The 288358-nt window shown below is 37.7% G+C and overlaps 1 pseudogene; it reads left to right on the plus strand.

The window, feature by feature from the left end:
* The first annotated feature begins 282618 nt into the window (after positions 1 to 282618).
* Positions 282619 to 283234, plus strand: LOC136141714 (ubiquitin-conjugating enzyme E2 R2 pseudogene; annotated as a pseudogene).
* Positions 283235 to 288358: the final 5124 nt, after the last annotated feature.

Consider the following 288358-nt stretch of genomic DNA (forward strand, 5'->3'; position numbering starts at 1 on the left):
GAAGGGTGCTGACAACTGGTGGTTGCAGAACTTCAGAAAGGCAGGTTATTATCAACATGGATGAGGGGTTTCACTAAGCACAGGGAACTGGGTAACCAAAGTGGAGACTGGGAACTGAGACCAGAGCATCAGAACGAGAAGGGCTCCAGCACAATCCTGATTCCAAGATCTCCCAAAGAGTAATTAATCTGGGATCAAGATCATCCTAGACTGAAGGTTTAGCCTCTATTTTATTTAGAGTTTTTTTTTTTTTACATCGTTATTGGAGTATAATTGCTTTACAGTGGTGTGTTAGTTTCTGCTTTATAACAAAGTGAATTAGTTATACATATACATATGTTCCCATATCTCTTCCCTCTTGGGAATTTAGAGGAATATGGATGTCAGCAGACAGAAGATTAATGAGCACCCTCATCTTTTAACTTTTAATCACCTTTACTGAGTGACTACAAAATACACCTTCAAATTCTTGCATTGAAGTTCTATCTAGTACTTAATTTCTAATACATTGCTTTTTTTTGATACAGTAAATTTTGTTTTGCTTTCTAAAGTCCCCTCATACTTGCAGACTCTTTCATTTCAGTTTTGTAGCCAGACTTTTTAATATCTTTAGTCAAAGGTTTTGGCAGCTATAAATGCAAGAACAGCTCAAAGAAACCTGTCTTCCATAAAGGCCTAAGAAAAATAAAGAGAATGTGATAGGAGACCTGGGGCGGTAGGGGGCAGAGCGAGTGTCTTTACAGCAGAGATGCAAGTTTCTGCCAAATAGCGAAAAGAGAGGGCTTTCAACCTCTGTATCTGAGTCTAGAGCACTACGCCAAGGCAGTGCCTGTGAGGTATCCAACCTCAGAGAGACGCTGTTCTCCACTGGAATCCAGGAGCTGTTCTCTAACTAGTAGAACTCATGAACTCTGTTGTCAAAATGGTTTCACACTAACAGATTTATCTCCTTCTTTACCTCTGTTCAGCATTCATATTCCCAGGGGAAGTCTGGCTGATTCAGTAGAGACCACACTCTTATCAATGGCTGAGACTGGAAGGAGGGTGTAATGGTAGACATTTCCACTAATGCTCACTGCATCTCCATGCCTGGCTCATCACTTGACATATAGCTAGTGCTCAAAAAATGATTGTTGAATTTAAATATTCTAAACGACCAATTTCTTTTGATTGAAGTCACATGTTGGTAAACAGTTAAACTGTTCTTAAGACCCCATATGTCTGTTCTTTCAAATTCTTTTCAAATTCTTCTATACATCTGTTTTTGTTAGAAACCTATGTTTGAACAATTATTATTTCTATTTCTTCTATAGTCTCTAAGGTCAGCTAGTTATGTTTTCCTCTGAAATGTCTTCTTCCCTCTCTTGGCCATGTTTGAGTGTACTTGTCAGTCCTTCATGTTGTGTACTGCTTAGGAATTCCTGTCTCACCAGAAACAGTACCTGAATGAAACTATCTGAGCTTGACCACAAATCAATTCCTTTCCTCTTATTCTTGCTAACTTAAATATCAATCCATGTCAAAACAATATCCAGGACTCATTCATTAATATGTAATTGTTATTTTATATGACTTTAAGCATAGAAACATCCTCTTGGTTCACTAACTCATCCCTTTGTCAGTCATGTGGCCAGATGTCAAATAAACTAACTCTATGACAGTGTATCTGCTCTTTTTTTTTTTTTTTAACACTTTGAAGACCAATCCAGTTCAACTAAATCATTAGCCTATTGCATGTCATCTAGATCATTATCCAACTAAAAAGTATTTTGGGGAGCAGTATGTATTCTAAAGTAGCAGTGATTGGAAGCACTATGTTATATGCTGAAAAATTCTACATGAGTGGTTGGCTGTTAAACAAAAAGCTGGAACATGGGCAGAGTACAAATACAGCAAACCTATATATAAGATTCAGGCTTGATGAGCTACTGACTTCCAGACACTAATAAATTATTTTCTAAATCCAACTCCCTAATGAAAAGAAAGAGAGCTCCTTGGATAAATGGCTGATTTGGAGACTAGAACAGAGAATATACCAAAATACAAGATGAGCCTGGACTGCCTTGTGATACCAAAAAGAAAGGAATACTTACTTAATTAATTAATAAGATAAAAGAAGGATGGGGCATGTCAAAGTGACACAGTTGACAATCCCCCAATGGCCAAACCTGGAACAATTTGAGCACTGAAAGAAATAACAATAATATCAGATTATAACACAAAGAATAAGTACTCATGAGCCTCTAATAATAAGATAAAAGAGTAAATGAATAACTAACTAAATAAATGAAAAGAGACAACTCTTATGAAAAATTCCAATTAATAAATACAGAAGGAATGCAGTAAATAGAAAACCCACCATTAGAAAATCACAGAATAATTTCTGCATGCAAGAACTCCCCTTATCTGACTAAAGATGGATCCTCCAAAAGGAACTCAAATGTCATAAATCCCTTCCCAGGAGTTTCACCAACCAGGGAAGTTTGATTCATCGCAAACTAGGAGGCTAAAAGTTGATACCACATCCAGACAAATTTGTCACAAACTATCATACCTCCCATCTATTCTTCTAAGGGCCCTTTCATCTTTCCTAAAAATCATTTACTCTCTCTTAAGTTGCCTACACCCCTCCTCATCTCCCCTATTAAGATGGTATATAAGCTCTCAAATTTTATTTATTTGGGTATTCATATTTTTCCTGTGTGCCTCTCCTTATATAATATTGCAAAGTATTAAATTTTAATACTTTTTCTTTGTTAATCTGCCTGTTGTCAATTTATCTCATAGACACAGCTATCAAACCTAGGAAAGGAAAGGGAAAATCTTTCCTCTCCTACACTACACACCCCTATTAAAAGACAAAGATTTTCAGAATGGCTCTTAATAAGACCCAATCTGAGCTGTTTACAAGAAATACACCATAAATGTAAGGACACAGATAGCTTCAAGTAAAGTATGGAAAAGGAAGTACCATGAAAACATTAACCAAATACTGATGTGGGTATAATAATTTCAAACAAAATAGATTTTAAGACAAAAAGTATTAAAAAAAGCGAAATTTCATAATGGTTAAAGGGTCAACTCAACAGGAAGAAATAACAATCCTGAATTTGTAAGTACCTAATAACATGGCTTCAAAATACTCGGTATCAAAAGCTGAGGGACCCAAGAGGAGAAATTGACAAATTCTTAATCAGAGTTGGAGGTTTCAACACACCTCTGTCAGTAAGTAATAGAACAATCAAATAAAAATCAGTAAGATTATAATGAATTTAAACGTTATTTACCAACCCCATCTAATACAGGTTTAGAACACTACACCCAACATTCTTTTAAACAAACTTAAGTGTACAGGGAACATTTACAAAAGAAAAGGAAGAGAAGGAGGAGGAGAAAAAAGAAAGGAAGAGGGAAGGAAGGAAGGGAGGGAAAAGAAAAAAAAGAAAGAGCACAGAAGTGCTATTATTAAAAATATTAACTTTATCACTGACAAAACTAGATTGTAGAACATAGCTTGACCTGTGGTCAAAATCAAGCTTCTAAATAATTTGTCCCCACAGAGTACATGGGCAACAGTGTGCTGTCTCCTTTAAGAAAAAGAGCTGCCTCAACAAGCTTATGGTAGGAAGTAGTAAAGAACATTGGATACTGTAGACAGGCTGCTCCAACGTGAAAAAAGAAGAGTCTATGCCATGTATGTGCAGACCAAACCCTTTTCCTAATTTCAAATTGTTCAGTGAAGTATGGACTCTACTTCCTAAAGCCTACAAACAGAAGTTCCTATTTTAGGGTAACAGATAAAAACTCATGGAAAACAAGAAGATGTTTACTAATAACTACAAGGAAGAGCTGACAACATCTCACTTCAAGCATCAGCATTTTTCAGCTCCTCCACAATTCAAAGAGGTAATCATTAGAGCTAAGAGAGGTTCTGTTAAAACCTTGCAATGCTGTAGTATTTTTGCTGGGTTAAGAAGCACAAACACCAAAACTCCCTTAAGCCGTAAATCTAAAAGAGGATTCCACCAACTCAGGAGCAGAGCAAACAGGTCGAGTGTAATCTACAAATTTTTCTTGATACCTCAACAGAAAACTTTGAGCCTGTTAAAAATCTTTCCCCTCTCAAAGGAATTTAAGTATTTATATTCAAAATAAACTATAAAAAGGAGGCATAGAGCAGATTTATGAAAATGTCTTCACATAAAATAAGAAATTTAAAGAAATGTTAGCTTTCTCTCCTTCAATAAGATACAAAAGACATGTTGTCCATGAGACAGGAGCAGAGAAACATGTCTAGGAATAAAACATCTATTAAAATGGGTACAAATAGCAGTTAAACTTACATTCTAGGCATAAGGTACTTTTAGAGTGATTTATGAACTCAATTCTCTCAACAGCTGCATGAAATAGATACTATTCCTCCTAGTTTTGCAGATGTAGAAAGTGAAGAACAGACGATTTAGGTAACTTGTCCAAGACTATACAAAAGTGAGTTCACAGAACTAGGATTCAATCCCAGAGATTCTGGCTCCAGAAGCCAAACACCTAACACCAGAGCACTTGGATATGGTTCCCAATTTGGTTACTGTGAATAGTGCTGCTATGAACGCTCGTGTCCAAGAATCTGCCTGTGTCCATTTTGCAGTTCTTTTGGGTACATACTTAGGAGTGGAATTGTTGGGTCACATGGGAATTCCGTGTTTAACTTTCTGAGGAACTGCTCTTTTCCTTTCTTTAAGAGCCACCCTTTTCCATTCCTTCCTCCTCAAGGACTAATCCAATGATCCCAGTAGAAAATATAGAAGATTTTGGATTTCCAAGAAACTAAAACGTCCAAAGCAAAATTAAAACCCCCTTTAGAGTTAGATTAGAACTGAAACTCCATAAAATTAAGGAAGTACTAATACTCTCTCACTTTTGTTCAGTGTTTACTAAATGCCAAACATTGCTCTACTTACTTTCACTTATTTAGGTATGTAATCTTCACAATAGTACTACAAGGTACGTATTACTATTATCCATTTCACAGTTAAGGAATCAAAGCAACACAGAAGATAAATAATTTGCCAAAGAATACACAGCTAGTAAATGGGAAGATGTGTATCAAAGCAGGTTTATATCCCAGGTCTAAGTATCAATATATACCCATCGTGTTTTATGATTCAAGTAAAATGTAAATATTATTGAATTTCTGGAATTTGGCAGGTGAGAATTCCTCTTATTATTATAAATTGGGTTTACTTAATTTCCTCAAAGTATTATTTCGAAGTTGAATTATAATCTTATCTATTAATAATTTTTACATGATTTTGACCTATAAGTCACAGTCTCAAGAAAATGTATTCTTCTGTTCTGTTATAGAACAGAAGAATATATTTACAAATTAAATATTCTTTAAAATCAAACTATTCTATGTTTTCCTAAGTGGAGGGAAGGTTCATGGTTGTAACACTAATTTCCACTCTTACTGAATTCAAGCTAAACAAGGTAGAGATGATCACTCATTGTTTTTAGTATGAGAAATATTGTTTTCTGACTTTTCTAAGAATTTTTACTTGCTTTTTAGGAAAATAAATTATTGAATGAAAAATTGATGACCAAACTTCTTGCGATTTAGAATCCATTTTTCAGTAGACAAAAGTTTCAGTGAGTATATTGTTAAAGGTATTTTCCATCCAAATCACTCTCAGACCCACAAGGATATGCTCAGCTTTTTTGGGGGGGGATGTTGGGGAGAGAGGGGGTATTTCATTATTTTCTTTTTTATTTTGAGACTTTGATTATTGAGAAATCCCAACAAATTCCCCATTTGTAGAAAAGTAGATAAGTTAGATGGAGATTCTCTTAGATGGAAATTGTTTGGATATGAAAAATTGCTGATGTTTATCACGGAATAATCATCCCCAGAAACATGGATCCAAGAATACCATCTAGTGTTTTCCAGGCAAAGCCATTTTTGAAAACAAGCCCAACTGTTCTTACCTAAAGACAGCTTCCTGAAGAATTTGTGTTTAATCTCACATTGTTTATTGTTTCAGAAAATGATTTGCATTTTTATCAAAGTAGAGTTAAGAAATGAGCATTCATTCAATGCCTGCTTGTGAATAAAAAGTATCTATTTCAAAACGAAACAAAGATTTGCAGAAAGCAGAACTAAACGAAAACAATGTAGTTTGACTCAGAATGTCTAGATTTGTTCCTGTTTAGCTTTATTTCTGTCGGACAGAATATTTGAATGAATCTCAAATATTGTATAGGTCTCTGGGAAACAAAGGATGCATTTGATCACAGAAATCGTATGTTGTTTTATTCTTAATTTAATCTTTTGTTAAGAATTTTATCCCCCTTTTCAGGAAGGGGATGAGATTTTACTTACAATTAACTGCCATAATATTCTGAAATAATCTTATAGCTTCTCTCTGAATAGTTGATTATTCACATGAAGAATTCTTCCAACCCACATCCCACTGTTTGCTGCTGAAGAGCACTGTGGTCACGTGGAGACATGAAATTATCTCCTTTAATGGCTATAGGAATGACAGCATAGCTCACAACTGAAGGGAGTTGTGTCAAATCCTCCCTCAAACATCATGTAAATTTTCAATTATTAATAAATGTTATACATTCTTCACATTCTTTTTGACATTTAATTTATGTCAAAAAATCTTTGGAAATCTTGAACAGAAATTTTGTGTTTGTTTGCTTCATGCGCTGGGTTTCATTTCCACTAAAGTTCCATTAACAGGAGGCAAACTGCTGAATGGCTTTGGAAGTAGCTTTGTGAAAGCTAACTTTTCAACTGAGAGAAATCTCCCTGGGGATATCACAAAGACACAGAAACTTTAATAGCATTTTGTTTTTCTCAGCACATCTCCAGATTTTTAACGTGTCTGAATTTAATGCACTAGAAACAAGCATATGCTGTCTTAACTAAAATCTCTTGTATCTAAAAAAAATCTACCACAAAAATACTAGCTATTGATATGTTTATATATAAGGAGAAAAAAACCAAAATAATAAACAAGACACAATCACAGCACAATCTGCAAAAGCCGAAGGCTATTGCTCCTTTACGGGAAATCACATCTAATGGATATTTCTGAGCATGTATTTTTTTTCATCTTCGTTTGCCTCTGCAGATCAAATTCTACCATCATACAGGGTGCATTCAAATGAAATATAATATTTCTGAATTTATCTTTACCAGCTAATGCTTTATCCAAATGCTGTAAGATAAATGTTACAATCCATTTGTAAAAATGGATCACTCAGGGAAAAGTTACTTTAAATCATCTCATAATCTAAAATTTCAGTAAAAATAATTATGAATGGTCAGTAAAAATAACTCTTCCTGGAAATGATGTTAAGACTTTTTGTCTACCCAGTCAACTCACTACATCAATGTATATAAATTATACATTCTCTGAAAGTTCCTATAATACAGGTTTCAAAAGTGTTAAATTTCAAGTTTTCTTTTCATTGCTGCTAGACTTTAAGTGAATTACCAAAATGGGGTATTATTTGGGCACCGATATAAATCAGCACACATAAATAACATATTTAATTTGTTATGCCATTTAATATTAGAGAAATCAAATTTAGCCTTTGAGGAAAAACACTTGCTATTATTTTTAATTCATCCCTTTTCTTGCTGCAGAAATTTACTTAAAGTTTCTGCTTTCAGACATATATTAATTGAATTCCAGCTACACAGTGTGTACTAAGTCAGATACTTTTAAATGACAGAAAACGTGACAATATAAAAATATTCCCCTTCTCAAGTAACTCACAATCTTTTGAGGGTGACTATATAGCCACATACAACATAAGACAGATTTGACGTACTATAAGAGCCACATAAACTTTTGATGCAAGATACCAGACTGGGCAAATATGAGCTCCTGTCCTTCTCAATTTTCACTTTAAATAAAAACAGTAGTATATTCATACAATGGAATACTACACAGAAGTAAAAACGAAAACTATTGATATATACAACAGCACAGGTGAGTCTTACAGGCATTGTGTTGATTAAAAGGAGCCAGTTACAAAAAGTTATGTAACTTATGATTCCATTTATACAAAGTTCAAGAAGAGATGAAACTGGTCTATAGCGGTAGAAGTCAGAAATGTGGCTAGAACACTTCAAATGTGGAAAGGTATTTTAATTAATTTAAATTTCATTAGCCACATGGGACTAGCAGCTACTGTATTGAACACTACAGGGAGATAAGATAAATCTGAGGATATCTAGAATATACAGAGAAAAGATAAAAATATAAAATATATGAGAGAAACAAGACTCATGAAGGATGTAGTCAGTATTTTCAGCATTTATCTAATGGGAGTTAGATAAAGTAAAAGGGAATGAATGAATAAAAGGAAGCAAAGCATAAAATTAACCAGAGTAGACAAAAAGACACTGGTCATCAGACAAAAAGGGTCCAACACTTTAATAAAAGTGAATAATAAAAATGGGTTCATATCCTTATCTGTTTCTTGTTTTGTTTTTTAATTTTCAGAGTGCCAACACTACACAAAAGTGCCTAAAGCTACCAAAAAGAGACATCAGATTAACTACAATGGAATGAAAATAAGACCACTATCATACTTCTCTGCTGTAACACTTGCTCTCAGACTACAAAGCAGCAATGAATTTAAAACAACTGAGGGAAAATAAAGAACCAAGCAAAAACCTGACTTTGAGTTCCAAATTCTATATACCCAGACACATTATAAATCAATGATGGGGCACAATAAAGAAATTTACAGACAAAAAAAATTCAAAGTTTACCTCCCATGAAGTCCTTTTGAAACAATAGTTCAAGATATATTTCAACAAACTTTTCAAGCAATTCGAAAGAAAGGGTAAGCAGCTAGTCTGCAAACTATCTCATTATCATATCTGGAGGACACTCTTGAGAGTGAAAGAAGGCAGGCGATCTGGTCCAACTGCATTGTAGACATGTAAATAAGAGACTTTTCTGTTAAACAAGCTAATAGTTATTATTAGGAGGAGAATCCTTAACTCAGGAATGCTTTGAGTGAGAGGTTCCTATTTAAAATTGCTTATGAACATAGAATCCATGGATTTACAAGGCATGGCTACCTCAAAAATATGAACATATATTCATAGGCAAAGAATGCATTTCTGTTGACTTATCTTTAATTTCACTGGCTTTTTCCTGAGCTGTGTCATGTTTACTGGTGAGCCTGTCAGGGGCAGTTTTCATATCTGTTATCAAAGCTTCATTTCTAGCATTTTCATGTGTCTCTTCCTTATTGTTTGTATTTATCTGCTAAAATATCCTATATGTCTTTTCATTAGAACCTTTAACATTAACCAGTTATTTTCAATTCCCTGTCCAATAATTCCAACATCCGGGGTATCTCTGAGTCTTCCTAGGATTAACTTTGTCTCTTGACAGTGAGGGTTTTTTCCCCTTGATTTTGTGTGTGTGTGTGTGTGTGTGTGTGTGTGTGTGTGTGTGTGTGTTCTACTTTTTTATTGATTTCCAGATACAGTGTGCAGAATGGCGGAGATGGGTGTAAGCAGTATTTATGCTTGGGGATGAGGACATATTTTCTTCTGTTAGACCATTATTGTGGGAGGTTGAGTAAATCTACTCAGGAATTGAGCTCAGTTTGGATTTTGTTATTGCAATGGTTCACTACTCTCTTTAAATTTCTGTTTGTTCTTAGGTTGGGAGTGGCTTGCTGGTGGGTTTTCCTCAACGTTTCTGCTCCACTCTAAGTTTTCGGGCTTTCCTGTGCACCTGCCCCTTAAAGAGGATATCTCGACACTTCTCCCCCACGAACAGTCTGCTGTTTCTGTTTCTTGGAGCTTGAGGTATTGTGGTTGTGAGCTGGGGATGGGGTTCTCTATTGTCCTGATTCAGCATCAGTTTAAGTGGCCCTTGTGTTCTGAATCTTAAAGTTTATGTTTTCTCAGTGACCTTGCCCCGAACTCAGTGACAGGAAACCTAATGGGCTAGGCTCTTCTGAGAACAGTTTTCTGCCCCTACCCTATAGATAAAAGTTTTTTGTTTGTTTTTAATTCTACCCTTCTCCCACCTGCCATGGAGACATCTCCTTGTACTGGGGCAACTGCTATTACCCCTAATATCTTATGACACTTTTTCTTAGGTGAGAGGAGACCAGGAGAGGCTTTATGCCTTTCCCACAGTGGTGGCTGCACCTCTTCTCCAGGGCTCTGCCTTACCAATGACTAAACTATCTACTACCTTCCCTGCCAGCAATGGTTTTTTTATCAGTACACAGTGAGAAGGTCTGTGGAGAAAAGCCAACAAGGGAGTGTCTGTGGCTTCCAGGGCCTCGACTCCTACTACTCATCCTTTGGAAATTCATTAAAAAATCATAGCTGAATTCTTCTTTCCCACTTGGATGGTAGTCCTGTCTTCTGCCCGTGCTCTCACACAGGTGAATGAATGCTCATTTCCCACCTCTCCTCAGGGGCACCTGACTTTCCTCAGATTCCAAGCTACTTGGTTTTCCTGCAACATCAGTCCTCTATTGGGTCAGAGAAAAGTTATGATTTTTTTAGACTCATATGGCTTTTTCTTGCCATAGGCTACAGGTGTACTCTTTTAAAATTTTTACATCTTAGGAGAATTCTTGTCCTGGAATTTTTTTAGGGTGCATCATCCTCTTTAATTCTACGTCTAAGTTTCCTGATATGTCCATACAAGAAACTATACAGGTGTGTTCTTTACTATTCAGTCATTTAGGGCCCATGCCTGACCATACAGCGGAGCCTTTGATCAAAGCACAACAGTCTATGAATATCCCAACACTCCCTTGAGCCTAACCCTCCATTGCTAAATAGATGCACCGCTACCCTTGTGCAAATTTGCACTTACCTCACTCATCAACGTTTTACAAAACAGCAATGTGCCCTTCAGTCTGAATCCTCAGTCTAGAAACTCCTTTCAATGGACCAGGAAAACAACTTTTCCCCAGCTAGAAGAGAGAATCGTAAGATTCAGACCACATACTGTGCTTGTAGGGCTTTATTTTTGGTTCTACATTCAGTGAAGCAACTGCTAACATAAGCTTCCTAGTCTTTCTGAACCCCAGCCCCCCTTAGCATTCTTCTAATGTATACCATTTCCACTTTGTGCTCGAGCTTTGCTGTGCTGTACTCTCCCTATTTGAATGTCTCTTTGATATTGCTCAAGGCATTATCTGTACTTGTATTCTCAAACTCTTCTGACGATCCTACCCTAGGAATGATTTCAGCCAGTACTCAGGAGCAATCTCACTCTCCTCTCCTAAATGGTATATAACGTACAACTCAGTTTTTGAGCCATACCATAAGAGAAGTTCACTGAATAGCATTATTCAATGCTGAAAATCCCTTCAATCTGTATATGCACTAGTTATAGACACTTCAAATATTATCTGAGAAGACAGATCATAAGTACCTAGTAAAAATGTCTGTTCCACCACCCTCGATATATCTGTAGCACTTGTTTCTGCTAAAGCCGCACTCAAATTCAGATTTCTTCCTGGTGAATTTATAGATTGGGCCAATAGGATTGATGTATAAATATGATTCCACTAAAACCCAAATAGTCCGGCTAGTTTCTAAGCTTCTCGTCTGTTATCTGTGAATGGGAATGCTAATAATTTATTTCTCACAGTAGTAGGACTACCTCTGGTTGCTCCAGGTCATGTAATTCTTAGGAATTTCACAGGTTGGGCTGGACCTTAAGTCTTAGCTGGTTTATCAACCCCTGTTTTTCATCTGGGTGACTCTGGTCTTTAATTCATTCCGATCTTCTTTCTGTAGACAGGTGATTATTATGAGATCATCGCACAGACTGATTTTTAACTCCAAGCCCCTCACAAGAATATGGAAATATGCTAGGAAATTTAAGAATTCTTGTCTCAGTGCAATGGATGAATACTGATTGACATTCCACGAGAGTATATATTGTGACTGGCTAGATTCCCAAATTGGAATGGCCATAATGGCATACCATCACCCTTGATCTGCACTTCCTTTATAGTCTTTACAATATCAGTTACAACTGAAGCGATCAAAAACACAACCTCACTTAATCCTTGGTACTCCAGGAACCGTTTGTTTTATGCACTGGCCAGACAAGACTTTTTTAAAGGGGGTTAAGGGGGCTCAAAACTCCCATTTTGACCATTTCCTTAATCAGAACAACAATCTCTTGTTGCCTTCATGGGATTCTGTATTTACTCTATACCACCAAAGAGGTCTTCAGCCACATTTTCCAGCTGAAATTTTACCCCTAACCTTATTTCTTATGCCTTTTGGAGGCTTATCTCTCTCCCCGCCATAGGGATTCCTAGATAGTTATCTCCCATATGTAGTGACCCTAAGAAGCTTGTGCATCACCACTAGGCCACTTCATCCAAACCATTGCAAAATGCCTAAGACTCTTTATGTGACACTGCTTGGGATGTTTCAGTTTTAAGAACCTTTTTTTTTTAATTCTTAGAAATTCACTTTTTTTTTCTCTCTCTTTGTCTCAAAAACTCTTATAATCTAGATATTTGGACTTATTCTATTTTCCATATTTCTCAGCTGTTCTATCACATTTGTTTCCTTCTAGAAAAATAAGTACATCTATACTATCTTACAATTGAATTCACTCTTCAGCTATATCCATTTCTTATTCAATCCATGTATTATTCTCTTATTTCAACTATTAACTTTTTCATACCTAGTATTTCTACTTGATTATTTCCTCATCACACCTTGTTCTTGTTCCATACTGAAATATCTTCCCCTGTTCCTGTTTGCACACTTATTATGTTTATTTCAAATTCTGACTCATTAATTGTAATACTTTTGCTAATATGTTGACCAATTTATAGTTTTTAATTTTAAAATGTTATATTCCTAGAGTTTTTTTAAAGAAAGTATATCATTATTCTGGCTTTTATTCTTATTAAATTTGGCTTATCCCTGAAGGTTACCTGTTAATATGAATTGAGGAAGGGCAGCAGAAAGAGCCTTGATCAGTGCTCTGAGGTCTAGTGTAGACGAAGAGGTGAGTCGTTACCATAAGCCAGAATTAATCACTCTCATTTGGCTTCACCACACCAAGCAGCTTTTCAGGTCCATGCTCTACTTTCAAACACCAAAGAAAAGGTAGTCTCCCTAGATTGTCATTGATCAGCTCTGGAAGTTTGGAGAGAAATAGCTGAAAGAGAGAAATTCAAAGCTGGTCAGTTCTCATAAATTTTCCAACTCTTCACCCTATCAGGTTTTGCCCTGCCTTGATTTTATCCCTGAGAACACTTCCAGCGGGGGTGTGGGCTGATCGACGTCGTGGCTTTCAGAGGTTTGGATGACCACTGTCTAATTCTGCAACAAGAAGGAAGGCAAGGTGGGGAGGGCCACAAGGACACTATTTAAACTGCCCTTTCCTGATTTATGCCTTAGCAGCTAAGCCAAAAGCCCTTTGCTGCAGTCTACAGTCATCTACCTGCCTTGCCACACTCCAATTCTAAGTAGCCATCTTTTTTTTCTAGGTATCTCTCACACTTTTATGAATCCATATTGCATTTCCCTCTATAGTTTCCCGAGAGTTGATCCGCGGGAGAGAGGCAGCCATTTGTGCTAATTTTCAGTCTTGGCATAAATTGGAAACTTTCTCCTACAAGCAGGTTAATGAACAGGAAACAGAAGACGTCACTGTAACAGATTCAAAGCAGAGTACAGAATAGTCTTCTGAGATGTATAAGATCAGGATTCTGGAAGGAATCTCAAGCATCTTCTAATTCTACATTGACTGCCCTGATGGAATACATTTGAGCTGTTATTTCATTTAACAATATGCTCTCAAGTGAATAGTCTAGCTAGTTTAAAGTTTTGAAAAAATTGAAAGTTTTAATTAATTTAAAATTTGATTTAATACTTGACTTAAAATGATAAATTCTAATAATTAATGAAAAATTTTTATTTAAGTACAAGTAAACTTAAAACTAGATATAGATTGCAATGTTCTAAGAAAGATAACTGAATTCCTATTTTGAGCTGGGTTCATATATATTGAAAATTTGTGTTATAGTTGCCTGAATCCACTATGCCAACAAAATATCTGACTTTCCCAGATAGTCACTTATACCTCCCTGGAAATTTCTCAGAAGAGAAAGTCAATAGTGAGGTGATGGAGGAAATGTTGTCATGTATTCATAGATGGGGAATAGTTTCCCCTCTCGTAAGTCGTACTATACCTACAGCAGATTTTGAAGTTATACCTATTTTAATAATTTTACAATATTGAGTTGCCTGAGTCAGAAAGGTCAAAGGAATTCCCAAGTAAGGCCCTCTAGTCCCAATGATATTTTACTCCTACCCTAAATTCCCAAATATTTAAGGCACAGAGCCAGTGGCATAACTGTGCATAGTTAACATCCAGACTGGATCATTTTTTTATATATATATAACTTTACGTAGTTTTAGCTGCATTGGGTCTTCGCTGCTGTGCGCAGGCTTTCTCTAGTCGCGGCGAGCAGGGGCTACTCTTCATTGTGGTGCCCGCGGGCTTCTCATTGTGGTGGCTCCTCTTGTTGCAGAGCACGGGCTTCAGAGCACAGGCTCAGTAGTTGTGACGTGCGGGCTTCGTTGCTCCATGGCATGTGGGATCTTCCTGGACCAGGGGTCAAACCCGTGACCCCTGCATTGGCAGGCGGATTCTTAACCACTGCGCCACAGGGAAGCCCCAGACCTGATCATTCTTAACAGACTCTTCTGTAAAACACAAGTAATGGCAGTAATATCAGGAAATGAAACTAAATAACATTACACATTTCAAAAGTGATAAAGACATTGTTTCAATCATCTCCTCTTTCTATTTTTTCGAATGTTTCTTTGTTGAAGTCCTTTGGGTCAATGTCATTTAGTGTTGGTATAGGAATCCAACTTCAAATTCCTTTATGAGAGTCAAAATAATTATGAATCAGTTGCTGGCTCTCGTAAGTAATACAAAAAAAATCCCTTAGTTGTTTTTCAAGTAGTTTTTCTCTTCCTATTCTATTTCTTCATCTATATTTGTATTAGCACTGGTAAAGGAGCCTAATGTATTTATGATTGAGTGTATGTGTTTATTAGAAATTATGAAAATAGGATAATACATTCAGTATCTGTTCACTCAGAGTAAGCCTAAAGTGGAAGAGATAAAGAATGCCATTAGCCAAATAGAAACTGTCCTAAAGATATAATATCCAAGGGAATGATGATGGCAGCATGATATGAAACTCTAAATCTTTAGTGACCTGATTAGGTGATAGGGCTTGAATGCATAGTGGTATGCATCACGATAAAATAATGCAAATTACAGAAGAAAAAACAGAGAGTTACATCAGAAAATTGCTGAAATTATTTCTGTTTAAACATCTTTTTTCAGAGAGGTGTAATTTATCATGAAGTGAATGGAATAACATTTGACAAGAAGAACTGCTGGGAATAGATTAGGTTAAATTGCTGTGTTACAGTAGTTCACTTTCTTGAATTGGCTACAAGTTTCTTTGCTAAATTCAAGCCATGTGCCCTTTCCTATACCGCTTAGCCTGTAAAATTTAGGTTTTGAGTAAAAATGCAGTAATGAAAAGAAATTTTTAAAATTGGCATTACTTTATGTGATAAAATTATTTCTAGAAATTAATATATTATACATTCAAATTGGCTGTATTTATTCTAGTTGACCCTAATATTCTATTATTGTGCTATTTGCAGAGAATGTAAAGGTTCAATGTGAATGTAAACATAAAGAAATCCTATAAAGGACCGTCTGGCTTTGGTGATCCGTTATTAAACAGGAACATCTCTGGGGCTACTGGCCTTGAACAATCAATCACAATAGAGCCGCTCCACAACCACTGAATAGCCATTAATTATGAATCATTATATCTATACTATAGCTCGACCACCTTCTAGGTTGCCTCTTCACCAGGTGACTTGACTTAGCCAATGAATGACAGTAGAGGTGGCATGAGTCACTTCCACGCAGAATGTGGAAGAGGCTACTCATGTTTTTTCTCCCTCTCTGGTCCCTCTGCCATAAGAGCAGCACCAACCCATAAGAAGCTGCTCATCAGCCTGGATTCTGGACTCAAGATATTGAAGATATTCAGCGCCGGCAGATCTTTAATAGACATTTAATATGAGCCGGAAAACTTTGTTGACCTATTTCCAGTTTGCAGTTACTGCAGCATAACTAAGCCTTAGATGAATAATCAAATGTATACTTAAAAGACTAGAAAAAAATACATCAAAATGTTGGCAGTAACTATGTCCGATATTTTGAAAAGGTAGGATCATCAGGAATCTTTTCACTTTTTGTATTTCTGCATTTAACCAACAATATCTATTTAAATATTGGAATCAAAATAGCCCTTTGTGGCTGTTGCAACCATATGAACTGGAAAAGTATTTTCTAATTCAAGTATGAATACCCTTTCCAACTCCTTTTTTTTTGAGTAGCGCTCAGAGTATTCGAATGTTCACCAGGCACCAATGCGTGGGGCGTGGTGATAGCAGTTTTCCTCTCAGTATATACAGAGATGCTTTAAAGAAACCACTTAGTAGAGACTTGTCCCAAGAGAGAAAACACATTTCTGGTGGAGGCGTTTTCTGGCAGGGGAATCGCCTGCATCCACTCCGCCCACTTCTACCCGCCCCCAGTTTGTAGGGTTGCGACAATGTTCCTTTTCTTGGTTTTAATTTCTGAGCAGGTTACTGTGCTGTGGGGACAGCATGCAGCGAGGGTGCCTAGCACAGTGCCTGGCACAAAGTAGGTGCTTAATAAATATTTGTTCATTTAAACGTTAAAAAAAAAAAATAGCCCTTTGTAAATAATATGAAGTCAAATACCTTTAATATGTTCGTACCTTGATGTTCTAATTCCAGCCCATTATGGGCATCTAGAAATCTATTGTGAGAAACAATACATCTATTCTTCCTATACAGACAGAATGAATTACATAATTTCAACCCTCAAAACTCTGGAAGTATAGACCTAACTATTGGTGTCAGAGTGGCCAAAAAAAAAAGAATGCCACAAAACCTAAGCCGTTAATTCCAATTCAGTGTGCCACAAATATTCTCATAGTCTGAATCAAGATGGTTGGTGGCTGGTAACAGGTATTTTGCTAGAATTCCTTCTGTAAAATAAGTTATTTGCTGGCACTTAAACTTTACCAACCGATTTTTGGGGGGTATCTTACTCCAGAGTACCATCTGAACTAACCGGACGAGCCCCATAGCAGTTGCAGCCAGGAAACACGTTCCTGGCTCAGTCCACTGATCTCCCCAACTGCATTTCTATTCCTTAAAACTGCTTTGTTCTTTGGCCCCTAGAAATAGGAGCCTGCTTCTCACTGGTCCAGTTCTCTCAAGATCACAACACCAGAAACAGCCTAACTGGCTTTGATTCTTTTACTCCTAAGTTTAACAATTTTTTTTTTTTTTGGTATTGAATTCCTTCGTTTTTACTAGTAAAGGTTAGAAACTCAAAAACAAAAGGACAAAAAGCATTTAATGAATTTTATAAGGATTAATGAATACCATGTCTCAAATAAGTGATACATATCTAAATATTTAACACTTTTCCATTTTGCTAATTTCTCTCTTTATTGGAGTGATATCATCAATCATAACACTATTCTTCAAGAAACCTATCAATACCCAGACATTCTTCCCAAGAAAAACTGATTTAAGCAAAGATTTTAATATGGTTGCTTATTAAAACATTATTTGCTAACTTTAACAATTAAAAGTAAAATGAACAGACTAAATTGCTAGTTCCAAAGTAAAAATGTTGCAATAATTAAAAATTATGTTCTTAAAAGTAGTTTTAAGAACATAATGCTCATGATATGTTAAATGAAAAATTATATTTGCAAATTATATAAAATTTGCATATTTTTATCTTATTAATTTTTTTTCAGCATAGTCTCCAAGGCCCAGTGGCAGATCTTAGGAGGGTAAAGGAAAACTAGTTTTTCCTTCTCTACACTACCTGTATTGACACCTAAGTGATCACACCAGTTCCACGGCTTTCAGTACAATTTATATTTATGATGACACTTATATTTGTGTATTTCTAAACTTGGCTCTCCTTTGAGACATAGACACATATATCAAACTATTTTATATCTATATTTGAATATTTAGTAAACATAACAATCTTGATTCTCCTCACTTAAGCAGTTTTCCTTATCTTAAGAGGTAGCAGTCTGTATCAGTTTCCTATTGCTGCTGTATCAAAATAATCATAAACAGTGGCTTAAAACAATACGAGCTTCTTATCTTATAGTTCTGGAATGGGTTTCACTGGGCTAAAGTCAAGGTGCAACAGGGCTACATCCTTTCTTGAAGAAAGTGAAACTGTTCCCTTGCATTTTTCAGCTTCTACAAGCCTCCTACATGCCTTTTCTCTTGGCCTCTTCCTCCATACTCAAAGTCAGCATCATGGCAGCTTCAAATATCTCTGACTCTGACCCTCTTTCATCTTTTATGGACCCTTGTGATTACATCAGGGCCACCTAGGTAATCCAGGATGATATCTCCATCTCAAGATCCTTAACTTAATCACATGTTAAAGTCTCTCTTGCTGTGCACGGTATTATATTTACAGATTCCAGGGATTAGGACGTGGGCATCTTTGAGGGTCATTATTCTGTCTGTCACATACTCCATATCACATACTCCACCATTTATTTCTCCAAGTCTAACTCTGGGCATCATATTCTCAACAATTTGTTCTTTCCACAATGTTTGTGATAATAACTTTACTGAATAAGGCTTCAATATAAAAAGGCCTACCTCTGAGCTCTCCACTTCCTTTCATTGATCTATTATTTCTTGTTCTTATACTAAATTCTACTTTTCTCCCTATTCGTATGACTTTATATTTTAACAACTTTATGCCAAGTTACTCCTTTTGAACTTCTTTCATAGTTGCCTTAATTACACATAGAATTTCACTCTTCCTGATAAACTTTAGAATAGTTTATAGTTTCCACAAAAAGTATCCAGCTGGGATTTTTATTATGTGGCTTTTAATTGATAAGATTAATTTGGAGAAAATTCTCTCTATATAGATCCATTAAGAGGGTTCCAAACTTTTCTCTATAGATGTAGTATTTGTTATTTCTTAGCTACTTATATAGGTTTTGTTGATACTGTGAATGACACCCTACTATGTAATATATTTTGTGGTTGGTTATTGCAGTGAATAATGTTGATATTTATAGACTGATGTGTAGTAAATATCTTATTTAGAACTATTTCATGGTTGTTGTAGGTGACACAGGCAAATAATTTGATAGTCTTTTTATTATCCAGTTTTGGAATCCAATGTAAATTTATAAAACGAGTTGGGCAGTTTTCTCTCTTTTGCAATTTAATGGAATAACCCTTAAAATATAGAAAATATATATTGTTATGAGCTAATTGTGTTCCCCCAAAATTCATATAGTAAAGCCCTAATCTCTAATATGACTTTATTTGGAGATGGAATCTTCAAAGAGGTAATTAAGATTGAGTGAGGCACTAACATGATAGAACTAGTGTCTTTATAAGAGAGACCCCGTGTGTGAGTGTGTGTGAGTGTGTGTGTGTGTGTGTGTGTGTGCACAGAGAAAAGGCCATGGGAGGACACAAAGAGAAGACTGTCCATCTGCAAGCCCAGGAGAGAAGCCTGAGGGGGAAAACAAACCTGTTAATACCTCCATCTTGCACTTCTGGCCTCCAGAATTGTGAGAAATAAATTTTGGTTGATTAAGCCACCCAGTCTGTGAAATTTTTTACAGCAGCCTGAGCAGACTAATAGAGATATTCCCTAAATATCTGGTAGAAAATTTGGGGTATTATATATTTGCCTAAAAATCCACTTATTTCGACTGGAGTTTCAACAATTTCTAGAAATACATCTATCACACTAGAATTTCACTGGTTATCTATTTGTTCATAGCACAATTTTATTATTTTTATCTCTATTTCTATCTCTGGTAATTTCCCCTAATTCTGCATTGCTCTGTCCTCTTCCTGAAACACACTTCCCTCAGATGTCCACTTGACTCACTTCCTCACTTCAGTCAAGTGTTTACTCAAATGTACTCCCTCATCGTGGCCTTCCTAGACCATCTATTTAGAACTGCAACTGTCAGCTGGCACTCCCTCCCCTTCCCTGCACTCATCATCCTCTAATATACTGCAGAGTTTTTTTTACTTTGAACTTTGTTTCTGCCCACTCTAATTGAAGTTCCATAGAGGTACGGAGTTTGGCCTGTTGTTTTTTTCTACTGCTACATACCTACTACATAGAAGAGTGCCTGGCACAGTGTAAAGGCTTGGTAAATAATTGTTTGAATAAATAAATGAAAAAGCGAATCCTCCATTTTGTTTATTTGCATCTTTTCTCTTATTTTCCTTAACTAGTCAACCGGTAAGTGCGTCCATTTTATGCATCTTTCAAGGAACCACATTTAGGATTTTTTACTCAATTTTTAAAATTGTTCTTCCCTAATGGTTGATTTTTCATCTCTGCCTGTTTGGTAGGGAGAGGGTTCTATTTCTCCCTCCTTCCACACAAATCTAAGTTAAACATAATGACTTACTATTCCAAGCCTTTTGTTTTCATTGCCATCTATTATAGAGGAAGGAAAAATATCTTTTTCTATTATCATAGATTCTCTTACTAGAGTCCTGTTAGACTGACAAGAGAAAGATTAAAAAGAGAAAAACAAACAAGTTTATTAACATGTGCACACATACCCATGGGACCACTCCATAATGAGTAACTCAAACAGGTGGTAAGAACTTGGGCTTATTTAAGCACCTTAACAAAAGAACAATAAAATTCCAGACAAGTAGCAAGACAAAGGAAAAGGACTTTGATCTACTAGGGGAAGCAAACTGCAGGAAAGAAAATATATGTGGAAATTAATGGTAGTTACAGGCTAGTTTAGCAAGGTTTGTTACATAGAGTCTTCTGATGCTATCTCAAGGCTAATGATGGTTTGGAATTTTCTCCAGTAGAGGGAAGGAGCAGGACACCTGATAAAAAGGGGAAGGGGATACCTTTACAAATTTGTATCCTGCTTTTAGGCAAATAGGGGAGGACAGAGTTTTTTTTTTTTATATTTGCTTCTTCTCAATTGCCTTCAGCTCAAAATAATCGTACACCAGAGGGGCATATTTTGGGATGGCATTTTCTGCTATCCCTTACTATGATGAGCTTCATCTCTTAATAACCCATTATAATAAATGCTCTTAGCATCAGCCTGGACCTTAACTAATTCATCTGAACATTTATTGCAAAAAAAAAAAAAAGTATAAACTATGTAGTAAAGTTTAAAATGCTACCCTAGAAAACTGTTTCTGTGTTTTGATTCATGTTTTTTAGTATTTCTTTTTCTTTCTTTGGTGGACAACTATTCAAATAATAGCACCCAAGCGGGCTAACAGCTCTAATCAGGCTTGCACTTATTGCTTCTCTTTTCAAATTGATTAAATGGGGTTGAACTCATTTTACTACATTTAATTATTTAACTGTAGGTTTTCAGCCTATAGGTGTAAAAGGTCAAATGCTAAATTTGTACTTAAAGAGAGGAGTAATTGAAGTCCTTATATCAAGAAGGGATTTAATGATTGTTAATGACACAGTATTTACATGACTACTGTTGACTTCTTACCTCAAGATTTATTCCCTCAGGCTCTACTGTACTGTCATAGAGAGTTCTAGAGCTAAATGTTATACAGATGGAATGAAAACTTCAAATTCCAATCCATTTTAAAACTCTTCATTTGAATATCTATTATAAATCATGTATATTCACTGCCATGGTAGTAATTAGCTTAGCTTTATGCTGAGTTTTAATCTTTTTTCTTTAATCAAAATATACCTGTTTATGGTTGTATGATGAAGAATATAAACTATGTCTATTGACAGCTAATTTTACAAGTAGGCTATTATTTTAAAACTTTTCAGTATAGAGTAAAAGAAAATATGCCTTACAGAAAAACAGCCAATAAAGCTGCCTTAAGCATAAACATGAAGAAAAGGCTTACATGCTTTTTTTTTTTTTTTTTTTTTAGGATATAAGCTGTTGGATGCTGGTAAAGATCCATAGAGTTTATTTTCTTCATATGACAGGTTACATTAACTGAATTTTCTCTTAGGGAAGGTAGGATTCGAGCAAAGTATAAAAAAGATGATTGTAGGTTCAAATAGGAGCTCTTTGGGTCATGATTAGAGCATTAAACTACTTATATTTCCTCTGATTTTGAGCCAAAGCATTTACTTCATATAAACATATGGTTAGGCCTATGAAATATAAATGTGAATTACGACAGAAAATTTAATCTAACCGTGAGCCCATGCATTTTGTAAATTCATGTTGTATTTACAGCACATAATTTTGTTGCTAGAAGTGACTATAGATTGTAATTAACTAATTCCTTAAAGATATGGAAAAGGACCAAAAAAATGACTAGAGAAAAATTGCATAGAGAGGAAACAGGAATCTTTTCTGGAGATTAAGAGTACTGAGTTTCCAGTCCAGTTTCCATCATTTAATGTTGGGTTACCTTGGGGAAGTCCCACTCATCTAAGTTTCTACATTAGATTTTTTTTTAAATATACATATGATTAAGTGATTATCAAGATAAAATGAGTGGCAGAGAACTTTAATTTATTTAAATTATTTAAACGTAGTGACATATCTTATGGGTGAACTCATTTAATTTCAATCTTGTGAGGTAGGTAGTATTAACTTCCCTATTTTAAGATGAGAAACTGTGCATAAAGAAACCTACCCAAGAGACCATAACTGGTAGGAAGGAGAGTCATGATTCAAAACCAGTCTGCCATGTTTCAAACCCAGGTTCTTAACCACTTAGATGCTACAGCCTATAGATTTGTAATAGGGAAGAACAAATCCAACTCCACATTGGATCTGTTCCTTTTACTTTAACCTTCCTATCCTACTGCTTTTGCTGCAAGTTAATCACTAAAGGGATGTTGCCTATAGCTTACAGTATACATAATGACCCAACTCCAGGAACACTGCCTTGCTAGACTGAGTGTTAGGCTAAAGTACCTTTGTTTAAACTCACAGGAAGCATCCTGATCACACCCACCTGTGAATGACTGCAGGAAAGAAGAAATTAACACATTCCCTCTGGAGTCTGGCTGGAACCAGGAAATATTTGCAACAACTTATGACCTTTCTTACTTTACCTCCTCACCTCCCCCTCTTTGCTTTATAAAAGAAACTAATATCCAAACCTGGGCAAGATGGTTTTTTGGGACTCTAGTCCACCTTTCTTCTCAGTCTGCTGGCTTTCCCAATAAAGTCGCTAATCCTTGCCCCAACAATTCGTCTCTCGATTTGATGGCCTGTAATGCAGCCAGCAGTACGAGCTTGGAACAGATTGGGGAGGTCTATTACTAAGGGAAAGAACAAAAAACTGGGTGTATGTATTTTAACTGTGGCTTCTGTTCTATCCTTTGAACTACAGCCATTTCATCTCCAGAATTATAATAGTCTCCTTGCATTCTGGCTTTCATTTATTTCATTTTCCTAACATTTATCTCTCATATATCACCCTCCCCACTTATAAAACTAACCTGTCTTCTGGTGGGCAAACTACAAACCATAGTTTTCTTGAACACATTAGGGACCAGAGGTCTCAAGGTAATCAAGTAACTTGAATTCCAGATGGGCAAGCCCCTGCAAGGGGGTATGAACAGATCATTTAAGAAACCCAAAAGTCTGTCATGCTCAACCTCACTGGAAATTGGAACACTGCAACTTGAAACAAACCATATTGTGGGGTCCTACGCAGAGACCCAAAGTTGGTCTAAAGATTATTTTAAGATGAAGATGTTTGAGATTCAACAAATGGAAAAAGAAACCTTCTCGGAGCTTCCCTTATCTGACTAAAAGCAGAACTTTCTGAGAAATGAGGGCGGCCATAGATTCCCTCTTGGGGCAGCTTCTACTCCCGGAGACAGGCCAAGAGTACACTTACCATAAATCCCTTCTCCAGAGGGTTTTTACGACACTGAAGCAGATGGAAAGACCATACACACCTGTACAGACAAACATTATCACAAATGTTCTTATCTGACACCAGTTCTCCTAAAAATCCATTGTCTTTCCTAAAGAAAGCAATTTGTTCAACCTATAAAAGTTATTTCTCCCTCACTAAATTAGGTTTATAAGCCTTCAACTTTAACCATTTAAAGGGCCAGCTACGTCTTCTGTTGGCTTCCCTATGCATATGAATAAATCTTGTTCTTCAGTTAATCTGTCTTGTCAGTTTCCTTCCACAGGCCTCAGCTCCTAAATTTCAGAAGACAAAGAAAAAAGTTTCTCCTCACCTGAAGAATGAGAGCACCTTATACCCATAAGATTGGCAAACATCATAAAATTTAGTAATAACAAACACGGGTAGAGACGTGTGAGAGAGAAGCCTTCATGCCCTACTGCTGGGAGTAGAGCTCAGCTGGCAGGGCTTATAGTATTAACAAAGATTCTCCCCGTGACCAAACTTTCCTCAGGCTCCTTTGACCCTCTGCTCCCCAAGTTCCAACCTTGGGTTCAGTCTCTGTCCTTATAGACTCCAGTTTTAGCAAGAATCCAGTTAAGTCAGTTTAGGCAGAATCTCCCACCCTTGATGTCTGATCAAATTCCTCATTCTCCATCATGCCTCTCAGGTTATATCTGATCCCCCTGACCTGCCTTCAGTAAGAATTCTGTTAGGTCTGTTTAACAAAGAATAACTCTACCCTTTAAGTAATTTTCCATCCACCAAACCCCCAATATTTTTCTTGTCATAAATTCCCACTTTTCTTTGTATTCAGAGTTGAGCCTGTGAAAATAAAGGAAACCTCATCGAAAATGACGCTGCTCTCACATAAGAATCAGTATCACCCACTGCAATTCCAAGGCTCCATGAGGAAGAAAGATTTCCTTGTGACCCATCAACAACAAGCTGCCCACCTCCTGCAGCCAATGAAGAACCACCAAAGCCTTCCCCAGTTTCCTCCTAAAACCCTAATGAAAGCTGACCTTCCCTTTATCGTCTTGATCTACGGTTCACCATACTGTCCAAGTCCAGAGCTGCAATTTTTCTGCTATACCCGAATAAACTCATTTTGCTTACAAAATAACTGGCTCTTTTGCTTTTAAGCTCGACAAGCTGAATCTCCTTCCCCTACTGCAAAACCCCATTGTCGTAGACCCCTGAATAAACTCTACCTTGCTGTCCTGAACAAGTGTCAGAATAATTTTTTCTTTGACAGCATTGTAGGGGAGCAAAAGTTGCCATCCCCAAATATCTCTTTGGCATGCAGATTATTTCAAGATGAAAACAACGTCCAAAAGATTCAGGGAGAAACTCTGACCCTCCCCCTGACTACCTAAAATAATTTAGATAGAGGGTCTGTTCCAGGAATAGAGCTATTGTTAATGAGCAAAGGGCTTGCTCCCTGACAAGCACAGAAGCCAATCCTATGGAACTGGCTTTCAAGAAGAGAAAAAAAGCTCTACTGTGAGGTCAACAAGGAGACAGGAGGATAAACTCAACCCTGTCTCCCCAGTCTGGTCAAACTTTTATGAGTTAGGGGATCAAGGTTGTATGCGGAAGTGCTGGGGGGGGGCAGGTTTCGATGGGAGGGCTTTGGAGCTTGACCATTTATGATGAAGCATGGTAAAGGGGCTCCAGCACCGGATCTTCCTGGACTCTGGACGCTTCATTTCTTCAGCATTCCAGCATTCAGCTTCCTGTTCATGCCCTGGTCCTTTGGTTCTACGGTGGGGGGAGAAACTTTGGTCCAGATGTTGTTTGAAGTCAAAATTTTCTCCTCTGCGCATGCTTCAACTGTATGACTTGAGGTTTTGTTCTGTTATCTCTGAAAAACTCAGTATCTTGTTAGAAACAGTATAGGGCCAGTTTGGGGGCTGGTTCTGTGGTTACACTATCATCAGAGATATCTTCAAAGAACATGGGCTAGGTGTGATCAGGGAACCTTAAAAAGACCTAGAGATCACGGTCCACTCTGCCGCCCACTGTCTCTGCCTGGCCCAGCAAACATTTGTTTACCAAACATTTGCTTTTCCATCTCCATGTGAATTGCCTTCCTCCCTTTAGAAGTTCCAAACTACTACTCCCAACATTCTCTTTTGTCTTTGGCTCAAGATGGTATTTAAAGTGAGGGTTTCAGCCATTTTGGCAAGTTACTCAGTTTTTCTAGGTCCCTGCTGTGTATACATGTCATTAAACTTTTGTTTGATTTTCTCCTATTAATCTGTCTCATATCAACTTCAACTCTTATACCAATTTTAACTCTTTGAGGAGAACCTCGAAGTGCAGAAAAAAATTTCTTCTTCCCCAACTGTATAAAGAATAAAGCAGAGGGCTTCCCTGGTGGCGCAGTGGTTGAGAGTCAGCCTGCCGATGCAGAGGACAAGGGTTCGTGCCCCGGTCCGGAAGATCCCACATGCCGCGGAGCGGCTGGGCCCGTGAGCCATGGCCGCTGAGCCTGCACGTCTGGAACCTGTGCTCCACAACGGGAGAGGCCACAACAATGAGAGGCCCGCGTACCGAAAAAAAAAAAAAGAATAAAGTAGAAATCAAGGTCCCATATATATGCCAGAGAAAATTTCAACAGGATCAGAATAAGGTATGTGCAAAGATGTTTATAAAAGTCTTGTTTGTGAAGAAGACAGTTTATAGATGTCTATCACTAAGAGGATTACTAAGAAGATGTGGTGGTTATTTAGTCTGAAGCACTATACCAAAGCTAGATGGAAGGATAAAATGTAAATCCCCAAATTGGATAAATCTTAAATGCAAATGGTGTGTGAAAAAGAAAGAAAAATAACATTTACCAATCCTTAACTTTCTTTTATAATGCTTTAATTTCTTCTTGAATCTTTATGAAATGGCTATTTCCTTATCCCATTAACTTTTTGTTTCAAAGTTTCAAGGCATTTGCTGTTCTTATTCTAATTTCCAGAATGAAATATTTTAGCTCATATATTTTCATTCATTTTTGTTTAATTCTGTTTAATAATGGAAATCATTCAATGACCTAAAATTTGCCTCTGGTCATTGGTTTGTTACAGTTTATATGGGTTTTGTTTGTTTTTTGCGGTACGCCAGCCTCTCACTGTTGTGGCCTCTCCCGTTGCAGAGCACAGGCTCCGGACACGCAGGCTCAGTGGCCATGGCTCACGGGCCCAGCCGCTCCACGGCATGTGGGATCTTCCCGGACCGGGGCACGAACCCGTGTCCCTTGCATCGGCAGGCAGACTCTCAACCACTGTGCCACCAGGGAAGCCCGAGGAGTAATTTTTTGTCTATTGCTAATTTCTAGTTTTATTTTATTGTATCAGAGTATATATCTAGATAGATAGATAGATAGATCATACCATATAGCTATCATATAAAAAGTTTACCTCTTTAAATTTATTGACTTTTTGAATATGATATGTAATCACTTTTTTAAAGTATTTTACGGGCAATTTAAAAGAGGCTAATTCTTGCAAAGAACTGAGTTGGGTATATACTTTAATGTCAAATACACGGACTTCCCTGGTGGTGCAGTGGTTAAGAATCCACCTGCCAATGCAGGGGACACAAGTTTGATCCCTGGTCTGGGAAGATCCCACATGCCGCAGAGCAACTAAGTCTGGATGCCACACTACTGAGCCTGCGTTCTAGAGCTTGCAAGCCACAACTATTGAGCTCATGGGCTGCATCTACTGAAGCCCATGCACCTAGAGCCCGTGCTCCACAGCAAGAGAAGCCACCTCAATGAGAAGCCTGCGCACCGCAACGAAGAGAAGCTCCTGCTCGCTGCAACTAGAGAAACCCACATGCAGCAACAAAGACCCAACAGAGTCAAAAATAAATAAATAAATAAAACCTTAAAAAAAAGGTCAAATACATAGTTTAATATCACATTTCTCAAACTACTATTCTCCTTGATCCTACAAAAATAAAAAATATTGCATTATAGATTAATTTTATTCTTATTTCTTTCTCCTTATTTTATCCTTCAATATTCTGATTTCCTTTGCTTACTAAGATTCATGACTGATATTTTAGTTAAAAACCTCACTTTTTATTATCATGAATAATTCTTTTTGATCTAGCTTATTAATTTTAGCCTATAATTCTGGTGGCATTCTGCTCTTTTTATTTGGTGTTCTTTTTATTTTCATATTTCCATTTTAAATTTATGTTTTCATTTTATTTTGCGTATTAGGAAAATAATGCATCTCTTCTGCATTTGAAAAGACAAAGAATTTGCTTAAATCTGTATATTAATTATCCAGAAGCTAAAGGAGAGGAAGTAAATGCATTGAGTTGAAACTCTACCTCCTAAGCAATAAAACTCAGAAACTCATCTAGCTGGTGTTGACTGAAATTAAGAGTTACACTGAGGCAAGATTTTTTTTAAAATGAGTTAATTCAGGAATAGCAGAGGTATTGCAATTTGGGACAAGCAAACAGTAGTATGCTACAGGCAAGTCCACTAAGAGTTTGGGGCAGGCTGTATTCATGCGCAGGGAATGTAAAGAGGGGAAGTTTCAGTTACAGTCAATAAAATCAAAAACAATAAGAGAACAGCCTTGAACACTTCCCAAGCAGACAAAATTAGCCCAGTCACACAAAGTTCAATTCAGCCCACTTTGTAAAACAACCTGACCTGGGTCATCTTCTGTTCACGCCTCGGCAAAACTTCCCAAGGTTGATATGAGAAAACCTCTGATCAACCTCCCATCATCCACGAAAACTATGACACCATCAATTTTCTGTAAATTGGGCCTTTACAAGAAATCAGTCTCATAATCCCTAAGTTTTGTCTTCCTAAGGGCACATATGTGAGATTCTCCATTTTATATCCTCTGGGTCTATTTTAGATTGAAATTGTTTCAAGCTGGCACCTACAAATCTTAGGCTGGATACTGTTTCTTGCTGACTATCTATTAGTAAAGTGATTGATGGTTGCATTTCACAGGCAATAACATACAACTTACGAAGTCTGGACATCTACAAGTAATTTTTATCTACAAATAATCCTTCAAAACTTATGGCAGATATAAATCTAACAAATGAATTTTTATTTTCAACATGGATCAGGATTTATATTCTTTGTTTCTTCATTCAAAGACTTTAAAAACATTTGCAGCCTCTAGTTATATCATAGAAGTTCTCAAATTACAATATGACTTAGAATCCTACTTTTCACAATACGTGATTAACAAATTATCTTGGAAATCTTTCTTGCTAGATCTGCTAATTGAAATCCTACATACTCTGGGTCTAGGCCAGATTTTATTAACCATCACTGGAAAAGAAGTGTGCATGTGTATGTGTGTGTTTGTGTAAAGATTACACTTTCTGCATTAAGAAAATGTAGGCTTACGATTTTAAAATATTTTTGCCTCTACAGTTCTACAGTCTTCCCTTTGGTCTCTTTTTGGCATCACCATACCTTGAACTAGATCTGCAACAAATTATCTCTTTCCTGTCTCTGAGATTTCTTCTTTTATCCTATTTCTAGATACATAGTGTGTTTTAAATATATTGCATTTTGGAGATACTTCTTAATACTTTATTTTAAAGCCACTACTTATGCAATATTTTATAAACTTTACTGCCACGCATATTCAAACTATTATTTTTAATATTACTGTAAAAATACGTATTTCCTCAAAGATTACCAGAACATGATAATATATCCCAAGTCTTAGGCAGGAGTATCTTGTTGGCTTCAGCTCAGATGAAACTTGATAAAACACGAGGAATTTCTGAACAACCAGACATGTGTGTGCAGTATTCTGTGTCTATTAGACCATACTCCTCTTTTATTGTCTACAATGGGTCTAGGTTCATGATATTTTGTAGAGCATAGTCAATGTCCACCATTTTGGGGATGAGTAGACTCAGAAATCCAGCTGTGTCAATGCAAATTTGTTCAAAATATTAGTCATGTTCTTTATCTCTGTACAGTTCCATATATTTGGAGATGTTATTACCCAAATCACTTGAATTATAACAGTGCTTGAATTATATATCATGATGACCAAAAATCTTCCATTTCACTAAATTTAGGAGATGATACATAGCTTTTGATAAGTTACCTCAGTTTTTTTATTTGCCTGGAAAAGTCATTATTTTACCTTCATTTTTTAAAGATTCCTTTGCTGGACATAGAATGCTGGGTTGACAGATTGTTCCTTCCTTCCTTCCTTATCTTCCTTTCTTTCTTTCATGATTTCATTGTCTTCTAACAAGTAGACTGTTGTAATTCTAATCTTTGTTTCTCTGTGTTGTAACTATTTCCTGTCCCCCCCACACACACAACCATTCCTTTCAGGAGTTTAATTTGAGATTTCAGCAGTTTTTCTCTTCTGTGACTATGTGTCCCATCAGCAGGGTATGAAAGTTCCATTTGCTCTACATTCTTTTTGTTTTGTTTTGTTTTGTTTTGCGGTACGTGGGCCTCTCACTGTCGTGGCCTCTCCCATTGCGGAGCACAGGCTCTGGATGCGCAGGCTCAGCGGCCATGGCTCACAGGCCCAGCCGCTCCGTGGCATGTGGGATCTTCCCGGACCGGGCCCGAACCTGTGTCCCCTGCATCGGCAGGCGGACTCTCAACCACTGCACCACCAGGGAAGCCCTGCTCTACATTTTGATAATACTTGGGCTTGCCTGTGTATTTCATTTTAGTCATTCTTGTGATTATGTAGTGGTATCTCATATTGATTTTAATTTGTATTTCCATGATGACTAATAATGGTAAATGCCTTGTCATATATTTATTGCCTAGTAGAATCTCATTTTGGTAAAATACCTGTTCAAAATGTTACCATTTTCTTTTCTAGGTGTACTGTAGTTTTCTTACTGATTTGTAGAAATTCTTTTTATATACTGTTTGTAAGTTCTTTCTAAGATATGTATTGCATATACATCCTCCAATCTTTTGGTTTATCTTTCCCTTTCCTAATAATATCTTTGATAAACATAACTTAAACATGATAAAATTTATCATTTTTTCTTTATGGGTAGTATATTATGTGTCCGATTTAAGATATAGTTGCATAATTCAAAGTAAGAAGTATTTACTTACATTTAATTTAAAAAGTTTTATTGTTTAAACTTTTACATTTAGATCTGAAATACCCCTGGGGTTGATTTTTATAAAAAATACAGGGCAAGTTTATTTTTGCCTCCTTAGATATACAACTGATTCAACTTCATTTATCAAAAAGACAGTCTTTGCACTTTGCCATAAAACAGGTGATTGTATTTGTATTGACTTCTGGCCTCTTTATCCTGTTTGTTTATTTCTATCTTTTTGCCAATAGTATGCATCTTAGTAACTATAGCTTTTACTAGGTCTTCATGTCTGATATTGTGTCTTCTAGCTCAAAACTGCCTCAAATACTTTTAACCCTTTGCATTTTAATGCAAGTTTAAAAATCTACTTGTCAATTTCCACATGATATTACTGATAGTGTCTTTACCACAATTGCTCTGAGTGTACAGATCACTACGGAGTGAACTGACAACTTTATAATATTGAGGCTTTTCCCACATGAACATTGTATATCGCTTAATTTAACCTAATCTTCAATCTTCAGCAGTGATTTGTAGTTTTCAGTAGTGATCTCTCAAATATTTTTATTCTGCTTCTGGATATTTGATATCTCTGATGATTTTCTAATAATAGTATTTGGGAGATTCATTTTCTATTTGCTTATTGATATTATGTATTTCTTTCAGCAAACTTGTACTTAGCAACCTTTCTAAAATCACTTAATAATTTTAATAGTTTGGAGATTCTTTTGAATCTTTTAATCCCTATCAAGTTGGCTTAGAGAAAATATCACAGGAAAAAAATTGAAGCAGCAAGAGCTGGGTCCTCAACATTGCAACATACATTTGTTGTCTAATGCAGGAACTTTGAAAAAGAAAGATAAAAATTTGCTTCATTATTTTATTACATCTTTAGCTTTGTTGCTCTATATCTTGCTACTTGCTTCCCTGCAAAAGAAAAAGAAATTGGCCCCTTAGAAATTCATGTGTTAAAATAGAGGTCATTCATCCAGAAGTAGTGATACAGAATGAGTGCAATAGGAATAACTATTAGGAAATGCAATGATATTACATTTATCCCTTTTAAAAGATAATTCAGATCTACTTGATACAATTAGGAGAGAAATGAAAGTAAGCAGAGGCTTAGAAATCCTATCAGTAAGATTAATGGTTTAAGCAAAGATCAATTAAGAGCTATGTAATTAGTGCTCAGAGCAAGTGTCTGAGAATAGGCTAGTAGACAGAAAAAACCCTACGAGAAGTGCCAGGGAAAAGCCAATAGGTTGTCAAAGACAAGAAGCCAGTATTGAGAAAATCTGAATAGTTATGCTAGTGATAGAATATCTAATTGAACTATAGAATTCTTATTTCTTTTTACAGTTTTTCTCAATGCTTGTTTCTATTAATGTGGGCTAGAGGGAAGGCAGACATACACCTGGGAAAAGGATAAGAGGATCTTTGGAGAAGGTGGTGGGAATGAGGGCCTTATAAATGTGGTTTGAACTACTATTTTAGAAATATAAAATACAGAATGTAAAGGTCTACAAAACACTGCAGACTGTTGAGAATATATAAGAAATATTTAAAATGTATTGCAAAATGATGGGATACCACTATACAACTATTAGAGTGTTCAAAATCTAAAGCACTAAAACAGCAAATGCTGGCAAAGATATGGAGCAATAGTGACTCTCGTTCATCTCGTTCATGATCTCGATCATCGCTGATGGAAGTGCAAAATGGTACAGCCACTTTGAAAGATGGTTTGAATATTTTACAAAACTAAACATATGGTAACCATACAATCCAACAATTATGCCCCTTGGCATTTACCAAAAAAGAATTGAAAACTTCTGTCCATGAAAACTTTTGTCCATCTATGCACATAGATGTTTACAGCAGCTTTATGCATAATTGACAAAACTTGAAAGCAGCCAAGATGTTCTTTAGTAGGTGAATGCAAAATTGTGTTACATCCAAAGAATGGAATATTATTCAGCACTAAAAAGAAATAAACTATCAAGCCATAAAAAGACATGGAGGAAACTTAAATGTTAAGTGAGAGAAACCAATCTGAAAAGACTACATAATGTATGACTCCAACTACATACATTCTAGAAAAGGTAAAACTACAGATAGAGTAAAAAGATCAGTTGTTGCCAGTGCTTTAGGGGAGGGAGTAGGAATGAGTATGTGGAGCAGCGAGGATTTTTAGAGTTGTGAAAATACTCTGCATTGTTCTATTATGATGGATACATGTCATTATACATTTTTTCAAGCCCATAGAGTGCACAATACCAAGAGTAAGCCCTAATGTAAACCGTGGGGTCTGGGTGATTACGACGTGTCAATGGAAGTTCATCAACTGTAACATATGTATACTCTGGTGCGGGATGTCAGTAATAGGAGAGGCTATGCACGTGTAGGGGCAGGGAATATATGGGAAATCTCTGTACTTTCCTCTTAATTTTGTTGTAAACCCAAAACTGCCCTAAAAACTTGTCCTTAAAAAAAATTATTGCCACCATTTTTTAAAAATCGAAACAATTCACTACATTAAATAAAACATTATTCATTAATTTATCATGTGATAATATGAACAAAAAAACTGTGTTTGTGCGTGTATAAACAAATTGGGAGTGTCCTGCCTGCCTGAAGTAAGGCAGACATTATTCATATGCCACCCTATTCAGGTTATCTAATCAACTTGTGGTAATTTATGCAGCATGAAAGCAAAGTTCTTTGGAGAAATTATAATGCCTTTTAACTCCAAACTACTTTTTTTTCTTTCTTGATTTACATAGAGTTAAATTGCTCAGAGTCATCAAGTCACATTATGGTCATTGATCTGAGCAAGGCCACCACCTTACTTTACATAATTATTTATTACCATTTATTCCCATACTCCAATCCTATCCTCATATAATATCCATTGTAAAGTACTCAACGAATGTTTTTTTAAAATTTATGTTCTCCCAAAATATGTATGGTTGTTTTGTGAACGTGTAACCCATACCCCTATCAAGATATAATTCTATCATGCTAGAAAGTTAAATCATGCCCATTTGAAGTCAATACCACACCACACTCCCAAATCAACTACTGTTCTTATCTCCATCATTCACCTGTTTTAGAACTTTGTATAAATGGGATCATGCATTATAAACATTTTTGCTTCTGGTTTCCGTCAGTCCGTATAATCCCTGAGGAATTCATCTGTGTTGTGAGTGTATCAGTACTTCCTCCTTTTAAATTTCCATTGTGGTAAAAACACTTACCATGAGATCTACCTTAAATTTTTAAGCGTACTGTCCAATACACTATTGTTGACTATAGGTACAGTGTTGTACCTATCTATGTAGAGCTAATTCACCGTTCTTAACTAAACCTTTATGCCAGTTGATTAGTAATCCCCTGTTTTCCCCACCTCGTGGCAACCACCATTCCACTCTTTGATTCTATAAATTTAACAATTTTAGATACCGCGTGTAAGTGGAATCATGCAGTATTTGGCTTTCTGTGACTGGCTTATTTCACTAAGCACAATGTCACATATTACAGAATATCACTCTTTTTAAAGGCTGCTCTTAGTTTCATTGATTTCTTTCTAATTTTTCTACTTTCTATTATGTTAATTTCTGCTCTAATCTGCTAAATCCTTCCTTCTGCTGATTTTTTTTTTTTTTTTTCGATACGCGGGCCTCTCACTGTTGTGGCCTCTCCCGTTGCGGAGCACAGGCTCCGGACGCGCAGGCTCAGCGGCCATGGCTCACGGGCCCAGCCGCTCCGCGGCATGTGGGATCTTCCCAGACCGGGGCACGAACCCGTGTCCCTTTCATCGGCAGGCGGACTCTCAACCACTGCGCCACCAGGGGAGCCCCCTTCTGCTGATTTTAAGCTTAGTTTTTTCATCTTTTTCTAGCTCCTTAGAGTGTAAAGTTTGAGTGTTCATTTGAGATCTTTGTTATTTTTATAAAGTAGGCATTTGTTATTACGAACTTCCCACTTAGGACTGCTGTTTTTGCATCCCACAAGTTTTGGTATGTTGTGTTTTTGTTTGTTTCAATGTACTTCTAGTTTCATTTTTTTAAATTCTTTAACCCAGTGGTTGTTCAAGAGTGGGTTGCTTAGTTTCCACATATCTGTGAATTTTTGAGCTTTACTTTGTTATTGATTTCTATCTTCATTCCAAGGTGGTCATAAAAAATATTTGGTATGATTTTATCTTCTTAAATTTGTGTGACCTGACATGTGATCTACCCTGGAGAAAGGTCTGTGTGCACTTGAGAATGTGTGCTCTGCAGCTATGGTTACAGTGTTCTATGTCTTCTAGGTTCATTTGACTTGATCAAATGAACATCTGATCAATAGTGTTGTTCAAGTTCTGTTTCCTTATTAATCTTCTGTCAAGATGTTATATCCATTACTGAAAGTGAGAAATTGAAGTCACTTACTATTATTGTATTGCTGTCTATTTTCCCATCATTTCTGTCACAATGCTTGCTTTATATATTTAGGTGCTCTGGTGGTGGGTGCATATATATTTATAATTTTTATAACTTTCTGGAGAATTGACCCTTTTACCATAATATAATGTCCTTCTTTGTCTCGTGTGACAGCTTTGGACTTAAAGTCTCCTTTGTCTAACATAAGTATATCTACCCCCTCCCTTTTGGTTGCCATTTGCATGGAATATCTTTTTCCATTCCTTCACTTTCAGCCTATGGGTTTCCTTAAATCTAAAGTGAGTTTCTTGGAGACAATTATCCATTCAATTACTCTATACTTTTTTGACTGGCAAGTTTAACACATTTACCTTTAAAGTAATTATTGATAGGAAAAGATTTACTTTTGTCATTTTGTTAATTATTTTCTGTTACTTTTGCATTCTTTAGTCTGTCTTTTCCTCTTGTGCAGTCTTCTTTTGTGTTTTGCTTAATTTTTTGTGCTTTGATTCCTTTGTATTTTTCTTTGTATATCTTCTTTGGGTAATATTTTTGTGGTTACCTTGGGGCTTACATAAAATATCGTATAGTTATAACAGTCTATTTTAGGCTGATAACAACTTAAGTTCAATCACAATAACTCTACACTTTAATTTCTCCCCCACACACTTTTTGTTATTGTTATGACAATTTAATCTATTCACATTGTGTATTTTTAACAAATTTTTGGTTATAGTTATTTTTAATACTTTTGTCTTCTAACTTTTATACTAGAATTAAAATTGATTTATCCATCACCAGTACAGTAATATAGTACTCTGTATTTGTCTACATACTTACCTTTAGCAATGAGTTTCATATGTTTTTTATGTTATTGTGTTGCTGTTTAGTGTCCTTTAATTATAATTTTGTAGAACATTTCTTGTAAGGCAAATCTAGTGGTAACTAACTCACTCAGCTTTTGTTCATCTGGGAAAGTTTTTTTCATCTTTTTATTGGACAGTTGTTCCAGATATAGTATTTGTGGTTGGCAGGGGTTTTTTTTCCTTCAGCTCTTCGAATATATTACTCACTCTCCTTTGGCCTAAAAGGTTTTGCTGAAAAGTCTACTCACAGTTTTATGGGAGTTCCCTTGTATGCGGCAAGATGCTTTTCTTTTGCTACTTTCAAAATTCTTAGTTTTAGACTTTTGACAATTTAATTATAGTGTGTCTCAGTGTGGATTTCTTTGGGCTCCTCTTCTCTAGTGTCCTTTGGGTTTCTTTAATCTGGATGTCCATTTTCCCTCAGATTTGGGGAGTTTTTGACCATTGTGTCCTTGAATAAGCTTCTAGGTCTTTTCTCTCTTTCTTTTCCTCCTTAGATTTTCATAACATTAATTTGTCCACTTGATAGTATTCCATAGCACCTTAAGCTTTCTTCACTTTTTCATTCTTTTTTCTTTATGCTCCTCTGACTAATTTCCAATGGACTGTCTTCAAGTACTCTGATTTTTCTTTTACTTAAAATAGTTACTGTAGAACTCCTCTAGTAAATTTTTCAGTTCATTTATTGTACTCTTCAGCTCTGTGACTTTTTTTGTTACTTTTTTATATTTTTTATCTTTGTTGAAATACTCATTTTGATAATGCATTGTTCTCTTGCCTCTGTAAGCACCTTTACGACAGCTATCTTGAATTCTCCAGCCAGTAAATCACATAGCTCCATTTCATTAGGGTCAGTCTCTGGAGATTTATTCTGTTCCTTTGTTTAGAACATCTTTGCCTGATTCTTTATTTTGCTTGAATTTCTGTGTAGGTGTCTATGCATTAGACAAAGTAGGCACCTCTCCTAGCCTTCACAAACTGGTCTCATACAGGAGATGACTCCCACCAGTTAGCCCAGCCCAAAGATTCTGGGAACCTCTATCAACTCTTTCCCATCCCAGGGAGAAGCATGAAGCTGTGGTTTTTGTCTGCTGACTCTGTGTTTAACCATGTAGGGAGCTTTGGCATCAGCCAGCCCAGTCACCATCTCTATTCTCCCACAGGCAGCTAGACTACACTGGACCCATCAGACCCAAGACAAGACTGACAAGACAGACACCCTTTCTTTGGGCAGCTCCAAAGAAGTTGCAGCATTGGATGCACAGATCAACTCTTTCCCTCCCCAGGGGGAAGCTAACAGTTGGGATTTTTTTTTTTTTTTTTTTTTTTTTTTGCGGTACGCGGGCCTCTCACTGCTGTGGCCTCTCCTGTTGCGGAGCACAGGCTCCGGACGCGCAGGCTCAGCGGTCATGGCCCACGGGCCCAGCCACTCCGCAGCATGTGGGATCTTCCCGGACCGGGGCACGAACCCGTGTCCCCTGCATTGGCAGGCAGACTCTCAACCACTGCGCCACCAGGGAAGCCCAAGAGTTGGAAATTTTTATTCTCTCATTCTACACTGAGAAGAGGCAGAGGATCTATGGTGTCTAACAGTCCAAACTGCTGTCTCTGTCCTCCCCTAGGGGGGTAGATTATGCTGGATTCATCAAAATGTCAAAACTGGCAAGACAAAAGCCAGTCCTCTGGGAAGCTCCCTGAGAAAAGTTGAAGTTTTCAACACATGAACAAACACCTTCCCTCACCTGGCAGAACCTGGGAGCTAAAGGACCTCTTCCTGATCCTATGGTGCTTTTCTAGGGGCAGGGACTCAAGCAAGAGGTTGTCCTGAATCTCCCTACTGGCCTCAGGATGTCTGATTTTGCATTAGTCTGGAATGCGAGAGCCTTTCATTTACTTCCTGTATTTCTCACCACAGGAATTTGTCCATGAGTTACTGTTTGTGGGGGGAAGGAAGGTCCAGGGCTTCCTACTCCACTCTCTTGCTCATGTCACTCCATCACATGCAGCACTTCCTCCTTTCTATTTATGAGTTATATTCTACTATAAGATCACATTTCACTGTATCACCATTTTCATTCAATCCAATTTGTTTATTCCTTTTCTTGCTGATACCAGGGCTCTTTCCAGGTTTTGGATATTATAAGTCAAGCTCTTATGAAAATTTTTATATAAATCTTTTTATGACAATGTAATTTCACATCTTTTGCATAAGTATTTACAAGTGGAGTTGCTGGGTTATAGGGAAGGTATATATGTAATGTTATAAAAAAATCACCAAAATATTAGGGTATTATGATATTTTGCATGCCCAACAGGAAAATATAAAAATTACCCTTACTCTTTATTATTGGCAACATTTGACATTATCAGTCTTTTTAATTTTAGGTATTCTAGACAGTGTGAAGTAGTATCACATTGTTTCAATGTAAATTTAGAACATATGAACTACCCTTATAATAACTGGTTTAATGTATTTGTTTACTAATTCTAGCAAATCTATTAATTCTGATTTAAATGATCATCTCATATGAGTTTTGTTTTTCTGTTGTTTTGTTTTGTTTTGTTTTGCTTGTTTGCTTGTTTGTCTTTATGTCAGGCAATCTGTGAAGGGATACCAGACATTATGAATTTTATCTTGGTTGCTGGATATTTTTTTTTTCTTATAAATAGTCTTAAGCTATTTTATACAATGCAGCTTATGTTGTGTAGAACCATTAGATTCTCTTGGGTGCTCCTTTTATGATTTATTAGTGGGTCTGGAACTGTGCTCAGTCTAGGGTTATTTATTCCTCACTACTGAGACAACACCTTCCTGAGTACTCTATCCATGCGATGAGCTTGCCAGTCTAACTGGTATGAACAAGTGCTATTCCCAGCTCTATGTGAGTATAGGGATAGATCCTTCTAATTATTTCAGATAGTTCTTTTGCCCAGTTTGATCTTTTCTCTCATGCAAGCACTGATATTATTCAGGTGAATATCTGAAGTGGATCTGGGGTTCTCTCTCTGTGAGCAGCTCCTTCCTTAACTAGGATTCGGGACTTCAGTTTTGTTTATTTTTTCTCCTACCTTATAGTGACCACAGAGTAGCAATGAGCAATGAGAGTTCTTTTTTTTTTAACTCTCTCCACTCTACCTCTTAGCACCCTTTCTCTCTGGACTGCTATTTCTTCCCCAAAACAATGACTCTTATACTCTTTCTAGATCTAGATTTGTGTGTGTGTGTGTTGTGTTGTATTTTATTTTAAAGTTAGTTTAAGAAAGCTAGTTACCCTCCACTCTCTCACTTTGGGACACATACAAGGTTGGCTTCAGGGAGGGGAGATATTAGCACATACTAACCCATCATCATGCTATTAATCAAAATCTGACAAACTGATTTTAATGACAAAAATATATCCATTCCAACTATGCTAAGATTATCATTGTATAAAATTCTTATTGTCCACAGAACAATAACCAACGCAGGCTACACATGTAAAATATTGCTTTGATTCTAATTTTTTAATTTGTTTTTCTAATTTTAACAGAAGTTTGATAACTAAAGACACATTTATTTTTAAACAAAATATGCAGCATAATCCAGAATGGTGTGATATTTTTGAGAATTATTGCTGCCATGTTAAAAGGAAATGCCCTTTTAAAGTGCTAGTAGAAAAGTTAATTTTCTACAATATAGACTAAACAAAGATACAGGGAACTCATCTTCCATAGACATGAGAGCATTTTAAAGTTTCTTTCATATCAGTAGAAAGCCTAAAGATTATTTTCTTTAAGATCATTCCTTAATTGCACTATTGCTTCCAATTTAAATATGTATTTAGTGGGGGAAAGCACTATTAAAATAAGGGAGCTTAAAGATATTTCTCCAAATACCTACTTCAAATTCCTATGAAATATTATGTTTTATACATCTTTCTAAGTACATTTATTCCATTTTTTGAGAAAATATTGTATCTTTCAATGTTTTCAGAACCACTTAGATTTATTTAGTGCCTTTTCTCTAAAGAATTCAAGTATCCTTCCTCTTACAGATTTAACTCAAAAAAAAATTCCCAACTAATAATTGGATGCAATGAGATATATTCTATTTTCTTTTTCTTTTTATATATTATTTAGACTTTTGAATTTTTCATCCAGCATAATTCTGCCTGGCTGCCTCTGGTTATAAATCAGATCCCTTCAGGTACAGCATTGCTTTGATGAGGCCTTGAGAGTACTCGTAGTTATATTACTTACTGAATTGCATTCCCGTGTCCTGACAGAACAAAACACTGCGAAGTGCACCATAATTTACCATAAAGAAATAACTCTAGCAATAAAAACTGTTTAGTGGTGGGAAAGACGAGAATAACAGGGCAAACCAAATAAACATCATAACAACACAGCACATTAGATGACATTTTTATAGCAATGTATAAAAATGACTTTGAAGAATCCTGATAGGGACTTACAGCAAAAGTTTCTTCTATGAGCATAAAACCATCTTGCTATCGTGAAAATCTACAGCTGCTCTCAGGAAAGGTGCTTTTAGAGGAACAATATAATTCTGTTCTAACATGGATGTAAATATTTTGATTAAAACACATTTATAGAATAACTAGGTCATAATCAATGTAATGAAGTCGATTAATGGGTGATGAATTAAATCCTTAATTAAATTTACTTGCAGAACAATTTTATTCAGTCCTTATACTGATTTACATGATTGAATGCATGGATTTAACAGAATGAAATTCAAGTGTAATTTAATCATCGGTAACTAAAGATAAGTAGGAAAAATAAATATTTAATACAAATTTTGTCAGTGAAAACAAAGGACAAAATAACTTGTAGAATAACCCCACTTGATGAGAAATATATATATATATATATATGCTGGAAAAAGTTAATATACTTAAGTGCCTCTGTAAGCTAGAGAGATCGTGAGGAAACTGCAGAGGACTAAAATAAAATGAAAATAGGAACTAGGAAGCAAAGTGATTGTATCAAATCCAGCTTTCATTCTGAAGACTTCTGCCAAATTTTGACAGACTTTGGAGTTTCTCCTTCCCTTTGGACTGCATGGGTTAGAAAAAAACAAAAGATTCTAATGTGTCATGAGAGTCTAATATGACATGCCTGGTGAATTTAGAACCCCAAAGTCATATACTTTTTAAATTTTCTTTCAAGATAATTTATTCTTTTTTTATTGAAGTATAATTTATTTTACAATGTTGTGTTAGCTTCAGGTATACAGCAAAGTGATTCTGATTATATATATATATGTACATATATGTATATATATATTCTTTTACAGATTCTGAATATAGCTCCCTGTGCTATACAGTATGTCCTTTTTGTTTATCTATTTTATATTTATTAGTGTGTATCTGTTAATCCCAAACTCCTAACTCATCCCTCCCCTACCCTTTTCCCTTTCATAATTATAAGTTTGGTAACCATAAGTTTCTCTGTGATTCTGTTTCTATTTTGTAAATAGGTTTATTTGTATCATTTTTTTAGGCTCCCCATGTAAGTGATATCATATGGTATTTGTCTTTCTATTTCTGACTTACTTCACTTAATAGGATAATCTTTAGGTCCATGCATGTTGCTGCAAATGGCAGTATTTCATTTATTTATGGCTGAGTAATATTTTATTATATATATATATGTGTGTGTGTGTATATGTGTGTGTGTGTATATATGTGTGTGTGTGTGTGTATCTCACATCTTCTTTATCCATTCATCTGTTGATGGATACTTATGTTGCTTCCATGTCTTGGCTATTGTAAATAGTACTGCTATGAACATTGGGGTTCATGTATCTTTTCAAATTAGAGTTTTCATCTTTTCCGGATATATGCCCAGGAGTGGGATTGCTGGATCATTATGATAACTCTATTTTTAGTTTTTTAAGGAACCTCATACTGTTGTGGCTACATTGTGGCTACACCAATTTACATTCCCACCTTCAGTGTAGAAGGGTTCTTCAGTAGTGTGGGGAAAGTTGGACACCTGCACGTAAATCAATGAAGTTAGAACACTCCCTCACACCATACACAAAAATAAGGTCAAAATGGCTTAAAGACTTAAACAGAAGACATGACACCATAAAACTCCTAGAAGAGAACATAGGCAAAACATTCTAACATAAATCATAGCAATTCTTTCTTAGATCAGTTTCCCAAGGCAAAAGAAACAAAAGCAAAAATAAACAAATGGGACCTAATCAAACTTATAGCAAAGGAAACCATAAACAAAATGACAGACAACCTATAGACTGGGAGAAAATAGTTGCAAATGATGTAACCTACAAGGGATTAATTTCCAAAATATACAAATAGCACAAACAGCTCAATATAAAAAAAACAAACAACCCAATCAGAAAATGAGCAGAAGACCTAAATAGACATTTCCTCAAAGAAGAGATACAGATGGTCAACAGGCACATGAAGAGATGCTCAACACTGCTGACATTCAGAGAAATGCACATCAAAACTACAGTGAAGTATCACCTCACACCAGTCAGAATGACCATCATCAAAGAGTCTACAAATAATAAATGCTGAAGAGGATGTGGAGAAAAGGGCTGTGCTTTTAGTTTTAAAAACATGAATGAAAGATAAACCCTTTATGCAGAAGAGACAGTAAAAATACATATCTATTTTAAACTTGGAACTAGACAGAAAAGGAATTCTATTAGAATTTTTAATCATAAATTGGATATCACATGGATTTTTGCTTGAATTTATGCTACTCATGTGTTCACAAATAACACATCAAGTAGACAATTTAATTTAAAGTATGCTTAGGTTTGTAGTGCTCCCTGAGGACTGACAGAAGAAAATATAATCATCAAGAGAAGTGTATCATCAAGGAATCAAAAATTTCCTATTATATAAAGTTCCAGGGGAAATGAGCAGTTTATGGTCAAAATCACAAAAGAAACGATGCATCAAAGTAAGAATGAGAAAAAAATATACATGACAGAATATATATTAAAAAATGTAAATATCATAATTACCAGACTATCTTACATGCATAAGGAAAGGAATGAAAATAGAACAGGAGCCTATAGAAAACAACTAAATTGGGGAAAGAATAACTGAATTTTTATAAAGAAGACTTGAAATTTAATATTTGAAACATAGATAATATAAAAATTATCAATCACATATAACTTAATGAACCAGAAGACAGATGTAGAGAAATGATTTATAGTAGCAATGATTAAAGAAAGGCTCAGATTAAAATTTAAAGGATAGACATCCAGCATGTTTATCTGTTTTTGTCTCTCCCACTACAATATAACCGCCAGGATGGCAGAAAAACTCCATCTCTTTGGCGCATTAATGTACTGCCAGCACTTAGCAGTACATACATAGCACATATAGATACTCAAAAACATTTGTTTGATGAATTAATAAATTAAAAAATGTAGGAGAGGGGAAGATGGCGGAAGAGTCAGATGCGGAGATCACCTTCCTCCCCACCAGAAATACAACTACACGTGGAACAACTCCTACAGAACACCTACTGAACGCTGGCAGAAGACCTCAGACCTCCCCAAAGGCAAGAAACTCCCCACGTACCTGGGTAGGGAAAAAGAAAAAAGAATAAACAGAGACAAAAGAATAGGGACGGAACCTGCACCAGTGGGAGGGAGCTGTGAAGGAGGAAAGGTTTCCACACAATAGGAGTCCCTTCGCGGGTGGAGACGGGGGTGGCGGGGGAGGAAAGCTTCGGAGCCGCAAAGGAGAACACAGCAACAGGGGTGCGGGGGGCAAAGTGGAGAGATTCCCACACAGAGGATCAGGGCCGACCGGCACACACCAGCCCGAGAGGCTTGTCTGCTCACCCGCCGGGGCGGGCGGGGCTGCGAGCTGAGGCTCCGGCTTCACTCAGAGCAGAGCGCAGGGAGACGGAGACGACTGGTGGCGTGAACACAGCCTGCAGGAGGTTAGTGCACCACGGCTAGCAGGGAGGGAGTCTGGGGAAAAGTCTGGACTTGCCGAAGAGGCAAGAGACTTTCTCTTCCCTCTTTGTTTCCTGGTGTGTGAGGAGAGGGGATTAAGAGCGCTGCTTAAAGGAGCTCCAGAGACGGGCGCGAGCCGCGGCTAAAAGCGCGGACCCCAGAGACGGGCATGAGACGCCAAGGCTGCTGCTGCCACCACTAAGAAGCCTGTGTGTGAGCACAGGTCACTATCCACACCTCCCTTCCGGGGAGCCTGTGCAGCCCGCCACTGCCAGGGTCCCGTGATCCAGGGACAACTTACCCGGGAGAACGCACGGCGCGCCTCAGGCTGGTGCAACGTCACGCCGGCCTCTGCTGCTGCAGGTTCGCCCCGCACTCCGCACACATCCCTCCCCCCCGGCCTGAGTGAACCAGAGCCCCCGAATCAGCTGCTCATTTAACCCGTCCTGTCTGAGTGAAGAACAGTCGCCCTCAGGCAACCTACATGCAGAGGCGGGCCAAATCCAAAGCTGAGCCCTGGGAGCTCTGAGAACAAAGAAGAGAAAGGGAAATCTCTCCCAGCAGCCTCAGGAGCAGCAGATTAAATCTCCACAACCAACTTGATGTACCCTGCATCTGTGGAATACATGAAGAGACAACGAATCATCCCAAATTGAGGAGGTGGACGTTGAGAACAAGATTTATTATTTTTTTCCCTTTTCCTCTTTTTGTGAGTATGTGTATGCTTCTGTTTCAGATTTTGTCTGTATAGCTTTGCTTCCACCATTTGTCCTAGGGTTCTATCTGTCCGGTTTTTTTTGTTTGTTTTGTTTTTTTCCTTTTAAAAAAAGTTTTTTCTTAATAATTATTTTGTATTTTAATAACTATTTTATTTTATCTTCTTCCTTTTGGTCTTTCCTTCATTCCCTCCTTCCTTCCTTCCTTCCTCCCTCCCTCCTTTATTTCTTCCTTCCTTCCTTTTTTCCTTCCTTTCTTTCTTTCTATCTTGCTTTCTTTCTACTTTTTCTCCCTTTTATTTTGAGCCATGTGAATGAAAGGCTCTTGGTGCTGCAGCCAGGAGTCAGTGCTGTGCCTCTGAGGTGGGAGAGCCAACTTCAGGACACTGGTCCACAAGAGACCTCTCAGCTCCACATAATATCAAATGGTGAAAATCTCCCAAAGATCCCCACCTCAACACCAGCACGCAGCTTCACTCAACGACCAGCAAGCTATAGTGCTGGACACCCTATGCCAAACAACTAGCAAGACAGGAACACAACCCCTCCCAGTAGCAGAGAGGCTGCTTAAAATCATAAGTCAACAGATACCCCAAAACACACCACCAGACGTGGACCTGCCCACCAGAAAGACAAGATCCAGCCTCATCCACCAGAACACAGGCACTAGTCCACTCCACCAGGAAGACTACACAGCCCACTGAACCAACTTTAGCCACTGGGGACAGACACCAAAACGGGAACTACAAACCTGCAGCCTGCAAAAAGGAGACCCCAAACACAGCAAGATAAGCAAAATGAGAAGACAGAAAAACACACAGCAGATGAAGGAGCAAGATAAAAACCCACCAGACCTAACAAATGAAGAGGAAATAGGCACTCTACCTGAAAAAGAATTCAGAATAATGATAGTAAAGATGATCCAAAATATTAGAAATAGAATAGAGAAAATGCAAGAAACATTTAACAAGGACCTAGAAGAACTAAAGATGAAACAAGCAACAATGAACAACACAATGAATGAAATTAAAAATACTCTGGATGGGATAATAGCAGAATAACTGAGGCAGAAGAATGGATAAGTGACCTGGAAGACAAAATAGTGGAAATAACTACTGCAGAGCAGAATAAAGAAAAAAGAATGAAAAGAACTGAGGACAGTCTCAGAGACTTCTGGGACAACATTAAATGCACCAACATTCGAATTATAGGGGTTCCAGAAGAAGAAGAGAAAAAGAAAGGGACTGAGAAAATATTTGAAGAGATTATAGTTGAAAACTTCCCTAATATGGGAAAGGAAATAGTTAATCAAGTCCAGGAAGCACAGAGAGTCCCATACAGAATATATCCAAGGAGAAATACACCAAGACACATATTAATAAAACTGTCAAAAATTAAATACAAAGAAAACATATTAAAAGCAGAAAGGGAAAAACAACAAATAACACACAAGGGAATCCCCATAAGGTTAACAGCTGATCTTTCAGCAGAAGCTCTGCAAGCCAGAAGCGACTGGCAGGACATATTTAAAGTGATGGAGGAGAAAAACCTGCAACCAAGATTACTCTAGCCAGCAAGGATCTCATTCAGATTTGATGGAGAAATTAAAACCTTTACAGACAAGCAAAAGCTGAGAGAGTTCAGCACCACGAAACCAGCTTTACAACAAATGCTAAAGGAACTTCTCTAGACAAGAAACACAAGTGAAGGAAAAGACCTACAATAACAAACCAAAAACAATTAAGAAAATGGGAAAAGGAACATACATATCGATAATTACCTTAAATGTAAATGGACTAAATGCTCCCAACAAAAGACACAGATTGGCTGAATGGATACAAAAACAAGACCCATATATATGCTGTCTACAAGAGACCCACTTCAGACCTACAGACACATACAGACTGAAAGTAATGGGATGGAAAAAGATATTCCATGCAAATGGAAACCAAAAGAAAGCTGGAGTAGCAATTCTCATATCAGACAAAATAGACTTTAAAATAAAGACTATTAGAAGAGACAAAGAAGGACACTACATAATGATCAAGGGACTGATCCAAGAAGAAGATATAACAATTGTAAATATTTATGCACCCAACATAGGAGTACCTCAACACATAAGGCAAATACTAACAGCCATAAAAGGGGAAATCGGCAGTAACACATTCATAGTAGGGGACTTTAACACCCCACTTTCACCAATGGACAGATCATCCAAAATGAAAATAAATAAGGAAACACAAGCTTTAAATGATACATTAAACAAGATGGACTTAATTGATATTTATAGCACATTCCATCCAAAAACAACAGAATACACATTTTTCTCAAGTGCGCATGGAACATTCTCCAGGATAGATCATATCTTGGGTCATAAATCAAGCCTTGGTAAATTTAAGAAAATTGAAATTGTATCAAGTATCTTTTCCGACCACAACGCTACGAGACTAGATATCAATAATAGGAAAAGATCTGTAAAAAATACAAACACACGGAGGCTAAACAATACACTACTTAATAACGAAGTAATCACTGAAGAAATCAAAGAAGAAATCAAAAAATACCGAGAAACAAATGACAATGGAGACAGGATGACCCAAAACCTATGGGATGCAAAAAAGCAGTTCTAAGAGGGAAGTTTATAGTAATACAATCCTACATTAAGTAACGGGAAACATCTCAAATAAACAACCTAACCTTGCACCTAAAGCAATTAGATAAAGAAGAACAAAAAAACTCCAAAGTTAGCAGAAGGAAAGAAATCATAAAAATCAGATCAGAAATAAATGAAAAAGAAATGAAGGAAATGACAGCAAAGATGAATAAAACTAAAAGCTGGTTCTTTGAGGAGATAAACAAAATTGATAAACCATTAGCCAGACTCATCAAGAAAAAAAGGAAGAAGACTCAAATCAATAGAATTAGAAATGAAAAAGGAGAAGTAACAACTGACACTGCAGAAATATAACAGATCATGAGAGATTACTACAAGCAACTCTATGCCAATAAAATGGACAACCTGGAAGAAATGGACAAATTCTTAGAAATGTACAACCTGCCAAGACTGATTCAGGAAGAAATAGAAAATATGAAAAGACCAATCACAAGCACTGAAATTGAAACTGTGATTAAAAATCTTCCAACAAACAAAAGCCCAGGACCATATGGCTTCACAGGCGAATTCTATCAAAGATTTAGAGAAGAGCTAACACCTATCCTTCTCAAACTCTTCCAAAATATAGCAGAGGGAGGAACACTCCCAAACTCATTCTACGAGGCCACCATCATCCTGATACCAAAACCAGACAAGGATGTCACAAAGAAAGAAAACTAAAGGCCAATATCACTGATGACTATAGATGCAAAAATCCTCAACAAAATACTAGCAAACAGAATCCAACAGCACATTAAAAGGATCATACACCATGATCAAGTGGGGTTTATTCCAGGAATGCAAGGATTCTTCAATATATGCAAATCAATCAACGTGATAAACCATATTAACAAACTGAAGGAGAAAAACCATATGATCATCTCAATAGATGCAGAGAAAGCTTTCAACAAAATTCAACACCCATTTATGATAAAAACCCTGCAGATAGTAGGCATAGAAGGAACTTTCCTCAACATAATAAAGGCCATATATGACAAACCCACAGCCAATATCGTCCTCAATGGTAAAAAACTGAAAGCATTTCCACTAAGATCAGGAACAAGACAAGGTTGCCCACTCTCACCACTCTTATTCAACATAGTTTTGGAAGTTTTAGCCACAGCAATCAGAGAAGAAAAGGAAATAAAAGGAATCCAAATCAGAAAAGAAAAGTAAACCTGTCACTGTTTGCAGATGACTATACATAGAGGATCCTAAAGATGCTACCAGAAAACTACTAGAGCTAATCAATGAATCTGTTAAAGTAGCAGGGTACAAAATTAATGCACAGAAATCTCTTGCATTCCTATACACTAATGATGAAAAATCTGAAAGGGAAATCAAGAAAACACTCCCATTTACCACTGCAGCAAAAAGAATAAAATATCTAGGCATAAACCTACCTAAGGAGACAAAAGACCTGTATGCAGAAAATTATAAGACACTGATGAAAGAAATTAAGAATGATACATATAGATGGAGAGATATACCATGTTCTTGGACTGGAAGAATCAACATTGTGAAAATGACTCTACTACCCAAAGCAATCTACAGATTCAGTGCAATCCCTATCAAACTACCACTGGCATTTTTACAGAACTAGAACAAAAAATTTCACAATTTGTATGGAAACACAAAAGACCCCGAATAGCCAAAGCAATCTTGAGAATGAAAAACGGAGCTGGAGGAATCAGGCTCCCTGACTTCAGACTATACTACAAAGCTACAGTAATCAAGACAGTATGGTACTGGCAGAAAAACAGAAATATGGATCAATGGAACAGGATCGAAAGCCCAGAGATAAACCCTCACACACATGGTCACCTTATCTTTGATTAAGGAGGCAGGAATGTACAGTAGAGAAAAGACAGCCTCTTCAATATGTGGTACTGGGAAAACTGGACAGCTCCATGTAAAAGTATGAGATTAGATCACTCCCTAACACCATAAACAAAAATAAGCTCAAAATGGATTAAAGACCTAAGAGTAAGGCCAGAAACTATCAACTCTTAGAGCAAAACACAGGCAGAACAGTCTATGTCATAAATCACAGCAAGATCCTTTTTGACCCACCTCCTAGAGAAATGGAAAGAAAAACAAAAATAAACAAATGAGACCTAATGAAACTTCAAAGCTTTTCCACAGCAAAGGAAACCATAAAGAAGACCAAAAGACAACCCTCAGAATCGGAGAAAATATTTGCAAATTAAGCAACTGACAAATGATTAATCTCCCAAATTTATAAGCAGCTCATGCAGCTCAACAACAAAAAAACAAACAACCCATCCAAAAATGGGCAGAAGACCTAAACAGACATTTCTCCAAAGAAGATATACAGACTTCCAATAAACACATGAAAGAATGCTCAACATCATTAATCATTAGAGAAATGCAAATCAAAACTACAATGAGATATCATCTCACACCAGTCAGAATGGTCAAAATGGTCAAAAAATCTAGAAACAATAAATGCTGGAGAGGGTGTGGAGAAAAGGCAACACTCTTGCACTGCTGGTGGGAATGTGAATTGGTACAGCCACTATGAAGAACAGTATGGAGGTTCCTTAAAAAACTACAAATACAACTACCATATGACCCAGCAATCCCACTACTGGGCATATACCCTGAGAAAACCATAATTCAAAAAGAGTCATGTACCAAAATGTTAACTGCAGCTCTATTTACAATAGCCCGAAGATGGAAACAACCTAAGTGTCCATCATCAGATGAATGGATAAAGAAGATGTGGCACATATATACAATGGAATATTACTCAGCCATAAAAAGAAACGAAATTGAACTATTTGTCATGAGGTGGATGGACCTAGAGTCTGTCACACAGAGCGAAGTAAGTCAGAAAGAGAAAGACAAATACCATATGCTAACACATATATATGGAATTTAAGGAAAAAAATGTCATGAAGAACCTAGGGGTAAGACAGGAATAAAGACACAGACCTAGTAGAGAATGGACTTGAGGATATGGGGAGGGGGAAGGGTAAGGTGTGACAAAGCGAGAGAAGCATGGACATATATACACTACCAAACGTAAGGTAGATAGCTAGTAAGAAGCAGCCGCAGAGCACAGGGAGATCAGCTCGGTGCTTTGTGACTGCTTGAAGGGGTGGGGTAGGGAGGGTGGGAGGGAGGGAGATGCAAGAGAGAAGAGATATGGGAAAATATGTATATGTATAACTGCTTTACTTTGTTATAAAGCAGAAACTAACACATTGTAAAGCAAGTCTACTCCAATAAAGATGCAAAAATAATAATGATTTTTTTTTTTTTTGGCTGCACAGAGCAGCTTGCGGGATCTTAGCTCCCTGACCAGGGATTGAATCCAAGCCCCGCGCAGTGGAAATGTGGAGCCCTAACCACTGCACAACCAGGGAATTTCCCGAAAACATTCTCAAGATGTCAGTTAATTGAAAGCTACTACCTTCTCCTCTAATCATTTCCCATAGTAATAAAAAAAAAGCAGTAAGACCATGCAGAAATGGCACAAGAAACATGAACGTTATGTTAGAGACCTTTATAATCATGTCATTTATACCCCAATCATTACTATCTTCTTAAAAGCAAGAAATATCTGTGCAATATGAACTCATTGTTATACAGGGTAAAGTATTTTGTAGTTTACTTCCATTAAGAGCAAGGGGGGAGGGGAGGAAACAGAGTAACTTCACAATGTTCAAACTTGACAAACACACCACTGCCATTTGATCGAGGTCAGCAACAATAGTCATATTGATAATATATACCCTTGATGTGATGTGATGAAAATGGCATGTCAGTGATTATTCTTCTAATAATCCAGAACCCCAATCTTATCATGAGAAAAACATCAAACTATAATAATGGGCATTCTACAGAATATCTGACTAGTACTCCTCAAAACAAGGTCATCAAAAAAATGATACAAATGAACTTATTTACAAAACAGAACTAGTCTCACAGACATAGAAAACAAACTTACGGTTACCAAAGGAGACTCGGGGGAGTGGGGGAGATAAATTAGGAGTTTGGGATTAACAGATACAAACTACTGTATTTAAAATAGATAAACAACAAGGACGTACTGTATAGCACAGGGAACTATGTTCAATATCTTTTAATAAACTATAATGGAAAGGAATCTGAAAAATAAAATTTATATTTATAACTGAATCACTTTGCTGTACACCTGAAACTAACACAACATTGTAAATTAACTATACTTCAATTAAAAATGGTTAAATTTTTTAAAAAGTTCATGAAATACAAGGAAATCTGAGTATCTGTCACAGCCAAGAGGAGCCTAAAGAGACATGACAACTAAATGTAATATGTTCCAAAATGGGATCCTGGAAGAGAAAAAACTAAAGTTTTCAGTAAAAACTAAAGAAATCTGAATAAACTATGGATATTACTTAATAATAATGTACAAATACTGGTTCATTAACTGTAACAAATGCTGATGTTATTGTAGGATGTTAATAACAGGAAAAACTGGGTGTGGAATATATGAGAATCCTCTGTACAAGCTTCTCAATTTTTGGTAAATCTAAAACTGCTCTAAAGAATAAAGTCCACTGTAAAATTCCTTAAATGACTCCACTTGGATAAAAAAGCAAGGGGAGGCATAAAACCCATTCACACATGTTCAATAAGACATTTGCTATGAATAAATGACCTTGGTCATTTGCAAAGAGAATACTGATATTCTTTATCCATGCAGATTCTTTCTTCTTTCTAACAAACCAACAATTAAAACATGTGAAATTATATTCAAAAAAGACAATTTATCTACAGGTAGATAATAAAAAACCATAAAGTTATTCAAGAAATGTGGGATGATAAGCTAGTATTAACCTAGATTAGTAGTTTCTTACTATTGTCCTATTTCTAATCACAGATGGGCTCCTAAAATAATTAGCCTTATTTCTTCCCTTTACACCACTTGAGCCTAACTCAACTTCCCTCTTAAGAAGCTGTCAAAAACAGAAAGCAAGTCAATCTTATGGCGCCTGAATTGGAGGAGATATCTATTTCATTTAATTAAAAAAATTTGTTAAAATAACAATACTTCACATGTCAGCAAAGATGACGTTGAGACCAGGCACTTCTTCCCTAGCTCTTCATCACCAGCCTTTTTCTTAATGTAAAACATTTTGTGGAAATACAACGCATGAAAAAAAGCACAAAAAACAAAGTTCAGCTCAATTTTTTTTTAAATCCAAAAGCACTGATGGCTTTGCTCCTTTTATTGCAGATTTGTGTCATTACAAGGATAATCTGGGAATATATTGAAAAAAAAACTTCTCCCTTTTATATACACAAAACGTATGACATGAAATACTTTGTGAGAGAGCTGAGGTAATAGGAACACACTCAGAAACAACAGTACGAAACGTTCCAGGTGTTTAAAAAGTGAATTCATCATGAATTAAGCACCTAAAAACAGAGCATACCCAGAACCCCAGAAGCTTCAGCAGCCCCTTCCAGACAGAAAGCCCCAATGGTAACCACTAGCTTCAAGTTCTAACAGAATCAATTAGTTTCACCTGTTTTTTGAACTACATATAAACAGAATCATACAGGCTTCACAGGTGGCTTCACAGGTGAATTCTATCAAACATTTACAGACGAGCTAACACAACCTTCTCTAACTCTTCAAAAATATAGCAGAGGGACGAACACTCCCAAATTCATTCTATGAGGCCACCATCACCCTGATACCAAAACCAGACAAAGATGTCACAAAGGAAGAAAATTATGGGCCAATATCACTGATGAACATAGATGCAAAAATCTTCAGCAAAATACTAGCAAACAGAATCCAACAGCACATTAAAAGGATCATACACCCTGATCAAATGTGGTTTATCCCAGGAATGCAAGGATTCTTCAATAAATGCAAATCAATCAATGTGATATACCATATTAACAAATTGAAGAAAAAAAACATATGATCATCTAAATAGATGCAGAAAAAGCTTTTGACAAAATTCAACACCCATTTATGATAAAAACTCTCCAGAAAGTGGGCATAGAGGGAACCTACCTCAACATAATAAAGGCCATACCAACCCACAGCAAACATCATTCTCAATAGTGAAAAACTGAAAGCATTTCCTCTAAGATCAGGAACAAGACAAGGATGTCCACTCTCACCACTATTATTCAAAAACATAGTTCTGGAAGGCCTAGCCACATCAATCAGAGAAGAAAAAGAAATAAAAGGAATACAAATTGGAAAAGAAGAAGTAAAACTCTCCCTGTTTGCAGAAGACGTGATACTATACATAGAGAATCCTAAAAATGCCACCAGAAAACTACTAGAGCTAATCAATGAATTTGGTAAAGTTGCAGGATAAAAAATTAATGCACAGAAATCTCTTGCATTCCTATATACCAATGATGAAAAATCTGAAAGAGAAATTAAGGAAACACTCCCATTTACCATTGCAACAAAAAGAATAAAATACCTAGGAATAAACCTACCTAGGGAGAAAAAGACCTGTATGCAGAAAACTGTAAGACACTGATGAAAGAAATTAAAGATGATACAAATAGATGGAGAGATATACCACGTTCTTGGATTGGAAAAATCAATACTATGAAAGTAATTATATTACCCAAAGCAATCTACAGATTCAATGCAATCTCTATCAAATTACCAATGGCATTTTTTACAGAACTAGAACAAATCATCTTAAAACTTGTATGGAGACAGAAAAGACCCCGAATAGCCAAAGCAGTCTTGAGGGAAAAAAATGGAGCTGGAGGAATCAGGCTCCCTGACTTCAGACTATACTACAAAGCTACAGTAATAAAGACATTATGGTACTGGCACAAAAACAGAAACATAGATCAATGGAACAAGATAGAAAGCCCAGAGATAAACCCATGCACCTATGGTCAACTAATCTATGACAAACAAGGCAAAGATATACAATGAAGAAGAGACAGTCTCTTAAATAAGTGGTGCTGGGAAAACTGGACAGCTACATGTAAAAGAATGAAATTAGAACACTCCCTAACACCATACACAAAAATAAACTCAAAATGGATTTGAGACCTAAATGTAAGATGAGACACTATAAAACTCTTAGAGGAAAACATAGGAAAAACACTCTTTGACATAAATCACAGCGAGATCTTTCTTGATCCACCTCCTAGAGTAATGGAAATTAAAAAAAAAGTAAACAAATGGGACCTGATGAAACTTTAAAGCTTTTGCACAGCAAAGGAAACCATAAACAAGACAAAAAGACAACACTCAGAATGGGAGAAAATATTTGCAAATGAATCAACGGACAAAGGATTAATCTCCAAAATATATAAACAGCTCATGCAACTCAATATTAAAGAAACAAACAACCCAATCCAAAAATGGGCCAAAGACCTAAATAAACATTTCTCCAAAGAAGACATACAGATGGCCAAGCACATGACAAGCTGCTCAACATCACTAATTATTAGATAAATGCAAATCAAAACTACAATGATGGGGCTTCCCTGGTGGGGCAGTGGTTGAGAGTCCGCCTGCCGATGCAGGGGACATGGGTTCATGCCCCAGTCCAGGAAGATCCCACATACCATAGAGCGGCTAGGCCCGTGAGCCATGGCCGCTAAGCCTGTGCATTCGGAGCCTGTGCTCCGCAATGGGAGAGGCCACAACAGTGAGAGGCCTGTGTACCGCAAAAAAAAAAAAAAAAAAAAAAAGTACAATGAGGTATCACCTCACAGCAGTTAGAATGGGCACCACCAGAAAATGTACAAACAACAAATGCTGAAGAGGGTGTGGAGAAAAGGGAACCCTCTTGCACTGTTGGTGGGAATGTAAATTGATACAGCCACTATGGAGAACAGCATGGAGGTTCCTTAAAAAACTAAAAATAAAGTTACCATATGATCCAGCAATCCCACTACTGGGCATATACCTAGAGAAAACCATAATCCAAAAAGACACATGCACCCCAATGTTCACTGCAGCACTAGTACAACAGCCAGGTCATGGAAGCAATCTAAATGTCCATCAACAGAGGAATGGATAAAGAAGATGTGGTACATATATACAATGGAATATTACTCAGCCATAAAAAGGAACGCAATTGAGTCACTTGTTGAGACACGGACAGATCTAGAGACTGTCATACAGAGTGAAGTAAGTCAGAAAGAGAAAAACAAATATCGTATATTAATGCATGTATGTGGAACCTAGAAAAGTGGTACAGATGAGCTGGTTTCCAGCGCTGAAGTTGAAACACAGATGTAGAGAACAAACGTGTGTACACCAAGGGGGGAAAACCGCGGTGGGGTGGGGATGGTGGTGTGCTGAATTGGGTGATTGGGATTGACATGTATACACTGATGTGTATAAAATTGATAACTAATAAGAACATGCAGTATAAAAAAAAAACAAAAAAAACAACTAGTACTAAACTTTCCTTGGGTTATTTGTATGGAAATATGTTAATATAAATATTTCAGACATTACATGAAATTTCTAAAAATCTTATATGTTCTGGTACAATGTTATAATTCACAATTCTAGTTATTAGTTTAAAATGTATATCTCAGAAATAACTAAATTTCCTTGTCAATTGCATTATTATTATGAACTTTTATCAAATATTTAAACATGGTCATTTTTAAGTCTTTTGTCATTTAGAGACAGTTCTAGTTATACTCTGATGCTTTTGCAAATATGTTCCTATAAAAGGGTTTCATCTTCAAGAAATTCATGGAAAAGACTCTGACAAGTACAGGGTTCTGGTAACTGACTATACTGCTGAACTGAATGAATAAGCATTTTCAGAACTCTAATGGAAAACTGATGAACTCATAAAAGTGCGAACAAAAGATCAAGATGAAAAAAATTAATTAGACGGGACTGAGTGAACTGATGAGGGTGATTATAATATTTGTGACTTCTGTTTGAATTTAAAAAAAAAGGATCATACTCCATGATCAAGTGGGGGTTATCACAGGAATGCAAGGATTCTTCAATATATGCAAATTGATCAAGTGGGGTTTATCCCAGGAATGCAAGGATTCTTCAATATACACAAATCAATCCATGTGATATACCATATTAACAGAGTGAAGGAGAAAAACCATGTGATCATCTTAATAGATGCAGAAAAAGCTTTTGACAAAATTTATCACCAATTTATGATAAAAAACCTTCCAGAAAGTAGGCAGAAAGGGAACTTACCTCAACATAATAAAGGCCATATATGACAAAACCACAGCCAACATCATTTTAAACGGTGAAAAACTGAAACCATTTCCACTAAGATCAGGAACAAGACAATGTGCCCCACTCTCACCAGTATTATTCAACATAGTTTTGGAAGTTTTAGCCACAGCAATCAGAGAAGAAAAAGAAATAAAAGGAATCCAAATTGGAAAAGAGGAAGTAAAACTGCCACTGTTTGTACATTACATGATACTATACATAGAGAATCCTAAAGATGCTACCAGAAGACTACTAGAGCTAATCAATGAATTTGGTAAAGTAGCTGGATACAAAGTTAATGCACAGAAATCTCTTGCATTCCTATACACCAATGATGAAAAATCTTAAAGAGAAATTAAGGAAACACTCCCATTTACCATTGCAACTAAAAGAATAAAATATTCTAGGAATAAACCTACCTAAGGAGACAAAAGACCTGTATGCACAAAAGTATAAGACTCTGATGAAAGAAATTAAAGATGATACAAAGAGATGGAGAGATATACCATGTTCTCGGCTTGGAAGAATCAACATTTTACAAATGACTATACCACCCAAAGCAATCTACAGATTCAATGCAATCCCTATCAAACTACCACTGGCATTTTTCACAGAACTAGAACAAAAAATTTCAATTTGTATGGAAACACAAAAGACCCCGAATAGCCAAAGCAACCTTGAGAAAGAAAAATGGAGCTGGAGGATTCAGGCTCCCTGACTTAAGACTATACTACAAAGCTACAGTAATGAAGACATTAAGGTACTGGCACAAAAACAGAAATATAGATCAATGGAACAGGATAGAAAACCCAGAGATAAACCCACGCATATATGGTCACCTTATCTTTGATAAAGGAGGCAAGAACATACAATGGAGAAAAGACAGCCTCTTCAATAAGTGGTGCTGGGAAAACTGGACAGCTACATATAAAAGAATGAAATTAGAACACTCCCGAACACCGTACACAAAAATAAACTCAAAATTGATTAAAGACCTAAATGTAAGGCCAGACACTATAAAACTCTTAGAGGAAAATGCAGGTAGAACACTCTCTAACAGAAATCACAGCAAGATTCTTTTGACCCACCTCCTAGAGAAATGAAAATAAAAACAAAAATAAACAAATGGGACCTAATGAAACTTAAAAGCTTTTGCACAGGAGAAGAAACCATAGACAAGACAAAAAGACAACCCTCAGAATTGGAGAAAATATTTGCAAACAAAGCAACTGACAAAGGATTAATCTCCAATATTTACAAGCAGCTCATGCAGATCAATATCAAAAAAACAAACCACCCAATCCAACAATTGGCGGAAGACCTAAATAGACATTTCTCCAAAGAAGATATGCCAACAAACACATGAAAGGATGCTCAACATCACTAATAATTACAGAAATGCAAATCAAAACTACAATGAGGTATCACCGCACACTGGTCAGAATGGCCATCATCAAAATGTCTACAAAGAATAAATGCTGGAGAGGGTGTGGAGAAAAGAAAACCCTCTTGCACTGTCGGTGGGAATGTAAATTGGTACAGCCACTATGGAGAACAGTATGGAGGTTCCTTAAAAAACTAAAATTAGAACTACCATACAACCCAGCATTCCCGCTACTGGGCATATACCCTGAGAAAACCATAATTCAAAGAGAGTCATGTACCACAATATTCATTGCAGGTCTATTTACAATAGCCAGCAAATGGAAGCATTTGTGTCCTAAGTGTCCTAAGTGTCCATCGACAGATGAATGGATAAAGAAGAGGTGGCACATATATACAATGGAATATTACTTAGTCATAAAAGGAAATGAAATTGATTTATTTATAGTGAGGTGGATGGACCTAGAGACTGTCACAGAGAGTGAAGTAAGTCAGAAAGAGAAAAACAAATATTGTATGCCAATACATATATATGGAATCTAAAAATAAAAAAAGTTCTGAATAACCTAGGGGCAGGACAGGAATAAGGACACAGATGTATAGAATGGACTTGAGGACATGGGGAGGGGGACGGGTAAGCTGGGATGAAGTGAGAGAGTGGCATGTATGTATATACACTACAAAATGTAAAATAGATAGCTAGTGGGAAGCAGCCACATAGCACAGGGAGATCAGCTTGGTGCTTTGTGTCCACCTAGAGGGGTGGGGAAGGGAGGGTCGGAGGGAAACGCAAGAGGGAGGAGATATGGGGATATGTATATGTATAGCTGATTCACTTTGTTATAAAGCAGAAACTAACACACCATTGTAAAGCAATTATATTCCAATAAAGATGTAAAAGAAAAATTGAGGTAAATGATGACGTTATTTTCTCAATAAAATTTTATGAAACAAATATCCAAAATATGAGACAAAAAGATTAAATGACAAAACATGAGTAAAATGAAGCTGAATAAAGCAAAGAATAAAAGTAAAAAAACTGAAATGCCATAGATAAGAACATCATTATAGAAGCAGAAACACATCAGAACATTTAATCCAAAATATGAAATCAATCAATTTACTAGAACTATCAGAATGCACTGAAATGGAGAAAGATGAAAACTATAAGAGAAAATATGAAAAGTGTAGAGGACAAAAATGGTTATTTGATATCACTGAAAAAGAGACCATACAAATGGAATAGAAGCAACAAATAGATGTTAAATATCTATATATAGATATATAGATATTCCTTAGATGAAGGCTATAATATTCACATCTAAACAGACTTACAACTTTCCACAAACAAAATTAATGAATATAGATAAAAACCTAATGTACTCTCATGAAAAAATAAAAAATTGAGCATTAAATCTGAAAAAGAATCATGCAAGCATCCACATAGAAAAACAAAAGAAAAATGCATTCAAACAGCCTCAGACTGCTCTGCCTTATTATTTGAAAAAAACACTGTGAATAAAGTCTATACCTTATTGAGGACTGAAAATGTTATAAGCTAGCTACTAAACAACCCAACAAAAGTGAATGTTTCACATATGAAGGCAAGGGGACAATCTCAGACACTCTCATGAAGTAAACATATATTTTTAAATAAAAGTACTTAGAGACGTATTCTAGGTAGTCATTAGAGGTATTGGAATAAAGAACTCAGGAGTAGAGAAACTGAAATGGAGGAAAGTGGCGTGCTGGTGAAACCATTTCAACATACAACTAAGCCTCGACTGTTGTCATAAATGTCATTACAAAAAAGGAAAAAAAAAGAATGCAAGTTTTATAAGTAGTTATGGAAAGGTAAAATACTTCTGTAAAAATATTATTTAATAATCTGGGACTATTTCACAATGTGCATGATGAAGATGATATTTTATTTGTAAATTTCTCCTATAAATTAAATGTGAACCTTACAGTTAGGGCCAACGGGTATATGAAAAGATGCCCAACATCACCAATCACTGGGTAAACACAAATCAAAACCACAATGAATTATCACCTCATACCTGTTAGAATGGCTATTATAACAAGAGTCGGTAAGCATGTGGAGAAAAGGGAGCCCTTGTGCACCCTTGGTGGGAATGTAAATTGGTACAGCCAATATGGAAAACAGTATAGAAGTTCTTCAAAAAAATTAAAAATAGAACTACCATATGACCTGCCAATCCCACTTCTGGGTCTATATCCAAAGGAAATTAGGGGCTTCCCTGGTGGTGCAGTGGTTAAGATTCCACCTGCCAATGTAGGGGACATGGGTTTGAGCCCTGGTCTGGGAAGATCCCACATGCCGCAGAGCAACTAAGCCCATGTACCACAACTACTGAGCCTGTGTTCTAGGGCCCGTGAGCCACAACTACTGAGTCTGTGTGCCACAACTACTGAAGCCCACGTGCCTAGAGCCCGTGCTCTGCAGCAAGAGAAGCCACTGCAATGAGAAGCTCATGCACCGCAATAAAGAGTAGCACCCCCTCGCTGCCACTAGAGAAAAACCCATGCACAGCAACAAAGACCCAATGCAGCCAAAAAATAAATAAAATAAATAAATAAAATAAAATAAAGTTTTAAAAAACACAAAGGAAATGAAATCGAAGAGATATCACAGCATTGTTCACAATAGCCAAGACAGGGAAACAAACTAAGTGACCATCAATGAATTAATGAATTTTTAAAATGTGAGATATATATAGATATATAGACACACACACACACACACACAATGGAATATTATACGGCCATAGAAAGAAGGCAATCCTGCCATTTGTGACAACATGGATTAACTTTGAGGGCATTACGCTAAGTGAAATAAGACAGAGAAAGACAAGTACTCTATGATACCATTTACATATGGAAACTAAAAAAGCTAAACTCATAGAAATAGAGAGTAAAATGATGGTTGCCAGGGGGCTAGCAGGTGAGGGAAATGGGGTTGGTCAAGGGATACAAACTTCCATTTATAAGATGAGTAAGTTCTGGGGATCTAATTACAGCAGATCTATGCAATGGTGACTAGAGTTAACAACACTGTACTATATAATTGAAAGTTGTTAAGAGAGTAAATCTTAAATATTCTTACCACACACACAGAGAGATAATAATGACGTGAGGTGATGGAGGTATTAACTAACCTTATGTGGTAACCATTTCACGATATGTACATGTATCAAAGCATCATGCTATATCCTGTTGTATACCATAAATGTACACAAGGTCATATGTCAATTATACCTCAATAATAAACACTACAGTTAAAAATGAAAAAAAACCCACATTAAAAAGCAAATCTCCAAAGAAAAAAGCCACATGACCATTTGTTTAAGAGATTTCTAAAATTCTGATATTATCATCTCAACTTGGAGTATAAGAAAAGAACAAAATATCACCTGTATATTGGGAATTTTCAACAGAACATTTGTAATTTTTTTTTCTCCTTTTATGGAAAGAGAGGTAAGAGTCCAAATGATTATGCTTAGTTTACATACTGAGGGTATCTTATTTTCAAATATATCATGAATTAGTGAACGTGTACTTATCAAGAATATTGGGACAGAAGAATATTTCACTTGGTAAAAACAGTTGAGCCAATTAGACCATCCACTTCTTCACCTGGTAATTCTAAGGAAATAATCTGAAAACACAGTGTCTGATATCACAGACGTGGTAGAAATACACCAGTTAAAAAAAATTAACCTGCTCTAACAAGAGCCAAGGTAAAGTCCCCAACATAAGGAGGCTGGAGGTATATGTCTTCAGACACTCTTAGGAAAGTGAACCCAATGATTTCCCCATAAGAAGTACCTAAGACTTGACTCCAGCTTAACCAGGGCCCAAGACAGGACAACAACGTTTGCCAGCCTCACTCAAGGAGAAGTGCCAGACTGTGAACTGGGGGGTCAGGGGAGGGAGACTGGGGGAATGGATGACCAATGGGACTAGAATTAACTTTTTATTCTGTCTCATTTTCAGCAATGAGCACATGTGACGCTTCTATTCAGAAAAAAAGTGATAGTTTTCAAAAATGGTTGTTGTAGATTATATATAACATGGGCCATATTCATGATCTAAGTGCTGAAGCAGGTTATAAAGTGGTATAAATTCTACTTACAACTATGAGGAACAAATGAGTTTGGAAGGAAAAAAAGCAACAAAATGATATGGACAGTAAGATTATAAATGACTGTTTTTTTCCTAATGTTTAAACCATCTATAATATAGTTCTATTTTAAAATCATTTTAAAGTATTTTAAACATAATTTGTATCCAATCATTGTGCAAAAAATATAGACAAGTGACCTTTGTGATTTATGTGTCAAATATTGTCACACTTTCAAGCCGTTAAACAGATTATAGGATGACCAATGAATCGTATTAAATGCATATTACAATTATTTTTTAAAATTTGGTGCATTGAAAAATAATTTTGAAAACTGGAGACTTAAAATGGAGGTAATTTCCAAGTGAACATTCTTTCTGGTCTCACCCTTTAAGAAAGCGGAGTAGTAACCATTGACTGATTGACCGTTGGCATTATCAGCATTTTACACGTGACAAATACTCATGCAACTGAACCAAATTTTACCTCTAATCAAGAATGGCAGAGTCATGCAGAGACTCGTTATATTCCCACTAAAGCAACCAAGGAAAAATTTCTTTCAGATGCAGTAAAAACCCACAGAGACTTTTATGAAAATTTGGTGTTCCTTGCCGGGAGGAAAATCCACAAGGCCAAAGAACCTTATCTCCTGCAACTATTATTCTTCAGAGTATTTCAAGAGCTCATTGTCAGAGAAGTTGAACTTGACCCTGCTTTGGATGTGGAGTAATTTCTCATCACAGAACTGTCACTTCCCAGCATTCCAACCCCAGGCACATGATGAGCTGTGGCCTGACAGGAGCTATAATCAGAGGTAAAGCAACTGGGGATAAAGTATGAAGTGCCATGAGTTTTGATATAAATCAATAGAGAAATCCCTTCTCTATCCAGTTAAATCATTTATAACTTTATTGTCTTACAGGAAATACAGCCTGTGTCAAAAGAAAGGCGAAGTCAGAATCTGCTGCTAGAATTCCTATAATGTCTATTTTCTCAACAGTGCTTTAGCAAACTTTCGGTCCTGAGATTTGAAAAGAGCGTTACTAATTCAGAGTACCTTGTCTTGACCCTACCCTGGGCCTGAGGGTAGAATCCCATTGTGTTAAGAGCTCACTGTCGCCCCCTTTTCCAGAAATTGCCCTCAACTGGAAGGAACTGCCTTATCCTCCCCCTTCTCCTCAGCCACAGCCCCCAGTTACTGACGGAATGATTCTGGGGTTCAGAAGGACAAGCACCTCACCTTTTGCGCAGTTGATACTCCAGAGCCCCACTCCCCGAGCCCCGACCCACACACCCTGCCCCCGTGTCTTGGTTGGCCAAAAAGTTCGTTCGGGTTTTCCGGACGCTCTTAAAACCCGAACGAACTTTTGGGCCAATCCAATATTAGCCCAAGGCCAGATTTTATGCTACTGGGTTCTTTCTCCCTCCCTTCCTGCCTCTTCCCCTTTTCCTGCTTCACATCCTTCCTTAAAGGCTCTCCCCAAAATGCATTTCCTCCATAAATTACAGGCACCCAAATTCCTGTTTTAGGCTCGCCTTTAAGAGACAGTGTAAGTTCAACAAACAAATGTTGGCTTCTCAGGCATACGTGACAATGCTTAAGTTTTTTGAAAGCATGACCTTAATTTTGGGGATAATGTTATGACAACAAGATTCGACTCCTATACTTGGACCTCATTTTTGCATCCAACAACTCTGAAATTAGCAGCGGAAGACAGGATACCCTGTCTGCCCTCCAAAGGTCTCTATCCTTCACAAAATTGAAATGCAGAATGCCTTTTGATGCCCCAGGGTTCGCTGCAGTACCTTGCCCTTCCTCATCTTTATGTGACTTCTAAATCAATCATTTTACGTATGTGTGAGAAGTTGTTTTGATTTGCTTTAATTCCTGCTAAAGAGAATTTTAATTTACATTTCAATCACTGGGAAAAAAATTTTTTGAGCAGGTCCTGGGGATAGAGCAATGAACACAACAAACAAAATCCTTATTTTTATGATGCTTAAATTCTAATTGTGGAACGCCAAAAATTAAAAAAAGAAAATAAATAAAAAGCATACTTTCTAGTAAAGAAGCAATTTCCCAAAATAATATATTCAACTTTGTCCCTCAATTTTAAACAATCTTTCCCTCCATACATTGCACTCTACGCCAAGAAGCTTAATAGTCATTGAAATGTTTTAATGAAATATAGATTGACCAAAATGGTATAATTCCTATGATGTAATTCCTCAGTGGTGGTAAGTTGAAGGAACTATCGTTTGAAAGTTGATACTAGGTTTACCCAATAATTTCATTGCCCCATTATTTGCATATTGATGGGGCTTTGGGAATATCACAGCATCCAGTACAGCCTTTTTTCACAATATACATCAAGATTGTGTTTCCAATTAGACCACTGGAGTAACAGACACATTCACTGGGGAGATGAGGCCAGGTCAAAACAAGGAATCACATACAGCTCTAGCTGCAGAAGAGATTTGAACGCTACCAGATGCTGAGATGCTTGAGGATGGTACCATGTGTCCCCAACAGAGAAGATACTAAGTAAATGTTTGTGGAATGAAAGAATAAATAAATACATAGATCCATATAGTGAAAATTAGCATTTTATGTTTCTTCTTGCTCCTTACTGGCTCTGAGGAAATACGTCATGTAATCTTAGACAATAATTTCCTCAGAGATAAAGAAAATGACTTTAAGCCAGAAGGCATTTCAGAAATCACTTTGTGACTTTACTACATACATTAATGATTATTGGGTGATGTTTCAGATTAATAGGTCATACTCATCGTAGCTGTAAAAATAAGTACTATTGTGTGAAGTAGCTAATGTCTAAAACGTAATGGACAGTTTCTAATATAAACATTTTCAGGGACATTTTAGAAGTAATATTCCCTTCCTCACATCTTTCAATACAGACATAGAACAAAAAAAATATCAGTTAATCTATCTATTTATCTACTCCTTTTCATTGATGAACCCCAAATTGACTCTGAACAAGTAGTCCCACTGATTCTCTAGCTAGCTTCCTTTCTTGACTGTTTAAGAATCACCTACAGTTTGCTTTTGTGCCCTTTGCCAGGTATTCCTCAAATTCTTTTTCAGTCCAACTTGTTTTGCCCTGCCATTTTATACTTTGTAGATATTTAGTTGTCTTTAGATAAACCAATGTTTACGTTTCAAAGTTATCTTCTTCCCTGTAGTAGCTGCTTTGACTTTGCCCATTACTGGTACTATGAAAATTAAGTAATATATCAAGACTTTATATACTTAGTATACTTAAGCTTATCAATTAACATAATTATTTTAGCTATAATTAAAATATAAAATTTATTCTCATCAAATATGCAGATTTCACAGAGCTGGAAAGCAAAGTACTATAATAAAAGCTAGATTAAATATCATTCGCTAGGAGGGGTTGGATCTCAAACTCGAAAGATGAATTCAAAGCCTTGTATTTATATTCAAAAAATTCATTGCATAAGTACAGAAGGGGAAGATATGAAACATAGGCAAAATTTACTTGGAAAAAAAATAATAAGTTGGAGATTTAACTGCAAACTCAGTGGGATCAATATTGAGATGGGACAACTTAAAATTAAATCCAGTTTTAGCTGGGCTGATAAGGTCACATGAAATTACAGTTCTGCTGTAATCTCATATTTCTCAACGTCTATTCAGGAATATTTCTCATCTAAATACTACTTTTTTTTTTTTAAATCACTAACCATGTTTTACAATGTTAATGCTTGATCAACTTGACTCACTGAAGTATGTGCTGGAACAATTGGAGCTACTTAAGAGTGAGATAAAGTGCTCCACTAGGGATATCCAAAGAGGAGAGAGAATGAGAGGGCAAGTAGAAAATGTAGAGTCAATGAGGTGAAAAGGCAGACCTGAACAAAAAGCAATAAAATACTCTTCAATCAAATACAGATGAAATGCTCTCCATTTTCTGTGGGAACATCATATGCTTACAACTGGAGACCAATATCAAATCAATGAACTAAGTACGTGTATCCATAAGTCACAAATAACTAAATGGGCATCTACATTTATCTTCTCTCTCACTGCCTGGATTAGATTTATCATTGCAAGTATATGCATTGTTATTGTTTGCATAACTGCCCAGGATAACATGAAATGCTAACTGGTTAACATACAAGTAGGTCCTAATGACACATTTCAACAGTGTACCATGATTGTGGGTGAAATGGTATCAAATGTATTTTATTTCTTTTTAGAAAGTTTGACTTCTATAATGTGCATTTCAGCACATGTGTTATTCATGGCATTTTTAAAATCGCATATAACTCCTTCTCCATCTCCAGAGTCATACGCCACTTCCCCAAAAAATAATTCTCCAACCTTCTGAAGAATACATCTGAAGGTATATTCTGTGTTTGGTGTGTATTTGAGAGATAAGAGAGAAAATCCATTATTTTTTACATTTTATCTGTTTGTGTACTGATTTAAAATACTGTTATTATTATTAAAATGTGTATTTTACAATAATTATATCATGATTCTACTAAAATCTACCTGGCAACTTAGTTTCCTGTGATCACCTATGAGTGTTTTATGTTTTCTCTAAATGCAATGAACCTCACACAGTTGTAATAATTAAATGTAATTCCTTTCCTTATATTCCTGATAATTCTCCAAGTCATCTAAGCTCAAGCCACTCTCTAATTAAGAAGAGATGAAAAAAGTAGCAGGTACTTTAGCAAGTTGATTTTTAACACTCAATAACATTGTTTCCCTCAAAAAAAAAGCAAGCTATAGAAAATCCTTCTAAGATTCTTACTTTATTCTAGTAGTAGGACTAGTTCAGAGACAAGGTACAATATCAAATTCAAATGCACTAATACTACAATAATAAGGCTCACTTTTAAAGCATCGCTGAACATTAGAATATAATTTAATGGCTGAGTGGCTAAAAGAATTTAATCTCCCTCCTTCCGCATGGCACAAGAATTGCTGCTACTCCCAGTGGCATCAGCTCTAGCAGTTGCGGGGGAAATCTAGCTTGAGGAGTTTAACAGGTTTGTCAAGTCTAGAAGGAAGCATGTGATGTAAACGTATTACACGTACATGAAACCACCATTTCCCTTCCTAGGAATGTTTTGTCTTGACATTGCCATCTTTTCTTTTCCTCCAAAAGGAAAGATAAACAAAATTGCAAAGAGCTATCTTCATTAAATTCACATCATCCCCAAGTTCTATAAATATGCAGCTAGACATAACCAAGTTTTAGAAACACATATAAATTGAATCAAAGGGGAAGAAATAGGAAAGATTGAGACTATAATTCAGCGATTTAATGTTATCCTTGGATCAATCCAGACTGATTTTTTTCCTCGCAGAATGAGTTCAAGAAATTTCTCTATGCTATTATGATCTCAAAAGGAGAATAATGAGAAATGAGGCAATGAATATGAGAATATGATATGGTGGCTAACATCAGGACGTTATTACACCATCCATTAAAACACACAGAGGCCTTTTAAGAGTACCCATGAGAAAAATTCCTCTATGATTTTAGTACCAGAGAAAATTCTTATTTTTATCTTACAGGAACAATGATTCAGCCCTTATGTTTCTCTGTTTGTTCTAGCTACTGGAAAGTCCAAGCCAAAGTTTTTAAACCCCTCTTACAAGTGAAAATGACTTTCTGTTATGCTTTTGTCCCCTAATCTTTCATTTAGCTCTACATTATTATCTCATTACTTCTTCCCTCATACCTCATGCCTGCCTGAAAGTCGACCCAAATTATCTCTTTTTAAAAAATGTATGGAACAAAGTGCAACATAAATAAATAGTACATTGGGATTCTTATTATATTTTAAAGGAAATCATTATAATTCTTTAAAAGATTCCTGTTCCTACTTTCAACGGAACGACTTGTGGTTTTGTTTTTTTGTGGGTTTTTTTTGCGGTGCGCGGGCCTCTCATTGTTGTGGCCTCTCCCGTTGCGGAGCACAGGCTCCAGACGCTCAGGCTCAGCGGCCATGGCTCACGGGCCTAGCCGCTCCGCGGCATGTGGGATCTTCCCGGACCGGGGCACGAACCCGCGTCCCTTGCATCGGCAGGCGGATTCTCAACCACTGCACCACCAGGGAAGCCCTGCCTTGTGGTTTTATACACAAAGTTCATTAAGCAATACAAAAGAAAATATCTTCCAAGACAATGTCACAGACAGTGAGGGCTGGTTCTACATAACTCTTTCTTGTTTGACTCTTTGATCAATAGTTGAATATACCCTTGCCTTCTGAGTACCACACTTCCCTGAGTTTCTTCCTACCATACTAATTGTGAATTCCCAGGCTCCCCTCTCGTTCCTGAGATCATAATTTTGGAATGCTTAGCCTTTGGTCTCTTCTTTGTCTACTCTCCCTTTCTTGGACTCACATCCAGTCTTATAGCTTTAAGTACCATCAATATGTTGGCAGTTCCAAATGGGTGTTTCTAGCCTAGACCACTCTTCCAAATTCAAGACATATATCCAACTGACTGATCAAAATCTCCCCTTGGATATCTAATAGCATATCAAATTCAAAATGTATTTCTAAAACCAAACTCAGGATTTTCCTCCCTAAACATGCTCCACCTGTAGCCTTCCTCACTTCAATTGTTGGCAACTTGATCCGTCCAGTTGTTCAGGTCAAAGCCCTGGAATTATCTCTGACTCCCCTCTTTCTCTCCCACTTGGCATCTAATGCATCAGGAAATTCTATTGGGGGCTTCCCTGGTGGCGCAGTGGTTGGGAGTCCGCCTGCCGATGCAGGGGACACGGGTTCGTGCCCCGCTCCAGGAAGATCCCACATGCCGCGGAGCGGCTGGGTCCGTGAGCCATGGCCGCTGAGCCTGCGCGTCTGGACCCTGTGCTCCATAATGGGAGAGGCTATTCTATTATCTTCTAATGCTTCGCTATATACCTTCTTTGTTAGGGTCATTAATAGTGCAGTTCTGATCAGAATAACCTAATTGCTGTTGATAAATACCCTTAAAACTGGCAAAAACATCAGGATAAATTCAGTAACTAAACACTCCTCTCTCTTTATCTGTGAACATAAATCTATGACTCACTATTAAAAGTATTTTGCCTCTCTCCTCTCAAGGTTATAAGAGTTCTGAGTCTTTACAGAATAAAAGAATAAAAAGGCTAAAGCATTTCCCTAATGATTCTTATTATACATTTTTAATACACAACTTTTTAACATTATAACTTATTATAACATACAACGTAAGTAAACTTAACCATCACCATTTCCTCACCTTGAAGGGCAGCAGACACAGGGGAATCTAACCCAAGAGGACTTTTGTTACTTTATTAGATGTTCTGGGACAAACTGCAATTCACAACTTTGAGGAGAACGTCATGGCCACCCCAACCTGGACAAATTTCCTTCTACTGTATTTTTTTTTAGGATACTACTCTGAGGAACAAGAACAAGAGGACACAGGTTAGTTTATGGGACTTACTGAATACTCCTCTTACATTAGAGTACAATGATATATAATGGGGAAAAACTTAAAACCTGAACTATGTGCTCAGTCTCTAAAACCAGAGGCCCTATGTTCTCACTCGAATCCACTGATACTTCACTTTCTGCATGAAATAGAAGCCATCATTTTATTTTTGAGTAGTTATCTGTTTTAAAGCCATGAATAAATATGATTAAAGTAGTCAGACATCTCAAGATTGAAATACGAATCGTGGACCCAAATCAAGAGCCTTTCATTTTCTGTGTTAATGAAGGGGAACACAGTGAATAATATACGCACATAAATCCATTCAGACACATACTGATGAATCGTAACACATCCTCCAGTATGTTTCATACCTATTCTTTCCATTCTGCTTGACTGTCACTGCTCCCTGCCGTTCAAGTCCCTACCACGTCATACAGTCTTGCTACAAAGCTTCCTCTCTCTCCTTGCACACTTCAGGGTTTCCTCCTCTTTAATTCATTTTCAGACAACATTCTCAAGCATCATTTTTATCTGGAAACACCTATGATTACTAAAACACTCCCCCTGGCTTTCAGAGCCTCCAAGGATTTACTCCCAACAAACATATTCAAACTTACTTCCCACTGGCCCATTAGCATTGACAGGAAAATCCAACTTTAACCAGTCCTGTACCTTTAGTAACAATGCCCTTGTCAGCAACCATCAGGACAGTGACAAGCCCCCAAGTACCATGGCTAGGGTCCCCTCACTCCCAGGGAATGTCCTCCTTGCCTGGCCCCCACTGCATCCCACTCATCCAAATTTGACCTTCAGGACCTGACTCAACTCCATGGAAAATTTATTTCCTTTAGTTTTATTTAGTTTATGATCATTTTTGTTGTTTACTTTTGCCAGAAGACCTATGGCCTTGGAAGACAAAGCTTACCATCTTTAATCTTTAAAAGCTTGTCTATTATGGTAAAGTGATAAGGGACAGTTAGTGACTGTATTGGAGTATGTATTATAAATTCTTAAAACTTTATTTTCCTGATGCCTCAACATCCCCACAGACAGGTTGTGTGCAGCACCCCCTCAGGGTACTAGGTGTCCCAGTATGATGAGTGTGGCCTCCCGCCGCAAGTTCCCCTTCTTTCCCTCCCCATCCCCCCACTGTGACCTAGTGACATTCAAATGCATCTATAGTACTGCACCCTGACCCCCAATAAAGGCACCTTCCACGGGCCCTCCCTCTCCCTCAGCTCCCCACCTGCCCTTGGTTGAGTTTACCCTTTGGAGCTTCTCCCATATGGTCTTTTGTGTGGTATGTCTTGCCTCCCAATTTAGGACCTGTGCGTACAATACATCTCTCTCACTTCCCTATGTCTCTCCACCTCTCCATGGCGTTATTTCATGTCCATACCAGAATGACCATCACAAGAACCTCATTTTTAATTCTTACAATGCAGTATATATAAATCATACCCCAGTAGAAATGTATACATGTTAAAGTTTGTTCCTTTAGTCACTAATTTTGCCAACTACAGTTTTCATTTGTCTACACATGTTGATGCTGACAATAAATTTGCCAATATAGAGTCCTCCACACAGATAATAGAACATTAGTGATGACTTCATACCATCAGCAACACACAGTGGTACATTAGCTGCCAGACTGTTAAATTATTGCTGCTCTCAATAAGCTTACTTCTAGAAAGAATACTACAATATAGATGCTCGTTAAAATTTTGTTGAATAATTGCTTCCGTGTATGCAGGCATGAGTGAAAAAATTACAAAACATGTTACAGGTCACAGGAATGTTATATTTAGAGAATGAGTGACTTTTTACTGAAAAATGTTTTTAATTTATATATTTAATTTAAAATATATTTAATTTAAGAAAAGCATATACCCATGACTCAATGTCTATTTTGTATTTTTGACACTTAAATATTAGGTACTGTGTACCAGATGCTATTTGAAGAACATAAAAATGACAGTGTAATCCTCATAATAACCTCATGTCCATTTTATGGATGAGAAAGCAGAGGCACAACAAAGTCTCATAATCGGTTAAGTGGCTGAGCTAGGATTCAAACCCAGACAGTCTGGCTCCAAACTCTGTGCTCTTAGTGACTATGCAATGTTGCCACTCTGAGATTTTATTTTTAAAATAAAATATGCAATATCACCCAAGGTTTAATACACCCTCTTTACAAAAGGTAAGTAATGCATGTTTCTGACCATCCATGCCATGGGTTTTTGAAAGTCTTACGACTCAAATAGAAAATTTTATTGAGTGTTCTGCAAGTGAAAATGTTCTGAGAGCTTATTCGGCAGCCTGGCCCTGTTAAAGAATTTGAGAATTCTCTTAATTCCCGTCAACATGAGATAATGCATCAAAGAGAAACCACTTTCAGCTTACACAATTAAGCAAGTGCTACCAAAAAGTCCTCTGAGCCTTATTTGTATTCATATCACACAACTGGTATGCATATCGGGCATCTGCAAAACAATTTTACCCAAGAAGACGCATTTCACCTGATGGTACCAAATAGCGATATCTGAAGTTAGTGCTTCAAACCAGGAAATGTTCCATACTTTTATCACAAATACAGAAAAAAATAATTATTTAAAGTCACTTCTATCCAATTTACGAGCATGATGTTTGTTAATTAAACGTGACCTTGGATTTGCACAGAAAATGTGCAATACTCAGAGATGGCCATTTGCTGTCTCTGTCCATGCTCTGTGACCGGCGTATGTAGTTCACGGTCACAGACTCCTGCAGTTCCCATCCACATTCCTGACTGGCTTAGGTAGCAAAACTATCTGTTATGTCTAGCAACCATCTCCATCCCATCCCACGCTTCCTTGTTAACCCAACTCCAATTTTGTTGAGATGGCAACATTCTCAGGGCAGGGGTACAGCTCCAGGGAATGAATCATGATTGCTCCCAGCCCTGCATGGTTCTACCTCCCCTCCCCAGATGCTTGTCAGAGAGTGGTTTACACACAGGCATGCTATCCACTTCTGAGCAGTGAGATGAAGTCTGCTGGGACCTTCTGGTACAAAATTTCTCGCCTGGAGAAAAGAAAGATGCAGAGCCCTGACACCACTGAGTATTAAATCAGCCCTGGAAGTACCTGTCTCCGGACTTCTTTTTATGTGAAATTATAAGGATCTACTACCAAAATGGCATTTAATACGCTCTTCTATCACTTGCAGTCCAAAGTACCTTCATTTACAGACCTTACTTGATTTGCTTTCCAACCTGCAAGGCCATTGTCCTAAATATGCGCATCTACTGTACCTTAACCTTTACATTAATAGAATTTCTCCTCATAGATACCCGATTCTTTTCGGTTTCTTTCATATGTAAATTATATTGATTTAAATGAAAATATAATAATTAGAAGATAAAATATATGTCTGGAAAATTTTTGATGTCTAAATTGCAATGGTGATCACCACCACTGATTAAGATGGATTAAACTGTCCCTGACAGCAAGAAATCTAGCCAACGTTCTGATTACGCACATTCAGTTTGCATAAATATTCAGAAAAAAGGTCGTATTTTTGTCGAGCACTTGCATGAATCCCTGTGAGCACACAATTTTCCTTCTCTGAATTCTGAAGCATGCTTACCACCTACGGATACTGAGGAAACTGACAAATAGCTTCTGACAAATAGGCAACTATCCTATAGCAACAGGACACTGGGAAACATATACTGCACCAGATAGCATTTTATATTGAAGAAAATACACTAACTTTTCACATTAGGTCAAGTTTATATCATATTCAGAGAAAAGCTTCCCTCTTCCTTTTTCTTTTATAATACCCTTGTAACAACCTCAATCAGAAATCCAAGGGGAAATTAAACGATATGCAGTAACAATCTTAAATTAGAAAATTGTTCCCTGGCTGGACCTCTTCCTGAGTTTGCTAAGACTGTGTACTTCAATTTGAAGAGACAACAATGGTCACAGAAGACGTGCAGGATACTATAATGGGCCCACGTTTTGGAGACAAACATCAGGAAGGAGAAGCAAGGTTATTCAAACATGAAATAAATATTGTCAGAATGTATTTCAGTGAGGAAACTACTGTATATTAAAGTCGTGGGATAACACACTTTGGATTCCAAATAGATGAAAAAGTGTTGCCTAAAATCCACAAAGCATGATTTTAAAAAAACAATATTGAAAGGAAGATTGGTTCCTGAAGGAGAAAACCACTTTGCAACCAACAGACTCATTGTGCTGGATGGCAGGAACCAGGCAGCAGTGACCAGAGACTCAAACAGAACTTAACTGGAGCAAACATTACCAGGTGGGACGAAAGCCACCCTTTGTCATGTCAGTATACAACTTCAGAAACTCAAAATATAACTCTCCAACAGAGACTTAATAAAAACTGAAAGACTAAGATTGAGCCCTTAGGTCTTGTATACCATTTATGTTACTGTCAGGGTAAGTCCCACACATAGATACGAAAAACATTAAACATTCATGAACATCTTTCCGTCAACTGCCCACTTCCTCAAGACTTCATTTCTATCTTGAACAGATGGCAAGCTATCAGTGTGTTCTTTATGACCAGAACATAAACACTGTCTGATTAAATCATTCTGAAGCCAATTAAAAACTCAACATTTACTCTGAGTAAAACATATCTACAATAAGAGAGCAAACATGGGGAAATTCAGTCCATTTATTGCCCCATCTCCTGAGAAAAATGTGACATAGTACAATGTATTAATAGAAGAAATAATTTATCTCAGTTTAGCTATCTGTTTCCACCTGAGCTCTCAAATGAAATTGGCCAGAGATGTTAGAATTCCTTTCTCAAATATGCATTGGAATTCCCCAATGATAAAGCCAACACACACATACACACAGGCTAATTTAAAATCTTGATTCCCACTACAGAAAGCAAATAAATAAAGCAGATGCTACTCCAGCAAGAGTCTGGGTTCGGCTTATCTTGTAGCCACTTGTAGCTCAAATATTGAAAACTCCAGGCACTATCAGGCACCTGAAAACTATCAGGCACTATAACACATTGACTACCTTACATTACTTCATTGACTCTTTATAATAACCTATGAGGAAGGAGCTAATTATTATACCATTTGACAGATTAAGAAACCGTATCTTCGTGTGATTAAGCAGCTTGCCCAAGATCACACAGTTAGTATGTGAAAGAGCTGTGCTTTGTACCCATGAGTTTTGATTCCAGAAGACATGCTTCAAACTCTATGCCCTCTTTAAGAGAGTAAGTTTTTCTAAGCCCTTTTAGAGAATTAAAATTAATAGATGAAGCTCTTTAAATCTAAGTATTGCTAGAACAAATTATTTTCATGCATGGCATACAAACAACTGAAATATTAATCATAAATCATTCTTATTTCTTCATTAAAGCATTAAGAGAACGTCTTTCTACTCCAAATTACTATGTATACTTAAAAGAAATAAAATGACTTTATAAATATTATATAATTCAGATTAGATAAAAAGATGGATTTTAAATATTCATACTTTAGATTTTTCATATATACTATAAAATATGAATTTTAAGTAGTACAAATGTTACATTAAAATGTAAATGAGTATCTAATATATCTGATACTCATCACCAGAAGAGCATATATTATTGATACTTGACATGACCTAACTATAAACAATTCTAGGCGCTTAAGAAAGAATTTATAGGCATGGCCCCAACTGGGACACATCACTACAGTGTTAAAACTGGAGAAGGCACAGGGAAACTGAGGTAAGTTGGTCCCCCTAATTCTGAAAGAGTATCAGGTACCAAAGAAAGCCACTGTCCAGGAAAGACACAAATATCTCAGAAAAGATCCTTATGTGATTAAATGCTAGAAAGATGTATATGGAATTATATACTTTCTTGTGAAATTGGGCAATTATAATTTCTTCTGCTTAATCAGGCCCAAATTTTCCCTACAGCTGGAGAATAACTTTAAAAAAGAGTTTGAATGGTCAAATATGACAAAATTCCTCTGCTTAGCTTTGCTAGATCTGAGAGATAAAGCATCACCCAAAATTATCTTTACATGCAGCTGTAACTGACATATCCAATATTTACTACTTTAACACATATTTAATGTACATTCTGATTGGAGGATGTGTTCCAGAAATTCATGACATTATTGATGTTTGGCCAAAATTGTCTCACGATGGTCCAACTGAGGAAATGTCCTACCGTGCATAGCACCGTGCATAGCCAAAAAGGCTATGTTTATATTTTATTACTGATATTTAGTAGATGGTAGCAAAGATATTTCAATTAAGTTAAAATTGAATTTAAGATTGAATTTCACTATTTCATGGCCATGACAAATAAAACTAGGTTTAGACCCAGTCCCTTCATAAATTTGTCCCAGTGACAACAAATTAAACTAGGCAAATAAATTAACTGATTTAATTAAATTCATCACAACTAGAAGAAGAATAATTAAAAGTGCAAAAAGAAATTGCATTTTTAAAATACAGCATAGATCTTAGAAAATGATATTAAGTGAGAGACATTGTCCCAAAATATTACATACAGCATAATACCTTTCTAGAAAGTTAAAAACAAAAACCAAAAACAGAAACAACAACAAAGAAACATGCTTTTGAAGGGATACATATAAATGCAATGAAACCATATAAAAAGGAAAGAAAGAAAGAGTTACCAAAGAAATGGGAAAGAAGTAGGGACCATTTGTTTAGTTTAGGTTTGGTGTTCATAGTGCTTATTACATTATTTTACATAAAAATAAATAAATATATGAATGAGTGAAAGCAAGCCATACCTAGAAAATGAAGAGAGAGTGTCATGTAATAAGGGCTATAATATTCCCAATTCTGAGCACTTAAAGCTTCTTAAAATAATATGTAAACTTATCACCCTATTTAAATCCTCACTATTGGAGTCAGGGAGAACAGGTAGAAGATCCAGAGTAATCTTCCTATCCCCAGGGTTTTCTTCTCCATTTCAACCTACATAACTCTGATACATTCTCTCAGAACTTCAAAAGCTTCACATGTATCATCCACAGAATAACAACCAGGTCAAGAGCTCCTATAATGCTGACCAGGTCTTCCTTCTCCATCACTCAATGCTTCCTTCATTGACTACCTCCTTCCTGTTCATGCTAGTCCCTGGTCCTGGGTGCTTCCCTGTCATTCAGCATCTCCTCCTTCCTAAGTCCTACTTCCCTTTAAGGCCTGGCGCAAGGACCACCACATCCACAAATTGGCTGGTCTGAAATCTGTCTCCACTCTGTGCCCCGGAGCACAGTATATGTATCTTTATAATCGAATTTATCTATAGCATTCAATTTAATATTGCTAGTTTAGCATAATTTTATTGACTATTTACCACTATTAATGAGGCAATATACAAGTTTGGAAAAAATATAACCAGAGCATATACAATACCCTCAAAGATTTTATAATCTAGAATTATTTATATTCCTGCCTTACTTGATAATAGACAAGGCAGTATCAATAGATATCACCTTTGAATGTTTCCTAGCACTTAGGAAAGAATCACCATCCTAGGCAATGCTTGTCCTCTATTTCAGAAAAGAGGAGCTGAGTTTGCTGCTCTTCACTGAAAGCTGCTTTCCCAGCTGGCCAGAGATATTCCTGCATTTGTAGCTCTCTTTTTACATGTATTGCCAGAAATTCAAAATGTTAAAGGTCTTTGCACCTGTAATTTTTGTCTTCAACCATAGTTTTAAAAAAATGACTGTACCAGCTAAAAATACATATGTCCTAACTCCACTGCAGCTATAGGTGACCATGTGACATAGTTCTTAGCAATGAAACAGAAACAGAAATGTGCTGAGAGGAGCTTTCACAAATAGACTATTTTTCTAATCAAAAAAAAAGTGGACACCCACTTTCTTCTCCTTGTACTTCCCCTCTTTAAGTTACATGCCCATTACATACATAATATACATTATATACCCATTATATATTATATACCCATCAGAGAGAGAGAAATGATGCCCAGAGTTGGTACAGCCACTCTGTGACCATAAGAATAAAAGTCACCCTAGGGTTGGAGGTTGAGAAACTAGAAGCAGCCTTGGTCCCCAGTCACTTCCTTGACCAGCTATGTTGGCTCCGGACTGCTTAGCTCTAGACTTCTGGTCACATGAGAATGAAAGGCTCTATCTGGTTTGGCCATTGTGGTGTTTTCTTACCTCAGCCTAAAGCAGTTCTAACTGACATAACATCCCTGCTTACAAACAATAAGTAGGCTGAATTCACTTCCTGTTTAAAGAATGAATAATAAATGCAAAGAAGGTGTGAGGACCAGAAAATTTTTCTTTAACGTAAAAGAACATAGCTTTAAGAATGGATTCCTTTAAAAGATGCTTCAGGAAATGTGATTTTTAGAAACACTGTCTCTTTTCACAATACAATTCAAAGTATAGACCTTTGAAATAAGTGCTGAGAGATGAGAGGGTAAGACAAAGTACTGATATGAAAGAGGAATTTGGCTAGGAGATGAGTTGAAATGAAAAGGACATAAATTAAAAGTAAAATGGCAAAAGTAATATCTTCATGAGATTAGAATCACTCAAGATTAGATTCACTGAAGAACAAAGCCAACACTGGTGAAAATTGAATAGTGTGTAGAACAAATTTGAACAGCTGTCTCCAATATATAAGAAACTAACAGATTAAAATCATGAGAGAAGAAAAAGTAGATGTAGTTAATGGGAAAATTATGTGCCACATCACTTTTGTTCTTGAAGAAGAAGTCATTTGAACAAAAACTTAATAAATCTGAATTATAATAGGACTACATATTATAATATAATTATACATATTTAGTATAACAGTACAATATATTCCTATACAAAAGAATGGCTTGAGTCTAAAAATGAAAAAGTCTCAGTGATTAACAAGCAATATTAATAAAAATGAAAACCTGAATTGATACTGTTGAACTTCATGATTTCAAGGCTAAAGAAAATACATTATTTCTTAACTTAGCAGAAAAGTTATCTACAAAAGAAAAAAAAATCAGACTCCTCCCCATCAAAAAATAGCAGGAAGCAATGAGCCAACATCTGTAGAGTTCTAGGTGGTAACAATTATAACCCAATATATCCCTAGGTGGTAAAACTTATAGAGGTCTAGGTGGTAAAAATTATAACCCAATATATCCCTACATAAAATATTTCTTGTATGTGAAGATCAAAGAAATATATTATCAGATATACAAGAATTCAAATGTATGTCAATTATATTTTTGAATATGAAAAATTTAAACTTCAAATTTTAACCACCCGGAGGATTAATCAAAAGTGAAGGACTCCATAATGAAGACACTAAAAATACCTATCCTAAGAAAATAATAAAATACCAAATATATGCAGAAAATTTTCAGTATATACATGTTCATCACAGTATTATTTATAATAGGTAAAAAATGGAAACATCCGCATGGCCAGATATGCAAAATTGGTTAAATGGATTATAGTACCACAAATGACAGACTAAGACGCAGCCTTTTAAAACAACATACTCAAAAAATAGTGAAAAATATGAGCAATCATTGCAACATATTGATAAATGCAATAATTACGAAATGTATGTGCAGAATGAAAATAATTGTTTCAATAATATGTGCAGCTGGTTAGAAAAATATTAAAAGTAGAACAAAATTCTTACTCTGGTTTAAGATATGCAGATTTTTCTTCTTGAATTTTTTGTGTATTTTCTCTAATAAATGAAAAACAAATCATATTTTTAATCACCTGTCCCTTTCTTGCTTTGGGGTGAATTTATAGCAGTTTAGTTCTAGTGTCTTCCTTGTGGCTTTGGAAGCTTCTATCACTTTCAGTAATGTTTGGAGTTGAGATAAGAATTAATAACATCATATCACTTATTAGGTAAAATGACTATGTTCTGATCTGTTTTATTGCAACTGACAATTCATAAATCAAATTTGTCATTTTGCCTATGATGAGAAAATACTCGGCAATATATGTTCTAATAACTTGCTTTAAAAACTGTGAAACTCCAGAATCTGAGCATATGTTTTCAATACGCAGACCTATTCAGCAGTACTTTTTGTTTTCAGTAGGAAGCCATAAATATTTTGGAACTATAAGTTTGCCTCCAGCTTTTCCATTTATCCTATCACTCTGTCTTTCCATTTTTGCTAAATTTCACTTAGCTGATTGATACTTTTACATACTTAATATAGGTTGGTATTTAAAGAACATATAGTAGAATCCTAGATCTTTATTTAGTAAGCATTGCACTTTTCTATAGTAAACAAAGCTATAGGTTTAATTGAAGAGGAAAATGTCATTTCATTTTCTTTCAGCTATTTTCTAGAGTGAGAAAGATTTTCATGGTAAAGCTTAGCACAGTATTAGCCTTTGGCAGTAAACTAGGGAGATGAGGCTGTCAGTTCAAAGAAACACATAAATTTGAAAACACGGATTGTTGATGTTATTATCTGGAGGTTAGTTTATGGGCTCCTGGGTTCTTAACTCCCCCCAGACACACAGAAATTCACAGGGAGAGCCTCAAGCAGACCCAGGTAGCACTGATTCTCCGCCTCACCTTTGTTTCCCCATTTGCCATGGGGTCTGCACAGAAGTTGGTGAGAATTCCTCAACTAAACCCAAGATGAAGCATCCAGAGTGTGACATTCTAATTCCCGCTCTGCCCCTGGCTTACCAGTGATCTCAGATAAGGCACTTATCTGGTCTCTGCCTAAAGCCACCTGCAAAGTGAGAATAATATTTTGATCCCAACTCTCTAGGATGCTGTGATGGTTAACTGATAAATTATTTTGAAGCTAAGAAGAAACAAAGATATGCTTAGAGTTCTCAGTTTATTCAAATAAACTCCTTAAAATCCTAGCTGTCATGACTTCCTCAGGCCCAATTACCCTGCAAATAAGAGGAGGAAATAATTTGAGGAAGAAGGTTTTCAATAAGCAGAACCACATGTTAATTTTCAGATCAACAAATCCCTACTGGAACTTAACATAAAAAAGATTATTTTATCTTATCCATGGGTAAGCTTTCTTTCATTCTTTTATCAGATTTAACAATTCTTTTATTTTTATAAAATTTACCATGCTAATATTTGCACTACTTTGTGATTTTTCTGGTATCAACTTTTTGGCTGTAGTCACTTAAGCTTGAACGAGGCAGCAAATCAACTTCATGTATCTCTATAACCTTCTCTCAGCATCCTTCTTTTCTTTCAACGTAGCCACCCCATCAGTGGTTATACTGATGCAGCTTTTTAATCAATGGTTGTCCTTTTAAACAGGCCATATAATATGGAGAATGTATCTTCTCGAACATATTTTTCCTTTAGTTTCTTATAAAAGTATAGGCTTCCATAAATTACACGATTGAAATAGGACAGCAAATACTATATGCTGAAGAAGAATTAAATTACATAAACACAAAATCCAAATGCTGTATTTTTATTGACAGGCAGAACAGCATTGGGGGGAGGTCCTCAATTTCTTCCTCTGAAATTGGGGATAATAAGGATAGTTATTACAAAGACTAAAAGATCTAATCCTTTAAAATGATTACAACAAGGTCTGGCACATAATAAGTAATCAATACACATTATCAATTACTATTATTCTATTACAAAAATGTACAAATCCTAATCACACTGAAGTTCTGAATATCTAATAAATGAAATCTAATGTTACAGGTATTTTCAAATTCTACAGAGAACTACCGATGCAATATTTCTAAAATTCTTGTTTTAAAGATGGGATACTTAAAATTATGTACAAAATCAACGAATAATTTGATTATTTTTTTCAATGTTCTTTTTATGCAGCCATCATGATATAATGGAGATATAATGACCTGACCTCAAACACATTGTTCTCGCTTATTGGGAGTTTATATCTGAGTTTGCCTACCACTGAGCCTAGCATATAGTGAACACTCAATGCGTGCTACCTTTTATTATTTGCATTACTCCTAATATTTAAACAGATATCTCATAAACTGACTTGTAATATTAGCTAAGTGCTAAATACATACTCTAGATAAGTGGGTGAGATGACCTCTAGATAGTTGTTCAAGGAAGACTCTGTGGCAGAATTAAATCTGAGCTCCACCTAGGTAGAAGGGATTTTGTGCATTGTTGTGCTATTCCATACTATGCTGTATTATACTGTATACTATATGTGTACATCTGACATACATACTACAGTGAAGTAATCCATACAGCAATTATCTCAAGTCCTTCTCCCACACTTACTACTACATATGTTTTACATTAAGAAAAAAATACATAAAAACTAAAGACATAGGACTTCCCTGGTGGTGCAGTGGTTAAGAATCTGCCTGCCAATGCAGGGGACACGGGTTCAAACCCTGGTCCGGGAAGATTCCACATAACGCGGAGCAACTAAGCCTATGCGCCACAACTACTGAGCCTGTGTTCTAGAGCCTGCTAGCCACAACTACTGAGCCCATGCGCCACAACTACTGAGCCTGTGCTCTAGGGCCTGCAAACCACAACTACTGAAAAAAAACAAAAACTAAAGACATAATGATATACTCAAATTCTCAGCAATGAGAAAAAGACCAAAAACCAGCAAGCTAATAAATAGATTTTCTGTGAGCCCTACTAGAGAAAAAAGACAAAAATCTAGCATGCAGCCAAATGCCAACAAAGAGAAGACAACTCAACTGGCAACAGAAACCATGCACTTTCTATCACCCACTCTGTGTTCTCTTGTCTTGGTCTTCTGTGCTTTGACTTAAGAAAATGGAAAGAGCTACTCAGAAATGCTGACTGGTCACTCCCAAACCCAAATCTTCATTCCTGCCATCCCTGGATATCATCTTCTTGAACCCTGAACTTGTCTTATTCCATCTCAACACTGCCCAAGTGAAAACAAATTTCAACCCTTTCCAGACACTACCTACTACAGTTGGTACCATCCCTACCATAATATTTAAACGGTTAATATTTTTGTATACTTACTACTTTTAAAGCTTTGAAGAAGCATATAAATAAGAGCCATAATGTGGTTTTAAGAAAGCGCCATGGGAAGAATATGCCCTCTCAGAGGAAGCATCATCAGGTCCTCGATGGCAGCAGAACACAGACCAGAGGTGACTGTGGACTTATAATGCGGTGCCCAGGTATTTTTTTGGAGTGCAAGGGGAATGAGTTCCAAAGAAATATATGAAACAGCTTTCACCCTCAACCACCTTTCTATCAGAGACAAAATACTTTCACAAATTTAACAGAGCACAACACAAGATAAATGATGCGTGCTACATTTCTGAATTTCTAGAAGGCACGGCAGCCTTGTTTGGCTCTGGATCCCCTGTGTATAGCAATGGTTCTTCAATTGGCTCTTCAGTAAATGTTTGCGGAATGAATGAGTAAACAAGTCAGTAGAAGTGAGTGAGAGAAACGTTTCCTTTCAGCTATTCATTTCATTAAGGCTTCTTGAATCTCTACACTTAAAGCTCAGGGGCAGATCCTTTAGGGATGCAGAGATGGATTCCTTAAAAAAAAAAATGAACTCTACCTTCAGAACTTTATACCTGGTGATCCTAACCTCTAAATGAAGTAAAACTTTGCAGGGCCACAAAACTTTTAGTTTGTGAAAAAAGAGGGACAAAAACCAAGTACATCATTCAAGAGAGTAAGACTAACATGTCTCAGGTAAGATGGGGAAAGAGTCTAACAGAATTGAAACACATTACATAGGAGTCCTAAAAAGTGCCAGCCACATTAAATGCCAATGAAATAAAATGAGATGGAAACTAACTGCAAAAATACTCCCAAAAAATAAAGGTAAATATAGTATGTTTTTTTAAAAAAAAGATGAAGGGTCAACTCTGTAGAGGACAAACATTTTTATCTACATAAAATTAGAACTTTCCGTTTCAGAATGGCAGACTTATGTTGCTCTCTTCCTTTAGAGGACTTGTTAAAATAACAATAAGAGCATAACAAAGTTACAATCCATCAACAACAAAGAGAAAAGGTGGGAACCAGCAGTGAATGGGGTCTATCCAAAACGTTCCATAATAATGAAAGCATACCATGTGGGAGGAAGAAGGAAGCAAGGGGTCCTGAGATTCCTGATGAGTGTCCTGCTCATCAGGAGTCTCAGAACCACCTTCACACTGTGTGGTCTGACAGAGCATGGCAGTAAGAATCTGAGCATGAGGAGATGGGTTAAAGGTCTCTACGTGGGATTTTCAACCCATACCCACGTCTATCTATCGTACACAGGTTGCCAACAGCCAAACATGTACAGTCTAGAGCAAAATAAAAGGTCTTTGCTAGTAATAATATAATACTAGAATGAGTTGTCTGCTAGAGAACTAGCACAGCTAATAAAAGTTAAGCTCAGAGTAAGGTCCTCTGCATTCTGGCGTTTGGGATCCAGAATTAAGACTGGCTCCCCTTCTGCCCTCCTTAAAAAAAAGTCTTACATCCTACTACTAGCCCTGCCCATATACCCAGAACTCTCTGTCAGGCTTTCTATTAAGTTACCCTTTGATTTGGACAAAAATTAATCCTATTGTTTCAAGTACCACTGATAGGCTGGTATCTCTCAAATCTATATCGCAATACCTGTTTTATGATATTTTCAATTCCTGAAAAGCAAACAACTCTTACTCCATCATCCCTCAAACCTCCTTCCTGCTCTATTTCATCTTAGTAAATGGAACATCACCCAACCACTCAGTTGCTCAAGCCAGAAGCTGAGTCTTTGCTGATACTTCCCATTTCCTCTGTCCCTAAGCAAGTTCTGCCGAGTTTGACCCCAGCCGTTATCCTAAACCAGTCAGTCCCCTTTTACTTGCTTCACAGATACCACCGAAGTCCAAGCCAATCTCATCTTCTACCCAGATACTCCCACAATAGCCTTTTAATCTCCCTACCTCCACTCTTGGCTTTTGTTCCGATTTCCTGCCATGCATTCTCCATTGAGAAGCCAGAGTGAGCTCTTAAAAATGTAAATCACAACTTGTTATGTCCCTCCTAGAATCCACCCAAAGGACTCCTTTCTCACTCAGAATAAAATCCAAACCCATCACCAAGGCTGGAGGACCCCAGGTGACTTGGCCCTGCCAGCGTCCCTCACTTTATCTCATGTATACTCTCTCCCTTTTCCTCATTCTGCTGTAAACACTCTTTTCTTGAATTCATTAGTGATTTCTGAAGACTGCCCCAACCTCAGGACATTTATAATTGTTGTTCCCTCTGCCTGACATACCTTCCGCTGGATCTTCACACAGAGAGCCAGCATTTTTTCTTTCAGATCTCAGCTTCTTTAGACAGGCCTTCTCTGACCTCCTAGTCACTCTCTCACACGTGGATAAGTTCCCACAGTTAGAATTTTCTCCATATTACTGCTATGTCAATTTATTATATTTAATTTTTGTCTAGTCATATTCTTTCCACTCTAAGATGAAAGCTCCATGGAACACAGTGGTCAGTTTTATTTACTACCATATCCATAGTGCCTAGAACAGTGCCTGAGTCACAATATGTGCTCAGAAGTCTTTGCTAAATAATTGATCAAAACTGTCTGGAAATGAAAGAAAAAGCCCAATATCAACCAAAATAATACCAACTCCAGAAAAGAGAAAAAAAAAACTTATAAAGTATTTTAATTATTAACTCAGATTAATTTGAGAATGATATGGAACAATTAGAAAACAAGAGTTGGTAGACATGAGAAAGATTATTTCTAAAATATTAGTTTAGTAGAAGGATTGGAAAATAAAGGAATCTCTCAAATGTGGTATTAAAAAACATAATATGGAAAATATAAAAGACCCAGAAGATTTCTCCAGGTGGTATAGTATCCAACCATTGGGAATTCCAAAAAGAGAAGCAGGGAAAATGGAGAGGAGAGAAGCTTACTAGGCAGCTCAGGCTGGCATAATAGAATATCATAGACTGGGTAGTGGCTTAAACAACAGAAATGTATTTTCTCACTGTTCTGGAGGTCCAAAGTCCAAGATCAAGGAACTGGGAGTGTGGGTTTCTCATGAGACATCTCTTCCTGGCTTACAGATGACTGCCTTCTTGTTGTGTTCCCACGTGGCCTTCCTCTGTGGGCAAATAGAGAGATCTCTGGTGTCTCTTCCTCTCCTTATAAGAACACCAGACTTATCAGGTTAAAATCCCACCTTCATGACCTCACTTAACCTTAATTATCTCTTTAAAGGCCCTATCCTCACATTGGAGATTAGGGCTTCAACACATAAATTTGTGGGAAAGTGGGAGACATAATTCAGTCCATAACAGAAAGTAAATAATTTTTTAATCCATACAAGAAATTTTTCAAAAGCTAAACAAAACATAAATCTTAAAATTGAAAGAATTTAGTGAATACTAGGAAGTTAATTTTAAGTTTCACACCTTGTAGTGAAATTTAAGAACAGGATAAAGAGAATACGCTCATCCATAAGGCATTAAGCAGAGAGAAAAAACAAGGTGCCTACAAAGAAACAAGAATTATACTTGCATTAAACTTATAATAAGCATCACTGGGTGTTATAAGACAATGGAGATGAACAACCATTTTCAACCTGAAATTCTCTCACCAGCTTAAATTATTAACTATGCAGGCAAAATAAAGTTTCATTTTCAGGCATACAAGGACACTTAAATTTTACATTCCACACACCTTAATTGAGGATACCATCCTGCAAAATGAGGAGTAAACCAAACAGCATCAGGAACAGTAGGATCAGAAACAGTGAAGTCTAAGCGAAGCAAAAAAAAAAAAAAAAGATAAACAGGGTTTCCCAGGGTGAAATAAATCAGCCCAAAGAGGAATGCAAAAAGAGGAGATTCTAGAAAGGAAAACGGTTCATTTAATTTTATTTTTGTTTGCACTATTATAACTTCATGGATCTTGTTCTCTGCAGAATGAAATACTGTGCCTTAAATGCATGTTGTCTCTTACATAGTTTTTTATTTTGTTAATTTTTCTCTGGAGTTTCTAATTATTATGCTTTTGAAATTTTCACTAAGGTGAAGCACTACGTAAAGTCTAAACATACAAGAGACTGGAAGAAACATATGTGCAACATGTAGGACAAAGAATTTATACACAAAGAACAAAAATCATTTTATATATAAATGCAAGCAACTCAATAGAAAAAATGAGCAAAGACTATGAGGCAACTCATGGAAGAGCAAATGCCACTTGAAAAAACACTTGAAAAGTTGCTCCTTTTCATTTATAGCCCAAGAAATGCAAATCAAACTAGCTATGAGGTACCATTTTCATCCATAATATTAGCAAAAATTAAAATTTCGATTACATCCAGAACTGGACAGCAAATGGGTAAATATTCACTCACATGCAATACTGATGCAAGTCTGAACTGTTATGAGCACTTGGGAAAGTAATCCAACAGTGTCTATCAATAACTAAATGCACATATCCTCTGACTCAAAATTCCCCTTTTGAAATCAATTCAACAGTATAAAAGCATTAGTATACAAGAATATAGCACTTTAGTATCTACTGAAGTATAGTTTACAGTAACAAAAAAAATTCTGAATAGCGATATAGTTAAATAAAATTTAGCACATCCATAAAATAGAGTATTAGGCAGCTACTTTTAAAAATGGTTAGATCAGTGGTTTGGAAGGAGATTTATTGTAGATTATTAAATTTTAAAAAAGCAAATTTGTAGAAAGCAAATTTCAAAATGTATATGAAGTTACATCTTATTTTTGAAAGAAATAGAAGGCCATATATGTTGCATATGTGTGTGTACATATATATTAATAAATACTATTAGCAGAAAGAAAAATATGAACATATACACATAAGACCATTAGCAATAATAGCCTCAGGGGAGTGGGAGGTGGGAGGAGTGTAGCAAAGAAAAAAATTTTCTTTATACACCTCCATATTGTTTACTAATTACAAGAAACATGTAATTCTTTTCTTAATTTAAATTCCAAACAAAATCAGGGAAAGTCCAGTGAAATTGAAAAAAAAGGGGCTTCCCTGGTGGCGCAGTGGTTGAGCGTCCGCCTGCCGATGCAGGAGACATGGGTTAATGCCCCAGTCTGGGAGGATCCCACATGCCGCGTAGCGGCTGGGCCCGTGAGCTATGGCCGCTGAGCCTGCGCGTCCGGAGCCTGTGCTCCGCAGCGGGAGAGGCCACAACAGTGAGAGGCCCACGTACCGCAAAAAAAAAAAAAAAGAGACAAAGGACAAAAAGGAAGAATCAATTATGGACTTAAACACTACCCAAAAAACAGGGGAAAAAATCTCCACGAGTCGTTTGTTCTTTAGAAGAACTCACGGACAACATGAAATCAATGAAACAAGACACCCAAGATGAAAGGATAAGACAACAGAATAAAGTGAAAAATGAGATTGCAAAGAGAAAAAGACAAATTGGAGATCAAAACATCACTATTACAAAAATAATAAATAAATTTGAAACAGCATAAACAGAACATATAGGGCCAAATACAGAAATAGAGGCCAAATGAGCACAGAGAACAAAGACAAAGAGATTACGAAGCTCTTAGGAGAGAGTTAATAGGTATATCAGACAGAAAATGATGATCCAGCAGAAGAAAATCAATTGTTCTTCATTTTAGGGAAATCTTGTATTCTATGCTATAAATGGAAGAAGGGAAAACAGTTCATTTATATATTAAAGAAAATGTCCATGAGATGCAAGAAAAAAAATGGATCTGCTGATCAAAGAAGCCTACAGCGTTTGGGAAATAAAAATAAATATTAAACAGAAGCATCAAAACTGAGACATACACTGAAAATTTTTCTGGAAAAGCAAAAGGGAAAAAGGAAGGAAGGAGAGAGGAAAGAAAGGAACAGAGGAAGATGGGAGGGATGAAAAAAGGCGGGGGCAGGGTGTGTAGAGGTGGAGGAGTAGTAAACAAGGCAGGAATATGGCTAGTACAGCTAAGGAGAAAGTTTGATTGTCAGAACATGAGAGTGAGTGGTTTCCACTATTGTCACCCTCTCTACTACCACTCTTTCAAAACCTGGCCTGAGGGCAGGGAGTTGTAAAGCTTATCACATTTGCCCAAGTTTAGTTAGGTGAAATATAGGCATTTGTATTTTAACTGTGAATAAAGCTTTAAATCATTAAAAAAGAAAGTTAATGGGTTGTAGCAACATGGATGAAACTAAAGACTATCAGACTAAGTGAAGTAAGAAAGAGAATGACAAATACCATATATCACTTGTATGTGGAATCTAAAATACGGCAAAATGAACCTATCTACAAAATAGCAACAGACTCACGGACATAGAGAACAGACTTGTGGTTGCCAAGGGTTGTGGCGGGGGGGTGGTAGGGAAGGACTGGGAGTGTGGGATTAGCAGATGTAAACTATTATATACAGGATGGATAAACAACAAGGTCCTACAATATAGCACAGGGAACTATGTTCAATATCCTGTGATAAACCATGAAGGAAAAGAATATAAGAAAAAGAATGTCTCTATGTGTATAACTGAGTCACTGTGCTGCATAGCAGAGATTGGCACAGTATTGTAAATGAACTACAATTTAAAAAATTAAATTAAAAAATTGTAAATCAACTATACTTCAATAAAATTTTTTTTAAAAAGCTTCGAAAAAAAATTTAATGGGAAAATATCAGATAACAAGGGGTTAGTGAAGAAAGTATTTCAGAGATACAAGTCTGAAATCACATCATGTAGGCAGCTAACACTAATCCTTCTCAAAAGAAAAAACAATGTTAAAATTTTTCTTTAACCTATTCTGCCCTTTCCTATCCATCTACTTTTTGAGACCAAAACCAGAAATTTGATCCAAAGTTGCAAAGGCATGACAACTGTGATCAAGGAAGCACATTAAAAGTTTCCAAGTATAAAGACTTTCTACCCTCTGATCCTTAGAATTTGAGAAGACCCTGAAAATTAAATATCCTCTCAAAACTAACGAAAGCAAAGAAACAATCTTGCCAGATCCTAATTCTCTATTGAATTCCTGCATCACTTGACTTACCTGGATTTCTCATTCCTCATTTATATTCAGCCTCACATATCAAATGATGGCATAATTGAACATAAATGCTCTACAACTTATACCTGTGGAGCACTGTTGCCAAACTTAACCTGGCTAACCCTGGAGCTGGGGACCAAACAGGGAGTTAAAATCATGGGCCCAGAACTTCCCCTGAAAGCCTCAGGAAGCAAGGTATTATATTTGGAAGTACAGTTAAGTGATGGAGAAGGCTGTCTAAACCTAAGTGGTAAATAAGCACTGTTAGAGGATTTAGGGCAAGAAGAAGGGAAAGAAGTTTCCATGACAAGTTTAGTGTATACTGCCATATGCTGTTTCAATTGTTCTTCTGTAATATGGTTTGCTGGGGTTAAGATAGTTTTCAAAGTTCTGTAGATTTATAGATTCAGAAGAGTATAAGTAGATAGACATATACATATATACATACATTTTTTTAATGGAATGCTGTCAACAAGAGATTGGGCACAACTGAATCCAATTTTATCTTAGACACAGTTCTCTGGTTTGAATAATATAATTAAACATATTTCAGTGACATGAAAAGATATTAAACATCATCCACACACACTGAAAATCAACACCTTTCTAACAAATAAGATGCACTGAAAATAGAACTAAAGAGAAATATCAAGCAAGAAATAATGGAAACCCATTGATCTGAGCAAACTTTAACTTTCTAGATCAGAGTGCACCTACTTAAGTGCACTGAAAGTAATTCCAGGTCACGTCTTGATCCTATAAAAATCTGTCATCTGTGATATTGGATTCTGCATCTGACTCTCAAAGGTCAGTAGAATAATAGGAAAGCTGCATTTCCAGTTTATCTGTAAATCATTTTGTATTCATGGAGGTACTGCGTTACTGCTAGGAAAACCGCCTAGAAACCAGACGGAAAATGTCTGTGAATTGAGTACTTTCCCAATGGACAGGGATCTACACAGTGATGACATATTTCAAAACTTTTGGGGAAAAAAAAATATATATATGTCAAAGTTAGTTAAGATTAAGAGACCTTCAAGATGGCGTAGGAGTAAGACATGGAGATCACCTTCCGCTCCACAAATATATGAGAAGTACATCTACATGGGGAACAACTCCTACAGAACACCTACTGAACGCTGGCAGAAGACCTCAGACCTCCCAAAAGGCAAGAAAATCTCCACGTATGTGGGAAGGACAAAAGAAAAACAGAGACAGAAGAATAGGGATGGGACCTGGACCACTGGGAGGGAGCTGTGAAGGAGGAAAGGTAGGAAGTCCTTTTGCGGGCGGAGACTGCGGGTGGTAGGGTGGAGGGAAGCTTCGGAGCCACAGAGGAGAGCGCAGCAACAGGGGTGCGGAGGGCAAAGTGGAGAGATTCCCGCACAGAGGATCAGTGCCGACCAGCACTCACCAGCCCAAGAGGCTTGTCTGCTCACCCGCTGGGGCGAGTGGCGGCTGGGAGCTGAGGCTTGGGCTTCGGAGGTCGGACCCCAGGGAGAGGACTGGGGTTGGCGGCGTGAGCAAAGCCTGAACGGGCTAGTGCACCACAGCTAGCGGGTAGGGATCCGGGAAAGAGTCTGAACCTGCCTAAGAGGGAAGACACTATTGTTTCGGGGTGTGCGAGGAGAGGGGATTCAGAGCACCGCCTAAATGAGCTCAAGACGGGCGCGAGCCGCGGCTATCAGTGTGGACCCCAGAGACAGGCATGAGACTTAGCTAAGGCTGCTGTTGCAGCAACCAAGAAGCCTGTGTGCAAGCACAGGTCACTATCCACACCTCCCCTCCCGGGAGCCTGTGCGGCCCGCCACCACCAGGGTCCCGTAATCCAGGGACAACTTCCCCAGGAGAACAAACAGCGTGCCTCAGACTGGTGCAACGTCACACCGGCCTCTGCTGCTGCAGGCTCACCCCGCGTCCATTCCCCTCCCTCCCCCAGGCCTGAGTGAGCCAGAGCCCCCAAATCAGCTGCTCCTTTAACCCTGTCCTGTCTGAGCAGGCAAGAGATGCCCTCAGGTGACCTACACGCAGAGGCAGGTCCAAATCCAAAGCTGAGCCCCGGGAGCTGTGCGAACAAAGAAGAGAAAGGGAAATCTCCCCCAGCAGCCTCAGGAGCAGAGGATTAAATCCCCAAAATCAACTTTATGTACCCTGCATCTGTGGAATACCTGAATAGACAATGAATCGTCCCAAAATTAAGTTGGTGGACTGGTTAGCAACTGTACACTTGGGGTTTGCTTTCTGCATCTAATTCGTTTCTGGTTTTATGTTTATCTTAGTTTAGTATTTAGAGTTTATTGTCATTGGTAGATTTGTTTACTGATTTGCTTTTTGTTTATATATATATTTTTCCTTTTTCTCTTTTTGTGAGTGTGTATGTGTATGCTTCTTTGTGTAATTTTGTCTGTATAGCTTTGCTTTTACAATTTGTCCTGGGTTCTGTCTGTCCGGTGTTTTGGGTTTTTTTGTAGTATACTTTTTAGCACTTGTTATCATTGGTGGATTTGTTTATTGGTTTGGTTGCTCTCTTCTTTGTTTCTTTCTTTAATTTTTAATGATTTTTTAATGTTTTTATTTTTAATAGTATTTTTCAATTATTTTATTTTAATATTCTTTTTTTTCTTTCATTTTTTTCCCTAACTTTTCTTCTGAGCTGTGTGGCTGACAGGGTCCTGGTGCTACGGGCAGGTTTCAGGCCTGTGCCTCTGAGTTGGGAGAGGCAAGTTCAAGACACTGGTCCTCCAGAGACATCCCAGGTCCACGTAATGTCAAACAGCAAAAGCTCTCCCAGAGATTTCCATCACAACCTTAACACACAGCTCTACTCAACGACCAGCAAGCTACAGTGCTGGACATCCTATGCCAAACAACTAGCAAGACAGGAACACATCCCCACCCATTAGCAGAGAGGCTTCCTAAAATCATAAGGTCACAGACACTCCAAAACACACCACCTGATGTGGTTCTGCCCACCAGAAAGACAAGATCCAGCCTCATCTACCAGAACACAGGCACCAGTCCCCTCCACCAGGAAGCCTACACAACCCACTGAACCAACCTTACCCACTGGGGGCAGACACCAAAAACAATGGGAACTACGAACATGCAGCCTGTGAAAAGGAGACCCCAAACACAGTAAGTTAAGCAAAATGAGAAGACAGAGAAACACACAACAGATGAAGGAGCAAGGTAAACACCCACCAAACAAACAAATGAAGAAGAAACAGGCAGTCTACCTGAGAAAGAATTCAGAGTAATGATAGTAAAGATGATTCAAAATCTTAGAAATAGAATGGAGAAAATACAAGAAATGTTTAACAAGGACCTAGAAGAACTAAAGAGCAAACAAACAATAATGAACAACACCATAAATGAAATTAAACATTCTCTAGAAGGAATCAATAGCAGAATAACTGAGGCAGAAGAACGGATAAGTGACCTGGAGGACAAAATAGTGAAAATAACTACTGCAGAGCAGAATAAAGAAAAAAGAATGAAAAGAACTGAGGACAGTCTCAGAAACCTCTGGGACAACATCAAACACACCAACATTCGAATTATGGGGGTCCAAGAAGAAGAAAAGAAAAAGAAAGGGACTGAAAAAATATTTCAAGAGACTACAGATAAAAACTTCATTAATATGGGAAAAGAAATAGTCGATGAAGTCCAAGAAGTGCAGAGAGTCCCATACAGGGTAAATTCAAGGAGATACATGCCAAGAAACATATTAATCAAACTATCAAATTTTAAATACAAAGAAAAAAATATTAAAAGAAGCAAGGGAAAAAACCCAAATAACATACAAGGAAATCCCCATAAGGATAACAGCTGATCTTTCAGCAAAACTCTGGAAGCCAGAAGGCAGAGGCAGGACATATTTAAAGTGATGAAACAGAAAAACCTACAACCAAGAGTACTCTACACAACAAGGATCTCATTCAGGATCAGTGGAGAAATTAAAACCTTTACAGTCAAGCAAAAGCTAAGAGAATTCAGCATCACCAAACCAGCTTTACAACAAATGCTAAAGGATCTACACTAGGCAGGGAACACAGGAGAAGGAAAATACCACAATACCAAACCCAAAACAATTAAGAAAATGGTAATAGGAACATACATATCTATAATTACCTTAAATGTAAATGGACTAAATGCTCCAACCAAAAGACATAGACTGGCTGAATGGATACAAAAACAACACCTGTATATATGCTATCTACAAGAGACCCACTTCAGACCTTGGGACACATACACTGAAAGTGAGGGGATGGAAAAACATATTCCATGCAAATGTAAATCAAAAGAAAGCTGGAGTACCCATTCTCATATCAGACAAAATAGACTTTAAAACAACGACTATTAGAAGAGACAAAGAAGGACACTACATAATGATCAAGGGATTGATCCAAGAAGAAGATATAACAATTGTAAATATTTATGCACCCAACATAGGAGCACCTCACTACATAAGGCAAATACTAACAGCCATAAAAGGGGAAATTGACAGTAACACAATCACAGTAGGGGACTTTAACACCCCACTTTCACCAATGGACAGATCACACAAAATGAAAACAAATAAGGAAAGACAAACTTTAAATGTTACATTAAACAAAATGGACTTAACTGATATTTATATGACATTCCATCCCAAAACAGCAGATTACACGTTCTCCTCAAGTGCTCACTGAACACTCTCCAGGATAGATCATATCTTGGGTCACAAATCAGGCCTTGGCAAATTAAAGAACACTGAAACCATATAAAGTATCTTTTCTGACTACAATGCTATGAGACAAGATATCAATTACAGGAAAAAATCTGTAAAAAATACAAACATATGGAGGCTAAACAATACACTACTAAATAACCAAGATATAACTAAAGAATTCAAAGAGGAAATCAAAAAATACCTAGAAACAAATGACAATGAAAACACAATGACCCAAACCCTATGGGATGCAGCAAAAGCAGTTCTAAGAGGGAAGTTTATAGCAATACAATCCTACCTCAAGAAACAAGAAACATCTCAAATAAACAACCTAACCTTACACCTAAAGCAATTAGAGAAAGAAGAACAAAAAAAAAACCAAGGTTAGCAGAAGGAAAAAAATCATAAAGATCAGATCAGAAATAAATGAAAAAGAAATGAAGAAAACGATAGCAAAGATCAATAAAACTAAAAGTGGGTTCTTTGAGAAGATAAACAAAATTGATAAACCATTAGCCAGACTCATCAAGTAAAAAAGGGAGAAGACTCAAATCAATAGAATTAGAAATAAAAAAGGAGAAGTAACAACTGACACTGCAGAAATACAAAAGATCATGAGAGATTACTACAAGCAACTCTATGCCAATAAAATGGACAACCTGGAAGAAATGGACAAATTCTTAGAAAAGCACAACCTTCTGAGAATGAACCAGGAAGAAATAGAAAATATAAACTGACCAATCACAAGCACTGAAATTAAAACTGTGATTAAAACTCTTCCAACAAACAAAAGCCCAGGACCAGATGGCTTCACAGGTGAATTCTATCAAACATTTAGAGAAGAGCTAACACCTATCCTTCTCAAACTCTTCCAAAATATAGCAGAGGGAGAAACACTCCCAAATTCATTCTACGAGGCCACAATCACCCTGATACCAATACCAGACAAAGATGTCACAAAGGAAGAAACCTACAGGCCAATATCACTGATGAACATGATGCAAAAATCCTCAACAAAATACTAGCAAACAGAATCCAACAGCACATTAAAAGGATCATACACCCTGATCAATTGGGGTTTATTCTAGGAATGCAAGGATTCTTCAATATATGCAAATCAATCAATGTGATATACCATAGTAACAAACTGAAGTATAAAAATGATATGATCATCTCAATAGATGCAAAAAAAGCTTTTGACAAAATTCAACACACATTTATGATAAAATCCTCCAGAAAGTGGGCATAGAGGGAACTTACCTCAACATAATAAAGGTTATATATGACAAACCCACAGCCAACATCATCCTCAATGGTGAAAAACTGAAACCATTTCCACTAAGATCAGGAACAAGACAAGGTTGCCCACTCTCACCACTATTATTCAACATAGTTTTGGAAGTTTTAGCCACAGCAATCAGAGAAGAAAAAGAAATAAAAGGAATCCAAATTGGAAAAGAAGTAAAACTGTCACTGTTTGCAGATGACATGATACTACACATAGAGAATCCTAAAGAAGCTATGAAAAGCTACTAGAGCTAATCAATGAATTTGGTAAAGTACCAGGATACAACACTAATGCACAGAAATCTCTTGCATTCCTAAACACTAATTATGAAAAATCTGAAAGAGAAATTAAGGAAACACTCCCATTTACCATTGCAACAAAAAGAATAACATACCTAGGAATAAACCTACCTAAGGAGACAAAAGACCTGTATGCAGAACATTATAAGAAACTGATGAAAGAAATTAAAGATGATACAAACAGTTGGAGAGATATACCATGTTCTTGGATTAGAACAAGCAATATTGTGCAAATGACTCTACTATCCAAAGCAATCTACAGATTCAATGCAATCCCTATCAAACTACCAATGGCATTTTTCACAGAACTAGAACAAAAAATTTCACAATTTGCATGGAAACACAAAAGACCCTGAATAGCCCAAGCAATCTTGAGAAAGGAAAATGGAGCTGGAGGAATCAGGCTCCCAGACTTCAGACTATACCACAAAGCTACAGTAATCAAGACAGTGTGGTTCTGGTACAAAAACAGAAATATAGATCAATGGAACAGGATAGAAAGCCCAGAGACAAACCCACACACATATGGTCACCTTATGTTTTATCAAGGAGGCAAGAATATACAATGGAGAAAAGACAGCCTCTTCAAGAAGTGGTGCTGGGAATATTGGACAGCTACATGTAAAAGAATGACATTAGAACACACCCTAACACCACAGACAGAAATAAACTCAAAATGGATTAAAGACCTAAATGTAAGGCCAGACTCTTATAAAACTCTTAGAGGAAAACATAGGCAGAACACTCTATGACATAAATCACAGCAAGATCCTTTTTGACCCACCTCCTAGAGAAATGGAAATAAAAACAAAAATAAACAAATGAGACCTAATGAAGCTTTTGCACAGCAAAGGAAACCATAAACAAGACGGAAAGACAACCCTCAGAACTGGAGAAAATATTTGCAAACGAAGCAACTGACAAAGGATTAATCTCCAAAATATACAAGCAGCTTATGCAGCTCAATATGAAAAAACCAAACCACCCAACAAATGGGCAGAAGACCTAAGTAGACATTTTTTCAAAGAAGATATACAGATTGCCAACAAATACATGAAAGGATGTTCAACATCACTGATCATTAGAGAAATGCAAATCAAAACTACAATGAAGTATCACCTCACACTGGTCAGAATGGCCATCATGAAAACGTCTACAAACAATAAATGTTGGAGAGGTGTGGAGAAAAGTGAACTCTCTTGCACTGTCAGTGGGAATGTAAATTGATACAGCCACTATGGAGAACAGTATAGAGGTTCCTTAAAAAACTAAAAATAGAACTACTATATGACCCAGAAATCCCACTACTGGGCTTATACCCAGAGAAAACCGTAATTCAAAAAGAGTCATGTACCACAATGTTCATTCAGATCTATTTACCATAGCCAGGACATGGAAGCAACCTAAGTGTCCATCGACAGATGAATGGATAAAGAAGATGTGGCACATATATACAATGGAATATTACTCAGCCATAAAAAGAAATGAAATTGAGTTATTTGTAGTGAGGTGGATGGACCTAGAGTGTGTCATAGTGAGTGAAGTAAGTCATAAAGAGAAAAACAAATACCCTATGCTAACGGATACATATGGAATCTAAAAAAAAAAATGGTTCTGAAGAACCTAGGGGCAGGGCAAGAATAAAGACACAGACATAGAAAATGGACTTGTGGACACGGGGAGGGGGAAGGGTAAGCTGTGACAAAGTGAGAGAGTGGCATGGACATATATCCACTCCCAAATGTAAAACAGATAGCTAGTAGGAAGCAGCCGCATAGCACAGGGAGATCAGGGAGGGGATATGGGGATATATGTATACGTATAGCTGATTCATTTTGTTATACAGCTGAAACAAGCACACCATTGTAAACCAATTATACTCTAATAATGATGTTAAAAAATAAATAAATAAAAGGGACAATTGTAACTTTATAGTGCAGAAATGTGGCAGACACCACCTTAATCAAGTGATCACAGTTAGCATCACCAGTAGTGAGACATAGCAGCATTCTGTACTCCCTGGCATGGCTCACTGAAAAGGACACAGCGCTTCCTTGGTGGTCCTGCCAAAAACTGCATGATGTCAATCTAATAAAATATCAAAGAAACAAAAATGAAGGGACATTCTACAAAATAATTTGCCAGTACAATATGAAAATGTAGAAAAAGACGTAGAAAAAGGACATTAGTTTGAATACCGGGAAATTTTTAATAATGTCTGTAGATTATAGCATTGTGTAAATATTAATTTCCTGGTTTCAATCATTGTACCATGGTTATATAATTTGTTAACATTGAGGGAAGCTGGGTGAAGGATATACAGGGACTCTCTGTACTATTTTTTTGTAAGACTGAAGTTATTTCAAAATAAAACATTTGAGAAAAATGTAATAAATCATGTCATGCTGTTCCTTTATCCAAAGCCCTGCAGTGGCTTCCCATTTCCCTCAGACATAATAACTAGATGAGTTCATTACTCATTATTTTCTCTGCTCCAGCCACACTGTCTTCTCTGCTGTTCCTTAAACCAGGCATGCTCCCGTCTTAGAGGGTTTCACTGGTATTTCTCCTACCTGGAATGTACTTCCCCAAGATACCCACGTGGCTAATTCCCTCATCTCCTTCAAATCTTGTGTCTAATCTCATCTTCACAATGATACCTGACCATGCTATTTGGTACCGCAGTGTGCAACCTCCACTCCACCTCCAGAATTTCTGATTGCCTATCTTGCTCTACTTTGTCTTATTATTTTTCCATGGTACTTTCCACCTTCCACCATAACATTATCTCGATTAGCTCTCCCCACGCACTAGTATGTAAGCTCCTCAGAGGCAGAAAGCATTGTCTGATAGGTTCACTGTTGTATCCCAAGCACCTAGAACAGTGCCTGGGACAGAGAGAAGCTCTATAGTTAGTAACTGTTAAAGCAACAAATTCTTAATACTATAATGGCGTTTTGCTTAACTTAGATTTTTGTTTTTCCTTTTATCTTATATTGTTGCTTATATTATTCTTATCTTGGTATCTTCATTCCAAATATCTCTAATTTATAGGTTCTATCTTCATTTTCTGTTCTGACAGATTCATCATCATAACACACCAATAATACAAAAATATCTGGAAAAATATTCACAGCATGTATTACAGACTAAGTTAATATATTAAATATATAGAGAACTATTAAACTAATAACCAAAAGACAGACATTGGAATAGGAAAATGTGCAAAAGATATGAATAGATAACACATGAAAGAATTCCAGTTGCCTTATAAAAATAGTAATAAACTTACAAATAAAGAAATTCAAAGAAAACAACTTAAAGCTCTTGGCTATAAAACTAGGAAGGGGGCTTCCCTGGTGGCGCAGTGGTTGAGAGTCCACCTGCCAATGCAGGGGACATGGGTTCAAGCCCTGGTCTGGAAAGATCCCACATGCCGGGGAGCAACTAAGCCCGTGTGCCACAACTACTGAGCCTGCACTCTAGAGCCCGTGTGCCACACTACTGAAGCCCACGCACCTAGATCCTGTGCTCCGCAACATGAGAAGCCACCACAATGAGAAGCCTGCACACCACAACGAAGAGTAGCCCCGCTCTCCATAGCTAGAGAGAGCCTGCACGAGGCAATGAAGACCCAACACAGAGAGATATAAATAAATAAATAAATAGACATAGATAGATAGATAGATAGATAGATAAAAAGGCTATGTAATAGTGTCTGGGGCCATTTTTGGTTGTCACACTGGAAGAGGTACTACTGGCATCTAGTGGTGGAGACCAGGGAAGCTATTCAACATCCAGTAAGGCACAGGAAAGAGCTACACAGTAAAGAACTATCTAGCCCAAAATGTCAATAATGCTGAGGTTCAGAAACCTTGGTCTAGACAGCTTACTGTAAATCAGGCTCTAACTGAAGAATGTGTGCACTGCAGTTGGCTGGAGAACGGAAGTGAGCCCTATAATCTCTTTATCCCCACAGAACTAACCGTGTACAAAAATAAAGAAGCTCTGCAATAGGCAGAATAATGGTTCCCCCAAAGATGTTCACCTCCTAAACGCTAGAACCTGTACATATATTTCCTTACAGGGCAAAAAGGACTTTGCAGACGTGCTGAAGATGAGATGAGGAGGCTATCCTGGATTATCCAGGCAGACCCTGTCTAATCACGTGAACTCAAAGCTGAGAACCTTTGCCAGCTGCAGGGAGTGAGAGGAGTTGGGAGCTGTGGGCGGGGAGGGGGGGGAGTGGTGAGACAGCAGAAGAGAAGGCAGGAGAAATGAGGCCTGAGAAGGACTTGACTCACTGTTGCTGGCTTTGAAGACACAGAATGCAGGTGATCTTTAGAAGCTGAGAACGACCCTTCGCCGACAGCCAGCAAGGAAATACACTTCAGTCCTACAACCACATGGAACTGAGTTCTGTCAATGTTCTCAATGACCCTGGAAGCAGATTCCACCCGCTCACCCCAGAGCCTTCCTTGTGGCTCCCAGAGCAGAGAAATCAGCTGAGTGAGCTGGACTAATGACCCACAGAACTATGAGAGCATACATTGTGTTGTTTTAGGTTATTAAGTTTGTGGCCATTTGCTATGACAATAGAAAACTCACACAAGCCCCAAATGTAAGTGACTTCCTCTGAACGATTATATTCTTCACACATTATTAGTGCTTCTTTAAAACCAAAACCCAGCCCAGTGTGGGAAAAGGGGCAATGAGAAGCTTGCCTCTGTTGGATCCGAGCCTCTCCAGAGAGCACTGACAAGCTTACACCTGCTCTGCGCTTGTGTCCTTTGAGTCATTACTAAGGCAATGTTGGGTAAGACCTACATGATCTGCATTGACGAATCAGCCCTGTGTGGTAGTGCTCAGCCTGGCAAGGGTTTGTTGGTTGGTTGGTGGATGGGTTGGTTTAATGGCAGTAATCATTACGTGATTGATTACCTGTCACACAGTGCAGTGGCCACTCTCAACCACTGCAGGCAGGAGTGTAAATGATTGCAAGGTTTTTGGAAAACATTTTGATAATATGTACAAAAAGACTTCCAAAGTTAACACAATTCTACTCAGAAATTCCCCTTTTATGAATATATTCATTAAGGTAGATTTGCAAAGAACTGTGTGTGGGATATTCCCCAAAGCATAGGTTATATTATTAAATATTTGGGAAACAACATGGTATCAAACAGTAATAGGTTGAATTTTTACCATTATATGAAAAACTATTATTATATTATTATTAAAAAAAAGTTTTCAAAGAGTAGCTTCAAATAGACCAATACTGATAATATAATAAGTTAAAATAGGATGATTTAAATTGCATCTATAATTACATATGTATAAAGAACTAAACGTAAAATATATATGTGTCAATGTAAACGTGTATGCGTGAAACATGAGGTATTTAATGGAAGCTCGCCTTTCATCTTTCCAGATTTGGCTGCAGTTGGGAAGTTATTCCAGCCCAGAGGAACAGCCGAAAGCTAAAAGCAAAGCCGTGGCATTAGCTTCCAGGTTTAGAAAGTCCTATTATCAGTTATCACCTTGAGAAAAACAGACTTCCCTCAGAAGACAAAGCCTCCCAACACCTCCTTCTTTTCTGTGTGTTTGTCTCATCTCTCTCTCTCTACATCTCTTATAAGGACAGCATTTAGGGCCCACCTAGATAGGCCAGAATAATCTCATCGAAAAATCCTTAACTTAATCACGGCAGCAAAGACCCTTTGTCCAGATAAGGTACTCTTCACAGTCTCCAGGGATTAGGACACGATACATTTGGGTGTCCATCGTTCAGTTCACTGTGGAAGGGGAGCCCTGTCTCTAGTCTTCAGATATTCCCGCTATCATAGGCTTTTAATAGGACTCCAACAGGCTTCTTTCCACAAGTCCCAGTCCTGCTTCAGAGCTTAATGTAAAGAGCAACAGGAGAGCCTAACAACTCTCACTAGGCTACTTTTGTACCCAGTCCCCTCAACCTGAGACAGTTCAAATTCAGTCATTCAAAGCACAGGAGACAATGTTGTGTAACAAAGCTTATTTGGTAGTACGTACAAGTGTAAGAAAATTCAAACTGATGGATCCTGGAGGGATGACCACCCAGGGATCCTTATGGAATACATTGCAAAGCTGAGCAAAGAGCCGAAGCACAAGGACTGGGCTGGAAATCTCCCTCTGTGCTCGGCCACCCTGCACTGATTCCTCTCAGATGACGTATGACAGAATGCCGAAGGCCTCCAAGCCTGACAGCAGCCCCGACCCAAATGACGCTTCACAATGGGCTTCTTTGTACCATTTCTCCATCACTTATGAAGTCTCAGGCTGAAATTTCCCGCATTTTCTTACATTTCTTTAGCACAGCAGTATTTGCTCTTTCCTTGGGTCACACTGCCTCCCTAGCAAGTGGCCAAGAAGTAGAATCAGGGTCCCTTTCTCTTTAGAGAGCTGAAACTTTTTCTTTTATTGTCTCTCCTGCCCACAACCCAAGAGAATAGTTTTATACCCTGGATATCTACCTCTCCCTCTTCCCTGATTACCATCCCTCAGGGGACTCTGTCACACCTGATCTTCCTCTCAGAGGTATTTTCTTACTTTATTTTTTAACAGCTTTGTTGAAGTATGATTGACAAATAAAAATTGTATTTATTTAAGGTACACAACGGGACATTTTCATATACATTTACATTGTGAAATGACTACCACTATCAAGCTAATTAACACATCAATCACTTCACATAGTTATCTTTTGGTGCCTGTGGTAAGAACACTTAAGACCTACACTCAGCAAATTCCAAGTCTACAATACATTATTATTAACTGTAGTCACCGTGTTGTACATTAGGTCTCCAGAATTTATTTATCCTCACTTTTGATGTTTCCCTCAGTTCCACCCAGTCTAAATTCCTTAATGGATTTAGTTTTCAGAAACTAATTCCTGAAAGACTCCTTTTTACGTGGCTTTCCTTCCTACTGCACTGAATACTGAGTAGACTAACTACTTCAATGAATACTGACGAAAAAGAAATTTTGTAATTATTTCCAAAATGTTTCCTCCTGAGAATTCTGAACTTCTATTTATTGCTAATATGAGTATTATACTTAATATTTTTAAAAAGGAAGCATCACAGTAAGGAAAAAAGCAGGGTATAAACTCCAAGAAGAGATGAAAGCTTTATCTCAACAAAATACCCGCCTCCAAGTTGTAATTGTCATAACATGAAACACAAAACAAAACCATCAGGCAAACCTGCAGATATCAAGGACTCAGGTTAGCCAGACATCACTGACAGATTAAACAGTAAGAATCAGAACAACCCGTGTTCAGTAAGAGAGGAATTAATGCAATAAACAGTTCTTTTGGTCAAGGCCAGACCACATAGTAACAAAAGAGAGAATTCAGACCACTCTCCGTTTTGTTTTTTTCAGCTCTTCCCTTGTCCACAGAGGCTAAAGGCATTACCAGTTCCTTACAGATTTTTAACAAGAAAGTAACGCCTCCTCTCTACACATAGCCTTCATATATTGCTACATATACGTAATCATATGGTAATCTGTACATGGTTCTCTTCGTGTTTGTTTGTTTATCTGGCAGCACCACGTGGCATGCAGGCTCTTAGCTTCCCAACCAGGGATCGAACCCGTGCTCCCAGAAGTGGAAGCTCCGACTGTTAACCACTGGACCTCCAGGGAAGTCACTGTTCTCTTTTTAAAAAGAGGTTCAGGGCTTCCCTGGTGGCGCAGTGGTTGAGAGTCCGCCTGCCGATGCAGGGGACACGGGTTCGTGCCCCGGTCTGGGAAGATCCCACATGCCACGGAGCGGCTGGGCCCGTGAGCCATGGCCACCGAGCCTGTGCGTCCGGAGCCTGTGCTCCGCAACGGGAGAGGCCACAGCAGTGAGAGGCCCGCGTACCGTAAAAAAAAAAAAAAAAAAAAAAAAAAAAAAGAGGTTCAGTCATTCTTAACACATTCCTTCAGGCCTCCAGGAGTCTTGAACAAAATATTAACGAAAGCCCTCAAGATTATTTTAAATTAATAATTAGATTAGGAAAAATAATAGTATTTGCAATGTGTTTGCCACTGCACGAGTGTTTCACATGCATCATTATTTTCAAATCTTCACCATAATCCTGTGAGTTAAGATCAAGGGGACTCGCCATCTAGCCATAGGGTTAAGGTGTGGAACCCACTACTTCATGAACAGAATTCTGTCCAGATATGCTTCAAATTTCCTAGCGTAATACCTAGGCTTCGGGGGGGATGTGTTGTTAGTACAGATCAGTACAACCATTAAATTTAAATGAGTATTCATCTCCTTTTATTACTGTAAATCTTTTATTAAAGGTCAAATTTGATTGAAATGAGGAAAGACCAACAGAAGATAGCAACGAGGATTAGATGAAGCCTCGGCCCCGGATTTCCCCTCTGTTGCTTAGCCGCTGCACTTATTCTGCTTCCAATTTAAAAGTAGTAAATCTCCAGATAATCTTTTGAACGGCTTCCAGTCACTGAAATATATTTTATAGCTTCCATAGAAGCGTAACACTGATTGCACGTAAGATCTGTGGAACACCGAGTAGCATTAGATCTTCAAATTTAAAATGAAGATTCGTATTCCACGAGGCTGTTTGAGAGACCCTGAAGCCAAATCAGCTGATCTGACTCAAGGCATGTCTGTCACGGAACTATTATAGGCAGACAGCTAACTCCATAGAAGTTTTACAGACCAGTCAGCTACCCGTTCAACTTTCTAACAGCTTTAACCCATGCTCTGGCCACTACGACTCTGAGGAAACAAGCCAGGAAGAGAATAAAATTGTTCCCATGTGAATAATAACAATATTAATAGCTTTATTTTTAACACATGCTAGATGCTAGGCAGGTACTATGCATATTCATTTATTCAAATATTCATCAGGATTTGAAAAATGATTACAGAGTTAGACTCTGCAGCTAGTCTTCCTTGGTTGTGGTCTCAAGTCGACCACTTTTAGCTAGATGACCTTGGGGCAGAATATTTAAATTCTCATCTAAAATGAGATAAAAATAACACCTGTCTCACAGGTTGTGAGGAATATAAGTGTGTGCGTGCAAAGCGCTTGAACGAGTGCCTATCACAGCTCTCAATAAAAGTAGCTGGAGGGGGAGGGGGGTGGGGGAGGGATGGAGTGGGAGTTTGGGATTAGCAGATGCAAACTCTTATATATAGGATGGATAACAACAAGGTCCTACTGTATAACACAGGAAACTATATTCAATATCCTGTAATAAATCATAATGGAAAAGAATATGAAAAAGAACATATATATGTATAACTGAGTCACTTTGCTGTACAGCAGAAATTAACACAACAGTGTAAATCAACTATACTTCAATAAAATTTTTTTTTAATAAGTACCTGTTACCGTGCGTGACCACTATATGTCACGTGATCACTGGGCCCTGGCGACATGGGGGTGAACAAGATACCTTTATATTGTGATTAAGAAAATAAACATGATGATTGTATTGACAATAGCTAGGGAAGGACAACTGAGATGAAGGAGGGAAGGAAGGGCTATAAGTAGAGGGATCATTTAAGATGGACCGAAAGAATGACTATGAGCCACCTCTACCACCAACTGGGCAAAACGACTCGGGCGGAAGGGACGGTAAGTGTAAAAGCCCAGAGAAGATGAAGCAGAAGAGGAACCAGATCTGTTAAATCCTTGCTGGTCATGAAAAGGAGTTGAGATTTTATTCTAAGAGCAAAAGGAAAATGTTGAAGGATTTTGAGAGAGGGTAACACAATCTGATCCAGTTGTTCTTTGGTTCTGTTTTTTTGTTAATCACTTTGGTTTCTATGTGATAAGACAGGAAACGGAAAAAATCAAGAAGGGCAAAGAAGACCAATAGGCAATTAAGGCAGTGCTCCAAGCGAGAGATGATAGGCAGATGGGTTAGGATGATGGCAACAGACACAAGTAAGTTGAATGACTTGGAGATAAAAACAAAAGTTATTAATAATAATAATAATAAAAAACCTATAAAATAAGTATGATGGTTATCCAAATTATATAGGCAAAGAAACTAAGGCCTATAGAACTTAAGAACTTAGTCCAAGAGGAGCTAGGTTCCAAGCACAGCAGTTTTGACTCTGCCATTTAGATGCTACAGTTAGAAGTGTGGTTGTGTGAAAAATTAGCATTCATTTAACCCTTCCTAAGTCAGCCTGTCTAGAATCAAACTGAACACAATGAAGTGTTCTGTAAGTATGCATCTGTTGGGTTTTTCCGCTAGGAGCATCTCCAGTTTTGTTTTAAATCTTGTAAGTTGTCAGAGTCAAAATATTTTTCCCTTTCTCTTTCTCTCTTTTCTTTCTTTCTTTCTTTCATCTCTCTCTCTCTCTCTCTCTTTCTCTTTCGCTCTGCCTTTCCTTTCGTCTCTTAAGACAGGCTCTGAAACAAAGCACTGCAGGGTAACTTGTTACTGTTTGGCTTTTACTTGAGGTAGGACAGTTCATTTCTGTCGCCATCTTCTCTGAAAGGTGGATTGCTTTACAAAATGTGTGAATGTCTACTTGAGAAGGGGAAGTTGAACTCTTATTTATCTCCAACCCTGCTTACCCACATGAGGGAATCAGAATTACAGGATTATTATTTTGCCATGTGCTGATCTTCACCTGAAGCAGAATTTTTGTTGCCAAAAAATAAATAAGCTTCCAAAAAGAATTTGTTTCACTGCTGCCAACATTCCTAGTCTCTCTAATAAAACAATCAGCTTTCAAAATGTGGCAATGTACCTCCCTGAAGACTCTCACCCCCAAAACCTGTTGACCTAGATGACTGTCCACTGCTGTAGAAGTCATGACAGAAAGTCTTGAAGTGTATTAGGAAGATTCTCTGTGATCAGCATGGGAGAAAGATCGCTCTGAAATACATTCAGGAATTCAGGTAAGGTAAGTAACTTTATCTGATACTTTCCAAATATCCTGGAAAATATGTTTTAATTTTTTTATTTAATTAAGAGAAGGAGAACTGTGGTACAAAGTTCAAAATAAGGAAAGGAGAAGGAAAAAACTGAGTAAAAGTTACTTCAGTCAAATGTGTTGCTGTAACAATTCACTCAGACATCTTGAGTACAATTTCCCTTTTATGAACACATCTCTAAAATTCATGTTATTAGAGGACAATTCTACATGCTGACAATGTCATACATATTTTGTAAATTGAAGTTGACTGGCCTCTATACTTAGTAAAACGTTTGTAGAGGAAATTGACAAGAAGACAATGGGACAGAGAGGGTGAAAATTTCATAGATATTCACAATCTATCCATTAACTTTTCTAGACTCCCTCAGGTTTTCCCACTTTCACCTTCTCTTCATTTCCTGAGTCAGGAAGACATTGCAGTCTCTGGAAATGAGGGAAAGTGCAATGGTAGAAAAACATGGAACCAGAATTGAGACTAAAATTATAGGCAGTAGTGAATTATGCCTAATAGTCAGAAAGGAGCACTTAGCCTCACATATGATATAATGAACTTCACCTAAATTTTAATATTGGAAAGGTGGCATATTTGTTTCTATGTGTTGTTAAATTCCACCATAAACTCCTAAAGGGATTAGTTTGTATGGCTCTAGTATGGTTTGCCATAATATATCAATAGTTAACACATGAACACAAAAGATCACGTAACAGAACCCACTGGAATAATAAAAAATCAGTGAAAAAATATTAAAGGTCTGTTATTTGACTTCTGACACAAATACAACTGTAATGAAAGAAACTGACCACACCTGAAAACTGTACCTGATACCCTTCACCTTGAGAGTTCTCCTGGCCTGTTGAAGAAAGCAAAATGAATCCTGAACAAAGCTGAGATACTGCAGCATACAGACAATTCACGTTCCATCACTACTGTGTCATGATGTGTCTTCTCAAGGCGCAGACACTTCCCTTTATATGATTCGGAGATCAGTTTCTTACACAAAATAAAAGAAGCAATATTATTTATGAAAGCATATTCACTGAACTGATTACCCTGTCTGAAAAATGTATGTTCCTCCCTTGGTTTAAAAAGTAAAAGGCAAAGTAAATTCATTTTTGTGAAGTGACAACACTATGTGACATTTTAATAATTCTAATTGTAGCATCTAAGAATTCTGGTCAGTGAAGATAAATGAATGCGTTACTTATGGTTTTATTCCATTTCTTAGATCACCCTGTCAATGTGGTAGCCATTAGCAACACGTAGCTATTTAAATTTAAGTTAGCTAAAATTAAATAAAATTTCCAATTCATTTACCAGTAACATTAGCCACATTTCAAGTTCCTAACACCCAGAATATGGTGAGTGGCTATCATATTGAAGAGTGCAGATATGGAACATTTCCATTATCAGAGAAAGTTCTATCAGATAGCATTGACTAAAATGCTCTGGCCCCATTACACTAGCAAGCCAGAAAATGGAGGGAAGAGAAGAAGATGGAAACTGCCCGTTGTGTTAATCCATTACTACTTTCTCATGGAAGTGATTTGGGCTTAGCAGCATCTTTTGAATAGTCGGATCTTAATCTGGAACCCGATATCCTTGAAGGAATATGCAATTCTTCCTTTCATATATAATTATAATGGGGCGCAATGGAGAAAACACTTATTAAGTCACGCTTCACATAGTAATTCCCAAGCACTGCCTGTGCCAGTAGAATAAACAAGACTCTGCCCAGAATTGACTCCTTACCCTTATTTTTCTATTATTCTTGACCCTGGTAGAACAGATACCTTTAGAGCAAAGCAGTATTTTAGTCCCTAGGAGGAACCCTCGCCTAGTACTCCCCAATCCCTTAGCAGCCCAGATGTTTCTGTACTGAATCCTGACTCTCTCCAGCGGGATGTTAAAGTACGTTCAGAGAGCCTCCTCTCTTGGGCTTACTAATGAAGTAGAATTTTCCATCTTTGCCTGGCAAGGACTAATTATTGTCCTTGAGTATGAAAAATGCACTCAATACCCCTGCAAGAAAAAAAAAATCAAAATTCAAACTTAAATCCAGCAGTTTCTGAATTAAAATTTGCAGAACCTCGGACTGACTAATTTCGAACTCATTCAACAACTCTGTCCTTGGCCATAATCTGTACCCTTTCAATACAGTGATTATCCCAGCAGGAAAAATATCAACAAAACCAATGTTATGGGAGCTACAACATAATGTTTGGTAATCATATATCTGCCCATCAGAGGTTCATTGTCTGGTCAAAAAATCTGTGGATAATAGAAAATAGATTAGATGGCAAAAAAAGGAAAAAAATTCTTGCATGCACCTGCCTGATTGTTCTAGATAAGCTCAGGAGGCAGAAACAACACAGAGCAGCCTATCTTGACACAGGATTAGAAAACAACATTTCCAAAAAATACACTACAAAAAAGGTACCATTGTCTGGAATAAAAGATGCCTGTCTGAATTCTATTTTTAGTTCATCCGTTTTCTATGTTATGTCACTACTACTCCAATCCTTACCACTGATACTCTTTTGTCAGGTAGCTATTGCTCTAATCTATAGGCCATGCTGCTTCACATCCAGAATCTGAAAGTGCCTGATCACCATGGCCTCCAGAAAGCATCTTCTCTCCCAATCTCAAATTACCATGAATGTGTCACCCATTTTAAAAATACAGCTTAGGATACAAATAGCTCATACAAATCAATAACAACAACAACAACCCAACAACCCAATCAAAAAATGGGCAGAAGATCCAAGTAGACATTTCTCCAAAGAAGACATACAGATGGCCAATAAACACATGAAAAGATGCTGCACTTTGCTAAATATTAGAGAAATGCAAAGCAAAACCACAACTAGGTATCACCTCACACCAGTCAGAATGGCCATCACTAAAAAGTCTAGAAATAAATGCTAGAGAGGGTGTGGAGAAAAGGGAACCCTTCTATACTGTTGGTGGGAATACAAACTGGTGCAGCCACTATGGAAAGCAGAATGGAGATTCCTTTAAAAACTAAAAATAGAGTTACCATATGATCCAGCAATCCCACTCCCGGGCATATATCTGCAGAAAACCATAATTAGAAAGGATGCATGTGCCACAATGTTCACTGCAGCTCTATTTACAATAGCCAGGACATGGAAGCAACCTAAATGTCCATCAACAGATGAATGGACAAAGAAGATGTGGTATATATTGATATATACAATGGAATACAACTCAGCCATAAAAAATAGTGAAATAATGCCATTTGCAGCAACATGAATAGACCCAGGGATTATCATACTAACTGAAGTCAGACAGAGAAAGACAGCTACCATGTGGTATCACTTATATTTGGAATCTAAACTTTGATACAAATGAACATATTTACAAAACAGAAACAGACTCACAGACATAGAAAACAAACTTACGATTACCAAAATGAAAACTGGGGGGAGGAGGAAGTACATCAGCAGTTTGGGACTGGCAGATGCAAGCTACTGTATACAAAATAAACAAGGTCCTACTGTATAGCACAGGGATCTATATTCAATACCCTGTAATAAACTATAATGGAAAAGAATTCTAAAAAAAGAAAAGAAAAAAATGTGCATTAGGGAGACTCACAATATTGTATAGTTTTGTTCTAATTGGAAAAAATAGAGGGGATTTCAAACAGTGCAAGATAAAATGATTTTCTTCTCATTTTTAAAATATTTTTCTTTTTTGGTTTTAGCTATTGCATCCATTTTTTAGTTCCTATTCTGTTTCCTTTTTCTAATTTGAAACACTATGTTTTCTTATGCTTCAGTGAGCAAAACACTCTTCAAGGTAATCTTAAAGCACAGTGTTCATTTTACATCCCTTAAGACATTTCCACCGCAAAGATCATGAGGTAAATGCTAAAAACTGGAATACATTTCCCCCCTGGATATCATTTTCCTGGACAAGCTTGAGTGCTGTTCCTATACCCAGAGGCAGTTTCCAAGCTGGTAATGGCATGAAGGTCTTTCACCTTCACATAGAAAGTGGACATTCTACGGCCCATCAGTTTCTGGTTACTCTAACCTCTACGGGAGTCATGAAAAAAACATGAACAACTTTTATTTCTTCTCTTCTATTTGTTCTGTCATTTGAAGAATTTAGCTGAGGTAAAGAGGCACCTTTCCTTCATTAATCATTGTAAGTTATGGAATAATTTTATTGCTGTTAATGTTTTGGGCAGCGTGCCCATCTCAAAGTAGAAGATGTTAAGCTGACCCATTTTCTCATAAGGTGTATGTTCCTGCATCTTCAACCAATATTCCTTAGTCTGCTGAAATATTTTAAAAGATAAATAGTCCCACCTTGCTGTTTTGAGGTAGTGGATTGAACTATAAGGCATGTGGAAGAGATAACTTCATGCCCACTTATAGTATAATAAATAAGTTCAAAAATAGACAAATTCTTTATAAATAAAATCTTGAAATAAACCCAAAGGCTTGAAATATAACACACTGAACGATCAAGTTGAAAGAGGGGCCTTACTTCACTTAGTAACCAAACCTGATTAAGAATAAAGCAAATATGAAAGGTATAGGAATGTTGGGTGAAAATGCCTCTAAATAAATGACTATTTGCTTTGCAAATATTTGAAATCTCAGTCTAATAAAGCACAAAGGAAAATGGTTTCATTACAATAATTCTGGCCTTAAATTTGCCTTTTTGTAAGAAAGAGAAAGACGAAGAGAATATATCTTTAAATAGATTGTAAACTCTACAAGGGCTCTGTACGTGTGTGTGCATCATGTGTGTGTATGTGTGTGTATGTGTTATTCACTGATATATGACTGACATATAGAAGGCATACATTAAATATTTGTTATATAGAGTTTATAGAAGAGTTTCCTGTGTATGATCTCGTACGATCTCACCTGACCCAGCAGTCACATGCTTTAGCCTGGAGGTGGGGGATAAGGAAAGACAGCCCCTCAGGTAGCGTCACAGAAATGGAAGTCAGCCGGGAAGGGCTTTTTGTCAAACAGGCAGTGATAAATGGGTGCCAATGTCCAGCACCCCATAGACACCAAATCAATATTCATTGAATAGTAAAGCCTTCCCTGCAGATTCAGTCTGACTAAACTCGGCCCCCCTCCATTTACTATCACAGCACCATATTTGATTTTCTCCATAATTCTTACCATAATGAGAAATAGGTTATTCAGCTATGCTTTTACTTGTTTATTGTTTCTCTCATCTCCCTAAAATGTAAGAGAATGAAGAGTCCTTGTCTGTCTGGTCCCTAAGAAGTGTCTGAATCATGGAAGATACCTCTGTAAGATTTGGATGAATACATGAATCAACCAACCAAATCAGCCAACCAACCGTCTACCTGAAATGACCTGTCTGGATTACCTTTCTTCAATTATTCTCTCTCTTTACTTCACATTACATGGGCAACACAATTATCTGTTGTAGTTTGTGTGTACATGTATGTGTGCCACTTTTCTTTCCCTCCCTTTCTTCCCCTGTAACATGGACTATCTCCTTTTTGAAGAGGTTAGAAGCCCACGGGAGACCTAGTAGGACTGTGGTAGAGTCCAAGAAAAAAAGAACTGTGATTTGGATGGCTTAAGCTAACTCTTCTCTAATAGCTGAAGAAAGAAATGTTCTTTTTACCTCACATTTTTTTTTTAATTTTTAAAAAAAATTTTTGGCCATGCAACACCACATAAGGGATCTTAGTTCCCTGACCAGGGATCAAACCAGTGCCCCCTGCAGTGGAAGCACAGAGTCTTAACCACTGGAACGCAAGGGAAGTCCCTCTTGCAATCATCTTTATGGTTTTTCTCTTGCCATCAGAGAGGTAAGAACACAGGAGCCGAAAGTAAGGAAATTAAAGAGGCCCCCAGAATACAATATGACAGAGTCCCCAGGGAGAAATAACAGGCACATGTGCCTAGATTGTCCTTTGTATCAGAGCTATTCCTCATCAACCAGGACCCCTGTGCTATATATTCCTCTACTGAAACTAACAGCATAAATGTTATAGATGAGGAAACAGCCTCAGGGTGTTAATGAGACAGGACTTCAAACAGGTCTCCCAACAAGAAGTCACTGCTCTTCCCTCCTATGTCCATGCTTTAACTGCCTTTCATCTCACTGTGATTATGAAAATTAAAAGTTTTGAAGAGACATACTATGAAAATATACATTTTGATTTTCATTTCTTCTTTAGTTGAAGAGTAAATTAAATAATTTATTCTTAAGACAACCAGGCAATTCAAAAGAGGTAAACCAGCCTTAACTTTAAAATAATGGGATAAAATCCTATTACCACCATGACCCATTTATTTGTCATCTTCACTTATTGCTTCTTTTTCTCCTTCCAGGCAATTTTCTGGAAATACTGAGAAGTTTTTGTTCTCATTTTATTCAATATGGCAATAGTCCTAAATTTGAAGCAATAAAACTAGTCAAATAAATTCAAGGAAAGACTTGGAATATTTTTTTATAAAAATCTGGCTCTGTCTCCTCATTCATGTCACTACTTGAAGAGTTATCTGCTCAGCTCCTGCTGCTTTGTGAAATGTCCAATCTCTAATATGAATAATATCTTTTCTTCTTCAATTCCACATTCTCCCTCCCCATCCCCACTGCTCAACACTTTGTTCAATATCTGTGACTGGATTTACTAGTCTTTCCCCAATAATTGCTGTTTTTCTTCTATTTCTGCATTTCTTATTCTCTCACATTGTGCAAAACATACTTTTGTACTTTCCTTTTGTCCCTTCTAGAGCATTCATTCTTTAAAGGTAAGAACACTTTCTTACATATCTTTTTTTTTTTTTTTTTGCGGTACGCGGGCCTCTCACTGTTGTGGCCTCTCCCATTGCGGATCACAGGCTCTGGACGCTCAGGCTCAGCGGCCATGGCTCACAGGCCCAGCCGCTCCGCGGCATGTGGGATCTTCCCGGAGCGGGGCACGAACCCGTGTCCCCTGCGTCGGCAGGCAGACTCTCAACCACTGTGCCACCAGGGAAGCCCTCTTACATATCTTTTGATCTCCAACAGGGCACTGTCTATATAACCAAAAGCAAGGGTTAAGATGCAACAATTATGCCCTCCTGTTTGCTCTACTCCTCCCAAATAATTTAATATGTTTGTGATAATTAGATTTGCATTGAAAATGGAAACTGAGAAAAAGCTTTAGGCTAACAAAGGGCATTGTCCCATTATTGGACATTAGCTGTAACAAGTCTGACTAGATCTAAAGGAATTAACCAAACACCCTGTGCACTTTCATCTACAATCCCATTACATTTAAATGGCTATCTGTGTCCTTTCAAATTTTAATCACCTAGAAATCTGTTAGTATCCTAGAGCCTGCTGGGTGAAATTATTATCCCCCAGATTTTGTTCTCGAAGTATTTGATGCTCTTGGAGCAATAGCTCCACATAACTTTCTCTTCCCCTTACAGTCAAAAGTGGTAAAATCTCCAAACAGATGACTCAAAGATTGGTCATGGAACTATGTCAGTAAATACTATAATCTCATGAGTTTTTCAAGGGGAAAAATTGGCCCCTTATGTGAAACCAAACAGCTTTTTTTCAATTCTATCGTTCCGGGAGAAAAAGAGAATGATATCTTTGTACAAGGTGGGTAGACAGGGCCTGCTTCTGGATTTTGATATATAGGCTTAAAATTTAAGGGGAGGAGTTTAGGTTTGGCAGGAAAAAGTTCTCAGCTGTAAAAGTTATTTGACCCTGGAATGTAATCTAAAGGAAATCTACAGTGTTGCAACCAAAGAATTTTAGGTTTTTAAATGTTGTAGTGGCCTCTCAAAGGGCTACCTGGGCACAAAGAAATAACTTCTTAAAGAGGCTTCCTGTGATTCTATAATTATTTAAATATAACAAAGGGTTTCCTAACACTGGAGATTTTCAGAGGGTGGTACAAGTTATTGGAAAAATGAAGAATACTTCTGGAGGTTTAAACACAAAAAGATGTATGTTTCAATCCAAATTTTTTTTTTAAATCAAGCTTATTTTAACATTCCAAAATGGTGTTTAAAATAAACTCAGTATTCAAAAATACAACCCTACAAATAAGTCCCTCTGGAGTCAACATTAGTTAACACTTGTACTCACGAATTACCTAAGCCATTTTAAGGTTTGAATCACAAATCCATTTTTTTTTTTTGCGTTACGCGGGCCTCTCACTGTTGTGGCCTCTCCCGTTGCAGAGCACAGGCCCCGGACACGCAGGCTCAGTGGCCATGGCTCACGGGCCCAGCCGCTCCGCGGCATGTGGGATTTTCCCACACCGGGGCATGAACCCGTGTCCCCTGCATTGGCAGGCGGACTCTCAACCACTGCGCCACCAGGGAATCCCCTATAAGTCAGTTTTAAAGTGGAATTATAACACCTTTGGGGAAGAATATTGGTCACAGCTTTATAAGACTAATATTTTTCCCTGTATTGTTTTTTTAAATTCCTTTTTTCTTTTGTAAATAGAATACATACATTAACCTTCTGAAAGCCTGTCAGAGTCGCATTTTAAGTGAAGGCGTAAAACAATCCAAATCACTTGGTAAACCACACGTAAATTAGTCCGGCTTTCCCAGAGATAGTTGGGATATTTTCATGCCAGGGTTTCCAATCAATAACACAGACCTAGCTGTAGAGGAAGTACTCTCACTAAAACGCAAGCAGCATGGGAAGCTCTTTTTTAATTATTATTTCAAGTAAATTGTTTCATTAAAAACCTCACCAAGGAGGTGGCTTCCTGTGTTTGTACAAAGAAAAGTTCCAGGAACAGATAAATAAGTCAGCAGAGCCCAAATTAGCTAACTTCATTATCTCATCCACTCACCTACACAGAAGAATCTATCTGCTCACATTTCTTCCTGCCCTCTCCCTCCTGTTGCCGTGGCTTCCCAGCAGGGAGAAAAGGCTCAGTTCACTCTCTCTGAACACCTCCCCCAGAAACTGCTCGAACTTTGACTATGACGCACTTCACCTGTTTTTCAGTAACAGCTGCTGGGAATCATACTGGGGAAATATTTAGATATTATGCCCACCAGCTGAGTTTTTTTAAGTAGCATCTTTAAAAGTCAGGGGCTGTGTTTGTGACAGGTTTTACAAGGCAGGAATATGCACTGAAAAAGCATTTTCTCCTCTAGAGGTTTAATAGTTCCCAAAGTCACTTCACATCAGTAAGAAACGTTTGCCTTTCTTTAGCGCTTTCCCCACGTATGACTGAGTTACTGAGTATTCCTTGCTTGCAGCTATCTTTCCAAAGGCAGGTGCCAAATAGGGGGAAACATTCATCAGTGAAACTTTAATAAGCCAATCCATGGAAAGCTCGGTGATGGGTTCAGGATGACTGAAGTTGAACAAGAGAAGCACCCAGGGCTGGGGGCCATTATGATGACTGTTAATAGAAGGAAGGTGAATTCTAATAGCACTTTGATCAATTTTTCAGTTGGTAGCTCACAAACTCCTGCCACTAAAAATTCCAGGAATTACTATGCAGTTGAGCGTGGAATGAAATTTTTTTTGAATACATGAGTTTTGTAGAGCATGGTTCTGAGCCACTCTTTTTTAGGCAATTCTGGAAACTACACTCGAAAAAGTAAAACCTCTAAATTAGAAAATATTATCGTAAAATACTGACTCATGTATGCTATTCTCTGAATCCAAGTGATCCCAAAGCACATCAGAAAACAGTTAAATGAGTATGAAAATTTATGTAGGAAGACAGATTGGTATCTCTTCACTATAAAAGGGAAAATGACTCATTCCCCCAAAGGTGAGCTAGCATCCTGCTACATTTTTCAAATGCTATAAAGTTAACTTACTTCTAGTCCAAATTATCTCCAAAAGCAGCAGTTATGAGAGCAACACTGCAGATGAGCAAAGATGGGACAAATGGACAAGACCAAGGGCTCAAGACTTGTCTCTGATGACCTAGAACTGGTCTGACATTGATATATTTAATTCCCACTCTACCACATCTTTTACTTCCTAGGTCCACTGTCTCCTGCCCTTTCTTGGAAACTTTTCATAGCCATCCTGCCTTCATTTTCTATACTAATTATCTGGATTCTATCACCCATCACTTTGTTCATACTTTGTCAATATTCCCATATTCCCAAATCCCTTGAGTCATTGCTCTTCTTTCCACCTAAGTTTCTAATCATTCATAAATTAACGAGAGGTCCTAGAATCAGGCTAGTGACTACTTAAAGCGTGAATGTCTCATTTTTGTCAAATCCTTTCATAGTCCCTGTGTGGAGTACATTTCAGCCAATCCAGAAATTTGCATGTTTTTGCACACTGAAAATATACTACATGCATTTTTACTTTCTCTCACTGCTCTCTTTGGCTGGCAGCTGAGAAAAGTATGTTCCCTTCTCTTCTTGAGTTCTGGTGACTTTGTTCATTTGCTGGTGGCTGATAAAGTTATAAAGCTAATAGTCTTGAAGCAAATTGTATCTAAGAATCTTCAAAGCATGGTGAGCTGATCTTCCAACATGGTTACGCGTAGGGGATATACCCTCAGCCTCTGACAACTCTGGCTAAGGATGCTACAAACACTATCATACAACTAGGAACTCTTGTGCTCAGTGACTTGAGATCTCTTTGGCAGACTCAGCTAAACCTGATAATATTTAAGTGATACCCCAAAAGGCCACAATTCTTCTGCAGGAAGTGGGGATACCAACAATTGTAAATTAACAACATGAAACAGGAAAAGACAGTTGAGTTTTTGCTAATGTAAGGCAGAAGCAGAAGATGGTTGACTGACACGACTGACACTAAGAAAACTATCCCTAGTTTTTCAATATAGCAGGCAAATGAATATGGCAGATAAATGCACTATCAATTTTATTCTTACAACACTGATACTGACTTTAATCCTGACCTTGAAAAGGCTTCTCCATACACAAAACCTTTTTGAAATGACACTGTACCAGAAAAAAAAGTGAAACAATAATCTATCTAGTGATGAACTTTTATTTGGGTGTTTACTGTGTGCCAGGCAACTAAGTGATTTATCTACATCTTGTGTCATTTAATCCTTAAGACAATGTGAGGAGGTTACTATTGATATCCACATTTTACAGACAGAAAAACTGAGGCTTGGTGCTGAATCAGGTCTATTCGATATCAGGACCCAAGCTCTTAGGCCTCCTCTGAGATCACACCCCGGTAGTTTGTGTTTCTTCCATCTGGCTTCCTATCAGTTAATGGTAAGGGCATTTGACATATACTGATAATTATAAAAAAGCAGGTACTAAAAATAGTGCAGGGAAGATGACAGCAGGTAATTGATTGCTTTCAGGCTCTAAGAAAAAGGAAAAGCAAAATTCACAGCAAGTTCTAGGCTTCCCTATAGGAAAAGCAGACTGTTGACTATGTAATGACATTTAAAGAGACCTAAAATCTTCCTTTACACTGGTATTAAAGATCTTTCTCACCAGTCTTTTCTAGAGCCAGACATTAAGCCTTAACCTCCTTAGGGACTTTTTAAACGACACTTGTATCTTAAACGGGTCAACCGATGTGCTTTCTAGGAAATGGAACATATTAACTAATAAAAAGAAGGAATTAATTCATCTACTACCATCCCTTTTCAATTAACAGAGACACACATCTAAGTGTAAAGATTTCTGGAAAGAGTTTCTTCCCACTCTACTTTTTCACGTCTTAGATGTCCCCTCATCCTTTCACTAAAACCCTCTTGCCAAGGTGACCTTGTTGTTAAATCCACTGTTTTTTTTTTCAGTCCTCATCTTATTCTCTCCAGCAGTCGACACCATTGACAGCTTCCTCCACTTGAAAGACCCTCTTTTTTTGGTACCAGAACATCACATTCTCCTTGTTTCTTATTTCTCTGCCCCTCCCTCTCAGTTTCCTCTGTGAACTACTCCTCTTTTACTCTCCATCATGTGTCGAAGTTCCTCTGGGCTCTGTCCCAGGCCTTTACTCTTCTCTCTATATTAAGTCTGGGTCATCTCATCCACTCATGTAGTTTTAGTTACTATACTTACATGGACAACCTTAAAATTTCTACCTTCATCTCAGAAGTCTATCCAGAGTTTCAGATCCATAGATTAAAATGTCTCCCAGATCTGTTAGACATTCTACAAATGTCTTAAATTCCACAATTCCCAAAATTCAATTGTTATTCTCTAACCCCAAAATATGTTCATCTTCTGGTGTTCTCAATAAATGGTCCACCATCTACCCAGCTGCCAAGGGAGAAACCTGGGGTGTTATAGCCCTCGTCATTCTTCCTCATTCCCCAGATCCAATCAGCCACCATCTGCTGTGTGTTCTACCTCTTAAATATTACTACCACTACTATCTATCTTCTACTGTTCTCTGCCCTCACTATCACTATCTTAATGCAAGACATCCTCTCTCCTCCAGAATGCTGCAACCAATTGCAACAAAGATCTTCATGCTACACGGTCTTCTTTGCCCACTCTTGGCAAAACCATATAATTTATCATCAAAATCAAAGTTTATGATAGAAAAGGGACACTATTCATATTGACAGTAGAACTATAAGCAAAAATTGGATCTGTTTGGGCTTCCCTGGTGGCACAGTGGTTGAGAGTCCGCCTGCCGATGCAGGGGACACGGGTTCGTGCCCTGGTCAGGGAAGATCCCACATGCCGCGGAGCAGCTGGGCCCGTGAGCCATGGCCACTGGGCCTGCGCATCCGGAGCCTGTGCTCTGCAACGGGAGAGGAAAAAAAAAAAAAATTGGATCTGTTCCAGAAAATCAGGACATGTGATCATACTATCAGGCTGCAGTTAGAGAGACATCCTTCAAAAGCACATCCCTCACCATGTCACGTGTTTGCTTAAAAGGTATCCATGGCTCCCTCATTGCCTTCTGAAAGATGGTCAGACTTCCCAACAAGGCTCGGCATGCTCCCCACTTGGCTCTCATGCCTCATCTCTCACCCCTTTATCTCACCATTCTTCTGCCACACGTTAAATTCCCCCAAATTTATATACTCTCTCTTGATCCTAGAATGTTCTTGTGCTCTTGTGTCTTACCAAAAGTCTTTGTCTACTTCTCTGCTACCAGATTTCTTCAGGTTTCAGGCTAGATGCTACATCCATAGAAAGTTTCTCCCAACCCTGAGAACGGACTGGTGTGCCAGTGTGACACCAACACAATGCTTACCCCTATCCATGTGGCACTGCAATTGCTTAGTTTCTTATCTTTGTTGGCCATGAGATTATACTAGTGCCAGAAATTTCCTGTATATAAGGCACTTAAAAGCATAAAAGTGATTTAAGGTTAGGGTGGAAAGGGAACAGAAAAGTAATTTGAGGTTAGAGATGGCTAGCTAAATTTAATTAGTAAACATTCTATTTTTACTTATACCTACTGTTTATTGGTATATATTTAGAGGGGATAACAAATACTATAGGGGTAGAGGGCTTAAAAGTTCTCATAAACTACATGTTAGTACCACTAATGCACAAAACCAGAGGTCTGAAAGCATTTTTTTTTTTGCATTACGTGGGCCTCTCACTGTTGTGGCCTCTCCCGTTGCGGAGCACGGGCTCTGGACGCGCAGGCTCAGTGGCCATGGCTCACGGGCCCAGCCGCTCCGCGGCATGTGGGATCCTCCCGGACCGGGGCACGAACCCACGTCCCCTGCATCGGCAGGTGGACTCTCAACCACTGCGCCACCAGGGAAGCCCTGAAAGCATTTTTGACTAAAACCTCTATCAATAAATAGTATGAGCATGCACTCTTAGTATTTGGATTTTATAATTTATAAATTAAGCACACGTTCTAGTATACTAATACGTGATGTCCCATCTAAACATTCTCAGAAACAGAAATTAAAATTTTTCTAAAAAGGCAAAATACTGGCTCTCAATTTTTCTATACCTCAATGGATCATCTATTGATTCCTTTCTGAATATCATTTTTAAAAATGGGTTGTGAAGGCAGGAATGGTAGCAGGTTGGCTGCTGTAACACCAACGCCAGGCCCAGCACAAAGCCCAGCACATAATAACCATCAATAGTTATTGAGTGAATGGAAGAAAGATTGGACTGGAGGATGGAGTGGCTTCCAGGGTGAAGTCAGATCCCCAGGAGGATCCTGTGGTATTCCACAGACAGCGGGCAGGTGCTGTGGTTAGGAGGAGGAGGATTTAGCTGGGGAAGTGTTAGGAAGAGCAAAACCAAGTGGAGAAGTGAAAGGTCCTCAAACAGAATGATAAGCTCCACAGAGTAACTCGGGCTTCATGTAGTTTATTATTATCAACTATACCCACAGAAATTATGTATTGGTTAATGCATTTGAGAACAAAAGCATTATGAAGCCAAGTGCAAAGAAACAGAATCCCTGGTAGCCATGTGATATTCACCATCACTGTGTCTCAAAAGTGAAATTCAGTGTTGCCACTTTAAGTTGAAAAACCAAAAGGAAGAAAGACAAATCTTTTGTTACCTCTTACTTTGTGTCAGTTACTCTTCTGGGTGTTTCACAGAAGTTACAAATTTGTGTCAGCATTTTTCCTGCACTCTGGGACTTTACCCTCCAACCCTAGAGAGGAGGTAAGATGAGTATGCAAATAAATACAAATCAAATAGAATAAAATAGCTTCAGGAATTATGGTACCAATAAATTTTGGATTTTATGCAACAGTTTGGATGTTCTGTGATTTTGTTATTTTCAATGACAATGCATATAATGTACAACTAAAAGGTATTTCATTTAAAAATCTTTACAAGAATTTTCTTCTCAAAGTAATTGTTCTGAAAAAAAATGCTTCTTAATATAACTATGTTGCCCAATATTGGTTGTTTTTTTTTTAAAAAAAAAGATTATGGGAGAGTAATGAAGGGCTAGAGGGGTCTGGAGGAGAAAGTCTTTCACCAAGGGAATCAGAAACAGAATTGTGAAAAAAGCATTCAATAGCAGAAGAAACCATAAGCAAAAGGAAAAGACAACCCTCAGAACAGGAGAAAATATTTGCAAACAAAGCAACTGACAAGGGACTAATCACCAAAATATACAAACAGCTCATGTAACTCAATGTCAAAAAAACAAACAATCCAATCAAAAAATGGGTGGAAGACCTACATAGACATTTCTCCGAAGAAGACATACAGATGGCCAACAAACACATGAAAAGATGCTCAACATCACTAATTACTAGAGATATGCAAATCAAAACTACAATGAGGTATCACCTCACACCAGTCAAATGGCCATCATCAAAAAATCTGCAAACAGTAAATGCTAGAGAGGGTGTGGAGAAAAGGGAACTTTCCTGAACTGTTGATGGAAATGTAAATTGGTACAGCCATTATGGAGAACAGTACAGAGGGTCCTTAAGAAACTAAAAATAGAGCTACCATATGACCCAGCAATCCCACTCCCAGGCATATGTCTGGAGAAAACCATAATTCGAAAGGATGCATGTACCCCAATGTTCACTGAAGCATTATATACAATAGCCAGGACATGGAAGCAACCTAAAGGTCCATCGACAGAGGAATGGATAGAGAAGATGTGGTACGTATATACAATGGAATACTACTCAGCCATAGAAAGGAATGAAATAGTGCCATTTATTTGCAGAGATGTGGATGGACCTAGAGACTGTCATACAGAGTGAAGTAAGTCAGAAGGAGAAAAACAAATATCATATATTAACGTGTATATGTGGAATCTGAAAAAATTGATATAGACGATCTTACTTACAAAGCAGAAATAGAGACACAGATGTAGAGAACAAACATATGGATACCAAAGGGGAAGGGGGTGTGTGTGGGATGAACTGGGAGATTGGGATTGGCATATATACACTATTGATACTATGTATAAATTATATAGCTAATGAAAACCTACTGTATAGCACAGGGAACTCTACTCAGTGCTCTTTGGTGACCTAAATGGGAAGAAAACCCAAAACAGAGGGGATATATGTATATGTATAGCTGATTCACTTTGCTATACAGTAGAAACTAACACAACATTGTAAAGCAACTATATTCCAATAAAAATTAATTTAAAAAAAGGCATTCAGCTAAACAATAACAGCAAAAAATATGGAAAGGATTTCATCAAGCAACACTGACTGTAGGTGGATAGAATGGGCAAGCAAAAGGCTTTTAACCTACATAGATAGTAACACTCACCATAGTAACAAATGTCACCATGGAAGGGACAGTCAGGACCAAGCCAGCTTAAAAAACATAATTGTTAGGAGCCCATCAACAAAAAGTTGAAATGTTCTACTCAACCATGAAAATAATTTGTAGAACCTAGGAAATAATAATAGCTTTTGTAAAACTCACCCGTATTCCTTATGCAGAACTTCTTTTGGTTGGGGGGTGGGGGACAAATAAAAATTTCTTCCAAAGAGCTTGAGTATGTTCAAGATGGAAAAGATACCTTCTCTGCTCTTCGTTAACTAAAATTGTGACTTTGATCCTCCCTGCACTGAAGAAGGGAAGAATCAAGCTTGATACCGTCATTGAAGAGTTAGCTGTTGATTCCCCCATCAAAGATATTCTAGATGTTGAGAAAAGTTACTGAGAGACAGAAGCAGAGTTCTTCTGCTGGTCATCACTGTAAGCATTGACATTTTCTCTTCCTAAAGCCAGTGAAAACCTGGCCAAAAGAAGGAAGGAAAAGAGGTGAGATCCAAAAACATTTACAAGGTAATATCATCAAGGAAAGTTTTCCAAAGACATGCAAGAAAGGGTGTCTACCTTCCAAGATGAAAAACACAAATGTACTGTGTAAGTAAACATATCATCATCTCTTTTTATATCTGAAAATTTGAATGGGTTTTGTAAAACAAATTTCAAGCTTTTTTTTTTTTTTTTTTTTTTTTGCGGTACGCGGGCCCCTCACTGCTGTGGCCTCTCCCGTTGCGGAGCACAGGCTCCAGACGCGCAGGCTCAGCGGCCATGGCTCACGGGGCCCAGCCGCTCCGCGGCACGTGGGATCCTCCCGGACCGGGGCACGAACCCGTGTCCCCTGCATCGGCAGGCGGACTCTCAACGAGTGCGCCACCAGGGAAGCCCCATACCATAAATTTTTAATGTACAATTCAATGGTTTCTAGTAAATGTACAGAGCTGTGTAACCATCACCACAATCCAAATTTAAAACACTATCACCCTAAAATGAAACTTCATGCTGTTTGCAGTCACGCCTTACCCGCACTCCAACTCCCCAGGAAATTAATCTGCTATCATCTGTCACTATAAATTTACATTTTCTGGACTTTTCTTTTAATGAAATTCTACAATATGTGATCTTCTGTGTCTGGCTTCTTCCACTTAACATAATGGTTTTAAAGGTCATCCATGCTGTAGTATGCATCACTACTCCATTCCTTTTCATTGTTCAAGAGTATTCTGTTGTATGGATACCCCCGTTTTTGTTTACCTGTTCACCAGTTGATGGACATTTGGACTGTTTCCTTTGGGGGGCTAATGTGAAAAATGCTGCTAATGAACATTTACATACAAGTCTTTGTGTGGATATATGATTTCATTTCTCTTAGGTAGATAACTGGGAGTGAAATTGCTGGGTCATATATTTATGTTTAACATTTCTAGAAACTACCAAACTACTTTGCAAAGTGGCTGCAGCATCATTCCACCTAACTGTAAATTTCCTGAGCACCAGATAAATATCACTGTGCTTTGAACAAACCTTGCTTTCCTAACCCAAGTGGACTCTAAACCTCTCCCAGCTCTTACCAGTTAATGTACTTCTATCATTCTATCATTTTCTACTCTATGTATTACTCAAGTGATATAATTTGATGAAATTAAATACTGGTTACTTGGAACCATTAAGAAATCTGAATACAAATGGGCTTTGAAAAGTTATCCGTCTTTTTTGTAAAGCAGCTTGAAAATGTCAGAAACATTCATATCACTGTTACTTTTACTGTGAAGAGTTCCATCAAAGTGGTGAAGGGTTGACGACGAGTAAGAAGCATCGTCGTGTGATTCGGGAAGATCCCTCAGTAAGTCATCTCCATAAAGAGACAGAGGAGAGTCCTTAGATTTAGTCTTTAGAGTGGTGTGACATTTCTGTGAAAAACAATATTTTGTGAGACTGTTGCTTGAGAAGCCCATGAAAAATAAAAAAGGAAACGAAACACTGTTCACAGATCAACACATATCTTTTCTCCTTGAATGACTTCTCCATTGTCAACCTCAAGAGAGCCAAGCTACAACCATGACTTTCAGCAGAGATCTTAATACCAGGACTGAAGCAGTCAACTTTTCACAGGGAGAAGAAAAATGTAAATTTCACTTAAAAAAAAAAGAAAATCCACGTTTAATGGAAGAATAAGGCCTCCCCCTAGTGGATAATTTAAGAATTTGGTTTCCACAGTCTAATTTGGGATTTACAAAGTAAAATATCGTAATTGATACATAGAATGAGTTATAAAATAGAAATGCCAATAATTAGTTCTTACGTGAAGCCCATCAAAACTTGAAAAGGATTCCCTAATCTTTCAAGGAGACCAGGAAAGTTCACAGTCACCAATGATACATTTAAAAGTAAATGTAGATAGTGAAAGAAGGCAAACTTTTAGAAGTATGGAGAACATTTAGCTAGGTGATCAAAAATATATTCATCTCAAAGCAACAGTGACTCTGTATCGTAATCCTCAGCACCGTATGAATTGCCATGGTGCCCAGGCCATCAGAGTCTGGGGTATTTCCCTCAGCAGCCCTGTGGATTGACCAGATTTTCCAGAGTCAGAAGACAAAAAAACGTGCTTCTCAGTCAGGTCATTTGGGGCTATAATAGGATTTTTATAACCATATATAGCAGTGTCCAAATTGTATGGCTTTTATTATGAGTTTAATTAAAATTCTAGAGAACAACAGATTTGAGGATTATAATTGTTCTGTATTTATTAAAACCTCAGCACCTGTGCAGAGATTAAACAAAAATTATGCTAATTTTTGAGGATTCACCATGTTATAGGCACTGGTGAAGACTTCGTATAAATTATTTTACATAATCCCCAAAACAGTCCTAAACTTCTGCCTTTTACAGATGAAGAAACTGGCACAGAAGTGGTAGAACTGGAATCTGAGCCAAGAAGTCCAACTCCAGAGATCACATCCTTTAACTCTGAATGGAAACAGAAACAAAGTCAGTAAAATACAAAGTGACTGTATATTTCTCAATGTGTTTAAGGAGAAGTGTATATCCTTTTCTAATTTATATTATTTCTTTGGTAATTTTAAAGAAATTGCTAACATCTCAATTCAGTTTTAGAACAAGCACTGAAGTGACAACCAGAAGTCCTAGGCGCTTTGTTTCTGCCTTTCACTTCCCTTTTGACCTTAGACCATTCATTTAACCTTTGTAGTGAAATGACCTGCCTCTTTTCCTAGTGTTCCTGGTATTGAAGCCATAAGGTGTTATACTGAAGTCGATGGGATTAGTAGGGTCACCACTGAAGTGCATAAATGTTCCCACACCCACTGAAAGACAGTCATAACCAAACATAAAATATGAATCCAGACCTTCAGTTATGAGAGAAATGCAGTTGACAGAGCATGAGGATCATTTGGTACTGCATCCCTGCAGCCTCCGTTTCCTTTGCTGTATAGTAACATCGACTAGGATTCAGTGTTTCTATGTGGTAGAGCTGTTAGCCTTTGGCAAGGCAGCTCTTGGTTGTGCAGGATTATCTCATGATTGCAAGACAGTTAACATCGTTGACCCCCATCTTTAAAATGCTAGTAGAGCCCCACACATCCCAAAAGTCACTCCTATGGGAAATGGTACAACCTCCTGGGGAAAACCATGGCAAAGATCCTTCAGGCCGTGGAATCTTTGTGTATTACTTTGCCCAAAGTTTGTCAAATACAAAGAGATTATCATTAAGGTCAACAAACCATATGCACTTTGAGACAACCACTCAACAGCATAGATGGTTGCTTTGGGGGGTTCACTGCACCCAGTGAGGAAGACATCCAAAGCCAAGGAGGGCACTTGAAATGTGTGGTAGTGGTTCTTGTAGTCATCTTGCTTTTTGGTCTCACTGCTGACTTTTGGCAGATTTAGAAACTAGCATTTGAAAAATGGCACTATGATTTTTGATCCTCTGCATGAAATGGTAACTGATCAGACACAGGGATAAGCAAAATAAGGCTTATAGGGTGTGGGGATAACGCTTGTGGGTATAAGGGTTAGTATAGTTCAAAGACACTCTGGGTTGCAAAATAAATAAAATGCGTTCCTTATTTTTCTATAGTTCAACCTTAATTTCAACACCCTATTCCCCATAACAACAGAAAATTGATCTAATCGTTCAAAACAAAAAACCAAGGTTTTCTCAGCATTTTTAAATGTAAACTCAGTATACTTCCTCTCCTTCATTCCTTCATCATTTGTGGGGTTGAGAAGCTAATCACAACAATAATAATAACAACAGTTAACGTTTTTGAGCTCTGCATCCCCATCCCCAGACAATGCTTTCTATCATGATAGCCTGGTCTGCGTTTTATATAAGTGGATTATACACTATGTACTCTATTTGCTTTCTTTCATTCTCTTAACATAATCACTTTGAGATTCATCCAGATTGTTACATATCAATAATTCACTCCTTTTATTGTATGGTTACACTTCTAATTTCTATCCGTTCAATAGCTAACAGAATTTTTGGTTGTTTACAGTTTTTAACTATCACAAATAGAGCCACCGTGAATACTCATGTTCAAGCCTTTTTGTGAACATGTACTTCTATATCCTTGAGAATTCTTGAGTAAACACCTAGAAGTGGTATGGTGGGATCATATGGTAGGTGTACATACATCTTTTTAAGAAAATGCCAAACTTTTTTCCAAAGTGATTTTATCATTTTACATTCCCACCAAGAATGTATGGAAAGTTCACGTTTCCCAACATTTTATATAATCAGGCTTTTTCAATGTCAGTTATCCAAATGAGTAAGTAGAGGTATCTCACTGTGGTTTAATTTACTTTTCCATAGTGACTAATGATCTTGGGCATCTTGTTATGTGTTTATTTACAATCTGTATAACATCTTTGAAAAAAATATCTGTTCAAAGATCTTGCTCGGGCTTCCCTGGTGGCACAGTGGTTGAGAGTCCGCCTGCCGATGCAGGGGACACGGGTTCGTGCCCCGGTCCGGGAAGATCCCATGTGCCGTGGAGGGCTGGGCCCATGAGCCATGGCTGCTGAGCCTGCGAGTCCGGAGCCTGTGCTCCGCAACAGGAGAGGCTGCAACAGTGAGAGGCCCGCGTACCGCAAAAAAAAAAAAAAAAAAAAAGATCTTGCTCATTTTCTATTAGACTGTTTTCCTTTTATTAAGTAGTAGGACATTTTTATGTTCTAAAAACAAGTCCTTTATCAGATGTATGTTTTGCAATATTTGATCCCAGTTTTGTTTGCTTAACAGAGTAAAAGTTTTCAGTTTTGATAACGTCTACTTTACTGATTTCTTTTGTTATGAATTGTGATTTTGGTGTTGTATTTAAGAAAACTTTTCCAAGGACAACATCACTAAAGTTGTCTCCTATGTTATCTTCTGGAATTTCTAAGTTTGTGAACCATTTCAATGTACTTTGTGTCTATGTTGTGAGGTAAGAGAAGCTTTAGTTTTTGCATGTGGCTATGAAATGGTTCTGTACCATTCGTTGAAAAAAGTGTCCTTGCTCCCCCTTGAATTAAATTCCTCATTGAATCCCACTAATCTATTTGTCTATCTTTACACCAATATCACACTTTTGTTTTTACAGATTTACTGAAATATAACTGACATATAACATTGTGTAAGTTTAAAGTATACCATGTGGTGATTTGATACATGTATGTATTGTGAAATGTTTCCACAATGAGGTTATGTAACACATCCTTCACCTCATATTAACACCATCTTGTAGTTGTTATGGTGAGAATACTAAAGTTCTCCTCTCACAGCAACTTTCAAGTATAAAATACATTGCTGTTCAGGGAGATCAGCTCGGTGCTTTGTGACCACCTGGACGGGTGGGATAGGGAGGGTGGGAGGGAGGGAGACGCAAGAGGGAGGAGATATGGGAACATATGTGTATGTATAACTGATTTACTTTGTTATAAAGCAGAAACTAACACACCATTGTAAAGCAATTATACTCCAATAAAGATGTAAAAAAAAAAAAAGCAACCTAATACAAAGCAGTGACAGCAGCAGGTCACTGCCCCACACTTGGGGTAGAGGGGGACTTGATCTACGTGTAGCAGCAGCATAGCAAAAAATAAAATAAAATACAGTGCTGTTAACTATAGTCACCATGCTGTATACAGACCGCCATAACTTATTCATCTTACAACTAAAAACTGTACCCTTTAACTAACACCTTTCCATTTCCCCAACCCCTCAGCCCCTGGCAACCACCATTTTACTCTGTTTCCATGTATTCCACATATAAATGAGATCATATAGTATTTGTCTTTCCCTGTCTGACTTATTGCACTTAACATAATGCCTTCAAGCTCCAACCATGTTGTCACAAATGGCAGGATTTCCTTCTTTTTATAGCTAGCTAATACTCCACTGGATATATATATATATATATACCACATTTTTTTTACCCATTCATCTGTCATGGACACTTAGGCAGTTTCCATATCTTCACCATTCTGAGTAATGTTGCAATGAACATGAGAGTAAAGATCTCCCTCCCAGATCCTGATTTTATTTCTTTTGGGTTTATACCCATAAGTGGGATTGATGAATCATATGGTAGTCTTAATTTTTAAAGGACTCTCCATATTGTTTTCCATAGTGGCTGCACCAATTTACATTCCCACCAACAGTGCACAAGGGTTCCCTTTTCTCTACATCCTCGCCAACACTTATTAGCTCTTGTCTTCTTGATGACAGCCATTCTAATAGGTGTGAGGTGATATCTCATTGTGATTTTGATTGCACTACCCTGATGATTAGTAATATTGGACATATTTTCATGTATCTGTTGGCCACTTGTATATCTTCTTTGGAAAAGAAAACTGCCTATTCAGTTCCTCTGCCCATTTTCCAATCATATTTTTTCTATTGGGTTATTCATATATTTTGGATATCAACTCCTTATCAGATACATGGTTTGTAAACATTTTCTCCCATTCTCTAGGTTACCTTTTCATTTTGTTGATTGTTTCCTTCATTGTGCAGATGTTTTTTTAGTTTGACATAGTCCCACTTGTTAATTTTTGCTTTTCTTGTTTGTGCCTTTGGCATTGTATACAAGAAGTCATTGCCAATACTGATGTCAAGGAGCTTTTTGACTGTTTTCTTCCAGGAGTTTTGCAGTTTCCGGTCTTATGTTTAAGTACTTAATCCATTTCAGGTTCATTGTGAATGGTGTATGATAGGGGTGCAATTTCATTCTTTTGCATGTGGACATCGTTTTCCAACACCATGTTTTGAAGAGACTATCCTTTCCCTATTGAATATTTTTGGCTACCTAGTCAAATATTAGTTAACCATATATGCATGGGTTTATTTCTGGCCTCTCAGTTTTGTTCCATTAGTCTATGTGTCTGTTTTTATTCCAGCACCATAATGTTTTGATTACTATAGCTTTGTAATATAGTTTGAAATTTCTTAGAGGGAAAGCATTCAGTCTTTCACCATTAAGTTTGATGTTAACAATAGGTTTTTCATAGATGCCTTTATCAGGTTTAGGAAGCTCACTTCTCAATAAGAATTTTTATCAGAAATGGATGTTGGATTTTTTTCAAAACTTTTTCTGCATCTAGTAAGACAATCATATATTTTTCTTTTATAATCTGTTAATATGGTGGATCACAGATTTTCAAATATTAAACCAGTCTTGCACTCCTGTATTAACCCCACTTGATCATGATGTATTATCCTTATAAATATTATTGGATTTGAAGGCCATTGGTCTGTAGTTTCTTGTAATTTCTTTCTCCAGTTTTGGCATCAGGGTAGTCTTGAAATAAGTTGGGAATAATTTTCTGGAAGAGGTTGTATAAAATTGGCATCATTTCTTTGATATGATTAACACATAATATATTTTAACTCAATCTTTTTGAAAACAAATGTAAGGCAGGCCAATATTATCACCATTTTACAGAATGATAATTTACTTGTCCAAGGGTCACAGTTTATAAGTCATGGAGCCAGAATTAGACTTTTGGCCATCTGGTACCAAAGGCCAACTCATAACTACTTCACTATGCTGACTTCTGTCACATTCAAATAAAATGAAATCAATACTTTTAATTGTTTGCATATTTTATAATCCCATTTAAGCCTCATAAGTTAAGAATAAGAGCATGGCAGAGAGAGGAAAAGACCTTTGCTAAGGAAATATCTAGTCTTTGGAGGACTAACAGTATCACAGCACGTTAAAAGGGAAACCTTTTTGCCCCAACTTTTGCTGCGGTTACAGAAGGCCCAGAAACAAAATAAAAGGTACAAAATTTGCAGAAGGGGAGGACACACAATCAGTCAAGGGTAAAAAACTGTTTCCAGTTGAAGAGGCTGAAGTAATAAAAGTTGGAGAGCTGTGATATTTTCTCACCCACCTCCCCTTGCCACATATCTAGAAAGGGGAGATCTGAGAAGACCACTGGTAGAGCCAGAAGTTTCCTCCCAATTGTTTGAGAGGCAAAAGAGCTGTGTCTGACTCAAGTCTGAGAAGAGCAAATGTAAAAATCTATGCACAAGTTTTCTGGGAGTAAACTGGATGTTCTAGATATTTACCAGGCTGAACGAATCCTCTTCAAAGGCCCATCCCTGAAAGAACAGCCAGCCAGGTAAGCAAAACTCCTCAATGAGATGCTATGACTCGTACCACCAAGAGAAGCTCTGAGAATGAGTTCTTCAGCTCCCTTAAGCACAGTGATTTCTCTCCCACACCACACATTCCACCAAACCTAGAGTCTGCTGAGGTAGCAAACTTGTTCCTCCTCGCTATGTCCAAACAGCTTACCCCTATTTCGTAAAACTCCCTTGATAATTCAGAGCACATGCCATCAGAATCTGATACCCTTCATTTAGTGAGAATTTTATCACCTAGCTTATGTATGTCTTTCAACCACTAACCATATCAATTTGGATGACTCGCTATGTCTGTAAATCCAACACTTTGGCCACCCACTCTGCCTCTAATAATTGTGTCCTTCATCTTACCTCTTCCACTAATAAGTACATCATCTCCAATATCTGGGTTTCAATCATCTCATTCTCTGGTCGTTACCCTCTATTGTTTGAGCGTGCTCCTCTAGAGCTGGCACTCCAATAATCCTTACTCCAAGGACCCGCTACAACTTCCAACCTGCTGACCTGACCACCATTTTCTGCTCTATCACACATCTCATGCCTTCACTTCCCTCCTTACCCAGCTTAGATTCCATGACCTATCATGATCACCAACTCATATACCCTCAATTCCTTGATCCTCTCCCCTCCTTAAACTCAGCTAACAGAACATCAATCCTAGTTAAATTCAATTCTAAATCCAACCCTGAGTTCTCTATATTGATTCATCTCTTGATTTACTGGATTTCTTCATTATATACCTTGTCCAAGAAGAATTCGTGGGTGCTATATTCCCTGGGCCCTTGCATATTTGAAACTATTCATCTGTAACCTTCATACCTTAACTGAAACATGCCAAGTATAAATATTTTTGTTCAAATTATTTTCCTTTCTTGAATTTCCACTGTCTTCTGGCAGCAAGCTAGTGTGAAAAAATTTGTGAAACCAGTCTGGTTTTTAAGTGACTTTTTTTCCTTGGACACTAAATAATTAATTTTCCTTGAGGAGCAGTAATTTCACCTTGATATAGACTGGTGTTTATTGTCCTGGAACATAGTGTGCCTTTCAACTTTTAGATGTTGTGACTTATTAATTTCTTCATTTTTGGAAGTTTGTTTATAAAATTATATCTTAGAATGTTTTTCTGCTTTTTTAAAACTCTGGAATGAGTATTACACTACTTCAACATTTTTAATTAGTTCCAAAACCGCCTTTTCTATTCAATTTATTTCTCTATCTCTCCCAAATTATCCTCTTGTCTATTCTCTTCACCTCTGACTTATGGTTTCATGTATTCTATAGCCTCTCTAATTTTTTTAAAAATGCAAAGCATTACTTGTGAATATTTTTCTTTTGTTTTCTGAGGTATGTATTCAGAGTGCTCTGCATGGGAAATTCATTTATTTCGTTTTTTAAAATAACCGTAGTAATTTCTCATAGATGTTATCCTATTTCTTCTCATTTCATGCACATTAGACAGACAGCTTTTCTTTTTCCCATATGGGAACTCTCCTTGAATCCCTTCCCATCATATCTAAGACCTAAGTGCATCTGACCTTCAGAGCACCAGTGAGGAGACTGGGCATTAATAAAGTGGTTCGCTGTGCTCTTCTTTTCCTTGGGAATAAGAAGTGAGGAGAGGGAGGAAACACTGCTGTGGGCTTTTGAGATTGATGATCCCTTCTCTATTTTCCTATTAATTCTGTAAAATCCCGTTCTGTATTTTATTTTGTCCAGTCAAATGTTAACTTATTTCCCTCATTCAGAGTGAGTGCTGAGCCTTCACTCCACAAAATATTACCTTTTCTTGTTAGATTTATTCATCCTCTTTTTGCTGAATACTAAGATCCTAAGTTCAAATGGGAGGCTTTCATACTAGCCATTAGTCTTTCCCTGTGCCATAAATACTATAATAAAATATTATGAGGGATTAAATTAATAAACTTAGTTAGAAATGATCTCAGAATGAAAACACAAGCCGGAAAATTGGAAACTGCTGTACATCCCTTCTATCTCTAACCTGCTCATAAGCTCAACTTTCTGAAAATGATTTTAATGTTGTCATTCCTTACTAATGACTGCAGAGAACCTCAAAGGAACTCTGTTTCTTTTTATTCCAACCTATTGACAAATAGGCAACATGTCCAGTATACCATGATCTTAAGCACTCCTTCCAAAGCAATAGCCCTCCTCCTACCCATTTAGGAAAAAAAAAAAAAGTTGCTGAGTCCGAAGTCACAACATTCTAAAGGATTTCCTTTCAATTTAACCACCAAAGAGATTCCTATCAAATATACAGTGCATATGAATGTATGACATAAGTTTCCAAAGAATTATAGCTCCAATTTGACTAAAATGAAAAGTTTAGTCCTATTAAAATTAAAACTTTAAAGCCATGAGGGAAAACATCACTTTCCACTGTTTCGATTATCACTTTATGCAAATGACTTCTAAATTTAAATCTCTTTTAAGAATCAGAAACTGGTTGGCAGATTCCCACAATTTATCTTTTTGCTCCCACTTCAAACTTACTAAGGCCAAAAGAAAACTTCATATTCTCTCCATCAAATAGGTTTTTTTTTCCTGTTTCCTCATCTATTAGTGCCATTACCAATCTATCAGACATATATGTGACAGATTCTAAAAGTCATCTTATTTCTTTCTCTTTATCAACAGTTCCTCAGTTAATCAGTCATCCAGTTTTGTAGATTTTCCTCCACCTTTTGAACCAAATTGTGTTTCTTTCTGTTTATTCACACACACCACTGGGAAGTTCAGACCTTTATTACTTTTCTCCCAAGTTATTACAACAGCCAGACTTCTCACGATTATAAATATTTCCTTGAACTTGATCCATTTAAGGTTACTGTAAAAAAACACAGTTCTGACCATGTCACTACCAGGTTGAAAAACCTTTGCTGGCTCTCCAACCTCCTTTCATTATTTTCAATATCCCCCATGATCGGGGTCCAGACAACCTCTATGTCATAGTCTTCTGCTCACAAAAGCACACACGGTCCAAACTCAACAATCTACTTACTGTTATCAAACAAACCCTATTTTATGTCTTTAATGATGTGGCTACTTCTGTCAAGAAAGTCCATTCATTCTTTCCTCTCTGGCTTCACTGCTACTTGCTCAATTCTATTCAGACTTCGAGGCCTGGATCAAACAGTCACTCTACTACAAAGCATTCCTCCAACTCCAAAAGGAAATAATCTCCTCCTTATATGACTTTTTAGTGCCAACTAATTATTATTCTCATCTTATAATTACTGTATTTTTATTCTCATTTATTTTCTTTCTACTCCCCATATAAAATTCTTGAGTGCAAACTTGGAGCCATGTTCATTTTTGTGTTCTCAAAGTCAGAGCTCAAGGCCTTGCCAATAATAATTCTTCCACAGTCTGAAAGCTCATTGAGAGCAAGGACCAGGTAGGCTTTTTAAAAAAAAATCAGAACTCTATCACTACCACTTAACACAGTGCCTCTCACTATTTTGAATGAATGTTGAATGAAATAAATCAATTCAGCAATTATTCATTGAAGTCTTCATTGTTGGCTTTTATTTGAAAGACATCCGAAATTCACTTTTTGGTCAGAATATGTAGCAATGGATCAAGTTCAATGAAATTTTATGTATATGCAGTGCCAAAAAGGTTCTGTCTTCACATAACAACATGTTTTGCTAAAGATAATGAAATAGTGAAAATAATGAAATAGTGAAAACACATCTATTTTTGGTTTTCATGCATCAGCACATGTAACGCACAATTTTGCTCAAATACCAAGATAAATTATAGTCACCTCTATATGCAATTGCCAATAGGAATTCTAAAATCTATGAAATAGTGCTATTTACATAAAATATCTATGTGAGATCATATACTTGTGGTGGTTCCAGTTGAGGGAGATGTTATTGATTTGTTGTGGTTTTATCATTTATGGAGAGCTGGTATTCAAAGGGAGAGAAAACACAAATGTCTTTCATTTTCTTCTCCTAACATATTAATAACAATAATGTTTGATTCTTTCAAGTTTCAAAGCATTATTTCATACAATATCTTACCAAAATAGCCAAAAATCCTTTAAAGCTGTTTCAGTGATAATATGGGTGATAGAGTAGCATTCAGGAATTACTCTGGACTTTAGTCTTCTTCTCCATAAATGAAAGAATTGTACTAAATGACTTCTGAGGACCCTGCCAGTTCTAAGTTTTCATTATTTTTAGTGAAGTTTGTCAGTTCAGTCTTGAAACTAATCAAAACGAAAAGTTCCAAAATGTTTGGAAAAAGTGATAGCAACGTTCAAGTAGAAAGTTAAATCATAAAAATTGATTTAAATTTAACTTAGTTTCTATGAAATATAATACACATATTTTTGCAATTTTCCTATATAATTTAGAAAAACACTCTTGCAAATAAAACTGCCCAAAATGTATTTCTGATTTCAGGAATCTGGTGAATCTTTGAACCAGTTTGGTAACATTTCGATTGATCAGTAGAGGGCACACTTGATTCAACATATAATACACACGAAAGCTGCCTGCTTCATTTAGCCTGGAAAAAGGTCTTAGCACTGCACTCAGGAAACTTAAGGGAAGAATTATTAGTTAGTTTTTTATTGTTGTGTTGGTGGTGAAAGGGATTAGAAAAGCACAAGAAGATTCGTTTATTGCCATTTAGCTGACGGTAATATTTCTTCCTGGGAAGAAAATTGTTCATCTACTCTTATCTTTTCTCATCTCAGCATTGGTTTGCAGGGGCCTCAAATGTTTTCAACAAGGGACAGCAACAATTTGGCTACAGAAAACAGGATTTTTTTCCACTGAGATGATACAGCCCATCCTGTGATAGTGGCTCCTCTTTCTCCACCCTCCATCTCTTTGCATTGTTGCCTCTCTTTGTGTACCCATGCCATTAGTATTGAGAGGACCATTGTCCATTGTAAGAAAATATAAAAGAAGATCATTAGAAGTTCAGATTTCTGTAGTGGCTCTTTGGGGTTTTTGATCAACACAGAGGCTGTCTGAAAAGTGAAACATTTCCAAGGCGAATGTGCTGCTGACTAAAGAATGTGAGGACCCTAAAAAAAGCCTGAAAAAAACCCACCTACCAGCAGGCTAGACAAAGGCTACAGGTTGGGGCCTCTTCTTTGAAAGAGCTGATTAATGTGAGGTCTTGTTACCTGCTTTATCAGTGTTTTGTTATGAGTGAAAGGTTTCAGCATTCTTAATTTGTCTTGGGGATGGGAAAAGGAAAGGCAAACTTGCCGGACAGGGGTCCAAGGGTGAGGTAGATCCATTTGCCCTCAGTGAGAAATAACAGACACAAAAGACACAGGCTCTTCTACAAATTCATACTGAACGTTTTTTCTAAAAAAGCAGACCAAAGGCCCTCACCGCTTATCCACTTATCTTGAAAAATAAGGTATAGACTCTGGAGGTTGCTAAAAATAAAAATTATCCATTATGCTAAAGCAAAAATGGATTCAGAGAACTGAATAGGGGGAAAAAAAATCTGTTTTAGGATGTAGTGGGGAAAGTAAACAACACTTGTGGAAGATAAAAATTCATGATTGTTTGAATTGTGTTACTGTAATCCTCTTTATTTACTAGGTTATGCTAAAGCACATTTAGGTATAAGGTCTCTAGGAATAATCTCATAGTATGTCCAGTTTTTAAATTAATTACCAAATACTTTTTCATACCAACTATAAAATTGGAATGCACGTGCCATGCTCTGACAATCTGGAGGTTGTTTTAGACAAGAAGCAGAATGTGGCCTTTTACAGTGTTTTATTTCTGGTTCCCTGAAATTTAAGTCTTAAGAAAATATTAGGAGACACATGCCATAGTTAATGACAAACGTCCAGTACGTACTGTCAAGGGATGAAGAGAGAAGGGGTAGAGTAAGATGCTTGTTCTGGGTAAGTGTTTCGTAAGAACTGTTTAGTGAAGACTGCCATGTAACAGAAGCTGATACCTGTGTTAACGCATTAGTTAGTCACAGATACCAAGTGAAAGATATAAGTGTTGTTAATTAAGTGGAAAATACCCTCAACAAGTAAACAAATGAGAAACTGTTTGAAAACATATGGCATCTGACGCAGACAGTTGTTCCACAAATTTTAGCTAGTAGTCACGATCATGTAATGTGTAAGGACAATTTGGTCTGATTGGGTTTATTTTTTCAATGTTTTCGTTAGCATTTTGATCTCACATCTAATATAAATTGCCTTAATCTTTTCTTTCTCGTTACGCCCAAACTTAATAATATAAGGTAAGAGAAAAAATGGTTAAAATGCATATACATACATTTATTTATATCTATTTATATACGTACATGTAACTTTTTGCCATACAAGATTGCTGGTTAAACACGTTAGCTTAGTAGTTGAATAATACATAGTTTCTGCTTTCTTTTACAGTATTTAGTGACCCTGAGCACTAACTGACTTGCACTACTAGACTGTGTATACACTCGGTTGTAAGCTTATTTCAAGATACGTATCTTCCTGGTTTTTATACTCCCTAAGCCCAGCACAGGCATTCTTATAAAAGTCTGCTTTCAAAAAATGCTTGCTGAATGAATGAGCCCAGATCAGATACATCCAAATTTTTTAATTATCTCACTGTTTCCATCAATTGTTTTTAAAAAAGAAGAAGGTATAAATTCCCATCCTCCCAAAGCACAATGACAACTTCTAGTTCTCAATAAGCACTCTGCCACCTCTCTGAGCCCACCACAAAAAGCACTAGTTCAAGCAACGGAAACTCTGTCCATTTAGATCTTGTAGCAAGAATTACGGTCTCCTGGGGAACGGAATTCCATAAGATAAAAAAAAAAAAGGAGAAATAAATAAATAAACAAATACTTGTTTTAATGAGACTATTTATCAGCGATGCCTGTCTGCCTTGATAGGGGAGGAGGACAGGCATGGGTTTGAATCCTCACTCTGCCTGGCCTTGGGCAGAAAACTTAATCTCTTTGAGACTCAATTTCCTTGTGTGAAAAACGATGCTAATAATATCTCGCTAAATTTCCTGAGGCTCCTTGGAAATACCATGGCCCTTTTCCATGTCTGGAAGCCAGACATCTTTCAGGAGGATTTGTCACTGTGCCATATTTCCAAGGCTTAAAAAGTTAGAAATCATTACATGTTGCACGTTGAGCTCAGCTCACCTCTAAAGACCTGCTCTTACTGGAATGGCTGACTCCTTTTAGATCTTCTCAGAAGCCCCAGGACCGCGCCCACGGAAGGCAGGCTCTCCCAGAGTTGTATTTTTATTTAGGTGACAAGCACTTAGACGCAGCAGGCACTGTCCAAAGCACTTGATAAGCAGTAACTGATTTAATCCTATGACCTTGATGCCACCCCTTGAAATATGGCCTGTGGTCTTGCTCTACTTAATAATCTCTTCTTCGTTCTTAAATAATTCAGCCTCCATTCCTAAAATAAATGCTGAGCGATGACAGTAGTTGTTCACTGTGGGGAAAAGTTTTAAGTGCACCCTAGAAGATTTGATGGGGAATATTCCAGAAAACCATATAGAATTTTATTTCAGATGAAAAGAAAAAAAACGTATCTTCCACCTCAGCACAACCATGAGATTGACAGAGAATGTTTCCTGTCAGCAAGGCTAGATCCAGGAGAAGAACCCAGATGTCTCTCTGCAAAACTAAATACCATTTTGCAACTCCTTCATTTTTTCTGAAGCTTTGAAGTAAATGAGAGTAGGACCAAGCCTAGTAAATTACCTGAGGACTGAAGCATTTCTGATGTAAGTCTTGAGGTATTTCTTTGACTACTTCAGAACACTAGCCTTGTTTCATGTCAGAGCCCTGAGTGACAGAAACGATGATGGACAGACTGGACAGCAAGCCTTGCTCCCCTGATGCCAAACAGAGAGCACAGTCACCCAGGCTGCTGCTTTCCAGAGTCCTGAGGCTTGATTTGCATATATATTTAACTATTTGGTTGTACCAGAACTGCTCTGTTAGCATCTTTTAATACTGGTATAACATGGTGATTGTGACAGCAGCTTGGTTAGGTAGACGGGCTTGATTAGAGACCAGGCTCTAATACTTATGAACTGTGTAAATCTGTACTGGTGGCTGAACTGCTTTTTGCCTCAATTTCCTCAGTTATAAAGTAATTATAATAGAACCTACCTCATAAGTGTGTTGGGAAGATGAGTTAATGCATCTGAAGCACTTACCACAGTATTTAACTCACAGTGAGTAGTTGTTCACATTACTATTCTCCCAGGTTATTCACAGCAACGGAGCTAGATTGCTCTTTGCTGAGTGCACTGCTCCCCAAACTAAATTCTGAAGCCCACTATTCCCTGAAGGTCAGCCAAAAGGAATTCTCTTCTTCAAATAATCTTGGAAAACACTGCACTTGCCTTGGAAATTCAGAATGCACTGAAACTGAACTATTAAAGACTTTGAGAGAAAGACCTGCAATTAAGAAGTCTGTTTTATTTTGTTTAACCCTATGAGTCTCAAATATAGAAGAGTACTTGACCCTTAAGTTCCACATTCACTTACTCGTTTTTGTTAGTTCATCTGTGTACCCTTCACTTCAAGGTCTTAATTTTCCTGAAATGAGACATTTCATTTCTTTTTAATGTACATGGAACATCAAGCAGTGTTACAGGTGCTTACTTTTTACACATAAGAATAGTAGGTCTTTGCAGATATAACTGAGTTAAGGACCTTGAGATGTAAAGATCACCTGGATTATCTGGATGGGCCCTAAGTCCAATGACAATGGTCCTTATAAGAGAAAGGTAAGAGGATATTTGAGACACAGAATAGAGGACACAGACAGAAGAGGAGGAGGAAATGTGACCACAGAGGCAGAGATGGGAGGGATGTGGTCACAAGCCAAAGGATGCTGACAGCCATCAGGAGCTGGAAGGGACAAGAAATGGATTGTTCCCTGGAGCCTCCAGAAGGAGTGAAGCCCCACTGATTCCTTAATTTCAGCCTTCTAGCTTCCAGAATGGTGAGAGAATAAATTTCAGTCATTTTAAGCCACAGAGTTGATGGTCCTTTTGTTTACGGCAGCCCTAGGCAACTAATACTCTGTTTCACCACTTACAAAATGGGGTTAATAAAAGCCTACCCTGGCCTGCCATCGTCAGAACAGTGCCATGAGGATCAGATCTAATAATGTACGTGAAAATACTTCTGCAATTTAAAGTACTTATGCAGATATGACATTATGTTTATCATTATTGTGTGAAATCCACAGGTTTTCTTGTTTCCAGTGGAAACAATGATTCTAACTTTTGTTTCCTTGAAAACTTTTCTGCTTTACCTTATTCCTTTGCTTTTTTGTTTCGTTTCATGAGAAAAAAATCCAGCATCCTCACCTCTTCCCATTCAATACCCAGAGTGGCAAATACTGAACTCCTTAAGAAAATCTCAGCTATATTTCTCATTCACTTCCTGAGGCTATAGTTGCATATATATTTAATTATATAACTTATATAATTATATGACACATAATATTAATTACATAATCATTGATTATATAACTGTATTATAATCAATGATGTTCAAATTTAAATAAATCCATTGAGATAATGGGGAAAAGAGTATGATAAATTAATATTAATCTAGATTGCAATGAAATACCTCAAGTTATTAAATGACTCTCCAGAGACACTTAGCATGATATTTCAATTTTAATAAAAGATGTACTGGACACATTTTAATGAAATCTGCCTCTCTGGGCTCTAATATATAAAAATAAATATATTAGCTTTCCTCAAACTTTTTCCTGAAAACCACAACAGCTCAAACCGCAAGAACTATAGCTTTTAAAACTAACCAAATGCAATTAGAGATGCTCCCTTCCTTACAGAGAGGCACAGGAGAGCTTTCCTTTGTTAGAGACTGGCTTCCTTAACTTCCGCAAGAAAAGAAGCTCAGAGATGGCACATCTGTCAAGAAGCATATTGAAGGAGCCAACGTAGATACTCTCACTTTCTTTTTGAAACTGTGTTCTTTTCTTATTCATTTCAGCAATTGACTTGCCTACTCCCAGCAGTGATCAAATTTCCCTTTCCTTTTAAAGTGAGAATCTTCATTTGATAGAATCTAGACTTGACTGGATATTTAGCTCAGAGTGGCAAGCACTGAGAGTTTCCAAGGGGTCTTTTACTGTGGTATTCAAATTTAAATTTATTTCTAGAAACTGATTCTTCCTCTCTCAAATCATCCTAAATGCTATTGGAAATTCAATAAATGTGTAGGGAACTTTGCTGAAACCAAGGAGGATTCCCATTCCAACTCTTCTTTTTTCTACCACACTTTCTCTTCACAATCCCAACTACCCTCTGAAAGTTCTGAGAAGACTTTTCCTGAAAATGTTTTACATTTTTTTAAGTGGTTGTTCTGTAAGAATGAGTTTTTTTCCTATTTTGTTTGTGGCTTTCTCCACACTTATCTCAGTTTGGTTCACGTGTCCCTGTAAAACTTCCCCATTCACATCTGTAACACTGTTCCAAACCTACAGTTTGTCAAGGTAACTGTGACAACTGTTCATCCTCTTGATGTGTCATACGCTCTTGTAAATCATAACAGGTGAATGATGTGGGAAAGATCTTCAATGGCATGAGCCATTAGTCCAACAAATTCCTACAATTTGCCCTACTGAAAACCAGCATTTTTATGTCTTATACTATCCATCCTACAAATGTATAAGCACCAAACACCAGGAATGTTTCTAGGAAATGAGAATATATCTATGAATTAAAGCAACAAAAATCACTGTCCTCAAAGAGCTTACGTTCAGGGCTTCCCTGGTGGCGCAGTGGTTGAGAGTCCGCCTGCCGATGCAGGGGACACAGGTTCGTGCCCCGGTCCAGGAGGATCCCACATGCCGTGGAGCCATGGCTGCTGAGCCTGCGCATCTGGAGCCTGTGCTCTGCAACGGGAGAGGCCACAACGGTGAGAGGCCCGCGTACCACACACACAAAAAAAAGCTTACGTTTGAGTGAGCAATAGCAGTTAATTCCTACTGAGTCAAGTACTATTTTTAGTATTTAATATAAATTAACTGATTTAATCCTTACAACAACCTTATGAGATTGATATAATTAGTATCACCGTTTAAGAAAAAAGAAAACTAGGGCAGAAAGAGTTAAATGTCTTGCTCAGAGTCTTAAGAATGAAGTCCACTTTGGCTTTTTCAAAGGAAAATTAAAATGCAAACATTTAGAGAAGATTAGACTAGATCTTCAATGCTTAGCTCAGCACTCAATAAAATCCAGTGAATAAATTCATCTTCATTGTACTATTAGAGGATGTCTTAGTTCATTTGGGCTGCTGCAACAATATACCACAGACTGGTTAGCTAATAAACAACAGAAATATATTTCTCACAGTACTGGAGGCTGGAAATCTGAGATCAGGTACCAGCGCGGTGGGGAGAGGTCCCTAACCTGGGTTGCAGACTTCTCATTATATCCTCACATGGCAGGAGGGGCAAGGAAGCTCTCTCAGGCTTCTTTCATAAGGGCACTAATTCCATCTGTGAGGGCTCCACCCTCATGACCTAATTACCTCCCATAGACCCCATCTCCTAACACCATCACCTTAAGGGTTAGGTTTCAATATATGAATTTTAGGAAGACACCAACATTCAGACCATAACAAAAGACTTTTGTTATGCAGCTTCTTTTTACAACCAACACAACTAAAGTTGTTAATATGAAAATGATAATATTTTCCAAATTTAAAAATTATAAAATCAATGTAAAAATTATTATTCTAGAACTGTAAGGAAGGTACAATTGATGGTTACTTTATTATTGAACTACGGCTTTTAGTAATAAAAATCATTTTAGCACATCACAGTTCATAACTGTATGTACATTATATCATTATGTGATTAATGTCTCTCTAGAGCCACTCTCCTGCATTTAAATGTGCCCTCCACAATAGCAAAGATTTAGCAAAATAGTATAATGCCTTGTATATCAGAAATTTATAGGTTTAGCATCTACCTCTACATTGCATTATGAGCATAATGAGGATACTGACTACAGCATGTAGCAGCCAGTATATGCACATTAATTTTCAATGAGAATTACATCCAATAAGAAACTCCTAGGACACAAATGTCCCAAGATAATTCAGTGGGGAAAGAATAGCCTTTTCCACAAATGATGCTGGGACAATTGAACATCCTCATGCAGAAGGATGAATCTGAATCCTTATCTCACACCATACCAAAAAAGTAACTTGAAATGTGTCATAGATCTACATATAAGAACCAAAACTATAAAACTCCTAGAAGAAAACATAAGAGTAAATTTTGGTGATTTTAGATTTTAATACCTCAAACACATGAGGAAAAGAAAACATGAACAGACTGGACTTCATCAAAATTCAAAACCTTTGGACTTCAAAATAGGCCATCAAGGAAGTAAAAAGACAAGCCTCAGACTAGAAAAAAAAAAAAGCTTGAACTCACATATCCAATAAGGGACTTGTATCTAGAATAAAGAACTCTTGCAACTCAATAATTAAATAGATAAGCAACCCAATAAAAAAAGTAGTCAAAATAACTGAATAGCTATTTCACCAAAGAAGACACAGGAGTGATTAATACACACATGAAGAGATCCTCAACATCATTAGTCACTAGGGAGATGCATATTAAAACCACAATGAGATCTCACTTCACACCAACTAGGATGGCAGTGACAAAAGGCAGACAATGCTGAGTGCTGGCAAGAATTTGGGGAAATTGGAAGGAACCCTCACACTAGTAGGAATATAAAATAACACAGCCACTCATAATACTTCCATCAACCTATATCAGCCTGATGAATTGGCATTCTCTACGTTTTAGATTAGAATCAAGACACCATTTAACTTACAACTTCAGCAAATAAAAGACAAATCTCCCACCCCTTATTCTGTGGCCCATGAACGACAGCACTAATCCATCACTGAACTCTTCTCCCACCAAACCTACATACAGCCTCACAATTTTCTCAACAGAGAATGTTATACAAACATTCCTATTTGTCATCTGATGTTCTTTTGACTTCTTTTTTAGACCTCCCATCAGCAGTGCCCTTATTTTATGATAATACTACCATATCAGATCTTACATAGGTTATGTATTAATCTTATGCTTAATGTGAGTTTTAAAAGGATTTTGGGGGAGGGTGGGCAAGGGATTTCTTGCCTATACCCTTCGGTTGAACTACAGAAGCCATCATATAATGCACCTGGCTATAAATCTTCTTTTATACAAAAATCATATACTATACTAAATTCTTATTTTATTTTTTAATCAAATAGTGTATTGCTTAGTCAAATATAACGTTAGAAACCTAAGAAAAGTTTGTTGTTTAAAAAAAATGTAAGAAAATAAGTTACAACATTCATGTGTTAACTCTGCAGTAATTCTTGGGATAATTTTTATGATTATACAAGGCATGTAAAGCATGTATAATAATCTAACTTTAGGATGATCCAAGAAAAGAATATATAGACCCTTAAAAATCCTAGTACTAAATCTCTCTGCTTCCAACTTCTTTATACAATAAAATTTTTATACAGTAAGTAATGTTCATTTTTCTTTTGTTAAGTTGGTTCAAGCACATCAGCTTCTGAGCATCACAACCTTTGGCAAAATATGTCACATCTCTGCTATTGGTTGTGAAAGAAAACTCAGAGCTGCAACATTAATCCTCTCAATTCTAATTCCTGACCTCTTGTGTCGAGGTTATAATTATCACTGAATCTCATACAGATATCTCACAGGAATTTATTTCTTTCATTTCACCCTCAACTTAAATGGAACCTGGAGCCTGGAAATCACCTGCTAGGTCCTTTGTTTTCAACTGCCTTAAATCTCACATTATAGCCTCCACAGCTAAGTACAAAATCATGTAAGGCAGACCAAATTTCCTGGAACAATTTGAAATGCTGTTGTATTCCAGAATATTGTAAGTCAAAGTGGCCTAATGCAATATAATACATTGTCAGAGTAATAGAGAGTGAGATAAAAGTCTTCCTTAAGGATCACATAACAATTCTCTTACTCACTTGGAGTGTTCTTTTAAGGTGCACTTAATACACTTGTATCTGTTGATAACAGCAACCCTGAATTATTTAAAAAAAAAAAAAAAGAGCAATTTGTCCCTATTCAAATGACACCTCAGGCACCTGTTGTCCACAGAAAGCATAAACATAGGGTAACAAATAAATCTGAGATCTGGCTGGTTGCGGCCAAGGGCACTCTGTGCCATGGGCTGCCACCTTTGTAAAGTACTCTCCCTGCAGGGTTTGTGTCGGTGCTCTCCACCCCCTGGGTCGTTAATATCAGCCTGACAAAATACGCAATTAGGCTCCTCTATCTAGCGGAGTCCTTTTGACAAGGAACGACACTGTGAACCTCTGTGTTAACATGAACAGGTGATAAAGGGGGTCAAATAGCTCTTCACAGCTGCCAATATCAAAGAGTTACATGAAACACAGAAATCTAAAAGGCAGCTCTTTTGCTGAAGCCCCAGGGAGTGGAGTTTGCTTTTCTGACTCTCAGTGCGTCCTCTTTCTGGTCGTGCCATGAGCACTCTCTCTATACAGCTTGGCAGCCCATTAAAGCGAAAAATGCTCTAGTCCGTGAGGCTATAAAGTTGAATAATTGCTGTCTCAAGTCTTTCTCGAAGTCACTTGAAAGATGACCATTGTAAGATAGGTTGCCTTCTGGTAAATGATCTATGGTAAAGAGCGAGCTACAGGACAGACGAGAATACCTGGGCTAAGTTCCTGGTAGGGGCAGCAAAGTGGCGAGTAAATCATTCCCAGAACAGCCAGCGCGTCAGTGACCAGAGCTCTGCTCAACCTTGATGACCAGTGTGTTTGGCTTGCACTGTGGCTCCCACTTACTAGCAAATGTCAGATCTGCTATTGTGTGACCTGAACTCAGGAAACCATTGCTCTTATAGGCAAAGATAATCATCTGGTCACTCAAAACTAAGTATGGATAATCCTGGGAACACAGGGGCAGGGACTGTGGGAGACTGCAAAGTGAAAAAAGGCACAGCCTTACCCTAAAGTCATTTCAAATCTAATAGAAGAGATAAAAGAATAAATAATTCTAATCAAAGTAACATGCATGCAGAGGGCCCTCCAGGCGGAGTTTTCTTATTTGATAAACACACCTAATCTCTTCCTGCCTCTATTTTCCCAATTGTAGAATGAGAGCACTACCCTCAAATGCCATTGTGAGGATTAAGGAAGAGACTAGCGTAAAAAATAAAAAAGCTTTGCACATAGTAAGTGCTTGATAAATGTTAGCTTTTTAAAATTCTCAGCAAGTAAATAGCAGAAGCACAAAAACATACAGAGACAGTTAATAGAGCTCTCTGGAACTGGAAATTAATGTAACGGGAAAAATGGAACTTTAGAGTGAAGAGAGCAATGTACAGCTGTCTAAGAAGACTTCGATAAATAGACACAGTTTGATGGAGTAAAACAGCAAGATTTCAGAGGAGAACAGAAAGGAGAAAAAGCACTTTAAAGAAGATAAGAACTGAGAGTTGTTAAACTGTCAAGTCCTAGTAACATGCAATCATGAAAAGTTGAGTCTGATTAAACGACAGTTACAGAAAACCACAATTAATCCTAGAAATCAGAAGATCTTATTCTGATATTAACTACTTCATTGATTAAATACAGAAATTGAACTAGAAATTATCCAAAGTCCCTTCCAGATCTACTTTATGATTTTCAGATACTCTTATCATGAAATTCTTACCACTGTACTCCTGTAATCAAGAATTTAGAAAGGCTCATTAAATAGGTTAAAACTGCCTCATTTTGAAGGCCTGCTTCAATTCGCTCTTCTGTAAAATCTCACTTAATTACACCACATTCATACAATTGCCTAAGTCAAATAGTTCAGAATTATATGCAACTTCTCTGGTTATTTATAACTCTCACGTTTCATTTGTCAAGTCCTATTGTATATACACCTGTTACTTTTTCTTCTCTCAAGGAGAGAGCAACTTGTGCGGGAAAAACTAAACTCTAGCTCAAATTTAGCAACATATGAAAACTAACATCCAACGAGAACCCAAGTACCCATCTTCCCCAGCTCCCTTAAATAAAATGGTCATGATGAAATTCATCATGCCTGTTAAAATAATGAATATTATTAATTAGTATAGAAGGCATACCTTATATAGTAGTGTTTTGCAAACTTAAATGTGCATCTCAAATCTGAATGTAAAATCATGTTAAAATGCAGGTTCTGATTCAGTAAGTCTAGAATGGAGCCTGCTAATCTTGGCATTTATAACAAGGTCCCACACGGTGTTGATGCTGCTGGTATATGGATCACATTGAATAACAAGAATCTAGAATGGCACTTTCCAATATGTTAGCCCCTGGCCATATGTGGCTATTTAAATTTCAATCGAAATAACTGAAATAAAATTTAACTAGAAATTCAGTTCTTTGGTCACATTAGCCACAGTTCAAGTACTCAGTAGCTACATATGGCTAGTGGCTACCATATTGAATATGTCCATCATTGCAGAATGTTCTATTGGACAGGACTAATCAAAAGTACTGTAATCCATAAGATTATCTGACTTACACAAATATAACAAAAAAATGCTACTTGATTTTTTCCAAAGGTAACAAAAAAGTTAACACAAAAAAACACATATGAATATAGATTTTAAAAATTACAGAAACAGACCAATGTAGAAGTTATCCTGATAGGAGTCAGAAGAATTTGCTACATTCCTGATTTTTAATAATAAAATTCCTTAATAATATTACTATCTTAATAAATGGTGAATCATTACAAATGTATTCAAATTGAATTATCTATTGATACCTAACAAAACACCTCAAAACTTAATGGCTTAAAGCAACAATGATTTATTATTTCTCATGGTTTTATCAGTTAGTTGAGCAGTTCTGCTGGTTTCACCAGGGTTCATTCATTTGTTGCATTTAGATGGAGAGTACACTGGCCTTTGTCTTTCTCTCCTTGTGATCTTTTATCCTCAAGGATGGCAGACCAAGCTTCCTTGCCAGATGGCAGCAAACTTCCAATAGGGTCAGCTCCAGCTCATAACTGCTCATCAAGTCTCTGCTTTCATGGCACTTGCCCAGAGCAAGTCACATGACAAAGCCATAGTCAGTGCAGGAGGGACTCCACAAGGGAGTGTGCACTGGAAGGTGTGATCTACTGAAGGTCTTTATGATGACAACCCATCACAAAAAAAGAAGTGTAGTATTAAGAAAGGAAGAGAAAATTCTCAAGATAAAGACTTATAGTTGAAAACTGAGAGGGAACATCAAATTCCAATAAACTTTAGAGAAACAGAAAGAAAGAGAGAGAGACAGAGACAGAGAACAGCAGCTAATGATGAAGATTTCCTCCTTGACCTAACTTTCATCAGGCTCCTCTAAGCCCTCTTCTCAGTTAGGCCTCAGCCTTGGCCAGTCTGTAGCAAGAAGCCTGTGAAGTCAGTTTAGTGAAAATGCCTCCACCCTTGATACATGATCAAATTCCTTACTCCCCACCCATGACATCTAAGTCCTTGGCCTAACTTTACTAGCATGAATACTATTGGGCCACCTTAGCAAAAATCCCTCTGCCCTCGATGTCTCTCCTCAGTAATTTTCCATCCACTAACCCTCTCACTCTGCTCATTGGCTATAAGTCCCCACTCATCCTTGTATTGAGAGTTGAGTTCAGCCTCTCCCCTGTTGTAATATTCTCTTCCTTGTTGCAAAAGTCTTGAATAAAGTCCCGTTTGTCATTTTAACAAGTGTTAGAATAATTTTACTTTTACATTTAAAATATCCTGACCAAAGTATTTCATAATTTTTGTTATAAATACACAAAAATCAATTGCTTTTTAAAATTTTCAGGCAATATACAATGGAAAAGGGGTTCCTATTCATAACAAACATATATACAGTTATCATGAATATATATACTTGATAAATCTTAAAACAGATGAAGAAAACTACAAAATTATATTGATGGGTATAGAAGAAGAATTAAATAAATTGAGAGGAATACTAATTTGGAAAGAATGATTAATGAAAAATATTATTCCTTCAAAAATGAATTTACCATTTTACCACATGCTAACAACACAGAATATCAATGAAGCTCATGCTAAATACATATATGAAAGATTTTGAAGTTTTTTTTTTAAAGAAGAGAAATAAGTTAGGAAGTTAACCAAAGTTAGACTATTATAAAAATACAATAACTAAAACAAATGCTAAAGTCAAAAGAATTAAAGCAATGGAAGAAAATGATCACAGAAAAACCTAGTATATATGAGAATTAATGAGATAAAAAGACAAAATATACAAATGATGAAGGGAGATTATTCACTAGTCAGTCAATAATTATTGTGAGCTATGTCCCAGCAATGTTCTGAGAGCTGGTGGTATGCTAGTGAACAAAACATACAAAAAAATCTCTTTTTTCAACATGTCATTTATTATTTTGGGGAGTACTGGTTATTTAGAAAACAATTTATTTTGAAAACTACCCTATAGGTATTGCCAAAATAAAACATGGAATAACAGGCTAAATGTTATCCTTAAATGGAGGCACTCAGTAATATCTGAATAAATAAATGCTTATTAGGATAATGAGAAAACTGGATATTTACTGATATTAAGAAATTATTCTCTTTTTTTTTTTACATCTTCATTGGAGTATAATTGCTTTACAATGGTGTATTAGTTTCTGCTGTATAACAAAGTGAATCAGCTATACATAAACATATATCCCCATAGCTCCTCCCTCTTGCATCTCCCTCCCACCCTCCCTATCCCACCCCTCTAGATGGTCACAAAGCAGCGAGCTGATCTCCCTGTGTTATGTGGCTGCTTTCCACTACCTATCTATTTTACATTTGGTAGTCTATATATGTCCATGCCACTCTCTCACTTCATCCCAGCTTACCCTTCCCCCTCCCCATGTCCTCAAATCGATTCTCTACATCTGTGTCTTTATTCCTGTCCTGCCCCTAGGTTCCTCAGAACTTTTTTTTTTTTTTTTTAGATTCCATATATATGTGTTAGCATACAGTATTTGTTTGTCTCTTTCTGACTTACTTCACTCTGTATGACAGCCTCTAGGTCCATCCACCTCACTACAAATAAATCAATTTCGTTTCTTTTTATGGCTGAGTGATATTCCATTGTATATATGTGCCACATCTTCTTTATCCATTCATCTGTTGATGGACATTTAGGTTGCTTCCATGTCCTGGCTATTGTAAATAGAGCTGCAGTGAACATTGTGGTACATGACTCTTTTTGAATTATGGTTTTCTCAGGTAAATTTTTAATATGTTTAAAGGCATTGTGGTTCTTTAAAAAAAAAAGACCTTATCTTTAATGAATATATGCTGGATATTTACAGACAAAATGGAATATAATTCAAAATTACCCAGTTGAGGAGAGATGAAGGAGTGGATGAGGAATAGATTAAACAAGATTGGCAAAGTGTTGATAATTGTTGAAACCAAGTTGTGAATATATGGGGTTCATTGTACTATTTCTTAACTTTCATAATAGTTTAAGGTATAGTTATAGCATATTAATTACCAACCATCATAGTTTGAACTATCAGTTATAAGGACAAAATAAAGACCAAACAATAAAGGCTTGATATAAATCAAAATAGGAAAAATTTTAACAAAGTGATCCCCCAAATGATATCATGTATTAGAAAATAGCATGTGTATTTAGCTACAGCAATTTCTATTTCTACACTGAACACAATATTTTTGTTTCTAAAATGATTATCATCGTGTTTTCCCCAAGTACACTGCAGCATATCTTAATTAACAGGAGTATTTCAATGATTAATTCTGCTACAATGGTAGGAAGCTTGAAAAGGGGTTATTATAGTCCAAACTGAGCAGAGGTTTTTATAACGCACTATTAAGTCTAACTTCTAAGCAACGACATGACTTAGTTCTATTGACTGAACCTGTTCCCTTGTTCCTTTTGAAAATGAATAATTTTTTGGTAGCTCCGTTGTCCAATTATTCAGGCTTAAATTTTTGGAGTCATCTTTTAATTCTCTTTCTTGTTAGCCCCTAAAGCCCAGTTTCTAAGTCCTGTAGATTCTAGCCCAAAAAGTCTTTCACACAATCCATTTCTTTGTAATCACCAACATCAGAAACTTAGCTCAGGTCTCCTGAATGTTTGTAAAGCCTCTTTTGTCCTCAGTATCTTTACACCTTTTCCCCATGGGGCTCATCCTAAAGCACAGATTAAATCATATTACTCTTTAATCCAAATTCAGATACGACTTCCCATTGCTTTTCCAAGGGAAATGCGGTAAATGGAGGGGAGAAGAAGAGGAATGGCATCAGAAAACCTGAATTCAAATCCTGACTATGGAACTTACCCACTATATTTCTTGAACTAGACAAGGTCTAATCCAAAATGAAATAATATAAATAAAAGAGTTCTGTGAAATCTTTAAATTGATTGTAAACCATCATGATAGTGATTATATATGTATATAAATGATAATGCATCAGCTTACTATGTGGCAGGCACTGTTCTAGATACTGGGTATATACATCCATGAAAAGAGACAAAAATCCCTACCATAGTGGGCTTTATATTTTAGTGGAAAGAGAAACAATAAACATGATAAACACAATAAATAACACACACGGTAAACAATACATTTCCAGATGTGTTAGAAGGTGGTAAATACTATGGAGAAGTAAAGAAAAGTCAGAGGAATTGAGAGTGCCATGGTCAAGGCAGGCCTCCCTGAGAAGGTGACATGGCGGCACAGGTTAAAGGAGAGAGGGAATGAGCCTGCAGAGAAAGTGTGAGGGGAGAGAAGATGGATATAAGGTCACAGAGCACTAATGTGGGAGATAACCCAGAGAACCATATGAGCCACTCAAGCTCTTGGGCATTTACTCTGAGGGAAATGCAGCACCACTGGAGGTGTGTGAGCAGGTGTGATATGATCTATCATACTTTTTTAAAAGATCACTATGGCAACTCTATTGAAAATAAACTCCAGTGAGTCAAGGTGGAAAGCAGGGAGACAAGTTAGGAGGCTACTGCAGTCACCCACGTGAAAGACGATGATAGCTTAGAACAAAGTGGTAGGAAGTAGGAAGTGGAAAGAAGTGGTTATATTCTTGAAATATTTTGAAAGTAGATCCAAAGGCTTCCCACAAGGATTTATGTGGGGTATGAAAAAAATGAAGCCTGAGCAATTGGAAAGATGGGGTTTTCATTAACTGAGATGGGGAAATTTGCAGCAGGTGGAGATCAGGAGTCCAGTACTGAACGTGGTAAATTGGAGATGCTTAGAAAACATTGAAATGGAAATGCATTTACTCTCCTAAGTGATACAACCGTGACCAGTACCATACTAGGCACTTTATATGTATCATCTAATTCGAGATGATTCTCACAACAAGTTTATTCATAATTTTTACCCAGATGCTAATTAACTTGCCCCAGATCACTAAACTAAGAAAAGCAGAAGCTGGAATTTAAACCCTTCTCTTTGTCCAAAATCTGCACTCTTAGCCACTACTCTACACAGTCCCATTACTAATAAATGGAAAAACGATCCTGACGTGTCATGTTTCTTAGAACTTATTACCTGACCCCAAACTGGCTAACTATTAAAATATAACAGTGGCTAAATTGGAATTAATTGCAAAAAAGTATCTGAACACCAACCAAGAGAACAATTTCCCAAAATTCACCACACTGTGCCCCAAGGCGCAACAGGAAATCAAAATTTGACATAAGGCCAGCTTTAAAGCTTTCATCATTTTAATCTCCAAAGATTATTATTACAACCTTAAGTAGCTTATGTGATTTACCTTCATAGGTCAGAACAAAAAGTCAGCAGCGATTTGGAGAAAGGCCCTACCATTATGTTCAGTGACATTTTATATCGGCAGGAAGTAGCCATTTATGCAATTATTTTGTGTAATCCTTACATTCCTATTGGTATAAGCTAAAGAAAAGAAAATATATAAATATATATAAAATGATCATGTTCCTTAGTGGGAAACTGGATGAAATGCTGTCTCGTTGTGATCCCTTCTTTCCTCTAAAATGTAATTATGTCGCTGAAGTACCTACAACTAAGGGAAAATGAGAAAATAATTTTCTTGCGATGAACCAGGAAGCTTGAGATAGAGACATGTTCTAATTGTTTTCCCACTTTATTTCTCTGGGACTCAATTTCTACTGGAAATAGTGGCTATCTATAAAACCAATACAAAGACACAGCTGCATTCCTTTAAAGACACTAGGAACTAAAGCGATACTCCTAAATTCAAAATTACTGTCCCTATTTTATTAATAGTTGTAGTGACCATTAATTTTTGACTCTTTTCCTAATTGACTTTGACCTGCCAATAAAAAATTTTAACTCTTGAATGGAAAAAAAAAAAGAAAGAAAAAGCACATTGCTGTTATATTCTCTTAGATTTCATTGATTAGTCTAAAAATCCAAAAAGCTAAATTATAGAAAAATCCATAGGACTGGTTAATCTAAACAAAGATTAAAATTTTTAGGACCTATAAATGATATAATTTACACGTAATACTTATATCATGTCTATCTAAAATACTAAAGAATTTATAGCCCTTAAGGTATCAATCCACTTCATATGGGCCTTGCAAAATTCTGAGAAAAGATGCCAGCTGATTCTCAACTCTGTGATTGAGAGTAAATGATTAAGAACATAGAGGGTGTATTAGTCAAGGATTTCTGGAGATAGAGAATCAATAGGAGATTAGATATTGATATAGATTATATAGATATAGATTTATTTTGAGGAATTGATTCACACAATTGTAAAAGCTGGCAAGTCTGAAATTTGCAGAGCAGACCAGCAGGCTGGAGACCCTGGCAGAGTTGATATTTCAGCTCAAGTCCACAAGCTATCTGCCAGCTGAAGTCCCTCTTACTCTGGAAAACTCAATCTTTTTCTTTTAAGGCCTCTAACTGATCAGATGAGGCCTACATACATTTTCAAATTCTACTGATTTAAATGTTCACCTCATCTTTAAAAGACACTCACAGAGCCATCCAGACTGCTGTTTGACCAAATATCTGGGTTGACCATTGCCTACCTAGGTTGACAAATAAAACTAACCATCACAGGGAGCCTGGAAGACCTGATGATATAAGCAGAAAATACGTAGATGGCATACAGGTGTCATAAACTAAAGTAGGTTCTTTAATTAAATGTATAGAGAGCAACAAACAACAACAATGAAAAATAAATGACTCAGTTTACTTAACAACTTAAGTGGTATTAATTAGACCAGTAGATCTTAAAGTGTGGTCCCCAGACCAAAAGCATCACCATCATAGGACCTTGTCTTGGGCCTCATCCCAGACCTACTGAATAAGAAACTTGAGGGTGTGCCCCAGCAATCCAGGTTTTGACAAGCCCAGTGGGTAATATTATTGCTAAAGTCAGAAAGCCAATGAATTGGACCATTACATCACTACAGAATTCACACATTTCTATTTGTCTACTGATTAATGTACCCAAACAGTATTTTCTCACCAACAATCATTTAGAGAGTGTCTACTATGTGCTGGGCTCTGTGCTATTATTAGCTTTGGGGGGAGTAATACGGTGGTGGTGAGCAGACAGAGGTGAGGCTGTCGAGACAGATCTGGGCCAGTTTATCACAGGTTTTATTTGCCATGTTAAGGTTTGTTTGTTTGTTTATGCTGACAACTTACTTGTAAAAATAGAAGTTCAATTACCAAGAAATAATTCTAATAGCACAGTGAAGTAGGATAACTGGGAAGTGATAGAAATGCCAGTTGGAAGAGGCATTGGGGAGCAAATAAATTACTGCGGACAGGAAAGAAGAGGAAACGGGAATGATGATTGTAGAAATAGTCTGAGTAAGAATAAGTGATCAAACAGATAAGAAGCATGAAGAAAAGAATAAAGGATGTTAATGTTCCTCTTAGAAGCATGGTAACACGTCTGCACACGCACACATATACAATACAAGAGAAAGACTAAACAAAGTGAAAGATGATTTAGATGTGAATGGGGAAATTGGAAATGAAAGGTAAATATCTAAGAATAAGTAAGAGCTTTGGGATCCTTGGGTGTACAGGTTAAAGACTTGGGAGCAGATAAAATTGCACAGTGTAGAGAATATAAACTGTGATTTTTCAACCAACCTGAGTAGGGCGGAGAGGGGCAGAGGCCACGACTTTCATCCGAGGTGTATTTGTTGAAGCATATTCCATACACCCGATGCGCACTAACACAGTGAAATTTGACAATATCCCAGCTGAGACATGCAGATTCAGAGCATCGCTGCACCAGCTAATGCACAAATTAAAGGAGAGGATGGACTCCTGCAGCAAAACAGAGAAGAAGGAGGATCAAAGTGGAATCCTACAGAAGACCAACAACTCCAGGAAAGGAGAGGGAAGAGGAGCTAATAAAGGAGGCTTAGAAGAAGCTGCAAAGAAAAGGGAGGAGGTGCAGCACTGAACGATGGTAAGAAAGCCAAGAGAGGAAGTGCTTAAACCAGAGGAAGCATGAAGGCAGCAGTGTCCTGATGAGGAATACTCATCGCTGTTCCACGTCCCAGCTGCCCACAATCCCCAACAGTCTCAAGGAGCTAGAAGAGGAGAAATCATTTTCGAGCCATTTAACTTCCCTCATTCTCACTTTTCCTCCCTGCACAGTGAGGAAAGTGGACTCAAAGACCCCTCTCCACAAGATCCAAAATTCCAGGGCAGAGGTTCTGGAGATTAGGGAGGAAGAGGTTTGCAATAGGGTTCAGATGGCATTTTGAATAAGAACTCATTGCAACATCAGTTCAGTTGCTTTGGGAAACTTTAAGAAATACAAGTCCTATAGTTGTTATCAGGTACACAGTTTCTCTTGTACAGTTTCTATCAGCATCTTCTCTGTGGTTTCCTGTCTCATGAAATGCATGACACATTGTTTTATAAACACCTTGCAGGAGTCATCCCACCTCCTTGCAGGTATCTCCTGGGGCCCTTGGCGGCTTTCTCATGGAGGGGCCCGTCTGCTGCTCTTGTGGCTGCCTTTATGGACTCTGGGACACCACAGCTGCCCCTGCCTCTCCTGGGGACCACCTGTCTCCGTGATGGCCCCCACTGTACCTTCTGTGAGTACATCTCCTTAGACTGTCTTGCCCATGAAGAAACAAATGTAAAAAAAAAAATGTACATCACAAAATTATTTTAGTTAAAGCTGAAATCCAAATACTATCATGATTTGACAATTTAGGGCACAGAATTCATTATTTTAAGAGTGATAATTCTTAATAGTTTCCCACAGAGCTGTGATAAACATCCATGAATAAAGCAGTCATTCTGAGCTAACTCTCAGTTAAGAATGATTTCTTTTACATTTTCTAATTTTCTTATAGCTTATTTTACTAATGCACTAATAATTTCCACTTTTAATATAATTTACAAAAATTGTTTTCCTTGGAAGAATAATACTGAAAACAAGTGAGCCTCTGGTAACCAAAAAAAAAAAAAAACCTTATAGGGACTTATGGAATGACTCAAACATTCAAGGTATCAATACATACTCTTACACCTAACAGGAGTCATTTATATTTCATCACAAAAAGAGAACTACTTTGCTGACACCTCCAGGAGCGGTAATGAGATTAAGAAAGAGGTTTGTGAAGAGAATAAGGAACACTACTAAAGCCCAGAAATTTCTCATTTTAATCAATGATTTTTAAATAGTAAACTAAGAAAAGATGTTGCTTCCAACCGTACCATGACTGAGGCATATATGGTTGGACAATTTGAGAATGGAGTAGAACAAAAGGAATTTGGACTATTCTGAAAAATTATTCCTGGTTAAATCCTACATCCAGCTGTAGGTAAGGGAAAACAACTGCTCTGGGAGACAGATGAGTTAGTTGGCTGCTTTTAAAACAGAAGGTGATGAGGACCAAAGGCCGGCAAATCACGGAGGGAACATAACATAATAATACGCGAATAACATTACCAAAACCATGGGCAATAAGTAAGTCCTTAACTAAAAAAAAAATTTTAATTAAAAAAAAGCTTTAGAATTCAATTTTCAATTTAAACTCCTTTCCGACAGCTTCAACATTTTTATTTTAATTTAATAAGATTCTTATGAAAAGTAAAGAAAAAGAGAATAGTTTAATACAGGCAAGGTATATTGTTCTTCTTGGAGTTCTGTAATATCATTTTTATTAGGCCCATGGTATAGAGACCAGGGTGTGTGTGTGTGTGTGTGTGTACAATCTATATTTAGATAGACAGAAATATACAATCTATATATCCAGGTAAATAGATGATAGATACACATACAAATTAGGTGCCAAATTGTAACAGAACCAACATACCAAATTTTAAGTACTACTTATTGAATGTTGCACCAACTTTCTGACCTGATGCAGATGAGAAAACATTAAATGGAAGATCAGATCTGTACAAAAGGTTAAGTTTGTAATTATACTATCCTAAAATTTCAATCATTCCATGATTTAAATGCTAATACAAATATTCCACGGCACTTACAATCAAGCTACTTAAAATAAATCACTGTTTTATTTATGGCTATTCTCAGTATCTAAACCGGTGCCAAACTGTGGGAAAGAAGGAAATTATTTTCAAACATATAGAAGCAACTACTGGCAAAAACTGATAGAAGCAATTCTTAACTATTTATTGAAACAAGAACTTCTATATGCCATATTTTACTGAGTCATTAAGAGTCAGGCTATAAATTTAAGTGGTTTGTAAATTTTTTTTCTAAATTTTATTTTTTTATTATAAATTTTCTTTCCTTCCTTGAGAGCATCCCAAATTAATAAGGTTCTATACTTAATCATACTGCAAATAAATAACGTTATCCTGTTTTCGGTCTTGGCACAGGATCTATGGTGGCATAAATATAATTATATCTAATTATCCTAATTTATGATTACTCAAAAATTTGTATCAGGGACACACAAAACAGAATGAAATAAAATGTGATCAGTGCTGACTTCTTATGCATGAAATATTCTGTATTAAATTATTCTCACATGGGGTGACCTACACAGCAATTAAGAAATCTTTGCGCTATTAAGGAAACAGTTCTCTTTCATCATTGTTCAAGAATTTGGGGTTCTACATTTTAGGGACCTTCCAAACAGAATTTTTTTTAGTTTAGTGGGAATATAAGTATAATCATAGAATCCTAAAAGGATATATTTACATAAAAGAGAAAAGAATATACTCAATAACAAGATCAATATTTAGAATTAAAGTACAATTAAAACTGTATTTTTGCAGGCAATGAAATTTTTCTTCTAATATTCCTTTACACTATCAGTAGCACAAAACTTCATAATTTTCTTGGTCTTTATATTATTATTATATTATAATTTAATATTGTAATATTATTTTTATATTATAATTTGTAATGAGAAGATATTATTCCAAAATGTAAGGTGTTCAAAATATACACCAGTACTCTCTGGCTAAATAAAACTAGTTATTGCTTCTACTGTGAAACTCACATCATACAATTTATTTTCTAAATTTTCTGAACCAAGTCTCTCATAAGAAACAAACATCTAGGATTACCATTAAACATGGATATGTTTTGAAAGAGGCTAATCTTACTTGAGTCAAATTAAATAGGGTTAGACATGAAAGTTCGAATGAATAGTCTATTTCCTGTTCCGTCTCAGCAGAGTAGCTGCCTAGAGCGGCTGTGAGTCTGCAGCTGTCATCTTCCTCAGCGCTTGACTGATGAAGGAATCTTTTGTTCTACTGATAAGTGATACATTGTGCACCGCTCAGGTGCCCAGAACAAAAAGTGTAGAGCACACAATGAGCCTCTCTCCAGCCAGTTTTAAGACGCATAAAAGGAAAACCAGCTTTACCTGAGATGTGTTTCTTTCAATGAAACTTTCCTTGCCCATTCTAAAGAAAAATATCATTCTGTCTGTTTTTAAAAGCTTGCTCTATAGTTTGCTCCTCCCTCGCCCCCCTCCTTCATTCTGGGACAAAAGCAACAGGAACAGAAGGTCTTTCTTACTAAAATGCTTAAGTTGGGTAAATTGCTGGCTTTTTGAAGGGGATTGCTGGAGTGATTATCTAAGATAAATTGTCTCAATGTGTCTAAACAATTAGAATCATTTAAATAACCATTGATTCTATTTAGTTATCAATGTAGAAAGATGATTTTTAAACCTTTTCTATATGTTCTTAAATTCACCTAAAATGTTTTATCTTTACTCAACATTTCTAAATGGAAAAAAAGTGTATAACATAAATAAATGTAATTTCATAAATATGAATTAGAATATATAAATTATAGTGAATAAATTAAAACTTACAAGAATACTTTTAAAATCAGTGTATGATATATAATTTGTTTAATGAAATCTTGTCTTACATTTAAAGAAAATATTAGTATTTTTCTAGAGATATTGTCAAAGGGAAACCAAGCAGGATGCTGTGAGGTCTTCCCCAATGACAAGACCTCTCTGTGTCTCCTGTTTTTTTTGTTGTTGTTGTTGTTGTTGTTTGTTTGTTTTTTGCGGTACACCACTGTTGTGGCCTCTCCCGTTGCAGAGCACAGGCTCCGGACGCGCAGGCCCAGAGGCCACGGCTCACGACCCCAGCCGCTCCGTGGCATGTGGGATCTTCCCAGACCGGGGCACGAACCCGTGTCCCCTGCATCAGCAGGCGGACTCTCACCCACTACGCCACCAGGGAAGCCCCCCCGTTTTTTGTTTGTAGGAAAAAGACTTTAGTCTCTTAGACCTTCCCTCAGTTCTAAAGAGCAGACTCAAGCAGTTACTAATATAGAAAAGTGATGGAATGCAGAAACAAAGGAAAAGCAGTTAAGCAAGATAGATTGAATGATAGTTCAGAGTCCTAGTTCTTATCAATCTGATGTGTATCTTTGAGTTATTATGCAGAAACTAAGACCCCTGCCCATGCTGACCACAAGTACGTAGACCTCAGACTGGTTGGAACCAGAAGGCTGATGATTAAGATTCCCGAAACATCACTCCGTTATCTCATGACCAACCAATCAGAAGAAAGTCCTGCACCTTGCAGTCTTCACCCAAAATGTTACTTTTAAAAATACCTCCCTGAAAGCCATCAGACAGTTCAAGTCTTTTGAGCTTAAGCTGCCCATTCTCCTTGCTTGGTGCCCTGCAGTAAACCCTGTACTTTCCTTCATCACAACCCAGTGTCAATAATTGTCTTTGCCGCACACGGGCGAGCAGACCAGGTTCAGTAACAAAACCACAATGTGAAAAGCCCTGGGGGTGGGGGAATCACCTTCTTTTCCACTCTCCTATCAATAGATGAAGATGCCCCAAAAAGACACCTTGTTTGACCCAAAAAGAGTGTGCAAATCTGAGCTACTATAAGCCACACTGGTCCTCTATGGCACCACAAGTCAATTTCATCAAGAAAAAAAAAAGAACACTGCATTATTGATGATTATCACAATTACACGGGTTAGTGTTGCTTAGATGTGACTCCGTTTTTCTCCTTTATCTTCCATATCAGGTTATTACATTTTTATGATTTATAAGTTCATAATTATTAGGATCAGTAAGCTCAAGGTCAGTGTTTTTCATATAGCATTTCCATGTTGGGTACATTTGCAAATTTTTTTTTTTTTGCATAATGAATAAAAGGCTCTCCAATATGTGTCTAAATATGATGGGTTTACAATGCTTCTTTAGCCTTTAGATGTACCACTAGCACTGTCTACTATGTTATAAAATCTATTACATGCATACATATATCTTACACACAGCATAAATGTGTATAAAATGTTTATACATTTCATATATAAGTGCCTCGTGGGCAGAATTTGTATTTATTAACCTATAAATCTCAAGAGCCTAGAACAAAGCCTGGCAAACAGTGTATCATAAATATTTGCTTAATTAATTAATTGGCAAGGAGATGGTAGATACAAATCTTAAAATTATGTAGAAGGTTCTATAATTTCTACTTAGTTAAATCTTGAATATTAGCATTGATTCTTTTTATTATTTTATTCTAAATATTAACCAAAATAAGTTAAATATTTCTTTGTTTGCATTTGATTCCAAGTTCTACAATAAATTAGCGTATCACGGGTAGGTTATATTTTTGGCATCATTTTCTGGAATTCATCCTTCTAGAGACCTAGAAAATTAAAGGAATTAGAATTCTAAAACGTTCAACACTTCTATTAGAGCTTACAAAATTTAAATAATGAACATATTAGTGCATCAACACATGAGATGACTACTTCCCTTTATTCACTTTTTGTAGCATTAAAAATGTCAAAAACCAAAAAGTTCTAATCTTACTGCATGTTGCCTTAAGTTTGGGCAATAGAGAAAGAAGAGAAACAAAAGCAATAGTTCTTCATATGTTTACTATCACGTTTTACTAGGACCATCAAGGTCAAATGCTTGTCAATGTCTTAAATTTAGATAACAAGTTGGGATTTTCTTAGACAAGTTTATTTCTTTTGGTAAAATCTGAAGGCCACAGCTGCCCTCCTGGGTCATTTGGAAGCTCTTAAGTGAACCTGGATGCACCACCTCTTTCAAATCTTTGTCTCAAGTCATACACTTGGTAAAAGAAAGTGTATTATATGATAAAATCCTGCTGTAACAAGGTAAAATCCAAAATCTATATTGAAGATCATATGTGAAGTTCATCTTTTGAAATAAAAACACTCCTTTCTGAACATCACAGCAAGCTCCCAATAAATATGGGACTCAATATTAACATCTTAGTAATGGGTAGATAAGAAAGAAAATGCTATTGTGAGAACATGCATATGTATATACATATATAAATACACAGAGAGAGAGAGAGAGAGAGTCTGATTAAGGAAAAGAGGAAAACAGTAGAGTTTTTCTTCAGTCAACTTTTACTATGTCATTGTTTTCCCTTACACTCCTACAATTATACACACCATTAAAATTCCATAATTCAGTGGCTAAAAACCTCACACTACAAAACAAAGAAGCTGAAAGAGGCATTTTCAAACATCTGTGAGAACTTAACCACCAGCTTGAGCCAGATTCTATTCCTTCTGTTCTATTTATTTTTGAATCCATCATCTTGGGATCATAGAAACACTGTTTTGTGTTGCTTAGTTTTTCTATCCATATATGTAGGAAACTGAACCATCCTAACCTGTATTGCTCATGTGGGAAAGACACCTATACAAATATGAAGAACAGCATCCTACTTTTCCTAAGAAACAGCTGCAAAGTCTGTAGACTGACAAACTGGCAGGTCATAAGTAACCACTTAATGCCTCTGTATTTCAGTTTCCTAGTCTGTAAAATAAAGAAGATACCAAATCACTCATGGTTTTGAGGACTACATGAGATGCAACATGAAAACATACTTTATAAATTCTGAGGTATTATACAAATACTTTATACTCATACTATAATGAGACTTTATTAGTAGATATGATAGAATCTATCAGTCAAGTTTTCTTCAAGTATTCATATAGAAATATTTTGCACTTATTTCAATGAACTATCATTACTGAAAAATGCATTTTAGAAGTCTTTTTTTCATGAGTCTGATTATGATCCTCATGAGAATATTAATTTTGCTAGATCATAACAACAAGATGGCTTTACCAAATCTCTGGTGGGTTTACCATCAACATTAATTCTCAAAATTTGAGGCATTCCCAATAGGTATACTTAGGCTTAAATTTAAGAATAGTTTACTTTCAAAGGAAGTGTTTAGATGGTGACAGCACTTATTTAAATATTGAGTTCTGGCTAGTTTTATTTATAAACAAGTCATGTTTTTATAATGTATTAAATATTTCATAATTTCTCTCTCCCCACCAAGAAAACTAGAGGAAATATATTCAAATCAAAATATAAACTTTGCTTAAGAATTCTCTTCTATGTAGAAGACTACTCAGTAAGAACATTTATATCAATAATAAATGATCATTTTTTATTCATTCAATCAAGCAGTCAATCAATAAGTATTTCTTGAGTCCTTACTGGGAATACCAAGTCCTGGCGCTAAAGATGCACAAAGTATAGTGGAAAAGACAAAGTAATGTCAGTGAAAGACTTGGAGAGAAAAAGCTAATAGAGAGAAGTTTACTGTAGAAGAAGGTATCTTTATAATAAATACTATTTATTAGCAGTTACATGGAAATCCTATTGTGGAAGCTTTTGAAAGAGAAAGCTTTTGAAACCCTTTAAACAAGAGTCCAGTAAACCTACAAACATTAAAGTTTAATTTTAAACTCTAAGCTTTCCACCACGTACTTAACCCACAGATGCTGAAAAGATTTCAACACACTTAGCTCAATGCTTGTTAGCCAATAAATAACCACTGAGTGCTAGACACTGTCCTAAGAAGTGGGGATAGTTTTAGACAAAACAGACACCAACCTTTCCTGTGTACCTAATGGTATAGCTGGAAAGACAGATTAAACAAACTATTTCAAAATAATTAAATCATTTAAACTGTGCAAAGTAGTGGAAGAGAATACATGATGCTCTGGAGGCATGTAATATAGAGAAATTATCAGATTTCAATATTCATCTGTTTTTATTTGAGAAAATACAGACTGTTTCGTTTTTAGGGAAATCAAGTTACCAAAATATATATATGCTGCAAAGCCATCATGAAACCTGCATTGTTATATCTTGGGTAAAATAACCACATACAGGCTATCTATGAATAGTTGTTTTAGGAAGGTAAATTTTGTTTAGCCCCTTCAACTTGTCACTTTTTCTCTTATTCGAAGTCTGATGGGTAACTTTGGAAATTCTGAACAGTTCGGGACTGCATGGGCTTTAACTAGTCTGATGTATTTCTAAGTGACTAACAAGTTATCCTTTGCTCTCTACAGGAGTTCATCAAGTAGAAGGCAGGGATTAATCACTGGATTTCTATCTGGGTTCCACACTGAAACCAACTTATAAGTTTTATCAATTTGAAAGTGAACCAAGGAAAATGTAAACTTTTGCCTCAAAATCATACCATAATGCTCTAGACAACCATAAATGTTACTATAAAAGAAAAGGTATTAGTTACACTTTAGGGGAAAAAAATTGAAATGCACTAAAGATAAAACAAAGAGAAAATATGTTAAAGAGAAAACTAAGAGTTTTAAATTAAGAAGATTCTTAAAGTGAAACAATCTTTAAAAGTCTCCAAAGTAATCAGAATGGTTGGGAGTTTTTCGTAAACACGACTACTTGGCAACAGGAGTCTATATTGGGGACAGTCTGTATTATGGTCAATCAATACTGTTTATTTATGTTCCTATCAGTTTTTAACATAAATGCTGTTTTAAAGATTTGGCTAAGTGCCAGATCACAGCATACCTATAAGTATGCCTGCTTCTTTTCGAAACAAAAGCTTAAGAAATAAAGCAATTTATTTTTTCTCCTTTCCTTTTCCTTTTTTTTTTTTTTTTAATATTTATTTATTTATCTGGTTGCGCTAGGTCTTAGTTGCGGCAGGCGGGCTCCTAAGTTGCGGTTTGTAGTCTCCTTTTCTTAATTGTATAAATAATATATGATTAATTCTCACTGTTAAAAATCAAATACATGGAGTTCTAGTTCCTATAGGAATATGACAGGAGCTTAATGCTTCATCTTTCCATTTTTTCTGCCTAAATAACATACACATGAACATAAAAATATGTATTCAGATATCTTTAAGCTACATTTTTATAGATGAGGAGACAGAAACAACCACAGATGCCAAATAGTATTAAGTGTGAGCTAAATGAAATGGTTACTGTTTTAAGCTACTATGTTTTGGGATGGTTCGTTACATAGCAAAAGCTAATCACTATAGTTTAAAAAATAAATAAGGCATGGGGGAATAATGTAGAGCATGGTGACTACAATTAATGACACTGTATTGCATATCTGAAAGTTGCCAAGAGATATTAAAAGTTCTCCTCATAAGAAAAAAATTTGTAACTATAAGTGGTGACAGATACTAACTAGATTTATCATGGTGATCAGTTTGTAATATATACAAATACTGAATCATTGTGTTGTATGCTTGAAACTAATATGATATATATCAGTTATACCTTGATAAAAATATTTATTCCGGATGGATTATAGATCTAAAAGTAAACAATAAATCACTAAAGCTTCTAGAACAGCATAGTCCTATAGACATGTCTGTGATCATGAAAATAGTCTGTATTTGCTGTGTCCAACAAGGTAGCTACTAAGCTACCTGTGGCTACTGAGCATTTGAGATGTGTCTAGTGCAATGGATAGACTGAGTTTTTAATTTAATGTAATCTAAATTTAATTAATTCAAGTTTAAATTTAGCTATATGTAGCTAGTCACTACATAGAACTATTGGACATATAATATTGGAGTGAAATTCTAAAAGAAAACAGAATAATTCTTATCTTCAGGAACTCTGGATAAGCAAAATCTGTAGGAAACAAAAAGAAGTAGCCATATTGGAAAACACTGCTTAACTAGCCCACATAAAAATTAAGAATTTTATTCGTCAAAAGGCATTATTAAGAATGCAAAGAGACAAGCTATAGTGTAAGAAAATATAATTAAAACACATGTACCTGACAGAGGACTCATATCCAGAATATATAAAGAAATCATAAAATTAAATTAGAAAAAAATTCCAAGAAAAAATTAGCCAATAACTTGGTCACTGCAGAAAAGAAGATTTCCATAAGTCCAATACACATATATTTGTCCTCATTAGACAGAAGTAAATTAAAATAAAACCACACTGAGATACCATTAAACATCCACTAGAATGGCTAAAACTAAAGAGTTATCAAGAATATGGAGCAATTGGAAATCTACATTGCTGATGGAAGTGTAAAGTGGTACAATTACTTTGGAAGACTGTTTAGCAGTATCTTGTAAAGCTTAAAATAAGCATACCTAATAACCCAGCCATTCTATTCCTAGGTAAATAGAAATGTGTACATATGTATATCAAGAAATGTATATAAGCATGCTCACAGCAGCAATATTTTTAATAGCAAAAATAGAATAACCCAAATATTCAACAGTAGAATCAGTAATGAATAGTCACAAAGTAAAATACGTATGTGTGTATACATATACACATGGATGAATCCCAAAATGTTGAGCAAAAGAAGCCACACAAATTAGAGTACATATTTTATTATTCTATTTTTGTGAAGTTTAAAAAGACGTGAGATAAAACTTTAGACATACTGTTAATTTAGGCATGGAAAGATTGCTCAATATTAAAACTAATAAATTATCTTCATAGAACTTATTTTATTTATGGTCTACAAAGGAAATCCTATGATCATCTCCATGGATAGTGAAAAGATACTTAACTGAACTTCATTCTTAAACTTAAAAACATTTAATAAAAAGGGATTCAGTGGTCACTTCCTTAATATGTGTGCTGATGGTCTCTGTTTGGCCCCTCTAGATTCACTTTTCCTTCGTGTCCTGGCAGGCTCGCTCATACGGTCTGAGTCATTGCAAACCACAAGTTTCTATTTGGGGTAAGCCAATTAGAGGAGATTGCAAGGTTAAAATTCTTCTTTTTTTTTTTTAATACAGTTGTATTTTTTTCTTTTTTGTTGTTGTCAGGTTTTGTTGCTTGTTTTATTTTGTTTTTAATTTTTATTGGAGTATAATTGATTTACAATGTTGTGTTAGTTTCAGGTGTACAGCAAAGTGAATGTAAAGCCAGATACTATAAAACAGAGGAAAACATAGGCAGAACCCTCTCTGACATAAATCTCAGCAAGTTCTTTTTTGATCCACCTCCTAGAGTAATGAAAATAAAAATAAATAAATGGGACCTAATTAAACTTAAAAGCGTTTGCACAGCAAAGGAAACCATAAACAAAACGAAAGACAACCCTCAGAATGGTAGAAAATATTTGCAAATGAAACAACTGACAAGGGATTAATCTCCAAAATATACAAACAGCTCATGCAGCTCAATATCAAAAAAACAAACAACTCAATCAAAAAATGGGCAGAAGATCTAAATAGACATTTCTCCAAAGAAGACATACAGATGCCTAAAAAGCACTTGAAAAGATGCTCTACATCACTAATTATTAGAGAAATTCAAATCAAAACTACAATGAGGTATCACCTCACACAGGACTGAATGGCCATCATCAAAAAATCTACAAACAATAAATGCTGGAGAGGGTGTGGAGAAAAGGGAACCTTCCTACACTGTTGGTGGAAATGTAAATTGGTACAGCCACTATGGAGAACAGTACGGGGGTTCCCTAAAAAACTAAAACTAGAGCTACCATATGATCCAGCAATCCCACTCCTGGGCATATATCCAGAGGAAACCATAATTTGAAAAGATACATGCACCCCAATGTTCACTGCAGCACTATTTACAATAGCCAGGACACAGAAGCAACCTAAATGTCCATCAACAGAGGAATGGATAGAGGAGGTGTGGTACATATATACAATGGAATACTACTCAGCCATAAAAAAGAATGAAATAATGCCATTTGCAGCTACATGGATGGACTGAGAGATTGTCATACTGAGTGAAGTAAGTCAGACAGAGAAAGACAAATATCAAATGATATCACTTAGATGTGGAATCTAAAAAAGAGTACAAATGAACTTACCTACAAACAGAAATAGAGTCACAGATGTAGAAAAAAAACTTATGGTTCCCAGGAGGTAAGGTGAGAGAGGGATAAATTGGGAGATTGGGACTGACATATACACACACTACTATATATAAAACAGATAACTAATAAGGCACAGGCATATTAGGCATAGCACAGGCAACTCTACTCAATACTTTGTAATGGCCTATATGGAAAAAAAAATCTAAAAAGAGTGTATATAAAGTGATTCTTTTCTGAAGTCTACAGTTTCTATCAGGAGGCTCTTGCCTGCAGCTTTCTGTTCCCAGAGCCTCGGATCCCTAGTTCCCCTTCAGTCCTAAGAAGGGCAATGCCGCCTCACCATGGTTAGTCCCATAAACATCACCATCCCTTTTTGGCTTCCTTAGTCCTGCCACTTTTTTTTTTTTTTTTGCAATACGCGGACCTCTCACTGTTGTGACCTCTCCCGTCGCGGAGCACAGGTTCCGGACGTGCAGGCTCCGCGGCCATGGCTCATGGGCCCAGCCGCTCCACGGCATGTGGGATCTTCCCGGACTGGGGCACAAACCCGTGTCCCCTGCATCGGCAGGCGGACTCTCAACCACTGCACCACCAGGGAAGCGCAGTCCTGCCACTTTTTAATAAAAGGTTTCTCTTCATTAAGCTCTTAGTAATTACTTAGTTTGATTGTAATTGTTGGGATATTGTAGTATAATGAGAAATATATTTATTCTTTGTCTCCAGTTCCAGGCACTAGGGCTTCTAAAGCCCTAGGAATTTCTTGAGTGGAGGGATGAGAGGAGCATCTTTTGTTATGCATAATAAGCCCCTTTTAATTAAACCTGAGTTTAAGCCAAGGAGGTGATTCTTGGAGGATGGGGGCTGGTTGCCAAAAGAACCAACCGTGTAATTAGAGGACTGACTTTCGCCCATCCCCAGGGTGGAGCGAGGGGCGGAGGATCAAGTTAACCACCCCTGGCCAGTGATTTAATCAACTGTGCCTACGTAGTGGGACTTCCATAAAAACCCTAAATAACAGGGTTTGGAGAGTTTCCAAGTTGGTGAATGCATTCATGTGCCAGGAGGGTGATGCACTCCGGATTCCATAAGGACAGAAGCTCCCACAAGTGACGCCCTTCCAGACCTCATCTTGTTATGTACCTCTTCATCCTCTTCATTTGACTGTTTATTTGTATCCTTTATAATACTGTCAGGGAGGAGGAAATTTTCCTCTGCCCGTCTAGGTTCTTCTGTCTGGTCTAAGCACTAAATTGACATGAGACAAAGTAACAGAAGATAAACAAAAATTTAATAATGTGGATACATGGAAGAGACCTAGGAAAAATGAGTAACGCACCAAAATAGCTGAAATCCTCACCTTAAATACCATCTTCTGTTACTGAATCAGGTTCATTCGCCCAACGCCGCAAGCCAAACGCTGAGATGGCGAAATTTGCAGCGAAAAGATTTGCAAAAAAGGATTTATTCACAAGGCGGCCAAGCAAGAAGAAGGGAGAACAAATCTCAAATCCACTTTCCACTTTCCCTGAAGGTACGGGACTTGGGACAAAGCTGAGCCTATTGCGAGCGTGGGGAAAGCTAACTGGAGATAAGAAAAAGGTGAGGCAATCATCATTCTGCACAGGCACAACTAAACGACTGGCTTCTTCCTCAGACCTGAGGAGGGGGTGGTGGAAACCCCTAATTTGTAGTCAGGTTGGATAGAAGTGCGGGTAACCTGGGGCTCATTACTTACAAGTGGCATCTGAAGTTGAGGGCAGTCTTGTGGGACTGAGCCCTTAACCTGGGGATCTGTGCTAATTCCAGGTAGTTAGTGTCAGAATTGAATTAAATTGTAGGATAGCTAGTTGGTGTCTGCAGAGAATTGCAGAATTGCTTAGTGTGGAAAACACAGTCTGGTGTCAGAAATGTTATGCTTAGAGAAATAATTTTCCTTTAACTGTTTACTGCAAAGATTCCAGCTGATACGACATGCTTCTAGGTAAGCCCAGCCCAAACACCAGCATCTTTCCTAATTAAGAAATGTTCTGGATGAATAAGAAAAATATAGCCACTATCAACACTACTATTTAACCTTGTATTAAAGGTGTTCAGCTATATATTTATATAAGAGAAAGATAGCTGATGCTTAGAAGTTGGAAAGGAAAAGATAAAATGATATTGCAGGTAATTCTACACTTTTAGAATATGTACAAGAGTATTCATTGTTGGCTGTCTGTAGACAAAAAGGCCTAGAAATAATCCAAGTGCCCAGCAAATATTGGACTGGTTAAATAAACTAAGGAACACTGTGGAATATTATGCAGTTGTTAAAAAAGGAAAAATGTATATGTACTGAAATGACAAGATCTCTGTGACATACTAATGCAAAATAAAAGCAAAGTCAAGAACAAAACATAGGTAATAAATGGGGAAAATAACATAAATTTGTTTTTGCTCAATTTGTCATTAAGCATTCTTATGAGAAAAACAATATACTGATTTATTGCCTATAGTTTGCAGAAATGGGATGGATGAAAAAGAAAGTGGGAGCTGATCTTCTTAGTGTATACTTTTAATAGTGTTTTGATGTTTGAAACAAAAAATGTATTACCTGCTCAAAAATTAAATTAAATTTTAAAAATTAAAATAAAGTCAACAATATAAGAAAATAATTATAATTTCCTCCTTACATCCAATTCTAATTCTCAGAAATAAAGATTATAGTCTGATGACTATTGTTCCTGATCTTTTTCTAAGCACTCACATATTGTGTTAGTTAGCCACTGATGCAATAATAGTGCATAACAACCAATCTCAAAAATCAAGTGACTTAGAACATTTATTTTTATTGGTGGAGGGATTATGAGGCAGCTAGGGCAACTCTGTTTCAGGCCTTAGATCAGTTTAGGTTCATTCTAAGGGTTTTTCCTCTGGGACTATCAGCTATCAAGACTTGATTTTTCTCATGGCAGAGAGCAAACATGCAAGAGATCGGGCAAAACCCCACAAGCACATTTAAAGCTTCTGCTTACATCATGATCCCTAACATTCCATTAATCAAGACAAATTATATGGCCATGCAAGACATTGGGCAGAGATATACAGGCACAATTAACTATAGGAATTTAGTATATGACATGTCAGCATTTCATATAGAAAGATGTTGACATTCAATTCTACTACAGAGATGGAGGGAAGAGTCGGGAAAAATAAAGTGATCTACCCTACCATACATACATACATATATACATACCAAAACATATAGTTTTGATGTGTTTGAATTGTTTGAATTCAAAACCAGCTTTCTAGATATATCGCCTTGAAACTCCTTTTCTTCAAAACTTAGCAATGTTTTGAAGAGTTTTCCATGACAATACATATAATCCTACCTCAATATTCTAACTGCTGCATAAGTTCCAAATGCAGCTATAATTTACCTATTCCTTCCTCCATTGATAGACTTCTAGTCTGTTTCCAGTTTTCACCATTGCAAACACTGATGCAATGAATATCTCTACATCTACAGTCTTTATGTATCAATACATATGAAATTTATCTCACATTTACCTCTAAAATGTACACAGCAGGAATTATGAATAATCTGATATCCTCTTTTGGAAGCAGCCTATAACCACTTACCCTGTTCCCTTACAGGGCCTGGAATAGAGAAAGTATCCAATAAAGGAATGATTTAATGTTCATGAATAGCTTAAAATCATAGAATCATAAAAAGCAACTTCAAGATTGTTTCTCTTTTGCATTATTTATCCCCTTCTGCCTTATACACCAGCACCAGTTCTACCACTACATTTTGAGCTGCTTTATCCTATTTATTGTATCAAACAAGCAAATTTTCTTAAATTTTTTGAAAATTGTTTTTCTGGAAAATCTTACTCCCAATCCCCTGTACTCGGCCCTATTTTTCCTTTTATCCTTCTTTCACAGCTCTTGGTGCCTTCTCCCTTACTACAGAATTTATGTGCCTTTTATGTTGTTTACTATCCATTTCTCCCAATTTAAATGTAAGCCCCACAAAAGTAGGCATTTTTTAACTTTACAATATTTACATTTACAATATTTTTTAAATAACTTGGTATGTCTCATAGGGAATAGGTAGTTAACTTTAACAGTATTCACTAAAATTTCCATGTTTGAATTAGGAAACAGTAAATGATAGCTTCTATTTTGTGGAGAAATTGGCAAACAGTTTAACAACAGGTTCACTAAAAAAACAACAGTATATAAATACTATCCATGGCATCATTTAAAAAAGAAACCCTATGATTCTATAAACAATAAAAATGTCTTCACTGACCCCAGGACCACAGATTTTATGACAGAGCCTTATTTTTCATCTTAAATAAATTTTAAAACCTTTTTGAGCACTTTTTGTGGACTCCAAAATATGATCTTTTTAATAAAATGGGGCACAATAATGTCATAACATCAAGATTTACATCTGAGAGCAAACTGTTGTTAAGAATTTCCACCAAGGCTGTTCTAATTCCTTTTTTTTTAATGTTAACATTTAAAAAATTTTTGTTTCTACTAAATAAATGATTCACGTAAAGCCCTCAATAATAATAAATTTAAAATCCCACGATGTTAACTATTGAAGAGAAATCCTTATTTAGTGTAATTACTTTTAGAATACAGATACTTTCTAATTTACAAATTGCATGTTTAAAAATTTCTCCGTTACACATCATAGTTGGTATCTGAACATCTACAAGTGAAATACTTTTAAATGTATGTCACTTAAAATATTGAATCACTTTCTGATCAGAGGGATCATTAACATTGATATAATTATGATTAAATAAGAAGTTATTAATATTAATCAAATATCAATATTTATTTAATGTTACTAATGAATATTAACATTAAATAAATATTAAATAATGTTTAACAATATTTAATAATGTTAACAATTAATATTAATAATTAAATTAAGATTAATTAATATGATTATGATTAAAGAATTCTTAATAGAACATTTTCAGTATAGATTATTTAATATAACTGTTCCTAATTTCCATCTTGTCAAAACAATTCTTTAGCAGTGCTCAAGTTTTTTATATATATATATATATATATATATATACATACATATATATAAAATCTAACAGTGATAAATTAGTAGTGCTTTTTAAACAGATAATTGAATGGAATACTAGTAACCTACATGTCACCCAATATTATTCAAAGTAAATTCTTCATTAAGACAAAATAAATATGTATATTTCTCTCGGAATTGATTCCTCAACTGGAAAATCTAAATTCAGGGGCAACTTCCTATTTGTTTTCCATAAATCAGGCTATGATGCCAGGAGAAAAAAATATACTGAAAAACCCACGTCCACATCCAAAGGCTCTGCCCCAATTTCTGGGCACTGTGCCACGTTTCCACTCACTCGAGTAGATGAGTCAGGGCTCCTGGGGCCTTACTCTGGAAAGATCTGCACAGAGACAGAGACGGAAACTATTCCTCTTCAGGCAGACCTCCTGGTTAATGTCCTGGTTTAATGTAAAAGGCAAGGTTCCTTCAGCCTGCGAATGAGGGCTCGGAGAAGAGAGCATCCGCGTTCCCTGTCATCATTTACTCCACCTGGGGCTGCTTCCTGGTGGACTCACCCCCCCACTCTGCGTACCATTAGGTGACCATCCTAATTCACAGGTCAGCGCCTGCTTCCTCTTCTCAGTAAGAACAGTATCTGTCTCCCACATAAAAGGTCATTCAGCAGGGCTTCCCTAGTGACGCAGTGGTTGAGAATCTGCCTGCCAATGCAGGGGACTCGGGTTCGAGCCCTGGTCTGGGAAGATCCCACATGCCGCGGAGCAACTAGGCCCGTGAGCCACAACTACTGAGCCTGCGCATTTGGAGCTTGTGCTCCGCAACAAGAGAGGCCGCGACAGTGAGAGGCCCGTGCACCGCGATGAAGAGTGGCCCCCGCTTGCCACAACTAGAGAAAGCCTTCACACAGAAGCAAAGACCCAACACAGCCAAAAATAAATAAATAATTTAAATAAAAGATCTATGATAACAAGGGTCATTCACAAAAACTCATTATAATGATTTACAATAATAGTTTGGTTCATTTAAAAAAAAAAGTCATTCAACAAAGTAGAGTTTACCTTCTGCTTTTCATTACATAGGAAATAGGCCCCAAAATGTGTAAAAGTGCTGTGCCTGTTGTTGACCTTTCTGCCGTATTCAGCTCAGAACTCCCTCTTTTTCTTAAAAACCATAATTTGTAGAAAAATGTAGGATCTCTTATATGGATAGCAAAGCAAGATTGGCAAACTGCATAAGAATTACCTAAGGGGCAAGGAGAAGTAGCTAATAACTGAACAAAATTCATTCAATTTCTGACGATCGATTAGCAATTTTATAATAAAATACTGAAAATGTGACAACTTATATTCACATGAGAATATTATTTCTTGAGTATGTGTGTGAACATGCATTCATGCACAGTTCACCCAGTACGTGTAACATCTCAGGTGCTATGATAGGGGTTTCTTTCAGGTTCTTACTTAATCCTCAGACAAACTCTCTGAAGCAGATATTATTATCTTCTTTTTGCAGGTGAGAAAACTGAGGTAGGAAAGGTGATGTAACTTTCCCAGTGTTAACAGAGTCAAGAGCTTGGGCCACTATTCTCAGCCTGGCCTATCTGATTCCAAAGCTTGTACTCTTGCTACACAATGATTTTTCCTCCTATACGCCAATCTTAAGATCCTGCATATCTTTTAAAACTCAGTTCAGGGAATTCCCTGGCAGTCCAGTGGTTAGAACTCTGCATTTCCACCACACAAGGCACAAGTTCGATACCTGGTCGGGGAACTGAGATCCCACAAGCCTCAAAGCATGGCCAGAAAGGAAAAAAAAAAAAAAAACAGTTCAAATTCTTTTAAAACATCTCAGAATCCCTCTCAATCAGAAGTGAACTCTTCCAACCACGTATCCACATAGCGCTTTGGTTTGCTTGGCCATTAACAATATGGATAGTCGCCTGTCTTGTGTTAGTGCCGGTCATGTATGTTTCCACCTAATCAGTGGAGTGAGTCGCTTGAGAGTAGGATCCAAGCCCCACCCTTGCATCACCGATACAGTTTAACACGATGAACGCAAAGGTTCCACGTTGAACTTAGTTGACTCACCATTGCCAACAAATAGAAGCACCTGAGTAGCCTTTTCCTAAAGTAGAGAGGCTGGCTGTCTTCATGATGGGCATTTAGGTCCATCCTGCAAATCTGTAGGAGGCTGGTAGATATAAAAGAAACCCTACAATCTCACACATTCCCATCTGTGGCAGTAAATTATGAGAATGCCAGAAACATGGTACACACATTTATAAACTCTAGGGACACTCCAAATCTATAAGTCCATAAAATCTAAAACTCACTTAATGAAACACTCAAATTTAAAAATTGAAGAACTGCAGTCTCACATAATAATAAAAGGTGTTATTCTAGATTTTGTCAATTGATTCTAAAGAAAGACTTCAGTTTTCTGCTCTAGAAAGTTTATTGTATTTTTAAAACTTCATTAAATCTGAAAAAAGATTCTCCAAAAGGTCAAAAGGCAGAATCCACCTAATGACTTCATGTGAACCTGTCCAAAAGAGACAGAACATTGAAAACAAGGTACTCAATTTAGAAGAGACTTTTAAGAATCTAACTTAGGCAATTTGCCTCTTTAACTTTATACATATATGCTATATAATATTGAACCTAGGGTGTTACTGCCACAACAATGCCTATTCTTAAATCCAATTCACTGAACGAGATCAGAGGTGATTCTAAAGAAACATTATTTTGTTTAAATGACCACATCTGGTAGTAAAATCCATGACTTTAGAATCAAATGGCTGAGGTCCAAATTTCAGCTTTGCTTCCTACTAACTGGGTGATCTTGAGGAAAGTTCTTGACCTGGTTAGGACTTCACCTTCCAGAGCAGGGGGTGTGGGTTCGATCCCTGGTTAGGGAGTTAAGATCCCACATGCCTCGCAGCCAAAAAACCAAAACATAAAACAGAAGCCATGCTGTAACAAATTCAATAAAGACTTTTAAAAAATGGTCTACATCAAAAAACTCTTTAAAAAATAAATAAATACAACGGTGGTGATAATGAAAACCTACCTTATATGGTTGTTGTGAGGATCCAGATGCTCCATGTGAAGTACCTAGAAAAGTAGCTGGGACACAGCGTTTTAATTATTATTTGCCCTTACTAGCAGTAGTAATAGTCTTACAGTTCTTGCTTTTATTATTATTTATTATTTTTATTATATTATTTATTATAATTATCATCATTATGCAAGGTACTTAGCATAATACCTTGCTCATAGTAAGTACACAATTAATTTTAGTTTCTGGTATTATTATTATTGTTATTAGCCAGCAATAATTACATCCCTTCATAATCCCAATGTATTTTAAAATTCGTTAAGTTTTAAACAATATTCTTAAACTATAATTCAAATATTAAGTAGGCCAATATTGGCAGCATTTCAACAATTTACACATTTACTTTATCTTATTATTATTATTTTTATACACACACCACCTAATGAAGTGGTGGTGTCCAAGTTAGACCCATTTGAGTAGAGTTTCCAAGTTAAACCTACTTGAATTCAAATCCTGGTTCTCCCACCACTAGCTGTGTGACCCTGGGCGAGTTGCTTTACTATTTCTTCATCTCCAAGAAGGACAGAATGGTGACTAACTTGGTTGGACCATTGTGCAGAATAATGAGATATTGCATGTAAAATATGTGACACAATGCCTGCTCAGAGATATGATGGAAGAATTCAAAGGAGGTACCTGTACAATGTGATCTGTACCAATGAAGCAGATTATAATGGTTGTCTTTCCTGATATCCAAGAAAAAACAATTGGTTATCAGGAAGCTCCGGATTAGCAAGAAAACTGTTATCTGGTTATTTCTGCTTTTTTTCTTGGGAGGCTCTCTGTCCTTGGAAGTCTAATTGAAGCAAGTCAGAACTATGGATTTTTTAAAATTAAGGGCTCATTACTCTAAAACTTCAGAAATCATGAGTACCTAGAACTGGACATCTAAGGATTTTGATTAGGTATTCAGGAAAGAGTCCTCCAGAATACCTCCTGACCTAGTATTTTTTACTATGTGAAAACACTGAGATATTCCCTATTACATTATTGTGAGTCTTTGAAATAAAACATTAGAAAATTTTCCATATTTTGAACTACAAATTAAACAGTAGACATAATGGTATCACGAGAAGAGAATCTAAATAAAGGACTATACAGAGTGCCACGTGTTTTAAATTTTATTTTTAATTTCTTCTTTCAGTTGTTATAAATAAGCCCCAAACCATCATTCTAGATAGAAAGTTGAGGCGATTAAAAGGTTCATATTTGTCACTCTCCACAAAAGCCTCATCATCCCACACATCACCTCAAAGGGATGCAGCCTGGAGCCAGAGTGAAGGACTTGGCAGCATAGAGGACCTGGACTTCAGCCCACACGCACCTGCTCAACATGCTCAGGAGACCGTGCAGCTTCACAGATGTAGTCAGATGGTACATGGGAGTCAGTACGCGGCCAGATCACCAAAGGGGCCAGACTTTCATGTTTATGCAGGTCTCTGGGCCACATGGCACAGGCCCTGCTGACAAATCCCTGTGAAGCCTTGAAAGTGGTGATGCTAACATTTCCAGAGACTCTGCAAAGGGTATGACTAGGCCTGCCTTACCAGTAGACACCTGATGAGGGAAGCTTCATTTAGAAATATGTATTCTACCACCTATTGTACCTTATTAATTCCTTTGGGTCTTGAAGGTTTCTTTCCTTTAAAGATCTTTATCAAGAGGCCTTTGCATTAAAACTCTCAGTGCCCCAGGCTGCATCCCAGGATCTCTGAGGGTGAGACTCAGGGATCAGTATTTTTCTCAGCTTTCAAAATGCAGACAAGGTTGAGATGATCTAAACCCATCACTGTAATCTCGCCTTTCTGTGATTGATTTAGGAATCAGCATGGGACCCAATCCTTACCAAGGCATGAGAAGAAGTCTCTTGGAGGGCTGCTGGGAAAGCTTTCTTCACCTCTTTTACAAAAGTAAATAGGGCTTCCCTGGTGGCGCAGTGGTTGAGAGTCCGCCTGCCGATGCAGGGGACACGGCTTTGTGCCCCGGTCCGAGAGGATCCCACATGCCGCAGAGCGGCTGGGCCCGTGAGCCATGGCCGCTGAGCCTGCGCGTCCGGAGCCTGTGCTCCGCAACGGGAGAGGTCACAACAGTGAGAGGCCCGCGTACTGCAAAAAAAAAAAAAAAAAAAGTAAATAAAGGGACTTCCTGGCAGTCCAGTAGTTAAGACTCTGCTCTTCCACTGCAGGGGACGCTGGTCCGATCCATGGTTGAGGAACTAAGATCCCACAAGCCACACGGCACGGCCAAAAATAAATAAATAAAATAAATAAATAAGAATACAAGAGGGCTTCCCTGGCGCAGTGGTTGAGAGTCCGCCTGCCGATGCAGGGGACACGGGTTCATGCCCCAGTCTGGGAAGATCCCACATGCCGCGGAGCGTCTAGGCCTGTGTGCCATGGCCGCTGAGCCTGCGCGTCCGGAGCCTGTGCTCCGCAACGGGAGAGGCCACAACAGTGAGAGGCCCGCGTACCACAAAAAAAAAAAAAAACAAGAAAGAGTCCTCCTTCTTCCTCAGAGCAGTATTGATCTGAATCTGCTGCTACCATCTTAAGACTGTGACAAAAAATAGCTTAAAGGTGAAGGTGACTTTGAAGATCTAAAAGAAGTAGAAATAACTAGTCTTAGTTCCAGGTAGATGGATGCATAGATTGATAGATAGATACTTGAGAGGTCTCCTTCCAAAAAATGTTTATAACCAAGTAGTGATTAGTAAAAAGCCACTAAAAAGTACAAATGGCATTTACAATAGAGTATTTCCTGAACAGAAACTGGAGAGTGGGGCAAGCTACATGGCAAGTTGGGAATCAAAGATACCAAAGGATTACTGAGGAGTAGCAGAGTGTCATTGACAAACTGCCTTCCCCACATTTTGAACGTGTTATAAAACTGAGATTAAAGTGCTGTTGACTTGCACTTGCAAAAGAGAGGTTGCTAAGAATTAAAGAGAAAGTCCTGCAGAATTATATGACACATTCTTTAAACCAGAAATGGTAAATATTTTTTGCAAAACCATTATTATACAAACCTAAAAACACTAAAAATTTAGGTTAAATACTGTTTCTAAAATAACATTTCCCTTTTAAGTAGACCTGTAAAGATCCTCCTGTTTATATTCTTTTACATTAAGGAACTGTCAAAAATCCTTGCTTACGTGTCCACTATGACTCATTATAAGAAAAACCATTTGAAATGTGATTTTATTAGTAAAGCAATCTGTTCCCATGGAGCAAGCTCTGTCTTTCAACATCTTTTGGCCACCCAAGAACATTTCAGCATCCCTGGCTCTGAGAAAAGATTAGTAATATGTAAAGTATTTATCAAAGTAAATCTCGATTTTCTTTAAGTAATTTTCCCTTTCATGGATGTAAACTGACTCTGAAGATTGAAAAAAAAAGATCCTAACTTCTTATTTCAAAATGTATTGTCAACTCATTAAATTTCTAACTATCAAGTTAAGATCAAGAAAGTGAATGTTAGTAGGTTAGTTAACTATCAACAATGTTGATTGGGCTCCAGTTTACAGACCCTGGTTTTCAAACAGGTAGTATCACATAAGAATGTTAACTGTGAAGGTGAAAACAAATCCCTATTCTCGGCTTTCTGCTTTTATTCTTCTTTTATTTTTTTATTCTTTGTTGGCTTTCCTTTATTCTTATTCTTTCTTTACCCCAGGTTGACCCCTGTCTGTCTCTTGGTCTGATTTCTCGATTTAGTGTCTCCCATCTCCTCTTTCTACTCTCCTTTTCAAGTTGCTTGGGTTTTTGTCTAAGACTCTCCTCTTTGAAGCCATCCTCTGCCTCTCAACTCCGCCTTTGTCACCGGTACTCCCCCACTCACCTCCCATTCTATCACTGCGTTCTCTTCTTACCTCCTCACCTTGGCACTCTAGGCCTACCAACGGGGATCTGTTGGAGAAACGTATATCACCTGAAGACAGTGTCTCACCTTAACCTCGTCTTGACTATCAAAAAATAATAATAATTCAAGTGTGAGTAGAGGCAACCAACCTTGGATTTTTAGTAACTTCATGGAACAACCTTCTGAAAACGCAAACCTAATCAGAGTCTCTTGTCTGTTATAAAACCAAATGCTTTTATAATGTGTCAAGAGATTTATCACTAATGCATAAACCTTCATAGGAGTGGGACTCCACTTACCACATTAGACCATTTAAATTGAGATTTTAAAAATCCCTGGGGGCTACGTTTAAAGAGAAGGGAAAACAAAAGCATCTAAATAATACAGTATAATTAAAAGATGAAAAGTTGAAATAATTACAGACCCGAAGCAGAACTGAGTTGAAATGAATTACCTTGGACTCTAGCTAGATGGCGCTAGAGCACGTGCGTGGCTAATTGGTACAGTACCGTTACTGAATGGAAAGTACTAGTCAAACAGATGTTTCACATTTTTTAGGATATGGGACTCTGTTAGAAATTAAAGCAAATACCATAATTAGAACTTTTAAGAATCTAACTCTTCTGAGAGTGATATTTTGCATCTTTGAAAGGAAGGAGACATCCATGAATATGTATTATATACGTTCTTTGAGCCTGAAGTAGGACCTTCAATATTCACATTCAGGATTTTCATCATTTTGAAATTTTTTTTAAGTCTTGCTCATTAATTAATAGTAGCAACATGTTCCATGTATTTGTGAAATTCTTCAGTAGAGATAACAACTTTAAAAATCCCAAGGATCTTTGGGATTTATAGCCTTCTGCCAGAAGCTTCTCTTTGATCACAACTGGGAGGCACCCCAGCTGATTTCTCCAGAAAGATTTCCCTCCTTCCAAATTATACAATTTCAAATGTGGCAAATGCAAGTGCATAGTTTACCTCCTTTCCATTGCACCCATTTAGCCCAGTACTAACTATGCTTCGGCTGACTTTTTGTAACATGTCATTATTCAGTTTTAATTATTGATTTAATTTAATCAGGTACTTTGAAGTTTAAAGATAGGCCACTTTCATCAGCAAGCCCACTGAAAAGGAGATTACCTTATGCGACTCTCACCTCAGCTCATCTACAGGAATTTAAAAATGAGTCACAGGCAAACTACTAAACAAAAGAAATGAACAGATTTTAGTTGTTTGTTTGTTGTATTTAGAATTAGTATTTGACATTTTTATTTTTAATATTCTTATTTTTTCAGGAAAAAAATTTATTTTACTTTAGTATTTTTATTTTTTCAGAAAAAGGTTTTTAAGTTCTCACTTACAGAATGTGACATAGATAATTATCACTGTCTCCAATTTCTACTTGCAGAAACCAGGGAAGGATCATAGAATTACGTTTTGTATTCAGTTTTTGAACATCTCTAGCCTATAAGTAATCTGTATAGTAACTATTATATGAATAAATACACATATCAGTACTCACAGAGTACATGACTACATCAGATTTACCTAAGAAGAACAGTAAAATTAAAATGTGTATCATTTGTATTACAGACTTTCCAACTTTGTTTTTTAGAATCCAGCGGAATCCCCAGAAGTGCTGTTTAATCTAAAATGTCATCTTTAAGTTGCTGTTTTATCTTAGTCTTGTTGACTTGTTTTAAAAGCTTCGTGGGACTTCCCTGGTGGTGCAGTGGTTAAGAATCAGCCTGCCAATGCAAGAGACACGGGTTCGAGCCCTGGTCTGGGAACACCCCACACGCCACGGAGCAACTAAGCCCATGTGCCACAACTACTGAGCCTGCACTCTATAGCCCGCGAGCCACAACTAATGAGCCCACATGCTGCAACTACTGAAGCCCGCGTGCACCTACAGGCCGTGCTCCGCAACAAGAGAAGCCACCGCAATAGGAAGCCTGCACACCGCAATGAAGAATAGCCCCCGCTCGCCACAACTAGAGAAAGCCTGCGCACAGCAACAAAGACCCAACACAGCCAAAACTAAATAAATAAATTTATATTTTAAAAAGAAGCTTCAAATAGATACCCCATGGCGAAAGGGAAAAGAGACTAAAACAAAATTTTCTTCTGAACTTTTCTTATGGGCATTCCCTACAAACAGATATTGAGACTATGCACACCCCAAGCACCTAAGATTCCTGTGCTTTATGGAAGTACTGATGATCCAGCTGTATCCCACTCTGGTCCTGAGCGTCCCCTGTGCTTCATCCTTTTCCTCACTCATTCATTTAGCATTTAAGGAACACGCACTCTGAGCTAGGCACTGTGCTAGCAAGGAGAATTCAAAATGAACCATGAGCAGTCCCTCAAGATGTCTAGAAACACAGTTTAAAGTGGTTACGCACTTTAGGTTAGATACCCAAACAGATAACTAGAGCACAACGAGATGAGTGCCAGGCTGGAGATATACAAAGTGTCCGAATAAGGACAAAAAGAGTTCAGGATCAGTTTCTTGGAGGAGGCAAAGCCTGACACAAGCCTTAACCAAAGTGTCAACCAGGTAAAAAATATGGCCCTAATGAAACCTCATTTACCCATAAGAGTCCAGAGAAGAGAATGGCAAATACCATAGGAAATGAGAAGTATGACAAGAAAATAGCTCTATAATAAATTCCTCTCATTGCTTACACTAAACCACTTTAACATTCTAGAAGAGCAATCCCAGGCCTTGAACACAATCTGCCTAACAGATGGATAATATCCTCTATTAGTTTTATAACTTGGGCAAGTAAATCTGTGAGACTTCTATTCCTTCTCTGGAAAATAAGGAAATCATTACCTAGAAGACTGTTGTAAGGATCAAATGAGTTATTGCATGTAAAACTATCTGGCACACTGTAAACATCTTTTGTCTACAGGCATCACTACCTAAATAATGCTGGATGTGGAGTTCAGAGAAGGAAAAAGTATTGGATCTGAAGGCAGAAAATGGTTTGTGTCCAACTCTACCAACTACTAAACTCTGTAACCCTGAGTCAGTTAAGTAACTTTTCTGAGCTACATTTAAACTATTAATAAAATCAGGATAGTAAGACCTCCTATACCTACCTAGACAGGTTGTTATGAATATCAAATGGGATAGTATGTATTTCAGTGCTTAAATAAATAAAAGGGGCTTTACATATGACACAGATTTTTAAAAGACTGATCTTAATATTTTTATTAGGTGAAACATCAACAATGAATGTGGAGTGTATGTGTGTGTGTGTGTGTGTGTGTGTGTGAGAGAGAGAGAGAGAGAGAGAGAAATGCTGCTAGAAAAGTGAATATGTGTGATCCCTTTTGCTCTAGAATCAAGGTCAAGATAAATGTAGTTTTTAAATGGAATGATTTTAAAAGTATAATACATTATTGAGAAAAAGCTATTTGCATACTCTCTAATAAAGCACTTAATAAAGTCATACCATTAAAATAAAATGGCTCTTAAAATCAGTAAAGGATAAATAGCACTATAAAAATGACCAAAATATGAGCCAGAATTTGACTAAAACAGAATACCCAAATGGCTAATTAAACTGTGAATATTTGTTCCAATTTGTTAGAAATCAAAATGCAAATTAATATAAGAAAATTTTGGACTTGAGGATACAGGGTGGGGCTGGGACGAAGTGAGAGAGTGGCATGGACATATATACACTACTAAATGTAAAACAGATAGCTAGTGGGAAGCAGCCGCATAGCACAGGGAGATCAGCTCAGTACTTTGTGACCACCTAAAGGGGTGGGATAGGAAGGGTGGGAGGGAGACAAAAGAGGGAGGAGATATGGGGACACAGGTATATGTATAGCTGATTCACTTTGTTATACAGCAGAAACTAACACACCATTGTAAAGCAATTATACTCCAATAAAGATGTTAAATAATAATAAAAAGGCGTGGTAAAAAATATATATATAAATAAATAAATAAGAAAATTTCTCTCTCAAATTGTTAAGTAAGAAAAATAATTATAATCCCAGTGTTGGCCAACATATAACACGGAGATGACTCTTTTATACGTATCTGGTGAGAATAAGCATGAGCCTTTAAAATATTTTTTATCCAAGTCATTCACTTTCAGATTAATATGCTAAATAAGTTATCATGGACAAGCAAGATATCTGTGTAGAATTGTTTTCACAGAATTACTTACCACCATAAAAACTGATAATAATGGAGTAGTTCATTAATTACAATGAATGTATACAATCACATATTACGATTAAAAATCTGGTTTCAGGGCTTCCCTGGTGGCGCAGTGGTTGAGAGTCCGCCTGCCGATGCAGGAGACACGGGTTTGTGACCCAGTCCGGGAAGATCCCACGTGCCGCAGAGCGGCTGGGCCCGTGAGCCATGGCCGCTGAGCCTGTGCGTCCGGAGCCTGTGCTCTGCAACGGGAGAGGCCACAACAGTGAGAGGCCCGCGTATCGCCAAAAAAAAAAAAAAAAAAAAAAAAAAAAAAAAAAAAATCTGGTTTCAAAGCATTAGTATCATGGAAAAGTGTGGGGAAATTCAGGAAGCAAAATTTTGCTTACATTATCCCAAATTTAATATATATATATTTATTTCTTGGAAAAAAGACTTGAAGAGGAAACAGTGAATTATTACCAATTGTATCAGTTATCTATTGCTGTGTAACAAATTACTCCCAAATTTAGCAGCTTAAAACAACATGCATTTATTATTTCACCATTTCTACAAGTCAGGAATCCAGGCACAGCTTAGCTGGGACCTCTGCTTCAGTGTCTCAAAAAGTTTTAATCATGTTACCAATCAGCCCTGAAGGCTGGATTAAGGAAGAATCCACTTTCAAGCTCACTTATATGGTTGTTGTCAGCACTCACTTCCCCAAGAAGTGTTGGACTGAGGGTTCCTTGCTGGCTATTGACAGAAGCCACCCTCAGTCCCTTGCTATGTTGGCCTCTCCAATATGGCAGCTTACTTCATCAAAACCAACAATGGAGAGTGTCTGCTAGCAAGTCAGAGATCACAATCTTTTGTTACTTAATCACAAAATTGACATCTCCTCAATGTTACTGTATTCTACTAGTTAGAAGCAAGTTACTCAAGGGGAAGAAATTCACAAAATTAGGACTGTCTAGAGCTGGGGATCATCGAAGGTCATGTCAGAAGCTGTCTACACATCAGTGGATACCTCATTTCCTTTCTTATATGTCTCCATTTTTATAGATCTTATTATAAACATATATTTAATATATAAAAAAATTGTTTGAAAGTAAATATAATAAAGTGGCTAATCTCTTAAGAGAGCAATTAGGAAAAATATAAGAAAAGTAATAAAACTGTGTCCTATGATGTGATAATTAAAAATATACTTATTTATACAGCTAGTCTTCAAGGCAGTTTAAAAATATTAAAGAAGAAAGGAAGGAAGGAAAGGAGAGAGGGAACAGGGGAGAAAATAAGTGATCTAATTGCCAAACACTTGGTGAACAACTGGTTTAAAAGAATAAAAATTGTGTCATTACAGTAAAATACCTCTTTACATGAGAAATATTTAGCTATATAGAGAGATGTGGAAAAGGCACAAAATTTAAATACCAAGTAAAAAACAAAATACAACATATACCATCATGTTGTAAACTAACAGCTATGTCTGTATCATTATAACTAAGCTTCACTTACACTCAGTGATGTAGTAAAGGGGAATTTTGTGATTTTGTTAATAGTTTTGCTTGTATTCCCTATTGAAAAATTGGTGAAGAAAATCCCGTTTAAAAAAAAATAGTCTAGTTATACTTGACCAAAGCAGGAAGATGCAAATTCTTTTCTCACCTCAGATTTCCCCCAAATAATTAAAAACCAATATGACCACTGTATAGAAATTTTCTTCTTCCCACAACTGTTATAAGATGAATGAAATTATACAAGTCTAAGATGCTTTCCACTTAGACTGAAACATGTCCTTATGCTGTACAAAATCTCTTATGGGGAGAAAATAGAGCTGTCTGTGAAAAGAAAAGACCTGTGTTCTAGGCCAGACAGTTTATCTGATTAAGGAAAGAGAAGAAGGTTTACAGTCAAAGATTAATTCTCCAGCACCACACAGTAAGCTCTCCAAACAAGATCTGTGTCACTCCAAACTTCATTCCTAACAGTTGAGCAGAGTTTTTCAATTCCTGGTGTTATTATTGATTCTTGGTTGCAGTTGTTCAGTCCAATCTTTTGCAATATGCTACCAACAAAGAACAAGTCAAAATATCTACTGCCAGCACCAGACAGAATCAACAATAACAATATGAGCTGCTCTCATAACTGGAAGCTGATTTTAGTAAATGAAATAAAACTATAGATCTAAAAATAAATGTATGCACCAACCTTAGTAACTTTTCTCTTCAAAAATATATGAAAAACTGAATTCATACAAACAAAAATTTAATGCTAATGAAATAAGCTGATAGGAGGTATAATTTGCTAAAGAAAACAATAACTCCAAGAGGTGATACAGAATTAAAAATAGTCTTATACTGGATACAAAGTTGGTCATCTCCATAGTGGATGAACAGGTATCAGAGAATCGTTCTAAAATAAAGCTTCAGTTTTCTCTCTTGGGGGTAAGGAGCCAATATAATAGAAGTCAGAAACAGAATGCTGCTGTGTGTTTCTTACCTATGAACATTATCTCTTGCCTACAAACATTAAAGATATTTAAGAAGTTAGAGTTCAAAGACCATAAAGAAAACAACTCCTATATTAGGACAATGCCAAAGAGTTATTTTATCTTTATCTCAGGAATAATATGGAAAGACTTTTTCTAATGTATAATGTTTCTCCTAACTTGCCTTTGTTCTGCTAGGTTTGTTTTGGGGTGGGAATTTTCTCTCTCTCTCTCCCCCACTTGGTTCAGCCATGTCCCTATTTCTCAAATAATCTGGCATTTGGACTCCGAATTCAAATGTACCTAGATTTGATTTCTGTTTCTTATACTTACTACCTGTAGAACCATAGATCAAATACTTAACTTAAGGTTAAAACATAAGCAATGATAGTGCCTTTTGCATAAGAGTATTGTGGCAGAAGGCAGGTAAATCATTTAGCATAATGTCTGACATATATTAAGGTACTAAATATTATCATATAATGTTAACTTTTATTGATTTTATTACTTACCTTGATGCAATAAATAAGTTCCCATAGGCATGATTTTAGAGATAGTTTACCCTTATATCAGATTGTCTGCAGTTTCCAATATCTTTGCTTTAAATAAGTCTAGTCAAATCACTTAAATAGGTTTATTATTAAGAATTGTTCAATAAAATGTTAACCAGGAAGAAAAAAACCTCTAGTAGATACAAAAAAAAGAAAGAGAAAGAAATGAAACCATACCACTAAAAAAGATAAATCACAAAGGAAGACAGGAAGAAAGGAACAAAATGGCAATAGTTAGTCCTTACCAACAATCACTTTAAATGTAAATAGATTAAATTCTCCACTCAAAGAACACAGAGTGGCTGAACAGATAAGAAACCAAGATCCAACAATATGCTGCCTACAAGAGACTCTCTTTAGTTTTAGGAACATGCACAGACTGAAGGGATAGAAAAACATATTCATGCAAGTGGCAACTGAAAGAGAGCAGGAGTGCCCATACTTTTATCAGATAAAATAGACTTTCAGTCAAAACAGGTCACAAGAGACAAAGGAGGTCACTATACAGTGATAAAGGAGTCAATTCATTGAGAGGCTGTAACAATTCTAAATATACATTCACGCAAAATTGGAGCATCTAAATATTTAAAGCCGATATTAACAGAACTGAAGAGAGAAATAGACAATACAATAATAGTAGGAGAATTCAATAACACACTTTCAACCATGGATAGCTCATCCAGACAGGAAATCAATAAGGAAAAATGGATCGGAATAATGCTATACACCAAATAGACCTAACAGACATAATCAGGACATTCCATTCAACAGCACCAGGGTACACATTCTTCTCAAAAACATGAAACATTCTCCAGGATAGATCATATAATGAGGCACAAAGCAAATGTTAACAAATTTTTAAAGACTGATACCATGAATATATATTCTGACCACAATGTTATAAAACTAAAAATCAGTTGTAAGAAGACTACTGGAAACTGCACAAATATGTGGAAATTAGACAACATTCTCCTGAGCAAACAGTAGGTCAAAGAAGAATCAAAAAGAAAGTCCAAAATATTCTGATACAAACAAAAATGGAAACACAACATACCAAAACTTATGAGATGCAGCAAACACAGTCTTAAAAGATAAGTTTATAGAGGTGAATGTGTACATTAAAAGAAAGATCTCGGAGAGGGAGCTTCAAGATGGCGGAAGAGTAAGACGCAGAGATCACATTCCTCCTCACAGATGCATCAGAAATACGTTTACATGTGGAACAACTCCTACAGAACACCTACTGAACGCTGGCAGAAGACCTCAGACCTCCCAAAAGGCAAGAAACTCTCCACATACCTGGGTAGGACAAAAGAACAAAGAATAAACAGAGACAAAAGAATAGGGAGAGGACCCGCACCAGTGGCAGGAAGCTGTGAAGGAGGAAAAGTTTCTACACACTAGGAAGCCCCTTCGCAGGTGGAGACTGCTGGTGGCGGAGGGGGGAAGCTTCGGAGCCACGGAGGAGAGCGCAGCAACAGGGTTGCAGAGGGCAAAGCAGAGAGATTCCCGCACAGACGATCGGTGCCGACCAGCACTCACCAGCCCGAGAGGCTTGTCTGCTCACCCGCCAGGGCGGGCGGGGCTGGGAGCTGAGGCTCGGGCTTCGGTCGGAGCGCAGGGAGAGGACTGGGGTTGGCGGCGTGAACACAGCCTGAAGGGGGTTAGTGCGCCACGGCTAGCCGGGAGGGACACCGGGGAAAAGTCTGGAGCTGCCGAAGAGGCAAGAGACTTTTTCTTCCCTCTTTGTTTCCTGGTGCGCGAGGAAAGGGGATTCAGAGCACTGCTTAAAGGAGCTCCAGAGACGGGGGCGAGCCACGGCTATCAGCGCGGACCCCAGAGACAGGCATGAGACGCTAAGACTTCTGCTGCCGCCAGCAAGAAGCCTGTGTGCGAGCACAGGTCACTCTCCACACCTCCCCACCCGGGAGCCTGTGCAGCCCGCCACTACCAGGTTCCGGGATCCAGGGACAACTTCCGTAGGAGAACGGCGCGCGCTTCAGGCTGGTGCAATGTCAAGCTGGCCTCTGCCGCTGCACGCTGTGCCCCTCCCTCCCCTCGGGCTGAGTGAGCCAGAGCCCCTCAAATAGCTGCTTCTTTAACCCTGTCCTGTCTGAGCAGCGAAGAACACACGCCCTCAGGCAACCAACATGCAGAGGCGGGGCCAAATCCAAAACTGAGCCCCGGGAGCTCTGTGAACAAAGAAGAGAAAGGGAAATCCCTCCCAGCAGCCTCAGGAGCCGCGGATTAAATCACCACAATCAACCTAATGTACCCAGCTTCACTCAACGACCAGCAAGCTACAGCGCTGGACACCCTATACCAAACAACTAGCAAGACAGGAACACATCCCCACCCATTAGCAGAGAGGCTGCCTAAAATCATAATAAGACCAAAGACACCCCAAAACACACCACCAGACGTGGACCTGCACATCAGGAAGACAAGATCTAGCCTCACCCACCAGAACACAGGCACTAGTCCCCTCCACCAGGAAGCCTACACAACCCACTGAAACAACCTGAGCCACTGGGGACAGACACCAAAAACAACGAGAAATGCGAACCTGCAGCCTGTGAAAGGGAGACCCCAAACACAGTAAGTTAAGCAAAATGAGAAGACAGAAAAATACACAGCAGATGAAGGAGCAAGGTAAAAACCCACCAGATCTAATAAATGAAGAGGAAATAGGCAGTCTACCTGAAAAATAATTCAGAGTAATAATAGTAAAGATGATCCAAAATCTTGGAAATAGAACAGACAAAATCCAAAAAACGTTTAACAAGGACCTAGAAGAACTAAAGAGCAAACAAACACTGATGAACAACACAATAAATGAAATTTAAAATTCTCTAGAAGGGATCAATAGCAGAATAACTGAGGCAGAAGAATGGATAAGTGACCTGGAAGATAAAATAGAGGAAATAACTACTGCAGAGCACAATAAAGAAAAAAGAATGAAAAGAATTGAGGACAGTCTCAGAGACCTCTGGGACAACATTAAACGCAGCAACATTCGAATTATAGGGGTCCCAGAAGAAGAAGAGAAAAAGAAAGGGACTGAGAAAATATTTGAAGAGAATATTCAAATATTTGAAGAGAATGGGAAAGGAAATAGTTAAGCAAGTCCAGGAAGCACAGAGAGTCCCATACAGCATAAATCCAAGTAGAAACACACCAAGACACATATTAATCAAACTACCAAAAATTAAATACAAAGAAAACATATTAAAAGCAGCAAGGAAATAATAACACACAAGGGAATCCCCATAAGATTAACATCTGATCTTTCAGCAGAAACTCAGCAAGCCAGAAGGGAGTGGCAGGACATATTTAAAGTGATGAAGGAGAAAAACCTACAACCAAGATTACTCTACCCAGCAAGGATCTCATTCAGATTTGATGGAGAAATTAAAACCTTTACAGACAAGCATAAGCTGAGAGAGTTCAGCACCACAAAACCAGCTTTACAACAAATGCTAAAGGAACTTCTCTAGGCAAGAAACACAAGACAAGGAAAAGACCTACAATAACAATCCAAAACAATTAAGAAAATGGGAATAGGAACATACATATCGATAATTACCTTAAATGTAAATGGATTAAATGCTCCCACCAAAAGACCCAGACTGGCTGAATGGATACAAAAACAAGACCTGTATATATGCTGTCTACAAGAGACTCACTTCAGACCTAGGGACACATACAGACTGAAAGTGAGGGGATGGAAAAAGATATTCCATGCAAATGAAAACCAAAAGAAAGCTGGAGTAGCAATTCTCATATCAGACAAAATAGACTTTAAAATAAAGACTATTAGAAGAGACAAAGAAGGACACTACATAATGATCAAGGGATCGATCCAAGAAGAAGATATAACAATTGTAAATATTTATGCACCCAACATAGGAGCACCTCAATACATAAGGCAAATACTAACAGCCATAAAAGGGAAATCGACAGTAACACATTCATAGTAGGGGACTTTAACACTCCACTTTCACCAATAGACAGATCATCCAAAATGAAAATAAATAAGGAAACACAAGCTATAAATGATACATTAAACAAGATGGACTTAATTGATATTTATAGGACATTCCATCCAAAAACAGAATACACATTCTTCTCAAGTGCTCATGGAACATTCTGCAGGATAGATCATATCCTGGGTCACAAATCAAGCCTTGGTAAATTTAAGAAAATTGAAATTGTATCAAGTATCTTTTCTGACCACAATGCTATGAGACTAGATATCAATTACAGGATAAAAAATACAAACACATGGAGGCTAAACAATACACTAATTACTAACCAAGTGATCACTGAAGAAATCAAAGAGGAAATCAAAAAATACCTAGAAACAAATGAAAATGGAGACACGACGACCCAAAACCTATGGGATGCAGCAAAAGCAGTACTAACAGGGAAGTTTATAGCACTACAATCCTACCTTAAGAAACAGGAAACTATTCAAATAAACAACCTAACCTTGCACATAAAGCAATTAGAGAAAGAAGAACAAAAAAACTCCAAAGTTAGCAGAAGGAAAGAAATCATAAAAATCAGATCAGAAAGAAATGAAAAAGAAATGAAGGAAACGATAGCAAAGATGAATAAAACTAAAAGCTGGTTCTTTGAGAAGATAAACAAAATTGATAAACCATTAGCCAGGCTCATCAAGAAAAAAAGGGAGAAGACTCAATAGAATTAGAAATGAAAAAGGAGAAGTAACAACTGACACTGCAGAAATACAAAAGATCATGAGAGATCACTACAAGCAACTCTATGCCAATAAAATGGACAACCTGGAAGAAATGGACAAATTCTTAGAAATGCACAACCTGCCAAGACTGAATCAGGAAGAAATAGAAAACATGAACAGACCAATCACAAGCACTGAAATTAAAACTGTGATTAAAAATCTTCCAACAAACAAAAGCCCAGGACCAGATGGCTTCACAGGTGAATTCTATCAAACATTTAGAGAATAGCTAACACCTATCCTTCTCAAACTCTTCCAAAATATAGCAGAGGGAGGAACACTTCCAAACTCATTCTGCAAGGCCACCATCACCTTGATACAAAACCAGACAAGGATGTCACAAAGAAAGAAAACTACAGGCCAATATCACTGATGAACATAGATGCAAAAATCCTCAACAAAATACTAGCAAACAGAATCCAACAGCACATTAAAAGGATCATACACCATGATCAAGTGGGGTTTATTCCAGGAATGCAAGGATTCTTCAATATACGCAAATCAATCAATGTGATAAACCATATTAACAAATTGAAGGAGAAAAACCACATAATCATCTCAATCAATGCAGAGAAAGCTTTTGACAAAATTCAACACCCATTTATGATAAAAACCCTGCAGAAAGTAGGCATAGAGGAAACTTTCCTCAACATAATAAAGGCCATATATGACACACCCACAGCCCACATCATCCTCAATGGTGAAAAATTGAAACCATTTCCACTAAGATCAGGAACAAGACAAGGTTGCCCACTCTCACCACTATTATTCAACATAGTTTTGGAATTTTTAGCCACAGCAGTCAGAGAGGAAAAAGAAATAAAAGGAATCCAAATTGGAAAAGAAGAAGTAAACCTGTCACTGTTTGAAGATGGCATGATACTATACATAGAGAATCCTAAAGATGCTACCAGAAAACTACTAGAGCTAATCAATGAATTTGGTAAAGTAGCAGGATACAAAATTAATGCACAGAAACTTCTGGCATTCCTATACACTAATGATGAAAAATCTGAAAGTGAAATTAAGAAAACACTCCTATTTACCACTGCAACAAAAAAATAAAATATCTAGGAATAAACCTACTGAAGGAGACAAAAGACCTGTATGCAGAAAATTATAAGACACTGATGAAAGAAATTAAAGATGATACAAATAGATGGAGAGATATACCATGTTCTTGGATTGGAAGAATCAACATTGTGAAAATTACTCTACTCCCCAAAACAATCTACTGATTCAATGGAATCCCTATCAAACTACCACTGGTATTTTTCACAGAACTAGAACAAAAAATTTCACAATTTGTATGGAAACACAAAAGACCCCGAAGAGCCAAAGCAATCTTGAGAACGAAAAATTGAGCTGGAGGAATCAGGCTCCCTGACTTTAGACTATACTACAAACCTAGAGTAATCAAGACAGTATGGTACTGGCACAAAAACAGAAAGATATATCAATGGAACAGGATAGAAAGCCCAGAGACAAACCCACACACATATGGTCACCTTATTTTTGATAAAGGAGGCAAGAATATACATTGTAGAAAAGACAGCACCTTCAATAAGTGGTGCTGGGAAAACTGGACAGGTACATGTAAAAGTATGAGATTAGATCACTCCCTAACACCATACACAAAAATAAACTTAGCATGGATTAAAGACCTAAATGTAAGGCCAGACACTATTAAACTCTTAAAGGAAAACATAGGCAGAACACTCTATGACATAAATCAGAGCAAGATCCTTTTTGACCCACCTCGTAGAGAAATGGAAATAAAAACAAAAATAAACAAATGGGACCTAATGAAACTTCAAAGCTTTTGTACAGCAAAGGAAACCATAAACAACAACCCTCAGAATTGGAGAAAATATTTGCAAATGAAGCAACTGACAAAGGATTAATCTCCAAAATTTACAAGCAGCTCATGCAGCTCAATAACAAAAAAACAAACAACCCAATCCAAAAATGGGCAGAAGACCTAAATAGACATTTCTCCAAAGAAGATATACAGACTGCCAACAAACACATGAAAGAATGCACAACATCATTAATCATTAGAGAAATGCCAATCAAAACTACAATGAGATATCATCTCACACTGGTCAGAATGGCCATCATCAAAAAATCTAGGAACAATAAATGCTGGAGAGGGTGTGGAGAAAAGGAAACCCTCTTGCACTGTTGGTGGGAATGTAAATTGATACAGCCACTATGGAGAACAGTATGGTGGTTCCTTTAGAAACTAAAAATAGAACTACCATACGACCCAGCAATCCCACTACTGGGCATATACCCTGAGAAAACCATAATTCAAAAAGAGTCATGTACCAAAATGTTCATTGCAGCTCTATTTACAATAGTCAGGACATGGAAGCAACCTAAGTGTCCATCAACAGATGAATGGATAAAGAAGTTGTGGCACATATATACAATGGAATACTACTCAGCCATGTAAAGAAACGAAATTGAGTTATTTGTAGTGAGGTGGATGGACCTAGAGTCTGTCATACAGAGTGAAGTAAGTCAGAAAGAGAAAAAGAAATACCGTATGCTAACACATATATATGGAATCTAAGGGGAAAAAAAAAGTCATGAAGAACCTAAGGGCAAGAGGGGAATAAAGTCACAGAGCTACTAGAGAATGGACTTGAGGATATGGAGAGGGGGAAGGGTAAGCTGTGACAAAGTGAAAGAGTGGCATGGACATATATACACTACCAAAAGTAAAACAGATAGCTAGTGGGAAGCAGCTGCAAAGCACAGGGAGATCAGCTCGGTGCTTTGTGACCACCTAAAGGGGTAGGATAGGGAGGGTGGGAGGGAGGGAGACACAAGAGGGAAGAGATATGGGAACATATGTATATGTATAAGTGATTCACTTTGTTATAAAGCAGAAACTAACACAACACTGTAAAGCAATTATACTCCAATAAAGATGTTAAAAAAAAAAAATCTCAAAAAAATAACCTGGGCTTCCCTGGTGGCACAGTGGTTGAGAGTCCGCCTGCCGATGCAGGGGACGCGGGTTCGTGCCCCGGTCCGGGAAGATCCCACATGCCGCGGAGCGGCTGGGCCCGTGAACCATGGCCGCTGAGGCTGCGCGTCCGGAGCCTGTGCTCCGCAACGGGAGAGGCCACAGCAGTGAGAGGCCCGCGTACCGCAAAAAAAAAAAAAAAAAAAAAAAAAAACCTAACTTTACACCTGAAAGAACTAGAAAGAAAAGGAAAAATCTAAGCCCTAAATTAGCATAAGAAAATAATAAGGATTAGAGTATAAATAACTAAAATAGAAACTAGAAGACAATAGTATAGATCAGTGGAACTAAGAGTTGAGTTTTTTAAAAGATAAAAAAAATATGTAAACCTTTAGCTAGGCTAACCAAGAAAAAGAGAGAGAGCTCAAATAAATAAAATTATAAATGAAAGAGGAGACATTACAACTGATAGCACAGAGATACAAAGAATCACAAGAGATTACTATGAACAATTATATACCAACAAATTGGATAACCTAAAAGAAGTGGATGAATTTCTAGAAGCATACAACCCACAAATCCTTTACAAAATCTTATAAAAAAAACTTAAGAGGAAAGAACACTTCAAGCTCATTTTACGAGGCCAGCATTATCCTGATATCAAAGCATGATAAGGACACTACAAGAAAAGAAAACTGCAGGTTAATACGCCTGATGAATATAAATGCAGAAATTCTTCAAAAAATACTAGCGAACCAAATCCAGTGCAATATCTGGGACATATTTCTACTTGAAAAAAGTATCTGTTGTTCATTCTGATATTCAGATTTAACTGGGAATCCTATATTTTGTCTGGCAACCATAGCTGGGAACTGCCTGAGGAACTATGTATAACGTATCTCAGATAATCAGCCCAAAGATGTTACAGAGAAGAATATTTAGCACATGGCTCCCATCTCCATCCGTTAAAGTTTGTAGGGGCGGATTGGGGAAGCAAACAGGAGCAGAAAGCAAAAGATAAGCAATGCTGCTGAAGCCAGGAGCCCTCAAGCTACAGGTGCACACTGCTGGTTGCTGTAGCAACAGCTGCAGCAAAAATGTGGGCCAATATGTTAGCCTATAAAAGATCTCTAACACGCCCTACATTAAAATTGCAATGAGAAATTTTCACATTTGGGGGGAGAAATATGCCCTAAAACTTGGTGCCACCATTGTCACCTCTTTCCATTCTAGTGACAGATGGAAAAAAACTTATTTTCTTTTTTATTGAAACCAGCATGTAGGAAACAGAATCATGAAACGACAGTAATACGGACACGGCATTTCATCATGCTTTTAACCTCAGAAAAAGGTGAGCCAGGCTGTTCAACAAGGGCACACCGGGAAAAGCCACATAATTTCTGACAGTTTTTCTGAACAACTAACAAGACCCCCATTAGCCACTGTTGGGAGATGGATGTCACATTGTACTGGATTTCATTGTGAAGCAATGTGACAAGCAAACGAGATTCTATCTGGACCACCGTAGAGGTAAATAAGAGCAGCCTGGATACTCTGCCTCTTCCAGTGTAGATCAGGCCATTCAAGGAAAGAGCTTCTAACCACTAAAGAAGAATTCCAAAGGGAAGATGCCCCCCGAGCAAACCCTGAAGAGCAAATCCCACGGGAGTGAGCAGAGGGGAGCTTCTGCCTATAGGAGGAGCTGAAAGGTTTCCAAGGATGAATCTTCTCCAAACCAATGGAGACTTTCTCAGCACTAATGAAAAGTTCCAACGCACTGTTTCTTGATGGCTGAAAACTGAGTTTGAGATCCTCTTGTTTTGACTTTTGCCAAGACCTTGTGATTTTTCCTATTTCCACTCAATTTCAAATTGTTAAAAACTCTCAGAAGAAAATAGCACAAGATTTCATATTTTAAATTTGTGAACCATCTGTATCTACTGACCTTTAAAATAATCCAGTATAAATCTCAGTTGAATTATTTGAAGAATTTTTAAGTTGCAACATTTGCTTATTATAAGTACTTATGATCACCTAACCTGGGGGCTGTGGGGAGGGAAGGAAGAGCATATCCAGTATTCCTACAGACTAGATACATTTGCAACATTTGGCATTATATGCCCTCTCTTTTTATAATGTATCACAATAATGAATGATTTTGTAAATGATGACAGCAGGATGAATTTCAAAATGTTCTTCTAACCCCCTATACATTGGTATTCAAAACAGGTTGGTAGAAAAATCATTCCCACAGAAGTGACATTCTCCCCATGGTGAAATTATATACAACATTATCATCCTGGCTGCCTTCAGTCTTTTATTTCCAAGATTTTTTTCACCTTTGAGTTCGTTTGTTCCTCTTTTCTCCAGTCAATAGGTTGTTTAGCCCATTTTGTGGCCTCTGTTGGGTGTGCTCTTCACCTGAGTGGGTCTGTTTACACAGGTAGGTGCCTGTAAAGCACCAGGAAGGGTCTCCTTTTTTGAACTCTGCTATCAAAGTCAATAGGCCCCTGAGTTTACTCTGTATAGTTTACCATCTACATTGTTAGAAAACTTCCATGTAGAACTAAGCCCATTATCATATCACTTATGTGAGGAAGTTAGAAAGGTACAGAGTATTGAGGATCCAGATAAGAGGGGAAAAGTTTTCCACATAATGAAGGAATGACCTGTTTAATGAACACTGTGTGCTAAACTTCCTTCCTCCAGATTGTCTGAAACTAGAAACCAACAGTCAGCACTATGCTACCACTGTTTCCTCATCCTAGAGAAATCACATGGAGTAGGCACTGAAATAAACTAAGGATTCGTTCCAATTTGAGGGGGGTTTCTAATTATTCTAAATTTTAGGTGTTTGTTGGACCAGAGGTCAGGGAGAAAGGCATGCCAGATGTCAGACTTTTTCTATTTTTGTCTGCTTGGAGCCCCAAAGGGAAAACAGGAAATAAGACCAGTCCCATTCATGATTTTTATTTATTGAAAAGTAAAGGTTATACTTTCGTGGTCTGCTGCCACACACATTGCCTCCTATCACTCCTAATCACCTAAAATCACAGAAACATCATGGAGCAACTCCTTTAATCTTATAGGTGAGGAAACAGGAACTTCCCTACAGTTATACGTTACTGGTGAAGCTAGGTCTAGTACGTGAATCCTGAACCTAAAGTCGACTCCAAGCCCCTTTAATTTCCTTCCACCTCCAGCCAGGATTTCTTTCTGTTCCATCATAACCATGTCACGTGCCAACTATGCTCCACCACCAATGGCAGAAAGGCTGGAATTCAACAGAAACCCTTTCTGCCCTTTCAAGATCTAATGGACCATTCAAGTACTTTAAGAATTTTTAGGTTTTCAAAATAAAGACATCTTTTGATCTTCTGAATAAGTGTGTTTTTCACAAATCAAACCCTAACTGTGGATCGACTGAGTTCAATGCACATTATGCTTCTGGACTGTTCCCAAAGGTAAGTTATTTTTACATTGCTCTTCACCGGTTGCTTACAATATATATTCTATTCACATTTTTGAAGTCACATATTCATTTTTACAAAAGTAATGTTTTTTTTTCAGTCTCACAATTTGACTTTCATGTGCTCATTTTTCTGTGTGGTAGAAAACAGACTTAGCCAGTTCTGGCTAAATTCAGCCATCTCTTGTTAAACATAGTTCAGAAATTTTCCTGCCCAGTCTTTCGCCCTGATATAGTATATATTTTTATGATCACTACTTAGGGGCTTAACCCAAAATTGGAGGAGATATTTGGCCATCAAGCAGTTGGGATCACCCTAACAGTTTTCATTCTTCTATCCTGGCCTCCATTGAGATGCCACTATACCTCTGTGGTGTCAGTCATTCAGCCCATTCACTTCTGGCTGTCGTCTTCTGTTACCATCATTTTATATAATAAGCCCCTTTCAATGCCACAACTCTCTCTCCATCATCTAACACACACACCTTTTGCAAAAGTACGGGGAAAAGCTCCATGCCACTCTGGGACCACAGGAAACTTGCTGCCTATTCAGCCTCACTCTACCTAGACAAGCCTGTCTGTCATTTCTCCTCTACTGTCACTGTACCTCAACAGGGTAGGAAATAACTCTGGGACCTTATCACTTTCATGGTTTCTGCCTGGGAAACAAGACCCAAGTCTCCTCTACCCTAGAAGCCCCATGCCCAGCTGGGTTCTATCCCTTTCCCCACCAAGGTTTCAGCCCTGCAAAAATAGAGCACAGGGCCTCAATTCAGAGACAACAACCTTGTCCCTCTCTGAGTTTTCTCTGGTTTGCTCTGCCCAGAGTTTTACCTCCAGGCTATTATAATACTCTTTCAGTCTTATCGCTGTTGCAAGGACCTTGCCCTTGGAAGCTCAAATCTTCTTCCTCTCTATATTTCTTCTGTGGTTTCCCTTCCCTGTAGTAGGTATAATAGAAGAAAAAGTCTAAGAAGTAAACAAACAAAAAAAAACAACAGAGTAAACAAAGGTATTTCTGTGGCAAAGCAACAAATCGGCTATTTCTTTTCAACCTCATCCCACCTCATGAGAAACCTAAAGGAGTTGAGAAGGATTTTATCAGATCATTTTCCTATTATTTCAAGTTTCAACTATGTCCCAAATTCTTAAGCTATTTTTCCAGATAAGGAGATCCACAACTTGGTCTGGATAATATAAACCAATTACAATTGTTATGATTGTCAATATGTAAAAGTGTGGTGCGCGCGCGCGTGTGTGTGTGTGTGTGTGTGTGTATCTTACTGCTAATCCAAGTTAGTCATGACAATTTAATCAGTGGAAAATGACTGTTACAAAGGAAATATAGGAAAATTTATGATGATTAACAACTTGAATTATTTTTGTGCCCAATCTTGATGACCTCCTTGGAATTCAGCTCTGGAAACTCCTTCTTCACATACCCATCTTCTCTCCTTTACCTGATCCACACTCCTCTCTCCAGATTTCATATCTAAGGTCAGGGTCTGATTCTGCCTCATGACTGTGGGTTAGCTGGTTCTGAATGGGAAAATTCCCTTTCTACCTACCAGTTTGTCATTGCTCAGTGCCCAAGTCAAACTGGCTGGCATAGATTCATAAACAAAGACATGGGGAGACAGAAGTAGGAGACAGGAAATGGACTGGATGAGAAGGATTCAAAATAAGGCTACATGTGGTAATATATAATGTTGAATACACTGAGTGAGATCAAATTATGGATGGCTTTGAAAACCATGTTTTGTTGTTTTGAGACATGATAGAGCAGGAAATGGGACCCATGGTAGGTTTACAGAAGAGAAGTGCAATGATCAAAATGATGTTTTAGGATAATCTGTTGAAAGATGAAGTGGAAAGAAAATTGTCTGGAGCCCAAGACTTAACTTTCCAGCTGAGTTTACCTGCTGGTGCTATTTCCCATTTGTCAAAATACTGCTTTGTGAATTGAAGCCGTGCTGCAGCAAATTTTTTTTGCTAGAAACTTGAACAAAAATTTCTCAATTCACCCATTATGGAGAACAATTTATAACAGAAAGATAGAAAATAATGTTAATAATCTTTCTTCACAGGAAAGACAAATCTGACATAAAAATAATCCATTTTTTGCCAATGTTTATCCCTTATACATAGGATGGTTATCCTCCTAGAAAAATAAGATATCATTTTTATTTCATCTTCACTCTGTCAATTTACAAACACATTTATAGCTTCACCCATCCTAGCACTATGCTTCCTGTTATAACAAGGAAGCTGTTTCTTCTTCTAAAGATCAATCCCTCCACCAGTGTCCTGGAAGAGCCTGTTGACCTGAGAAATACAGCTGCAATGTTGAGAGTCCATTTGAAGTCATTGTCAAAAGTAGATTGGGGAACCAACAAGCCTGTTGTATGACATTCTCCCAGAGAGCTGTACTGTTCAGATATAGATGCAGAAGACATGGGTACAAGGTTCATCTTTGGTTGGGTTTTGCCAGACAGTTGAAACAAAATGTTAGATGCGGAGGGAAATTTAATGTATGGAATGTGGCAGAGAGAAAAAAGACAAGGGCTTATGGATTAAAGAGGAAATGCAAAGACTGGTGGATTGGAAAAAAAAAATAGACAATCCATGGACTGAAGATGCAGATGAGGTCAAAGAATGATCAGAGGTAGCGAATAACTTCACTAGGGAAAGAAGAGATTGTGAGACAGAGTAGTACATTTACATTGATGAGCCTATAGGTCAAGTTCTTTATTCTCCTATTCATGGGAGCCAGTGGCTCAGGTACAAAGGAAGAGATGGTGAATGGAGATGAAGAGGGCCCTAAACCGAGAAGCCACACTCTTAGCTGCTCCTTCCATGTGTCTACTAAAGCCAGGCAGGATGACGGCAAAGACTGAGATGGAAAGAAAGCCTGTGATACAGGTGCCGAAGTTTTAAATGAAGAAGGGAAAGCTAACTAGAAGCACTATTTAAATATCCCAAAGCCTGTCTTTGGACCTACTCACGTCCAAGCAATAAATTAAACGAGGAGACTATTTTAATCTTTAGTAAATGCCAAGTCTTCACACTTCCATAAGCTCTACACTATTTAGTCTAGGTATTTCCATACTCCAAAAAAAAACCCCACAAAAAAACAAAAAGAACTACCAAGGTGGAAATATAGAAACTTCTGTTTTTAAGAAGAGCTGGATCAATTAAATGGCTCACACTCTAAATAAGACTGTCCTTTTAGAATTCCTCTAGAACAATCATTCTGTATTATTGTCAGTCACTTTAATGCCCTCACATCCAAAAGTGCTAGATATATTGTTTTCCTTAGAAGGGACTTTCTGCCTAAAAACCTAACTATTGAAGAGGAAAATGACTCAAGGAATATCCAAAAATCCTTAGTAAAACAGTACTGATATAGGCCAGGGATGGAATTAATGCAAACCCTGACTTAGTATCAATACTAATCATTGAATAGGAGAGGAGGAAAGAGAGGAAAACAAAAGTTTCATCAAATACGAATGGGTTTCGTGATTAATTAAATGAAACGATGCTGATCCTACTGCTAAGAATATTGGGTATGTCCTCTCTAAATCCAATTCTAATCTAATACATTCTCCCCAATATATTTAAGATTATCATGGAGCCTGTATGACTCATATATCTTATGGCTGAACTAGAGAAAGACAGTATTTTTAATTTGGGATAACTCAAGTGGTCAGAAGTAGAGGAGAGGAGAGATTCCTTTGGAAATAGCCATTCCTAAGTATTATTATCTGACCAAACAAAAACTGATACATTTAGGCCAAATAACACAAAATATAAATGAACAGAAGGACTACAATCCTGGTCCCTAAATAGCACAACTGTTGGCTTTTGCCATAACTGATAAAATGTGTGGTCCAAACCTAAACAGTATCATGTTTCCTATTCATCAGATATTGACAAGTATTCCCTGGTCTTTCTTTAAACAAAGGTTCCTTAATATTTTCTAAGTGTATAATTTACTTTCTGAAATTGTAATGGCCTTCTAGCTTGGTATAAATTTTTTCAGGCTTCCCGAATTATAGAGACTTGAGAAAATGAGCAATAGTTACTTGAACAAATCTGACTGAATATTGCAAAATGGTTTCAGGCTTTGCTGGACCAAAAGTTCCTAGAATTACTATGGCTTGAAATAGGAGATCAAAATATCAAAGCAAATGAAAGACTTCCAGTACACTGCTGTTGAGAACATAAATGACTGACCAGTTTGCAAAACTGTTGAAAGTTTCTTTAAAAAGAAATCTCCCATGTGGTCCAGGCATTTTATTCCTAAATATTTACCCAAGAGAAATAAAAACATATATTCATACAAAAACTTCTACACAGTGTTCATAGAAGTTCCATTTGCAATAGCCAAAACTAGAAACAATCCAAATGCCCATCAACAGGTAAATAGATTAAAAAATTATGATATATGTCCTTACAATGGAATACTACTTAGCCATAAAAAGGGATGAGCTATTGAAACACTCTACCACATGGATGTCTCTCAAAATAATAAAGCTGAGTGAAAGAAGTCAGATTTTAAAAGAGCACATATTGTTTGCTTCTGTGTATATGAACTTCTAGGAAAGGCAAATTAATGTAGGGGCATAAAAGAGCAGGAAAAAAGTGAGAGGGAGGGATTACCAAGGGGTCAAGGAAACTGTTGCCAGTGATGGATATGTTCATTAACTTGAATGTGAGTGAGGATTGTATGGGCATTTTTATATCAAACGTTACATTATATACTTTAAATATATGTGCTTTTATAGGCCGATTACACTTCACTAAAGTTGTTTAAAAATAGAGATTTTGCGAAAAGTAGGCATACTATTAAAAATGTTGCTACTTCTTATTAAAAGAAGAGGGTTTTAAAAAAAAGAAGGTAATAAAAATAACACTTGTACCATAGAAACTTCATTTGGCTATTAAGCCCCAGAGCTCTATTTTCTGTACAATGACTTAAGCATGCATTAATTATACTGGGAGAAAAATTTTACTTTACATCCTAACACTTCTCAATATTAATGGTTTAAATCACCAAAGGTGTCAGTAATTAAGAGACTTGATTTCAAGGTGCTTCTTTTTATCTAACACTCATTTTAAATAATTTGAGATAATGTAAAAAGTGTTAAATTAGAAAGAATTAAAAATTGGACTTACATTATTGAAACCAAAAAGGATCATGTGGGGCTCCTGAGCATGGAAGCCTTTCAGACAATTGCTAATCAGGGAAGGGAGGGGACACAGAGTCAAGGGAGGAGCAGCCAAGAAACAATGGTGCAGCCTTGGGGCAGGGTCCTGGTTCTGCCTCAAGGGATACACATAACAATATCTTTGAGCTCTTTACAGAACTAAAATCCCCAACAAGTGGAAGATGTTAGCATTCTTCATTCTGGAGAAGACCACCTGAGGCCAGATTAAAGGAACTAGAGAAGCTCATCAAGAGACTACCTGAGACCAGATTAAAGGAGTACAGGCCCTGCACACACCCTAATCCTTATCAGCAACCTTGCCCTTGAACCATTGCTATAAAACTCAACACCAAATCCTCCTAGGTTGGGACACACAGCTTTGAGGGGTATGAGCCTGCTGTGTCCCCCTTTGCCTGACAAAGCAATAAAGCTCTTCTTTTCTACTTCACCCAAAATTCTGTCTGCGAGATTCGATTCAGCACCAGGGTAAGAGGCCAAGCTTTCGGCATCACTATTAAGCTAAATATACCAAATTTGAACCTGAACCTCCTCTAATCTTATTAATCCATCTTTTCACATCATCCCATCACCACCTAAACTTTCTCTCCCATCCTTCTGCTCCTGCCTGTTTCATACCCTTTTCATTTCTGTTCTTTCATCCAGCCTCCTTCATTTTCCTCTGTATTGTTCCTTCTTTTTTCATTTCTCTTTGTCTCTTTATATTTTAAACATTGTCGATCCCTTCATGTATTCTTTCTACTGAAAAAAAATTAAATTCAATGTGAAGGTTCTTTTTCTTTCAGAAAGAGAAATATTAATGGTTTCATTCACTTTTCAAACTAAAAAAGAGCACACAACTCTAAACCCAGCAACCATAAAATATATATTTCAACAGGGATAGAAGAAAAAAGAAACAGACCAAAAGGCCTATAAGAGGAGAAATTTTTTAAGAAAAGAAGGTGGGAAGGAAGGCAAGAAGAAGGAAGGAAGGCAAGGAAGAGACCATCGAGAAAAGTCAGTGGGTTTAGTTATTAATATCAGAGCCTAATATCTGAGATTCAGCTTGCAGTTCATCTGTGACACTTTATGAATTAATTTCCCTCTCCGATTTAGAACATCCCTTTTTAATGGTTGTGACAAGGTCCTCTAGAAGTTACTAGGTAGCCCTACCTTTGTTCTTTGAAAGATAATAGTCATCTCATTTCACAGCATGACAAAGCAAGGCTGGTATCAGTGTCGATTTATTCTCCTGAGTCATTTTTGCAATTATCCAGATTGTGCTTTTTTTTGTTGTTTTGCTTGTTATTGAAGGGCCGGGCATTTATTTCATCCCAGTGTATGTATTTTTAAAAGCCTTTACTCACACACAAAAACATGAATCACTCTATCGTTCTATGTATACTTGTTGATAAAATTCAGAAGCTCTTTTGCCAAATGGGAAGAAACACTTGGAATTAAAAGGAAACCACAAGCCTTGGGCCAGAAAACACTCTCAATCTCCATGTTGTATGTAATGAAAATAAGCCAAAAGCTAATGTTGATCTCATAGGTAAAAATGCCTTCAGGCCCTGAAATCCAAGGTCTTAACTGTTACAACAGTCATGACAGTACACTAGGGAATGAGCAGGAAAATGCAAATGGGATGAAGTAATAATGCAATTCATTTCCTCCTTAACTCATGGGGTTCCTGAACTTTGTGGAAATGTCCTTGACAATTCTGTCATTATCATAAACCAAGTGCTAAAAGGGAGCATGAGGCTTAAGGAAAATCCTGCATTGAATAAAATTTTCTTATCAGGAATTAATGCCCTAAAACCCAGAAATATGAGAATTTTGTTAGCAATTCACACTATCTATGCAATCAGACATAAAGTAGCTGCCAGTACCACTATCAGCAGGTGATACTTACAGATAGTTCTCAGGTGGGCATTAAACCCATGGATTACAGGATCATCGGATTTTACTGAAATTAAGTCACCTCTGCAGAGTTGAAATGATAGCTATTACTAGAACAGCTAAAAAGAGAAAGTTTATTATGTTTTGAAGGGCAGAGAATAGACTAGCTAAAGAACCAGGCATCTCGGGGCTTCCCTGGTGGCGCAGTGGTTGAGAGTCCGCCTGCCGATGCAGGGGACACGGGTTCGTGCCCCGGTCTGGGAAGATCCCACATGCCGCGGAGCGGCTGGGCCCGTGAGCCATGGCCGCTGAGCCTGCGCGTCCGGAGCCTGTGCTCCGCAACGGGAGAGGCCACAACAGTGAGAGGCCCGCGTAACGCATAAAAAAAAAAAAAAAAAAAAAAGAACCAGGCATCTAAGAATGAACTTAAAATAATAATGTTGATACCCACCAGCTCAGCAGCCTACCATGGTCTTAGAAACAGACACAAAATTATACTTATATTGCTTTGAGTTATCCAGGAATAACTAAATCCTTAATCTATGGGATATTGATCATGGAGGCATTATAGATTTTTGCATTTTCCATTTAATCACCATAATATGAACTCGGCATCTTTTAAAAGGTCTTTCATAAATTTTTTAAGTCAAATGTAATTGGTATTTCTGGCTTACCATGAAACTGTGGATGTTATATTGCAAGTTAAAGCATTTATAAGAGAAATTAATGAGGGATCTTCTAGTAATATTGAGTTTTGCTAGTTCTGACCTTAAAAGCCAGAAGTAACCCTAAAGATGCCACCAAAATTGCAGTCCAGAAAATACAGTCTTACACTTCATCAAATGAATATATTTTCAGCAGTACTAAGAAAATAGTCTTGATAAATTGCAATGCCATGAGAGCTTTACTTTCTAGTGGTCAATTTTTTTTTTTTTTTTTTGGTTGTGTTGGGTCTTCATTGCTGCCTGTGGGCTTCCTCTGGTTGTGGCGAGCAGGGGCTACTCTTCATTGTGGTTCACGGGCTTCTCATTGCGGTGGCTTCTCTTGTTGCAGAGCACAGGCTCTAGGCGTGCAGTCTCCAGTAGTTGTGGCACACGGGCTCTATAGTGCAGGCTCAGTAGTTGTGGTGCACGGGCTTAGCTGCTCTGCGGCATGTGGGATCTTCCCGGACCAACCTGTGTCCCCTGCATTGGCAGGAAGATTCTTAACCACTGTGCCACCAGGGAAGTCTTCTATAATGGTCAATTTTTATTGAACATTGAATCCAGTTAGTGAACATTGAATATGTCAACACTGAAGTGTGATTTTTCCTATACTTTGTGTCTCGGCATGTTTCTCCTCAGGTTTATCCTGCCTGGGACTCTCTGAGCTTCCCGAACTTGGGTGGCTATTTCCTTTCCCATGTTAGGAAAGTTTTCGACTATAATCTCTTCAAATATTTTCTCAGGTCCTTTCTCTCTCTCTTCTCCTTCTGGGACCCTCATAATGTGAATGTTGTTGTGTTTAATGTTGTCCCAGAGGTCTCTTAGGCTGTCTTCATTTCTTTTCATTCTTTTTTCTTTATTCTGTTCCGCAGCAGTGAATTCCACCATTCTGTCTTCCAGGTCACTTATCCGTTCTTCTGCCTCAGTTATTCCACTATTGATTCCTTCTAGTGTATTTTTCATCTCAGTTATTGTATTGTTCATCTCTGTTCATCTGTTCTTTAATTCTTCTAGGCATTTGTTCTTTAATTTTTCTAGGTCTTTGTTAAACATTTCTTGCATCTTCTCTGAATTCTTTTTCTGGATGGTTGCCTGGGTTTTATCTTGTTCCTTCATCTGGTACAAAGTCCTCTGCCTTTTCATTTTGTCTATCTTTCTATGAATGTGGTTTTCCTTCCACAGGCTGCAGAACTGTAGTTCTTCTTGCTTCTGTTGTCTGCCTTCGCAAACTCAACATTTCTCACCTCTAAGAACAGAAGCCAGGAAAGAGCTTAAATTTAAAGACTCTCTTGCTGTCTTCTGCCTGAAATGACATGCATTTTCTCATCTTCAGCACTTGTTTTCAGGGAGGCACTTCCTCTGTGCATCAAGGCCACAGGGTCCCATCACACTCTCTTTTATTGTTCACTAGGTCACCTCCCCGACAGTGGCAGGTTATCTCTCCTAAAAGCCTCATCACTTCATTTGTTTTTTAAATTAACCAAAATCCCCTTATCTGCTTTTTATTTCTTTGTTTGTTGAAACTCCCATAATTTCCTTTGGACAGAGTGAGGACTAAGAGGATCTAGGTTTGCTCAAAGAGCTGACTTACTTGTTCCTACAAATCTGTATAACTAAGAACATGTGGTTAAAACAGAAGGCATTTGTATCCTCTCCTTCGATCACATAAAGAGCACAGCCATGTCATCTTGTCCTAATCATCTGTCAAAAATTACCACAGTGCTTATGAATTTCACTTCCATTACTGCTGAGAGATGTTATGGGAATTGATGGACACAAAAGAGTAACTCCTTAAAGGGAAATACTGTATAGTAAGTCCCCTACATATGAACTTTCAAGGTGCGAACTTTCAAAAATGCAAATGTGTCCAGAGAAAGGACAAAGAGAGACAAGAGGAAGAAGAAGTAAGTGAAAAACTGAAGAGATTCATGATGCAGGAAATGACAAGGGGATTTTCTTTATTTGAGGAGGTACTGTTAGTCTTTGAGGCACAGGACCTGAACGTATAACAGTACACGAAGGTTGCAGTGGCCATTCAGAATGCAATCCAGTGCTACCATGTCACCTGTGATGAGAAAAAAAGAGCTACTAACCAAACATCACTGGATCATTCTTTCAAGAGGGTAGAAAGAATTGAATCGAGCAAGGAACCAGAACCTGTGCCATCAATATCAGGCATGAGTGAAACTGCAGCTTGTCCTCCATCTCCTATCGCTGACAATCCTTCAGCTCTACCATCTCCCTCCTCCTCTCCCTCCCCCTGTCGGTAACTCTTCTTGCCTGTTCACTTGATGCCAGCGCCTGTATGCCAGCTGCTGTGCTGTACTACTGTACTTTTCAAGGTACTGTACTGTAAGATTAAAAATGTTTTCTTTTTTGTGTTTGTTTTTTATGTATTATTTGTGTGAAAAGTATTATAAACCTATTACAGCAGAGCAATTTAGTCACTTCTGTTAGCTGGGTACCTGGGCTAACTTTGTTGGATTTATGAACAAGTTGGACTTACGAACACATTCTCAGAATGGAACTCATTCGTATGTAGGGGGCTTACTGTAATGTATTTACTAATGTATATATATTACATATAAGTGTCTGTGTAATATATGTATTGTATATGCATATATCCCTTTTTTTTAAATTTGAGAACCTATTGCTCTTAAACTCAAAACTATGAAGTACCCACTCACGTATATGGGTAGAAATCACCAATTCTTATAAAAATGTGCAATCTAGTTAAAAGTTGTTTTTATTTATTTATTTATTTTTGGCTGCATTGGATCTTCATTGCCGTGTGTGGGCTTTCTCTGGTTGCATTGAGTGGGGGGCTACTCTTCATTGCAGTGCACAGGGGTCTCATTGAGGTGGCTTCTCTTTGTTGTGGAGCATGGGCTCTAGGCTCGCGGGCTTCAGTAGTTGTGGCTTGCAGGCTCTAGAGCACAGGCACAGTAGTTGTGGCACATGGGCTTAGCTGCTCCATGGCATGTGGGATCTTCCCGGACCAGGGTCCCAACCTGTGTCCCCTGCATTGGCAATTGGATTCTTAACCACTGTGCCACCAGGGAAGTCCCTAGTTAAAAGTATTTTTATATGGATAAGTTAACATGACTATAGAGCAGAAAGTAAACACTGTATTACCAGATTGTTTCCAGGTTCTGGTCAAAATCACCCCCTGAGGCCTCTGCATTTAATGAGGTCCCCTATATTCTCCTAGTTAAAGGGATCATGTAGTTTATCACTCAAAGTGGTACATTATTGAGAAAGGGGCACTTTAGTAATGACTTCAGGGAAATAAGTATCAACCGGGACAGTCCTGGGCAAATCAACCTATGGCTGCTGTTATGAGCTGAATTATGTCCTGCACCCACCCACCCAAACCCACCCCCAAATTCATGTGTTAAAGTTCTAACACAGTATCTCAGAACATAACCTTATTTGAAGATACAGTCTTCACAGAGGCAATCAAGTTAAAATGAGGTCATTAGGGTGGGCCCTAATCCAATATGACTGGTGTCCTTATAAAAGGGCAAATTTGGAAACAGACACACATACAGGGAGAGCACCATGTAAACATGAAGAGAGCCATTGATAAGACAAGGAGGAAGAACTAGAACAGTCTCTTCCTCACATCCCTCAGAAGGCTGCCAATACCTTGATTTTGGACTTCTAGCCTCCAGAAGTGTGAGAGAATAAATTTATGTTGTTTGAACCACCCAGTTTGTGGTACTTTCTTACAGCAGTCCTATCAAACTAATTCAGTCACTCTACTAGTAAATCTCTTTCTGGTGTTGTTAGTTCCATATGGATTTTGATTACTTGCAACCAAAAGACCTTTGACTTCAAGACTTCAGGAAATCAATATAAACAAGGAAAGGAGACATTGTCTAAACCACTTAGGACAGCAATTCAAGACAGCAGGAGTGCATGAGAGCTCACCAAGGAAGAGTGTGATGTTTCAACTCTATTCTTTCTTAAGAATCTGTTCAGGGTGGAGAGAGTCTTAGCAACAGCAAGAATGCCCTCAACGTCTAAGATCATGATTGTGGGAGACTGTTATTCAGCATTTAGTTATTCCATTATTTCCCCCACTCATGGGACTTGCTTAACCTCACGGTGGATCAAAAGAACTTTTCACTTTGGCCTTAGGTGTATGGCTTGCTTTGGCTACTGGGATCTTAGCAGAAGTGATGCAAAATGTGGTTAGAAATGTATAAGAGCCACAGAACTCGCCCTCTTGCACCTCAGCCATCACACATGATGAGCTTCCCTTGTGTGGTTCCTATTCAGCCTGGACCATAGTATTATTACACCTGGAGTAGACCTGAGCCCTATGGACAGACACCAAGGCCAACTGGACCCACAGCTTGCAGCAGAGCCAGCCAAGCCCAATCTAAATCAGCCAATCTGCAACCAACCCACATATGAGGAAGTAATAATAAATAATTGTTGTCATAAACCACCAAGTTTTGGGAGACTTTTGCTACACAGCCTTGTTGTGGCAATTGCTAAATAATATACAGGACTTCACTTTATTGCAGATACTATTAATTGTGCTATGTGGTAACTAGTGTGCTGATCTTGGTGCAGATATCATGGGAGACCATATTCCCACCTTCAAGGAGCTTCTAGTTTGGAAGAGAAGATAAAAGCACATTTTAAAATTGGCAAATAATGCAAAGTAGTATTCATCTAAGTGCCAAGTAATTCAGCATTAAAGGCTGTAAAGAGCATTAACAGCAACACAAAGATCTTGGTCACAACTGGGCCACGGATTACATAATCTATGCACGCCTACGACAAATAACCAAGGGAATAAAATAGCAACAATAACACAAATGTCATACAGCGTAAATGAATAATTCCTTGTTTCTCATGCTCCTATCTTATTATTCAATCATAATTTTAAAATCACTGTGCATTTTGACTTTCTATCTAGCCTCATGCAGTTTTCTAAACTTAGTAGGTAAAACTTTTTGTAACTCTACCAAGAAAAAAATTTTCTTTTTTTAGACCTGGCCTGATGTTGGATCTTCAAAGAAGGCACATGGGTAGCACTTGCAAAGCACACTTGCAAAACACACTCTGCAGGGAAAGGGGTGTAGGTAAATGTCTATAAACACATCTCTGTGCTCTTCTTTAAAATTATACTTGTAAAAGTTACTACACAGAAAATCCCACAGATGACTAATATTTAAATTGAATAAATATCCCACACACCATGGGAATCCCAGAAGCAACAATGGAGGAAAACAGCCAATTGACCTTTTCCACACTTCTGAGAAAGGGAACCAAAGGCACTCATTAATCATTACCCACTGAACAGTGATGAATGATTATTTGTCTTTTTTGCTTAACCTAATGAGAAAACAAGAACTACTATTAAGTTCCTTTTTGTGTATAATGCCACAAATCATAGATTTGGCAAGAATGGAGGTGGGGAGATGCCCTGTTGATTTACTGCATCACCATGATCAAAAACAGCTAAAATATTAGGTCTGAATAATTAATATGGATTTCTCCATAGGTTACTTATTCCTTTGGTTACATATCTTCATTTTGCTATATTTTTGATAAGGAAATAATTAAGTAGTATAATGATTATCATTCCTTTAGTTCTAAGGATATGAGTAGGAGCAGATCATAGGGGAGACAGAACAAGAAACTAGGAATGGAAAATTTGAAAAATATGCAGACTTTAGAAGTCTGGACAGGAATGTATTTGAGAAACTAGATAGATATCTATAAACCAATAGATCCCAGGTACCAGAAACAGTCTACACAGTAGATCAGAAATCACATTTGAAATCAGATACCACACTGAGTTGTTAGCAATGAAAGTAAAAACCACTTAAATCAGTGCCTCTCAAACTTGAATGTGCATACCTATGGCCTGAGAACCTTATTAAAATGTAGATTCTGATTCAATAGTCCTGGGGTGGGATCTGAAATTCTGCATTTCTCACAAGTGTCCAGGTAATGCCAGTGCTGCTAGTCCACATTCCACACTTTGAGGATCAGGAATTTAGTCTACCCAGAAATGGGGATATCAGAACATTAGGAAGTCAGTCCAGAGGTTGTGAGATAAAAACTCCAGTCACAGTAAGCTAATGATGCCTTAGGCCTCAGCCAGGATGTTTTGTATCCCTGCTTCTTGCCAACATGGCAATCAATCCCAGGGCACAGAGAGCCCGAGGTCCATAGATGGAAGTAGGTGATCCAGGGGAAGTAAGTAAAACAGATTTGAGAGGTAAACACAAGTGTAAGTGCCAATATTATCCAATACAAATGTGAAATCGAACAATTATACATCGACTCCCACATTCTGATTTTAATGGGGCCCCAGAAATTCAGTGTATTTTTGATACATGTAGTAGAAAAAGTTCTGGGTGAGCGGCACTGACTTATTTAACTCAGAATAATTGTCGGAGTTTTAATTCTGATCTAACATTCATCAGCTTTGTAACACAAATCAAGTTCACTTGGTCTCAGATTCCTCACCTACAAAACGGGGGATAATAAGAATACTGACCTCATAAGAAGTATTGTGATGACCAAATGAAAACACGTAAAGGTCTTAGAAGAGTGCCTGGCACAGAGGAAACAAGAAATGTGTGCTATTAAAGCAAGACGTTGCCATGGTATTTCTCCAATCTCCTCTCTAGGAATGCAGGGTTACAGAGCTTCAGGGCTGAGGTGATGATTCTAAGCCAGGTAAGAACTTACCAGAAACTTCTGACCTGGCCCCAGCCTGGCTCTTTAAACCTTTGGACATAGGGATATAATATCAGAGCCTCAGTGTACTTGGCACTTTCTTTTTATATCTAAAGGCTATTTGGGAGGGAAATATCTTATTCCTGCTTTCCCATCATTCTCTTTTCACCATTTCCAATCTCAATTACTTCTTTTTTCCTCTCCATTATTAACATATTTGCTGTAACCTTCTAGATGTTAGTGCCCTGTATTTGGAAACATATGAGTTAAGATCATTGACTATTTTATGAAAATATAACTTAAGGAGAAAACTTTAGGGATATGCCTTCCGGTACAAATAATTTTTAGATTCCTCCTACCATCCCTTCATTTAGCCAATTATGCATCCAATCTAAATTTTAATGATTCTTCACATATAATTTTTCTTGAATCTGCCTCTTTTGCTTTGGGGTGCCACCTTCCTTCTGTACTCTATGGCTCTCATGTCATAACCTGTAGATAAATACAGTTATAGTCTCTCATCTCTAATCATAACCCTATTTCAGGCTCTCAGTGGCCCATTGCTTTATCCACCTTCCTAAAATACTACTTTGTGTGAAATGTCTACTCTTCTTGAGAATCTTTTCTTCCACATCAAGCCTAGACTCTTTTGCCCACCATAACCTAACCTGTCTATCTGACCTATCTGTATCTTACCCATCTTTCAAAGAAATAAATTGTGCATCACCCCATTCACCTGCCACGCTGTCCTTAGTTGTCATTACCCTGTGCTTTGTTTGCCATCTTTTCCATTTGACTCTAATGACCACAAAGCATTCCCAAAGATATGCATGAAGTGAATTCCATGAATTTGACTGGCAGTTGACTGGGGCACACACATTAAGAAAAGAAAAACAGAAAGGACCCAAAAATACATTTACCCTTGTCTTTTCCTCAAAATTATGAACTCAGCTGAAGATTTACACAAAAGTGACATATACCAAAGTGTGTCATAGTTTAGAACAAAGTCTCATATTGGAAATGAGTCCTGTGACTGACATACTATCCATTGTTTGACCACAGGTCAACATATCTGAGCTGAACATGATCCTGACACCCTGCCTGAGATCCCATTACCAGGCTACACACGGGTACATAAAGCTGTCGGACTGTTATTTTAAAAGACGGGCAAGGAAGAACATGATGATAGGGGTCAACTGCTGCTAGGAATATAGCTTTATGGCATGATAGAGCTGTTTAATGGTCCATTGATTGTTCTTCAAGACACCTGAGGTGTTTAAAGCTTTAGCCACCCAGGGTGTATAAAAGACCAGTAGTCAAACTAGATAGCTTTAAGTACCTTCTTTCAAAGTCCTTTTTCAAATATCAAAGCTGAATTTAATAATTATATGTTTAAAGTTCAGGTACAAAGAAAAATGATACAGATGGAAAAGGAAGAGCAAAAATACTTCTCCACTCATCACTCGTATTAATAAAGAAACATCATCTACAATTTATATTCTTCTACTCTTTTGAAATTAGTGGCATGGTTTCTAACATTTTCCTTCTACTGAATTGCCATGGTTAGGAAATAGGAGGCTATTTGCAAAGAAGTCTCTCCCACTATTACTTTTTTAAAAAATTAATAACCAAAGACTTACTCCTCAGAAGAGATGGATGGGTGGATGGATGGATGGATGGATAGATGGATAGATAGATAGATAGATAGATGGATAGATACATAGATAGATAGATCTTAACAAGTTAGGATTATTCATCTGTGACACTAAACACTCGAGTGGAAATGACACCATGGCTCTCTCTCACTAGCAAAGACACGGATACATGCTGTTAGGTTCTATGCTTGTGTCTTCAATATAAGTCCCAATTTAAATAGAAAAGAAGGGATGAATGAAAGAAGGCCAATGGGAAGAAGGAACAAAGGGAGAGAAAATAACATTTGTTGATAACTCTTATGCATCAGGCACAACATGTTGCATGACTTTTCACGTTACTTGACAATCTATTTCCAACTCAAGCTTAAGGGAGAGCATATGAATAACTCACAGATTTTAATTCCTATTTGGAGCATTCCTGTTTCAAATTCAGCCCGATTTGGTCAATGTATTACTTTATTCTCCACTAGCATTCTACCGCATTTATGACAGATTAATCCACACTTGTTTTTAAACCAACGTGATAAGCATTTTATGGAACTTTTCTGCTCATGAACACTTTTTTTTTCATGCCAACTTTTTATGTCTACTCCTCATAGGTAATACTTACAGATTATTTTTGACACCTATATAATATTAAATAAAAAGTAATTTAGAGAGTTTTCCTATTATAAAATCATAGATAATAAATGCTTCTAGTTTAAAACATAACTAAACCAGCCGGTGATATAGCTTTTCCTTACTTCTTAATAAAGTACCTCTGAAGAAACAGAATAAACAAAACTTCAGAACAATACTGAAAACAAGAAATGAAAGTCAAGGCATTACCAAAACTTAGAAGATTTACACTAACTTCAGACTGATGAAACTGGACCAAAATTTCAAACACTGGCTCTGCACATTATACCATTAGAAAGAGTGAAATCTATTAACTGGAAAAGAGCCAAAAGTCTCCCACCACAACTACTTATGCTGCAGATCAAAAAATACCAGGTCTATGTATCAACTAGGGAGATGGTCAGCGGGGCACAGCGAGGGTCGGGGTGGGGTGGCACCCTGCATCCTCACAGCAATAGATCCACAGTTAAATCTCCAGGTGAAGGAACCGTCAGGGAGAGGCCTGGTCACAGCACATACTTACGGGAGTACGTTTTCATATACAATGTTCAGGGTGTCAGAAAGAGAAGATTCTTTCTCAGTCCAACAAAATTAAACAAAGTAAAAACCTGCTAACACTGGGCACTGGGCTAGGAACAATTCATGGGAAAATATCACAGAGCTGTAGGCCTGAGGAGGTCGTTTAGTAACATCCTTGCAAATAATGAGATACGGGGGTCAACTGCCAAGAAACATCAGCATTGGACCTATGGGGAGAAATAGTCCCACGGGTAAGGAATAGTATAGTACATAGCGAAGACAACCCAATAAAACAAAAACAAAAAAAAAAAACAAAAAAAAACCCAGAAAACTTTGGTTTTCCTTGGTAGGTTTTTAAAAAACATAATTTTTTTAACATCTTTATTGGGGTATAATTGCTTTACAATTGTATGTTAGTTTCTGCTTTATAACAAAGTGAATCAGTTATACATATACATATGTTCCCATATCTCTTCCCTCTTCGTCTCCCTCCCTCCCACCCTCCCTATCCCACCCCTCCAGGCAGTCACAAAGCACCGAGCTGATATGCCTGTGCTATGCGGCTGCTTCCCACTAGCTATCTACCTTATGTTTGGTAGTGTATATATGTCCATGCCTCTCTCTCGCTTTGTCACAGCTCACCCTTCCCCCTCCCCATATCCTCAAGTCCATTCTCCAGTAGATCTGTGTCTTTATTCCTGTCTTACCCCTACGTTCTTCATGACATTTTTTTTCTTAAATTCCATATATATGTGTTAGCATACGGTATTTGTCTTTCTCTTTCTGACTTACTTCACTCTGTATGACAGACTCTAGGTCTATCCACCTCATTACAAATAGCTCAATTTCATTTCTTTTTATGGCTGAGTAATATTCCATTGTATATATGTGACACATCTTCTTTATCCATTCATCCGATGATGGGAACTTAGGTTGTTTCCATCTCCGGGATATTGTAAATAGAGCTGCAATGAACATTTTGGTACATGACTCTTTTTGAATTATGGTTTTCTCAGGGTATATGCCCAGTAGTGGGATTGCTGGGTCATATGGTAGTTCTATCTGTAGTTTTTTAAAGAACCTCCATACTGTTCTCCATAGTGGCTGAACCAATTCACATTCCCACCAGCAGTGCAGGAGTGTTCCCTTTTCCCCACACCCTCTCCAGCATTTATTGTTCCTAGATTTTTTGATGATGGCCATTCTGACTGGTGTGAGATGATATCTCATTGTAGTTTTGATTTGCATTTCTCTAATGATTAATGATGTTGTGCATTCTTTCATGTGTTTGTTGGCAGTCTGTATATCTTCTTTGGAGAAATGTCTATTTAGGTCTTCTGCCCACTTTTGGATTGGGTTGTTTGTTTTATTGTTATTGAGCTGCATGAGCTGCTTGTAAATTTTGGAAATTAATCCTTTGTCAGTTGCTTCATTTGCAAATATTTTCTCCGATTCTGAGGGTTGTCTTTTGGTCTTGCTTATGGTTTCCTTTGCTGTGCAAAAGCTTTGAAGTTTCATTAGGTCCCATTTGTTTATTGTTGTTTTTATTTCCATTTCTCTAGGAGGCGGGTCAAAAAGGATCCTGCTGTGCTTTATGTCATAGAGTGTTCTGCCTATGTTTTCCTCTAAGAGCTTTATAGTTTCTGGGCTTACATTTAGGTCTTTAATACATTTTGAGCTTATTTTTGTGTATGGTGTTAGGGAGTGATCTAATCTCATACTTTTACATGTACCTGTCCAGTTTTCCCAGAACCACTTATTGAAGAGGCTGTCCTTTCTCCACTGTACATTCCTGCCTCCTTTATCAAAGATAAGGTGACCATATGTGCGTGGGTTTATCTCTGGGCTTTCTATCCTGTTCCATTGATCTATCTTTCTGTTTTTGTGCCAGTACCATACTATCTTGATTACTATAGCTTTGTAGTATGGTCTGAAGTCAGGGAGCCTGATTCCTCCAGCTCCGTTTTTCATTCTCAAGATTGCTTTGGCTATTCGGGGTCTTTTTTGGTTCCATACGAATAGTGAAATTTTTTGTTCTACTTCTGTGAAAAATGCCAGTGGTAGTTTGATAGGGATTGCATTGAATCTGTAGATTGCTTTGGGTCATAGAGTCATTTTCACAATGTTGATTCTTCCAATCCAAGAACATGGTATATCTCTCCATCTATTTGTATCATCTTTAATTTCTTTCATCAGTGTCTTATAATTTTCTGCATACAGGTCTTTTGTCTCCTTAGGTAGGTTTATTCCTAGATATTTTATTCTTTTTGTTGCAATGGTAAATGGGAGTGTTTTCTTGATTTCACTTTCAGATTTTTCATCATTAGTGTATAGGAATGCAAGAGATTTCTGTGCATTAATTTTGTATCCTGCAACTTTACCAAATTCATTGATTAGCTCTAGTAGTTTTCTGGTAGCATCTTTAGGATTCTCTATGTATAGTATCATGTCATCTGCAAGCAGTGACAGCTTTACTTCTTCTTTTCTGATTTGGATTCCTTTTATTTCCTTTTCTTCTCTGATTGCTGTGGCTAAAACTTCCAAAACTATGTTGAATAACAGTGGTGAGAGTGGGCAACCTTGTCGTGTTCCTGACCTTAGTGGAAATGCTTTCAGTTTTTCACCATTGAGGATGATGTTGGCTGTGGGTTTGTCATATATGGCCTTTATTATGTTGAGGAAAGTTCCCTCTATGCCTACTTTCTGCAGGGTTTTTATCATAAATGGGTGTTGAATTTTGTCAAAAGCTTCCTCTGCATCTATTGAGATGACCATATGGTTTTTCTCCTTCAATTTGTTAATATGGTTTATCACATTGATTGATTTGCGTGTATTGAAGAGTCCTTGCATTCCTGGAATAAACCCCACTTGATCATGGTGTATGATCCTTTTAATGTGCTGTTGGATTCTGTTTGCTAGTATTTTGTTGAGGATTTTTGCATCTATGTTCATCAGTGATATTGGTCTGTAGTTTTCTTTCTTTGTGACATCCTTGTCTGGTTTCGGTATCAAGGTGATGGTGGCCTCGTAGAATGAATTTGGGAGTGTTCCTCCCTCTGCTATATTTTGGAAGAGTTTAAGAAGGATAGGTGTTAGCTATTCTCTAAATGTTTGATAGAATTCGCCTGTGAAGCCATCTGGTCCTGGGCTTTTGTTTGTTGGAAGATTTTTAATGACAGTTTTAATTTCAGTGCTTGTGATTGGTCTGTTTATATTTTCTATTTCTTCCTGGTTCATTCTTAGAAGGTTGTGCTTTTCTAAGAATTTGTCCATTTCTACCAGGTTGTCCATTTTACTGGCATAGAGCTGCTTGTAGTAATCTCTCATGATCTTTTGTATTTCTGCAGTGTCAGTTGTTACTTCTCCTTTTTCATTTCTAATTCTATTGATTTGAGTCTTCTCCCTTTTTATCTTGATGAGTCTGGCTAATGGTTTATCTATTTTGTTTATCTTCTCAAAGAACCAGCTTTTAGTTTTATTGATCTTTGCTATTGTTTCCTTCATTTCTTTTTCATTTATTTCTGATCTGATTTTTATGATTTCTTTCCTTCTGCTAACTTCGGGGTATTTTGTTCTTCTTTCTCTAATTGCTTTTGGTGCAAGGTTAGGTTGTTTAGTCGAGACGTTTCCTGTTTCTTAAGGTGGACTTGTATTGCTATAAACTTCCCTCTTAGAACTGCTTTTTCTGCATCCCATAGGTTTTGGGTAATCGTGTCCCCATTGTCATTTGTTTCTAGGTATTTTCTGATTTCCTCTTTGATTTCTTCAGTGACCACTTCGTTATTAAGTAGTGTATTGTTTAGTCTCCATGTGTTTGTATTTTTTACAGATCTTTTCCTGTAATTGATATCTAGTCTCACGGCATTGTGGTTGGAAAAGATACTTGATACAATTTCAATTTTCTTAAATTTACCAGGGCTTGATTTGTGACCCAAGATATGAGCCTGCAGAATATTCCATGAGCACTTGAGAAGAATGTGTATTCTATTGTTTTTGGATGGAATGTCCTATAAATATCAATTAAGTCCATCTTGTTTAATGTATCATTTAAAGCTCATGTTTCCTTATTTATTTTCATTTTGGATGATCTGTCCAATGCTGAAATTGGGGTGTTAAAGTCCCCTACTATGAATGTGTTACTGTCGATTTCCCGTTTTATGGCTGTTAGTATTTGCCTTATGTATTGAGGTGCTCCTATGTTGGGTGCATAAATATTTACAATTGTTATATCTTCTTCTTGGATCGATCCCTTGATCATTATGTAGTGTCCTTCTTTGTCTCTTCTAATAGTCTTTATTTTAAAGTCTATTTTGTCTGATATGAGAATTGCTACTCCAGCTTTCTTTTGGTTTTCATTTGCATGGAATATCTTTTTCCATCCCCTCACTTTCAGTCTGTATGTGTCCCTAGGTCTGAAGTGGGTCTCTTGTGGACAGCATATATATGGGTCTTGTTTTTGTATCCACTAAGCCAGTCTGGGTCTTTTGGTGGGAGCATTTAGTCCATTTACATTTAAGGTAATTATTCATCTATATGTTCCTATTCCCATTTTCTTAATTGTTTTGGGTTTGTTATTGTAGGTCTTTTCCTTCTCTTGTGTTTCTTGCCTAGAGAAGTTCCTTTAGCATTTGTTGTAAAGCTGGTTTTGTGGTGCTGAACTCTCTCAGCTTATGCTTGTCTGTAAAGGTTTTAATTTCTCCATCAAATCTGAATGAGATCCTTGCTGGGTATAGTAATCTTGGTTGTAGGCTTTTCTCCTTCATCACTTTAAATATGTCCTGCCACTCCCTTCTGGCTTGCAGAGCTTCTGCTGAAAGATCAGCTGTTAACCTTATGGGGATTCCCTTGTGTGTTATTTGTTGTTTTTCTCTTGCTCCTTTTAATATGTTTTCTTTGTTTTTAATTTTTGACAGTTTGATTAATATGTGTCTTGGCATACTTATCCTTGGATTTATCCTGTATCGGACTCTCTGTGCTTCCTGGACTTGATTAACTATTTCCTTTCCCATATTAGGGAAGTTTTCAACTATAATCTCTTCAAATATTTTCTCAGTCCCTTTCTTTTTCTCTTCTTCTTCTGGAACCCCTATGATTCGAATGTGTGTTTAATGTTGTCCCAGAGGCCTCTGAGACTGTCCTCAGTTCTTTTCATTCTTTTTTCTTTATTCTGCTCTGCAGTAGTTATTTCTACTATTTTATCTTCCCGGTCACTTATCCGTTCTTCTCCTTCACTTTTTCTGCTATTGATCCCATCTAGAGTATTTTAAATTCCATTTATTGTGTTGTTCATCATTGCTTGTTTCATCTTTAATTCTTCTACGTCCTTGTTAAATGTTTCCTGCATTTTCTCTATTCTATTTCCAAGATTTTGGATCATGTTTACTATCATTATTCTGAATTCTTTTTCAGGTAGACTGCCTATTTCCTCCTCATTTGTTAGGTCTAGTGGGTCTTTATCTTGCTCCTTCATCTGCTGTGTGCTTTTCTGCTTTTCATTTTGCTTATCTTACTGTGTTTGGCGTCTCCTTTTCACAGGCTGCAGGTTCGCATCTCTCGTTGTATTTGTTGTCTCTCCCCAGTGGCTAAAGTTGGTTCAGTGTGTTGTGTAGGCTTCCTGGTGGAGGGGACTAGTGCCTGTGTTCTGGTGGGTGAGGCTGGATCTTGTCTTTCTGGTGGGTAGGTCCACGTCTGGTGGCGTGTTTTGGGGTGTCTGTGGCCTTATTATGATTTTAGGCAGCCCCTCTGCTAATGGGTGGGGTTGTGTTCCTGTCTTGCTAGTTGTTTGGCATCGAGTGTCCAGCACTGTAGCTTGCTGGCCGTTGAGTGAAGCTGGGTGCTGAAGTTGAGATGGAGATCTCTGGGAGAGTTTCACCATTTGATATTATGTGGAGCTGGGAGGTCTCTTGTGGACCAGTGTCCTGAAGTTGGCTCTCTCACCTCAGAGGCACAGCACTGACTCCTGGCTGCAGCAACAAGAGCCTTTCATCCATAGGGCTCAGAATAAAAGGAAGAAAAAGTAGAAATAAATAAATAAAGAACGAAAGAATGAAAGGGAGGGAGGGAGGGGGAAGGAAGGAAGGAAGGAAGAAAGAGGGAGGGAGGAAGGGAGGGAAGGAAGGAAATAACGAAACAATATAGAATAAAGTAAGATAAAATAAAATATAGTTATTAAAATAAAAAATAATTATTAAGAAAAACAAATTATTTTAAAGAAAAAAGAAACGGACGGATAGAACCCTAGGACAAATGGTGGAAACAAAACTATACAGACAAAATCTCACACAGAAGCATACACACTCACAAAAAGAGGAAAAGTGGAAAAAATCATAAATCTTGTTCTCAAAGTCCACCTCCTCAATTTGGGATGATTCGTTGTCTATTCATGTATTCCACAGATGCAGGGTACATCAAGTTGATTGTGGAGATTTAATCCGCTGCTTCTGAGACTGCTGGGAGACATTTCCCTTTCTCTTCTTTGTTCGCACAGCTCCCGGAGTTCAGCTTTGGATTTGGACCCGCCTCTGCGTGTACGTCGCCGGAGGGCATCTGTTCTTCGCTCAGACAGGACGGGGTTAAAGGAGCTGCTGATTCGGGGACTCTGGCTCATTCAGCCCGGGGGGAGGGAGGGGCACGGAGTGCGGGGCGAGCCTGCGGCGGCAGAGGCTGGCGTGATGTTGCACCAGCCTGAGGCGCGCCGTGAGTTCTCCTGGGGAAGTTGTCCCTGGATCACGGGACCCTGGCAGTGGCAGGCTACACTGGCTCCCGGGAGGGGAGGTGTGGAGAGTGACCTGTGCTCGCACACAGGCTTCTTGGTGGCAGCAGCAGAAGCCTTAGCGTCTCATGCCCGTCTCTGGGGTCTGCGCTGATAGCCGCGGCTCACGCCCGTCTCTGGAGCTCCTTTAAGCAGCACTCTTAATCCCCTCTCCTCTCGCACCAGGAAACAAAGAGGGAAGAGAAAGTCTCTTGCCTCTTCGGCAGGTCCAGATTTTCCCCCAGACTCCCTCCCGGCTAGCCATGGTGCACTAACTGCAGGCTGTGTTCACGCCGTCAACCCCAGTCCTCTCCCTGCGCTCCGACCGAAGCCCGAGCCTCAGCTCCCAGCCCCGCCCTCCCCGGCGGGTGAGCAGACAAGCCTCTCGGGCTGGTGAGTGCAGGTCGGCACCGATCCTCTGTGCGGGAATCTCTCCGCTTTGCCCTCCGCACCCCTGTGGCTGTGCTCTCCTCCGCGGCTCCGAAGCTTCCTCCTCCGCCACCCACAGTCTCCGCCCGCGAAGGGGCTTCTAGTGTGTGGAAACCTTTCCTCCTTCACAGCCCCCTCCCAGAGGTGCAGGTCCCGTCCCTGTTCTTTTGTCTCTGTTTATTCTTTTTTCTTTTGCCCTACCCAGGTGCGTGGGGACTTTCTTGCCTTTTGGGAGGTCTGAGGTCTTCTGCCAGCGTTCAGAAGGTGTTCTGTAGGAGTTGTTCCACGTGTATATGTATTTCTGATGTATCTGTGGGAAGGAAGGTGATATCCGCGTCCTACTCTTCTGCCATCTTCCCGATCCCCCAACATGTTTTTTTTATTTACAGGCTCAAAGGTGAAATGAAAGGGGTTTCCATTGATACCAGTTTTTATAATGTAAAACTTTTCAAAACATGAAATTTTAAATTATTATCATTCCAATCCATTCATTATCATAACATATTTCAGAATGCCTTGAGGAATCCAGAGCCTTGCCCTCTAAGAGTCTGCCTTCTAAAGAAAAAACAAGTACTTAATATCATCTACTCTGTTTGGGTCATAGATGGTCATTGAACTGAGAAGAAAAACCCCTAAATATTTGTGGTTAAAGTTCCTGCCAAAATGTAGCTTTTCTAAGGAGGCCCCCAACCACAAACCTACCGTTAAGGACTAACCTCTACAGTCTAATAATAATAATGCTAAGTGTCCCTTCAAGTGGTAAAGATTAGTACTCCAGACAAGAGATTACAGTTGAATTTAAAGCTCAAAAAAAAAAAAAAAAGGACTAAAATCTAAGATTAAGGGAGAATTCTCTTTGAGTTTTAATGACTGGGCAGAGGTTCAGAATTGGAGCTCTCTTAAAGAGGCACTATTTCTTTTTGAAGTGAACATGCAGCAACATCTCTTAGTGAGCAGACGTTTTACTGGGTTAGGATTATTCTCTTGCCATAGGTATACACTGAAGAATAGAAAAGTGCATTACTTTGGTAAAAAGGAAAATTTCCAAGGGTAAATAAACATTATATAAAAATTATAACATTAAATAATATTATTCTAAAGGGTTCAATCTTTTCAGAAAGAATAGAAAAACATACACACAGTATATTTTTCAAACATCATTTTTTCACCATTTTTTCACCTAGAGATCTGGATCCAAATTCACTTTATCCAAGCAAATCTATTTATCTATTTCATTTCTATTATGGGGGGATATTTGATCATTTATTCATTCAGTAAATATTTAATGGATTACTTCTATGCAGCAGACAGCATAATGATTGTGGTTGATAGAGGAAAAGGGAAGATACTGGTATGCAAAGACACGTTCCTGGTTGTAGAGGATTTCATAGACCACTGGGGAGGACAGATAACTAGAGTAGGAAAGATCCTCTCATTGTTCCAGACAGTTGCAGAGAAGGCTTTACAGAGAGGTATCGTTTGACATGAGCCTTGACGAAAGGATTACCAGGAATTAGTATAGGCAACAGGGGAAAGAGGATTCCAAGCAAAGACATCAGGATGTGCAAAAGCTCAGATAGTGGCATATCCATGGTACTTTCTGAGATAGTAAAGTTTTATGGTATGGTTTCAGCATTTTGAAAGTTGGCACAGGAAGGTGGAAATATAACCATAAAGTTATATATCTATATAGTTATATGGAGATATATACCATAAATTTAGATGGGGGGCAGACCTTAAAGGGTATTGAACACAGTTTAAGAAGTTTAGATGTGTACTTATTGGCAAAGAGAGAATATTTGCAAAAGACATCAGATAAGGAACTGTTATCCAAAATATATGAAGAATTTTTTAAATGCAATGGTTAGAAAAAATTTTTTAAAACCACCTGACTAAAAAATGGGCAAAAGACTGTAACAGACACTTCACCAAAGGAGATATATGGATGTCAAGAAAACATGTGAAAATATGTTTAACAATATATATCATTAGGAAAAATTGAAATTAAGGCAATAATGAGATACTATTACATAACTATTAGAATGACCAAAATCCAGAAAACTGACAACATCAAATGCTGACAAGAATGTGGAGCAACAGGAACTCTCATTCATTGCTGGTGGGAATGCAAAATGGTACAGCCAATTTGGAAAACAGTTTTGTGATTTCTTACAAAACTAACCATACTCTTACTATATGATCCAACAATCATGCTCCTTAGTATTTACCGAAAGTAATTGAAAACATATGTCCACACAAAAACCTGCACACCAATATTCATAATACATTTATTCATAATAGCCAAAACTTGGAAGCAATCCAGATGTCCTTCAGTAGGAGAAAGGAAACTGTGGTCCATCCAGACAGTGGAATATTATTCAGCACTAAAAAGAAGTAAGCTATCAAGCCATGAACGGATATGGAGGAAACTTAAATGCGTATCACTAAGTGAAAGAAATAGCCTGAAAAGGCTACAGACTGTATGATTCCAACTACCTGACATTCTGGAAAAGGCAAAATTATGGAGACAGTAAAAAAGATCAGTGGTGCCAGGGATGGAGAAAAAAGGGATGAATGAGTGAGACACAGAGGATTTTTAAAGCAGTGAAACTACTCTGCATAGTATAATGGTGGATACATGTCATTTACTTTTTTCCAAACCCACAGAATGTACACCACCAAAGGTGAACCCTAACATAAATGATGGAGTTTAGGTGATAATAATATGTCAACATAGGTTCATCAATTGTAACAAATATAACACTCTGACGGGTGATGTTGATAGTGGGAGAGGCTATGCCTGGAAAAATGTGCGAGAGGTTATATGGGAAATTTCTGTGCCTTCTGCTCAATTTTGCTGTGAACTTAAAACTGCTCTAAAACATAAAGTCAATGAAAAATTATTTTTAAAACCCTCCAATTGCTTTCCATTGCCACTATAATAAAGTTTAAACTTTTTACCACCAAAAACCTCACTAAATGTCCATCCCTGTGTGCATAACAGCTTTGATTCTATTAATAAAAATTAAACTACCTTCATAAAGTATCTTTCTAAACATGTATTAACACATCCAATAATTATGATTATCATCAATTGATGGTCACAGGTGAGGAAATAGAGGCAGAGGTTATGTAATATAAACCCTCAGGCAGCCCAACGGCAATGTTCAACTATTGCACAATTATACAGCATTTCCAACCTGAAGGATTAGGTTTGACTTAATCAAATATGACCTTCCAATATATCATTTTTGTTTAGTACATGATAGAGATATTTAATATTTAAATGTGGCAGAAAGAATTAAAAGAACTAGAAAATAATTTTAATTCAATTGCACTAAATTCAGCAGAAGCTGAAAAACAAATCAGCACCCTTAACAACATCATTGATGTTAAGTGAAATTTGCTACTTATGGAAGGTATAAGTCAACTGAGTATCAATTTAATTGGGAAGAGTCTGTAGATTGCGATGTGGTTACTGATGGTGATGGTTCTCTTGTAGGCCAGCCTCCCAGGAAAGGAACTGACCTGATGCAAGGCCCCAGGAAAACCAATTTAGCCCAGTGCTTGAGGCAAGGTAGGGGGTGTACACTGCTTGGCTATTTGCCCTTGTGTCATGGCAGTTTCCACGACAAATCATGACCCAGACAAGGGTACCATATAGCTAGTAACAGCCACATAAAATGAAAAGATTATGCTAATAGTTTCTAAAATGACTCAATAGTTTCAATAAATTGGATTCAAATGATTCAGAACTTACTGGAATGTTTTGATGAGTTGCACCTCAACTTATATCACTTGGTAAGTAGTGTTATATTTTGATTATTTAGAGAAAATAGTAATGCATTTTAAAGTTTTGATCTATATATTAATTTATATCATCATACTAACTGTTAAATGTATTGAATGTCACTCCTAGATCTAACCACAAAAATAAAATAAACATGAAATAAAGTAAAAGCAAGAACTCAAAAAGTCACACTTGACCTCTATTTTTCCTAGTTGCCATTTAGGAAACAAAAATAATGAACAAAATTAACCAAGTACTTAAGGTATCAATAAAATCCACTTAATACTTTTCCCCATGAAAGTTGCCCATTAGGTGATAGGATGCAATAAACAAATTTTTAATAGGAGATATAGTACCATATGTAAGGCCAAGTACATATATTCTAGAAACCCAAGAAGGATCCAAAATTAAAATTTATTAGCATATAGAACCTTTGGAAGTCGTACATGCTTATAAGTAAATGAATTACAGTATATAACAAAACTTTCTTGAATATTAAAATGTGTACTGTGTATATATTAAGCAAAGATTAACTGTTAAAGTTCACAAAGTGGTCAGCGAAATATTCCTCTTTACCCTTTTATTTTCGATCTAAATATTGGTTTATTTGAACCAAACTCTTTAACCCACATTAAATCATTGGGCTTATTAACAAATGACAGTATATTTGAATCGTATTAGTATGTTTAGATTTCATACAGCTTTAATGTCTTAATAGGAATTCATATTTTATAACTATCATTTTCACAGGAGACATGCAAATAGAATGCAATTTGTGAATTTGTTGATTAATTGTAGGAGACTGTACTCTATCTTCAAAAGTATGCTAGCCATGGCTAGAAATCTCCTGGCAATTGGCCTCAATACAATTTGAACTATTGGTTAGTTATTTTCCACAGCTCTCTACTACTATTACTACTACTACTATACACACACACAAACACACACACACAAAGTTAACAAAGTAAGGAAGTCCTTCCTGGTTCCTCTCAGAAAAGGATCCTCTTGGCTTAATGGATTGAGGCTGAGATTAGATGACTCTAAAAGATCCCTTCAGCCAGGTGCTGAGTCTTTCAGAGACCAATAAACCTCAAGGCCGTAGAAAATTCAAGAAGACAGAGTATAATTAATGAACAATATATCATTTGGTTATTGCTTTTTAATTGTGTTATATTCTATTTGTAAAACTATTCAACACTGTTATAATTTATAGATTTATGTAAGAAAATGTTTTTGTTTATGTGTGCATTTTCTATGAAACTTTTTTAGTCCCTGAGAATCCTAAAGAATTATAATTTTAAAAACATACATTCATTGCATTTATAGATCAACAGTACAGGATAGAATACCCAGAGATAAACTCATGCACATATGGTCACCTAATTTACGACAAAGGAGGCAAGAACATACAATGGAGAAAAGACAGACTCTTCAATACGTGGTGCTGGGAAAACTAGACAGCTACATGTAAAAGAATGAAATTAGAACACTTCCTAACACCATACACAAAAATAAACTCCAAATGGATTAAGGACCTAGATGTAAGACCAGACACTATAAAACTCTTAGAGGAAAACATAGGAAAAACACTCTTTGACATAAATCACAGCAAGATCTTTTTAGATCTACCTCCTAGAGTAATGGAAATAAAAACAAAAATAAACAAATGGGACTTAATTAAACTTAAAAGCTTTTTGCACAGCAAAGGAAACCATAAACAAGACCAGAAGACAACCCTCAGAATGGGAGAAAATATTTGCAAATGAAACAACAGACAAAGGATTAATCTCCAAAACATACAAACAGCTCATGGAGCTCAATATCAAAAAACAAACAATCCAATTAAAAAATGGGTGGAAGACCTAAACAGACATTTCACTAAGGAAGACGTACAGATGGCCAAGAGGCACATGAAAAGATGCTCAACACCACTAATCATTAGAGAAATGCAAATCAAAACTACAATGAGGTATCACCTCACTCCAGTCAGAATAGCCATTATCAAAAAATCTGAAAACAATAAATTATGAGAAGGGTGTGGTGAAAAGGGAACCCTCCTGCACTCTTGGTAGGAATGTACATTGATAAACCACTATGGAAAACACTGTGGAGGTTCCTTAAAAAATTAAAAATAGAACTACCATATGACCCAGCAATCCCACTACTGGGCATATACCCTGAGAAAACCATAATTCAGAAAGAGAAATGTACCACAATGTCCACTGCAGCACTATTTATAATAGCCAGGACGTGGAACCAACCTAAATGTCCATAGACAGATGAATGGATAAAGAAGATGTGGCTCATATATACAGTGGAATATTACTCTGCCATAAAAAGAAACGAAATTGAGTTATTTGTAGTGAGGTGGATGGACCTAGAGCCTGTCATACTGAGTGAAGTAAGTCAGAAAGAGAAAAACAAATATTGTGTATTAACGCATATATATGGAATCTAAAAAATAAAATGGTACTGATGAACCTAGTGTCAGGGCAGGAATAAAGAGGTAGACATAGAGAATGGACTTGAGGACATGGAGTGGGAGGGGGAAGCTGGGGCGAAGTGAGAGGAGCATCGACATATATACACTACTGAATGTAAAATAGATAGCTAGTGGGAAGCAGCCACATAGCATAGGGAGACCAGCTCGGTGCTTTGCGATGACCTAGAGGGGTGGGATAGGGAGGGTGGGAGGGAGACGCAAGAGGGAGGGGATATGGGGACATGTGTATGCATATGGCTGATTCACTTTGTTATACAGCAGAAACTAACACAGTATTGTGAACCAATTATACTCCAGTAAAGATTAAAAAAGAAAAAAGGAAACCATTAAATCTTTAAGGATAAGAAAAAACACTTGCTAAGCACTGGGTCATAAGGTTTACATGCATTATTTCACTTAATGTGCACATTTTTATTTGGTAGATACTATTATCATGTTCATTTTACTGATTGTTAATCTAGGGTTTAAGGAGGTTGGGTGAATTGGGAAAGATAACCCAGAGAGTTTGTTGAAGAGTTGGGGGTTTTAAGGTTAAACTGTTTGACAATAAAGCTTTTATTCTGCACTATGCAATGCTACCTCTAAACCATGAATTTAAAGTGCTATAAGGTATACAAAAAATTTCACAGATTTTCATTTAATCCTTACAATCACTTCTCAGAGAGTTGTGCACATTTTACATAGTATGGAGCCTAGCCTACAGCTGCCTAATTTAATTGGGCCTAATTTAAAAGAGATAACTTGTCAAATCTAAACATCGTTTCCTTAACTAATCGTTAAAATCATTTACATTTCTAAAAAACAACCATGGAGGAAAGAGGGTTACCTCAGTAGTATGTAATACATACTCGGGTCTATCTAAAATATGAAAAATTTTTTCTTAATTTTCTAAGTATTTTTCTTAATTTAGCCTACCTATCCTCCTACTCTCAAGTATTCTAGAGGTAAAATGGGGGGGAAACATTTTTTTTTCTATTTAGCTAATAAAACTCATGACTCAGTAGTGATGATCATTTTTAAAGTAGAAGGTTTTTTTTTTTATAGAAAACTCAATGATGGGAAAAGGAAAAGTATAGCAAGTTTTCAAGCTTTCCTTTTCACTAGAATTTTAAATATTCTTAGAAGATCATTTATTGTCAGATTTTACTTGCTATTTTCTAAATTTTTTTTTGTTTTTTGCTGTACGCGGGCCTCTCACTGCTGTGGCCTCTCCCGTTGTGGAGCACAGGCTCCGGACGCGCACGCAGGCCCAGCGGCCACGGCTCACGGGCACAGCCGCGCTGTGGCACGTGGGATCTTCCCGGACCAGGGCACGAACGCGCGTCCCCTGCATCGGCAGGCGGACTCTCAACTATTGCGCAACCAGGGAAGCTCTATTTTCTAAATTTTTAACAGAAAGGAGATGATAGTATTGAGGATGGTCCATTAGATCACTTCATGAGTCTAATTGCTGAAATCATCTTTTCAAAGCCATTTGGGATGGTTTTCCCAAGCACTCGGCACTTCCCTGAGAATTGCTCTGTTGGGACCAATGGCGATGATTTAATTCATCAGCAGAATCTTACTGCCTATTAAGTATGCCAAGGCAACATTTATCTTCTGGGTATTCCTGTTACACTGACATTTAAAAATCAAAGACCTTCTTCTTTCACTTTATCATATATTTAATTGATTTTTCTTCAGAGTAAAGTTTCTTCAGATGCATATTTAACTTGCATAATGTGCTTGGCAAAAAAAAAAATGATAAAGATGCAATTTAAAAATTTTATATACTATAAAATTGTACTTTGCATAATCTACATTATATTTTAATGTGCACATGATTCTTGTAGAAGCTGTTTACATACAACCAGGTATGCTGTGCTTTGTGGAGGACGTAAGGAGTTTTCAAGCATAATTTTGACTCCATTTCATTTTTGTGTGTTCTAACTTGGGAGATCAGCCCCAGTAAGATGTGGCACCACTGCATTCAAAATGGAAACAAGCAAATTGTATTCACCATTTTCTTATTAAGAAGATCAAAAGCCAGTTTTAAAACATCAATATGTATTATGAAAAGCCTAGGTTTCTCCATAAATATTCAAATGATTTGCAAGTAGTATATGCCCAATTTTTACTGGCCACTAGGTTAATTTAGTATGGAAGAATCCAATGTCATGTACCCACACAATTACATGCAATTGTTACTCTCAATTCAGAAACTTCTCAATTCTGAAGAGCTGACTATGCCTTCCTCTTTCATTCTCCAATTTTTTTGTCCCTAGAACGTGACTGAAGTGACTGAGAGTGTTTAACATCTTTGACCTTTAAGGGAATCCTAAAAGCATCCCACGCCCTCCTGAACATTACATGGCACTGACATAAGGTGGGACACCTCGCATCTAGAGCACATCTGATTTCCAGCCTGCCGGCCTCTTCCTCTTAAGCTTTAACAGTCTCAGAAATTGCAAAGAAAACAATATAAAAGCACCTCATAGATTAACAGATCATTACTAGTCCTCGACACTTCAGGACGTGAAACCTCCTTGATCCCAGACTATAAAAACGCCTTCTGAAAGGCTATTGAGCTCCTCTTTGATTCTTGGCCCAAGTCTTAATTTTCTCACAGTGCTGAAGCTCTGTATTTCATTAGAGATATCATCTTAAACCCCTGTGTGCCCCTACTTGTTTTAACGGAGTTTCTCTTCTACAGATTCATCTGTGTCTATTTTAAAGGTGAACTAATAAATATCAAGATATACTTTTAAAACCTATTGATAATAAAGACTGGGTTGGGTTTTTTTGTTTGTTTTTTAGGTAAAGCCCAGTGGTTATGAGCCTGAATTTTTCTCATTCCAATCTGATACAATCACTTCATATTGAGTCCTCAGGTTAAAGACACATCTATTAGCGTTAGGTCCAGGCTTTGCTCCACAGCCATCTAAGATATTCTTGCACTTTATGTCTCAACTAAATTTATAGAATCTCAAGAGGTGATCATCAAAAGTCACAAGAATCTTTTCACTCCATTCGACATAAATGATATCATCAACAGAATTGGAGTCTGTTGTTTGCCTATAAAGGCAAAGTAGGAAAACCTGAATCTTAGTACAAGCCCAGCTCTTAGTGTGCCAAATGTTATTTATTCTGTATTCAAGCTGCTTTTTTTTGTAAATGCTTTTCAATCTGACAAAAGAAAAAAATAAATGAAAACAAACAAAAAATGGCTTTGTTCCCAGGAATCATCTCATCAACAGCTTGATCCACAAAAACATAGCCTACAGATTCACTGGTTCATTTTTAGTTGTTTAAAATGCTAATAGCTCCATTGTTTTTCCTGATAACATAAATAACACATGCTTATTGAAAAACAAATATTCACCATAAAAAAAGAAAGTAAATGTCAACTAAAATTGTTTTTCTACAGTAATTTTTTTAGTTAATTAAATTATTTAGTCAAAACTGAAATTATTTGCCATGGCATTCATCACAATGGAAAAATGAGTAGCCAGTAAATTTTCTATCTTTCTGGAATTTACAATGCAAAGTTATGCCCATGCCATAAGGTCAGCTACTTGTCACTGAGTAAACCATTAAAAAATCAATCTAATTGTCCTAAAATTATATTCGCATTATTTATGTTGTTAAGCTAATTAGATAAGAGTGACTATTTAGCAACAATAATAAATAACAATTTCAATAGAATCATCTGTCATAAGTATACAAAGAAATCAAAATATAGAGTGGTTATTAAATGCTTAATACTATTAATAAGTCACAAGTCCTGGGAGAAAGGACAGGAGCATAAGTTGGGGCATAACTAAGGTGAAGACAACCCTTCTGACTTTTATTTAACTAACAAGGAATTTAAGTGTTGCCTATTAAAAACTATTAACTAAACCTGGGGCCTTAGCTTTATAAAAAGAAGGTAGCATTATTCTAATTACTCTTATTCTAAATTAAATAATTTTGTTACGTGGGTTCAGTTGAGATAAATGTGTATAAAGGCATTTAATCACACTCCCATTGGACCTAAATGAACATTGACTTCCACAAACCTACCAAATATTTTCTTTATCTGAAGATTAAAATACTATTTTGCAGGGGTAGGTTAGTGGAAGGTGAGCATAAAACTAATTCAGATGAATCCCCCAAATTAGTCTTCCTGAAAAGCAGTGCAATAAAAATGGGGGGGGGTACATGGATGGATAGAATTTGATCACAGCTTGAGCATCACTGGTGATACATGACTCAGGAAAGTCAAAGGCTTGGTTTTCTAACCAAACAGAATAAGGATAACGACATATTGTGTGAGAATATTGAACATTTAGTGAGAAAATACATGGACAGAGTACCTGGAACATTCCAGATTCTCAGCAATATTTTTGTTTACTTCCATTTCTAGAAAATAGGAACAACACCCTCCTATATAAAATGAAAATAATCCAACTACTCCCATCACTAAAGGCTTTTATTAAGCATCTGTAAGAAAGTGTTACATAATGTGTAAAGCATATTAAAGCAGAATCGTCCGTGCCTTAGGAACTCTATAATCCAAGGTTGGCAAAGCAGATCAACTTTAAAGAACATGGATACAATGTGGATATCCATTCTACAGGAGTTTTATGTGCTGTCCCAAAAAAATAGTATCCTGGCCTTAAATAATGAGAACTTGCTTGGTCAATCATTCCCCCTTTGCTCAATAAACATGTTAGAGAAACACATCCATTAAAAGATAGATTAAGTGCTTATTTTAGATTATTAATTTTAAAATGATAATTGCTGAAATTAGTAGGTAACTGTGAAAGACACAACCTACTCTGAAGAGTTGTTTTTATATAAATGTATATATGTGTGTATATGTATAAATATATGCAGATTTATAAAGGTAAGTATACATATACACATATGTATTTATTTATATTCCTGGAATTTTTGCAAAATATTTTGTGTGGCTTACAGAAATACGTATTATATACTGGAAAATAATAAAACAGATAACTATAATCAGAGAGAGCAGCTCTACAGATAAAAAAGACCAAGAGAAATATTAAGCAAAGAAAGGCAGGCCTTAAGGTCCTTCAAGTCAGTTCCTAAATGTCAATTGCTAATTTGGCCCTGACTTTCCTGGTGGCCAACACACTGAGGAAACACAGTCAGACTCAGAATCCAAACTGATCATAAGACTGGATATCCTGGTGTCCTCAGAGAAGCAACACTTTTCCTTACATCGAGATCCAATGGAATTTTTCTCCTCTGAGGATTCCCACAATTGGGATATTAAAGGATAAAGTGGACAGTATCTACAACAGGAACCCTCAGTAAATAAACCAGGTAATTTTTTTAAGAAACTATATTCTGAGAATACTGCAATACAAGTCTAGTGAACTAACCTGCAAGTTACTTTGTACAAAATCCTCCGGAAAGAATGTTACTGGACAAATCATAAAATTAAAGTGCAGGAAAGGACAAGTGCTCCTATGTCTCATTTACAAAATGAGGAAGGACTTCCCTGGTGGTCCAGTGGTTAAGACTCTGCCTTCCAACGCAGGGGGCATGGGTTTGATCCCTGGCTGGGGAACTAAGATCCCACATGCTGTGGGCTGTGGCCAAAAATGTAAAAATAAATAAAATAAAATGAGGAAAGTGGACTAAATTGTTTCTAAAATTTTTGACCCAGCAAAGCTTCAAAATATCTAAACCTGGATGCTTGCACACTAATATTTCTATTAAAAGAAGAATGGCAAAAATGTCACTAATAATGCTGAGAAATGGAAACATTTGGAGAGGAGGGAAATATTACATTTTGGGTTGATGGGAAATCTATTTCTCTGGGTGAACTATGTGAAGAGAAAAACAGGGCCAGTTGCCATAAACTGGAGGCCTGTGGACCTTGAGCTTTAATTCATTCTAGCAAGTATCATGTGTTCAAATTTTTTTTTAATTCATTGCCAATCTTTGAAAATTTGAAGTTTTCATATAAAAATGCAAATTTCTGGCTTCTCCTATAACAGTCAGAAATATGCTTAGATGGAAAGTCAGCTAACGCTGCATGTTCAAGGTCAGACACTCTCTAGTGTGATAAAGTCCCACACTCAGAACTTGCTATTGTGAAACTGTGTCCATTGCCATTATCATTCATTGTGCTTGCGCTATCTTTCCCATGTTACAGATTTAGAAGAACAAAACATATGCTGTCTCATACCTAAACCTCCTTTTCAAATGTGGGAAGGTGACTGTTGGATGAAAACATTATCAAAAAAATTTAGAGAGACTTGATTTCTTGGTAGAAGTAAAGAAGATGCCTACATATTTAAATATGCTCAGTTAATATGATATGGAAATAGGGAGATGTTAGTCAACAGCTACAAACTTCCAGATATAGGATGAATGAGTTCTGGGGACCTAATGTACAGAATGGTGATGATAATTCAGTTAATAATACTGAATTATATACTTGAAGTTGCTAAGAGAGTAGATCTTGTTCTCACCACAAAGAAAGAAATGGTAATTAAGTGATGTGATGGAGGTGTTAGCTAATGTTATGATAGTAATCATTTTGCAATATAGAAGGGCATCAAATCAACACGTTGTACACCTTAAACTCCACAAGGTTATATGTCAATTATATCTTAAAAACGCTGAAAAGAAATAAATTGCAGAGGATGGAAGAGGAATCGGAGATTAAAGAGACAAGAGCTATAGCAATTAATCACACTGTTTTAAATTTATTTGGATCTTAAGTCAAATAAAGAAATTATAAATATAAAAATACATAATCTGTTTGGTACATCTAGCTTACTCTTTAACAGTGGCTGCATAGTATCTGAAGGTATTTCTGTTTTATATATAACCTTATACTTAAATAACTTATTTAATATAAAACAATATACTTTGGGTTAAAATGTTGCCTTTACTTTAAGTATCCTAGAGCAACTGAGAATAGAACAAATAATGATCTTTCCAGAAGGAATACTGAAGAACAATCTAAGAGAGAAAAAGAAATTATCTCAAAAACTCAAAATTCAACTAACTTCCAAAAACTTAAGAGCACATAATTTTAAGGTTTACCCGCATGTGAAAAACTATAATTTATTTCTAATCATGTAAAATATTACAGATTCAAGTGGAGCAACATGCATACATGCTTATAAACACTCACACGTTAGGCTTAATTTAGCAATTACAGTGATAGAATTCACTAGAGGCTTAGCACTATTATTTTACTGATATACTTAAATTCATTAATATGAGTTTGCATATGAACTCTATAATAAAGACTAAAACCTGGCTAAATAACTATAATAAGCTGGATCCACAAAAGGCAATTTTTAGGATGAGAAAGAAATGCTTACAGGGTGACCTGGACTTAGAAGTCAAACTTCTTGACTGAATCTTGACTGAATTACTGTTTTTGTAATATTTATGTTAATCCATTGGTCTATTATAATAGAGTTGATAACCATACTGTAAAGGATACAAAAACAACACGGAAAACCTTTCAGGGTATAAGGTAAGTTCCAAATTACTTGTGTTAATTCATTTGAGCTCCTCAGTACACCTGTGAATTAGGTTTGTTTCCTCTGTGTTCTTCTGATACACTAAGAAGGCAGGGTAAAAATACTTAGAAGAATGGTGAAAATAAAATAACCACAAAATTCACAAGAAAGTTCAACACACATTAACATTTCCACAGAGGGAATAAAGGACAACAGTTTCTCATCCAACCAAATTCTGACCAAATTTGTTCACAGAGTTCTCACCAAAGCCAACTGACTCCAGAGCAAGGGCTGTGCTCAGGTGGCCTAGGTACCTTCCTGCCTCTTTTGTTTTTCCAATATAATCTTTTTTTAGTAGTGAGACTCAAGATACAGTAAAACTTCAATAACTACACTAGAATTCTTCATTAACTGCTCTTTTCTTTTTTGTACAATTTTGGGAGACAGTGGAAAATCACAAGGAAAAGAATTTCATATTAGATTTAATTAAACAAATGCACACAACTTTTACAATACAGACTGGGCACAGTATAAGTTTAACCTCAAATCCTGTGGATTCTTTACATTCAAATTTGTTCAGTAAAAACTGATCGACAGAGTAAGGCTAGCATGAAACATAGCCTAGCTCCTAGAATTAGAGAGGCATAAGTTCAAAACCTAGCTTTTCTGTTTGCTTGTTAAATTTTTAGGCTTCAGTGTATTTATCTGTGTAAAATGGGAATCAAAATAACAGTATCTAGTCCATAGGGGTGTGACAAATAAATGAGATGATTCATGTCAAGCACACAGGAAACGTGCTTATGTAATATCAATTCAGTTTTCCTATTTAAACTCTCTTAAAGCAAGTGTGTGTGTGTGTGTGTGTGTGTTAGAATTTGTTTTGTAATACAGTAAACCCAAGGAAGATTTTGTTAATGAATGTACTGTAACCTAAAAATGCAATTAATTCTAACATTATATTATGCAATTCTTTCTTCATATATACATGTGTACATATATATATATTTTTTACTAAGAAGCAAGGGCTGGAAAAAAGAAGCTATTTGGGAACCAGCTGGGGGTGAGTTTGAATTTCAGCTGTCACTTATTAGCTGGGTGACTGCAAGTTACTTAAACTTTTCCTAGTCTCAGTTTTCTCACACTTTGAATAATACTTGGTATAAAAGATTAAAGAGGCTACTTGACATAAAGTAGGCCCAAAATAAATAGTAGCTCTTATCATCATGAGAATGTATGTGGTTATTCAATCTTTGCACGAAAATTTTTATTAGAATATTCAATATTTAATTTGTATCATAAGCAAGTCTTAACATTAAAAACATGTAAAGGCTATTTTAAAATTCTGTAATAAAATGGCTTCACCTTCCTACCAATTTCTGTGACTTAAAAGATAATAATTAATTGGAGAGACAAATGCTTTTTAGTTTATCGAATTATTGACACTTCTTGAGCCACATAGCCTCTTCTCTTGGGTGATAAAAATGTTAAATAATTATTTTAAAAGTGAACACACGATACTAAGATATTTAGGAAAATCAGTGTTGTCACATGTTGATACTATGGAGCCCTGACAACCTTTCCGATACTTTTCCATGTGATGCAAATGTAAGAATTATTTTTCCATTTGAGTCATGCTCAGATGCGAAGGGAATTCAAAGCATGACAGATGTACTTTTCCACCTGGATTGCAGAAAGACAATAACATATTTGGGTATAAAGAACATAAAAATCATTATTATATTGTTTTGGCAATTTCAGAAAGAACCAATAAGCCTGCACTGAACTTTAGCAATGACAGATTTTTTTTTAAATCAACAGCTGGTTACCATTATCAGAATGAATCATGGAGCAGAAGTGACAGCTGAATTGGAGCTGGGGCAACCAAGAGATACCAGAGATAATTTCTGTGTTTTAAAGGGAGATTTTCTTCAGTGCCTCTGACCTGGTGCTACATACATCTGAATTTAAGTCGACAGATAGTGTGATAGAAAACAAAGGACAATTATCATTTAAACCTAAAGGATCCAAATAAATAGAAGTATCTTAAAGGTGGGGTATCTTCCAATAAGGGCAAAACATTCACTTTGCCCAAGAACTCTCAGTTAAATGCTAGAAATATCTAGTGCTCTACTTAGAACCATTTCATGTTTATTTTTTTTTAATAAGGAATAAACTGTATCTGTTTTTATGGTCAAGTTAAAACAAGACTCGTACCTGAAGTCTTGACAGGTAAAGCCACTCCAATCTTTGCAGCTTTAAAACCAGTAAAAAAAAAAAAAAAAAAAATCTGTTTTATGCTTCTCACACAACAAAGTTATGGGAGGTTTTTTTTCCTTCAGATTTAGTGTAAATGTCCCACCTGACACACACAAAAGCCCGACTATCAAACAGAATGATGATGCTGACGTACAACACCTGCGCTTTCAGAGCTGCCAACAAAGGAAGACGGAGACTTCTCCTACTTCCACACCTGCTGGGTGGGTGGATGCCTTTAACCTCTGCTGCTCTTGATGGGTCCCCGCAAGACAGGAGTGGGAAAGCACACTCATCAAAGGGTGATGCTCAGAAGAGCGGGCAAACAAAAGTGCTCTATATGACAAGGTTTAATGCTTAATTATAGAATATATCTGGCAACATGCTTGGAAGGAAACTACATGAATAGAAAAAATATTACTCGTTGCTCTTAACAGAAATGGGGGGTGAGGGGAGATTTCTAAAAACACCAAAAGAAAATAAATTATTATTTAAAGCAAAGTAAACTTATGACATTGCATAGTATGTATGGTAGCCAGTTTTTATTTTATTACTAGAAAATTTATCAAGTCTAAATATAGTATATATGAATTTCTGAAAAAAATTTTTTGAAAGACAGTTATCTCGCAAATACTAGACATGTAATTTGTAGACTTTAAACATTTGCAAGCTTAATCAAATTAGTGCCATACATAGTCATATTATTTTTAAAATAGTAAACATTTGTTTTCATCTACTTTTTTGAAATCTTAAGTTGATAAATAGATGAGTCACTAAGAAATGAACAAATAAAGCATCTGTCTGGGAAAATGTTTAATTAAACCAACTGCTTAAAGTAATAGAAAAATAAGAATTTTTTAAATTGTGAAACTTGGAAAGTTTATAGAAAATCCATAAGATTTCATTTTGCAGCACCACTTAAAATAGCAGTATATGTGAAAGACAGTAAAGTACTGGAATGTTGTATATGTTAAAGTAATTGGGACGTAGTTACATTTAAAAATATTTTCAAACACAGTTAAGTGCCTATTTCATCAAATAGCAAGATGTCTCTTAATCATCTTAATTTATAAAATAATTTTAAATTACTATATAGTTTTTACAAAATAAGATTTTTGATGAGCTTTAATCGTTAATGGTCTGGATGTACAGAAATCATGTCTTTTCACAGATTAAAAATATAGGGATACTCGAGCGCACTACCCTCATTTGTAACACTGCAGTTTGTTTCAGGCTTGACGGGGGAAACTCAAAGGTTGTGTGTATTTCCAGCGTTAAATGTGGGCAAGAGCAGAATCCCTTTGGAGTTTCCGGAAGATGAAAGAACAAACAACTTTCATGCCCTTTTCTCTTCAGAGATATGACAGACTTGCGAAGCTGCCACGCAGCCAAACACCAAGCTCCAGAATTCTCCCCAAAATTTATGAGTGGGTAATTTCTTCATTCAAATAGAGTGATTTAGCCATTTGTGTGATATCACCATTCGAGGCAGCAAGTTCACATACCAGACCACAGTATCATTAGAAGAACCCATATTTCAGTGGCCATCCTTCTAACCCATGCTTGAACTTTGGCAGTAGTTAAAATTCAAATTGGACTGTCCTCTACCTATAAATGAAGCTAAAAAGTGCTGACCGTGTGAGGAAAAGGTTGGAGCAAGCTAATAGGTTTTAGCGTCTGAAACTTTTGATAATCTGGCTTTAAGTGTCATGGGTCTTTCAAGGTGGATTCCATCTGTCCTATAAAGTTATGTATTGAAACATAATGCATCCCTTTGATCTCCTTTGTAAGAACCCTATGAAGTCAACAAAATGCCCCCATTGATTCAACAGCCAGATCCCCAACCTGTTCACATGAAAGATTTTAACACTTGTGTTAGTAAACAGTAACTAAGCTCTGTGTTGAAAGCTTCTCAGTAAAAAGATTCAGCAATGGGCTGAATCTTGCCACAGGTACAGGCTGTCCCGCTGATATTTCGTACCAAAATAAAACAAAAGAGCACAGCTCCAGCCAGGATTAGGCCTGCTAGTGTCCATTTACATAAATTTCCAAAGTTATTCCCTAATAAAGCGTTTATCTTGAAGAGCATAATATACTTTATTTCCAAATCACTTATGTTAGTGGGCAAAAATTTTCCTACAACACAGATGCATACCATGGAAAAGAGCACAAGTGAGATATATATGTGTGTGTGTAAGATTTATTTATTTATTTGTATGTATGTAGTTTTGTTTGTTTACAATGCTCTGTATTTGTGTGTATATGTATATAGTATACTCAACACAGGTGCATAAAGGCAAGAGCGTGCTGTGAAAATTGACTTTTGCAGTCAGAAGTATCCAAGTCCAAATATTGGCTATTACTGTTGAGTGACCTTGAGCATTTTTCTTACCTTTAAAAATGAGAAAGTACTAATACCTACTTTGCTGATTTGGGGATTGAGATCAACTATGTTAAGCCCTTGATCAATTGTAGCAAACAGCAAATATTGTTTCTCTTTTCCTTCCGCATGTCACCGTCACGCCCAGACTCTGGTCCAAGTTTTTAATCCAATTTTAGAATTTAATTAGTCTGCTTTTTCAACATTAACATATGTCCTCAAGTTCTTGAGTCACTGAACACAGGCTCAGGAGGCTCTTTTTGAATGGTAAGGAAATGCGTTCTGTATGAAGTCTGCAATTCCCAGTTGACGTATCTCCTAACAAGGCAAAATCTTGTCCATCCTTCAACAGCCAGGTCAGGTGTCACCTCCTCTGTGAAGACTTCTACAATTCTGCTGGGCAACAATAATTAATTGTTCTTTTCTCCATTCTCCCAAATCTTGTCTCATTCTATTATTAGAGTACTTATTAAATTGCATTATAATTAGTTCTTGTCCTGTCTGCATCCTCTTAGAGAAATTGAGTTCCACGAGGTCAGGATCCGTGTCTGAGTCTTCCTGATGCCCCAGCATGGAGCACAGAGCCTGGCAGACAGCAAACACGTGCCAGAAAGGGAGAGACAAGCAGGAAAGGAAACCAGAAGGAATATTTGCCTGCTCTCCTTACATTGTGTCTTTGATCACATACTCAGCAATGAGTAAGGTTTAAAAATAAATAGTGGCCACTAACTGGAAGAACCAAACAGTTCTAAGTCCTTCCTAATCTTGAGAATATGATTCTATATTATTTCAGTATCTCACAAATCAACAGCCTCAAAGATCTGCTCATTTTCTAACATCATCTAGCCAAGCGTATGACAGATGGCTCTGAGATCCATGCCGTATTTTTGTGTGTGAACCAACTAATGTGCTACCTAGTGGCATATGCATACACGTATTACCAATGCTAGATGTTTCAAGCTTGCAAACAGAACCCCAACTGAGGAAATGTATGTGCCATGTGAATTTATATAAACACATAAGTCTTTTATTCAATTCAAAATTAGTATTCATGTATAACTGCCCACTTACAGATTTATTCCCTTTTCTCATTTAGCCAGTCTTATTCAGTTTCCCTTTGGGGTATAAATTTTTCCTAGGTGTCTCCCTTTACATGTACACATGTGCGTGCACACACACACACACATACACACACACACATACACACACACACCTCTGCACTGGAATTTAAAAGCCAGAAAGGGGAAGGTACTATGCCACCCTGCCATTGTCATTGGCTTCCCCGTTCCCCTCTGAGGACATACACACAGACACACACAAACAGTGACACACACATACACACACGCACACACACACCTATGCACATACATATGCCTGAGTGCCGCTTCCTCTCCATCATCTTCCACAGTGATTGCCACCAAAGTGATCTGCCTCAAGCTCAAATGTGATCATTGCCCTTCCACACCAAAAATTCTACCCCACCAACAATAAATCTAAACATACACCAGTCATAACCAAACTACCTTCCACTCCCCAATTATGCCAGGCTCACTTTGCAAAGATTGTTTCCACATTCCAAAATGCCATTATCATGCTTCTCCTATGTAAAAAATATTTTCTTTCCTCTTGATTTCAGGTCAATTGTCAACTTGTCTGAAAAACTTTCCATGACAACCCTTTCTACCCTTGCCCACTGAGAGGTTGGGTGCCATCCACTCTGCCCCCAGGACACTCTGTGGAGACATATACACCATGCCTCATAATACTGTACTATAATTTTTTACATATACATTTGCTTCACAAGGTTGTATGATACTTGAGAATAGGAACTGACTCTTGTTCATCGATTGTATACTCAGCACTTAAAACAGTGAATGTCCTTAGTTCTTTTTTGAATGAGTAGATTACTATATAGATATTGTCCATAAAGGATTCATAATAACTTCATATTAACATACATGAAATTACAATGTTTAAATAAAACAGTAGAAGATATAACTGAAAACCTGGGGATCAGGACCGAGAAGATTAGCAGATTAGAGTGGGGTTAATCACATAGAAAAGGATGCTTGAAATCATGTCAGGTTATTTCCTTAAGTAAGATCAAGTTGATATGGAACCTTTATATATCCCCCTTATTAATGAAGAATTCCTTGAAACTATTTGTTAAAACAAGAGCAGCCACGGCACACTTTCAATGGGATGCATTTTTATCATCAGAGAAATAGTCAAATTTCATAGCTCCAGGGCAGTAAGACAGTGGAAGAAGCACAGGCATAGAAGACAAATAACTGTCCCCAGTGGCTGTGGTCTCTAGGTGGCTGCTGGCGGTGTTGGAAAAGGACAGCCTCCTCTGACCCTCCGGAAAACCTGGAGCAGCTTTCAAAGCAGTGGGTGTCCTGTGAGGCACAGGAACAAAGGTTGGCACATAAACCATTCATCCCCTAGTTCTGTCTAAGACATTTTCTAAATCTGGATCCATGCCATGAAGCTATTTCATTCAGCCTCAGAATTATAAGATTAAAGAATTCACTAGATTGTTATTTTGTCACAAGTCCAATATAGCAGAGGTTTGTTATTCTTGCCTCCCCAGAAACTGATCAGCTAGACTAGAAAGGAAGCAAGGCCTTGGTTCTCTCTATGGAAAGAGAAGGGAAGACAGATGGTCCAGGTAGCCAGGGCATGAGCAAGGGACATGACCCTGGTTGACTGGTTATTCCTCAGACTTTGCATCTTAAACAGTGATTTTAAAAATGGAAAGTCATTGTTCACAGCATGGGAAGTTCAGCAACGCACTGACAGTATTGCTAGCTGAAGTATCCAAAGTGGATTATCCTCATGGCAGTGGGAGTCTAGACTGTTCATTCTATCTATTCTCTTTTCATGAGTTTCCTAAGATCTCATGTTTCTTAACTTTAAAATTTTTACTGAGTGTCAAGGTCTGTAGGATAGCCATTATCTCTAGCTGTCTTCCATTCCTGCTAAAGAAACTTCAAATCTCTGCGTCCATGGTCATGGAAAGGTACGTGGCACACAAAGGAAGAACCTGAACACCATCTAGTCCAACCCCCTCAGCTTTCATAAGAAGGAAGTGAAGCCCGTGGAAGCTCAGTTACTTGTTGTCGGTCATTATATCCATTAAATAGCATAGATGCAACTTTAGTCTTCACCTACTGGCCAGTTCAGAACCTTGCTAGTTCTGCTGGTAATGACCAAATTAGCAATATTCTTATGGGAAGGATTCTCTCTATTGTTCTAAATTGTTATAAGAAAAGAAGCATCCCATTAGTTCACTTCAAATGTGTTCAAGCCCTTATTACTTCACATCTGTATTATCTTCTGACATGGGCGTACAGACTGAGAGAGATCAGATTTGAACCCAAGCTGTGTTCATCACTAGAATTCAGACATGGCTAGTTACATGAAAACATCATCTGGCACAGATATACATATACATTGTCAATTTCACTCATCCAACAATTATTTACTGAATACCTACTATGTGCCAGGTGCTGTGATAGGCAATGAAGATGCAATGATGAGCAAAAGAGACCTTGTTCCAGCCCTGTGGCACTTACAGTCTAGTGGAGGAGACACACACACACAAATAATCACATGCAAAAAATCCATACTATGCTAAATACCGTGAAAGAAATGCACAGAGCTGGGGATTAGGTTTAGGAAGGAAGTTACATTTTAAGTCAAGCACTAAAGGGAAATAGACATTTTTCTACAAGACTTGTGCATTTATAGGACTATACTAAGAAGGAAGTCTTTTATTTGGCATAAAGTGTTCCCTACCCCTTGGTTACTAGTCAATGCCATTATTCTACACTGTGAATATGCACTGCATAAAGCTAACTCTAGTTATTGGTGACCAATTATATACTGCTCTACTTCCTTGCTAAACATATGGGTTATTCATTCACTTTAGATTTTCCCTCTGACATCTAGCCTTTTAAATCACATTCCATAGATGAGGATTAAACCAACCCTGAGGTCCACAAGGATGAGCAAATTCTTCACTGTCGCAGCTTTTCCTCTTTCATGCTCTGTTTGAGAAATGGTTCACATACTCAACCCTCTTTACTTATTTGTTGAAATGAGAGAAAGGTCCAGTGATCTTTCTGCCTAGCCCTTGCTTTCTAGCTGCTGGCGGGAGCTTGCATTCACTCATACCCTTGACCAGAGATGGTTCTCACTATCCGGAAGGTTAGACACTGAACAAATGAACAGTCTGGGGAGAAATGAACAGAAGTGTTGAACAGGGAAGGGATACTTGACAACCTCTAGTGTTGGCTTCTACTTGTTTAGAGCTATCTTATGCTTTAAAACTATGCTGGTGAGGAAACATAAACGGAAAATAGACTGTGAATTTCACATAATTTGAAAAAAACAGGAGTTTCTAAAAGCAAAAGTTCATGAAAGATAATAATCATTTATAACTTATCAGTTTCCACTTTGCCTTGCACATTAATTACATTAAGGAAACAATTTAGTACATGACTCATACCTTTCCAACCACAAAAAACAACCCGTGAGCTTCCAAAAAGCTACCAGTAGATTGTTATTGCTTCTGAGAAGAGAAAATTTAAGTGGTCTGGAATTTTTTTTATATAAAATGGTTTAAATAAATTAGTACTTCATTTAAAATACAAAGTCGGGGCTTCCCTGGTGGCGCAGTGGTTGGGAGTCCACCTGCCGATGCAGGGGACGCGCGTTCGTGCCCCAGCCCGGGAGGATCCCTGATGCCACGGAGCGGCTGGGCCCGTGAGCCGTGGCCACTGAGCCTGCGCGTCCAGAGCCTGTGCTCCGCAACGGGAGAGGCCACAGCAGTGAGAGGCCCGCGTATCGCAAAAAAAAAAAAAAAAAAAGTCAGGATTAATAATAGTATGAGACTCAATTTCTACAAGCATAGTCAAGACTTTTAAATTATTTTCAGCAATATTCCTCCTACTCATTCGATACCGCAAGTTATAATTCTTGAGTGATAGAGGGTGAGAATAGAATCAAGCTTCAAGCATTTAAGTAAACAAAATGAATCCTAGAGGAAGAAGGAACACAGAGCACAAATTTAGCCTCATGGTTCTGTAGGTGAAATAGTGATACAGAGACTCCTTAAGGGTTTGTCCTACTATGAAAGTCAACCAATCAAAATCTCAAAATATTTGGAATCATATACAGATTTTTTCTTAGTAAATTCATTTGTAGATACTTGATAAAAAATATTTGGAAGAGAATGGATTTATTGAAATTCATTTAAGGCCTCATTCTAGTATAAATTTTGCATAGAATTTTAGCCAGGATGTCAATTTTCTACTTTGATCTGATGCCATTCAAACTGTCAAGCACTTGAGATTAGAGATATTAAATTAATTTTTAAGAATAAACAAGCCAAGAGACTGCATTAACATTGCAGATTATCATAATAAAAAATAATAACATGGCCTTGTGGTCTATAAAATAAAGATGACTTTTTAAGACCTCGAGTCTTAAAAAGGGGAAAATTCAAGATGCATGTTCCACACATACACAGTTCAAGTAAAAAAAAGTAAAAAATAAAAAACTAAATAGAAGAAACTCTTAGCAATCATAAAGAACAAGGTAGAAAGACATACAGATGGCTAGCAGGCATATGAAAAGATGCTCAACATCACTAATTGTTAGAGAAATGCAAATCAAAGCAACAGGGAGATATCACCTCACATTTGTCAGAATGGCTATCATTTAAAGTCTATAAAGCAGCCGCATAGCACAGGGAGATCAGCTGGTGCTTTGTGACGGCCTGGAGGGGTGGGATAGGGAGGGTGGGAGGGAGACGCAAGAGGGAAGAGATATGGGAACATATGTATATGTATAACTGATTGACGTTGTTATAAAGCAGAAACTAACACACCATTGTAAAGCAATTATACTCCAATAAAGATGTATTAAAAAAAGAAAGAAAAAGTTATTGTAGCGTACCTACTTCTATTGTTATTCACTATCTACTTAGAGTTGAGAGAGTTCCCTCTTTCATGTGATCTTTTATACATCTTTTCCTAAGAGTCTTTACTTTTTTTAAGTTCTTCAATGTCTTTCAAAAAAACTGGAGGTATAAAAATATATATAAAATAAAATAAAAAATAAAGTCTACAAATAACAAGTGCTGGAGAGGATGTGGAGAAAAGGGAACCCTTCGTAGTTTGTAGGAATGTAAATTGTTGCAGCCGCTATGGAAAACAGTGTGGAGGTTCCTCAAAAGGCTAAAAATAGAACTGCCATATGATCCAGCAATCCCACTCTTGGGTATATATCTGGAAAAACAAAAACACTAATTTGAAAAGATTCACACATCCCAATGTTCATAGCAGCATTATTTACAATAGCCAAGACATGGAAGCAGCCTAAATGTCCATCAAGAGAGGACTGGATTAAGAAGCTGTGGTATATATATACGATGGGATATTATTCATTAAAAAGAACGAAGTACTGCCACGTGCAGCAATGTGGATGAATATCATGCCTAGTGAAGTAAGTCAGACAGAGAAAGACAAATACTGTATTATATCACTTATATGTAGAATCTAAAATATAATACAAACAAATGTATGCACAAAACAGAAACAGAGTCACAGATATAGAAAACAACTTGTGGTTACCAAAGGTGAGAGGGAAGGGAGGAGGGACAAATTACAGGTATGGGATTAACAAATAGAAACTACTGTGTATAAAATAGATGACCAACAAGGATATACTGTATAGCACAGGGAATTATAGCCATTATTTTGTAATAACCTATAATGGAGTATAATCTGCAAAACTACTGAATCACTGTGCTGTACACCTGAAACTAACATATTATAAATCAACTATACTTCAAAACTAAATATTGACCAAAAAAGAACAGGGTAGGGGGCTTCCCTGGTGGCGCAGTGGTTGGGAGTCTGCCTCCCGATTCAGGGGACGCGGGTTCGTGCCCTGGTCTGGGAGGATCCCACATGCCGCGGAGCGGCTGGGCCCGTGAGCCACGGCCACTGGGCCTGCGCGTCCGGAGCCTGTGCTCCGTAGCGGGAGAGGCCACAACAGTGAGAGGCCCGCGTACCGCAAAAAAAAAAAAAAAAGAACAGGGTAGAGAAACAACTTCCTGGGAGAGGAAAAATATATGAGATGAAGGTAGACTGTGGATTAGATTGCCAATATACTGTGGATAATTTTCTAGTCCTTGGGAAACACATGCACAGCATGCATAAAATGATAGACATTGGAGCCACTGCAATAAATTTTCTATGATATTTTAAGTTGTGAGGGGTCTTCATTTAGTCCTCTCAGAATGTTGCTCCATAATCAATCATCAGATAGGCTTCTGTGCCTCAGTATTTCCCTTTGTTACAAGGTACTTAAAGCTGAACCATGTCTATAGTCCTGTGAGATATTTCCTGCAAAGTTGGCTTCTGAATCAAATCTGTTGTGGTCCACTACCTCTAAAATTCCAGCCCCAGTAAGCTGTTTTTGAGCCTCAGGCATAGAGAAAAAAATGCAGTCCTTCTCTTTCACTTTCCTAAGTCTCTTGCAAATTTTCCCTCTGGGCTCCATTTTATGGTAAAGAAATTCCCCATGTTCCAGGTCAGTACAAGGTCAAACCGGAGGTTTATTTTGTAAATAAAAGTGTGACCCATAAAATTGTTTCATTTTCCAGGGCAAATGTTATCTGAAGTAAAGATAATACCTTTGTAATTGATATAATCTTTTACTGTGCATCAGCTTTGTACATCGGCACTTTCAGACTTCAAGAGAGCTGCTTGCATGCTTCCACTTGCGTGCATACAAGGATATGGATCAAAATCTACTAGTTAATATTCCCCTCAAGTCTTTGCAACTCTAGGAAGGTAAGGGGCGTTCCTGAAGAAAAAGGCACTGCAACAGCAGGATAAAAGGAAATTTATGTAATTTATATTTGCCTCATTAGATGGCAGCACAACACCCCAAACCAAAGTCTAATATTTTGCTGAGTAGGATATCGCTTACAAGTTGTAGAAGGGAATTAAATGTGCTGAAAATAAGTATTTGCATGAACTTTCTCTAGCATATCTTGAATGCATCCATCTAAAGTCAAATATAATTTTTGAAAACAGACTTCACATCATACAAAATTACACTCATATTTGTTCATTCAAAAACAAATGTATTGATGGGCTTGCCTGGTGGTGCAGTGGTTGAGAGTCTGCCTGCCGATGCGGGGGATACGGGTTTGTGCCCCGGTCCGGGAGGATCCCACATGCCGCGGAGCGGCTGGGCCCGTGAGCCAGGGCCGCTGAGCCTGTGCGTCCGGAGCCTGTGCTCTGCAACAGGAGAGGCCACAGCAGTGAGAGGCCCGTGTACCGCAAAAAAAAAAAAAAAAAAAATTGCATTGATCACCAACTAAATGACAGGGACTGGCCTAGATACTTCAGTTACACGTGTGAACATAACAAAGATCTGTGTCTGCCTGGAGCTTACATCCCAAAAGAGAAAGGGAGATATTTAATGGAAATGATACGTTAGTAAGTTATCTAGTGTGTTAAAAAATAACGAATGCCTATACAAAAAATAACGTAGAGTAGGGTAAGGAGGGAATCCATAGCGTTGGAGTAGCAGGAGAGAACGTAATGTTAAATAGGATTTCAGGGTAGGTCTCCTTGAGAAAATGACATTCAGGAAAGACTAGGGCCAGGGGAGGGGATTTGTCATGCTGACAATTGGAAGAAGACGGTTCCAAGCGGAGGAAACAGCTGACACGAAGGGCTAGGATGTTGCTGAAACAGAGCAAAAACGAGTAGATGAATAAGAATTTAAATCGGAGAAGTGAACATGTAGAGAGAGGGAGCAGATAACACAGGGCCTGTAAAAACCTTGGCTTTTACTGAGTAAAATGGGGATGAGTTGCAAGGTTTTGAACAGAGAAGTGACCCACCCTGAATTAGAATTTCAAAGCATTGCTCTGGCTGCTGGATTAAGAATCACTTAAGCACTGACATGCTTCTAACAGTGAGACTGTCACATGAATGGATGAAGAAGATGTGGTACATACATACAATGGAATACTACTCAGCCGTAAAAAAGAAGGAAATTTTGCCACTTGCAACAACAAGGATGGACCTGGAGGGTATTATGCTTAGTGAAATGTCAGATAAATACTAAACGTTATCACTTATATGTGGAATCCAAAAAATAAAACGAATGAATAGAACAAAACAGAAACAGGGCTTCCCTGGTGGCGCAGTGGTTGAGAGCCCGCCTGCCGATGCAGGGGACACGGGTTCGTGTCCCGGTCCGGGAAGATCCCACATGCCGCGGAGCAGCTGGGCCTGTGAGCCATGGCCGCTGAGCCTGCACGTCCGGAGCCTGTGCCCCGCAGCGGGAGAGGCCACGGCAGTGAGAGGCCCGTGTACCGCAAAAAAAAAAAAAAAAAACAGAAACAGACTCATAGATACAGAGGACAAACTAGTGGTTACCAGTGGGGAGGGGTAAGGAGGAAGGGCAAGTCAGGGGTAGGAAATAAGAGGTACAAACTACTATGTATGAAATAAATAAGCTGCAAGGATATATTGTACAGCACAGGGAATATACCCAGTATTTTACGATAACTGTAAATGGAATATAATCTATAAAAATATTGAGTCACTATGTTGTACACCTGAAACTAATATAATATTGTAAATCAACTATACTTGAATTTAAAAAAATAAAATAAATTAAATGAAAGACAGAGTGATAATGTGTCTTCCTCTAGCTTCACAGGTGTAGGTGGAGAATAGGCAGGGCTGGATTTAACCAAGATTGTGATTTTGGCTAGTAAGTACAAGATCTACAAAGCCAGAGGGAGGCAAGGAAGTCATCATGATCATTGACCATGAAACTTAAGTGTAGTAGAAAGAGGAGTGAGGACGTAAGGAATGTGAGGGATATTAAAAGGATGGTAGGATGAATGGATTGGAGGTACCAGTGGGGTTAAAAGACCACTGGGGACAGGATACAGGACTGGAGAGAAAGGGAATTGTGCTCACCACATGGGATGCATGGAATTAAGATGATAGAGAAATCACAGCTATCAAGACAGGTTGCTGAGGGAATGAGTGACTGAGGCAGGGTTTGATAATTCTATGTCAACAAATCAGCATCATCTGGATGATGCCATAATCACACCTGTTCTTAGAAATGTCAATCTAGAAATGATCTGGAAAATAAATGGAGATTGAAGATAGGAAGACCAGTGAATTGTTACATGTAAGAAGTGGAAGGTCCTGTTACGAGACAAAAGCCAACAGTGACCTTGAGGGAAAACATCCATAGCCATGACTACTAGGATGCACTATTGTTTACAATCAGTCAAAGCTTTCATGACACTTAAGTACCTTGATACTGCATGGAAAGAGTCCTTATGTTGAAAGAGGAAATATTGAAGAAGCAATTTGCCACATTTGTACCCTTTATCATTAGCAATCATTTTAAATAGCAGCCTCATAGATAAATGATATTATAATGTTTGCAAACTTATATAACGATAAATGCGGCATCTCCTATAGACCAAACTGTCTTCCTACTAATCAAAGGCCTACTTGATTTTTTAATAAAACTTTCCCTCCTTGAGTTATATCTAAACCATATTTAGGCCTGTTATTTTACATGTATCTTCACTGGTGATCCATAGCCTTTCTGTTAAAACACAGACCTAAAAAGCAGAATTTTTGTTCCTTCATTCCTATTTTTCTTATATAACATTAGTCCCTTTTTAGAGATCTCAGAGGTTTTTACTTAAGTATTTCCCCTGGTTAATAGCACGAGGTCATTAATATTCAGTGCATAATTTCTTATGATTGATATATTTTAAAACTTCAAAAGTTTACTTTTTTGAAAGTAAATAATCCCATGGATGTGAATTATTTGTTAAAGTTTTCAGCCATGTTTTAGTATAAGATGGATCGTGCTGTGAATTACTTGGAACACACACGAGAATGAGAACTTGCCTTTGATGGGAATGAAGCTGTTTGTACCCAGCTGATTCCTCCCCTCACCAACTTCATGTTTCTTCCAGGGAGTGAACCACTATTTTCAATTGCATTGCTGCAACAAGATACGTTAAGTATCCTATTAACGCTGAAGGATGGCTGGCTGAATATTTCAGTTACTTATGTGTTACTTGGTGATTTCAGGTTGCCTCACAGGATCTGGTATCCCAAAGAAGACTTGGATTTCCATGACCCTTTGGATCTACGACAGGCTGAGTCTCTGAATTTATGACTTTCTAGGGTTAGAACAATAGCGGTTCTTTAGAAGGTTAACACATCTCTCTTTTATTACCTTCCCCTGCCCTAGTTTCAATTTCTCATCTTTCAGTTTTGTTTTCTCTGTGTGCTCTCTCAGCCTCCCTGCAAGAAGTTACTCTGTGAGAAGTGCGCGTTTGAACACAATGAAGGTGATCTACCCAAAAGTTGTTAGTGTGACTTAGAGCTCTGTTAGAATGTTGTGATGGAACATGCTGGTCAATACAGTTCTGTGCTTCAATGGTCTCCTAATTGACCAGGCAATAATTCAACCTGTAATCACCCGATTTCATCGCTACTCAAAAACATTCCTTGAAAGCAGTGCTCAGGTGAATTTCTTTTTCCAGTGGGTATCTTAAATAGCAAAACAGCTTGTGGGGTCTGGCACTACGCACATAAAATGTTCTTGTTCTGAGTTTCAAGGTTTCTCAAGGATGAATTCCTTGGTTTCCTGAGTTTTTAATGAAAAGTATATGAAGAAGTTGGAATCTTATGTATAAAATGACTCTTCAAAAACTTTTGTCATATGAAGAACAATGAAATTTTTATGTCAGCCCACATTAATTTTAGATTCAAGAACCAGAATGTACGAAGAATATCACTGATGTGTTTTGAGAATGGAATAGCGTATTTTAGTGGTAATATCAATTTAGATATATGTCTAAAAATACAACTAAACATTTGCTGTCTATCAGCTCTTCGAAGATTTATTTTATTGCAGAAGCTTTGAATTTTTCTTTACTTTTGTTATTTAACATTTAAGCAATTATAATAATCCTATCCCTTAAGGGAAATATGGAAAACAGAGTAAAACAAAATGAAGGATAAGAGGATAATATTGTTGTTTAGTTCTAACTAATCAGTGCTGTTCACTTGGAAGTAGAGTAATATTCTTGGCTAAAATTTAGGATCTTTTAATAAGGGAGAAGAGGAGAATAAATATTAATAGACAACTTAGAGTCTTTCACAGTAGACAAAGAAGTAAAAAGACAATCATAATTCAGTATAATGACAATTAAAATAATTGCAATCACTATATTAAAGGCTTACCATGTACCAGACTCTGGGCTAGATAATTTACAGACATGAGATCATTTAATCCTCAAAACAATGCATGAGATGACGTACTAGTTTCCAAGGGCCTCCATAACAAAATACCCCAAACTAGGTGGCTTAGAACAACAGAAGTTAATTTTCTTACAGATCTGAAGGCTAGAAGTCCAAACACAAGGGGTCAGCAGGGCCAAACTCCCTCTGAAACCTGTAATGGATTGTCCTTCCTTGCCTCTTCCAAGCCTCTGCTGGTGACCATCAATCCTTGGCATTCCTTCAATTCCTCACCAAAGAATATAAAGATGGCAGATAAACATATGAAAAGATGCTCCACACCATATGTCACTAGGGAATTGCAAACTAAAACAATGAGATACCACTACACACCTATTAGAATGGCCAAAACCCAGAACACTGACAACGCTCAACACTGGTGAGTATATGCGGCACCAGGAACTCTCACTCACTGCTGGGGGGAATGCAAAGAGGCACAGCCACTGTGGAAGACAGTATGCTGGCTTCTTACAAAAGTAAACATAATCTGATCATATCATCCAACAATTGCACTTATTGGTATTTTCCCAGAGGAGATGAACACTTAAATTCACACAAAAACCTGAAATGAGTATTTATAGCAGCTTTATTCATAATTACCAAAACTTGAAACAACCAAGATGTCCTTCAGTAGGTGAATGGATAAATAGACTGATACATTCAGACAATGGACTATTATTCAGCACTAAAAAGAAGTGAAAAGACATGGTGGAAACTTAAATGCATATTACTAAGTGAAAGAAGGCAATCTGAAAAGGCTATGTACTGTATGATTTCAACTGTGTGACATCCTGGAAAAGGAAAACTATGAAGACAGTGATTTCCAGAGGGTAAGGAGAAACAGGCAGATCACAGAGGAATTTTTTAGGGCAGTGAAACTATTTTGGCTGATAGTACAATGTACAATGGTGGATACATGTCACTGTACATTTGTCAGAATCCATAGAATGCACAACACCAAGAGTAGACCCTGATGTGAACTACAGACTTTGGGTGCTAACAATGTTCTGTGCAGGTTCATAGACCATAACAAATGTACCGCTGTGGTGCAGGATGTCAATAGCAGGGGAGGGTGTACATATGTGGGGATGAGAACATATGGGGAATCTGTGTGTCTTCTGCTCAATTTTGCTGTGAACCTAAGACTGCTCTTTAAAAACTTAAGTTTATTAAATAAAAAAGAAGATGAGGGACTTGCCTGGTGGTGCAGTGGTTAAGAATCCGCCTGCCAACGCAGGGGACACGTGTCTGACCCCTGATCTGGGAAGATCCCACATGCCACGGAGCAACCAAGCCCGTGCACCACAACTACTGAAGCCCACGCACTCTAGGGCCTGCATGCCACAACTACTGAGCCCTTGTGCTACAACTACTGAAGCCCGCACGCCTAGAGCCCATGCTTCACAACGAAGAGTAGCCCCTGCTCACCGCAACTAGAGAAAGCCCATGCACAGCAATATCATAGATAATTGTTAACAGCATTTGTATAGCTCCTCCCAGTACAAAATACATGTACATGCCTTATTTAACTTAATCTTCACAATAAATGAACCAAGCAAATTTATTCCCATTTGAACAAACTAAAGCATGGAATAGAATTTTTTAATTTTGAGAAAATTTATCACTACTCTTGGAAATGAATATTGTCAGTACCAAGACTGAAATTATTATTTGCAAATTTGTAGGGGTATATGGATTTGAGCATCATTAATTCTGGACTTTTTACTATTTAAGAGGTCATTATAATTAATCCTTATTTTAGGGATGATTCTAAAGCATAAATCTCAAACATCTAAAAAGTGATAGATAGCACCTGTTAAAAACAAAACAACAGGGCTTCCCTGGTGGCGCAGTGGTTGAGAGTCCGCCTGCCGACGCAGGGGACACGGGTTCGTGCCCCGGTCCGGGAAGATCCCACATGCCGCGGAGCGGCTGGGCCCGTGAGCCATGGCCGCTAAGCCTGTGTGTCCGGAGCCTGTGCTCCACAATGGGAGGGGCCGTAACAGTGAGAGGCCCACATACCGCAAAAACAACAACAACAACAACAACAACAAAAAGACAAGCCCCAAATGGAGTCACTTATGCTAAACCTCATAACACCAAACTGAGACTGACCACTTAATTTAATTACAGTTTCAGTTCTCCTAGAAATGGAATCTTAAACCAGTCACTCAGGAGTTCATATGCACATGAGGTAAAGGCTATTGCTAATGGAAACCTTGGAAGCCAAAGACATAGAACTGGTGGGCACCGGTTGAGCACTTAAAAGCTGTCAGAGCTCTTGACACCTAACTCTAAGACTCCTGTGTTAGCATAAGTTGGTCATGGAACAGGTTAGACTGACACTAGATCACCACCAACCTCAAGAAAATTTCCATACAATGAGGTGCACGGTAAAACACTACACAATCTCCAACACAACAGCACATCTCTCTTAGGTATTAATTTGCCTCTGAGAGACCCAAGGCTTAGCTAAAGAAATGGGATTCTTAAGGTCCAAAGAGTTGAGTGCACCACCTTCCAGCATGCCCGCTTACATTATGTCTAATAACTGTGGTCCTGGAAGCTACAGATACCTACAAAAATGCCAAAATCTTACTAAGACAACCTAGAATTACAACGACCATTATGGGGAATTTCCAAATAGACAAGATGTGCACTTAAACGTGCACATAAAAGGGAGGGCTTGCGTTTCCCTGGTGGTGCAGTGATTAAGAATCTGCCTGCCAATGCAGCGGACATGGGTTCAAGCCCTGGTCCGGGAAGATCCCACATGCCCCGGAGCAACTAAGCCCATGCGCCACAACTACTGAGCCTGTGCTCTAGAGCCCGTGAGCCACAACTACTGAGCCCACATGCCACAACTATTGAGCCTGCGCTCTAGAGCCGGTGAGCCACAGCAACTGAAGCCCACGCGCCTAGAGTCCGTGCTCTGCAACGAGAAGCCACCGCAATGAGAAGCCTGTGCACCGCAACGAAGAGTAGCCCCCGATCCCCACAACTAGAGAAAAACCCACGCACAGCAACGAAGACCCAACACAGCCAAAAATAAATAAAATAAAATAAATAAATTTATTTTAAATAAACAAATAAATGTATTTTTAAAAAAAGGGAGGGGGGAAGGTTCCCAAATCAAACAGAAAGAATGGGATACCTGCTCCACGTGGTCTGCAGAAGCTTCCAACAGGCTTCAAGGTTCCAAAACAGCATCATTGGAAGATTCGTGGCAAAAGGCTAGTGAAAAATTAGATGCAAAATGTACCTGAAACAAGAGACAATAAGACTGACGTGACTCTACTGCTCCACTCTATCCTCTTTTGCCGAGTACTCACTAACATTCTCCTAATTCTCTATCTGAATTGCCTTTCTACTCTGAAGAGACAATTAAACAGCTAACTTTTAAAGGATGACCACCTGAGGCTGCAGGTGATCCTCTTCAGGTATTTTTCATACACTGGTCAAAGGCTAAACTAAGGGCCATAGTTAAGAAATTTTCTAAACCCAAGGAGGATCATCAAAAGGTTCCTGAAGAATTTAGAGTCCTGTGATCCTGGACTGCCAGGTCTTCATCAGCTTGTGCACATGCCGGTGAGACCTGGTGAGACCCAAAAATGGATGCAGAAGGTAGAATGGTGTAAGTCTACGATGGTACTTGAGACGCTAGTCTGCAACATGGTCTCTCCAGGGACCAGAAAAAGCTCCCAAAATAGCAACTGATATTTTAAAAGCCATCCCCAGAGTCTTCCCTGCCCACACTGATTGGTCTTATCATTCAAACCTGCAAACAAAAGAAATATGAATCTGTGGCAGACTTTAAAGTTGATCTGGAACCTCTGTTCCTGTGGCATTCTGGCTTCCATGCAATAAATGTCACCCAACCTACTCTAGCTGCCCTATTTATAAATGGATTGTCTCCTGAGATTAGTGGGTTGATTAAGAGGCAGAAAATAGGATGGGAAGCCACCAGTCTGACTGAACTCATGACCATACCTGAGCATTTTTAAAGAACCTTGGAACAGGACCATAAACAAAAGTCCACCGCGTTATCAGCCTAAGAGCTGAAACAGCTCCAAGGCCAGAAACGTAAAGCTATACCTGGGCCTCCCGCACTGCACCCTCCTAGGGTTCATCATCAAAATGCTGGCCCAGCGATCAGTGTCTTATTTGTAGTCAACTGGGACACTGGAGAAAAGATCCCTCCACATCAACTTGAATAATCCCATGTCTACCCCAAAGGGAGGCCCTCCATATGGGCCCCTCCCAGAGTTGATGGGACGCCAAGAGATTCTTTGGTAAACTGTTACCAGTTATTCCCTTAAACAGCCAAGGATGAACTAAAATTAAAATTAATGGAAAACCTTGTCAAATTCTAGTAGATACCAGAGCTACACTCTCTACTTTAATCTCCACTCGCATAGGACAACAAATCCCTCAGAGTAAAAATGAAGTTTCTGTAGTGGGGTATCTAATAAAATTCAGACAGTTTCTGCCTCAACCAGTGCAAATGACTCTGGGACCTAAACTGAAAAACATTCCTTTTTGCTTTGTGATACAGATGCAGTCAATCTATTAGGTAGAGAACTCCTTTCTAAATTAAAAGGGCTAATACGTTTTGCCTTCAGTAGAGATTTCACCTGAGAATTTTCTAAGCAACCCGAACCTGATCTTTTATGTTTCTTACAATCTGTCCTTGATATAGAAGAGGAAGAATTCTGTCAAAAGTTTATTAATTTAATTGAGGTGCCCAAGTATCTGTGGGCTACCTTTAATGCTGACACTGGAAGAGTAAAGCATGCAGAACCTATAAAAATTCTGATAGACCTAACTATCGAAATAACATAACTCTTCCCAAGTTTCCTCAATATCCATTAAAGCCTGAGGCCATGGAAGGCCTCACACCAATATTATAAGACCTTATTGCCCAGGGTCTAATTATTCCCAGTACCAGCCCCTGCAACACAATGATCTTGCCAGTCCAGAAATCTAATGGGCAGGAATGAGGAACTGTTCAGGACTTAACTATTAAGAAGATACAGTAAGTCCCCTACATACGAATGAGTTCTGTTCAGAGAGCGCATTTGTAAGTCCAATTTGTTCGTAAGTCCAACAAAGTTAGCCTATGTACCCAACTTACACAATCGGCTATATAGTACTGTACTGTAATAGGTTTGTAATTCATTCACATCTTTGAAAGTTTGCAACTCGAAGGTTCGTGTGTAGGGCACTTACAGTAGCTATTCACCATCTCCCAGTTATTCAAAACCCAACACCTTTTGTCACAAGTTCCATCAGACTCAAAATAGTTCACAGCTGTGGACCTTTGTTCAGTCTTCTTCAGCATCCCTGTAGCCACCAACAGCCAATATCTATTTGCCTTTACTTGGAACAATCAACAATATCCCTGGACAGTCATGCCTCAAGGGTTCACCAAGGGCCCTTCTTATTCAGCCCAGGTGTTCCACTAAGATGTAAGTACCCTCCAGTTCCCCAGGAAACTGACCCTTCTACAGTAGGTAGACGACCTCAGTTACCAAAGAGGCATCCATAAAGGATTCCATCTATTGGATTCCATCTACTCCACGTTGCAACAGTTAGCTGGAAAAGGACATAAAGTCTCTAAGGAAAAATTACAAGTATTTTTAGACACGACCTAGAGTATAATCTGAATGATGAAGGAACCTAGCTATCTCCAAAAATAATTAAACTAATCCAAGAATTCCCTAGGCCCACAACTAAGCAACAGCTTTGTGGATTCCTAGGCCCAGCTGGTTACTGTAGAGTTTGTGTTCCTAACTTTCTCTATCGGCTTCCCTACTCTATGAACTTACTAAAATTTCAGTCCCTGAACCCCTTCCTTGGGAAGATAAACATGAGCAGGTCTTTATTAGACTAAAAGAACCACCTGCTGCCCTACAGCTGCCCAACTATTCAAAGCCTTTCAAACCCTGACTTGTGCACAAAAGAGATAACCAAGCTCTGGGGAGGCTCACACGAGAACACAGCAATACACAGAAGCCCACTGCCTATTACAGCGCACTTGATTCAGTTGCTCTTGCCCATCCCACTGCCTTAAGGCTATGGCTGTAACTGCAAAGTTAGTAGAGGCCTCAGCAGATTGAACCCCAGGAAATATTTATTTACAAACTCCACAAGCTCGCTGTGCAAAGTCTTAATTCTGAATCGGCTCAGCGTTTCTCTGCAAGCTGACTAACCTCCTCTGAAATCCATTTGCTTTCATCATCTAATCTCCATCTTAAACGTTGCAACCTTCTTAATGACGCTACACTGTTATCCCTGCCTGACCAGGGTGAAGCCCGTGACTGCAAGGTAATAACGTCCCATTTTCTGACATTGCATCCTTATTAATGAGACACCTCTTTGACTAATCCTGATCTAATTTTGTTTGTTAGTGTGTCATACTGTAAAAATGAAAAAGGGAATTTCCAATCTGGCTATGCTGTTACTACCCAATGTCAAGTACTTGAGAGGGGAAACCTACCACAAGCTAAATCAGCCCAGTGAGCAGAACTCCATGCCCTTACCAGAGCAAGCCAGTTATCAACAAAGTTTTAATATTTGTACTGACAGCTGGTATGCCTTTGGGGTCATCCATGATTTGGGGTTGTTATGGAAACAAAGGGTCTTTTGTCCACTGGAACCCCAATCAAAAATGGACGGCAAGGGGCTTCCCTGGTGGCGCAGTGGTTGGGAGTCCGCCTGCCGATGCAGGGGGCACGGGTTCGTGCCCCGGTCCGGGAGGGTCCCACGTGCCGCGGAGCGGCTGGGCCCGTGAGCCATGGCCGCTGAGCCTGCGCGTCCGGAGCCTGTTGCTCCGCAACGGGAGAGGCCACAACGGTGAGAGGCCCGCGTACCGCAAAAAAAAAAAAAAAAAAAATGGACAGCAAGTAAATGATCTCCTTGCTGCTATTCTCTTACCTTCTGAAATTGCTTCCACCGAAATTGAGGCTCACACTTAAAACATTAAACCTGAGCCTCAGGGAAATGCCCTGGCTGACTTTCATGCAAAGGCTGCAGCAACAGAATCTATAAAGGATGTGACATATGAAGATAAAAGTCCAGTCTGCGTCTGCAAAAAATGACCCCGTTGCCAAACTTTTGCCATCCTGATGTCCTTGGGACATGGCACCATTCTGCTCCTGAGAGAAATCACAATGGGCAAACAAAGACTGTAAATTCAATGAACAGTAGGGGCTACAGCAAACCCAAGGTGGCTGCTTGATTCTTCCTGGCTCCCTGGCAAACCCCTTCTTTCAGTTTTTGCATTCCTTTACCCACCATGGTGCAGTTAAGATAACTCACATTATGAATAAATACCTGTAGAGACTCTACAACATTGTGAAAACAGTTTACCATTAATGTCTGACCTCTCAAGTCCATAATCCCGGGAAAATAGCTTTTGTTTCCAGAAACCTCAAGCCTCCTTTCTCTGGAACTTCTGAGCACCTGCAACGGGACTTTATTCAGCTGCCACCTTACACGGGTTATCAATATGTTCTTGTTATTGTATGTATGTTTTCTGGGTGGGTTGAAGCCTTCCCTTGCCGCAAGACTGAGGCCTTCACAGTGGCAAAGAAACTGTTAGAAACGTGTTTTCCACTTGGGGTATACCTTCCACAATCACCAGTGATTGGGGCACCCAATTCACTAGGCAAATCATACAAGCTTTAATAAAAGCCTCACAAACTTCTTGGCATTATCACTGTCCCTATCACCCTCACTCATTAGGCAAGGCTGAAAGAACTCACGGGGTCCTCACACTCACGATCTCTCAACTTGCTGAAATTACTGGACACCCTTGGCTTAAGGTTTTGCCTCTGGTCTTGCTGACGGTTCACAGTACCCACTTCAGGAAACATAAACCCACTCCACATGAGATAGTCACTGGTAAGCCTATGTCTATCAGTATACAACTTTCTTTTGATCCCTTATTATCTCACACTAATATGACCAGCTGCTGTTTAAGTCTTTAATGTCTTGCTAAAGCCTATCATCAACAGGTTAAAGAAGCTTTCCCAGATCCCAGTTCAAAGGATCCTACTGGTCACCTACTGACTGGGTATTCTGGAAACGTCACAAGAGGAAGACAGCCCTTGAATCTTGTTGCAAAAGATCTTATCAAGTGTTCCTGACCCCTGACACTGCTGCAAAACTAGAAGGCATTGTACCTTGGTTACATCTCACAGCTGAAGAAAGCGCCACCTGACATCTGGTTTGGCTCAAATTCTGGAGATCTCCAAATCAAACTGACAAGGAAGAGGAACAGCTGACATAGAGGTAGACTGCTTCCACCCAAGACACTGAATCGACTTCATAACCTTTCTTCTTCTCTTTCTTTCCTTGAACTTGGCATTGACCTTGAAAGATAACACCATCATCCATATCTCCCAGGCCATTGCTAAGGGGGGGTAACCTCTTAGACTGCTGGACTTGTCATCAAAAATTCTGAACAGTCTATGATATTAAAAATCCCATGACAAATTTTTCTTCTAGTCCCAATGTCACTATAAACTAGTCAACCCCCCTTAGAAGTCAGAGTCCAACTTTTACAGCCAGAACATCCAGTGCCTTGTTTTTACCTTTCTCTCATTGTAACCATACTTGCCCAATTACACACAAATCCCTATGCAAATCACAGTTCATTTGCACCCCACGTTCTTATGATTATCTATATCAGATCTGTCCCCAAACACAAAAAGATCTCACCAGCAGCACCCATCTTTGAAAAGAATTTAGAACAACTTTTTATTTCAGGATAGGAGATTTACTTCCCAAACGCACTGAAAACCTAACTGACCCCTGGCTTGAGTGGGCAAATACAACAGTCCCGTGAGTGAATTCATTAACAGGGCCTCTTTAGCAGGAACGGTGTGTGTCCTGACAGGAGTTACCTTTGTATGCGGTGCGTATCATTCTCCTTGAGTTTATGAATGCCTGTATGGCTGGAGCACGACCAGGCAATGACTTCTGGATTACCCAACTGTATCCCTAATTGTCCACAATCAAACTGAGACATCTCATGGACAACTTTTAAAAGAAATGTGAGTAAAACCACAGATATTTTAAATCTTATAGAGCACAGACAATTTTTAAAGCTTAGGCTCACTCTGATTTTTCTCATGCTGGTTAGTACCAGAACTCAAACTACACATGTAATTTTCTTTGCATAAAACAATCATCAGAATCTCTTACCAGAAAAGAGAAAACAAAGCACATGTATTCCCTTTCCTTTAATATCCTTCTAAGTACTTTTTTTTTTTTTTTTTGGTAAGTTAGTCCTATATTGTCTGGGATTTTGCTTCGCTTTGTTCACTAGAAAACCTTGCATTTAAATTTTGACTCTGCTACTTATTATCTATATGTCCTTGGGCAAGATAATTAACCAGAGATGAGGAAAATAATATGGACACCATAGGGCTGTTATGAGGATTAAACAAAATAATGTGTTTTAATATCTGGCAGAGACACAGGTACACTGAAACTTTAATTAACCTTAGTCTTCTTTTTCTCTTCTAATATTTGAGACAAGAGAAGAGTTTCCTTTTACATATTTTTCCTCAAATTAAGGTGTGTAAACATCATGAGGAGTTTGTGAAAAAGACAAACTTCTGAGCAAAGTCCCATAAGACTTTTTTAAAAATATCTTTATTTGAGTATAATTGCTTTACAATGGTGTGTTCGTTTCTGCTTTATAACAAAATGAATCAGCTATACATAATATCCCCATATCTCCTCCCTATTGCATCTCCCTCCCACCCTCCCTTTGCCACCCCTCTAGGTGGACACAAAGCACCGAGCTGATCTCCCTGTGCTATGCGGCTGTTTCCCACTAGCTATCTATTTTACATTTGGTAGTGTATATATGTCCATGCCACTCTCTCACTTCGTCCCAGTTTACCCATCCACCTCCCCGTGTCATCAAGTCCATTCTCTACATCTGTGTCATTATTCCTGCGCTGCCTCTAGGTTCTTCAGAACCTTTTTTTTTTAGATTCCATATATATGGGCTAGCATACAGTATTTGTTGTTCTCTTTCTGACTTACTTCACTCTGTATGACAGACTCTAGGTCCATCCACCTCACTACAAATAATTCAATTTTGTTTCTTTTAATGGCTGAGTAATATTCCATTGTATATATGTGCCACATCTTCTTTATCCATTCATCTGTTGATGGACACTTAGGTTGATTCGGGCTATTGTAAATAGAGCTGCAGTGAATATTGTGGTACATGTCTCTTCTTGAATTATGGTTTTATCAGGGTATATGCCCAGGAGTGGGATTTCTGGGTCATATGGTAGTTCTATTTTAGGTTTTAAGGAACCTCCATACTGTTCTCCAAAGTGGCTGTATCAATTTACATTCCCACCAACAGGGCAGGAGGGTTCCCTTCTCTCCACACCCTCTCCAGCATTTATTGTTTGTAGATTTTTTGATGATGTCATTTCTGACTGGTGTGAGGTGATACCTCACTGTAGTTTTGATTTGCATTTCTCTAATGATTACTGATGTTGAGCATTCTTTCATTTGTTTGTTGGCTGTGTGCATATCTTCTTTGGATAAATGTCTGTTTAGGTCTTCTGCCCATTTTTGGATTGGGTTTTTTGTTTTTTTGATATTGGCCTGCATGAGCTGCTTGTAAATTTTGGAGATTAGTCCTTTGTCAGTTGCTTCATTTTCAGATATTTTCTCCTATTCTGAGGGTTGTCTTTTCATCTTGTTTATGGTTTCCTTTGCTGTGCAAAGGCTTTGAAGTTTCATTGGGTCCCATTTATTTTTGTTTTTATTTTCATTTCTCTAGGAGGAGGGTCAAAAGCAATCTTGCTGTGATTTATGTCATAGAGTGTTCTGCCTATGTTTTACTCTAAGAGTTTTATAGTGTCTGGCCTTACATTTAGGTCTTTAATCCATTTTGAGTTTATTTTTGTGTATGGTGTTAGGGAGTGTTCAAATTTCATTCTTTTACATGTAGCTGTACAGTTTTCCCAGGACCACTTATTGAAGAGGCTGTCTTTTCTCCATTGTATATTCTTGCCTCCCTTATCAAAAATAAGGTGACCATATGTGCATGGGTTTATCTCTGGGCTTTCTATCCTGTTCCCTTGATCTATATGTCTGTTTTTGTGCCAGTACCATACTGTCTTGATTACTGTAGCTTTGTAGTATAGTGTGAAGTCAGGGAACCTGATTCCTCCACCTCCATTTTTCTTTCTCAAGATTGCTTTGGCTATTCGGGGTTTTTTGTGTTTCCATACAAATTGTGAATTTTTTTGTTCTAGTTCTGTGAAAAATGCTGTTGGCAGTTTGATAGGGATTGCACTGAATCTGTAGATTGCTTTGGGTAGTAGAGTCATTTTCACAATGTTGACTCTTCCAATCCAGGAACAGGGTATATCTCTCCATCTGTTTGTATCATGTTTAATTTCTTTCATCAGTGTCTTATAGTTTTCTGCATACAGGTCTTTTGTCTCCTTAGGTAGGTTTATTCCTAGGTATTTTATTCTTTTCATGGCAATGGTAAATGAGAGTGTTTCCTTAATTTCTCTTTCAGATTTTTCATCATTGGTGTATAGGAATGCAAGAGATTTCTGTGCATTAATTTTGTATCCTGCTACTTTACCAAATTCATTGATTAGCTCTGGTAGTTTTCTGGTAGCATGTTTAGGATTCTCTATGTATAGTATCATGTCATCTGCAAACAGTGACAGCTTTACTTCTTTTCCGATATGGATTCCTTTTTCTTTTCTTTTTTTTTTTTGCAGTATGCGGGCCTCTCACTGTTGTGGCCTCTCCCATTGTGGAGCACAGGCTCCGGACACGCAGGCTCAGCGGCCATGGCTCATGGGCCTAGCCGCTCCATGGCATGTGGGATCTTCCTGGACCGGGGCACGAACCCATGTCCCCTGCATCGGCAGGTGGATTCTCAACCACTGGGCCACCAGGGAAGCCTAGATTCCTTTTTCTTCTCTGATTGCTGTGGCTAAAACTTGCAAAAATATGTTGAATAATAGTGGTGAGAGTGGGCAACCTTGTCTTGTTCCTGGTCTTAGTGGAAATGGTTTCAGTTTTTCACCATTGAGGACGATGTTGGCTGTGGGTTTGTCATATATGGCCTTTACTATGTTGAGGTAAGTTCCCTCTATGCCTACTTTCTGGAGGATCTTTATCATAAATGGGTTCTGAATTTTGTCAAAAGGTTTTTCTGCATCTATTGAGATGATCATATGGTTTTTATCCTTCAATTTGTTACTATGGTATATCACATTGATTGATTTGCATATATTGAAAAATCCTTGCATTCCTGGGATAAACTCCACTTGATCATGGTGTATGACCCTTTTAGTGTGCTGTTGGATTCTGTTCGCTAGTATTTTGTTGAGGATTTTTGCATCTATGTTCATCAGTGATATTGGTCTGTAGTTTTCTTTCTTTGTGACATCTTTGGGTTTGGTACCAGGGTGATGGTGGCCTCGCAGAATATGTTTGGGAGTGTTCCTACCTCTGCTATGTTTTGGAAGAGTTTGAGAAGGATAGGTGTTAGCTCTTCTCTAAATGTTTGATAGAATTCGCCTATGAAGCCATCTGGTCCTAGGCTTTTGTCTGTTGGAAGATTTTTAATCACAGTCTCAATTTCAGTGCTTGTGATTGGTCTGTTCATATTTTCTAATTCTTCCTGGTTCAGTCTCGGACGGTTGTGCTTTTCCAAGATTGTGTCCATTTCTTCCAGGTTGTCCATTTTTTTGGCATATAGTTGCTTGTAGTAACCTCTCATGATCCTTTGTATTTCTGCAGTGTCAGTTGTTACTTCTTTTTATTTCTAACTCTACTGATTTGAGTCTTCTCCCTTTTTTTCTTGATGAGTCTGGCTAATGGTTTATCAATTCTGTTTATCTTCTCAAAGAACCAGCTTTTAGTTTTATGGATCTTTGCTATTGTTTCCTTCATTTCTTTTTCATTTATTTCTGATCTGATCTTTATGATTTCTTTTCTTCTGCTAACTGTGGGGGTTTTTTTGTTCTTCTTTTTCTAATTGCTTTAGGTGTAAAGTTAGGTTGTTTATTTGAGATTCTTTTTGTTCCTTGAGGTAGGATTGCATTGCTAGAAACTTCCCTCTTAGAACAGCTTTTGCTACATCCCATAGGGTTTGGGTCGTCGTGTTTTCATTGTCATTTGTTTCTAGGAATTTTTTGATTTCCTCTTTAATTTCTTCAATGATCTCTTGGTTATTAAGTAGTGTATTGTTTAGCCTCCATGCATTTGCATTTTTTACAGACTTTTTCCCTGTAATTGATATCTAGTCTCATAGCATTGTGGTCGGGAAAGATACTTGATGTGATTTCAATTTTCTTAAATTTACCAAGGCTTGATCTGTGACCCAAGATATGATCTATCTTGGAAAATGTTCCATGAGCACTTGAAAACAAAGGGTATTCTGTTGTTTTGGTATGGAGTGTCCTATAAATATCAATTAAGTCCAACTTGTTTAATGTATCATTTAAAGCTTGTGTTTCTTTATTTATTTTCATTTTGGATGATCTGCCCATTGGTGAATGTGGGGTGTTAAAATCCCCTACTATGAATGTGTTACTGTCAATTTCCCGTTTTATGGCTGTTAGTATTTGCCTTATGTATTGAGGTGCTTCTATGTTGGGTGTATAAATATTTACAATTGTTATATCTTCTTCTTGGATTGATCCCTTGATCATTATGTAGTGTCCTTCTCTGTCTCTTATAATAGCCTTTATTTTAAAGTCTATTTTGTCTGATATGAGAATTGCTACTCCAGCTTTCTTTTGGTTTCCATTTGCATGGAATATCTTTTTCCATCCCCTTTCAGTCTGAATGTGTCTCTAGGTCTGAAGTGGATCTCTTGTAGACAGCAATATATATGGGTCTTGTTTTTGTCTCCATTCATCCAGTCTATGGCTTTTGGTTGGAGCATTTAATCCATTTACATTTAAGGTAATTATCAATATGTATGTTCCTATTACCATTTTCTTAATTATTTGGGGTTTGTTATTGTAGATCTTTTCCTTCTCTTGTATTTCCTGCCTAGAGAATTTCCTTTAGCATTTGTTGTAAAGCTGGTTTGGTGGTGCTGAATACCCTTACCTTTTGCTTGTCTGTAAAAGTTTAAATTTCTCCATCGAATCTGAATGAGATCCTTGCTGGGTTGAGTAATCTTGGTTGTAGGTTCTTCCCTTTCATCACTTTAAATATGTCCTGCCACTCCCTTCTGGCTTGCAGAGTGTCTGCTGAAGGATCAGCTGTTAACCTTATGGGGATTTCCTTGTATGGTATTTGTTGCTTTTCCCTTGCTGCTTTTAATTCTTTTTTCTTTGTTTTTAATTTTTGACAGTTTGGTTAATATGTGTCTTGGTGTATTTCTCCTTGGATTTATCCTGTATGGGACTGTCTGTGCTTCCTGGACTTGATTAACTATTTCCTTTCCCATATTAGGGAAGTTTTCAACTATAATCTCTTCAAATGTTTTCTCAGTCCCTTTCTTTTTCTCTTCTTCTTCTGGGACCCCTATAATTTGAATGTTGGTGCATTTAATGTTGTCCCAGAGGCCTCTGAGACTGTCCTCAATTCTTTTCATTCTTTATTCTGCTCTCCAATAGTTATTTTCACTATTTTATCTTCCAGGTCACTTATCCGTTCTTCTGCCTCAGTTATTCTGCTATTGATTCCTTCTAGAGAATTTTTGATTTCATTTATTGCATTGTTCATCATTGTTTGTTTGCTCTTTAGTTCTTCTAGTTCCTTGTTAAACGTTTCTTGTATTTTCTCCATTCTATTTCCAAGATTTTGGATCATCTTTACTACCATTACTCTGAATTCTTTTTCAGGTAGACTGCCTATTTCCTCTTCATTTGTTAGGTCTGGTGGGTTTTTACCTTGCTCCTTCATCTGCTGTGTGTTTCTCTGTCTTTTCATTTTGCTTAACTTACTGTGTTTGGGGTTTCCTTTTCACAGGCTGTAGGTTCATAGTTCCTGTTGTTTTTGGTGTCTGCCCCCAGTGGCTAAGGTTGGTTCAGTGGGTTGTGTAGACTTCCTGGTGGAGGGCACTAGTGTCTGTGTTCTGGAGGATGAGGCTGGATCTTGTCTTTCTGGTGAGCAGGACCATGTCCAGTGGTGTATTTTGGGGTATCTGTGACCTTATTATGATTTTAGGCAGCCTCTCTGCTAATGGGTGGGATTGTGTTCCTGTCTTGCTAGTTGTTTGGCATAGGGTGTCTTGCACTGTAGCCTGCTGGTTGTTTAGTTGAGCTGGGTCTTAGCATTGAGATGCAGATCTCTGGGAGAGCTTTCTCCATTTAATATTACATGGAGCTGGGAGGTCTCTTGTGGACCAATGTCCTGAACTCGGCTCTCCCACCTCAGAGGCACAGGCCTGACACCCAGCCAGAACACCAAGACCCTGTCAGCCACACTGCTCAGGAGAAAAGGGAGAAAAGAAAGAAAGAAAGAAAGAAAAAATTAAAATAAAGTTATTAAAATAAAAAATAATTATTAAAAAATAAGAAAGAAGAGAGCAACCAAACCAAAAAACAAATCCACCAATTTTAACAAGCGTTAAAACTATACTAAAAACACAAACCAAAAAAAACGGACAGACAGAACCCTAGGGCAAATGGTAAAAGCAAAGCTATACAGACAAAATCACACACAGAAGCATACACACTCACAAAAAGAGAAAAAGGAAAAAATATATATGTATCGTTGGTCCCACAGTCCACCTCCTCAATTTGGGATGATTCGTTGTCTATTCATGTATTCCCCAGATGCAGGGTACATCAAGTTGATTGTGGAGATTTAATTCGCTGCTCCTGAGGCTGCTGGGCGGCATTTCCCTTTCTCTTCTTTGTTTGCACAGCTCCCAGGGTTCAGCTTTGGATTTGGACCCACCTCTGCGTGTAGGTCGCTGGAGGGCGCCTGCTTTCGCTCAGACAGGACGGGGTTAAAGGAGCAGCTGATTCGGCAGTTCTGGCTCACTCAGGCAGCGGGGGAGGGAGGGGTACGTATGTCGGTCGAGCCTTCGGCGGCAGAGGCCAGCGTGAGGTTCCACCAGCCTGAGGCGCGCCGTGCGTTCTCCCGGGGGGAATTGTCCCTGGATCACGGGACCCTGGCAGTGGCGGGCTGCACAGGCTCCCGGGAGGGGAGGTGTCAAGAGTGACCTGTGCTCGCACACAGGCTTCTTGGTGGCAGCAGCAGCAGCCTTAGCGTCCCATGTCCATCTCTGAGGCCCGCGCTTTTAGCCGCGGCTCGCCCCCGTCTCTGGAGCTCCTTTAAGCAGCGCTCTTAATCCCCTCTCCTCGCGCACCAGGAAACAAAGAGGGAAGAAAAAGTCTCTTACCTCTTCAGCAGCTCCAGACCTTTTCCCAGACTCCTTCCCGGCTAGCCGTGGCGCACTAACCCCTTCAGTCTGTGTTCACGCCGCCAACCCCAGCCCTCTCCTGGCACTCGCACCAAAGCCCAAGCCTCAGCTCCCAGCCCCGCCCGCCCCGGCGGGTGAGCAGACAAGCCCCTCGGGCTGGTGAGTGCCGGTCGGCACCGATCCTCCGTGCGGGAATCTCTCCGCTTTGCCTCCCGCACCCGTTGCTGTGCTCTTCTCCGCGGCTTCGAAGCTTTCCCCCGCCGCCACCCGCAGTCTCCGCCCACGAAGGGGCTTCCTAGTGTGTGGAAAGCTTTCCTCATTCACGGCTCCCTCCCACTGGTGCACGTCCCGTCCCTATCCTTTTGTCTCTGTTTATTCTTTTTTCTTTTTCCCTAGCCAGGTACGTGGGGGTTTTCTTACCTTTTGGGAGGTCTGAGGTCTTCTGCCAGCGTTCAGTAGGTGTTCTGTAGGAGTTGTTCCACGTGTGGATTTATTTCTGATGTATCTGTGGGGAGGACGGTGATCTCCGCATCCCACTTCTCCGCCATCTTGAAGGTCTTCCTGTCCCATAAGATTTTGATGCAGTACATCTAGTATGAGGCCCCCAATTTTTCATTTATGCCAAGCAATTTAGGTGATTCTCATGTAGTATCATACTTTTTAAATGTTAGTTTAAAATGTGATATATAACTCAGAAAATATAATAAAAGAAGCAACAGGGAATTAACATGATACACTAGAAAATACTTAGAACAAGAAAGCAATAATGGAGGAATAGAGGAATGAAAAAAACCTAAGATATCTAGAAAATGGCAGGCATGAATATTATCAGTAATTACAGTAAATGTAAATGAATAAAACACTCCAATCAAAGGGGATATATTGGCAGAATAATACTTGGAGACTTGAGTCGATTTTTAAAAATTATCCAACAACATGCTATTAGAGACACACCTTAGATTTCGACACAAATGGATTGAAATTAAAAGATGGAAAAAGGAGTACCATTCAAATAGTAACTAAAAGAGAGCTGCAGGGCTTCCCTGGTGGCGCAGTGGTTGAGAGTCTGCCTGCTGATGCAGGGGACACGGGTTCGTGCCCCGGTCCGGGAAGATCCCACATGCCGCGGAGCGGCTGGGCCCGTGAGCCATGTCTGCTGAGCTTGTGCGTCCGGAGCCTGTGCTCCGCAACGGGAGAGGCCACGACAGTGAGAGGCCCGTGTACCGCAAAAAAAAAAAGAGAGCTGCAGTAGCTATACCGATATCAGGCATAATAGATTTCAAGACAATTATTATTAGAGACCAAAAAAGGACATTTCATAATGAAAAAATGATCAATTCATCAAGACGTAATAATTATAAACATATATGCGTGCACCTAATAACACAGCCCCAAAATACATGAAGCAAAAACCAACAAAATTGAAGGGAGAAAGAGACAATTCAACTATAATAGTACTTGGAGGTTTAAACCAACCCTCAGACCCCATAATCCCTCCCTCATGTAGACAACATAATATGGCTCAAGAAACTAATTATCTCAAGTCAGGTCTGAATCAGCTCCTTGAGCCCTTTGTGCCAAGGTTGTCTCCATGTTTAAGTCCACAGTGTACTCTTGGACATCATATGGTGGGTTCCATTACCTCACTCACATCATTAACATCTATACTTTTTAAAGGATAAATTTTGAAGATTGAAAATTTAAATGATAGGCATTTAGAAACAAATGCATTTTTTAAAAATGTAAGCAGCTTTTCACTCGCTACCCAACAGTTATTCAATGATATCCACTGTCTCTTTGAATTTTCTGTTAACATCGTTCAATCAAATTCAGGAGCAGTTCTATACTGTGGCTTTATGCAATTCAGAGAGTGTGATTCACACACTGTATCTTCTCAGGCTGGTCACTGTTAGCTTTTACATGAGTTTTCCTGGTGTCCCAACCAGTTTTATCTTTCTATTTCTATATGAAATGCTCAGTTATAAATTTATATCTGAAAATTTATCCACCACTTTAAGTTTTTTCTTTGAACTAAAAAAAAGCTTCAGGCTAATATAAATTCCTTATACAAAGGAAATTTTGAGGACAGTTAGTTGTAACTGTAAATCCCTTTATTAATAAGTAAGCATTACACATTATGCAGCATTTTTTATAATTTACTTTATATTTCTATTCCTTTGTCATGATTCTCTCTCACTGAATATGTTTCTTATTCTCTGAACTCAATTCCTCCGCTTCTTTTGCTAGCTGTTTTCTGTCGCTTACCTCGATATTAGTACTGCCCTTGGCTCACTTTTCTCTTTATTTTACCTTTTATAACTAGGAAATCTTAGTTCACTTTTGTGAACTTTGGCTCACTTTTCTCTTTATTTTACCTTTTATAACTAGGAAATCTAACCCTTTCTTACAGTATTACAGATCTATTAGCCAATTATTCCCAAATCTCTATCCCTTTCCTAGAAAGTTCTTCTATGTTCCAGTCTTTATTTCCACATTCTTAGTATGTAGTCCCTTGGCATATCCCACAGGCATCCATTTAAAGATCTCCCCACAATACTCAAATCCAATCTCCCTGATCACTTTCCAGCAAATCTTCCTGTACTATTCATTGCCTCAATTAATGCAACACTATTTACTCCTCAGCTGAATCATCCTTGATCTTCCCTCTTCCTATTTCCTGCATCTCATTTCCCCTCAAATACCATCAACTTTGCCTCCAAGATCCCTCAAACCATTTGTGATGGATTAAAAATGGACACAAATTATTTACCACTCCTCTCATCGTCACTGGATTTGGCCGTGTAATTTGATTTGGCCTATGGGACATTAGTAAATGTGACACAAATAGAGGCTTCACGAGCATTTGTATCTTTTGGCTTCTCTTCTTGGAACTCTGTCCTGAGGCCATCATGATGTTAAGAAGTCAGTCTCACCTCGAGAAGGAAGAGAGGAGCCACGTGGAGGACAGGAGCGATTCCTTTAACGAGCACCAACAGCCAGACATATGTGTGAGTTCATCTTGAGCCATGCAGGATTTCCAGCCATAATCTGATTGCAAGCCCAGGAATGTGCCCCAGCAAGATAAGCAGTAGAAGGATCCAGCCAACTCATATATTGATAAGAAATAATACATCGTTCTTTGTTGTAGCCACTCAGTTTGAGGTGGCTCCTTAGGCAACAATAGTTAACAGAAACATCATCCCTTTCTCTCTGTGTTGATGGCCCTACCTGAGGCTCATCAAGTCTCTTCTGGATTTTGGAAGTAGCAAGATAACCAATCTCCCTAACTCCTATATTTCTTCTTCCAATTTATCCAAAACCACCATCTTTAGTACATTCACATATAATCATATCATTCTTATACTATACGTGGAAACTTTCAATAACCACACTGCTATGAGTAACAGCTAAACTCTTTAGTATATCCTTAATGCCCTTTATATTTTCTACCCAACTTATGCTTCCAAACTTACTTCTCACCACATCCACCTTCCTGTACTGCTATAGGATTTTGCACATTTTTATTACAGCTTTTACCATCTTTTTATGTAACAGTTATGTATCTAAGCATGTTCCACCATCCGTAGTAACTATAGGTGACCACAGTACCTCAAACACAATAGATGTTAAATTATCACTTATTGAATGAATACTTTACCATGATCATAAAACTTGGTTTTACTTTCTTTTATTTGAATTTCAGTTGAAAACAATGCAGCTTTATGTCCATTTTACTGATGAGGAAACAGATTCATAAAAGTTAGGAGCCCCGCTCAGGTCAGAGTACTAGAGCCTTTAATAAAAGTGTTATCTGACTCCTTGCAGAGTATGCTTTGCCCTAATTAACTACTCTGTATCTTCAAAAACACTATGTATTTGCATATTTTGAAAATGAAAATTTAAATACTCTACCAAAGTCAGGCTGTCAGTGCTTTATAATTCCATATGACTATTCTTTGATTCCATGTTATAAATGTACAGTGAATTCCTTTCCTTTGGTTGAATGTAAAGTTGTATGGTAAGAAAATCTTTAATTAATGTTTTTCATTATGGTCAGCCTTTAAATAACCCAACCTCTTTTTCCAGTATCTTCAGAGAAAGCTTATCATTCCAGTAGGGTCAGCTTAGTAAAATCAACATGTTTAATCTTCATGTGTAATAGTTGGCTGAAAGCCAATGGAATTAAAAAGGCAGGTGTGAGCAAGGAAGAAAACAGGCAAGTGTAGACGAGCACAAGGGTAAAACACCCCTTTAATAGATGCAGGAGAAAATGTACTGTATTCTGTAGGGAATGAACAATTCTGATGGGTTGAACAAGTCACTGATTGCTTCTCCCACTTACCTGATTGTGACCTTGGGTATTTTACTTCATTTCTGAGTCTTGATTAACTTGTCTGAAAAATAAAAGTAATTATGCCTGACAAGTTTGTTGGGGGTTTAGCTGAAATATTATACATACAGCACATTGAACAATGTCTGGCATATAGCAAGCTAGCAATAAATTGTAATAATTATATTGCTGTTATGTTAGACAGTAAATTTTTTTAGGTTAAATAGAATAATTGCTCATGATCAATACTAGAGTGTTGAAATACTCCCAAATCAAAGCTATTTTGTTACCTGTGATAATATTTTATTTACAATGTTAGTGTTATCCTAAGTAAAGACTAGGAGGAAGATATTGGCCAGAATGTATAGAATATGCAATCCCATGGCAAGGTGAATGAGACACTATGATTAATTTGGACAATATCAGTTCACACTCTCAAGGGATTTGACCACTCAGATATCACTGGAAAAACTGGGATTCTATTAGCACTGGGGAAATAGCTGGTGGGTAGTCAACCGATGGTGTCTACCACAGTTGTCTTCACATCTTTTCTCTACTTCCTCATCTTTCACTCTTCAATCCACTCCAGTCTGATATCTGTCCCTCTTGTTCTTGAAGTCACCTCCTGAAGGTCATGGACTCGCATGCCCTCAAATTTAATCAATATTTTTTCGCTCTGGTCTTATTTGACTGCTCAGTAACACATAACACAGTCAGTTGTTTCCTCCTTCTAGAAATGCTTTTTTCTTGGTCTATGTGATACAAAACTTTACTGATTTTCTTACCTAGCATCTCCCTCCCTCTCTTTAGATAACTCTTCCTCTTCCACTCGACTTAATGTGACTCAGAGCTTTTATTTTTTTCTCCCTACCATCTATATGCCAGTAACTCCCGAATCATCTCTAGCCTACACTTAGAGACCTACATATTTAAATGCTTACTTGACCCCGTCAACTGATCGTCCCCATGGCATAACAAAATTGACATTCCAGACTTGAGTTTTTTATTTTCTCCCAAAATTGTTATCCTCCAGACTTACGTGATTTCAATAAATGACACTATCACCTCCCCACACCCATTTGCTTAAGCCCCAAATCTGGGCACATCTTGCCATATGTCTCTCTTACCTCCATATTCAATATATTACTGAGCCTCAGTGATTCTACTACCCTCAAAACACCCTGAATCCATCCATTACTCCCCATTTGCACTGCCAATACCCCAGTCCAAGCTATTCCAACTCTCACCTGGACTAATGCAACTGTCTCCTAAAAATGTCAGTCTTCTTCCACTCTTACCCCGATCCAAAACCAATGCAATACCCATATTGCAACCAATGGGGTCTTTTAAAGATACAGATGAAATGGTGTCACTCTCCTACTTAAAATCCTTTTATGACACTCCCCCCCACACTATTGCACTAAAATAAGATTCAAACAAGTCAGCATGGCCCACAGTCATGCCATCCTCTTAGTCTCATCTCATGCTAACTTGTCATCACTGCACTCTGACCATCTTGGCCTTCTTTCTTGAACATCTCACACTCGCAGCCACAAGGCCTTTTTCATGGATGGTCTGGATTGCTATCCACACACATCCTTCCTCCCACACACAGACTCTTTGTCTGCCTAACTATCTGTCCTTCAGAAAGGCTTTTTATGATTGTCTCAGCTAAGGAAAACGCCCCGTGGTCTTTCTTAGAGCACCTTGTTCTTTTCCTCTATAGTGGTTGTTACAATCTGTAATTTTTAAATGTAGTTTAATTTTACAAACAAATTAAAAATGTATCATTATCAAAATTTGTTTCATGCTTTTGCTGTCTGGTTAAAATTAGGTATACTTTAGTCTGTTAATTTACCTACATATATTTATTCTTTAGATGCTTGGAACCCATCTCCCTTTGTAGCTACTACTACAAGAACACACATGCGCACACACACACACGCAAGTAGGCAGAAGTTTCTTTATAGCTTTGGGAGAAACGCATGAAATTCTATAATTTGTGCACATAACTATGGGATCCTAATGCCATTTTAACCCAACAGAATTTAGTCCTTGCTAAAAGTTATTTCATTCTTACAAAGCATTAGATCAAAAAAGGAAATACAAATTCATTAACATCCAGCTTCAAGTTCACTATCAATAATGAATGAAAAATCTCTAATCTAATGAAATCTAGTTTATTTCAATAAGTATATACTAGTAAAATACCTATATGTTATCATTGAGCTCTGACTTGTTCTTGATTTTAACTTACTAGACTGCATCAATTGAGCTATGTCAATTATTTTAAGGGAAATAATACCAGTAACATTTTGTCTTTAAAACCTCAAATAGGAAATCCCCATTAGTGTAATAAATAATGTATTTGGCAGGAAATTGGCAAGCTGTCTTAATCAGAAAGCTTCCTGGCTGACAATCACACAAAACTGAGACCATAAAGCATATCTTAAATGTTTCAGCACTTAGATTTTCCTAAATACTTCTTTTAAGTTCCTTCTGAACAACTTGCACAAAGATCAAAACATACTGATTTCATCATTGCTGGCCAAAATCACAAGAGAAACTTATAGAAGTATATGGATACACTTACCAACTTATGAACAACAAAATGTTTCATGACTTCATTGAAAAGAGTCAATAAGATAAAAGATTTTCCTCATTTATAACATGGAGAGGTTGAACTAGATGAAAGCTAAGGTATCTTCAAGCTCTAAAAATTCTAATGTTTTTTCTCTTAGATTAAATAAATAGAACATAAAGTACTCTATACTACACATAGTACATATTTTCCTCTTCTTACAAGGAAAGGCATCTATAGTTTTACTTTATATTTATTAATGTGTATCGAGGAGGTTAATATACCAGAAGATGTGGACTCAGACTTACGTCTCTAAGAAGTGAAAATACAAAAGCGTAACATCATCACTCCTTAGCTTGAACAAACAGCTAATTTGGGGGACTTCCTGCCACCCCTCCACTCTTGCCTTTTATATCCCCCATCTCTGCTCCAGTCCTAAACACACACTAACACACACCCCATCAGGAGGCCCATTATGTATATAACCATTCTAATCTGCTGAGGGCAACAGAGAGCATCCTCAGGAATTACAGAGTAGAAACAACCCTGTTTAGAATCCAGTTCAGGTGTCCTCGCTGATGGCTCAGATAGAGATGCTGCACTATGAAGGCGTTTCATTCTGACCCTTATTCATAGCCCTTCGAAATACAGTTAAAAAGTAAGAGTCAAATTTCTCCAAAGAAGATATACAGACTGCCAACAAACACATGAAAGAATGCTCAACATCATTAATCATTAGAGAAATGCAAATCAAAACTACAATGAGATATCATCTCACACCAGTCAGAATGGCCATCATCAAAAAATCTGGAAACAATAAATGCTGGAGAGGGTGTGGAGAAAAGGGAACACTCCTGCACTGCTGGTGGTAAGGTGAATTGGTACAGCCACTGTGGAGAACAGTATGGAGGTTCCTTAAAAAACTACAAATAGAACTACCATATGACCCAGCAATCCCACTACTGGGCGTATACCCTGAGAAAACCATAATTCAAAAAGAGTCATGTACCAAAATGTTCACTGCAGCTCTATTTACAATAGCCAGGAGATGGAAGCAACCTAAGTGTCCATCATCAGATGAATGGATAAAGAAGATGTGGCACATATATACAATGGAATATTACTCAGCCATAAAAAGAAATGAAATCGAGCTATTTGTAATGAGGTGGATGGACCTAAAGTCTGTCATACAGAGTGAAGTAAGTCAGAAAGAGAAAAACAAATACCGTATACTAACACATATATATGGAATTTAAGAAAAAAAATGTCATGAAGAACCTAGGGGTAAGACAGGAATAAAGACACAGACCTACTAGAGAATGGACTTGAGGATATGGGGAGGGGGAAGGGTAAGCTGTGACAAAGCGAGAGAGAGGCATGGACATATACACACTACCAAACGTAAGGTAGATAGCTAGTGGGAAGCAGCCGCATAGCACAGGGAGATCAGCTCGGTGCTTTGTGACCGCCTGGAGGGGTGGGATCGGGAGGGTGGGAGAGAGGGAGACGCAAGAGGGAAGAGATATGGAACATATGTATATGTATAACTGATTCACTTTGTTATAAAGCAAAAACAAAAAATAAAATAGAATTAAAAAAAGTAAGAGTCAAAATAAAAGCAAATCAAAGATGCCCCTGAGCAAGTAACCAGGAATGCCTATGGTTAGGTCCACGCTGCACCCTGCCACTTGAGCAAACAGACCCTCTTGTACTAGAGGCATCAGTGGTGGGAAGAACACCGCGTGCGATTTAGGGGAAGTCCCAGTGGGAAAATCATAACACTGCCCCCTGGGGTACTGGAGCAAGGTCACACCGTTTGCAAGAGAGAAGATGTTTTTTGAAATGCAACTCTTGGCATGGTACAAACTGAAAGTCAGACTATGGGACACCATATGAACTCATGAGCCAAATCTTCCCTGACCCATCAACTCAGAAAGCCCAGACTCCTGTCATACACCATGACTGCACCAGCACCTCTTCCTCAGCATAATCCCATGGCCCACAAGGGGGATCTCTGAGGACTAGCTGATGGAGGATGAAAATGCCCACGCTTGGTTTACAGATGAGTCAGCTCAGTGTGTGGATGCAAGCCACTGCAGCCTAATTCAGGCACAGACTGGGACAGTGCATCTGGTCATCTACTCCATGTGATAAAAGAAGTGGCCTGAGATTAGGACATATAAGGGCTCATGGGTAGTCTGGCTAGCTGATCAAAGTCATAGAAGAAAAAAGACTGGAAGATCAGGGACAAAGAGGTCTGGCAGAAAGGAATATAGTGTATGGGAAGTGGGAATGGGGGAGGGAGGGAGACGCAATAGGGAAGAGAGATGGGGACATATGTATATGTATAGCTGATTTACTTTGTTATAAAGCAGAAACTAACACACCATTGTAAAGCAATTATACTCCAATAAAGATGGTAAAAAAAGAAAGAAATGGGAGTGAATATAAAGTGTGAAAATCTTTGTATGAAAAGTTAACATCAATCCAAGAGTTCCCACTATGGAAGTGGCATTAAACAACCAAGTAGGTAGAATGACTTAGCCAACTGATGACAGCAAGCTGTCACTGGCCAGTCCAACAGTGGAACAATGGACATATTAAAAAGTGGCGTTGGTGAAAGAGACAGAGGTTAGGCAACAACCCAGCAGCATAGGCTCCCACTTTCCATAATGAATCGAGCTACTGCTGCCTCTAAATGTCCAACCTGCCAGCAACAGAGACCAATGTTGAGTCCATATCATGGCACCATTCCTTAAGGAGACAATCTGCCCATTTGATGGCAATTTGTCTGCACTGAGTCCCTTCTACCTTTAAAAGACCTGTGATTGATTCAGATAGGAAGAGACCTTTTTTGGCATGGATTGCCTTTCCTGCACACAGAGTCTCAGCCAGCATCACTACCCAAGGGTTTGTTCTACCTGCCCAGGATCCCACACACAGCAGAGCAGGTATCAGAGTAGGCCCGTGACAAGGAGGTACACCAGTCATACCATCTCCATGAAAACGTGGATTTGAGCAACAGGCAGACTGTGATGGATGTGGAGATTCATCATCTACATGCCTCTGCAAGGAAGGATTTATAGTCCCAGCTGCCTAGGTGTTGTCAGACCTTTCAGAAATTGGCTCAGCTGCGGAGCCCCACTACCTGCGGGGACCCACATCTAGCAGCTGATCTGTGAGTGAGAAGTTTCAGCCAACTCACCCCAGTGAGCTAGGAACATTTTAGCTCAATCAAAATGGCTACGTCTGACATGACGTCTGCATCACAGCTCAACGTTTCCTGCCCAATCTTATTTCCTTGCCTTTCTTCCCACATTTGTTTATCCCAAGGGCAATGCCTAATAAATATTCTATTCTCTAAACTCCAGCTCAGAGTCTAACAGAACCCACCTGAATTACATTTTCTGAACAAATCTCAGGGCACAGAGTGAGCCGTGGGAGGCCCCAGAGCATACTAATATCTCAGGACATTTTTATGAATCTATACAATGCACTTTCATAAGTATATATTTTTTAATTACTCCTGGGTTTATACTTGCAGCCTTATGATAATTGAAGTAGCATGCAAATAAATTCTCAAATACCTTTAGCCAATATGTACAGAAAATGTACATCATATCTATTTTAGGAAATCCTCCTACACTGTTGATGGGAATATAAATTGGTACAGCCACTATGCAGGACAGTATGGAGGTTCCTTATAAAGCTAAAAATATAGCTACCATATGATCCATGGATCACACTCCTGGGCATGTATCTGGCGAAAACCATAATTCAAAAAGATACATGCACCCCAACGTTCACTGCAGCACTATTTACACTAGCCAAGACATGGAAGCAACCTAAATGCCCGTCAACAGAGGACTGGATTAAGAAGATGTGGTATATATATATACAATGGGATATTAGCCATAAAAAAAGGACGAAATAGTGCCATTTTCACCTGCATGGATGGGACCTAGAGACTGTCATACTGAGTGAAGTAAGTCAGACAGAGATAGACAAATATCATATGATATCACTTATATATGGAATCTTTAAAAAAAAGTGGTACAAATGAACCTATTTACAAAACAGAAATAGAGTCACAGATGTAGAAAACAAACTAACGGTTACCAAGGGGGAGAGGGAGGGATAAACTGGGAGATTGGGATTGACATAGACACACTACTATATACAAAATAGATAGCTCATAAGAACCTTTGTATAGCACAGGGAACTCTACTCAATACTCTGTAATGACCTATATGGGAAAATAATCTAAAAAAGGGTAGATATATGTATAACTGATTCACTTTGCTGTTCAGCAGAAATGAACACAAGATTGTAAATCAACTATACTCCAATAAAAATTAATTTTAAAAAGAAAAGAAAAAATAAAATTCTAGGAGAGGGCCAGGAAGCTAGGCACTGTCCCCTTACGATCCCGGGCCCTCGGACGCCTTCCTCCACTTTCACCTCCTCTCACCGCCCCCCCCCCTCCCCACAGTTAAGGTGGGGCGGGGAACAACCCAGAATTTCTTTAACTCTCTCCAGCCCTCCTCCGACCCGGCGTGAACGTGAGCAGAAGAACCAGGCCGGCCCACTGGCGTCAGGGGCCTGGTACCGCCGCGGGGTGTGTGAAGACGCCGGGGCCCGGCCCCACCCAGGGCAAGGGCGGGGAAGGGCCTGGTCCCTCCTCCCCCCACCCCGACCACTTGTGAGGACTGGGGGCCCATCCCGCGCCGCCACCAATGCGATGGCCCAGTAGCAGATGACCAGTTCGTAGAAGGCCCTGCTGCTCGCGCCGAAATCCCTGCAGGAGGAAGCGGTGGACGGTGCCGCATCACACTGGTGGATGAATCCGACCTCTACAACGGGGAGGTTGTCCTCTTCGGACCCCTAACACCCTCTACGAAGGCGGCTACTTCAAGGCTCATATTAAATTCCCTATTGATTACACGGATTCACCACCTACCTTGAGATTCTTGACCCAAATGTGGCTCCCCAACACTTAAGAGCGTGGAGACGTATGCGTTTCCGTTCTTCCTCCGCCTGTGGACGGCCGGCAGAGTGGAGAACCGCCCTCTGAAAGGCGGAACCCTACTCAAAATCTCAGGACTATCCTATTAAGTGTAATCTCATTGCTTAATGAGCCCAACACCTCCTCCCCAGCCGAGGTGGATGCTTCTGTTATGTTCAGGGAAGGGAGGGACAGTACAGGGAAAGACAAAGAATACGCCGAAATCATTAGGAAACAGGTTTCAGCCGCTAAGGCCAAAGCAGAAAAGGATGGAGCGAAGGTCCCCGCGACCCTGGCGGAATAACGCATCAAAACTAAAGTGCTGGGACTTCCCCGGTGGTGCGGTGGCTAGGGCTCAGCGCTCCCAAGGCAGGGGGCCCGGGTTTGATCCCTGGTCAGGGAACTAGATCCCGCATGTGTGCCCCAGCTAAAGATCCCACATGGGACGTTGAAGATCCCGCATGCATGTAACGAAGACCCAGCAAAGTCAAATAAATATTAAAAAAAAACAAACCACTAAAGTACTGCAGCCTCAGTTCACCTCTACAAAGTGTTCACAGTGAAACACATTTGGTCTATTTTCAGATTCTTGAAGAATTAAATAGTCTTTCATCAAAAAGTAAATAAATAAAATTCTAAAAATTTCACAGGCAAAAATAATCTCAAAATGGATCATAGATCTAAATGTAAGAGTTACAACTATAAAAATTTCAAGAAGAACACACAGGAGAAATCTTTAGCAACTTTGGGTTTGGCAAAAGAATTCTAGATACAAAACAAGCAGCATGAACGAAAACAATTTCATAAATTGGACTTTATCAAAATTTAAAACTTTGCTCTTCAAAAGACCCTGTTAATGAAAGAAAAGATAAACCACAGACTGAGAGAAAATAATTGCAAAATATATATTCAAAAAGGACTTATACCTAGAATATATATAGAACTCTTACAACTCAATAATAATACGATAAATAACCCAAGAAATATGGGCAAAAATCTGAACTAATGCTTTACTGAAGAAGATATACAGATGACAAATAACCTCATGAAAACATGTTCCACATCATTAGTCACTATGGAATTTAATTAATTAAATAGATGCATTTAGATGTAAATTATATGCAAACTAGAACTACATGAGCTATCACTAGAATTTCTAAAACTAGAAAGACTATTCATACCAAGTGTTGATGAGCAAGTAAAACAACTGGAACTCTTATATGATGCTCTTTTATTTTTTTTAATTTTTATTACTTTTAATTTTATTTATTTATTTATTTTGGCTGTGTTGTGTCTTCGTTGCTGCACGCAGGCTTTCTCTAGCTGCAGCGAGCGGGGGCTACTCTTCATTGCGATGCGTGGGCTTCTCATTGCGGTGGCTTCTCTTGTTGCCGGGCACAGGCTCTAGGCACAGGGGCTTCAGTAGTTGTGGTTCGCAGGCTCAGTAGTTATGGCTCGTAGGCTCTAGAGCGCAGGCTCAGTAGTTGCGGCACATGGGCTTAGTTGCTCCACGGCACGTGGGATCTTCCCACCCATGTCCCCTGCATTGGCAGGCGGATTCTTAACCACCGCACCACCAGGAAAGTCCTTATGATGCTCTTTTAAAAGTAATATGGTACAACCACTTTGGGACACTGGTTGGCTGTGTATTATAAATACAACTCAGCAATTCCACTCTAGATATTTATCCCAGAGAATGAAAAATATATGTTCATAGCAGTTTTATTCACAATAGCCCTGGAAACAACCAGATGTCCATCAACTGTTGAATAGATAAACAAATTGGGTTATAGCCTTACAATGAACTACTACTCAGCAATAAAGAGAAAGATACCTCTGATACACGCAATATGGGTAAATCTCAAAAACGCTGAGTTCATACTGAATGTTTCCATCGATGCTAAATTCTAGAAAATAAAAGCTAATCTACAGAGACAGTAAGCAGATTAGTGGTTTCCTTGAGCTGTGGGTGAAGGAAGTAATGACCACAAATGGGCAAGGAGAAACATTCTGGCCTGACGGGTTTATTCCATATCGTGAGTGTAGTGGGAGTTACACAGGTGTATATATCAATATTTGTCAAAAGCCATAAAACGCTACACTTAAAATCTTTGAATTATTCTATGTAAATTATACCACAATAAAAATGTTTAAAGAACATTTTTAAAACCTGTTTAAAGTATGACCAAAGGAAATGAAAGTAGGGATTTGAATAAATATTTGTACACCCATGTTCATAGCAGTTTTGCAAAATAGACAAAGGGTGGAAACAACCCTTGTGTCCATGAACAGAAGAATGTGTAAACTAAATATGGTATATACGTACAATTAAACATTATTCAGCCTTAAAAATCTGACATGTGCTACAACATAGACAAGCCTTGAAAACATTATGCTAAGTGAAATAAGCCAGTTACAAAAGGACAAATAATGTGTGATTCCACTTATATGAGGTTCTTAAAGCAGTTGAATTCACAGAAGCAGAAAGTAGAACGGTAGTTGCCAAAGGGTGAGAGGAGAGGAGAATGAGAAGTTAGTGTTCACTGGATCAGAGTTGCAGGTGGGGAAGAAGAAAACGTTCTGGAGATGAATGGTGGGGATGGTTGCACAATAACATGAATGTACCTAATACCATAGAACCGTCCGTTTTTAATTGTTTCAAAAAGGTAAATTTATGTATATTTTACCACAATTTAGAAAAAGGAGAGGTAATGAATAGAATATGTGACAGGAAGAAGTGGACACCCCTTTGAAATTAATGCTTTGATTCTGTGGGTAGGGAAATCTTGGAAACCAAGATGAGCAACCCCATCATGGAAAACTGATAAGCAAGGGATCAAGGAGACTAGAAAGAAAGAACTTCAAATAGGGACCATCCTGACCAGCAGGACAGGTGAACCTGACAATTCACACGATTATCTTTATGCTGACATGCAAAGAAACGATCATCTTGAGTCTCTCCCAAAGGGTTATGTTTCTAACTCCCAAAAGCTTTCTATGGAAGCATGAATTTCATGGGAAATAGCTGGAGAATAGGCTAATGGAAAGATATGAATTTCGATTGGGCTCACTGTCTACACAACAATTTCCCTATGGGCTAAGACAAAGGGTCATTAGATTTGGAATCACATCCTCCATTCGCAAGAGAAACGCTGACAACTTACTAAGATTCAGAGGAGATCAATAGGACAGAAGAATCAGCTAAACTTGCAGGTACAGCAGCTATGGCAACAACCTTGGCAAACCCTCCACACAGATAGCAACAAGCCACTTCAAAATCACTGGGAGCTGAGCCAAGACAGGGAACACTGAGACAAGGGCTTCGTAAATCCTAAGGATAAACTCCCTGCGCGTGGAAAACAAAGGACAACTTCCAAAGCATTTCCTTTGATTTCTTCTGATCTTTCTTAATTTAAGAACCCTGGCACTAAAGTCTGGAGATCAGACCCAGTCTCTCAAAGGGAAGGACAATCTGCCCCAAAGTCCTTAACATCGGGTCCAGTAAAACGTTAGATTGGCCAGGAGAGACTCAAACCCCAAGACTTTTTTTGAACAAAGGATAATTTTCAAGAATCTCAGGAACTTTTAGATACAGGATCAAAGATAACATTAATTCTGGGAGACTTGAACATAAGGAGAGAAATTTTTTTGACTATTGAAAGATATGGAGGAGAAGTAGCTGAGGTTCCTGGGTTAGGATAGTGGCCGGACACAGAGGACCAAAGAAGTTTTCCTGGGGTGGTATTTCCCTTCCCTGAGTGTGTAATTGCAAGGGATTTATTGCAATTCTAGGGATGGAAAGAGCCTTCAAATGTCGAAGAGTAGAACCCCCAACAACTGGACCTGCCAAAAGGGAAGCTCTAGAACCACACTGCTGCAAATGTGGAATAGTACCACGGTGCAGTAGGACTATAATAAATTTCATAGCAGGGATGTTGAAGAAACTGGGACTAACCTCACACACCACTTACCCCTTGAACCCTGGTTTGACTGGTCCAAAATAGAGATGGACCTTGAATCAACCTTTTGGTCATCTGTGGTCACTGATGTAGCAAATGCATCCTTTTAGATGCTAATTATGACCTGTTAATTTTGGTCATCAATATAGTGTGCCTTTGTCTGGCCAGAATGGCCCTACTATAGGATAAATTCTTTAGCACTGCATTATAATCTAATAAGGTAACATTTAAACAGGTGCCCTTGATCTGATTCAAGTAGAAGATGTATTCATTTTAGAGCTGGCACATTGGGGTAGCAGTTGGAAATAATTTTACTTGAGGCTCTGCCTTCCCTTATTAGTTTGACAACTAAAAATGATAGAACAATTTAACAGAAAAACTAAATTCAAGGGCCCTTCACCAAACAATGACTTTTATGGGAGTGTTGTTATTTTGAACATATAAATTATGCACTGAATGGAACAAAATGTTTGGCCTTGAAACTCTCATCACTAAACAGGATGCAAAGAAAGTAAGTGCCGGGTACGGATACTGACACAATGGGGTATTCTGCTGCAGTAACATCATTAGATCACGTGGCCTCCTGACAGGCAGGTTTCTTAAAGATTACACAGGCAACTTTCTAACCTCTCAGCCCATGTAACCCAGAAAGATTCCCCAGTGGACCCTCCAGTGATCCCTTGACGTGGAATCATTGGCATGTCCCTAAGGAAATGAAAATGTTGTCAAATGGTGTACTCATTTTTGAGTACAAATCAGTTGCCAGCCATTTATTGGTCCATCGTTAAAACAGAGCATCCCAAAGACAGAACATCAGGTCCTTCTGCCACCACCACAAATTTGATTATATTTGATACACAAGTACTCTCAAGGGACGACGGGCAGATGAGAGCTCCATTGTTAAATGGAAGCAGTAGAATCAGGATAGAGGACTGCCCTTCACAGAAGCATGCTGCACGGCTATGAGCCAGCCCTTGGCAAGAGCACCCTGACTGATGCCCAAGGTACACTTCTTCTTCTAAGAAACACTGTGCTTGACCACTGCACTCTTCACTCTGATACCTCCAAGACGATTATTTTCAAATACCACAAGATGTGGTAGCCATCCAAATCTCAGTGTGATTGGAGGTAGAGTCTTCTTCACCTTAACAATTTATCTTCTCAATAATTTCTCCCTTCACAATAATGCCCCCTTCACAGTCCCACCCTCCACACAACTCAAGCCCCATGGCAAAGGGTGAGGTAACAGTCTGGCCAATAAATAAATAAAAATACCACACACACGACTGGCCATTCCGCCACCATGAAGAGATCTGGAGCAATACAAGTGACAGGTCCCGAATGCTTCTTCATTAAAAAACTAGAGAGAAAATAGAAGTAGAGCTGACTTATTTACTGAATTGGGATAAAGAGTATACGGTTCATTGGGGAAAAAACATGGGTTGGTCAAAAATATATAAGTAAACACTTGTATCTGACGTTATATTTTAACCATGGTGGGGGGGACTTGTGGATGA

This window comes from Phocoena phocoena, chromosome 21 (genome assembly GCF_963924675.1).
Source record: "Phocoena phocoena chromosome 21, mPhoPho1.1, whole genome shotgun sequence".
Lineage (NCBI taxonomy): Eukaryota > Metazoa > Chordata > Mammalia > Artiodactyla > Phocoenidae > Phocoena > Phocoena phocoena.